General features: G+C 40.3%; 11 protein-coding genes and 1 long non-coding RNA gene across 14 annotated transcripts; 5 read left to right on the top strand and 7 right to left on the bottom strand.

Moving 5' to 3' along the window:
* Nucleotides 1–33,941: 33,941 nt before the first annotated feature.
* On the bottom strand, nucleotides 33,942–35,181 carry LOC143879020 (uncharacterized). The gene is made up of 2 exons (XM_077381226.1): nucleotides 34,741–35,181; nucleotides 33,942–34,651 (listed from the first exon to the last, which is right to left on the bottom strand). Exons 1-2 carry the CDS (start codon nucleotides 35,179–35,181, stop codon nucleotides 34,187–34,189), a joined length of 906 nt encoding a protein of 301 aa, XP_077237341.1. The 3' UTR covers nucleotides 33,942–34,186.
* Nucleotides 35,182–38,668: 3,487 nt separating this feature from the next.
* Nucleotides 38,669–40,991, bottom strand: LOC143879019 (lysine-specific histone demethylase 1 homolog 1-like; the record flags this gene model as incomplete). Its single annotated transcript, XM_077381225.1, has 2 exons — nucleotides 38,669–39,303; nucleotides 40,331–40,991. Coding segments are annotated over 2 exons (1,296 nt in total), but the record flags the coding sequence as incomplete, so codon positions are not given.
* Nucleotides 40,992–67,878: 26,887 nt separating this feature from the next.
* LOC143880326 (stearoyl-[acyl-carrier-protein] 9-desaturase, chloroplastic-like) lies at nucleotides 67,879–80,128 on the top strand. Its single transcript, XM_077383210.1, has 3 exons — nucleotides 67,879–68,035; nucleotides 77,870–78,365; nucleotides 79,377–80,128. Exons 1-3 carry the CDS (start codon nucleotides 67,920–67,922, stop codon nucleotides 79,935–79,937), a joined length of 1,173 nt encoding a protein of 390 aa, XP_077239325.1. The 5' UTR covers nucleotides 67,879–67,919; the 3' UTR covers nucleotides 79,938–80,128.
* A 3,591-nt stretch (nucleotides 80,129–83,719) lies between these two features.
* Nucleotides 83,720–84,772, bottom strand: LOC143879018 (3,9-dihydroxypterocarpan 6A-monooxygenase-like). The gene is made up of 2 exons (XM_077381224.1): nucleotides 84,482–84,772; nucleotides 83,720–84,358 (listed from the first exon to the last, which is right to left on the bottom strand). Exons 1-2 carry the CDS (start codon nucleotides 84,770–84,772, stop codon nucleotides 83,720–83,722), a joined length of 930 nt encoding a protein of 309 aa, XP_077237339.1.
* Nucleotides 84,773–94,244: 9,472 nt separating this feature from the next.
* Nucleotides 94,245–149,371, top strand: LOC143880325 (6-phosphofructo-2-kinase/fructose-2,6-bisphosphatase-like). 2 transcript variants are annotated; one of them, XM_077383209.1, is made up of 23 exons: nucleotides 94,245–94,684; nucleotides 96,293–96,356; nucleotides 96,440–96,735; nucleotides 97,436–97,654; nucleotides 100,041–100,250; nucleotides 101,259–101,351; nucleotides 105,352–105,450; nucleotides 105,592–105,621; nucleotides 107,002–107,055; nucleotides 107,287–107,340; nucleotides 107,412–107,489; nucleotides 112,061–112,152; nucleotides 112,246–112,303; nucleotides 112,412–112,486; nucleotides 118,355–118,402; nucleotides 123,790–123,887; nucleotides 141,077–141,152; nucleotides 143,764–143,826; nucleotides 145,734–145,825; nucleotides 147,878–147,946; nucleotides 148,035–148,098; nucleotides 148,186–148,251; nucleotides 149,075–149,371. In XM_077383209.1, exons 1-23 carry the CDS (start codon nucleotides 94,493–94,495, stop codon nucleotides 149,150–149,152), a joined length of 2,268 nt encoding a protein of 755 aa, XP_077239324.1. In that variant the 5' UTR covers nucleotides 94,245–94,492; the 3' UTR covers nucleotides 149,153–149,371. The 2 variants fall into 2 exon arrangements, with proteins under 2 accessions (XP_077239324.1, XP_077239323.1); XM_077383208.1 differs by having other exon boundaries at nucleotides 94,246–94,684; nucleotides 101,256–101,351.
* Nucleotides 149,372–151,630: 2,259 nt separating this feature from the next.
* LOC143879017 (RING-H2 finger protein ATL60-like) lies at nucleotides 151,631–152,350 on the top strand. Its single transcript, XM_077381223.1, has one exon. The coding sequence runs from the start codon at nucleotides 151,631–151,633 to the stop codon at nucleotides 152,348–152,350; it is 720 nt and encodes a 239-aa protein (XP_077237338.1).
* Nucleotides 152,351–158,085: 5,735 nt separating this feature from the next.
* On the bottom strand, nucleotides 158,086–158,805 carry LOC143879016 (uncharacterized). The gene has a single exon (XM_077381222.1). The coding sequence runs from the start codon at nucleotides 158,803–158,805 to the stop codon at nucleotides 158,086–158,088; it is 720 nt and encodes a 239-aa protein (XP_077237337.1).
* A 9,338-nt stretch (nucleotides 158,806–168,143) lies between these two features.
* Nucleotides 168,144–168,917, top strand: LOC143879015 (uncharacterized). Its single transcript, XM_077381221.1, has 2 exons — nucleotides 168,144–168,419; nucleotides 168,534–168,917. The coding sequence occupies exons 1-2, from the start codon at nucleotides 168,144–168,146 to the stop codon at nucleotides 168,915–168,917; spliced, it is 660 nt and encodes a 219-aa protein (XP_077237336.1).
* A 1,759-nt stretch (nucleotides 168,918–170,676) lies between these two features.
* On the top strand, nucleotides 170,677–176,124 carry LOC143880324 (uncharacterized). Its single transcript, XM_077383207.1, has 2 exons — nucleotides 170,677–171,169; nucleotides 174,505–176,124. Exon 2 carries the CDS (start codon nucleotides 174,621–174,623, stop codon nucleotides 175,821–175,823), a length of 1,203 nt encoding a protein of 400 aa, XP_077239322.1. The 5' UTR covers nucleotides 170,677–171,169; nucleotides 174,505–174,620; the 3' UTR covers nucleotides 175,824–176,124.
* A 29,921-nt stretch (nucleotides 176,125–206,045) lies between these two features.
* On the bottom strand, nucleotides 206,046–206,702 carry LOC143878621 (uncharacterized). 2 transcript variants are annotated; one of them, XR_013251045.1, is made up of 3 exons: nucleotides 206,598–206,702; nucleotides 206,397–206,509; nucleotides 206,046–206,213 (listed from the first exon to the last, which is right to left on the bottom strand). It is a non-coding gene; the product is annotated as an uncharacterized LOC143878621 (long non-coding RNA). The 2 variants fall into 2 exon arrangements; XR_013251044.1 differs by having other exon boundaries at nucleotides 206,402–206,509.
* A 31,558-nt stretch (nucleotides 206,703–238,260) lies between these two features.
* Nucleotides 238,261–240,074, bottom strand: LOC143879014 (putative disease resistance protein RGA3). The gene is made up of 2 exons (XM_077381220.1): nucleotides 238,737–240,074; nucleotides 238,261–238,650 (listed from the first exon to the last, which is right to left on the bottom strand). The coding sequence occupies exons 1-2, from the start codon at nucleotides 240,072–240,074 to the stop codon at nucleotides 238,261–238,263; spliced, it is 1,728 nt and encodes a 575-aa protein (XP_077237335.1).
* Nucleotides 240,075–240,161: 87 nt separating this feature from the next.
* Nucleotides 240,162–240,925, bottom strand: LOC143879013 (putative disease resistance protein RGA3). Its single transcript, XM_077381218.1, has 2 exons — nucleotides 240,653–240,925; nucleotides 240,162–240,554 (listed from the first exon to the last, which is right to left on the bottom strand). Exons 1-2 carry the CDS (start codon nucleotides 240,923–240,925, stop codon nucleotides 240,162–240,164), a joined length of 666 nt encoding a protein of 221 aa, XP_077237333.1.
* Between the last annotated feature and the right edge of the window lie 2,944 nt (nucleotides 240,926–243,869).

The following is a 243,869-nucleotide window of genomic DNA, read 5'->3' as shown; positions in this document are numbered from 1 at the left end:
CATTGATAGACCAAGTCACGGGCCATAGGCCATGCGAACAGCGTTGGACGAAATGGCCCCATGACACTAGGTCGTTTATGATAGTTGGTGGTGGAATCGTTATATGCCTCAAAGCTAGTTTGCGTGAATTAAAAAAAATGAGAGAAGCTAGTTTGCGTGAATAAAAAAAATTTCAAGTTTAACCATCCAAACTAAGATCCTAGTTACTAGATTCATATTGGTTATGAATTGGAAATACAAGAGCAAAGAAAACTTACAAATTTGATTGTCCTCTCTCAACAAACGTTGCTTGATCTAACCTTAACTCCTCCTAAAGTCGAAGTAGTGGCTTCTGATCCACACTTGGATTAAGGAGGAAGAAGAGATGCTTATATTCCAAACCCAACTTGAAATCCTTGGCCTTTTAGTTCTCCAAGAACTAGAACTTTAATTTGGACTAGAACTAGAATTAGAATTCAACTTAGAACTAGAACTAGAACTAGAAACCAAAAGGGAGAAAGAGAGAAAAAGTGGACAAATTTTCTCTAAGGAAAACGTATGGGATGGGATTAGGAGATGAAAAATTCATCCACCCCAAGGTCCTTTATATAGAGCTCCCAAGGGACTTTGTTTCCCTCAAAGCCTCTTAATTTTGGAAACTTAGGGAGTGCTTGGAAACTATTCTTCTACGTGATTTTCCCCCCTTTTAGGGGTGGAGAATGATGAAAGCCAAAAAAATCTCAAAAATCTCGTTCAGCTGTGACCCGCGAAGGTCCGTTTCTAAAATTTTGCCTACTTTTTCGACTAAAAGATAGGATTCTACAAAGCAATAAATAACCATTTCTAAAGATCCTCATCACTCTGTTTCTCACACGTTTAATCAAGCAAGCATGAGAAGCCTTGCCGAACACGCCCTTAGTTTGCATAGAAACCAATTAAGGGTAAAAAGGTATTTGCACGTGTATAGAAGTTTCCAAATTCAAGTGGGTTTCCAAATCACATTCAAACTAGGGGTGCAACTCGAGTCGGGTTGGGTCAGGTTGATGCCAACCCAAACCCGAACCCAACTCAACCCGATTTCCAGCCCGATGAGGTTCAACCCGACCCAACCTGAGGAACCCTTTTTTACCAATCCGAACTTGATCCGACCCGAGTTCAACCCAATCGAACTAGACCTAACCCGAGTTTTTAATCTTACTAAATAAAAATATAATAAAAAATATTGAGTTTTACTCGAGTCAGGTTGCCCAAGCCCTCAACTCGAACTCGAACCCAAACCCGAACTCAACCCAGATCAGGAAAACTCAACCCAAACCCAACCCAAAGTCAACCTGACCTGACCGACTTTTTCGGGTTGAACCCGACTTGAGTTGCACCCTTAATTCAAACTTACTTTCCCTTTAGAATTTCCAACATAAATTCTCATAATTCCCAACTAATAGGATTCAAGTATTTAATTAAGCACATGCTTAATTAAATCACTTAAACTCCAACCAATATGATTTAAGTATCTCATTAAGCACATGCAAATTAAATCACTTAAATTTCAATCGATTTAAGTATTTCACTTGCACATATTAATTAAGTGATTTGCTAGCGTCCATCACAAAAGGCATTTCGCGGATGGTTTGTTGCATTTGAGGCCCGCTACCTCACATGGAACAGACCATATACGAAATGCATTTTGCGATGGATGCTAACAAATCCCATTAATTAAATACACCCACTATATTATGGTGCATCTTTTCTTCTTATTAAGGTGTATGCACCCTATGTATGGTGTGTCGCCTCCCTGTATCATATACAACGGATCTAATCCATTCCTCGCTTGTGATAAAGTTCGAAAACCGAATTGTCCAACAATCCTTAAGGGTCTAACGAGTTGTGAGTGGGATCGGCATAGGGATCCAATGGTCATTCCTGTAGGGCCCACCAAGTGTCCCCACTGTGATCTCACGTAATGTAGTTGAACTACGACCGCATTAAGTAAGTGACCCCCACTAGGACATTACCTTGAAGAAGATTATTAGATCTATAAACCGAAAGCATATCCAATGTGCACATCCTTCTTCCAATCGTACATTTCCCGTGTTGGGTCCAACGGAGGATGAACTTCAATTACCCCTTGGGCCAACTCAATGGCATACCTTTCGATGTATCAGTTTTAGCCCACAAATGCATTTGCAAAGTTCTTTTCAAAACTAATTTAGTTTTTCCAAAATCCTTTGATAAACATCTTTATCAAATCGGCTAGCTAGACTTTTAGTTAAAGGGCTGAGATCAAAACTGTAAATGTTATTACTCTACAAGAGAGGTGGAGGATTCTTTGTTGGGCATCACTATTGATCCCATGGATTTGCCTGATGACCCAGTACTATTTGTTGGCAATCCTAAACACTCTAACAATCTCCCATTGGCACTCAAACCCACTCATGCATGTATCTAGGACCCATGCTTTCTAGGTGCTTGTTAAACACCTTCATTCACAACATACCTGCCTCTTGTCACAGTCCGTTGGAATGTTTGGCAATTATCATGCAAGCTAGTCGTGGGGTCCAATCTAAAGATGGTACCAAATCCATTACTCAATTTGTGCCAATTTCATTACCAAATAAGTTATCTAAAGATATCTATAATTAGCAACAATTCCACAATTCAATTTGTGCCAATTATTTCTAAAGATGTCTCCCAGGACTATCCCAAATATGGTGGAGATCAAGCAATCACGCCCACTTCATGTCATTCACACCCATGATGAATGATTCACTTAGCTTATTTCCAAGTTAATTATCATGTTTGAAATTCTCTTTTAATTGTTTCTCTACTTAGTTGTTAGTTATAAGAGGAGGAAAGATGTATTGCAAACTGAATTTTTATTGATTTTATGAAACAATATAGAGAAGGGAAAAACTTTGAAGCTTTCCCTTTTTCTTCTTAAATTTGCATTAGTAGGTGCGATTGTTTGTCTGACATGGTAAACCGCCCACACACACGTGAAGTCAGGCTATATCAGTTTTCCTATTGTGGTCTAGCATTTGGTGATCGGCTTACGTATTTAATCATGTATCTTAGTGTTTGTTGACAGCTTCCCAAAATACTAGAAGCTCTCTATCCCATGCTTGTGCTGATGATTGTGCACTTCTCTTTTTTTTATTGGAGGCTAACTGTTTAGTGAGAAGTGTGCAATGCTTTCACATTTGGGAATTTCATGGGATCAGAAGATGGAGTGTCTATTAGAGTTTCTTCTTTCTGGTCGGGGGTGTTTTTCTTCATCTAACGGCAATGGGAGTTGAGTTGGTAGTGAACTGGTCTTGAATTGCTGTTGCTTGGAGTTTGGATTATCAGGCCTGATCTCATTATTATGGCATTGACAATTAGTTTTTGCTCAGTAAAGATTTATAGTAAGATATGTTCTTTATGGTTACTCTTATTGTTTTATACATGGTATAGGAAGGTGGAGCGTGTAGCAGTTGTGCACGATCTTATTGAGAAAGCATGAGATTGAAGCTAAGAATAAGCACCGTTGGAGATGCACCTCTAACACATAAACGCCTCTACGCACTATGGGTTTTTTGGGTTGAATAAATTCAAAACAACTGACTCTTTCTACATGTGTGAAGTGCTTCTATTTCCAATGATTTTCTTTTCCAATGATCTTAGGGCATGTTTGGCTATCATGAATTTTTTTTCCTGGAATATTAGCTTTACGGAATGGTGAGGGAGCCTGGGAGAAGGTTATATGCAAGAGGGACTGATAAGAACAGCCGAATAAACATGGAAACAAAAAACAAGAACCAAAATATGAGCGACTTTTTCCTGGTTTTTTTAGCCACTTTCTACTCTCTACTCATTAGTGCCCTCTCAGGTCTCTCCCCCCTGCACTACCCTCACTCACCACCTGGAGAAAATAATTTCTTATAAAAAAAATTCATGGTTGCCAGACATGGCCTAAACCTAGAGGTGGGATTCAAAAGAAAACCAATATTTTGTCTCAGATCATTTATAATCGGGCAGTGATAAATTCACCCCTTGAAAGAAGAATACACCCCTTTTAACAGAAATCGTTTAGTCTTAATGCTTATGGAGTTAACGATTAACGATTTATGGTCCTTAAAACCGGGAGGGCGAGTGGGCACATGATGAAAATCCGCGGCCCATAAGAAGAAGATCGCTTCTGCCTCGTCCTTTGATCAGAATGCTTAGGAGTCATGAGTGCCATCTCATCCCAAATAGCATCCTCTATCTAGTCAGATCGGGGATAAACAGTTTCTATCATTAGCTCAAGTTGCTGAATGTTTCTCATCCCCGACCCCAGGTCTGCTCGCCTCGACGCACTAATACTGCGCTCCGATCTCTAACTCGATAGCTACAGAATTCCGATCAAATCATTCCCTGAACCTATGAGCTTTACTTATCAAAATTGAAAGAGCGAATTCTCTTTTCATTGATTTAAACCTCGAGAGCTATGTCCAATTCATGTACTGATAAGAAGATTCAGAACTCAATGAATTTGTTAGTCAGCTTCAAATTCACCATCATTGTCTATGTAAAGTTCCAAGTACACTACATATGGATAAGGAAGCTCACAGCAAGCACAAAATCAGGTGGTCCATCAATCTCTAGTTTAACAAGGTCAGATATCCCACAAATCGGGTTGAAATTTCTCATACAAGCCTAAGAATAAAAGAGCCTGAATGACGATTAGAAGATTAACTTATCTCCAAAATATGGATTCCATCGCCACAAGCAGAATCCCAATTTGAAAATTAACTTAAGAGGTCTTCATAGCCATCCAATGAATGTCCCAACTCGGATGGCACATTAGGCAGAGGATCAACTGTACTTTACCAATAAGCTATGAACAATGAATTTGTGCGCAGAAAAAGAGCGGTTGTAGTTGATTGTTAACAAGTACACCTGTAATAATGGTTTAACAGAGAGGTCTAAGAAACTCAGGAAGAAAAGGAATGAAACGTCTCAAAATACAACGGTTCAATTTAAGTGGAAACATTTAATAACCACACAAACCTTTACTGAATGCATGAAAATATTGTTGGAAATAATCTATTGTGGAGATGGGGAAAATAGAGAAGAAAAGAGATGCGTCAGTGGGACCCGATCCCGCGAGAGGGGCGGCGCGACCCGCCTCCCTCTTTTGGTCTCTCGTACGCACGCGAATGTCGTGTGTTTTTTATTATTGATTTAATTCATCTTTTCCGTGAACTTGGGATCACTAAAGCAATCCGAATTTCACGCAAAAGAGAATGACTAGAGTCACCACCTAGGTAAGGGACCTAGGACCCATAAATGACGCTGCAATGATCTGCGGTCCCAGAAGTCTAGATTCATTACCTGATTACGAGAATGGAAGGTATGAGGAATTACCACCACATGCACCATTCTTGCCTGGTAATCCGGTCTTCAATTCCAAAAGTTAACTCTCTTGAATTTCTTTTAAATGGCTTATTTAAACTCTTTTGATGTGCGAACTATGTGACATGCATCCTAAAATCTAATATCAATGTAATTCCTAAATGCGTATCTTGATTTTCTTGATTTGTTGAGATTCAATCTATTTGAAAGTTCTCCTAAAATTCTAATTTGGGAAAAAATCCTAAGTGATTTAATCAATTTAATTTAGGGTTTTAAATGAGAGAAGAAATAAAAAACTATCATAAAAACCCCATTGATTGTGTGTGGGGCCGACTTGTGCGAGGAATGTCATCCAAACATCCAAGCTGCCTGCGTACCCAAGCCTCACTGGGATTAGAGTCGACGTAGTTCGATGACCTAAACTTTACATGCCTAAGACATCTAAGACACCGATCTAGACTGAATTGACTGTTTCAACAGTTTAAGAGAGATTATTTAGTTCAAGTTGAATAGATTTTATTATCTTAGGACTTTATCTAAAATGATATATAGTCCTATCTAAATGCAAAACGTTCCCTAAACTAATACAGGTGAACCTACATCCTAGGTTAGCTAGGCTTGTCCTATAGGGAGATGGGTTAACTACTGTAACTAGATTTATGGCACGGTTGCTATCTATAGCAAACGGCCGTGATGAGGCTGGACTCCTAACTCTAGGATACCCTAAAACCTAGAACACGACGTGACGTAAGTGTTCATAATCAGCTCTAAGGGTTCCTACGATGTGATACCATTATCCAACGATTCCAAAAACATGGATTTGATTAACCCAGATTGTGAAGTTAATGATTTTCAGTTCGTTACAGGTTTTCTAACTCCTAAAATCTAAGGAATACCAATGGCTCTAAGGCTGACAAGTTTCATCCTTAGGTTGCATCCATGGAAGGGAATCGGGTTTTCCACCATTGCACAATTTAGCATATAAGTTATAGTAAATTATTGACTGGCATGTTTCTCAGGATTTTCGTGGACTACAACCTCGGAGCCAACAACATATTATAATTTAAATGCTCAAATTGTCAAGGATTTATCGCAATTATGATACGATTATGAATGCCACATTAGCATCTAAATTATTCTTATATGACAAGTTTACAAAGGAGATCAATCATTCCTAAGGTTTCTGTTTCAGTGGATTAAGGATTAAATACATGATGGAAAATTATAGGATAAAAAAAAATTTCATGACACTTTGAATTAATTTTAATTTTTAATTGATTTTACCAGTTTCAGGCCAGGTAGGTGATTTTAGAAAGCAACCCGTAGCAAACTAAGTTCTATATTTCAAAAACTTTGGAATATGATGTTTTCTATAAAATTATGTTCTTCTTGAATTTTTCACAATTTTATATATTAAAATTCGATTTGTAATTGATTTTACCAATTTTAGGCCAAATTAGTAATATTACAAAGTAATACATAGTAAAAAACTTTCAAATAACACCAAACTTTTACTAGAATATGCTCATAATAGTAGAACATTATAGTAAAATTTTCACACATTATTTCTAGATTTTACTATTTTTAAACAGATTTATTTATGTTCTGGTCAAATGAATTAAAAATTAATAAAAAATATTAAAACGTGCACACAAATCTTGAAAACTTCACAATATGATTTTTCTGGACCGATTCATCTTAGTATGAAATTTTAGCTTTTGAAGAGTTTAGTTCGTGGTATCGCCTTTATATATGTGAAAATTAGTGATTTTATTTACAAATTCCAATAAAAATAATAAATAACCTCAAAATCTTTTGAAATTTTTTATATGATGTTCAAATATTAAAAGGATTGTGAGAACAAAATTTTTTCCAATTTTGAATTGTTTTGATAAATGAACAAATTTTTATTCATCATATTTCCTATTTTCAGATTTTTTTAACAAATTTTAGAGTCATCAAAATAAATGAATTCTACTAGAACTTTTATATTTTTGGTGTTCTTTTAACCCAATTAGAACTCAAAAAATATAACTTTGTAAAAAATCCTTAGTTTCAAAACAGTTGCTTTGTAAAACGATTCAAAAACCACTTAAAACCATAATTGGTTAAACACCCAATTTTCGCATATAACATGGTTCTTCTTTCACCAAAATCGGTAATAAAGTAAATTAACTAATCAAAAATCATATTAGATCATGCAAGATAACTTCTCATGAGATTCTCTAAACATGCTTTTCTAGTTCTTAAATAACAAAAATGAAGAAAACCTACCGTTGATCGCGAATCCTTGTCTCTAGGGCTGATAATCCAAGATATATGCTTTGTCTAGCCCTTTATACGCTTTAGAAAACTCGAAGACCAAAGAATATAGCTCAAATCGATATATATTGAAGAGGAGAAGAAGATATCCAAGTGTGATTTAATGGATGACACTTGAAAGTAATGAATTGTGGCCCAAAAGGAAGTGGGATGAATTTTCTTGAATGGGTGAGAGTGTTGACATAATTTTTCAGCCCTTTTCCAAGGTTGAATTGATTTGCTTTATAGAAAAAACTTGGGTTTGCAAAGATTAAGTAGTTTCCTTTGTGAGGAGTCTCACATTAGCTAGTTTCTTATTTCTCTTCCTTATCTTTCCTTTCTTTTAGTTTCCAAATCAACTTGAATTCTAATTGTGATTACTTACAAACCAAGACATACTATTGTGCATAAGGTAGATCTTTCAAGACTCTTCTAGAAGATCTCACATAATGGAAACAACATATATATGAAAAATTCCGGTAAAAAAAGGACTGTCCAACGTTGGAGCTCATTTTTGACCTATTTATAGGCAGAATCAAGAAAAGTTGTAAACTAGAAAGTTGTAGATCTCTTCGAGTTGTTCGAAACAAATATATTTACAAATTTTTTGAACTAGTAGGTAAAAAGTTATGGCTATTTTACTAACCTGACAACATAGCCCTTTCTAATTATAACTCTTCCTTCTTTTTATTCTTTTCTTCTTTTTCAAAACACATCAAATATGACATCACCATCCCACCTCATCCATGTTGGGCGTCCAACTAAGTGGGCCACCCATGTGGGGCGCCCACTTATGTGGCTGACCCACATGGGTGGGTCCACTTGGGCCCCTTCCTATGTGGGCTTTGCCCAATGGGTCTTCTCACATGGGTTTTGGGTTTTTTTTCATAAAAAATTAATAAAATTCTTTTAAATTCAATATTTTATGGATGGACATAACCCATGTGACCTTTATGTTGTACCCCTAACATATGGTTGAGCCATCTCTCTTGGAAAAAATAAAATTTTGGACCAAAACGCTCTCATTTGACCAATACGCATCCGAAAATGGACCAAAGTGCATTCAAATCAAGTTGCCCTTAAAGGAAGAGTTAATGAAATCCAAGTAGTGACTTGGTTTGGCAACCTAGAGGGGGGGTGAATAGGATGTTTATAAAACTTTTACCTTTTGAAAACTTTTACTAAAATTTCACCCAAGACTTATCCCTTGTTTAATTAAGTTTGAAATAGTTGAACTTAAACAATATTACAAATTAATAAAAGTTCAAAAACCCTTGTTAATTAGCAAACTTAATTAGGTGATTTAGCCTAGTTAGCAAGGTACCAATATTCAATCAAAACCAAAATGCTAACTACTCACTCAATTCCAAATATGTAAGAATGCAAGCACAAATAAATAAGAAAGTGAGAGGGAGAGAAAGATAGAGAAATACCAACACAAGTGACATAAAGATTTATAGTGGTTCGGCAAACGGCCTACTCCACTCTACTCAAGGTCGCACTTGAGGATTTCCACTATTGAGACCTCCACGACGCCCGGCTCCGAGGCTTTTACACTCCAAGGGAATTAGATAAGGATGCCCTTCCACCTTTACAATGACTCTCCTTCTCCGCCGAGTTCTAAGCGTTTTCTCCCAAGGGAATTAAACACGGATGCCCTTGCCACCGATCGAATAAAGAAGAAGATAAAAGCTTTGCCTCTATGTAGGCTACAATGCAAGTTGAAGCTCCAAGGATGCTCTCAAGAATAAACAAGTTTAAGCCTAAACCAATCTCAAAAGATTTTCTCAAATCAAGGCACAAAGAGTTTGGTTGGTGAGAGAATTTAACCAAAAATAGTTCACAAATGATTTTCTATGGTTTGTTGAAGTTGGACAATGTTCCTCTCTTGTTTTAGACCCATTAGATGGGTATATATGAAGTCCCAACTCCATGTGACCGTTTGGGGGGTAAAACAGTCAAAACTGGGTCAAAAAATCAACTAGCCGTTGGGCCTCCAACGGCTATAATTTTTTGAGAAAATACACTTCTCGGAGTTCCGAGAGTTTTCTCGGAGTTCCGAGCTCGGAGCTCCGAGGGTTTCTCGGAGTTCCGAGAAACCAAACAGAGATTTAAGTTTAAGAACCTGGTGCATTTCTCGGAGCTCCGAGAATTTTCTCGGAGTTCCGAGCTCGGAGCTCTGAGAATAATTCTCGGAGTTCCGAGACTGGTTTCCAGCAAACAGTGTCGAACTTGTAAAATTCATATCTCCCTCATTTCTCTTCGGATTTTGACGTTCCTATACTCTACGGATATGAGAAAAATGAGAGCTATCTGTTAAAAATATTTTCAAAAATATTTGAAAATGTTTTAAATAAGTTTTGATAGGATTTAGTTGCTGGTCCAGGTTGTTGCTTCGGAACTCTGTTTTGTTCATTCTTGTGTTGAATGCCATATGGGTCCCAACATGTTGGTACACCACCATGGCCATTCACTTATCCATTTAAGTCCTTAAAGGGTGTGTTAGTCTCTTTGAAAAACATATTTTAGGGGTTTTAAGATGTGCCTTGATCAAGAGAAAACACAAGAGAGAAAGGTGATACATACTACCCTTTTGAACACTCTCTTGAATGAACTCTTGAGCCAATCTTCATTTGATCTTCAATGTGGTTCTTGGATTGCTTGTGGGATCTTCACTTGAGCTCCTTGCTTTAACATCTTCCAAGGATGATGCCACCAATGTGTTCAAGCTCCTTTGCATGTTGATCCTCAAGCATGTGTTGTGTTGCATTGTGTAATGGCGATATGACATGTCAAGCATGTCAAGTTCCTGTCTAAGACACAACACTCAAGGCAACTGATCAGTCCATAAACGACTAATCAATTTGTGTTTGTTAATCATCAAAACAAGGTGATTGAATGAACCCATGGGGAATCCTTGGGGAACCCTTGGGCTTACAGTTAAAAATGGAAAGTCTTCGTGGTCAAACTTTAAAAATAGAAACTTTTTAAGATAGCTCATTTTGATGGGTGATATCAAACGTGATTACTTGAGATTCCCTGAAAATGCCCAAAATGCCCTCGTTTCACAAAATTTCCAATTCAAGTCAAACCTCTAAAAGTTTCTAAATTTAACAGGTTTTTAAAAACTCATGAAATCATCTAAGACTCCTTAGACACACTCTATAGGTCAAGTGAAACACAATAAAAATGACTAAATTACCCCCGAGGTGCAAAATAGGTGAAAATAAGGAAAACCCTGAGAAATTTCAAAAATGGCAGATTTTTTCACTTGATTTAAAACTTAAATTTTCATCTTCCAGAGACCATTAAAACACCTTAGAAACCTTTAGGATTGTGAATCAACTTCAAAACACCTAAAATGAGATGAAATCTACCCTAAAATGCATGGATACCTAATCTAATACGGAATACGGACTCAATACTTGACAAACCAAGTAAATCTTTCGCTTTTTACAGCGTAGCAAAATGAGGGTGTCTACAGCTTAAAGGCGCGATGTCTCTTTCCTCAAGACTATTCGCCCCCACCAGTAAGTGTGCAAGGGGTACCACGAATTTGCCTCTAAGATACAATGAAGCCCGGTGTAGTCTACACCAAAATGGTTGTTGAAGCTTTGCACTAAGCAGAAATAACCCAAGAATCACCTTCAAAAAAATAAGTATTTGAGACCTTAGTTACTGTTTCTGCAGAAAACAGTAAACTAGAAAAGTTTCTGTAAAACAGTAGTTTAGAAAGGCTTTTCAAGAGAATATATTGCTTTGGAAATTGTCTAAATAGCATTCCCACAAGTGTATTTCATATTATATTTTCAATGGACTGTTTTTGCTGTTTTATAGAGTTTCTAGCTCCCTTTCTATTTGATTTGCACCCTTATAGAGCACCTATTCAGAGCGGGTTTGATTCTGGCCGTTAGATCGTGCCCATCCACAACTCTACGGTCCAGATCGATCCTGGAGTGACCGTTGGTTTGTGTAAAACCTCCCTCCGGCCTCGTAACCGCTAGATCGATCATCTACAGTGTGGATCGCACCCGCTGGTTTCATAACTGTTGGGACAATGGGACACAATCCAATGGTTGTCATCATACCCGATTACCACTAGCCGTTACACACTATCTGACGCCTCGGATCGCACCCGCTACCACACTAGCCGTTGGTGTACACTGGGCCGATGGTTCGGTCATCCCATGGGTCCTAGCCCTCAAGCCGTTCCAACTGACCGACCCAATCTAGCCGACCCCGAGCCGACCGACCTACCGAGGCTTCACCAATGAATGGCCCAGTTCCAATCAGGAAAATTTAAGTGCTCCTTGCAACGATGCGAAGTGCAAAGTGCAAAGTGCGCCACTAGCGCCCTATAGCCCATTGTCCATGCCGAGCGTGCACCACTAGCACCATATAGCCCATTGCCTACGCCGCGGGTGCGCGTGCGCGAACGGTGTGTTGCATCGTCCCGCGGGTCCACCCAATGGCTAAAACCATTGTGTGATAAAGTAATAGAGAGAAGTGGTAAAAGCTATATAAACCTCTCTCTTACTCTTTGCCCCACCCTCTCTCTTACTTTTTGCCCCACCGATGTGGGACTATCTAGTCAAAGCTACTTTATTCTCTTTCTAAAAAAGCAACCACTTTTACAAAACAAAGGCACTTTTCTTTGAAAACACTTTTTAAAGTCTATTTTATTTTGAAAATACACTAACAATCCCTCACCATTTTCAAAATGAAAATTTTTATCTCATCATACTTGGAACTCTTATGCATAAATGAAGGTATCTTACGATTTGAAGCTTCACTTAGTGAGAACATATCAAAGTTGACAAGAACGGCATAGTAGACATGTCTTTAAACTAGCGATTCTATATAGCCAACCGGATACATTTTACACATAAGAAATTCATTTCTTCATGTGATTCTAATCAGCCGACACGTGAACTAGCCTTGTGTTTGTATCTCGATCATGAGTGCTCTAGAGACTAGCCAAGTCTCATAGAAGGGGGCACCACCTTCACACTCACATAGGTAGGCTCAAGAGTGCCCCTTGTAACTATAGCACCCTAACAATTATGTTACCAGCCTATTAAGAGCCCACTGCTCAACCTCCCTGTTACACAATACAGGTACCGAGCACTTTACCTTGGGATGTTATTTATATAATGCTTGCAATCACTCCATATGATGTATTTGGGCTCATTGAACTCAAGACTTGATGTCTTTTCAAGCGTTGAGTCGAGTTTTCATCATTGGTGATCGATCATATGTTACTGGCTTTAGACCCATCGCTATTGATGTCTTAAACACCATATCTCTTGCAAGACCTTTTGTTAAAGGATCAGCCAAGTTTTGACTTGACTTTATATGATCTATAGTTACTACTCCATCAGTTTGTAACTGCATGACAACACTGTATCTAAGTCCAATATGCCTAGACTTACCATTGTAAACATGATTATATGCCCTTGATAGTGTGGCCTGACTATCACAATGCACATAAATCGTTGACATAGGTTTTGGCAAAATCAGAATTTCTATTAGCAAATTCCTTAGCCATTCTGTCTTTTTACAAGATGAAGCCAATGCAATAAACTCTGCTTCCATGGTGGAAGTAGTTATGCAAGTCTGCTTCTAAGAGGCCCAGGATATAGCTCCCCCACCAAGAGTGAATATCCATCCACTCGTTGATGAATGATCAACGTGTTCAGTTAACCACCTAGCATCGGTGTATCCTTCTAATAACATGGGATACCCACTATAGTATAGTCCATAGTCTATAGTGCCTTTTAGATACTTCAGTATCCTATTTTTAGATACTTTAGTATCCTATTTATAGCATTCCAGTGTATGTGATTGGCCCTCACATAGATAGCGTGTACACAAAAAATCATCTCCATAGGATCATCCCAACCCTACGATTTGTGGAGGTAAAATCGACGTGTATAAACCTTCACAAATCTGTCCATTTTTTGCTTACAAGGTTCCAAGGGTTAGGATGATCCTATGGAGCTAATTTTTTGTGGACACCCTATCTATGTGAGGGCCAATCAAATGAATGGTTTGGATCACCCAAACAATGTGAGCCTCCCCTGTATTTTAAGCTAGTGTGTAGATAACTTATCTACACATGTGTGTAGAAACCTCTCTCTCTCTCTCTCTCTCTCTATATATATATATATATATATATATATATATATATATATATATATATGAGGAAAGTGTTGGTGAGCTTAAGCGCCCCAATCACATGGGTCCCACATTTTCTGTGGTGATCCAAACCATTCATTTGCAAGGCCCTATCATAGATAAGGTGTGTACCAAAAATCAGCTCCATAGGATCATTCTAACCCCTCCATTTGTGGAGGACAAAAATGGACAGATTTGTGGACAAATAATGTCTGTCCATTTTGACCTCCACAAATGGAGGGGTTAGGATGATCCTATGGAGCTGATTTTTGGTACACCCCCCATCTATGTAAGGGACTTTCAAATGAATGTTTTGGATCATCCTAACAAAGTGGGCCCCCATGTGATTGGGCAAGCTAGCTCACCATAAATTTGGTGAGCTTAAGCTCACCAACAGTTTCCTCTCTCTCTCTCTCTCTCTCTCTCTCTATATATATATATATATATATATATATATATATATATATATATATATATGAGAAAACGGTTCCTAGACATATGTGTAGATAAGTTATCTACACACTAGCTTAAAATACAGTGGGGGCCACATTATTTGGGTGATCCAAACCATTCATTTTTAAGGCCTTCACATAGATAGGGTGTCCATAAAAAATCAGATCCGTAGGATCATCCTAACCATTCGAACTGTGGAGGCAAAAAATGGACTAATTTGTGAAGGTTTAAAGACATCCATTTTACCTCCACAAATCGTAGGGTTGGGATGATCCTATGGATCTGATTTTTTGTAGACACCCTATCTATGTGAGGGCCTCCACTGTATTTTAAGCTAGTGTGTAGAGAACTCTCTACACATATGTGTAGGAACCATTTTCTCTCTCTCTCTCTCTCTCTCTCTATATATATATATATATATATATATATATATATATATATATAATTAAATGGAGAGCTGCTAGGAAGGCATGCCTAGTGTGAAGGAGCTTCCCAACGGCCTACTTAATAATCTACACACTAGGGGTGGAACTTGGGTTGGGCTCAACCTGAACCCGATGGGTTTAACTTGCTTTTGGCACGGGTTGGGCTGGCATTTCTTTGGGTTGGGCTGGATTAGGGTTGGAAAAAGCCCGCTTTGATTTGGGTTGGGGTAGGATGAGGTCTTCATCAACCCAACTTGATGAGAACGCCACTCTATCCTCTAATTTTATCATGATTTTCGTAATCTCAGGGCTATGTTTTCTTTTTTTAATTGTCCCACACAACTCAAATCCAAACCGACTCAACCCCTCCAATTAGTAAAAGACGGGTTAAGTTAGGGTTAGGGATGAGAGATTTTGACAGATGTTAGGTTACCAAACTCGACCCTTAGGGCTGAGGGACTACTACCTCGGTTCGGGCTAGGGTTAGTCTCAACCTGGCCGAGTTGCGTCCCTACTATACAACCGACTATGCATTAGTGACAGTTGTTGGACAAGAATACCCTCACTTCTTTGGTAAATGACAGAGATAAACAATTTTGATATTCGTGGCAATGTCAGGAGAGCTGTTTGGGATAGTACTAACACAAGCTTGTCTTCATATCATTTCCGAATTGGAAAATTAACATGTCATGTCCTAGGCTACAAATGATATGGGCCACTTGTGGGCTTTTAAGGGTTTTCAGGATTTGGGCTGGGAATAGAACTTGTTCGGGTATCATTCTTAAACTTTATAGGGCGATAGTCGAGCCCATTATGTAAGCCTGCAAAACAAGGTTGACCAAGACCAAAATTTTCGGGTGGCATTCTTAAAATTTCATTGGGCTATAGTCAGGCCCATTATCTAAGCCTGCAAAATTTTACCAAGACCAACTTGTTCTGGTGTCATTCTTATAATTTTAGTGGGCTCTAGTCAGGCCCATCATGTAAGACTGCAAAACAAGGTCGTACAAGTCAAATAATTAGGCTAAGAAACACACCTATCAGAGATATCCTAATAGGCAGCAATGACTAAACTAGACTCTATCAGGAATTTTACCAAACGTCTGGAGGGCTGTTGATGTATCTAAGGCACACCACTAAGGGAGAATCTATCGGTAATATTATCGAACATCTAAATGGCTTAAATTGAAGTAATACTACATGGAATATTAACTCTAATACCAATTTGGTGCAAACCTAGAGTCAATTTTGGGAATTTTTTTTTTTTTAATGGCAAATAATATATTTTTTTGGAACTTTGGAGCATTAAAGTAGTTTCTAGCTCAATATGGGCAACAACATGCATTCTCAAAACAAATCAAGCATAACATAATAATATCATTGGAATTAAGAGTTTTCGTATAAAGACAAAGCCATTGAATTTATTCATCAATATGAAATTACTCATCCCATGTAGGTTCCATACATTAGATTAATAAAAGAAAGTCAAGTAGCTAATGAAGAAAATTCATATCTCTACAAAACCAATCTAGCAAAGCGTCAAAGCAATAACTATAATGGCAAAGTGAATGGTGGCAGGCAACTAGATCAAGGCAAGGTTATAATAAGGGCAATGGCTATAGGAGTGAAGAGGGAAAGGGTGAAAGGTAAAGGGTTGAGGAAAAGGTGAAGGGGATCAAAGTAGAGGGAAAATAGAGAGAAAAATAGAAATTAATAGGAGAGGTAGTCGTGTCTTAGAGTGGCATGCCGGGGCCTCGTGTTGGTTGTTGATGGGGTGTGAAAACACCAGCCTCTCACAGGCTGCCACCTGTCCCAGAGTAGGTGAGACTCAGCCTCTCACAGGCTGCCACCTGTTCAGAGTAGGTGAGATCCAGCCTCTCACAGGCTGCCACCTGTCCCAGAGTAGGTGAGACTCAGCCTCTCACAGGCTGCCACCTGTTCAGAGTAGGTGAGATTCAGCCTCTCACAGGCCGCCACCTGTCCTGGACACCTGTCCAGGACACCTCAACAGATTTTCCCTATAAATAGGGGACTAAAGCTCAGACTAATGGGTAATGCAAAAATCCCTTCTCTCCCTAAACTCTTAAGACATCTCCCCTTCACTCCTGCTCATACTGACTTGAGTGTCGAAGGGCCTGTCCGGAGTAAAACCCGGTCTGGTCTTCTGACCTCGCTTGCCTTGTGCAGGACTACGCACTCACCGCAGGACTCATACTCAACCTCCCTCGTCGCTCGCTCTCAGCTCTTACGCCACTGCTGTACCTGTTACCGATTTTTGGTCTAACAGACTGGCGCCATCCGTGGGACAAGAACTAAAAGCTGTTCTTACATCTCACTTACAAAATGGCAGGGCGCAAGAGTGCGCGATTAGCTTCTGCGCAGAACGACCAAGCCGCGCTACCTCGCAGGACCCGGAGCGGTCGAATCGCCTCGATGGTAGTAGCAGCTTCTGCCGACCAAAGCCTTTCTCGCTCGGAGCATCACAATCCCGTGCCCACCTCGGAGCAAGTCCAAGCCCTCTTCCAGCAGATGACGGCCCTTGTTGGTCAGTACCAACAACTACTTCAAGCACCCCCTCCACCTCCTCCAGAGGCCCCGCGATCTGCCCAAGGAGTCCACAGGGGAGAGTCATCACGTCACGGGGAGGGCAGAACTCATCACTCCGCTAGACAAGTTTATCGCCCCATAGTGAGGCACGCCCAGACAGAACCTCATCACCGCGAAAGATCGCGGTCTCGCTCCACGCAGAGGCGCCGGCCTCACGAAGATCGTTTGCCACCGGCAAAATCTCGACCTCGTCGTAGGAGTCCGGAAAGTCAGTCCGGTTCTGCGGCAAGCCCATTTGTGGGAAGAATCAGGTCCCCAGACCGCAGAACGGATCCGCTGCTACAGAGAATGGAGGAGATGAACCACCGGATAGAGGAATTGGCGAAGGATCAGAGCCGGCCCGCCTCTAGAGCGTTCTCAAGCAGAACGCCATTCACTAAGGATGTCCTGAGTGCTCCAGCACCCAGAGGATTTAAGATGCCTGCCGTCCCTCAGTACGACGGCACTACCGATCCCGTGGATCATCTGGAGACATTTAGGACAATGATGCTCCTCCACGGTGCCTCCGACGGCTTCATCTGCAGAGCCTTCCCAACGACGCTCACTGGCGCGGCAAGAGACTGGTACTCCAGGATCAAACCAAACTCCATCAACAATTTCGACGATTTTGGAGAGGACCTCGTCCGCCACTTCATGAGCAGCCGCAGGCCAAAGAAAACAACAGCTTCCCTGATGGCCTTGCGACAGGAAGACAATGAGCCCCTGAAGGTGTTCGTCCGCCGCTTCAACAGGGAGGCACTACAGGTGCCCAATTTAGATCCCTCAGCGGCTATGAACGCACTCCTCACCGGTGCAAGATCTGATGATTTCCGTCGAGCGGTGGCTCGGCAAAATCCGCACTCACTGGCGGATCTCATGGCCGGGGCAGAAGAGTACATAACAGTGGAAGAAACACTGGCAGCTCTTAATTCAAACCGGAGGATAACCTCTGAAGAGAAGAATCTGCCTAAACAGCGTAGGGAGGATAAACCTCCCAGGAAAGAGAAGTCTCCACCCCCTCAGAGAAGAGAAGAGAACTTCACACCTCTCAATACCTCTAGAAAGCACATACTGGCAGCGATCAGTGAGGAGGAGTTTGTGAAGTGGCCGCCTAGAATGATCTCCAAAGGAAACAGAAGAGATCCTTCAAAGTACTGTCGGTTCCACAAGGACCACGGCCATGACACAGAGGATTGCTGGCAGCTCAAGGGAGAAATTGAGCAGCTGATCAGCCGGGGTTATTTGAAAAAATACCTCCAGAATGACGGCCGCACCCAAGGGCGCAAAGGAAAGAGTCCCCAGGGCCGTAGCCCTCGAAGATCACCGCAGCCCCCTCCTCAGGATAAGACTTCTCAGGTCACCGACGCGCAGCCTGAGGCACCCCGATCTCAACCAAGGGGGGTTATCAATACAATCATGGGCGGATCAGCCGCCGGGGGCACCTCCTCTGCTGCTCGAAAAGCATATGCACGGCAAGTTAACGCCGTTCACACAACCAGCAAAAAGTCAAGAACGGAGAATGAGATCTCCTTCTCAGACGCAGATCTGGACAGCCTTATTTTGCCCCACGACGATGCATTGGTGTTAACCATGCTCGTTGCCAACTGGGAGGTAAAGAAAATTCTTGTGGACAACGGGAGCTCAGCGGATATTCTATACTACCATGCCTTCGAGAAAATGATGATAGGCGACGACCGTCTAAGGCCGGCGAACTCAGATTTGTTCGGCTTCTCCGGAGAGGTCGTAAAAGTGGTAGGACAGATCGAGCTCCCTGTTCTTGTCGGAGATTCACCATGTCAAGCGTTCGCCATGGTTAACTTCCTGGTAGTGAAGGCCACCTCGGTCTATAATGCTATCTTGGGACGGCCTGGCCAGAATCTGATCCGAGCAGTCGCCTCAGCCTACCACCAAAAAATGAAATTCATAACCCCTAATGGTGTGGGGGAAGTTCGCGGAGATCAGCCTCAATCAAGGGAGTGCTATGCAATGGCACTGAAAGGAAAAAACGCAGTGGAATCACTGCCAATCGAACTGCTTGATGTAAGGGACGAACTCAGGGGTACTCAACCCGCTGAGGACCTACTCTCCATCCCACTGTGCCCGGGGGACGGTGAGAAAGTCGCTCTGATCGGTTCCTCCCTTAGTAGTAGCATTCAACATCAACTCACCGAGTTTCTCCAGGGCAATGCAGATGTCTTTGCATGGGTTCCTGCCGATATGCCCGGCATCGATCCAGAGATCAGCACTCATAGGCTTGGTGTCGATTCAACCTGCAGACCGGTGAAACAGAAAAGGAGACACTTTGCTTTTGAAAGGCGACAGGCAATAAAAGAAGAAGTGGAGAGGCTTCTGAAGGCTGACTTCATTCGCGAGATTCGATATCCGGACTGGCTAGCAAATGTAGTCCTAGTCAAGAAGACTAATGGAAAGTGGAGAACCTGCGTCGATTTTACTGATCTGAATAAGGCTTGTCCAAAGGACAGTTATCCGCTCCCGAAGATCGATCAGCTCATCGACGCCACGACGGGTTATGAACTGTTGAGCTTCATGGACGCCTTCTCCGGATATAACCAGATCATGATGTACGAATCGGATATACCAAAGACCTCATTCGTCACAGATCAAGGGACTTATTGCTACCGAGTCATGCCCTTCGGCCTCAAAAACGCCGGAGCTACTTACCAAAGGCTGGTGAACAGACTTTTTCAGAACCAGATCGGCCGAAATATGGAAGTGTATGTGGATGATATGCTGGTCAAAAGTCGAAGCGCACAGGACCACGTGTCTGATCTCAGAGAAACATTTCAGGTCCTCAAGAAGCACAACATGAAACTCAACCCCACCAAGTGCACCTTTGGTGTCAGTTCGGGGAAGTTCTTGGGATTCATGGTGAGTCAGCGAGGGATAGAAGCAAATCCCGAGAAGATCAGAGCTGTGATAGAGCTTACCGCCCCAAGAACCATCAGAGAAGTTCAGCGGCTCACGGGAATGATAGCGGCGCTGGGTCGCTTCATCTCCAAATCGGCGGAGAGATGCCTGCCTTTTTTCAGTGCGGTTAAGGGCCTCAAAACTGCGCCCTGGACGGAAGAATGCCAGATTGCCTTCGACGAGCTGAAAAGATATCTGTCCTCCCCGCCATTATTAACAAAGCCGGAGCCAGGTGAGGAGTTATTTCTATATCTCTCCGTTAGCTCCACGGCACTGGCAGCTGTCCTCGTCCGCGAGGAGCACCGCCAGCAAAAACCAATCTATTATGTCAGCAAGGTTCTTCACGACGCAGAAACAAAGTACCAGCGGGTCGAGAAATTGGCTTACGCGCTGGTAATGGCTGCAAGAAAATTAAGACCGTACTTTCAAGCTCATACTGTAAAGGTCTTGACTGACCAGCCGCTCCGGCAAGTACTCCATCGACCAGATATCTCCGGACGACTTGTGAAATGGGCCGTAGAGCTGAGCGAGTTCGACATCCAGTACGCTCCAAGGCCAGCCATCAAGGCCCAAGTACTGGCAGATTTCGTAGCAGAGTGCACCATCCCCCAGCAAGTCGCCGACCCTGAAACGGTACAACTCCCAGTTGCAGAGAAAGCGGTTCCTGACGAATGCATAGCAGAAACTCAGACGGAAATCTTGCAACCCCTGGCAGAGCAGGACTCCATGACCAGCACACCAACTTGGGAAGTATATGTCGACGGTTCTTCAAATAAAAACGGCTGTGGAGCAGGCCTCATCCTCACTGGGCCTGAGGAGTTCACTGCGGATTATGCTCTGAGATTCGGATTCCGTGCGTCCAACAATGAGGCAGAATATGAAGCCCTCCTTGCCGGAATGAACCTAGCAATTCATACCGGCGCCCGGAAATTAAAAGCATACTGCGACTCACAGCTGGTAGCAAATCAGATCCAAGGGGTCTACGAAGCCCGAGATGAGCGTATGGTTAAGTATCTCGCTAAGGTTAATCAACTCTCCCGCCGGTTTGCCAGTTTCGAGGTCATCAGAATACCACGGACAGAAAATGCCAAAGCAGATGTACTATCGAAGCTGGCTGCTTCTGGATACACCACTCTTGGAAGCATACGTATGGAATTTCTACAAAGATCTAGCATCGAAAGAGAAGCCGCAGATATAATGCAGGTGGAGAACGAGCCGTGCTGGATGGATGAGATCATTCATTACTTACGGGACGCGAAACTTCCCGAAGATAAGAAGGAAGCCCGTAAGGTGATACAGAGAGCCGCCCGATTCTCCCTCAGCGGTGACATTTTGTATAAAAGGTCCTACACTCTCCCGTACCTGAAGTGTCTGGGACCAAGTAACGCCGCGTACGCATTGCAAGAGACTTGATGAGCACATTTATGTGTGAATTGTAGGTAGAAAATAATTATCTTTTTACTTTTAGAGCAGTGCTATTTGATGTGTTTTCCTTGTTTTTGATATTTCAGGGTTATTTCAGATTTTTCAAGGAAAATTGAGCTAAAACAATGAAATTCCAAGGAAATAGCATCAATGGCCAAGAGCATTCTTTTGAGAAATTATATCCCACTAAATGAAGAGCTAGGATCAGCCCATGAAGTAATTATTTGGAAACAACCTATGTATTGCAAGCACATGCAATGTTTCTATGTATTGCAAGCACATGCAATGTTTCCATGTATTGCAAGCACATGCAATCCTTGTGGGTCGCACATTTCCAAAACAAATAACATCACCCATGAAGAAATTATTTGGAAACAACCCATGTTCCAACACATGCAATGAAAGAGAGATATGTAGAAAGATTCCATCAAGCCACCTTCCCTTTAAAAAAGAAAAAGAAAAAAAGAGTTGCTACAAGCACGGTGAAGAGGAATGTTAAAATAGAAAGAATGGAGTTATGCTATTGGAGGAGAGAAGATGGTAACTCAATTATCCAAAGCACATGCAAGGAATATTTTTGGACATTTACTAAATTGGAAAAACCTTACCTCACTCTCATATATACTTATTCTTTCTCATTCCCTTCTCACAACCACACAATTCTCTCTCTCTCTCTCTCTTTCTCTCTATGCTTTTGCTTGTTCTTAATTTCTATTTTTTTTCTTTGTTCTTTCTTGCTCTCTTTTCAAGCTATTTTTCTTCTCTTTTTCTCATTCGATCCAACCGTCGAGGACATCATCCAAGGCAATCCAAGGCGAGAACGAGGATCCAACTGTTGAAGGAGGAGAAAAAGAATAAGTCTTTCTTGTTTTGTTATTTACTTTTATTTGGAATTTGATATATTAGTGACCTATTTTAAATTGAATAAGAGAGTATTTTTTTGTTTATTTGTTTAATGGCAATTTCTCTCTTTATTTTCTATGTTTCTTTCCCCTTCTCAATGAGTAACTAAATTGTTAATCTTAGGGTTAGATGAAGCCTAAAGGGTACATTAAATTTGTTAGATTGTGTGATCTAACGGTCTAGATTCAATTTTGTGAATATAACTTTAATATACAAGGGGTTGTAAATTCGAATTATAGATCATATATGCCATTGATTATCTCTTGTATATGTGATCGTTGATGAGAATTTATAGAGTCTTGTATAGATATTGAAAATTGTTTGTGTACTTGATCAATTACTAATGGGAAATCTCATCCATTGATTGGATTTTTCATTGATCGGATTGATCATCTATACAAGTCAATCTAATTCAAGATTGTGATCAAAGCGAATCTATATATACAAACTAATAAATTTTATCTAACCTATGGTGGATTCTAACCCTAAGACTTTTTATTTTTTTTAGGCAACATTCTAATAGTTTTGCAACTTTGCACCCCAATAGTTCTTTAAGTTTTTCATTAAATTAAATAATTATTGTGTTAGATTAATGACTAAATTAGTGGTTAAAATTCTCAATCAAATCAGTTCTTTAATTTATTTTATTAAAAATAATTTGTAGTTAAATTGCTTGAATAGGGTTCCCTTAGATTAAAGAAGTTGTTTCTATTAATTTGAAAATTGTTAGACTAGTAAATTGGCTTTAATTTAATCATCTAGATTAGATAATCAGTAGATAATTAGTAGTAATATTTGGATAATTGTTCACTTTGCCTAAGTTAAGAGGTTTAATAGCTCTTTCCTGTGATCGACCCGTAGCTACGATTGACCCGTACGCTTGCGGTTTAATTTTGTGCAAACAAGTTTTTGGCGCCGCTGCCGGGGAAGAGTTTTTATTAAATTCTTAACTATTCGAAGTGTTTTAGTTTTAGTAATTATTTGTTTTAGTTTATATTAGATTTAATTATTGCATATTTTTAGTTGCTTCTTTATTTGCCTTCGTGATTTTGATTTTTGCATGAGTACTGGTTGGGTACGAAATTCTGTGAACCGATTAGAAAGAACAATTAGATCAGAAACATAAATAAAAATTCAACCTATACCTATAGACATGGCAGATGAGGAAACACCTAGAACCCTTAGGGATAGATTCTATCCAGCAAGGACAGCACAACCTTCATGCATACGTTTGCCTGTTGTGCAGGGAAATAATTTTGAACTCAAATCCCAATTCATCACCATGTTACCTCATTTTCATGGGCTACCTTCTGAGGATGCCTATCTATTTCTTAGGGAGTTTGAGGAAGTGTGTGTCCTCATTAAAATGCAGCAACTCTCAGATGATGCGGTAAAGCTTAGATTTATCACTTTTTCACTCAAGGATGGAGCTAAGAAATGGCTCTATGGTCTTCCCACCAATTCTATCACTACTTGGGAAGAATTCACTGTTGCCTTTCTTAAAAAGTTCTTTCCTATGCATAAAACGAATAAACTAAGGAATGACATTCTTCAGTTTAGGCAAAAACCCCATGAGTCTTTTTCCAAGTTCATGGAGAGGTTTAAGGATCTTCTCCAAGAGTGCCCTCATCACGGACTTGACACTTGGCATTTATGCCAAATTATTTATGAGGGTATTGACTATCAAACCAAGCAGTTGTTAGAATCTATGTGCCCAACAGGATTTACATCATATACGGATGAAAACGATGCTTGGAACTTTTTAATTGAATTGGCTGAAAAGACTCGTGAGTGGGAATCAACCCAAGAGAGTGAAAGAGCCATTGGTAAGGGTTTCATTGAGGGTACTGTAGCTAAAGAGGCTCACCTAGATATTCTTATCAAAAGGCTAGAAGCCATAGTGGTTAAAGGACCTTCACAGGTCAATCATGTTAGTCAAACAGTCCCTATGTGTAGTTGGTGTCAGGATCCAAGCCATGTTATGGAAGAGTGCCCCAACCTTTCTCAGCCCAGCAATGGTACTGAGAACGTAAGTGCTATGTTTCAAAATAATCCATTTAGTAACACTTACAACCCGGGTTGGAGGAATCATCCTAATTTCTCGTGGAGTCAACCCAATTACCAAGCCGCACAACCTAGTTTCCAAAATCATGGCCAGTATGGCCCACCAAGGCCAAATCTGCCACCAAATCTTATTAGGCCACCTACCAACCCCCCACCCAACCCAAATCACTTCCAAAATCAGATCCAAAATCACTTTTCAAATCAGATCCAAACCCCCCCAGGTTTCCCAAAACAAGCTGATTCGGCTAGGATCAATTCCTTAGAAAAGAGCGTAGAACTTCTCATGAGTACATTCATGACTAGTCAGCACAACATGGAGAAGCAAATCTCGCAACTTGCTAATGCCTTACATGAGAGGGAGAGAGGAAAAATGCCTTCTCAACCCGTTCCTAACCCTAGGAATGTCAATCCAAACCAACAAGGTCAACCGAGTCAGTTGAATGTAATTCAACAGAACCCACAAGAAGAGCCCTCCAACCAGTGTAATGCCGTCTATGCTTTACGGAGTGGCCGAGAGTATCAGAAGGAGAAGGTCAGATCGGAAAGGGAGGGAAAGGTTATGGTCAGATCCGAACCATCTAAGGACTCCAAAGATTCATCTGTAGAAGTTAGAGATCAGCCCCCTGTTACAGAATCACTTGAGGAGCCTGACAGTGTCGCAGAGGAGCAGCCAGCTCCACAACCAGAGAGACAGTTTATACCTAAAGCTCCTTATCCTAAGAGGCTTCAAAATAATAAAAAGGTTGCTGCCATGGACAAGATTTTAGATGTTTTTAAGCAAGTGCAAGTGAATATCCCATTATTATATGCTATTTCCCAAGTCCCTGCTTATGCCAAGGTGCTTAAGGACTTGTGCACTCAAAAGCGCACAACGAACGTACCTAAGAAAGCTTTCTTGGCCGCCAATGTTAGTTCCATCTTATCTCAGCAAATGGTGGGCAAGTATAAGGACCCGGGATGTCCCACAATAGCTTGCACCATTGGCAACACAAAAATTGACCATGCCCTACTTGATTTGGGAGCAAGTGTAAATCTTTTGCCATTCACTGTCTACCAGCAATTAGGACTAGGAGAACTCAAACCAACCACTGTCACTCTTCAGTTGGCAGATAGATCAGTCAAAACTCCTAAAGGGATGGTGGAGGATGTCTTAGTTAAGGTGGGTGAATTTCTGTTTCCTGTGGACTTCATAATTTTAGATACCCAACCTGTTGCACATGTTAAAGATCAAATCCCAATCATTTTAGGTAGGCCATTCCTTGCTACTAGTAATGCATTAATAAATTGTAGAAATGGCCTCATGAAACTCTCATTTGGTAACACATCAGTAGATTTCAATATTTTTAGATTAGGAAAGCATCCTAGTTTGCATGAAGAAGTTAATCTATTGCATTCATTCCCAGATGAGATAGAAACTGAGTTTGATATTGATTTTGCTGCAGATTTTCAAGAATGCTTAGAGCAGTTGGGAGATCCGGGAGGCGACTTCTTCTCTGAGGCTTTCAGCCTACAACACATAATGGAGCCCATGGGACCCCTTTCTAAATCCCTTCCCAAGCCATCCATAGAAGAGCCCCCACAGCTAGATTTGAAGCCTTTGCCTTCAAATCTCAGGTATGCTTTCTTAGGCAATAATGAAACTCTTCCTGTTATTATTTCTTCTGATTTAACTTCTAGTCAAGAGGATGAGTTACTTAATTTGTTAAAGGAAAATAAGGACGCCATAGCTTGGACCGTGGCTGACATCAAAGGAATTAGCCCTTCAATTTGCCAACATCATATACATTTGATTGAGGGTTCCAAACCTTCAAGGGAATCCCAAAGAAGGGCTAATCCTGTGATGAAGGAAGCCATTCAAAAAGAAATTTTAAAGTGTCTTGATAATGGGATTATTTATCCCATTTCAGATAGTCAGTGGGTCAGTCCAGTCCAAGTGGTGCCTAAGAAGTCGGGAGTTACCGTTATACAATCCGCCACCAATGAACTTATACCTGCTCGTATTCAAACGGGGTGGCGGGTTTGTATTGACTACCGAAAGCTTAATGCCGTTACTTGGAAAGACCATTTCCCTTTGCCTTTTATTGATCAGATGTTAGAGAGACTAGCAGGACATGATTACTATTGTTTCTTAGATGGATATTCTGGTTATAATCAAATCCCTATAGCCCCTGAGGACCAAGAAAAGACTACTTTTACATGCCCTTTTGGAACTTTTGCTTACAGACGCATGCCCTTTGGGTTATGCAATGCACCTGCCACGTTCCAAAGGTGTATGATGAGTATCTTCTCGGACATGGTGGAGATATTTCTCGAAGTCTTCATGGATGATTTTTCCATTCATGGCTCCACCTATGATGAGTGCCTTCACCATTTAAAGCTGGTATTGGAAAGAAGTAGAGAAAAGAACTTAGTTCTTAATTGGGAAAAGTGTCACTTTATGGTGAAGGAGGGCATAGTCTTAGGCCATGTAGTTTCAAAAGAGGGTTTAAAGGTAGATAAAGCCAAGGTGGACCTTATTTCCCATCTACCATCACCCAAAAATGTGAAGGACATCCGATCATTTTTGGGCCATGCTGGCTTTTATAGGAGATTCATAAAAGACTTCAGTAAAATAGCTAGGCCTCTGACTAACTTGCTTGCAAAGGATGAAAAATTTGATTTTTCCAATGAGTGCGTAGAGTCTTTTGAGCATTTAAAGAAGGAGCTAACCACGGCTCCTATCATTCAAGCACCAATATGGACTGAGCCCTTTGAAGTCATGTGTGATGCTTCTGACTTTGCCATTGGGGCTGTTTTGGGTCAAAGAATTAATAACTTATCCCATGTTATTCATTATGCTAGTAGGACCCTCAATGATGCGCAACTCAACTATACTACCACTGAAAAAGAATTCCTAGCAGTTGTGTTTGCTCTTGAGAAGTTTCGGTCCTACTTGATTGGCTCACATGTGATTGTTTATACAGATCATTCCGCCATCAAATATCTTGTGGCTAAGAAAGATGCCAAAGCTCGCCTCATTAGGTGGGTTTTGCTTCTTCAAGAATTTGACTTAGAGATTAGGAACAAGAAAGGTACAGAAAATTTGGTTGCAGACCACTTGTCCCGTCTCTCCAATGCAAAGGATGACGAATGTCCCATTAATGAGAGTTTTCCAGATGAGCAATTATTGGCCATTTCTAGTGAGCCTTGGTATGCAGATATAGTAAATTACTTGGTCACGGGTGCGACCCCAGATCATTGGTCCACCCAAGACAAGTATAGGTTTCACTCACAGGTCAAATATTTTTTCTGGGAAGACCCTTATCTATTCAAGACATGTTCGGATCAGATTGTCCGACGTTGTGTTCCAGATCATGAGCACCATTCTATTTTATCTTTTTGCCATGATCAGGCTTGTGGAGGACATTTTGGGCCAACGAAAACCGCAGCCAAAGTTCTTCAGTGTGGTTTCTATTGGCCGACCTTGTTTAGGGATTCATTTGAGTATTGCAAGGCTTGCAACGCCTGTCAGACTTTAGGTCGTGTCACCAAGAGGAATATGATGCCCCTCAACCCCATTTTAGTAGTTGAGATTTTTGATGTGTGGGGTATAGACTTCATGGGTCCTTTTCCCAACTCTTTTGGGAATTTGTTCATCTTATTGGCCGTAGATTACGTTTCAAAATGGATTGAGGCCATAGCTTGTAAAGCCAATGACCACAAGGTTGTGGTCAAATTTCTCAAAGAAAACATTTTTTCCCGCTTTGGTACACCACGTGCTATCATCAGTGATAGGGGTAAACATTTTTGCAATAGACCTTTCGAGGCCCTTATGAAGAAATATGGGATCACCCATAAATTAGCTACCCCTTATCACCCCCAGACTAGTGGCCAAGTGGAAGTGTCCAATAGGCAAATTAAGCAAATTTTAGAGAAGACTGTCAACCCCAATCGCAAGGATTGGTCCCTTAGGCTAGTGGATGCCTTATGGGCTCATAGAACCGCATTTAAGACTGACCTTGGCCAGTCTCCTTATCGCCTTGTGTATGGGAAGGCATGTCATCTTCCTGTTGAATTAGAACACAAAGCCTTTTGGGCAATTAAACATTTGAATTTTGATTTGTCTAAAGCAGGAACTCTTAGAAAACTTCAACTTGTGGAATTAGAGGAATTACGTAATGATGCCTATGAGAATGCAAGAATTTACAAGGCGAAGACAAAGGCTTTTCATGATAAGCATATTTTGAGAAAATCTTTCAAGGAAGGTGAAAAAGTGCTTATCTACAATTCCAGATTGCATATCTTTCCAGGTAAGTTAAGGTCTCGATGGGATGGACCATACATTGTGCATAAAGTTTTCTCCCATGGTGCGGTCGATGTTCTAAATCCAAGAAATGGTGAGATTTTTAAAGTTAATGGACAAAGATTAAAGCCATTTATTGAGTTGTCAAAGCCGGATATGGAAGAGGTCATGGATCTCCATGAACCTTCCTATTTGAATCATGCCTAAACAAATACGGTACGCACCCTCCTTTCTATTTTTAGTCTTCATATTTTTCTTTCTATTTTTAATGCCTTGAGGACAATGCATAAATCAAGTATGGGGGGGTAGCTTTTGGAAACTTTCTTTTCTAATCTTTTCTATAGTTAAAGTTAGAAATTTTCTTTTCCTTTTGCTTTTGGCAATTTTTCGCAAATTAGAAAGAACTTGGTATTCTTAGAAAGAAAGTTGTTTTCCTATTTTAAGAAAGAAAGTTAGTGGATATTTTAATTCTGGAATTTGAAAAATTAGAAATAATACTTTCCTTTCTTAGTTTTGTTTTCTTTTGGAATCTTTCTTTTAAAAGGATTTGAATAAGAAATAGAAATAGAAACTTGCTTTTTATATGGTATGGATAAAAAGGAAAGAAAGGTTGAAAGAAAAGAAAGAATGAATGATTTTTTTTTGAAAGTTTGCTTCTTGATTATAGTTTTGATTTGTAGCCTCTTTGACTTGAGCTATTAAGTCTGAAGGGTTTTTATGCCCAGTTCCTTAAAGCCAACTGGCTTGAGAGCAACTGACTGAAAACTCCATACATGGGTCAATTAGAAAGCCTAATAAATCAAAGCATTGCACATAATCAAAGGTAAAGTTTGAACTCATATGCATCAATGTCTATGACACATGCAAATCAAAGATTAGTCGGACACTGCTTAGTAGCCTGGGTGTCTGGTGCATGCCCTGCATGTCATTCACGCCAAAAGCAGTAGAGGATTACAAAAGTGAGTTCTAATCTTAGAAAGTACGGAAAAAGTGGAAAGTATGGTGGACCATATAAATTTGCAAATTTTTCTATTAAGTTTCAAAATCAAATTTCTTTTATGGTACGATTACATTAGAGGCAAGTTTAAGGGGGAAAAGTATGACAAATTCAAAAGAGGATTCCTTGATTAAAATATTTTTCTAATTTTTTTTTCAACTTGGGATAGGATGCAAAGTTTAAGTATGGGGGTATTCTTGTTCTTCTATTTTGAGCATTGTATCAAAGAAACAGGATTAGAAATTTTTAACTTTATTCTATAGTGAGATTTCGAAAGAAAAGTTTGTTTTTAGAATTTTGTGTGTATATTCACTGCAAACACTCACGAGACAAAACTCGTCCACTAGGGTAACCTAGGGGTTTAAAGGCTTGTTGCACGTGCTAAGTGCAATCGTGATTCCTACGAAAGTGAATTAGGATTTTATTTTGTTCCTATTTTTCTTTATTTTCTTCTTGTTTGCTTGAGGACAAGCAAAGCTCAAGTATGGGGGAATCTGATGAGCACATTTATGTGTGAATTGTAGGTAGAAAATAATTATCTTTTTACTTTTAGAGCAGTGCTATTTGATGTGTTTTCCTTGTTTTTGATATTTCAGGGTTATTTCAGATTTTTCAAGGAAAATTGAGCTAAAACAATGAAATTCCAAGGAAATAGCATCAATGGCCAAGAGCATTCTTTTGAGAAATTATATCCCACTAAATGAAGAGCTAGGATCAGCCCATGAAGTAATTATTTGGAAACAACCTATGTATTGCAAGCACATGCAATGTTTCTATGTATTGCAAGCACATGCAATGTTTCCATGTATTGCAAGCACATGCAATCCTTGTGGGTCGCACATTTCCAAAACAAATAACATCACCCATGAAGAAATTATTTGGAAACAACCCATGTTCCAACACATGCAATGAAAGAGAGATATGTAGAAAGATTCCATCAAGCCACCTTCCCTTTAAAAAAGAAAAAGAAAAAAAGAGTTGCTACAAGCACGGTGAAGAGGAATGTTAAAATAGAAAGAATGGAGTTATGCTATTGGAGGAGAGAAGATGGTAACTCAATTATCCAAAGCACATGCAAGGAATATTTTTGGACATTTACTAAATTGGAAAAACCTTACCTCACTCTCATATATACTTATTCTTTCTCATTCCCTTCTCACAACCACACAATTCTCTCTCTCTCTCTCTCTTTCTCTCTATGCTTTTGCTTGTTCTTAATTTCTATTTTTTTTCTTTGTTCTTTCTTGCTCTCTTTTCAAGCTATTTTTCTTCTCTTTTTCTCATTCGATCCAACCGTCGAGGACATCATCCAAGGCAATCCAAGGCGAGAACGAGGATCCAACTGTTGAAGGAGGAGAAAAAGAATAAGTCTTTCTTGTTTTGTTATTTACTTTTATTTGGAATTTGATATATTAGTGACCTATTTTAAATTGAATAAGAGAGTATTTTTTTGTTTATTTGTTTAATGGCAATTTCTCTCTTTATTTTCTATGTTTCTTTCCCCTTCTCAATGAGTAACTAAATTGTTAATCTTAGGGTTAGATGAAGCCTAAAGGGTACATTAAATTTGTTAGATTGTGTGATCTAACGGTCTAGATTCAATTTTGTGAATATAACTTTAATATACAAGGGGTTGTAAATTCGAATTATAGATCATATATGCCATTGATTATCTCTTGTATATGTGATCGTTGATGAGAATTTATAGAGTCTTGTATAGATATTGAAAATTGTTTGTGTACTTGATCAATTACTAATGGGAAATCTCATCCATTGATTGGATTTTTCATTGATCGGATTGATCATCTATACAAGTCAATCTAATTCAAGATTGTGATCAAAGCGAATCTATATATACAAACTAATAAATTTTATCTAACCTATGGTGGATTCTAACCCTAAGACTTTTTATTTTTTTTAGGCAACATTCTAATAGTTTTGCAACTTTGCACCCCAATAGTTCTTTAAGTTTTTCATTAAATTAAATAATTATTGTGTTAGATTAATGACTAAATTAGTGGTTAAAATTCTCAATCAAATCAGTTCTTTAATTTATTTTATTAAAAATAATTTGTAGTTAAATTGCTTGAATAGGGTTCCCTTAGATTAAAGAAGTTGTTTCTATTAATTTGAAAATTGTTAGACTAGTAAATTGGCTTTAATTTAATCATCTAGATTAGATAATCAGTAGATAATTAGTAGTAATATTTGGATAATTGTTCACTTTGCCTAAGTTAAGAGGTTTAATAGCTCTTTCCTGTGATCGACCCGTAGCTACGATTGACCCGTACGCTTGCGGTTTAATTTTGTGCAAACAAGACTCATGAAGGAATCTGTGGAGAACATCTGGGGGGCAAAGCCCTGGCGATTAAGGTACTCCTCAGAGGATTGTATTGGCCCACCATACGACAAGACGCGCTGAATCTGGTTAAAAAGTGCGAGAGGTGCCAGAAATTCTCCCCCACCATCCACCAGCCTGCTGTGGCGATGGCCCCAATTATCAGTCCACTCCCTTTTGCAGTATGGGGGATGGACATTCTGGGTCCTTTTCCACCGGCTTCCGGAAAGCGCATATTCGTAGTAGTGGCAATCGACTACTTCACCAAGTGGGTGGAGGCAGAACCTCTAGCCCAGATCACTGAGCAGAATATACAGAATTTCTTCTGGAAGGCAGTGGTCTGCAGATTTGGGATTCCCCGTGCCTTAATCACAGATAACGGCAAACAGTTCGACTGCCGGAACTTTCGGAAGTTCTGCTCTGACCTAAAGATTGAATAGAGATTCACTTCGGTTGCTCACCCCCAGACCAATGGGCAAACGGAAGTAACCAATAGGATCTTGCTTCAAGGGATAAAGAAAAGGCTGGATGAAAAGGCTGGCCGATGGGCAGATGAGCTCTACCATGTTCTGTGGGCTTACCGCACCACTCCTCGCACGACGACTGGTGAATCACCATTCAACCTCTCTTTTGGAACTGAAGCCGTGATACCTGTTGATATAGGCACCCCATCTCCCAGAGTCATCAGTTTCCATGAGCAACTGAACAGCGACGGACTCCGCGCCAACCTCGACTTACTAGAAGAAATCCGGGAGGAATCTCGAATCCGGGTCGCCGCTTATAAGCAGAAGGTGTCGAATTATCACGACTCCAAAATCCGCCCCAGAGAATTCAGGACAGGGGATCTGGTCCTGAGAAAGGCAGCCGTCTCCCAGCCGACGAAAGTAGGGAAACTTTCCCCAACTTGGGAGGGACCCTATCGAGTGAAGGAAGTTATCCGGCCAGGAAGCTACAGGCTAGAGACACTGGAGGAGCACCTATTACCTCATGCATGGAACTCCAAAAACCTCAGGAAATATTATCAGTAGTCGAATTATCCGGCGTGAAAAGGTGATCTTGTAAATTTGTATATTTGTTGTTATGAATAAATAATCTTCTTGCAAATTCAGTGTCATTTTTATATCTGGAAACCCAGTTCACAAAACTTGGGTACTCACTGGAAACCCAGTTCTTAAACTTGGGTACGCACTGGAAACCCAGTTCTTAAACTTGGGTACGCACTGGAAACCCAGTTCTTAAACTTGGGTACGCACTGGAAACCCAGTTCACAAAACTTGGGTACTCACTGGAAACCCAGTTCACAAAACTTGGGTACTCATTGGAAACCCAGTTCACAAAACTTGGGTACTCACTGGAAACCCAGTTCTTAAACTTGGGTACGCACTGGAAACCCAGTTCACAAAACTTGGGTACTCATTGGAAACCCAGTTCTTAAACTTGGGTACGCACTGGAAACCCAGTTCACAAAACTTGGGTACTCATTGGAAACCCAGTTCTTAAACTTGGGTACGCACTGGAAACCCAGTTCTTAAACTTGGGTACGCACTGGAAACCCAGTTCTTAAACTTGGGTACGCACGGGAAACCCAGTTCACAAAACTTGGGTACTCATTGGAAACCCAGTTCACAAAACTTGGGTACTCACTGGAAACCCAGTTCACAAAACTTGGGTACTCAATGGAAACCCAGTTCACAAAACTTGGGTACTTGTTAAAAGACCAGTTCGTCGCAATTCGACCATCAACGGCCTCACTCACAGGTTATCAAAATAAAAAGACAAAGTCAAGCAAATCACTCAGCTGAGAAGTATCAGAGACAGACAAATTTCATTGATCAGAATATGTGGGGCCTCGAGGGCCATTACAAAATTCACTTTAAACATGCTGGTAAAAGCTGTAGGGTCTCAAGGACCATTACAAAAAGAGGTCAAAACAAAGACAAAACAAAAAAAAAAATCTAAGCATCTGGAAGAGAGGTGATGTCAGCAGGAGTATCAGCAGGAGTATCTGGCTCCTCATCAGTAATCTTCGGCCTGGCAGGGAGAGTCATGTTCTGCATCAATAGATTTGGATTGCAGGCCTGGAGCTCCTGGAGGCAGTCGTAGTATCCAAGACTGTAAGCCTCGCTCGACAGGCTGAAAAGTTCAGCCTCCTTTGCCTCTGTGGCCTCTTTTACTGCCTTCTCCTGCCTGTCAGTGGCCCTTCCTCTTTGAGCCTCCATGGCTTCAGCAGCCTTGGCCAGTTTCCTCTTCTCTGCGGCCAGATCTTCTTTTAACAACTTCCTCTCCTCCTCTATTCGCCCGATGCTCGTTTGAAGCTCCTGCACCTCAGCGGCCAACTTTCCGTTCACCTCTTCAGATGAAGTAATGGCTTGGGAGAAGCTCTTACTCTTCTCCTTGAGGTCATTATAGTATAGCAAGATCTGAAGAAAGAACAGAAAGAAACAGGCATCAGTATGGTGAAAGGAAGAAATGGGCAGAAAGTTAGCAAATCGAAGCACTACTTCCTTACCTGGTAAGCGGAGGACAACACAGCCTCCTCTCCTGTAGCTGGCGGCTCGTAAAGGACCTGTTGCTTGTCCTTCTGCAGCAAACACTTGCTCATAAGCTCTGCTGCTACCCGGCTCTCGCCTAAGGCAGTGTCATCCTTCAGAACGGCCCAATTGGGTCGAAAGACTTGCTCACTAATCCCCGCAGGATGGCGAGCCCCAGAACCGGCTCCGGTAGAAGCACCACCGGACTTAGAAGAGCCACCGCCCTGAGCAAAGGGGCCTATTAGCTTCACCTTAGTCTTGGGCCTCTGGGATGGGGGAGGAATGCCCTGCGACGGGGCCGGACTCCCCAGCACAGTCGCTTTTCTCTTCTGGCGCTCCTGCTGCGCCTGTTGAGCACCTTCTTGTGCCCGCGGTTGAGCTCCCTGCCTGATTTTCTCGACGGTTGATTGTTTCTTCATCTCTGCAAGACAAATGAGCAGCCAACGGTCAGAAGCAAGTATATAAAAAATAAACAGATTGCATAGACAAGTCTAGCTACATACGTCCTGGAGTCGCGGCACTCACGCCCAGCCCGACCAGAATTGCCTCTTCAGAAAACTCCTTACAACGGATGAGGCCCGATTGCTCGATCTCCTTCCGCATCAAGGCGAATGTTATCCTGTCCTCACCTTCGAGGAGCGGCTTTCGACTCAGTTTTGAGGTATCTGGAGTGTCCCACACTAGAGGGACGGACCAGGGCTCACTGGCCTCCTGATCCACAACATAGAAGAATCTATTCTTCCACGAGTGAATCGACGAAGGAATGCCAGTGATTATCTTCCGCTCAGGGCGCTGGCTAATGTAGATCCAGCCCCCTTCTTTATGCTTCTTCAGGTGTGCACAAGCACGGAACAGTGACAAAGTCACACTCCTCTCTAACCGACCGTGGACGAGGTATAAAAACCCAACTAATAATCTCCATGAGTTCGGAGCTACCTGGGCCGGGGCTAGTCCGTAGTAACGTAGCACCGCTGAGAAAAAGGGGTGCAACGGAAATCGGAGTCCTGCCCTCAGTGACTCCTCATAAATACAGAGATCCTGGCTCTCGTTGCAGGCTCTGTCTCCCTCTATAGCTGCCCTCAGTTCAAATCTCGGGGGCACGCAGTATTTATCCCTGATATCTCCCAGCATAGACCTGGTGAGGTAGTTCTCCTCGACTAGAGCTCGCAAGTTGTATTTTGGATCGGCATCCATCCGCGCTCTAGCGATCACCTCCACCGCCCGGCCAGGATGGAATGTTGTGGACGCTTCATTAACGTCGCTCTCAACACTCCCTCCTGCTTGCGGGAGACTGCCAGTCAAGGGAGGAGTGGCATTCAGATCTAAGAACACTTCATCCCTATCTCCTCCGTCGTCACTATCTACAAGGTCTATCCTATCAGACGGACTAGCCAAAAAAGGCTCCTGAGGCATCCTAAACTCCGAAATACTGCTAGTGGAGGACCCCGTACCGGACTCGGAATTGGAAGTACTACCAGACATAGTAAAAGGAAGGGCTGAGAGGAATACCGGTGAGTGGAGCCCTTAACAGATCTTGGAACGCGACTGCGAGCTACGAACTGCGACTACGAACTGCGAACTGCGATCTGCAATCTGTGGACTGCGAGCTGCGAACTGAGAAGTGGAAACTCCCAGAGCAAGAAGAGGAAAAAGATGAAAGGTAAAAAGTAAAAAGTGAAGGGGGGTAAACCTCCTTATATAGTTTTTCAGAGGCGGTGGGGCAATAAATGCGATGCACGCATCTCGAGGCCATCCGGATTGCGCCACGTGTCCCCTATTTATGACGGACACATTCTCCCACCATCAATACGATCAAGCACGCGCGTAAACATTCACGTCCCAAAGATGGATCTCCGCACTCCGCACTCCGCACTCGGCATTCAGTCCGGAAAAAACCGTACTGGATATAACGCGTTCTCACAAGACGACAAAAATCAGTCCGGTCCGCACCGAACTGGCCGCTAGAAGACAAAATTCAGTCCGGAAAAAACCGTACTGGATATAACGCGTTCTCACAAGACGACAAAAATCAGTCCGGTCCGCACCGAACTGGCCGCTAGAAGACAAAATTCAGTCCGGAAAAAACCGTACTGGATATAACGCGTTTTCACAAGACGACAAAAATCAGTCCGGTCCGCACCGAACTGGCCGCTAGAAGACAAAATTCAGTCCGGAAAAAACCGTACTGGATATAACGCGTTCTCACAAGACGACAAAAATCAGTCCGGTCCGCACCGAACTGGCCGCTAGAAGACAAAATTCAGTCCGGAAAAAACCGTACTGGATATAACGCGTTCTATGAAGCATTAGAAGCCAGTCCGGTTGAAGCCGTACTCCGGACGCCGGACTGCGAACTCCCAACTCCGGACTCCGGACTGCGAACTCCGGACTGGATTTTTGACTCTGTGTTGCGCCAGGAGCCAGTCCGGTTGAAGCCGTACTCCGGACTGCGAACTCCCAACTCCGGACTCCGGACTGCGAACTCCGGACTGGATATTTGACTCTGTGTTGCGCCAGGAGCCAGTCCGGTTGAAGCCGTACTCCGGACTGCGAACTCCCAACTCCGGATTCCGGACTGCGAACTCCGGACTGGATATTTGACTCTGTGTTGCACCAGGAGCCAGTCCGGTTGAAGCCGTACTCCGGACTGCGAACTCCCAACTCCGGATTCCGGACTGCGAACTCCGGACTGGATATTTGACTCTGTGTTGCGCCAGGAGCCAGTCCGGTTGAAGCCGTACTCCGGACTGCGAACTCCCAACTCCGGACTCCGGACTGCGAACTCCGGACTGGATATTTGACTCTGTGATGCGCCAGAAGCCAGTCCGGTTGAAGCCGTACTCCGGACGCCGGACTGCGAACTCCGAACTCCGAAATCCGGACTGCGAACTCCGGACTCCGTGCTAAATTCTTCGATTCACCCCCGAACAACGTCTCCCCATCCGGAAAAACGAGTGATCACACTTTCCCAAGTCCTTCAATGACTTGGAAAACTGGGGGGCAACTGATGGGGTGTGAAAACACCAGCCTCTCACAGGCTGCCACCTGTCCCAGAGTAGGTGAGACTCAGCCTCTCACAGGCTGCCACCTGTTCAGAGTAGGTGAGATCCAGCCTCTCACAGGCTGCCACCTGTCCCAGAGTAGGTGAGACTCAGCCTCTCACAGGCTGCCACCTGTTCAGAGTAGGTGAGATCCAGCCTCTCACAGGCCGCCACCTGTCCTGGACACCTGTCCAGGACACCTCAACAGATTTTCCCTATAAATAGGGGACTAAAGCTCAGACTAATGGGTAATGCGAAAATCCCTTCTCTCCCTAAACTCTTAAGACATCTCCCCTTCACTCCTGCTCATACTGACTTGAGTGTCGAAGGGCCTGTCCGGAGTAAAACCCGGTCTGGTCTTCTGACCTCGCTTGCCTTGTGCAGGACTACGCACTCACCGCAGGACTCATACTCAACCTCCCTCGTCGCTCGCTCTCAGCTCTTACGCCACTGCTGTACCTGTTACCGATTTTTGGTCTAACAGTTGTCAAGTCAAAGGTAACAGCCAAGAGGGGAGAGAGAAAGCTGGAAAGAAGGAAGGGGGCGGCTCTCATCCAACATTAATAGAGAGAGGAGAGAGGACAGAGAGGAGATAAAGAAGAAGGGATGAGTGAAAGAGAGCGGGAAAGGTGTAAAGTGACTTTACACCTAATCGATTGATGGATTGATGCAACTCAGCTAGTCCCCTAATCGAAATTGCTAGGATCCTCTTTAGCCTTTCTTCTGATTGAAAATCACAAACCAGAGATACCCAGATTCCCAGAATGTAAACAATCCTGACCCAAGGGGCTGAATATTGTAATCAAATCATAAAAAGAAGCATCAACACAACAGCTTGAATTGTGAGAACCGGAATAAGAATATGTCACACGTTTTGAGGCTCATTAGTGACTCGCAAATTGGTGTGAACTCTAGCTGTCTTGACATAGGCGATGAGAGTTTCCCCAACACTTCCCAGTCCTTTCCTCTCAACCAGCCCCACACCAAAGATGCGACACAACACCCTCAATCTGTTCTCATCTCCATCCAACACCCTCAATCGGTTCTCATCTCCATCAATCTCACTCAACTCCATCACCTGCTTCCTTGTGACCAAGCCATAAAGAAAAAGAGGACCAGACGTCAACATTCTCCCACCAACCCTCACTCGAAGTAGCGATTGAGAGGCAAGATCATTCGATCTCGGATCAAATAGAACTGAAAAACTTCCAAACGACATATCCGGACTCTCAAACAGTTCATCCAAATCCACACTTTCATCCCTGGCATTCCCTCTCTCTGGCAGCATCAAGGACCTCTTCCTAGCTGCTCTTGATATGTTAGCAGCCTCTATTAAGCCACTTAGAAAAGCACCATGCATTGTTGCCGGATTCCGCCGGTTTGTTGCCTCTCCAGCAAAGAAAACCCTCCCATCTCCCACACTCTCTGCAAGAACATCATAATCATCGCCAGAAGCCCCAACTGCAACATGTGAGTAAGACCCATTGGTGAACCTATCTTCTGTTGGAAAAAAAAATTGAGGGTACTGTTGTTGATAGAAAACAGAAACTTGTTGCTTCAAGGCGTGATTTCACTTTCCTTAAGACAAGATTCGCCCCCACTAGTAGTGTGCAAAGGGGATCCGCGAATTGCCTCCAAGATACAATGAAGCCTAGTAGGGAAGCCCTACTAATGTTTGATGACACGTAGCACTAGCGGAATCAAACCCGAAATGCCCTTCCGAAATTTCAAGCCTTAGAGAAATTTCTAGATAATGTTTCTGCAGAAAAACAGTATCTAGAACATTAAACAAAAGAAAAACAGTATGTAGAAATACTTTGGGATTTTGTAGGAGTGTAGAAGAGAGTGTAAAGTCTGTCAGAATTGCCAATTCGTTTTCATATATGAAATGACCGAATTCTGCACATTTTGTACACTACCTGATGTCTTTCAGTGTGAAAAACACCTCTACAGGGCACATTTCCAGAATATTTGAAATCTGACCGTTAGATCGCACACATTGATATTGAACGGTCCTGATCGATCCTAGAGGTGACTGTTGGTTTGAGTAAAACCTCTCTCTAACCCAGGCATCGTTAGATCAACCGTCTATGGTGTGGATCGCGCCCCCTTAGCACTTGACCGTTGGGGGAAGGGACACAACCCATTTGATCACACTCTTTGACCGTTGGAGTTATGGGCCCGTTGAGTGCGCCTAAAAAAGCGCCACTATGCGCCCTATAGCCCATTGCCCACGCCGCGCGCGTGCGTGTGTGCGAACGGTGCGTTGTACCGTTCCGCGGGTCCAACCATGGGTTCAACCCAATGTGCAATCAAACAAATAATAGAAAAGTGTAGTGCTTTATAAGCCCTTCTCTTTCTTTTCTCTCATCCGGTACGGGATTATCTTTTTAACTACACTTCTACATCCTTTTGTAAAAGCAAATATTTCCAAGAAAATATTTTCTTTTTCCCAAACGTTTTTTATAAAACATTTTCCAAAACACTAAAACATGCAAAACACATGATTTTGAAAATCCAAAATCACTAACATCTTCCCCCCACCGAGTGCAAACCACCTGAACCGGGTCAGGAACTTCAATCCCTCTTGGAGTAAAAATTCCTCTCAATATCTCTAAAACTCCTTCCACAGCCTCAGCCGGAGGCATTGTCTCAAATTTAATGGCAGATTCCCCTGCGACCATAGCTACTAGAAGTGGTCCTCCCGACAAAGAAGAATAGGTGTAGAACAGAAAGAACTCCCCTCGCTTGCTTGTATTCTCTGTCAAATGCCCGAAAGTATCAATTCCCCCATCCCAAAACTCATGAGGAAACAACATCGCAACCTTGTTCAACAACCCGAATCCTAATCTCTGAATTGTGTCCCTCTTTGCCTGATGAAGCTCAGGGAAAAACTCAATTGAACCTCTCTTGAGAACACCCAAAGGCACTGTGCATAGAACCCTGTCACCCCCGAAAACCAGCCCGCCCGCATAAGCCATAACACCATCGACCCCACAACGTATACTATTCACTGTTCTACCATAAAATATCGAAAGGTTCTCTGCAAGTGCGTGGACAAACCTTACATTACCCCCAGGAATAAAACAATGATCCCCTCCTATCTCGTAGGGATTGTCCTGGTCCCCGTATGCTAGTGAAAGATCAGATAACAATGATGCATTCGCGTATTGCAGGTTTGCGACATTTCATATGAAAATAACTATTTGGAGCACTGTATTTCAACTCATCAACAACCACTATTTTTTTTACCTTGAAGAAAGAAGTTCATGAAAAAAGATCAAATCAGTGAAAAAAAAACATTAATCTCAACTTTAGAGAGACTATTAGAAAAAAAAATCTATTGAAAGAACAAGAAAATCAATTTCCAACTCAGAACAGAGAAGCAACAAAATTCATAAAACCATGTAGCCCTATAATGAGGGAAGCGACAATCTTTGGTGTCATTAAAAGGAGAATCAACTCAAACAGAGAAGCAACAAAATTCATAAAAGCATGTAGCCCTATAATGAGGCAAGTGACAATCTTTGGTGTCAATAAAAGAAGAATCAACTCACTAAATGAAGTACCATGGATTTAGTCATATGTAGGTGCAATCAACTTACTAACTGGAATACCATGGATATATTCATATGTAGGTGCTCCCAGCTTGCAAGATTATCTCCAGTTTGTGAGTCCAATAATCAGTTTTGGACTCACAATGCCTTAAATGTCGGAAGAGTCACCAATAAGTATAAAAAGTTACATGCATCATAAAACTTTACCAATAACAATGACATAGTATACATAAATTTTGGATTATATTTGAAAGTAGTCAGGAAAGAGATCAAAATCAATAAATATTGAAATTCATGATTGGATCAATTTTCAAAATAATTAAAGAGACTTTGAAACAGATGAATATATTTGACAAAAAGTAAAATGGAATCTAATAGAAGAAAGTAATTCTTATACAAATCTTCAATAGCAAAAGCCAATCAATGAGCAAACTCAAACTTATTTAACCAAGGAGCTAATAATTCTCAATAGAGATCAAAATTGTTAGCCAAACTAATCTCTCATAATAAATCCGTGGATTGATGTTGAGTCCATAATCGATTAGCCACGAAACGATTGTGGACTGAAAATAGATTGGTAAAAACTAATATAAACAGGGCCTTTGAGTTAAAGTGAAAAACTAATGCTAAACACATAATCTGTGGCCTACAACTGGATTCTTAAAGAAAAAATAACAATTGGTCGCGTCTATACATCCTTAATCGGAACGGTTTATTTGCAATTGTGAGCTTGGTGGCATTGGCATTTACAGATGGGACCCACAAAAGATTTTCCATTTACAACAAGCAACATCTAATTATATTTGTTGATGTCGGACCACAATCAAGACACCTTAAAAAGGAAATAGAACCCATCTTAAGAGGGAAAACCCTGAAGAAAGAAATAAACATAAGACTGAAATCACTCTACACTTGTATGAAAAGGGCTTCTCACTGCGACAAGGATAGAAAATAAACTAAAAATGGGTCCAAAAAAAGAGGACGACTACTTTATAACCTTGGTTTCCATTTGAGAGAGTGAGAGAGAGAGTGAGAGAGAGTGTTCAATTCACGAGGGTTCAAAGTACTCTTTGGCTCTTCCCAAAAAAAAATGCAACAAACAAAACCATCTTCACCCATTAGATTTCATGAGTTTTTATATAATGCCCGACCGTGAGGTTGTAAAGGGGGGAAGGAGCAAGACCTCCTGCTTGGTTTTTGAACCAAGGAAAAGTCAAAAACGGTGCTTTTCCTTGGATTAAAAATCAATTTTGTGAGGTTTTCTCTCTCTCCACCCTCCATGATAACGGTCGGCCGCCATATAAGTTCTCTAAATTTCATTATAGGACATGAGTATCTATATGTATTGAAAATACATATTAATTCTGAAACAATGAGCATTTAGAGTTAAATCGACAATTATTGGAATATTACCAAAAAAACGGAAGAATCGTACAAGACAAGAAAGCGGACATGCTCTAATATCAGGTTAACTGAAATGAAGAAAAAACTAATTTTTTTACCTGTCATGGATGTGGATGGCGAGGTAGAGGAATTGAGCATAGTCCAACAATTCATCCATTAGTCCTACCTACATTCTAGAATCTTCTTCCATCACAGAATTTCATAAATTCACCTCTCGCTCAGATTCTAATTCGGGGTATGTGTTGTATCTGGGGCCATCTTCTGGCAAGGATGCTATTTCTGGACAGTCTGAAATGCTTAAAGATTTGAGGGATGTGAGGTTTTTCATTCCCTTGGGTGAGGACTTGAATTTTTTGCAGTTATAGATATAAAGACAGATGAAAGTGGTGGGCAGCCCATACTCATTGTTGTTTTCATCAGGGAACAACGAAAAGAGTTGAGGACATTCACGAATCGTCAATGTTTCGAGAAAGGTGAGGCTTTGCATCCCCTTTGGCGAGGACTTGAGATTAGGACAAGTGAAGATTGTTAGAGTTTTTAGCGAGGTGGGTGATTATTTTCATCATCTGGAAACAAGGAATAGAGTTGAGGACATTCTTGAACCATCAATATTTTGAGAGATGTGAGGTTTTGCATCCCCATGGGCAAGGACATGAGATTGTCACATGAAAATATTGTAAGGGATTTAATTGTCATGGGCAATGCCAACTCTTGTAAGGAAAGCGGGAGTTGAGTAACAATGGATAAATCTTCAAGGGAGGTGAGGTTTTCTAGTCGAGTAGGCATGGAGTTGAGCTTAGGACAATCGTCAATTTCTAGAGATTTGAGCGTGGTGGGAAGCCACCCCTTTCCATCTCCCAATGACTAGTTTTTGACAGGATAAGATTTCCATGTGTTGGAGAGAGGGTAGATCTTGCAAAGAGACCTCCTTGGGCCAACACTCCAACTGATCACACCGTATTATTCTTAAACTCTGAAGTGGTAAGGCATGTCACTGAAAAGCTTATTAGCTTCTCTTGACAACTACGTAGTCTTAAATCACAAACAGATTGGAGCCTTGGAAGGGCACTTAATTCTCTGCAACCACTTATATACAACTTTGTGACGGCAGGAATGTCGGCGTCGGGAAACGCCTGCCTTCATTAAGGTAAGCTCACAAAGAGAATGTAGCTGGCAACCAAGAGGCAAGAGGCGCTCGCAATTTCTACAATCCTCAAAGGTAAGGCATGTTAGATTGGAGAGACGCCCCATCCAACTTGGAAAACTGAGACCACCATAGGATTTTATACTTAATTTTTCAAGGTTGGCGTGTGGTTGGAGGTCTTCCAATACCCCATCATCATTAACTACTCCATCTTCTGAATTGTCATCTCGAGCCCATTCCAAGCTCAAATCTTGGTTGCCGGAATTTTTTTGGTTCTTGGGACTTTTGTGGAATTTCCGCAGGAAACCCACGTTTGGTTGCTGGGCCAAAAATAATCCCAAGAACCAAAATAACCCCGCATGAAACCCTACCTTGGAAACCAAAATACTCCCAGGAACCAAAAATAAGCTTGCTGAAGAATTTTTTTCTTCCCAACAGTTCAAGCAACCAAGCAAAGTTTTTTCCCACCATAGTCCGGTCAACCAAGCATGGGAATTTTATTTTACCGGGATACTTCCAGGGAGTTTTTTTTTCCACCAATCTCCGGGGAGTTTTTTGTTCCACAAAAATCCCAAGAACCTAAAAAATTCCGGCAATTATCTTTCGAATTGGCTTCTTTTGCCTCTATGTTTTGCACATTCTCGAGACCTGAAATTTTAATTCCTCATTTACTGTTCCTCTTGTTCTTCAACTCTCCTATCTTACAACCCCTCTCTTCGCACACCTTGAATTTCAGCACTGTTTGAAGCGAAGTTAATTTCCCAATTCCTGGCAAAGAAACCTAGCGGTTCCAATTTAAAGAGCTAGAATCTACAGTAATGTGTCTTAGATTAACTAGATTCGTGATTCCTTTGGGTAACCCAATAAGATTATCACAATATTCCAAATTTAACGTTTGTAGATTACAAAGACTGGTTACTGATTCAGGTAGCTTATCTATATCCGTGGCAGAGATGTCAAGGTAGACCGATTTAACATTAATTTCCCAATTCCTGGCCTCAAAAGGAAACAAAACTGGAATGGAGACCGATTCAAAGCAAGCCTACTGAAAGGTTGGATACCGCTCCTCTTGCCAGTTGTGCTGTGGGTAATCTATCAATGGAGAACCCAGTTCCTGAAGTTCCATCTATACCCAGTCGAAACAGATTCTCAGTGTTAGATGAATCGATTTATGACCCCGAGAAGCAATCCCCCATTGAGTCTACTCAAATTTCTTCACCCTCCCTAGGGAGCCCACCAACGGGTGATGGAAGCTGGAAGGAAGTCCAAAACAAGAAAGCTAAGAAAGGGAAACAATCGACCATCCTCCTCCGGCCTCCCCTTTCTTTTGTTCTGCCTTCGATTTCAAAGCCACCTCCAAATTAAGTAAGGGCGTGTGCCGGCTCTAATGTGGAGATCCTCTCCTTTGGGTTTCCTTCACCGATGGAAGTTAATTTGTTTCTAACCCCTGTTGGTTTTGTTTATGTTTACTCTCTTGTTGCCCTTTTGAGCCTATTTTGTTCGTGTGTTGCCCCCTTGTCTAGGTGGGTTTGTCTCTATGTTCTCATTGTAATTCCTTTTTTCTTCTAATATATCTGGTCGGGGTCTGCCTAACCCCAGCTTACCTATAAAAAAAAAAAAGGTAGCGTAGATGTTTCAAATGGCCAATCGAATCAGGCAACTTGTCGATTGTAGACCAACTCAATTCCAACACACGTAAGCATCTCAACTCCATGAATGCATCGTTGGGAATCTGCTTGTTAATGGAAGATGGAGAGATCAGTACATTAAAATTGTCAGACACACAAGCCCATGCTTTTAGTCCAAAATGAGTCTTTACCCTCTAATCGTTGTAGACAAATTGAGTAAGAGTAGTCTTCCCAAGACCACCCATGCCAACTATGGGAATAACAATTCATCATCTTCATCATCTGACTTGTCTACCAATAACATCAGATTCGTCTACCAAAGAGCTAGTTTCTCTTTGGAGAGGCCTCCCTCTATCTCTCTTTCCAAGATTGAGGTATTGTCGTTCATTTGCCATCACATCGAACCTCTCTCTAATCTCCCTTATCATGCTATGCCACGTTTGTATAGAACTGGATTATTAGAACTGAAAAAAGAGGAGATGGGGTGGACTACCTTATGTCTCTTGCTTGTTTGACCCAGGTGTTTATGTATGGTGTAGAAAATAATGAATGAAGCTATTGCAACAAAGTAAAGAAGCCCACGCGGGTTAGTCAGATTTGTCGGTGGACTCACCGCGTGTAAATTAAGGTCTGGACAACGACAAATCAATCGGATAATCTCGGCCCTTGAACTAGATGCCTCACTACGCACGTCATGTTTCGGAAGGACTGGACAACGGTCATGTGAGTGGTGTGTTTTCTTAAACGCGAAAAAAACCGTACAGTGGGGACCACCTGCTTGTATGAATTGAGACATTCATCTGTTGATCTTTGATTAGACAATATCCCAAAAATCTTCTTCACTGATGATCTTAACCCTCCAATATATTTAATGTAAAATTGATAGATCAGATCAGGTAGTTCATGTGGAAAACTATCCCTATTTCAGGACAGAGATTCCATTCACACAATCCGGAGACTAGTCAAATTTTTCGGCCGATTTATCTCGTGGGAAGAATAAAAGAAAGGTTTTCCCCTCTTACCATGTTCTTGCAACGAAGTAAATAAGCACCAGCTTTAACGGTGGACTCACTGCCTAGAAAGTAAGGTCCGAACAAAGACCATAAATCTGGCCAAATCAATCGATTAATCTCAGCCCTTGATCTATGATGTCTCATATATTGGTTCACCTAGCAAACCCTTGCCTTCGCGCATGCGAGGATGTGTCCTCGGGATGGGACAACGATCATGTGGATCACATCAAAGATCAACGGTCTCGATTTTACATATATATATATATATATATATATATATATATATATATATATATATAGAGGAAAGTGTCTCTAGTCTCTCCCCTAGATAAGCTTTTCTACTCCTCCCTTTAAAAAAACACAGTGGGCCCACGCTGTTTGGATGATCCAAAGCATTCATTTGATAGGTCCTAACATAGATAGGGTGTGCCCAAAAAATCAGCACCAAAGGGTCATCCTAGAACTTCGTTTTGTGGGGCCTTGTGGTACCCAGAATGGACACATATAAACGTCCACGTTTATATGCGTCCATTTTGGACACGGTGTGCCCCACAAAATGAAGTTCTAGGATGACCCTTTGGTGCTGATTTTTTGGGCACACCCTATCTATGTTAGGACCTATCAAATGAATGCTTTGGATCATCCAAACAACGTGGGCCCACTGTGTTTTTTTAAAGGGAGGAGTAGATAAGCTTATCTAGGGGAGAGACTAGAGACACTTTCCTCATATATATATATATATATATATATATATATATATATATATATATATATATATATATATATATATATATATATAGAGAGAGAGAGAGAGAGAGAGAGAGAGAGTGAACGAGAAAACGGTTCCTACACATATGTGTAGATAAGTTATCTACACACTAGCTTAAAATACAGTGGGGGCCCACATTGTTTGGGTGATCCAACCCATCCATTTTAAAGGCCCTCCATAGATAGGGTGTCTACAAAAAATCAGATCCATAGGATCATCCCAACCCTACGATTTGTGGAGGTAAAATGGATGTCTTTAAACCTTCACAAATTAGTCCATTTTGGACACGGTGTGCCCCACAAAATGAAGTTCTAGGATGACCCTTTGGTGCTGATTTTTTGGGCACACCCTATCTATGTTAAGACCTATCAAATGAATGCTTTGGATCATCCAAACAGCGTGTCCCCACTGTGTTTTTTTAAAGGGAGGAGTAGATAAGTCTATCTAGGGGAGAGACTAGAGACACTTTCCTCATATATATATATATATATATATATATATATATATATATATAGAGAGAGAGAGAGAGAGAGAGAGAAAAAACGGTTCATACACATATGTGTAGATAAGTTCTCTACACACTAGCTTAAAATACAGTGGGGGCCACATTATTTGGTGATCCAAACAATTCATTTTTAAGGCCCTCACATAGATATGGTGTCCACAAAAAATCAGATCCATAGGATCATCCTAACCATTTGAACTGTGGAGGCAAAAAATGGACTAATTTGTGAAGGTTTAAAGACATCCATTTTACCTCCACAAATCGTAGGGTTGGGATGATCCTATGGATCTGATTTTTTGTAGACACCCTATCTATGTGAGGGCCTTTAAAATGAATGGCTTGGATCACCTAAACAATGTGGGCCCCCACTGTATTTTAAGCTAGTGTGTAGAGAACTCTCTACACATGTGTAGGAACCGTTTTCTCATATATATATATATATATATATATATATATATATATATATATATATATATATATATATATATAAGCTGGGATGAAAAGAGGTGAGTTTTTTTATTTTTTTGAAAATTACATGAGAATTACACGTCATATTTTTTGACTTTTTTTAACAAATGCACCCATTCAACTCATATAATTTCAATCCTACCCCCTCCTTTATGCTTTTAACAAAGGCCCCCATTAAATCATATAATTTCAATCCTACCCCTTTATGCTTTTAACAAAGGCACCCATTAAATCATATAATTTCAATCCTACCACCTCCTTTATATCAAATGAATAAGACAAAATCTGCTCAAAAGCGAGCCTGAATGGCCAAACGTCAGCCGCGAAATGGGTTTCCGCAAAATTGCCTAGCAAATCCCATCCCTAAATACTATGTCCGTACACCCAAAACAAAAATCAATGGTTGATAAAGCGAATCTCTAGCTTCGTGCGAGATCCGACGGTCCTAATTTTTCTAGAAAATCAGAAATGCAAACAAATAGATGGAACTAGAGTTTTCTCTCATATGTTCTTCTCTCCCTTAATTTTCTCTATTCGTTTTTTCTCCGCCATTTTTTTTCAACATGGGAAAGGGTCCAGGTCTCTATTCTGAAATAGGAAAAAAGGCCAGAGGTGATTTTCTTCTACTTTTTTCCCTCATTTTCATTTTCACATCCTGCAAGTTTTTTAATAAAAAATCTATAGGGTGATCTTAACCATCCAATTTAAGAGGAATTATGAAAACATCTATAGATTGGAGGGCCGTTTGGATATGGGGGAGCCCTTTCATCATATTTTAACAAGGGCGCCCTTGACTTTAGCATTCCTCAATTGATCTATTACAAAAGTTTTTGGGGCCGTTTGGATATGGGGATTTTAGAATCCAGGTTTTTAGTTTGAAAACAGAAAAGAGGGTTCATGATCAAGCTGAGGTATGTTGTCCTGACAGCGTTTCTTGGATTTTAAGTGAGAAATTCAGGTTTTAAAAATCTCTCCTGCATCATGAGATTTCTAAAACCTGAAAATATGGGAGGATCTGCTACTCTTTTGCTACGGAAAGAAGGGCGAGAAGTAAAAAACGTGTAAAAAAAATATATCAGTTTGAAGGACCCAAAAATTAACAGTGATTGTCCATCGAGTAAACAAAAAGGGGCCATTTGCATACGCGGATTTTATAATTCGGGATTTCTTCAAAATTGTAGCTAAGAGACAAGAAAAGAAGCAGACCGGCCATTTTTTTTTACACGTTTTTTACTTCTCGCCCTTCTTTCCGTAGCAAAAGAGTAGCAGATCCTCCCATATTTTTAGGTTTTAGAAATCTCACGATGCAGGAGAGATTTTTAAAACCTGAATTTCTCACTTAAAATCCAAGAAACGCTGTCAGGACAACATACCTCAGCTTGATCATGAACCCTCTTTTCTGTTTTCAAACTAAAAACCTGGATTCTAAAATCCCCATATCCAAACGGCCCCAAAAACTTTTGTAATAGATCAATTGAGGAATGCTAAAGTCAAGGGCGCCCTTGTTAAAATATGATGAAAGGGCTCCCCCCATTGGCTGCAGATCACCAAATTGCATTTATAATCAAGGTTTCAGATTTCAGTTTCGTAATGCATTTCGGTCCTCAGAAAAGCCGAAATTTCGATCGAAAATTGACGAAATCTATTCCACCGATTTTTTTCTCCAACTTCATTTCGATCGAAATTTCTGGATATTATTAAGTAATTATCAAAAAATCAGATTTTTAGGTGAAATCCCTAAAATTTCGGACGAAATTTCGAGGTAAGCGAAATTTCAACCGAAATAAACTACACTTTCGGGTTCAGTCGATTTTTCGGTTTCGTTATCTACCGAAACCCGAAATTTTGGATTTCGGTCGAAATTTAAAACCTTGTTTATAATAGCACTGAAAAACGCAAAACTCAAAAGATTGTTGGTGATCTGCAGCCAATGGGGACACCCTTTCATCTTATTTTTGCAAGGACGCCCTTGAGTCTAGCATTTCTCTAGAAGATTTTAAGTGTAGTTTTTTGCAAATATATGTGGAAAAAATATAGTAGGGCCCACTATTTGAATGATCTAAGACATTCATTTGTTGATCCTAGCAGTAGATTAGATAATATTCCAAAAATCTTCTTCATTGGATAATATTAACCTTCCAATATAAATGTTGTAAAATGGACGGATCAGATAGTTTGAAAACTAACAACACAAAAACTACCATGTGGAAAATAAGGATAGGTTTTCCTGTTCTTACTTAGGACCGAGATTACATTCACGCCATACATGGACCAGTCGAATTTGTTGACCGACTCATCATGTGGAAAGAAAGTATAGGTTTTCCCAAAGGGTCCGTTCACTTGTTTTCTCGCTGAAAAAAAAGAAAAGAAAAGAATCTGATGTGAAAAAATGGAAAAGAAACTGTTACAAGGAAACCTGTCCTTGCCCAAAAAGGGAAAGTATGCAAGGAAATTGGGAAATAAGCGGTTCAATTGCCTGGAAACCTAGAGAAACTAAACATATTGATATAAAACCATATTAAATAGTCCAACACAATTTAGATAAGGCTCAGTGGGCACTGTCTTCATATAAAACCATATCTAAGGAGTCAACATACCTCATAAGTGAGCGAAAAATAAAATAAAATTGAACACACAAAGATCTAAAATTTTACTTTCATAGCAATAAACACATCAATAATCCCTACTACAACATGACATGAGAAAGTAGAGTTGGAGGGATGTCGCTCCTCACGGCTGTGGATCTCCTCCTCGCTAACTTCTTTGAGATCCTCACGATTCGCAAGTTGTAAGAACATATCCATAGCCATGACAAACCATATCAACAAAAATCCATAGTAAACCAACAACTTGAGAAGGAAATGCCTTCATTTTTTAAGAAAAAAACGAGAACCACAGAGATCAGAAGCAATAAAACCCTTTTACTAAAACGCTTTCCATGATTCTCTCTCGTTTTCAAAGAGATCAGAAGTAATAAAACCCTAAAAACAGAAATCAATAAAGGAAACTAAGAACATTGAGAAGAAAATGCCTTAAAAAACAAGAATAACACAGATCAGAAGCAATACAACCCACAGGATATTACTAGTAAATTACAAAATCAAAACAATTAAAGAAACTAAGAAACAGACCCACTAAAAATATCAAAACAGTAAAAAAAAGGGGGTTTGAAAGTGAATGCAAAGAGGGTTCGAAGATACAAGGGTTTGAAGAAATGCGATTCTCGGAAAAACCTTTCAATATAAACAAGGAGTGGAAAAACGAGGGGTTGAAGAAACAAGAGTTTGCAGGTTTAAAGCAAAAGGGGTATGAAGAAACGAGGGTTTGTATAAAACTAAAAAAGGGTGCAGATTAGAGAAAAGAGGTTTGTAAAGGGTTTGTATAAAACCAGATTTTCAGGGAAAAGGATTTGTATAAAACAAGATTTTCAGGGTGTAGATCGGTGAAAAGGATTTGTATAAAACCGGATTTCAGGGGAAAAAATGAAAAAAAGAGGTTGTAGATCGGTGAAACAAGGACTAGAGACCCAAAAAAAATAACACACTTACCGAGAGAGAAAGGGGCCTTGGATGTGATTCACCGGATTTTTGAAGGTCGCCGGAGCTTTGGATCTCACCGGTGTGACAGTGTCGAGGAGGAAGGAGCGGCTAGGGGTCTTGTCGAGGAGGAACGAGCGGCCTGATAACTTTTCCAGCTAGAAAAGGAAAATAGATTTCCTATCTATTTTAACGGAAACCGAGTCGCGATTTGGGGAGAAAGTAATGATTTCCGCATAATAAATTTTTTTTACACGTCGGTAAAACTACTTTTCCTAGAATACGAAGCGAACAACGAGAAGGTGGTTTCCCGAGAAAACAAGCGGAGTTTTCCTTCGTCACGCTTTCTCGGGAATGCAAGTGAACATGGCCTAATACTCTATGTTTTCCGCGATTCATTTTATCAGCTGACTCACCGGATCTCATTCGGCAAATAGAAGAGAAAGTTAGATTGATTAAAGAGCGCATTCTCGCAGCTCAAAACCGCCAAAAGAGTTACACAGATACCAGAAGAAGGGAATTGAGAATTTGAAGTAGGTGACCATGAGCTTCTTAGAGTCTTCCCCCCAAAAGGAGTAATGAGATTTGGAATTCAAGGCAAGCTAAGTCCTAAGTATGTGGGACCCTTCCAAATTCTAGAGAAGATTGGACTAGTGGTGCACCGACTAGCACTCCCACCCGTTTTAGCGGGCGTTCATAATGTGTTTCACATTTCTATGTTGAGGAAGTACATCTCTGATGTAAGTCACATTATAGAGTCGGCAACACTTCAATTAAGAGAAGACCTGACTTATGACAAGCAGCCGGTTCGTTCGTGGATAGTAAAGATCAAGTATTGTGGCAACGTAAAATTCCCTATGCCATGGTTTTATGGAGTAACTACACCTTAGAAAGGGAAGCTGCTTGGGAATAAGAGGAAGAAATGAAAGAGAAATACCCACACCTCTTTTCAGGTGTGTCACATGATTTACTAAATTTCGACGATGAAATTTTTGTAAAGGAGGAGAATGAGATTTCCCAACTCCCCAAAACAAAAATTAGTTTGGGGATGGGTATTTTTGTCCCAAATTAAAGGTTTCCAAGATGAACTTAATTAGGGTTTCCTATTCTAAACGAACTAGGACTTTTTATAAAAGGCTATAAATACTCTCTATATTTTCAGTTCTTATATTCGGAATTCCAACAACAAAAATATTGCTTTAAGATTGTTGTTGTAAGTGAATTGCTGGAAATAAATAAGCAAATACGGAACTTGTAATTCAAATGCGAACTGAACCAAATTAAATAAAATTCTCGTACCTTGTGTTGATATTTCTTCCTCAAATCAAAGTAAAATGAATACTCAAGTGAATAATCCTATGAAACGCCAAAGAAAATAGTTAGATAAACTTATCAGTTGAGGCACATATCAAAACTCGTTGTCCTTAATATGGGTGGACATGGTTTGGTTCGGTTCGGTTTTGGCGTATACCCAGAACCGAACCATATGTAATCGATTCCCGAAATTTGGAACCAGAACCAAACCATTTATCTCTGGAACCGAACCGAACCATAACCTAACTTGATCGGTTCGGTTCGGTTCTGGGTTTACCCAGATGCAATGTATACCCAGATTACATATGTTCGGTTCGGTTCGGTTCCAGGAATCGATTAGTGATGCATAAAAAACAAGAACAATAACCCTAATATATACGTCAAAAGTAGAAATCCCTTAATCTCTGCATCACAAGAATAAATCCCCCAATTTCAACCAACAAAAAAGATGAAATACATCCCCTTCTTCAACTGTATTGCAAAAAAAACAAAAATAGAGAGAGAGAGAGAGAGGAAGAAGATGAGGAGAAGTTTCATACCTTCTTCATTGAAGACAACAAGAGTGGCAAGAGATGAGAGCGGCAAGAGGAGGAGCTTGCGAGGTTGGAGAGAGTCGGAGAGTGGCGACTGGTGAGAGTAGTATACTAGAAAACTAGGGTTTCGTTCTTTAGTCTTTAGTCTTTACGATTGCGATTTTATTTGTTTTTAACTTTTTAAGATTAAAAGGCAAAGCAAAATGTTAAAGGGGGTGAATTAAAAGGCAAAGCAAAACGTTAAAGGGGGGTAAATTTTCTCACGGAAACAGGGGTGATTTATCAGTTGGGGGTCGGTTCTCGGTTCCAAGAACCCAAACCTAGAACCGAACCAAGAACAATCGGTTCCTAATATTTTGAACCGGAACCGACCCATATAAATATGGAACCGAACCGAACCAAATTGGCCGGTTTGGTTCGGTTCCTCGGGTTGGAACCGACCCATGTCCACCCTTAGTCCTTAAGGCAATATCGCCACCACAACGACGAATCGACAGTGCACAATGCTTTCCGTAAGCCCAAGGGTTCCCATGGGTTCAATCATTCACCTTGTCCTTTTTGTTTTGATGCTAGCAAACCCAAATTGATTAGTCTTTATGGACTAATGTGTTGCTTTGAAGTGTTGTGCCTTATACAGGAATTTCACATATCATATCGCCATTACACAACTCATCACAACACATGGCTTGCGGATCAAGATGAAAATGAACCAAAGAGCTTGCACATACATTGAAGACATCATCCTTGGAAGATGATTCAAGTCAAGAGCTCAAGATGAAGATCCTACAAGCATGCCTAGAAAGTGCCAGTAGAAGCTTGGAGTTGAACAAGCATTGGTGACACCTCATGTACCACTCAACATGATTTGAAGAATGGAGGATGTCACAAGAGCCAAATCAAGTTGAAGAGTTCATTCGCAAGTTCAAGATATCCAAGAAAGTACGGAGGAGCCAAGCAATCCAAGAAGACTCATGGTTTTATCTTTTTAGATTGTATTTGGAGTCCTCTTATTTTAAATGTATTTGCACTTTCAAAGGTTTTCAAAATGGTTTCTTAAAACAAATTTGATATCTTTAGAAACCATCCACACTCCCCAAAAGGCGTTTGAAAACCTTGGACAAAAGCCCAAAGACCATGGCCCAAGTCCCTGAAATTTTATATTTAAAACTGAGATTTCAAAGCAGGGCCGGTCGACCAGGGTCTCCCGGGTGACCTCAGTAAGGTGGCTGGAAATCCAGCACCTACCAAAACATAGCGAGCCGGCAGGTTGGACACGTTGTCTCTCAACTGGTGGACTTCTCGGGGCGGTCGATTCATTGCGGTTTCTTAGAGATCGTGATCGATGCGGGCTCCTTCAGTTCTGAGGACTGTTGTTCCTATGCTCCTTCCCGCTGTGTTCATCCTCTTTTACGTAGTGTCTGAGGTGCCCTCTTCTTATCAACAGCTCGATCTCTTCCTTTAGGTGACGGCATTCGTCAGTGTCATGCCCGTGGTCTTTATGATACCGGCAATATTTTTAATTTGTCTCTCTTGTTTCCTTTGGACTGCATTTTTACTGGCCACCTGAGGAAATCCTCTTCTTTGATTGCTGTAAGTATTCGAGTTCTTGAGGTATTGAGGGGCGTGTAATTCTCTTCCCTCCTTTGGGGGTAGTCTTCTCGATGTTGCTTCACGGTATTTCTCTCTTCTGCCGGGCTTCTCTTCTTCGCATCGGCTGTGTGCCCTCGACCTATGTTTAGAGCGGCCAGAGTCTCCTCCATGGAAATGTATTATTTTGCTCCGGTCATGAGGTCTGCCAGTGATAATGGGTTTTTTCGGGCGATAGATCATCTGATGTCATTGGATTGGGCCCCGTGATGAGAGCGTTCATCGCAACGGACGGATCCAAGTTTGGTACCTGTAGAGCTTCCCTATTGAATTGGCTTACAAAGAGTTTAAGGGATTCGTTGCTTTCTTGCCTCATGGCCATTAGGGAGGCGGCTGTTTTTTGGGGCCTCCTACTAATCATGAAGTGTCGGACTAGATCGTCTCCAAACTCCTCAAAGGTGTCAATGGAGCCTGGCCTCAATCAGGAATACCAATCCCTAGGTGCTCCCGTAAAAGTCGTGTAGAATGCTCTGCAGAGGAAACCATCGGAAGCGTCGTGTAAGAGCATCATGGTTTTAAATGTCTCAAGGTGATCAATGGGGTCTGAAGTTCCGTCGTATTGTGCGATTGGAGGCATTTTGAACCCACAAGGAGTTGGTGCAACTAGCACCCTTTCAGTAAAAGGTGGTTTACTGGTGAACGGTTTGTGAGCAGATGGATTACGGACTTTGGCCAATTCCTCGATTCAGTTGTCGATTTCCTCTAACTTTCGCAACATGTTATTGGCCCCTCTATGCAATATGTTATCCTGTTTGACATCTTTTTGCACGACTGAGTCTGAATGACTTTCCGGGCTTCTCTTGTAATGCCAAGGTTTGACCTGATCATTGCAGTTATTTTTAGTTGGCGGCTAACCGGGAGAGCGTGAACGGGTCCTGCGGTGGTGGTTACTGCCTGATGGCACTTGCCTCATCTTAGAGTGACGGGCCTGTCTATCTGACGAATTGCGAGTATGCTCACATCGGGAAGGTATGGGATTGCCTGCTTCCAAGCTTTGTTCTTGCCGGGGAGGCGGGTTGTTTAGACTAGCTCGGTGAAGCGGTCGTTGTACTAGGTTCTTGTATTGATCTGCCAGGAAGGTCACCTGTTGAACAAGGGATTGGAATTGCTTGGGAGTAGGCATTGGGACCGAAGGCGGGCTGTCTGGTGTGAGAAAAACTTCGCCCTGTAGTCGCTAGGAGAGGAGGGGTCACGACCTGAGACGCGAGTCGCGTAGTGCGAGGAGCATGTACGGGTGTTGGTTGAACTGCTCAGGCAGTGGTATCTCGGGTGCTCTTCCGTCCTGCCATCTTCAGAGATGTTAGCCCAAGAGTTCAACAAGTACTCCCATTGACATGTTTTGATGATTAACAAACTCAATTTGTTATAAAAAGGTTTTATATACTAATGATTTCCATTGGCTATGTGAATGTGTTCAAAGCATTAGTACTTTCAAGATTACACAACAAATGCTCAAATCATTCAAGCTCAAGGTGGAATCAAAGACATGGAGAAGGCATCATCAACACAATGGCAAATCAAAGCAAGAGGAGACCAATACAAAGACAAGATGATTAAAGGGTGAATTTAAGCCCAACAAGGATGATCATCAACTAAAAGACTCAAGCTAGGCTCAAGCATCAATGGAGTTGATTGAAGACAAGTCAAAGCCTCTTCAAAGTGCCAACAAGATTGAAGACCAAGCTATTTTAGAATGTATATGGTCTATTATGTATAGTCTAGGTCAAAGGCACAAAAGGGAGTTAAAACCAACCTTAAATAGAACTTAAATGGTTAGTGTAGACACCCCATTTTGACCGTACCCCTAAGCCCTCCAATTTTGAGCAGAACCCAACCAAATCAAACCAATAGGGTCCCAAGCTTCACCCTAGTCTGGATTAGGGTCTCTCCTAACCCCCTGCAAAATTTCATCGAGATCGGAGCTCATTTGCCTAGTAAAAAGGCTGAGAGAATGTGTATAGTGCAATGAAGGGTGGCCCACTAAATTTTCATTTTCCCCTAAAATCCTTGTATTTTAAGAAAAATCCAAGTCAAATCAAGCCCCTAAATACCCATGAATACATTTTTAGAAGCCTTAAAACCTCAGAAATGCCCCGGCAAAGTTTCAGAAAAATCCGACAAAAAAATTCGGAAAAGACAAGTGGAGTTTGTACAGTTATCAAAGTGTGGGGGGTGATTTAGCCAGATGAGGTCGCGCATTCGTGCGCCCATCAAGCAGTAATGCCATTATCAATCACCTTTTTTTTCTATATATACGAAAAAAGCCGAAAAATTAAAAAAAAAAGAAGAGAGAATACACTGTTCATAATCGGAAAATCCGAGAGAGAGAGATTGCAGAGAAAACTTGGGTTTTCCTCCGCCGGCAACTTCTCCGGCACGGCACCGATCCTTTTCCGGCTCTTCTTCTCCGGCTAGCCACCGCATCTTTTTCTTCCGATCTGCAGAAAGAGAGAGAGAGAGAGAGGGAGAACAGATCTCATTTTTTCCCCCAAATTCGATCCAAACCCTAGTTCTGTCTGATCCTTCTTCTCCGGCCTCACCTTTTCTTGCTTTGCTTCACTTCAAATCTATTTTCTCTTGATTTCTTTTCGTCCTTTTCATCAATCAAAGACTTTAAACATCTGATCTGAGCCAAGACCCTAACCTTTGATCCCTACTTCCTCTTCTCCGACAAATCTTGTCAACTTCCGGCTGAAATCCAGGCTTTCTTCTCCGGCAAAACACATCAAAGCTCCGGCCGATACCTCTCGTTATCTTCTTGTTCGATCTTCATCATTTGTCCTGTTTTTCTTGCTAAGAGTTGTGTTTCTTTTTACCTAAACCCTAATCCGAGTGTTTGAAACCTTAAACTTGTCCTAATTTTCCATTTTCACTTCTTTTCATTTTGAATTTTAAGCTCTTAAACTTTAGCTTGGATCTATCTATTCTCAGTTGAGATCAGAGTATTTTGGAGCAGATCTCGGTCATTTTCTTAAATCAGCATCAATTGTTCATTTTTTTACCTGACAAGCTTCATTAATCAGGTAAGTCTTTCTGAAATTTTACATATAATTTGTTTGGAATATCAAATGAGAATGAGTACAGATCTGATTTACGTCAATGATTTTTTTATAGATGTTATGTTAATGTTAACTGATTTGTTCTTTAAAATTATACTTAATAATGTGATGACAGAGTAATGGATCAAAATCTGTGTTTACAAGTCAATTTAAGTCTTAATAATTCTTATTGGCTAGATAAGTTAAAATTAGTCTTTGTTATCCAATAATTTTTGTCATAAAATCATGGAATGTCATATTAACCTGGTAATAATCTGTAAATGCATTCCCTACAATCTCTAATATTATATCTGTTTCTAATGAGCTTTGGTTTTCATACATTTAGAATTTGTGAGTATCAATGGCTGAATGCCTATTTATTTATTTTTTAGAATTTATCATCTCTTAGTGCTGAAGTTTTGTCTAGTTATAATAGATTTGCTTTATGGTTAATGGATTGATTGCATAAAAAAAAAAAAAAAAAAAAAAAAAAAAAAAAAAAAAAACTCGTGTGACTTATAGTATTTATCATTTGTGATTTTTCATTCAATGGATACTCTTTTGTTTGACTCTTTGATGTTACTACTACTTTGTGTCATGACTACATGGATGCAGATGTAGGGAATAACCTCTTTACAAATGCTAAATGGTAGAAGCAAGTTATTGCAATTGGTAATATATAATGGTATTTCTATTAGTGGTCATAGGAGATTGAGAGGATATTAGTCTAGCCATATTTCCATAGTTGCGCAGCTTTATGTTAATCAGGTGTCAATATATGATTTTTTTTTTAAATCAATATGTTGGGATTTGCTACACAATTTTGCAGAAAGCCATTTCCCTGCCCATTTTTGTAGGAGAGAACAATCATCTTAGATGAATTAAATGAAAAGGACAAAATCTGCTATGAAGTGGTTGTTATTGCTTGCAAAAATGAGCCACGAAACGGCTTTCCACAAAATTGTCTAGCAAATCCCATTTCCACCTTTTTGTTGGAGTTCTGTTTACCATTCGGTATCCACCTTGGATAATAAAATGCCTAGTTCTATTGAATCTAGTTCAAGGTCATTTTTTTTTTTTTATCCAGGTTTTAAATAATAGTTTAGCATTGATCATTACCAATTTCTATTCACTTTTCATGGTCTTATAACTGCCCCATGACATGAATTTGGATGGGCCCATAGTAGTTGTAAAATAAAAGAAGTGATTGCATTAGCACAATTAATCTACTAATGTTGGCCTGTTATGTATTGATTATTACAAATGCAAAATCTTTTCCACTGGTCTTGTGAATGTTTGACAGAACAACAAAAATAATACAATTGTTGGATCATTTTTCTAAGTTAATTAAAGTCTAAAATGATTGATGTAGCAAGTAGAAAAGGGTAATATTAATTATTTGACAAGGGTTTTTCCCTATTTATTCCTTTGATAAATGGTGTCATTGTGAATTCATTTGATGGAGTCAAGTGAAATACAGTACTTGGTTGACTCGCATGAATCTTGAAAAATAAAGTATTTCCTAAAAAGATTATTGGTTGTTAAATGATAAGATGGACTTTTGGTACTAGCTTGTTTAAATTTTGAAATTTAATGTAATTTAAGGATGTCTGTGAAATGAAAATCCTTAAATTAAACCTATTGTTTTGTAGTTACTAGTTGATAAGTTTTCAATGAATTTGTTTATGAATTTTTCTGATTACTATAGAGATAAAGCTTGACTTCAATGTTATATTATAAGTGTCTATCATCATTGCTAGGGCGATGAAGGCGATAGCCCAAGCCCACCCTTAGAGAGATTTATTGGATTATGATAATACCCTCTCCCCTCTTCTTTCATCTTATTTAATTTTGAGTTAGATTCTGAAGATAAATGGATTGTTCAGGTGAGATTATATCAAAGTTTATTATATTCATTCTTTTTTATTTAAATAAATTGTTAATAGGAAGAAGGAGATCAGATGACTACTCTGTTCGATATTATCGACATGAATACTGTCTGATCTCAAGGCGGGATTAGAAATATTATCATATGTATTTGATATCAGATGATTACTTTGGCATCATCTGATTTCATTGGAGTCCTCGTATTGGGGTTTGTGGTTGGTTTTGAAGTGTTTTGATATTGTTTTTACTTTATTAGGCTATCCAGCGGCTGGTCTGGACTAATTAATGTTATTTATCATTTTATGATTGCTATTAGATTGTATATTCTTCTTTGCTTAGCACTTGATTTATTCTTAGAATAAAATTTGCGATTATCTGGTAGCCTTTTCTTATCTTTTTGATAGACTAACACAGTCTTATAGATTTCTGTTAAAATTCTTTGATATTAGAATCCCCTCTCGTTGCAAGGGCGATGAAGGCGCTAGCCTAAGCCCATCCTTAGGGGACTCGCTTAGTCCAAGTAGCACTCCTCTCATTTATTTAAAGACTTGTCCAAGTCTTTATGGTGTGTATCCCCTAGAAATTAGAAATCCATTCATTGCAAGGGCAATGAAAGAGTTCTCTAGAGCCCTCTCAGAGAGACAGGCTATGTCTCAGACAGAGAAAGTTGTATCCTTTAGAGACAAGCTTTGTCTCATTAGTGAGTCTATCCTTAGGAGACATGCCATGTCTCATCAGCACCTCTCTTGGAGCTCATCTTTTTGTTTAGGAGTCTCACCCAATCTCATTTTTCTTTATAAACCTCATCTTTGTGCGTCTTTTGGTTTTGGGAGAACACCTTGCTCGGCTTGGCAACATACCCCTTACTCTTATGGGTATTGGGTTGCACATTTGTTGCACCCTAGGGCTAGGTAGCTGTCCGGCCCGGCTGGGTGTTTTACCTTTGCCAAATATGCACAAGGTCTCTTTTTCCTTGTTCACTTTTTTTCTCTATCCTACCTATATGTCTAAGAGACTTGCCCAGTCTCATTCTATTAGCATCCTCCTCTTTGTGCATCATTTGGTTTTGGGAGAACATCCTACTCGGCTTGGCATCATACCCCTTACCCTTATGGGTATTGGGTTGCACATTTGTTGCACCCTAGGGCTAGGTAGCTGTCCGGCCCAGCTGGGTGTTTTACCTTTGCCAAATATGCACAAGGTCTTTCCTTATTACTTGTTGAGCTTTATCTTAGTTTGATTAGTCCACTAGTACAGGAATCCGTCCTTAGTCTAGAGAGTCAATCCTCTTGTTCAGGAATCAAATTCTATCATCATAGGGGTTAGGATTCTATTCTACCTCTCATCGTATCATGTTTTTATCCACTCTTGCAAGGTATAGGATGCTGTCCAACCTTTGCGGGATATCAGGAGTCTGTCCTCCCCTTATGATGATAGGATTTGTCCCTCTTGAGTCAAAAATACTTAAAAACAACAAAAACATCTAAAAAACCAAAAATCTCAAAAATCTTGAGTCATTAGGAGTAGTTAGGAAATCTGTTCCGAACTACGTTGGCTTGATCCCTTTCAACAGGGTACGTAGTGCAGCTTGGGATCCACATCCCAAGTCCAGCCAAACCTTTAAAAATAAGCATTTTAAATCTTTCAAAATATTGTTTTTTTTCGAAAGGATCTTCCTCTAGAGTTAGGAGGTTGTCCTAGTTAGAGAGTTTTTGAGTCGGGAGTTGCTCCCTCGTTCGTTGTTTGTTTGTTGTGTGTTTTATTTGTTTGTGTTAGAGTTAGGAGTGAGTCCTAGCTAGGAGTTTTACGCCTCCGTCCGGTCAGTTGGCGATCCACATTGCCAATTGATGACTAGGTCTAAGATGCGATAGATCCTACTGTTTTTCTTAGGATATATAGCCTAGCTACACATAGATTATAGGAACTGCCTGCATTAGCTTAGGGCTAACCTGCATTTAGTTAGGGCATATAGGGTGTCCTAAAATCTACAATCCATTGGAATTTAAATAATCACACAAGAAGCTTTAAGAACTAGTCCGGTCTTTTAGATCGAGTCTAGGATAGAGGTCTAGATGTCTTAGGCATCATAGCTTAGAATAGGTGCGAAGAACTACGTTGCCTTGATTCTCGTGGAGGCGGGGATACGTAGGCTTCTTTGGATGAACATCAGATCATCTAAAGACTCGGGCCTAGGTATAGATTAGAGTTTTAGGGTTGTATGGTATCGAGTCATTTTCTATGTTTTGCAGTGTTTTCTTACTTTATTGCGCAGACCTTATACTTTTTTGATGTGTCATGCATGTGTTTGTTCACCAGAACTTAGACACCCATTAGGCATGTCACTTATAACCTAGTTTTGCTTAGGCGACACTTATTCCATTTCTTTTATGTGTGATTATAATTCATCTCCGAGACATGCATGATTAGATAGACGTTTTCTCGGAGATATTGATTCTCATTTCATATGACTTTTGCTCAAAACTCTTCAAAATCATTAAATAAATGGCATAAGAGACCAGGTGTTTACACTTGGGCGGATGAGGTGCTCTTTAGACCTTCCAAATTCGTAACCAGGCACGAACCCTCTTTTTATAATCTCTGGTTATCCGTTGCAACAGAGCATAGTATGGGATCCAGGGCCCATTTGCCTTTTTCCTTGGATGGCGACTCTTCTTTGTTTAAGGTACGCCTCGAATCTGGGCTAGTCCTCGAATCGAGAGGTATCTCACCTTTTTATCGCCACTCATGCTGTGAGAGGCATTCTTCTTTCGAGAGTTCCTTGGTAGAGCTCTCCATTCATGTGGATGATCCATAGAGACTGTTAGTGCGTGGGGGCACGTCCCTCACCACCGCCGCCTCTCTCGGATCGGGGTCCACAGTTAGTGAATGATCATGGTGGTATCCTCACATATTAGGACCCACATGACATTCCATTTATCATGATTGAATTAAGTTCCGAACGCCCAAAATAAATCAGCAACAAAAACAAAAAATCCTACTGGAAATAGGCTTCAGAACTCCAAGAGTTATTCTCGGAGCTCCGAGCTCGGAACTCCGAGACAATTTCTCAGAGCTCCGAGAATTACTCCAGGTTCAAAAAAAATAACCCGTAACGGTACACTCGGAGCTCCGTACGCGGACTCCGAGAAGACCGTTGGGGAGCCTAAAGAAGGCATATCTTGACCTCCCCTATATATATATATGAACCTTGGGGCCTTTGAAAAAATACTTAATGAGTTAACCTAACATTCTAAGAGTATTAAAAGGCATATTTACTCCATTCCATCAAGATTTTCACTCTCCCTCTCTCTCTTGTGCTTTAATCTTAGATTATTCTTGAGAGACCTTAAACTTTTCATTTGTTTATCTTTTTCTTGTGAGAGTGAGAGTGTTCTACATGTAATCAGCCTATCTAGAGGCAAGCAAGCTATATCTTTAACTCTTCTTTGTATTTGGCAACAAAGGGCGCCGTAGAAGACCTTTGGAGCTTGGACGCTCGGTTTGTACTTGGCGGAAGGAACGTCGTATTTAAGTTCCTTGAAGAAGATAGTGGAATCCTCAAGGATAACAACTTAAGAATAGGACTGCAAATGAACTGAGCCGGATCACGAACATCTTTGGGTTCGGCTCATTAAAAGCTTGGCTCAGGCTCGTTCGTTTACTAAACGAGCCGAACCCGAGCCCAAAAATTAGGCTCGTCAAATAAACGAGCCGAACTTGAGCTTTGTATAGTTCAGCTCGGACAAGCTCGTGATCTTTTTAGGCTCGGTTCATAAAACTGAGACGAGCTTTAAAGCTCGGATTATGTTATATATATATATATTATATATATATATATATAGAGAGAGAGAGAGAGAGAGGAAAGTGTTGGTGAGCTTAAGCACCCCAATCACATGGGTCCCACATTTTCTGTGGTGATCCAAACCATTCATTTGCAAGGCCCTGTCATAGATAGGGTGTGTACCAAAAATCAGCCCAATAGGATCATCCTAACCCCTCCATTTGTGGAGGACAAAAATGGGCAGATTTGTGGACAAATAATGTCTGTCCATTTTGACCTCCACAAATGGATAGGTTGGGATGATCCTATGGAGCTGATTTTTGGTACACACCCCATCTATGTAAGGGCCTTTCAAATGAATGCTTTGGATCATCCTAACAAAGTAGGCCTCAATGTGATTGGGCGCTTAAGCTCACCATAAGTTTGGTGAGCTTAAGCTCACCAACACTTTCCTCATATATATATATATAACGTATCGGGGAAGCTACCTGCGAACGTTTTATTATAACAACTCCCATTGGCTGAAAATGTAGGGCCCACTTGCTTTGCAAAAGCAAGTTCGTAGAAAAAAAAGCCTCTTTTTCTCAAAAAAGACTCGTCTCTCCTCTATCCTCTACGCTGGGGTTTGAAAGGGTTTCTGCAAACGGAAAAGGCTCGTCTCTCTTCTCTCCTCTACGCTCCTTCACTCCTCTACACTCCTTCTTTGTAGGGTTTCTGCAAACGGAGCTTCTCCTCTTCTTCAAAGGTATGTGATTCAACCTACTTCTACGACCGCCCCAACGAAACTAGGGTTTCAAAATCCAAAAAAAAAAACAGAAGTTTAGAAGGTAAATCCACAATCTAGTTTTCCCTTTTAAAAAACTTTTCAGTAAATTTATGTGATTCAGCCCTAGAACCCCATGTTTGTTACAGATGAATGGGTAGGGTTTATGTGATCCAGCCCTAGAACCCCATCTTTGTTACAAATAAATGGCTAGGGTTTATGTGATTTTTTAGGCTCGGCTCGGGCTCGTTCGTTTACTAAACGTGCCGAGCCTAGCTGAGCTCGAGCGTTGTTGAATTTTGGCGAGCCGAACACAAGCGCAAAAAAAAAGCTCATCACGAGCTGAGCCGAGCCTCAAACTTAGCTAGCCAAACACAAACACCCCAATGTTCGGCTCGGCTAGGCTCATTTCCAGCCCTACTTGAGAAGGGTGAAGTAGGTCTTGGGTTAAGACCAAACGAGTATAAAAACCCTTGTGTCTATCATCTTGTCTCTTCTTCTCAACTCTTGTGGTAAGCTCTTTACTCTTGTCTTTGAATCTTAATTTTAATTTTCTAATCAATCTAAAACTATGGCAACATAGTTTTTAAATCCTTAAAATTTGAAAAGACACCCAATTCACCTCCCTCTTGGGTTGCTAAGTGGAATTTCAAGAGATCTAGGACGGCCTTTTGTTCGGATCCCACTGATGGCGCCAATCTGTTGTAGTCGGAAAATGGTAATTTATTGAAGTGGCTTTGGAAGAGTAGAAATAAAGTATTACAATAGATGATGTAATGCTTATGTAATGGCTATGAACAGTAAAATTCTTGGTCCCCTTTCTTGGGATTGTTGCCGACTATTATAGCAAAGGTTCGTATGTTGTTTTACCTTTTTACCCTCGAGGACAGGTGTCGATCTTTTATTTGGTTTGATCTTTATCTGCTTCCTATACCCTTTTACAGGTGTTGGCCTATGATTGGGTAGGAGCTAGGCTAAGACCCTTTGGTTTGGTTGTAGACCGTTATTACCTTGTTATCCTTTGCACAGTGAGTTATCACGGGTATGTCTTACTGCCACGTGTAAGCTCGTGATTTGAGGATCTTTTTGGCCCTTATCAATAATAATAATAATAATAATACTAATAATAATAAATTTAACCTTATAATAACAATATTTTTGTCATATAACTCATTGCTAGATTTAACCTATGGCTCTTTCTTCTTTTTTGTACACGTGTACATATCATATGCTCCCATTTTTTTAACAAAACTGATTCCCATTTTGCTAGAATGAGAATTAAACCCTTTGTCATTCCAATTTTATTAGATATTTTCCATAAAAAATAAATTTTCCATCATTTTGTAAACTCATTTTCTATGAAAAGTATTTTCCAAAATACAAAATTTTCTCTCTTTTCAAGGTAAATTGCAATCGTACTAGATTTTGGATTCTCTCAAGAGAATATTATTTCCCATGAAAACTTTTCAGGTAACTTTTTCCCTGGATCAAAATATCCCCACAATCTCCTCCCAATTAAGCCCCACTATTACCAACCCAATCCACGGCGCGGCCCACTATTATACACCATGTTTCGTGGGGCCCATTTTACAACTCATCTTGGAAAATGATTAATTCACCCCATGTTGTACGCAGGCCACCCCCTCATTAGAGTACAAAGAGTGGTCATAAATACACCAGAAGGGTTGAGCCTCTAGCTCAGATGGTTAAGTCTTTGTTCTCCAAACTTGAGGATAGACGTTCAGTCCAGCTTACCTACCCAAAAAAATACACTAGAAGGGGTGGCCTAGGGAAGAAAAGGGGCCGGATATATCAATTTCTCTCATTTTTGTTTGGGTGGGGCCCATCAGCTCCATCCAAACCAATGCATAAGGTGGGGCCCACACATGAATAAGAGAGCTGATTTACACCGTATGAGGCGTGTATGCACAACAGATCAATAATAAGCAGTAAAGCAGAAAAATACAAAACTAAAAGAAACAAGAAAAGAGCGTGGGTTCCATGCAGGTAGAGAGCATTGCCAAGTGGAATATCCTTCTTCGTTATTTCCGTCAGCGTATACACAAATGCCTTCATTTATGCCCAGACTACAATAGAATTGCAACAAATTACCTCTGTCGTTTGCCCATATTCCTAATGGAAATTACATGAAGAGAGACCCTCAAAAGCTACCTACTTGTAGATGGGAGTTACCTTGTTTTGTCCACTTAAACGGCTATTGGTTCATGACATTCATTGCTTCCCTTTTTTTTCTTGACAAAAATACCCTTATCCATCTTCACCATAGATTACAAGCCTCTTTCTCTCTATGGCATCCACCATCGTGTCTTTTACTAGTTTCTTGAAATAATCGAGACATGATCAAGTTAGACATTATGGAGCCAATTATAAAAGAATACTAGGGGTAGTTTTGTCCATAGCAAAATCCCATTTTAAACGCCTTTCAAGAATGGATTTGCTGGCGTCCATCACATAAGGCATTTTGTGGATAGTCTGTTGCATCTGACAGCAGCCACAGAGGCTCACTTTTCAGCACGATGCTGTCAGATGCAACAGACCATCCGCGAAATGCCTTCTGCGAAGGACGCTAGCAGATCCCTTAAACAATGTATGAAACATGTTTTTTGGGCCAACTTTCCAGCATTACCGCACTATATTTTGTAAACGAAAAAATTTAAACGCATTTTTTTGTGTTTCTATTTTTTACTACATTTTTTTGAACCAATACCATATTAAACTCAAATATTTCTTGTCCATTTTTTTTTTGCCTAATCAAGTTTTGCTAACTTTGGTTTTGTTTTTAGAGGAATGATAGATGCAAGGGCTCCCTTGCATCTATCATTGCTCTTGTTTTATAAGGGGTTAACATAAAATCTAAGAACATATTAAAGAAAAGGGCAATACGGTAATTCTAGAATAGGAGGAAGCACTTTCCTCCAACCACTTTCTCAGTTTCTCCTATGAAATCACACCTAAGGCATTTATTAAAAACAGCCCATAGAAAACAGCAATACCATGAAAGGGTGATCTAGTAATTTAAGAGGATAGAAGGGTTATTTTGCTTGACAGGTTTCTTATTAATATGTCCTACACCCTCTCCTTCATCACTGTTAGTTACTCTCTCTCAAAATGGCTCTGAAAACTCCCCTTACCTTTCAATGTCAGAAACTTATGGGTTTTCCTACAACAGAGAATCCCAGATCTTCAAGGGTTTGCATGGCTTCAACGCTTAGCTCTAATTCCATGTGGGTTCCTCTCATTTCATTTTAATTAGATCTTATCACTTTTAATTGATGGTTCGTGATGGGTATTTTTTTATTTTTTATTTTGGAATTTGGGCTAAATTTTATTTTGGATGTTTGGTTATGTGAGAATTTTTTATCTTTAGTATTTGATTGATTTTATGATGGTGTGTTTTGTTTATTATTATTTTTTGTTTAAATTTTTTGAGAATTAGGTTAGGTTTTGTGTTTTCTTAAAGTTTTTTTTAACATGCACATAATTTTTTTTTGAAGGGCAACATGCACATGTTGATTGTGAAATTCAATTGATGCATGCTTAATTTTTTTTTTCCCTTTCTATTGTATGGAATGTGTGCAGATTTTTCTTTGTTTGGAAGTTCATTAATGCATGTGGGGTTTTTTCTTTTGTAGTTTTATTCATCTTTGTCTAGGAATTGGATTTACTTATTAATGTCTTTTTGTTATTAGACATGGTAGATTAGCTTTTCTTCTTGTTTCCACTAGCAATTTATGTATTTTTCATTTTGTATGGAGATGTGTGATGCTTTTGATTTTCAGTTTTAATTTGTTGAGAGTTGGGTTAGTTTTTTGGATTTTGTTTATTCACGAACGGGTGTTGAACCAATTAGCTGTTCGTTTTTTTCATTATAGGATTTTGTTTATGTGTGCATTTTTTTTCCTCTCTCTCTCTCTGTCTCTCTTTTTCTTTTCTTTTTGTAGAAAAGATAACTTGTATATATAGGAAAATGATTACAGGTGCACATCGGGGGCAAGGAATGTCCCGAATACAGAGAGTCCCTTAAGGCCCTGGATTTGGCCAATCTATCAACAAGATCATTGGAACTGGAACATCTATGATTGGTCATGGCACAAATCCCATCCACGAACTTAGCTAATCTCCAAGGTCCAAAGTTTGAACCTTGTGCCCAAGGATATAATGTTGAAACAATCACTTTCTACCTCTAACTTGCCTTCCATCTAATCTATGAATATGCTCATACCAAAGTGGAGGACCTGAACCTCAGCCTCGGTAGTATCTGTTAGACCAATCGGACCGGAAAAGACGAAGATGATAGTGTCGTTGTGATCTCTAAACACCCTGCCAATTCCCACTTTGTCGGGTTTGCCAAGTTAGCAACCATCCATGTTAAGCCTGATGAGTGATGACATTGGGGAGAGGAGATTTCCAAATCGCTGACACCTTCAATTTCGGGTGATAACCGGATAATATCTCCTTCCAATTCCTTAGAATGTTGTCCACTGGGTATCCCCAAAATTCTTTGTGCCGACGAGCCCATGTAGCCACCCTAAATCCAATCTTCCAAGCTAACCGGTGTATAGGGGCACATTTTTCCTCAAAAGTCCGAGCGTTCCTTTCTAGCCAAATCTTTTGCCCAGATTAGATGGATCGATTATGCAGTGTTGTAATGCTTAAGAGAAGATAAGGGAGCTCGGGAGATACATGGCCAAAGGGTTCGTGTAGAGCTCCACTAAAAACACAAATAAACACAAAAAAGGAATTATTTAAATATATATATATATATATATATATATATATATATATATATATATATATATATATATATATATATATATATGAGGAAAAGGATTGTACGCTCGAGCGTACCAAGCTTATGGTACGCTCGAGTGCCCAATCACATGTGGGCCCACTTTGTTAGGATGATCCAAAGCATTCATTTGAAAGGCCCTTACATAGATGGGGTGTGTATCAAAAATCAGCTCCATAGGATCATCCTAACCCATCCATTTGTGGAGGACAAATGAATAGACCACAAATCTGCCCATTTTTGCCCTCCACTTTTGGAGGGGTTAGGATGATTCAATGGAGCTGATTTTTGGTACACACCCTATCTATGACAGGGCCTTGCAAATGAATGCTTTGGATCACCACAAAAAATGTGGGACCCATGTGATTGGGGCACTCGAGCGTACCATAAGCTTGGTACGCTTGAGCGTACAATCCTTTTCCTCTATATATATATATATATATATATATATATATATATATATATATATATATATAGAGAGAGAGAGAGAGAGAGAGAGAGAGAGAGAGAGAGTTTCTACACACTAGTGTAGATAAGTTATCTACACACTAGCTTAAAATACAGTGGGGGCCACATTGTTTGGGTGATCCAAAGCATTCATTTGATGGGCCCTCACATAGATAGGGTAATCAACTCTCAACTCAACTCAACTAAGTCTTTGTCCCAAACTAGCGGCTAATGAATCCTTTAGAAAATTTTCATGAAGAAGGTGAAAGGATCTATCCGGCTCAAAATGACTAAGTCTAATCCTTACACTAGTTGGGTTCGTCTACATGGATCATTTTCTCCTATCCAAAGTCATATTCTATGTTATGTTCCTAGCCCTCAAGTCTTTCCTCACTGTTTCTACCCAAGTTGTTTTCGGTCTGCCCCTACCTCTTTTTACTCCATCAACTTGGCACGAGTCACTTTTTCTCACTAGAGCATCCAAAGGCCTACATTGGATAATGCCCAAACCATCTTAAGCGACGCTCTCTCATCTTCTCCTCAATTGGTGCCACCCCACCTTTTTACGGATGTCTTCATTTTTAATTCGATCTAACCTTGTGTGGTCGCACATCCATATAAGCATTTGCATCTCCGCTACACTCATCTTATGCACATGCTGCTTCTTGGTGGCCCAACATTCTGAGCCGTACAGCATGGCTGGCCTCACAGCTGTCTTATAAAACTTTCCCTTATAAACCTTCACAAATCTGTCCATTTTTTGCCTCCACGGTTCGAATGGTTAGAAATCAAAGAGCTCCAACCCTTCTTTGGAAACATCATCCCTAGAAAGCTTATCGACATCTTTATTTGCGGTACTTTTCACATGCCTAAAAGAAATCTTTCTGCCTTTGAGGTTTCATCTTTAAATTCTATCATTCGTATATATTTCTATATGGTTCCATGTTACAGGATTTGCACCAAAATTTCCAACAAAACCCGAAACGTTACCGTTTCCATGGCTATCGAAACCAAAACCGAAATTGAAATTTAAAACCTTGGTTCTAGCTAAGCCAAATATTTTTTACTGTGTTTGACACTATCCTGAATGCCGGCAATGGCCAAGTAATTTTTTGCCTTCACTTGAATGTATGTGGGGTTTTTGAATCTGGAGGTTGATTGACAAATATGGCTCTTCAATCTGTGTTGACATTTTTTTTTGTGGGCGTGTGTTAACATTCCTTGGGCGTAGGATTAGATTTTGTCATGCTTTTCTAAAATGCATGGTTTCTATGCATTTTTTCCTCTTTTTTCTTTGAACTGTTTCGATTTGGTTAGATTCTGCATAGTTTCAAAACTCTCACATGTCATCATGGATGCCCCCTAGTAGACTCCCTTTCAACTTGGCCGCTATCCGCGTTTTGTCCTACAAAGTCAATAAAAACTCCTTTGACTCTCTCGAGTTATGACCACGTCAACCGAGTACTTGACCACGTCGTGCCGAGTCGACTAAGATTTTCTTCGGCCGCGTTTTGGCCTGCATCCGCGTTTTGAAACATTAAGATTCGGTGTGTCGTTTCTTACTGCACATGTTCCAATTCAATTAGTTTATTTTTCTTCTATTTTATTTTCTTTAATGAGAGTTTATTTCTATCTACACTTTTTCTATAATTTACTATTATTTTTCTTTTTGAATTTTTTACATGGAGTGTAAATGGGTTTCATTGTCTTTTCTTTTTTGAATAGTGATTAGTTTTATTGCTAAACGGGCTGGGTTTCTTTTTCTTTGGAGGATGATGTATGTATGTAGTTTTGTGAATTTATCCACAGAGAGAGAGAGACAGACACAAAGAGAGATAGAGTGTGTTGTAGGTTGGATTTACCCTTCTCTTACGAGGTTCTGTTCGAGTGGATAATTGATGGTTTAAATCATAGTTTTAAAACTCCCCCGCATCCGCGTTGACTCCCCCAAGTCGACTCCCTTTTACCTTGGCTGCATCTGCGTTCCGCGTTTTGCCCTATAGATTCATTAAAAACTCCTTTGACTCTCCCAAGTTATGACAGCGTCAATCGAGTACTCAGCCGTGTCAAACTCGTTCTTGGCCGCGTCCTCGCCGAATCGAAAAGGATTTTTCTATTGCCGCATTACGCGCCGCATCCGTGTTTTTAAACATTGGTTTGAATGGAGGAGCTTGGTTTCGTGGAATCTTGATACGATATGTTTTGAAATTTGTTTGTTGATGTTTTTGTTTTTCTGTAGTTATTTTGTTAGCTTCGGATGTTTTTGGGCGATTTGAACAATTTAAGAATGAACCTGCATTCATTTCAAATGTTCACTTGGTGTTGAATTTTTGTGTTCTATAAGAAAATCAGTTGGGCTTTCCTTTTTTTTTTTTCTACACTTTTGTGAGTATGGTAAAATGTTTTATTGTGGTCCTTTTTTTTAGTTTATACATTTGGATTTTGTTTTCTTGAGGAATGGGTTATTATTTAAATAAAATGAGAGAACTGTTCTTGATTTTTCTCTGTTAATCTACTGTCACATTTGTTGAACCAACCTCCTGATGCTATTTCAGTTTGTTTGGTGATCACTCTCTTTTAATTACTTTTCATGTCACTATCTTGACTACTGCATGGAATCTGTCTCATGTTGATTGATATCTGAATTTGATTGGACTTTCGCTTATGTTTTCTTAGTTTATCTATTTGTGATTCCTATTTCTAGTGTTTCCAACACTGTTTTGTGCTATTGAATATATATAGGGAAATGATATAGGCACAATCATGTTTTGATAATATATGTGAACTCACCTTATCCTGTATGCCTAACCAATTGTTACAATGCCCAAAAAGCTGACAGCGGCCTTTGAAAGTTGGTTAAAGCATATGGGACAAGTTGGCAGAGATCTATTCTTGTTTAATGGTCTTAAATGTCTACTTTGTGCATGATTCTTGACCGGGGCTATCAACGTTTTTTTTCAAATTTGGGTGGCTTTAGGGAATTTTCTTGTCATGGGTACTTTTCATTCTGTTTGCTCTCTAGTACAAACTACAAACCAAGGTTTCAAATTTCAGTTTTGGTATCAGTTTCGGCCTTGACCGAAATTGAAATTTCGGTAATTTTGGCCAAAAATATGAAAATTATGGGGATGGGATCTGACCTATATGACTTGGGTGAGACATGAGTCTGAGCTCATCTCCGATTTAGCAACCATGGCAAGCACAATACACATAATTTTAAAAATAGATTGTTATTTTCCTCCTTTTTTGTTAGGTTGGCTGATCCCCATGTGTATTTGATGAACAGAAAGTTACATCCTGGGTTGGGACCCCTCTTTCATTTATTTGATGAAAGGAAAGAGTTACATCCTGAAGTATTCCACCTTGTTACAATTTTCAATTATATTCTTCCATTCCCCAAAGTCATGGGGAATGGAAGATTAGGGAATACAAAAAACATGAATAGAAAAGAGCTTTCTGATAGAAAATCTGGAGTCGTGTTTGCTTCTAAGTATTGGATTCTTTCCAATAGATAAATGTGTCTAGAGTTTTCTTTAAGTCAGTTGTGAACTTGTGAATCATGATATTTCTAGCTTTCCAAGAGCAAGGAAAAAGTCGGTCGATGATATTTACTTCCATAGGAGAATATGATTCGACCCACTTGCAATTACTGCCCCACTTGATTGCATTTTGAAGCCCAACATATTTAGCCTTTAGCTCAATTATTCCAATCTCATCACAATTATCATTCAAAGAGAAACCAGAAATATAATTACCCATGTCATTTTTTATAATGCCTCCTATATGCTCTTTCCCTTCTTCGAGAGAAGCATGAAGATTTTCAAAGGAGCTCGAGTTAAGTGCATCTCATGGCATCACGAGCTAATGGGTTGAGAGTCAACAAATATTCCATTGGATGGAAGTATTTCTTTTATTGAGAACCGCTTTGAACCCAAGAAAGGAGATGCGGATATTATCTTATGGGAATCATTTTTTCAAAGATAACGAAGATTCCTTTCATTCCAAATATGGAAGTTGGAGGAGACAGAGGCAATTTGAATAGCCATTGAATTGTGGACATTTGCTCGTTGCCATGAAATTTTGATCAAATCTATTTCCCTTCTACCATCAAGGTCTTCAAAGCTTTGATCAAATATATTTCCATTCTATAGTTAAGGTTGTAAAAGGTTTCCTACGATGATTAAACCTCCAAAGAATAGAGCTCCATATCCAAGATGAATATCCACGTCGAAAGAAAAGATGTTCAATATTCTAAAAATATATGATATAGGTATACAATATTGTCTGTTTAGGTAGAAATACATTTAAATTACATATAATGAATGCCAAAAAAAAATTTTAAAAATGAATAACGAAAGAAAATACTCATCAAGGTTTTGTCAAAAAAATCATTTCATCATGTGCCCCACCTGTGAGAACATGGAATTATATAACTTCCAGATGATACATATCAAATTTTCAGGTACCCAAATACGTTATATGAGTGATGCATTGTATGCACCCCAAATATTTTTTATTTAGAGTTGTTTTATGCATACACCTTTGGCAGCATGAGGATGTGGTTTTTATTAAGGAAGCAGGAATCTCTACTCAGAATGAGGAATCTCGATTCCCCGAAAATCGATTCAGAAACGGGAATCTTCTCGATTCCCCAATCTTTGAGAATCCCGTTTCGGAAACGTGGGAAACGCGATTCCCACTCTATGGGAAACATGTATCGCACTCTATGGGAAGCACTTTCCTATCTACCCTCCTTGTCTCTTACTAGTCCTCTTCTCTTCCTCTTCTTAGTATTTACATGTAAAGTCATTTAAGTAAATATCTTTACTTCTTTTATTGTTCATTTACGTAAGATTGACTAGTAAATAAGGGAATACCCCCTATTTGAATCTATTAAAAAAAGTGTCAAGACCCAAATCTAAAAGGATAAAAAGTCAATTTTCCGGTTCTAGTACAAAATTCGAAAAAAAAAAAAAAAAAAAAAACGGGTTGGGTCGGGTCAAAATCTTAACTTCCAAACAATAGGGTATTTTTCTAATTTTAAAAATTCATAAATTCTATCATGTCCAAAAATTATTAAATCTCAAAAGTCCGGTAAAAAATCTCATAACTTGGTTTCTAAAAAAATTTCATCTTGTCAGGCATTCTCAACACAAGCATTTTAGCTGATAGTGATTTTCCTTTAAGTAAATGTTGGATCTTTTAATAAAATGTGTGTTTTAAATATTTGATTCATATAATTATTTCTTATATTTCTTTAGTAATTTTTTTTTTTGAAATTTTTTTGAAATATTTAACTATTAAAAAAATAATTCTTCGACCCTTCTCGCTTCCCACCTTCCTGAGAGCCTTCGCTTGCCGCTCTAGCAACCTTGGTTTTTACAATCCATTTTTTCTCATTTCTCTTTTATTCAAAAACTTGGGGTAGGTTTCTAGAGGGATTTTGTGGATCTTGTTGTCTAAAATTTTGATGAATTGGTGCATTGGACCAGCATATTCTATTTTTCACTATGATTTGTGGACACAGACACGGGTGTCGCGTGTCGGCACGGACATGGAGTGTCGGACACTGCAAACTCTCAAAATTTAGAAACAGAGACACGACCAAAATAGGAAGTACATATAATCATGATTTGTAGACTTTGATTCGTGTGCCGAGTTTCGACACGGATACAAGGTATCTGACATGGCAACCCCTAAAAATCTAGAAGTAGTGGCACACCCATACACATACATACATATAAAGTTACTGACACTTTTAGCAATACATTTAAAAGTGTCTAAAGGAGTGTCGACACGTGTGGACATGGGTGTCGTGTCGAAGTGTGTCAGCAATAAATTCAAAGTGTCGGCTAAATCATAGATTTTTCAATTTTTGCAAGTTATGACTTCATACTTTATACATTATATAGAAGGATATTGATATTTGCACCACCGCGTTTTGATAATGACACAAATTCACCTTGTCTTTTATTATATTTTCACTACAGTTTATGACTTTGTACTTTATATAATATACAGAAGGGTTTTGATATTTGCACTACGATGTTTTGATAATGACACAAACTCACCTTATCTTTTATTACATAAACAGCTGCCAAGAGCTATTACATTTCCCCAAAAGCTCTCAGAAGCTGATTAAAATGCAAGTTGGGGTTTGTGTCTTTATCATAATATGGTAGTGTAAATATAAATAGCCTATACAGAAGACATTGCAGTTTATATCCTATATTTTGATGAATGTTGTTACCATATTGCTTTGGTAGTTGCTACTTTTACTCTACATTATGATTACATATTTATATTGAATTATTGGCGGGCCAACTGTCACAGAAGTATGCAATTCAAAGAAGTAGAATTATATAAGATTCTGGACTCTGGACTATGGAGTCATTTAATACAATGATTCAGTGAAAATATGAAAAACTATGCAACGGGTGCAGATTGTATAAATAGTATTCAACAGTTTATTAGGAAGTCGACAATTTTTACCTATCAATGGAATGAAATATGTGCAAATAGAGCATATACGTAGTTTCTTATCAGGTAGAATGATTTTTTAACTATTTATTTCTAATTTTTTGGGGCTTTTGTTAGGCATATTGGGTGTATCCGCGATATTTATCCGATTTTGGTCCGTCCAATGTCCTTCCGATACCCAAGACAAAAATACTATTGTTTGACAGGCCATTTTTTCCCAAAAATGGAAATCTGATCTAAATTCGATCTTTTTATTTGTACATTATTGTCTGCTCTCGGTGTTTTATCTGATACAGCTATTACTTGTTAAAATCTTAAGAGATGGGAAAAGTATCTGGTTACATGGAAGCTGTATACATAGTATATGAATAAAAAACAAACTAGTTGAGGTTACTCCCTTAGAACCATGTTGATGTATGTCCAACATGAGTATTTATAAAGCAATTTTTAAGGAAATGGATCCTTGTAACATAGGTTTATAGACATATCACTGCTGTATTAGTTGGTCCTTTGTCCAAAAACTGAGGATTGTAAAATGAAAATGGTTTGGGCATCATCTTTTTATACCGAAAATGTACATTAACCTACCCCTGGCTTATAACCAAGTGTCATTATTAGATTGATGCACTCCATGTAACTTACACACCAACTTTGAACATGACCTACAATTGACGGACACAGCAACTCCGAGAGGTAGGTGGATTTTGTACAAATATGTGACACTGTTGAAGTATATATCTAAATGCTGCAACTGAAAAAGTTAAATATAATGAAAAATGTGTCCAGCTATTTAAATGAAAAATGAAGGACTATTGTTTTAATTAAATTTGTTTTTTACCCTGAAAGTATAGCAGCACTGGGGCAGACCCCAAAGAGTACATGTAAAAGATAAGGTACTTACAAGAGAAGTATATATAAAAATGTGTCCAGATAATGAAGGGCTATTTAATTTTATTATCAATAAAAATTTTGATTAGAAGAACAGAAGTAATTACATGGATCAATTGTGGAAAGAAAAAGTAACTACATTATAAGGAGCTAATTGATCAGTTGGATACTGTGGAGTCAAAACTCGGTAGTGCAAATCTTTCTTTAGATCAATTGGTTTATTAGCACTTTAATTTTGATGAATCTGATTTTGTTTCCAGTAATGCATGGATTAATGTTTTGGGAAGACTGGAAATACACAAAAAATGTATAAATTAACAACATCAATGAAGTACCTTAATTGATAATCCTTATTTTTGAAGCAACCTTAAACTGCCACTGGCTTGCCATGATTCTACAATTGTAACATAAGCTTTTGGGAATGATTTTTTTTTTTTTTTTTTGGTTTTTTCAGGGAAGTGAAGAAGCCCTTCAGCCCTCCTCGCGAGGTACATGTTCAGATCTCCCATTCTATGCCGCCTCAGAAAATTGAAATCTTTAATTCCTTGCAAGATTGGGCAGAGGAAAACATCCTTGTACACCTAAAGCCCGTTGAGAAGTGTTGGCAACCACAGGATTTCCTTCCCGACCCTGAATCGGACGGCTTCTATGAACAAGTTGAGGAGCTGAGACAGCGAGCGAAGGAGATCCCAGATGATTATTTTGTATGCTTGGTTGGGGATATGATCACAGAGGAAGCTCTTCCAACCTACCAAACGATGCTCAACACCCTTGACGGTGTCCGTGACGAGACGGGTGCGAGCCTTACGTCTTGGGCTATCTGGACAAGGGCATGGACTGCTGAAGAAAACAGGCACGGGGACCTTCTGAACAAGTATCTGTACTTAACTGGAAGAGTTAACATGAGACAAATTGAGAAGACAATTCAGTATCTGATCGGCTCTGGAATGGTAAATTCCTCTCTGCCTACTGTACTTGCTCTTTGATTTTCTTTAATTTTACCCAACTGATTGGAGAAACCAAGTATCAGAATTATCAGGTTATTTAGTATTGATTGGTAAAAATTTCAGGCTTATTTTGCCAAAACTGCAATAATTCTTCGACATTTTCAAAATATAAACGACAAAATCTCGACATAGAGTTTAAAAAATATATCGATATTTTCATTTACGGTGATAATATCACGATAATATCATGATATTTTTACAACATTGTTATTTTATATTTTTTCTTAATTTATATACTTTTATATATTTTTAAATAATTTTATTTTTACTTTTATTTCCTGATATAAACCCGGATATATATAATATGAGAAAACGGTTTCTACACTAGTGTAGATAAGTTATCTACACACTAGCTTAAAATACAGTGGGGGCCCACATTGTTTGGGTGATCCAAAGCACTCATTTGATGGGCCTCACATAGATGGGGTGTGCCCAAAAAATCAGCTTCATAGGATCATCCTAACCCTTTGAACCGTGGAGGCAAAAAATGGACAGATTTGTGAAGGTTTATACACGTCCATTTTACCTCCACAAATCGTAGGGTTGGGATGATCCTATGGAGCTGATTTTTTGTGGACACCCTATCTATGTGAGGGCCAATCAAATGAAAGGTTTGGATCACCCAAACAACATGCCATCCACTGTATTTTAAGCTAGTGTGTAGATAACTTATCTACACTTGTGTGTAGAAACCTCTCTCTCTCTCTCTCTCTCTCTCTCTCTCTCTCTCTCTCTCTCTCTCTATATATATATATATATATATATATATATATGTCCTGAGATTTTCCCTTGGCGATAAATTCCCGAAACCGATATTTGTGACTTGTTATTGTTCCTCCACTTCAATTCACATTTTCTGGTAGAGATACATAAAAATATGATATTTCTGAACTGCACTATTGGTATTTATAATTGATTAATTTCTCAAGCAATGCTTTTGCTCTGTACTGTTAGGATCCCCGGACAGAGAACAACCCCTATCTTGGATTCGTCTACACCTCCTTTCAGGAGAGGGCAACTTTTATCTCCCATGGGAACACCGCCAGACATGCCAAGGAATATGGGGACTTGAAACTGGCACATATATGTGGGACCATCGCCTCGGACGAGAAGCGTCATGAGACTGCGTACACCAAGATCGTGGAGAAACTCTTTGAGATTGATCCCGATGGCACAGTGCTTGCATTTTACGACATGATGAAGAAGAAAATCTCGATGCCCGCCCACCTAATGTATGACGGCCGGGATGACAATCTGTTTGAGCACTTCTCATCTGTGGCACAAAGGTTGGGGGTCTATACGGCCAAGGACTATGCAGACATTCTCGAGTTCTTGGTTGGGAGGTGGAATGTGGAGAAAATAACTGGACTGTCAGCAGAGGGACGTGAGGCTCAAGATTACTTATGCAGGTTGGCGCCCAGAATTCGGAGGTTGGAAGATAGGGCTCAAGGGAGGGCTAAGGAAGCGTCCATCATGCCGTTCAGTTGGATCTTTGACAGAAAAGTGAAGCTGTAAGAAAGGTGTGTTTCTTGCTCTATCTGGGTTTTAAAAATTTTCCTTTTATCTATATGTTATTTTTTGCTTGTGCTGAAGAGTTGATGTGTTTAGTGTAGTCAAAAGTCAATAGATGTTCTTTTGTTTCATGATGTAATCAAGGAGATTGGTATTTGCATGCCCTATAGTCAATAATAGCACCCTGTTCTATCGTTTGTTGTAACTTACCACCAGCTGGGGCAGTAATAGGTTTCTCAGTCAGTTATCATGTCAAAAAAGCAAAAAATAAAAAAAAACGAAAGGACGAAGGGGAGTGAAAGAGCACTCGTTCATCATTCAAAAAAAATGATGAGCACTAATTTCAAAATCGTGCCGCCAACACAACTAACGAACAGAGAAGATGACACAATACTTGGATAGGGTTCTCTCCAATCTTGGAGAGAATCGAACAGCGAAGTGTGATCATCAAAATCTTTGGGGAAAATTACTTTGAAAAAAAAAATCTTTGGGAATTGAAGGATGAAGAAGAATCACTACAGTGCCTTCAAGCAAGGTTTGAAATTTCGGACTTGGTATTGGCCTCAGCCGAAAACCAGAAATTTCGGTGGCAATTTCGGGTTTGGTGGAAATTTCGGTGAAAATCTTATAATTTCGATTTTAAATTTAAGTCCCGGGCCGAATGAAATTTCGGCCAAAGTCCGAAATTTCAGATTTTGGCCTAAATTTAAAGCAATGCCTTAAAGCACACTATTCAATCAGATTCGAACTTTTGAGCATTTCCTCATCTACTATCCTTTTTTTTTCTTTTCTTTGGTCAGTGGTCTTTGGGTTTTTGCTTCAATATTTTGATGTTAATGTTGGAAAGTGTGGAGTGATGGAGAAATCTAACTGGAAATTTTCTAAAAGCAACAAAGATTTCTTTGAATCTTCTTTTATTTTATTTACTTTCACATAGTATGGTTCGTTTATTTTAGTTTAAATTTAGTTATTGAGATGAGAAATTGGATTCAACTATTTTGGAATTCAGTATTGAAATGTGCAGTTTCTTTTTAAATGGTGTATGGGATACAACCTTCTTGAACTGATGCTCCTTGGCATCTTGGTTTGCTAATGGTGATTGGTTTAGGCTTGTCTTTGTCTTTCACTAACTATGACCGAGGGAGGAAAGGCTTGTGGAGGATTCTTGTTGCTCCTAGGCAAAGTGGCTTGATTCATGCCACTGTGTTACTGATTTGACAGAAAAAGCTGGGATGGGTGGTTTGCTCTTTTTTTTCTCAATGGCAACTGTTTATTAAGAACGGTGTGTGGCCAGGACCGAGATAGTCAGTACAAGCCAAACAAAAGAAAAGATGAAAATATAGTACATAAATCTTTTTTTGTAGCTCAAAATTTATCCAGGAACCCGTGCTGGCACTCTAAATTTTATTACTATGTAAAAAAAATTACAAGAGGGGTACATAGCACCTTAACCCTAATCACAAGATAAAACTAGACATAAGACGAACGCTAGGAATTATCAAAGCATTCCATCTAACAGTACCTCTAGATCTAGTCGGTATACCCTTTCAATATCTAAAAACTTCATTACTTTTACTTTCAGAAGCAAGCATAATTGGCCTAAGAGAAGAAAATCAAACCAACCATTCCAGTTCAGAGGGAGCCACTTTGTGTGGGTTGAGGAACTTGTCACCATGTGTTAACCATTCGCCTATTAGGGTGAGGTCCTATGGATGGTGAGGCCAGTCTCCCTGATGCGGGTGATCTTTCACCAGATTCTCTGCTCTTGAGCATAGAAAGTGGGTTAAAACAATGGTGAGAATCAAAGCACTGGGTTTGTCTCTCTTTCCTCTTCTCCCTTCTCTCTAAGGTTGAAAATTGTGTAGGGATTGAGTCTCTAGCTCAATGGTCAAGGCTTTGTTCTTCAACTTGGAGTTTGGAAGTTTAATCCACCATACCTACCAAAAAAAAGGTTGAAAATGGAGTGAAAATGTCGATAAAGGAGCTCTTTTAAATCAAATTTGGGCAGTTTCATACCAATTTACCCTAATTTCTCCCCTCTCGACATCGATCGTTCACAAATATCGATTGATGGCCTTAACCACCAATTGATGAATTGATCCTAGTGGCTGACAAATTTGGGCACTATCTGCTTCGCGGGGCACATACCAAAATTCACCTGTGTAGCATGGCAAACATTCCAAGGGAAACTTAGGACTAGTAACAGAATGAGCTTCTTGGGAGATAAACTTGACCATAACTGCCTACTATGTAAAAGAGAAACAGAAAAAATGATCATCTCTTCTTCAAATGTACCTACTTGTCCTGGGTATGACGCTCAATTCTATGGAGATTTGGCCACAGGAGGAAACCCTATGCATCCCTAGGAAGAGAACAAGAATGGATTCGCCATAACTACATAGGTAAGGAGCAAACAACAACAGCCATCAAACTCTCAATACCATCAGCAATCTACCTTGTTTGGATCGAGAGAAATGCGAGGCTCTTCGAAGGAAAAGCAAGACACAAAAATGTGGTTTTAAAGGATATCCTTGAAAGCGTGGGAGAGAGGCTCAAGTTCCTAAAGCTGAGCAACAAATTAAGATGATCAGTAAAACCAGCAAGTTGCATTCAACTTTGGGTGCCCATACAATATAAAGGTAAATCCTAAAAGAGAATGTAGTTGGGAAAAACCAAAGCACAAAACCTACAAAATTAATACAGATGCATCCCTAGAGAAAAATGGGGCAGGTATTAGAGGTATTATCAATTTATCAGGGATACAGAAGGGCACATCATAGGAATGTACTCCATCGACACACCAAAGGAGGAGATTGGGTTTCAGATATTCTTTCTTGGTGCATGCTTCACAACAGCATATGCTGGAGTTAGCTTTGTTTGTGTAACAAACTTGTTGGGATTTTGTCTATGCTGACTATGTAATGGCAGTTTGATACCATCATCGTTCTACAATTTGATAGATAGATGAAGATTATGCTCATTGCGTGTTTCTACTCCAACTTTTAGGATATTGTCCAGTACTAATGACATACCCCTTGAGGTTAGGAGGTTGCACAAATCTTGTATGAAGGTGAGGAAGGAGCTTGGAATTGGAAATGATGTGAAGTTAGGGTCTGTTTGGATACCTCATATTTTGTATTTGGATTTGGAATTGAGTTTTGAATACAAAATGAATTGATCCGCCAACTCATGTTGAGGGAGAGAGAGAGGGAAGGGGGTACTTCATACTGGAGGGGCGAGTGTGAGGAGCAAAGAGGGTGAAGGAAACTGCCAGATCTGTGGATTTCCAATTACTTATTTCCACAGCATATTTGGAAATCTGATTTTTTTCACTGTTAGTCGCTGAATTGGAAATCCAAGAATTCGATCCGGATCCAAATCACAATGCAAAAAGGGCTGCAAATGTGGGAAATCCAAATCAAAATCTTCTGGGCATCCAAACGGGCCCTTAGTTCTTTTCAATTTTGGTGGACAGCAAGCAGGAGTGATTGCCTGAAAATCCGCAATTGTTCACGGTTCTTCACTACGGTGACATTGAGATTGAAAATGTTATTTCCGTTGAAGGGAGAGTGAATTTATTCTACAAGGGGCTGAATTTATCACCGCCCTTATAAAACATGGGGTTCCTTTTTCATATGGAAATAAAATCAAGAGTTTCACACTAACAAAGGAAATCAAAGTTTGTATAGAGTGGAGCTACTATTTCATTTTAAAAAATTAAAAGAATTACAGGGCATAACCAACCAAATACATGAACAACTTTATTAGTACCCTTCTGTAAGATATCAATTTGAGATTTGATTGTAGAGGTTTGGGTTGGATAATCGTGGAGTGGGTATGGCAACAACGGGGTTGCCTATCTTTATAACGCCACGGAACTGGTCAGAAAGATCAAGCTTAGTCCCCTCTGGTAAGTGCCAGTTGAAAGAATGCAAAAGCGAACCCAATACGTATGTTATTGACCTTTCAGCCAATGAAATCCCTGGACATATCCTCCTCCCTGACCCAAATGGAAAATATCGGAAATCATTGCCTCTGAAGTCCCATCTGTTGTCCGGAGTTAAGAACCTTGCTGGATCAAACTCTAAGGGATTCTCCCAAAGAGAAGGATCCATATGTATTGCCCATAGGTTCACGAAAACACCGGCATCCTTTGGGATGGTGTAACCACCTACGACGCATGATTCACTTGGAGTGTGAGGGATCAGGAACCCATTTGGCGGATGCAAACGGAGTGTTTCTTTAACCACCGCATCTAAATAGTTTAATTTGCTTACGTGGTAATCTTCTAGAATGGTATCTTTCCCTACCACGGCGTCTATTTCCTCTTGAACTTTCTTGATGGTCTCAGGCTTGTGAATCATCTCAGCCATGGCCCACTCTAACGTTGTTGAGCTCGTGTCAACTCCGCCACCTACCAGATCCTACACCAACAAAACGAGCAAGCATAAGGTTGAGAAATGTGCAGTAATGATGTGAAAGAAACAATATATTACCACAACATTTGTTATAAATAAATCACAACTATGCTGAAGAAGATTAATTACCATCAGTAAGGCTTTGATGTGAGTCATGGTCAAGGGAGTTTTGGGATCTCCTTGCTCCTTAATCTTCAAGAGGATGTTAAGGAAATCCTTTCCTTGCTTGCTCTTGCATTTCTCTTCTTCTACTTCTTTATCCATTTTCAGCCTTTGATCTAAGATGGTGTCAAAGATCCGATCAAACCACGACATGACATCCTTCAACTTACGCTCGACGCCTTGTATATCGAACTTGGCCAGAGTGGGGAAAATATCAGAGATATTGGGTTGTGCCAACAGACTCCCCATTGCTCCCATCGCATGTCGGAACTCTGAGGCGATCCCAGTCCCAAAAATCATTTCCATAGGTTGATCCTAACCCTTCGATCTATAGAGGGTTAGGACCAACCCTCTAACATTCTAATCAGAGGGTTAGGATAAACCTACGGAAATGCTTTTTGGGGCACAACCTATTTAGGCTGTGGCCCATCTAATTGACGGTTTGGATCATTCTATGGTGCGGGCCATACCGTACTTTTAATAAAGTGAGGAGTGTCCTCATCAAAATACGGTAGTGCGGATTACATTTCCTAAAAACATCTTAAAAAATACGGCAAAAATCCGGGTGACACGCGGGTCGACCCGGCCCGTACGGGCCCGGCGTGAGAACCACATTTTCTGCCCCGGAACCACTAGGGAACCAAATTTTATACCCCGGAACCACTAGGGAACCACATTTTATACCCCGGAACCATTAGGGAACCACATTTTCTACCCCGGAACCACTAGATAACCACATTTTATACGTCGGAACCACTAGAGAACCACATTTTATACCTTGGAACCACTACGAAATCACATTTTATACCCGAGAACCATTACGGAATCACATTTTATACCTCGGAACCACTATGGAACCACATTTTATACCTCAGAACCACTAGGGAACCACATTTTATACACTCGAACCACTACCCAACCACATTTTATGCCTCGGAACCACTAGGGAGCCACATTTTCTACCCTGGAACCACTAGGGAAACATTTTATACCTCGGAACCACTAAGTAACCACATTTTCTACTCCGGAACCACTAGGGAACCATATTTTCTACTCCATGACCACTAAGGAACCACATTTTCTACCTCGGAACCATTAGGGAACCACATTTTATACCCTGGAACCACTAGGGAACCACATTTTATACCTCGGAACTACTACGGAACCACATTCTATACTCCGGAACCACTACGGAACCACATTTTATACACCGGAACCACTACGGAACCACATTTTATACCCCGGAACTACTAGGGAACCATATTTTATACTCCGTAACCACATTTTATACACCAGAAACACTAGGGAACCACATTTTATACCCCAGAACCACTACGGAACCACATTTTATACCCCGGAACCACTACGGAACAACATTTTATACCTCGGATGTAATAACCGGTAAAATATATATATATATATATATATATATATACAAATAAATAAAAATGGCCTCATAGGTGGGTAATCATCGGCCATTACTCATTTTTCCCCGAGTTAATCGGGCATGAGGACATCTGGCATAATGGGGCGTACGCGATTCGAACCCAACGCTGAGCGAGGATTGAACGACTTCCTACTACTAAACCACCGCCCCAGATGTCAATTAAAAATGAGTAGATACTTACACATATTAAAAATTACCAATAGTCACTATTCATAATTACTATTCACAATAGTCACTATGCAGAAATACTACGTAAGATTACTATGCAAAAATACTATGCAAGTTCACTATTGAGATAAACTATTCAAAATTACTATTCACAGTAGGACCCACCGAGTACTATTCACAAGCGGGTCCCACCAACAGTGGGTCCCACATCAGCGGGCCCCACACAAGCGGGTCCTACCACAAGTGGGACCCACAACAAGCAGGACCCACAAATAGCGGGACCCAACGCCAGCGGGACCCATCACTAGTGGGAACCACTACCAGAAGGACACACCGCAACCACTTTCATTAACTCATTGGTTAAGCGGGTCACTCCACAACCACTATCATTAATGAGTAGTTGCGCTTCACCGACGAAAATAATAATTAAATAATATTAATCATCTTGTTACTATTCAAGCAGCCTTTACTATTCATTTATTTATACCTTTGCTATTCCTGTATTTTTGTAAAAGCATTTAAGAGAGTAGTTGTGAATTTAAGACTGTAGTTGAAAAAAAAAAACCTATAAATAGAGGAAGAGAAGAAGAAGAAAAATAAAAGAAAAGTAAAAAAAGAACGAGAGAGAAGAAAGAGTAAGAGAGAGAGGAGAAGGAAAATGAAATCTACTTCATCACTACCAAGGTAAGTCTTTCATATAGATAGTTAAAGTATTTATTATGGGTAATATGGTTGGTTCTACCACCTATGTAAATATTAGGATAAAGCATGCATAAGAGGCGATAACTCGCTATAGATTATGCAAGTTTTATCATCTTATTTAAACGGTGAAATGCTAGCATAATAACCGTAAAGTAAACTTTAATCAAAGAAAGGCGAACTGCTGAGCATAGTAGCCAAGAAATAAACTAAATCAAAGAATGGTGAACTGCTGAACATAGTAACCTTTGGGGTCCACATGAATAGTAACATGTGGGGTCCATATGAATAGTGCATGCTGGGCCCCATGATCTTAAAAATTTAATAGAAAGAACACTGAACACAGGGAACATTATTTTGGACATAGATGGACATTATCTGGACAGAAAGGACACTGCCTTAAAACATGAATTTGATAAAATTAGAATATATTTACAGGTTATCCACTCCAAGGTGTAAGCTCAAACAAACCTGTGACCGGAAAACTATATGTAAGGGTTTTCGTCCATTGATTCTCTTTTGCTATATGTAAGAGTTTTCTCCATTGATTCTCTTTTGATATACTGGATGTGAATATTTCATATTCTTTGATTATCTTTATACGAGTTTCTATCCTTCTAAGATCCACAACTGACGAGAATCCAAGGGGGATCCTTTCTTTCAGACCCCATTCCTTTCAGATAAATGATTTTACTGATAAAGCTATAATTCTATTTTGTATCATCGAAACTTGTTTCCGTGAGATATGTTTATGTTTAGAGTTTATCTTGTGATACCCTAATTCTGAATATAGACTGAGTTATGATATGATGACGGGTGGACGCGTTATAGTCCTCCATGTGCACGTGGGTAAAGACGACTCTAGAGAGTGTAAATCTAGAGGATTATAAGCCGAGGTATGGCTATGAATGGGCCGAGATATGGCTATGAATGAAAGCATCTATGCTTAATGAAGTATATATATATAATTCTATATATAATTCTTGATATCAAGTTCTGTAAGTTTTCTCTATACGTTTGGAAAGTATGTTATGCTTATTCTTTCTTTCCATGTTTATAATGTGAGATGTCCTATCTACAAAATATCATGTTCTTATGAGCTTGACAATTCTACATCACTTGTTGTTTATACCCTACTGGGCTATTTGAGCTCACCCATTTTTTTTCCTTGTTTTATTGTTCCAACCCCCAGGTGAAGTATAGATGAAAGATGAGGAATGCTAGAGTTGAATCCAGAACTGTTCTAAAGGACAAATATGTTTTAAATATGTATCAACTATGTCTTGAATTAAGATGTAATAAGTTAGACCTAATTTCTGTAAACCCTCTAAACGTAGTTGTTATATTTGAGATCTTGGGAATAATGAAAATTTTTGAGAAAGATGATGTAATATTCTTCTACGCACCGAGTTGGTATTCCAAAAAAATCCGGGGCGTTCCATCGGAACCACTAGGGAACCACATTTTATACCCCAAAACCACTAGGGAATCACATTTTCTACTCCGGAACCACTAGGGAACCACATTTTATACCCCGGAACCACTAGGGAACCACATTTTCTACCCCGGAACCACTAGGGAACCACATTTTATACCTCGTAACTACTAGGGAACCACATTTTATACCCCGGAACCACTAGGGAACCACATTTTATACCCCGGAACCACTAGGAAACCACATTTTATACCCCAGAACCACTAGGGAATCACATTTTATACCCCGCAACCACTATGGAACCACATTTTATACCTCGTAACCACTATGGAACCACATTTTATACCCTGGAACCACTAGGGAACCACATTTTCAACCCCGGAACCACTTGGGAACCACATTTTATAAGCCGGAACCACTAGGGAACCACATTTCATACCCCAGAACCACTAGGGAACCACATTTTATACCCTTGAACCTAGTACGGAACCAAATTTTATACCTCAGAACCACTGAGGAACCACATTTTATATGCCGGAACCAGTACGGAGCGACATTTTCTACCCCGGAACCAGTACGAACCAAATTGGGTAGAAACAAGTAATGGTCTTTTTCTAACAGAGAAAATGGTGGTTATAACTTTCTTTTAAAACCCAAGAAAACAATGAAAACAATTATACAACCAACATAGAACAACTTGGGTAATTTCTCTGTTTTTTTCAACACAAAACAATAAAAACAATGAAAACCTTCATAAAATGTTAAAACCCAACAAAACTGAAAACCTTCATAAAATGTTAAAACCCAACAAAATATGAAAACCTTCATAAACTGTTAAACCCTATTCAAGTAGAGGAGCATAGACTTACTTGGAGCTATATTTATCACCGAAGTTCAAATTTCTCACAAGTAATGGTGTTTTTTTTTTTAACAAAATACAATGGGATTGGAGCTTCCAAATGATTCCAATGGCTGCACTGGGTGTTTTTCATGTTGGATGGGTGAGGAAGAAGAAAGAAAAATGTGAACATAGGGATTAGAGTATAAAAAATGGTGGGAAAAAAAGTGGGGGTATATTTGTCCTAAAACTCATTCTCTCTCACATGACAGCCCTTTTTATACAAAATTTAAATATCTACCTTTTATTCACAATTTAGCATAAACTTTGCATTTTTTTAATCATTTGCCCTATAATATTAAAAGTAAGGTATGGCCCGCACCAAAGGATGATCCAAACCGTCCATTTGATGGGCCACAGCCTAAATAGGTTGTGCTCCAAAAGATCGGAGGGTTAGGATGAACCTATAGAAATGATTTTTGGGGCACAACCTATTTAGGCTGTGGCTCATCTAATGGACGGTTTGGATCATCCTATGGTGCAGGCCATACCTTACTTTTAATAAAGTGAGGAGTGCCCTCATCAAAATACAGTAGTGCTGATAACATTTCCCTAAATACAAATGTAACCCTCTATAGATCGGAGGGTTAGGATCAACCTATGGAAATAATTTTTGGGCACAAACTATTTAGGCTGTGGCCCATTTGATGGACGGTTTGGAACATCCTATGGTGCGGGCCATACCGTACATTTAATAAAGTGAGAAGTGCCCTCATCAAAATACAGTAGCGCTGATAACATTTCCCTTTAAAAACAATGAGGGCCTTCATTCTTAAGTGATCCAAGCCATCCAGAAATTGGGCCCACCCAATGTAAATAAGTTTTGCCTCGAAAATCATCTCTATAAGATAAGATGAACCTAACCCTTCGATCTATTTAGTGATGTCACATCTTATATATATATATATATATATATATATATGAGGAAAGTTTTTCTAGTCGGTCGACTAGAGAAGCTTCTCTAGTCCGCCGACCAAAAAACACAGTGGGCCCATGTTGTTTGGATGATTCAAAGCATTCATTTGATGGGCCCTATCATAGATAGGGCGTGCCCCAAAAATCAGCTACATAGGATTATCCTAAACCTTTGATTTGTGGAGGTTAAAAATGGATAGATTTGTGGAGTTTATACGCGTCCATTTTAACCTCCATAAATTGAAGGGTTAGGATGATCCTATGGAGATAATTTTTTAGGCACATCCTATCTATGTCAGGGCCCATCAAATGAATGCCTTGGATCATCAAAACAACGTGGGGTCACTGTGTTTTTAACCTCCACTGTCCATTTTTAACCTCCACAAATCGAAGGGCTAGGATGATCCTATGGAGCTGATTTTTTGGGCACACCCTATCTATAATAGGGTCCATCAAATGAATGCTTTGGATCATCCAAACAACATAGGCCCACTGTGTTTTTGGTCGGCGGACTAGAGAAGCTTCTCTAGTCGGCCGACTAGAAAAACTTTCCTTATATATATATATATATATATATAGCGGAATCCTCTAAGCTGTGGTGCTGCCACGTGGCACCCCCTCCTCTATCCCGTAATTTTAATAAGAAATCCAATACCCATTCAATTTTTACGGTCAATAATTCCAATACGTTTTTAGAAGTTTATACGCTATAATTAAGGCATTTACCTCTACGCACACAATCAAGGCAGATTGCATTCAATATGCAAGAGGCTGTCGACTATGCCAGAAACATGGGACAATACAACATGTCCCGATTACAATATTGCACTCAATTGTTAAAACCGCGGCCATTTAGAGGATGGACGATGCACTTAATAGGCAAAATCCACCCACCATAGTTTAAGCAACATTACTTCATAATAGTGGCTACGGATTACTTCACCAAATGGGTAGAAGTCCTGCCTATAAAATTGGCCACACATACCAATGTCATAAAATTCTTGAAGGAACACATTATCAATAGATTCGGTTTACCACAAACTATTACCACCGATCAAGAAACAGTGTTCGCCGGTGAGTCAGTGGTCACCTTTGCTAAGGAATATGGGTTTGAAATTGTAATGTCAACACCATATTATGCCCAAGCTAATGCGCGGGTCAAGTCTACAAAGAAGTCCTTAAATTGATTTTAGAAAAAAATGATAATGATAATCTAAGGACTTAACATGAAACATCGTAGGAAGTCTTTTGGGCTTACAGAACTTCGATGATGTCGGGCATGAGAACTACCCCATTTGATCTAATTTACGGGCATGGTGCAATTCTACCAATTGAAGTTGCCGTTCGGTTTCTTAGAGTGGTTGTGCAAAACAACATCTCTACTACATAAGACTATACACGAGATATGCTGACCGAACTGGAAGATCTATCGGAGTTGAGATTGGTTGTTTTGGACAGTTCATGACTAGAAGCTAAAGATGGCAGAGTCATATAACAAGAAGGTCATGATGGAGACCTTTGTAGAAAATGACCTGGTTTGGAAAACCATTTTACCCACTAGCACAAAATATCCAGTCTATGGAAAGTGGTCACCGAACCGAGAATAACCGTTAGTCATACATAAGGTTTTAAGTGGAGGTGCATACTACCTCAGATATTTAGATGGTAGAGTCCATTATTGGCCAATGAATGCAAAATTCCTAAAACCGTATTATCCTACTATGTGGGAAACTATGGAGGATAGCAAAATACACCGATCTGATAAAATTGATATAATTACAATAGCCCAGCTGTCACAGCTGCATAAGAAAAATTAAACATTTAATGGCTTTATAGCCAATAACAAGTCTATGGCTTGCATGCGAATACTAGAAACCCAAAAAAGGGTTTACAAACACTCTATGATCCTAGCCTAAGAGAATGGGTGCACCCATCGGCGTTGCCGCAACGCCTGTTTATTGGAAAGAAGTCTAGCAACAGACAGAGGGGCTTCATGACATTGCCTGACATTACGGAAGTACCCGGACTTTGATAGCATCAGCACTTCTGAAGATTGTCGCTGACCTTGCAACGTCGGGCATCGTACCTCTGTCGAGGGAAAGAGAACCGGCCACGGCAATGTTTGTGTCCACCGTGTTTTTAGCAACAAAGACCCACCGCACCAGTCAAGGGACCTTCGACAGCATGCATCGAGGGGAATGTATGTTCGCTTCGACCAAGATTTGGTGACGCTGGTACTATAGAAACTGGCAAGAGCTAAAAATAGTTTGGCGTCGTTCCAGTCACCGGTGGATTTGCTGTTTTTCACTGGCCTTAGCCTACAACCACTGAGTTAAGTTGGTCGCGAAGGTTTCTCCCATCATTTCAGATTCCACCAAAGCGAGAGTGGGGTGACGACCACTGCCAATGCTCGATAGCGAACCAGCACTCATGCCGCTACTAGAAGGGTATAACACAATCCGACGTGCTAGCTAAGGAGAAATAGGGGAGAAGATGGCCATGACTTTATGTGAGAGTCACCGGAAAGTCAAAGATCACCGGAGTTATGTGCAAACTCTTTGTTACAAGGGCAAACTCTCTGAATCGGTATGGTCATATGTGCAGATGAGATTCGCCTTCGAGGGATTAAATAAGGGGAAATTGCGTTTCACCTTACCGATGATTATTAATTGAGAGATATTGATTCGGTGTCAAAGACCCATGCACGACGGCCATGAAAACGAACCAAAGGGATAGATGAAAATGAGGTAAGATGAACAATTTGACGAAACCATAATTACCGTTTGTCCCGAATCGTGTTCTATGAGTTTCAAAAAGGCATTTAGAACACCGTAATGACACGTGCCCCTATACAGATATTGGAAGGCAAGGACGTCAAGCGACGGAGTTGGGTAGGAAGTTTGAATATGGGTTTCAGAGGGCTACACACTGATAAGCCTCGTCATCGTCTGGTGAAACATTCCATCAATTTCCACCAATCAATTGAATGAATAGGGGGGGGGGGGGGGGGGGGGGGCAATGTTTACACCCAGTTTAGACATGATTGGCCTCATCAGGTGACGGGTCGTTTAGACCGAGTTAGTAGAGTTATGTATTAGGTCGGTGTTTGATGAAAATGTGGAATAAAGCGCAAGCAATGGGATCTACAAAGTTGGGCAATTGTCAAATGTTCCTTCCCGACTATACTTATCTTTAAGCCCAGTCACTCAAGGGGGATCGAGTTATCAAAATACTTTTCGGAATCCGGATGAACCGAGTCAAAGATATGGCACTACAATTGCCAATCGTGGGAAGGTGGATGATAACCACACAGAATAATGGAGGACACGAGAATAAGGGAGCTTTAGCAGTTACCAAAAAGTCCCCCTCCCCCCCCCCCCCCCCCCCCCCCCCCCCGAGAACATGAGGTGATGATGAGCGATTCCCCGAATAAAGCTATATAAAGAGACATTCGTCTCAAAGAAGTGGTCCCAAAACCAAATTCAAACATGTTTTAGCATTTTATCTTTTACTTTTCAGCAGTGTAATTTTTTTCTTTTCATAACTGTAACCTATCTCCAGAATAAGGAAGCAATGAATTCATCTTCTCAGGTGAGCCTCTCTCTTTAATTTGACTATCCGTCACACAGGCGTTTCATTTGTGTCGTTTTGTTGTTTATTTTGAAATAGATGGTCTGCCGACCCTAAGACTCATTTGCATTCTGCGTGCATCGACCAATTGAGAGTCGTTCACATCTGTGCGTGTCAACACCCCCATCATTTGCGTCATGTCTGTACTGAATAAGTCCTTTCCATGTGTGTAAAGGTAGAAGGGCCCAATTAGGAAGTGTTGTTCGCCTCCTCTTCTCAATCGCCTGAAATCTAATCACAAGAGACGGAAACATTTCGGTCATGACCGCTTGAATAGAAAGCTGGCACACCTTCACACACAAGCTCACCCTACACTTGGTGCATTGACGCACCGAGTAGCAGGCAAATTTATACCAGAAAAACCCATCAAATGGGGGTTCGTATAATTAAAACGGTGAAGCGCACTTTGCCTCAAGGCCCTCGAGTAGGGAAGCTCTTAGTATGTACATTGCCTACAAGAGCGACCATTATCCTAAAAAAACAGGGGATCTCATTCTGTGGATCCCAGTGGAAGGACGAGATATAAATTAAAAAGGTGTAACGAATGAGAGGAAAGTGAGCATGTCAGATACCCCGTGCGCGTGATCTTCCCCAAGATAAACAAGAAAAACTTGTCTCCAACACCCTTCTCTGATCTCTCTCTCTACCACCCACGAATAAAAACAAAACAAACCCACATCCTTTCCTATCCCAAAACAACCACCACCCTTCGTCCATTACATTCTCCCTCTTCTCTCTCTGTCAAAAAGCATCCCAACAGTTTTCATAAAAAATTAGTTGAAAACAATGGGAACCGGGGCTTCAAAAAACCCAGACAATTCCCATGGCAGCAGGGAAGAGAGAGAAGAAAGCCTGGACCATGCAGGTGGGCAGCTCTACGTTTCCTTGAAAATGGAGAATTACAAGCTCAAAGATGACCTCATCCCTCATGTCTATGGTTCCGTCCCTCTTGTAGGCTCTTGGGATTCTTCTAAAGCTGTAATCTCTCTCTCTCTCTCTCTCTCTCTCTCTACATCAGAATAGATCCAAATGAAATTTCATCACATCTTTATTATCTACTTTCTATGTATCTGTTAAAAAGAACCCAAATGAACTACTGCTGGGCTCTCATATATAATGCTCCATAAATTTATAATCTCTTATATCCTATTGCTAGACCAAGAATCCTGGAACTGACATTGTTCCTAGGTTGGTAATTTATAATCTCTGATTTCTATTACTTAATAAAGAAAACATAGAAAAATCTAGTGATAAAAGATATAAGAGAATACAACTCAACTCAACTCAACTAAGCCTTTGTCCCAAACTAGTTGGGGTCGGCTAATGAATCCTTTAGAAAATTCTCATTAAGAAGGTTAAAGAATCTACCCTGCTCAAATTGACTAAGTCTAATCCTGACACTAGTTGGGTTTTTCTACATGGATAAAAGATGTAAGAGAGTATCTTCTTAGAAAATGTTGTTCAAAGTACGCATACTTTACAATGCTATGTATAGGTACAACATAGGAGAAGGAAGAGAAAAAAAGAAAAATAGAAAAGAAAACATGTGTCAAAATTCACAGATCCTAATTGCATTCAAGATTGGGAGCCTCTTGCCTCTGGCCTATTGAAGTTGAACTTTGACGAGTCTAGTGTGGGAAACCCAATACCTTTTGGAATTGGGGGTGTTCTTAGAGATGAGCACGGCTGAGTAAATTGGGCTTTTGCGGAACGCATAGGGGTTTCAGATTTAAATGAGGTATAAGTGCATGCTATTCACTAAGGTATAAAGCTTCTAGGTAATGAAGAGTTGAATAAAGTAGTGGTAGAAGGGGACTCACTTAATTTGATACTATGGCTAAAAGGCTCCCATTCTCATCCGTGGAGATTTGCTACATTTTTTTTGGATGAGATTCAAGATAGGGCAGGGGAGTCAAATATATCCTACAATCATGAGAGGGGATCGGCAAACGGCGTAGCTGATAGGCTTGCTAGAGAAGGAATCTCGAGAGTGGGGTTGGAATTGTTTGATTTCCTGCCTCCTTGATTCATTTTCCTTTCTTGCTTCCATTTGGGAGTTTGATATTGTTCTTTTTATGTTCTCGCCGTCGTCCTTTTTTGCTTGTACAGACCTCGGTCTTTGCTTGTTATTAATGAAATTTTTTACCATTAAAAAAAATTCATACCTTTAGCATTCTGACAGGATTGGAGGGTGTGTATATACAATATGTTTCTAACTAAAAGACTGTAAGACTGTCAACTCATCTCTCTCAAATGACGAGAAGTGTGAGACCGCTCATCTCTCTCTCTTCTAACTCCCCGTCCCCCCTCTCAATAGTAGATGCTAAAAAAAGAAATGATATTTAAGGGGTGGTGATAAGGGAAATTGGACAATAGACTTATTTTCTAATACTTAATATGCTCTAATATTTTATATAAAAAGATGCCACCGGGAATATAAAATATAAGAGCGCCAATTGTAGTTCCATTCACATATGGCAATATCTACTTCTATCTATCAGGAATAAACCCAAGTGAAATTTCATTGACATATGCAATACATACTTATTTCTTTCCTAAATTGATGCACATTTCTATTTCTTCCAGCTTTCCATGGAACGTGAATCTACTTCCATGTGGGAATTGAGTTTCGTTGTGCCTCCAAATCATGGTAAAATCTGTTATTTTTGTTATTTTTATTTTTTTTAGTTAGTTTGAGAAGGGTGAGCTTATCAATTAATTCTTGATTTTCAGAAACTTTGGATTTCAAGTTCCTTTTGAAACCCAAGTACAATAATGTGCCTTGCGTCGTGGAGGAGGGTCCTAATCGACAGCTCATCGGAGGGACCTTGCAAGGGGATGCCAGGCTGGCTATCTTCAAGCTTAGTAGTGACGAGTTGCTTGAATATAACGTTCTTATTAAAGCTGATAGAGTCTCTCCGTTCGATCTCGCTGCTAGTTGGAGAGCTTACCAGGAAAATCTTCAGCTTTCGACTGTGCGTGGGATTCCTGATGTTAGCATTAATGCAGTGCCCGAGACGGGTTTTGAGGTATGATCTAATTTCCCTGATTGAGAATTGGTTTATCTTGTATTCGAGATGTTATATTTCGATAACTTATATGTTTACTGTTGCATTGTCTTCCGTGCGAATGTGGATGTAGAAACTGGGCTGTACTTCAAAAAGAGTGTGTTGCTTGTGCCACTTAATTTATCTACCAATACTGTACACAATATGATATTTCGGTGAAACCATAATGAGTATCGATTGCTACTATTTTTCAAACCAGTCATGCACATGGTTACACTTTGCTGGTTCTCTTTGCAGCACATATTTTTTATTAACGACATTGATATTGGTCCAATGTCCTTTCTGTTGAGATAGGAGAAACATATCTAAAATGCAAGAGCCATTGACAGTAATGGGAAACGTAAATAAAGGCAAATACATAATGTAAGATCTAATGACTAACTGCTAGTATGCCACTAACACGGACATGGATCTGTAGGTGTATTCTTTATATTTCTTAGTGAAGTAGTTTTCCTCACTTGATAAAAAAGTAATTTCCCCCCCAGCAAGTGGTGAATTATTTATAAACAGTTTTCAATTGTTCATATAGCTTCGATTGAAGCCCCACATGACAATTCTTGAATTCTATATTGCCTAGTTGGAACTCAGATTTTTTATGTGATGCATAGATCCAATCTTGTAACCTAATCGCACTTGCCATCTGTTCCCTTGATTTCCACAGAATGGTTCTTCGGCTAGTTTGGAGCTTGATTTAGAGCACTACGTTGTTCCCGCTCCAACTTTGGCAAACTCAGGCTTTGTTTATGCAGCTAATATGTCAGAAACTCCGAGATCATTGGCTCATGTGGGAATTTTTTCTAACACCGGTATCTCAAGCAATGTTTCACCGGGCTCAAATAAGGCTGGCATTTTTTCTGTCGATCGGCCTGTGATTAGAAAGGTTTTTCCCATATCATTTCTCCACATTTGGAATGCCATTTAAGTAAATGCTATTTTACTGAAGTATCAGACTCCATTAACTGATTTGATGTAAAAGTTCACTACTTTTAGTTTAGGCTGATTTGCTATTATTTTGAATCAAGGTTGTGAAGTTATTCATCATTGATTTGTTATTGGTCACCATAAAGTTGTTGTTTCTTTTAGCATTTAGCACCTAACATTTTTGCAACCCTCTAATTTGATCAACTGAAAACATTTTGTGTTGCTAAGTTGCATTTATAATTAACTTAACTCTTGCATAATTTTTTGAGTTATTATTATCTGTCAACTTAACCCACTCTATCGGACACCAGAAATCACACAAGAACATAGTTACTGTAAAGTTTGATATTTTGAAATGATAACTTCTAGTCGTAGACAATATACCTTTCTTGTGCACAATTTAATTGGGCGTTCCAGACTAAAATGGTTTTTAGCTTCCATTTTGCAAGAATACCAAGGCATATTTCAGGCCTGCTTTGAATTTTCTGGATATTATAAAGGTTTCTCTCTCATACTGTGGGTACAACAAAATTTAGTCATAGCTTTAATTGATTTTTTTCAAGTGGAGGAAAAGGTCTAAAGAAAGGAAAATTGTAAAGTTTGTGAACTTTAATGAATTATGCATTTTTTTCTTCAGAAATGTAACAGATCTTTTTGGAAATTGAATGAGCCCTCTCCATAGTTATGAATACCATTTCTTTTGGCATTTCATTTTGTTCAGTGGGATAGGACGTCCTTGTGTTTGATGTGTTTTGGTATTCCATTTAAGAAAAGGCACTATGATTGAAAAAAAAAAATGCAAAAAATAGTCAAGAAATAGTCAAGAAATTGAAAAGAATGCAAAAAATGGGAAATATTTTGAAAAATATAAAAAATCATTATATCAACCAAATTTAACAAAGAAGAAACTTTTTTTTTTTTTTGAATAGGAAATTGCATTGCAAAAAAAAGGGGAAACAAAATACATCACGACAAGCTTTCCTTGCATATCGAAGAGTACACTTCATTCACAAACAGGAATAGAATTACACTGTAGCGAAAACATTGCTAATGGTTAAATCACTCCGACCAACTCCTTGCTAGGATCTCAGCTTTTGAGTTAGCCAACCTTCGTTGGTGTTGTAATTGCTGCTTGATTAGTCTATACAAGCCCAATATTTCCAATATGATGGAAGCCAACTTCCATGACCCACCGATCCCCAACTTCCAGCAAGTAGTGCTCTAGCTCCCGCTATGCTTGAATTCGTTGCTCCACATGGTCCTTAGAAGCAATTAAGAGTCTTGCCTTCATGATCCCTAAAAATTACCCCAAAACTGGTTGGCCTAGGATTCCCTTTACAACTAAATTGACGGACCCAAGAAATAATGAAAGTCTTTATTCACCTAATCAATCACATGAGTCAAAACTAAAATCTCGGTCAAAACTGAAATTGAAATCACACATACCCGAAAGGTACGTTTTTCGGCCGAAATTTCGTTTTCCCCCAAAATTTTAGGATATTCAACCAAAAATCTCGATTTTTTTATTTTTTTGTTATGCCAGAGATCTTTGTTTTGGATATAGCGGCGGTCATGACTGCCCATAAAAGGAGTTTTAATTATTTAAAATTTTCCTGAAATTTCGACTGAAATTTGATATGGAGTAAAATATTATTTTTAACGGTTTCATCGCCTTGTACAAATACTCCATTGTTGGTTTGTCCTAGTGATCTACCAAATGAAGCACTCTCACCAAAGGCTCACATATGTTCAAAATACAGATGGGCCAGAAATAATTGTCCAGGAGTGTTTTAATAATTTTTTGACTCAATGGATATTTGACATTTCTATTAGAAGAAATGAAGAATAATCGTCAGTTGTGAGCTTGAGTCTCTAGCTTGGAACTTAGCTTCCCCGCTTCGCCTATGTTTGGGCTGTTAAATAATTATATTCAATCAAGGGACATCGAAAGAATATGTTGAGATGGACCACAATCTAATATTAACTAAATAACTGTTCCATTCTTATAACTGGTTACATGTTCTTTTCCTGTTTGTTTTTCTCTTATTGTCAAAAGCTTCATAATCATGTACTACCCACACCCATTTCCTATACAAAATCTTGATGAAAAATATTTCTCCTGATGCACCATTCCTGATTATTTACTAAGTGCATTCAATATATTGTAAGGCTTTTAGTTTATTCTTCAGAATTCTTGAATTTCTTATAATTTATTTAGCACATTTTCCATTTTTGGCCAACTTTAACAGCAGATATGAATCTTTCTGTATCTTTTGCTTCCAGTTTGTCCATGGCTTGGTTCTGAGCCTTATGTATCCATTGATTTGATTGGGTTCTTAATATAGGATGTGGAAGTCATAATCCCAGATCCTTTCAAAGACTTTCCAAATTCAGGTATGGTTGAATCAAAATCAGTGGGAAGACTTTCACCCATGCAAAGGCAAGATAGTCATAGAGGACTCTTTGTGGATAGGGGCGTGGGCTCCCCTCGGCTCATTAAATCAGCTAGTGCAGCTTCTTTCACTAATGATCTGAAACCGGATTCTGAAACGAAGGTATGTACAATAATACATGATCTTCTAACTTTTATTCAGTTTTTGCCTATGTTTGTCCTAAATAAACTTTATGTGAGAAATCATTATTTTTAATTTCGATATTGTCCACCCTAGACTTGTAAGGTGCTATGTCACAAATGTCTCTGTTCTTTTCAAAATATATCGATTTTATCGCAATATTTTGCTAAATCGACAAAATCCCAAAATAATCCCGAGAATTTAAAAAAATATAGCGATATTTTCATTTATCATGATAATATCATGATTTTTTATCGATATTTTTTTCTTAATCTATATAATTTTAACTATTTTAAAATAATTTTATTTTTATCGTTTTTCCCGATATAAACCCAAAAAAAATAAAAATATCCTGAGATTTTCCCTTCCCGAGAAATTCCCAGGAATGATATTTGTGACATATGTAAGGTGCACAATTGAGAAAAGTTTTATCTGCTTATCATGTTGTAGCTAGCACAGGTGATCACCTATATAAATATGGTATTAGAAATGTCTCTATTACCTGATTGTTAGCCTTACAGGACATATGTTGTTATTCGAAGGGATACAATAGTTACACACTGTCTATCAATTTCTGTTTCTAATCTCTCAAGATGCATTATTATTGTGAAACAACCAATTACTCCAGCTTAAACTGTTGTGGATGGCATTATTTAATCCTTTAACATGCCCCCTCACGTGTGGCTCCTCTTTTTTAGGGTTGGCCTACACGTGGCACATGTGGCCCCTCTTTTAGGTTGGCAATTGCATGTGCATTTTTAATATCAAGGAGGTTTGAACTCAGGACCTTTTGCTCTGATACCATGTGAAACAACCAATTACTCCAAAAGCTTAAGCTGTTAAAGATGGCGTTATTTAATCTTTTATCATTTAACAATTATTATGTTATATGAAGTGGGGTTACTTTTGTAATTACTACATTTGTTTTTTTTTTTTTAAATTTCCAGTGGTGGTCCTTATACTTCATTGTTTTGTACTAATTGTTAGAAGGCCATGCCGGCAGCAGCTGGAGCAGTTGCAGCGGCAGCTGTTGCTGATCAAATGCTTGGACCAAAGGAAGATAGGCAATTGGCTATTGTTCTGGTATTTTTTTTTAAATGAATCGTGTTTAACCTTCTTTAAACTGTAAGTTCCTTTTACCCTGTACAACACTACTTGTACATGCGTGAGATAATATGCTGAATGTCTGATGTGTAGAACATCATTAAGAATGAATAGCCAGTTATCCTTATTGAACTATATGTCTTTTTATTGAGGTATATGTTATTTTATTAAAAAGTTGCCTCTTAAAGAAAAAAAACTAAACGTACCTGTCAACGCCTCATTTTGTTTCTGCCTGACTTGACATTGGTCATCCCCGAGGTTGTGTATTCTGATGATGGTGGTCATGGTATATTGAGTGCATAAAGTATCTCTTTAATATAATTAAGGCTGAAATGAATATTTTTATACGAATCAACATTGATTACAATGTGTGAAAAATAGCCTAGAAGCTTAAACTAATAGGAATTTTAATTGATCCAAATTCAAAACATAAACTATACATCATTTTAAAGTGCCCATCAAGCCCCTTCAATTGGTCTACTCTCTCTCAGGATCAGTTTCACCTGTTTCAAAAATCGTAGATTGAGCCTGATCAGTGCCAATCGGTACTGACTCTGCCAATCAATTGTGAACTATACTGATAACACATTTCACGGTACCAATCATTAGTAAGGAAACTTATTCTTAAAAATTAAATTTCAAACTTACCCTAACCGCCTCTTTGGAGTTTTTTTATTAGGTTCTCTTAGGATGATTCCCAAAGCGGATTCAACCTCTAGGAAGTGGACGTTTTCATACTTAAATCCATCTTCAACACAAACCCTCTTTCCAATAAAAAAAACATTCCTATCTTTTAAACTTTTGAGTTTGACCATCTACTTCTTGGTCTTTTTTCTTAAATTGTTTATGTTGACTTACCAACTTCTCCAAAAGCTTAAGCTGTTGGAGAAAGGCATTATTTATCTTTTATACTTCAACACTCCCCCGCATGTGTGGCCCACTTGGCAAACACATGGCACATGTGGTCCCACTTTGGGCCGACCATCGCATGTGGATTTTTGCTATCCGGGAGGTTTGAACTCGAGACCTTTGGCTTTGATACAATGTTAACTTACCAACTTCTCCAAAAGCTTAAACTGTTGGAGAAAGGTGTTATTTATCTTTTATACTTTAACTGTTTAGAAGGTTTCCTAATTGATTAAAAGCTCGATTTTATTCCAACATCGTCTTCAAATCATTTTCCTTGAGGCCCAAAACTCTATAAAAGGAGGTGTGCTTTGAAGAACTCTTGACACAACACAACAACCCTAAGATATAGGAAAGACTGCTCATACTGATTCAACCTCTAGGAAGTGGACTTTTTCATTCTTAAATCGATCTTTAATCCAAATCCTTATTTCTAATAAAAAACATTTCTATCTTCTAAATCTTTAAGTTTGGCCATTTACTTCTTGATATTTTTTTTTCTAAAATTGTTTAGAAGGTTTCCTAATTGATTCAAAGATTGATTTAGTTCAAAATCATCTTCACATAATTTTCCTTTAGGCCCAAAACTCTATAAAAGGAGGTGCTTTGAAGAACTCTTGACACAACACAACAACCCTAAGATATAGGAACGATTGCTCACTACTATTAGATATTTCTTTTCGTGATCAAGTCTCTGGGTTCTCTCAATAGGGATAACTGAGGAACACTCAATCTCAAGCCTTCTTCTCCCGTTAGAGTTTAATGCTTTCTTTTAGAGTGCATGAATAGGTTCTTTGTTAGTTTGTAGTATTGTTCTATTCTTTTGTAGCTTAGTGCGTTCTTAGGATTTCTATTTGTTTGGAGTGCATGCGGTGGTTTATAATAATGTTTGATTTAGTTCATATACTTGGGATTAATTTCCTCAATCTTTTATATTTTTGATTTTTCTAGATTTTGGTTCACGATTTGAGATTGGTTTTGTTTATGCTTTCAATCTCTCGTACTGTTAATCTTATGTTTTTGAGTTTATATAATGATTTTTAAACCAAAATATCAGTTATTTCTTGTAACCGGTTGAAATCCAGAAAAACCGACACAGCACCGATAGGTAGTCACCATGGCCGATCCATGGTCTAGCACGACTGATCGGTTACGCTTTCTACCGATAGGGCTGTGAATGCCAATTTTCAAGTGTTTTTGAAACGTCTCGATTTTATTTTCTTGTATGGTTTTTATCCCTTGATTAGTTAGTTGCATGTTAGAATAGTTGTTTAGCATTATCTTGATACCATGATTAGTTAGACTTAAATGCTGATTATAATCAAAAGGAAAATGATAAGGAAACCGAGAGTATAACCGATCATTGGAACCCAACAATCAATGCAAGGCACGTGGAGTGGAAAGTTCTTCTCCCGGTTACCACAATTGTAATTAATTTTAAAATTATTTTAAGATCTAAAATATTGAGACTATTGTCACCAAAAAGGAAAGTCTCTCTCTCTCATTGCCGCAATCGAGATCTTCTCACAACAAAATTCTAACACCAAACATTTGGAGCTCAAAACCTTGGTCAATCTCCGAATCTCCACCCACGTTTGGCATCGATTTTCCTATGATGGGTCGATCTCCGAATCTCCACCCACAATCAATGCAAGGTACATGGAGTGGAGAAATCTTCTCCCGCTTACCACAATTGTAATTAATTTTAAAATTATTTTAAGATCTAAAATATTGAGACTATTGTCACCAAAAAGGAAAGTCCCTCTCTCTCTCTCTCTCTCTCTCTCTAATTGCTGCAATCGAGATCTTCCAACGGTTCCCACAACAAAATTATAACACCAAACATTTGGAGCTCAAAACCTTGGTCAATCTTCGAATCTCCACCCACGTTTGGCGTCTATTTTCCTATGATGGGTCAATCTCAAAGAACAGAAAGGCGGGGGGGGGGGGGTTCAAAGGCTATTTTGTGGGGTAGCAGAGGAAAAAGAGGCTGGAACAGTAATGGGGTTCAAAGGCTGTTTTGTGGGGGTTTGTGGGAGATGATTTCACTCTGGATTTGATGGGAAGATACTATGGAGATGAAATTGAGGAAGGAGGTTTGGTGGGTTGAGGTAGGGTGTTTTTTGAAGGAGAAGAATGTGAAGTTTTCTAGCCTTGTGTGAAAGAAAGCTGAGATTCCTCTGAGATGGATGGAGGAGAAGGTCCAAGGGAAGATGGAAATGTTGTAAAAAATGGGGAAAGAGAAGCCTTATTCTGCGATTTTGGTGACTAAGAAATGGAAGCAACTCAAGGATGCACTGACTAAAACGCATACCTTGATTAGGTTCTTGGTTTCCTCTCAATTTCCTCCTCTTTGTGCTCCTCTCCTCTATCTTCTCACATATCTACTGTACTCACTCTTCTATTTTTATGTTAAGGAAGCTTTCCGAGCCCACTAGAGTTGGTGGCTGAGATAATTACCTTATTATTTAGTCTGGGGTCTCAAGATTTAAAGTCAGAAAAGAGATTAATGGTGTGGGTTTTAATCTCAAGCACCACATCATTAATCTAATGTAATGATACAAATGAGTAAAAAACCATAAAAAGAGAAAAAAGGAAGGAAAAATGAAAATAAACTTGTTGCAAGTGATCTTGAAACTGCTTTCTTGGTCTTGAAAGGAAAAAAATTGATAGGAGGGAGGGGAAAGAAGGCTTAAGGGAAACACTTCCCCATGCGGAATCAGCTTCAACAATTTATTTTCTTAAAATCTGAATTGAACAAAGAATAGTAGAAGATGAGAACCGGGAGAGTGTGTTGCACTCTGCATGGTGCGGCAGGTATTTGTCAGGTTTCCACCTCCGTTATACCCCCAGTTCCTGAATGACATAGATGCACAAGAGTACTTCTTGTCATTCATGGAGCACTTGGTGAAGCAATTCGAACACTTGACATCTTTTTCGTAGTTTGAAGACTATATTGGACGCACATCTTTTATTTTTAATGGAAATCAAAGGATATATTATACTTCTGATTTCCTCTAAGCACATCACTCTTACTCCAAGAGATGATTTTTACTGTTTGCTTGGGCTGCAGGTTGGGTTGCCAGCCCGGGGCAAGACTTTTACCGCAGCTAAGCTTACACGATATCTCCGCTGGTTAGGTCATGAAACCAAACATTTCAATGTTGGCAAGGTGAATCCTTCTTTATCATATCCACACCTCTTCCTATTGTGCAGAATAATGTTTCACTGCTATAAATTTCTCTGATAAGTTGCTCTCGTTTCTGATAAGTTACTCTCGTTTCTTGATTGTGCCACCAACTTTGTTATGCAGTATCGTCGCCTCAAGCATGGAGTAAATCAGGTAAAATTTATAATATCTTTTCTTTGTTCCATAATGGTTTCACATTTCATCACATGGTTGCAACCAGGGATTGAAATCCCGAAATTTCGGCCGAAATCTGGTACCAAAAAAAGAATTAATTAATTTTTACGAAATTTAGGCCGTAATTACCGAAATTTCGGCAATTTTGGCTGAAATTAGTAAAAATATTAATTTTTTTAAAACATTTTGAATTTCTCGAAATTTAAGCTGAAATTTGCGCAAAATTTCGGTTTCGGTCCCATCCGAAATTTCGTATTTCGGACGAAATTTAAAACCATGGTTGCAACATTCATGATTCAGATAGTATTCTATGTGACATCATATTTTCTACCTATAGATTTCCCTTCATGTCTTTGTATGGTTATATTGTTACTATGTAGTTTATGCTATCATCTTTTCATTTCTGGTAGGGGACTTGTTATGCCCTATTTTAGCTCAGTCTCTTGTATATTGTTCTAAGTTTTCCTTTATTTGTAGTCATTTATGCACTATCATACCACATCGAAGAATGAACAATAAAATTGAAATTTCACTGACGATATTTGTATCAAGTCCACCTCATTATGGTGTAAATGAGTTCAATAATACACGTGCAGCCAGACCATCATTCTTGACTGTCAATCTGTTGGGCCTCAACCTGGATTTCCAGTTCTCATAAATTATCTTGATTGGGCAATACTAGTCAGCTGGTCATGATAATTCTTGGCCATTCCTTTGAAGGCGACCTATCTGATGGTTAGGATTGTCCGATTGATGTGTTTTTGTGCAGTAGCTATTGTGCGACTCACTGGATGGATAGACCTGTGAATGATTTGACAGGTGATGTGTCCAATACACATTTGCACCACAATCCAGTTCAAATATGATGCTTCTTAGAATATAAATTTCCACCTTGTTTGAGGTGGCCTTTGAGTCAATGCCCGTGAAGGAATTGACATACTGGTTCCGTGTCGACATAGGACAGTTAAGTGCTTGCATGTCTTTAATGCCTTCAGGAGTATTCTCAGGCCACAATATATTCCGGTGTTTGGCGAAGTGGGGGAGGTTTTGTCTGCAAAGTTGGTCTGACTTTATTTAATTGTGTCTAATTTAATGTAGAAAATGCTCCATAGATCGTATAAACAATATCAGAAGCCAAATGCAAGTGTGGATTCTTTGCTTTGGATTCATTTTCTTGTGTTCTGTATTTGCGTAACATTTATTTAGCTCAGCAGTGTTTATCCCTTGTCCATTTTATCACTGTAGTTTCTCCTGAAGTTCTCTGTTTTCCAGTTATGAAGATTTCAATCTGCTTTTTCCTTTTTAGCAAGTTTTTACTTTAACTGAGGGCTTATATATGCTGGAAATCTTTGTGTGCAGTCTGCTGACTTTTTTCGTGCCGACAATCCAGAAGGCATTGAGGCACGCAATGAGGTGAATATTATGTGGACAGTGGAATGCCTTGTTCCATAGGTTTTGATCATTCAGTGAGCATATTTTTTCATTTTCTGTTGTTCTGTCGTCTTGTGTAGCATTGAATTAACTTAATGACTCTGTTTATAACTAGTGATTTAGATTCCATTTTAATGTTTGTCAAGATTTTCTTGTTTTAATCACATTAATCTTCTATGATTTGCTCATAGTAAGTATATCCCATGCTAATAGGTCGCAGCCCTGGCAATGGTTGATATGTTATCCTGGATGCAAGATGGTGGCCAGGTAAAGTTTCAGAGCTTTAGCCTTCTAATTTCATCTCAAATTTTTACTTTAAAAATCTTATTATATCATAGGTGGGTATATTTGATGCGACAAACAGCACCCGAAAACGAAGGAATATGCTCATGAAAATGGCTGAAGGTAAATGCAAGGTATTTTGCTGAACATCTGCATGGCATGATAGCTAAGATGGATGGAGAGTTTTCCATTGATTTTAGCATGTTTTGAATTGTTAACTTACCAACTTCTCCAAAACCTTAAGCTTGTGGAGAAAGGCGTTATTTATCTTTTATACTTTAACACTCCCCCGCACATGTGGCCCACTTGGAAAACACGTGGCACATGTGTTCCCACTTTGGGCCGACCATCGCATATGGATTTTTGCTATCCGGGAGGTTTGAACTCGAGACCTTTGGCTCTGATACCATGTTAACTTACCAACTTCTCCAAAAACTTAAGCTGTTGGAGAAAGGCGTTATTTATCTTTTATACTTTAACACTCCCCCGCACGTGTGGCCCACTTGGCAAACACGTGGCAAATATGGTCCCACTTTGGGCCGACCATCGCATGTGGATTTTTGCTATCCGGGAGGTTTGAACTCGTGACCTTTGGCTCTGATACCATGTTAACTTACCAACTTCTCCAAAAGCTTAAGCCTGTGGAGAAAGGCGTTATTTATCTTTTATACTTTAACATGAATGATATGATGACGGAGCTTGTTAATTCTCGGGTTTCAGATTAGTTTGAACTTTGTAGTGTAAGTTGATGTGATGACTCTACGTTTTTTGACTGATATCAACACTACATTATGTTAAGAAAAAGGAGTGCAACCTCGATTTATAATATTCATTTAAACATAATTACAAAAATGCTACTAGGGCCATCCTAGTGATTGATCCTATCAAATTTAGTAATTTACATAAAACTAACACTAATTAGCATGAGATACTAACTATAATGAACCTAATAAATTTTGTCGGTGTATTGGGTTCTGTCTAGCTCAAGTTCTTCAACAACCACCACAATCCCCCCCCCCGCACGCGCGCACACACACACACACCAAGCTGAAGCATGGATACCATCTGTGCGTAGCTTGGAAGTTGGAACAAACCAAGGTTTTAAATTTCGGTTTCAGCCGAAATTCGGGAAAAAATGAATTACTGTTTTAATTCGAAATTTCAGCTGAAAATTAGGTAAATTAGTAATATTGTGAAAAAGATTCATTTTTCCGAAATTTCGGGTTTTGTGTAGTTCGGTTTCGGTCCCAACTGAAATCCGAAATTTAGGTATTTCGGCCGAAATTTAAAATGTTGGAAAAAACACCACTTAACTGAAACACATCCACTCTTGACCATGTATGGGCACTTGAAATTTTGCACATATTTTACCATTGCTCAGGTCTCCCCCTGACTCTTTACTGCTTCATATTCCAACAACTAATGCTCCTTTGTGAAGTACTAGGATAGCACGGCATCACAATCTTCAAGAATGCAGCACGACCCACATGAAAACAAAACCCACAACAGAACAGTTCACATGAATATGCAGACATCCCCCCGAGGGTACATAGTAGCATAGTTTTAAATTTAGGCCGAAATCCGAAATTTTGGCTGAAATATTTTGGTGTCGGTTTGGACTGACACCGAAGGTACATTGAATAAAAAAAATACAGGATTTCGCTGAAATTTCATTTTTCAACCTTATTTACAAAATTTCCACTGAAATTTCCACCAAAATCGCCGAAATTTTCACCGAAATTTTATCTATTTTGGTGGAAATTTAAAAAAAAAAAAAACCAAATTTTTATCAAGGTTTTAGTGTTTTACATGATTTCGGCTGAAATTAAACCGACATTTAAATCCTTGTATAGCAGTCTAACTAGCAGTGCACTTGTAGGCCACACATGAGCCTACATGAAGCAGCTACACAGAAATAGTGTATCACACTCAACAATAACCAGCTCAAAGGCTGCACAATAATCCACAAGATGATCACACAACAATCTAGATGAAGGCTATATCACAAATCACACAGTGACTCTATAACAAACCATACAAAGTGATGCAAGAGCACATGCTTATGAATTGCAAATTCATTACATGCATTGTGCATGCTAGTTATTAGGTAGAAATTTTCTATAAGCTGTTACATTATCACTAATCAGATAGTTTCTATTAGATGTTCACTATTCTTAGATAGTTTCTATTAACTGTTGCATTACTGTTGTTGGAAAGTTCTTAATCATGTAAGAAGTTGTGTAAACTAAAACAACTGTACGTTTCTTTTCTTGTTTCTTTTTTTTTTTTTTTTTTTTGAGATTTGGCCATCAATATAATGTAATGACATGAGGAAAGAAAAAGATAGATTTGATTAAAGTAAATTTTTGGAACATCACTTGTGAAGAGAGTCTTGACACTCGACCTCGAGTTTAGGCCATTATCTTCCAAATCTAATTGCTTATCAATGAAGACGTCGTAACAACGGCGTTGCATGAACCTTTTCTTCTTCCTTATTGTTCTCATATTTTGTGATCCTTAGCATGGAGCTTGGCCATAAAAAGGGCTCTCCAACGTACTCTCAGATCCATAAGTATCTACCTCATGGATGATGGATGTGCGCTTCAAGCAGTGCTAAGTGCTAACTTGTGTGTCAATGTCTCCACTTGTTGTTATAGTTGCTCTTGCTCTGCGGATAGATAATGTTGGGTGACGTTTGGCGCAATGGTTTCGCTAGTACTACTCGAAGCCCACATCTATGAGGAAGATACTTGTGGGTCTAAGAGTGCCTTCAAGAGCCTTTTTCATTGCTAAACTCCATGCCTCGCAAAAGATGAGAACATTAAGGAAGAAGAAAATGTTGATGCAATGGCGTTCTTATTGTATCTTCATTGATAAACATGCTTATGAATTGCACATGTAAGTTCCATAGTGCACATGCTAGTTCCATAGTGCACACGGGACAACACAATCATCCTAATTCTTTAGATAAAAAAAAAAGACATTTTATTACTTAAAAATTAATTTTTTTAAAATACATTATTAAAAGAAAGAAAATTAATGAGGTTTAGATGTGTGTGTGTGTGTGTGTGTAGTTTGAGGAAATGGTTTGTGAGCAGCTGCTCAGATAAGCTTATCTGAGCAGAGCTCACAAACCATAGGGGGGCCACATTTTTGGGGGGATCCAAAGCATTCATTTGGAAGGCCCTTCCATGGATAGGGTGTGTACAAAAAATCAGCCCTATAGGATCATCCTAACCCTGCCATTTGTGGAGGGGAAAAATGGGCAGAAACATAGACACACAGTGTCTGTCCATTTTCCCCTCCACCTTTGATTGGGTTAGGATGATCCTATAGGGCTGATTTTTGGTACACACCCTATCCATGGAAGGGCCTTCCAAATGAATGCTTTGGATCCCCCCACCAAAAATGTGCCCCCCCCCCCCCCCCCCAACGCCACCCCACCCAAATGGTTTGTGAGCTCTGCTCAAATAAGCTTATCTGAGCAGCTGCTCACAAACCATTTCCTCGTTTAGTTTAGGTAAGTTTATTTTGGTTTATTCATGTTTGGGGAGGAAAAAGATGGAAAATACCCTTCAAATGCCTTTTAAACGGTCAAAACAGCTATAAATTAGGGTAAAACCCAAAAAGAGGGGCGAAAGCCGTGAAACTATAATTTTTTCAAAAGACAGAGTGTTTAGGCAGAAACAGGGATGAAACGGAATGAAATAGATGAAATGGAACGAAATTCTTTCCGAAACGGAACAAAATGAGTTTTTGTTCCATTTTTCGGAATGGAACGCAACGTTTTGGCTTTCTCGACCGAAACAAATGGAAATTGATAACTTAGGGCTACAAAATGCACGTGACAACATAACAATCCACACAAATGCACAATAGCTTACTGATGCCTTACAGTCCATACGACACAACAGGTTCTGAAGTATAGCAACCTTCAGAATAGAGCTGTTACAAGGAATTAGCATCCCACAAGCTGATGTAGCAGTTCAGCTGAAGCACAATGGCCTACTAGGAAATGCTTAGCATCCAAACTCTGCTAACGAGAAAGAGCACAACAGTTCTCACAAATCACTACACCTCATGATAGAGAATACCTTAGACCACATAGAACATAGCTTTCCTAGCAAATCAACACCAATTCACACAAACTACATAAGCCCATGAAACAAAGTTGTCTCCCCATGAAGTGATGTGATTAAGTCATCTTAGCAACCGTTAGATTTATTTCTTTCTATTAGATTATTGGACATGTGTTATTTTCTATTAGCATTTTATTTGGATTATTAGCATTTTATTTATCTTGACACAAAATGTTTAATATTTTTTCAAGCAGTCTACTATGCAAGACAGCTTAAACATTATTCAATGGAATATGGTGGAAAGGAAAACATTTTTGTTTTTTTTGCTGAACATTGTTTTTGTTAACACTCCCATTTCTTTTGCTTATATGAGCCCCAGCGCATGTTAGCGTATCACTTAAGCGAATTTTTAGAAGCATAATAAGTGCCACCCCTTCCTTTGCATTTAAGTTTGGTGCATTTAGAATTAAATTCTCGTCTCCATCAAGTGTTATCTGTCTTGTTGGTTACCATTATCTTTGTATGCTAGGTGTATAATTTCATATTTGACTGATGTCTTGGACTGGCGGACTGATACATTGTGGAGTGTAGTGTCCTGACACATAAATGTTTAATATTCATTTCAGATTATATTTTTGGAAACATTATGTAATGATGAGCGCATTATTGAAAGAAACATACGCCTTAAAATTCAACAAAGTCCCGACTACGCAGAAGAGTGAGTTATCAGCTTTTATCTTTTTACACTATAGCCAATATTCTTTCATCTTCATCTATAATGTCTAACATGACACTGGATACTATTTCTTAGGCCAGATTTTAAAGCTGGATTACAGGATTTCAAAACACGCCTAGCCAATTATGAAAAGGTCCAACTTTAATTACATTACTGTTTCTTTTGGTATTAGGTTAATAGGTTTCCTTAACTTTGTTATGTAATTTAGATTGATATTAAATTATTCATGCTTCTTCTCCAGGTCTATGAGCCAGTTGAAGAGGGCTCTTATATTAAAATGATCGATATGGTTAGTGGACAGGGTGGTCAGATACAAGTAAGTTTGTCTTTTACCCATCAAAAAAGAAAGTTTGTCTTTGTTCTAGTTTTCATTCTGTACTTTTTTTTTTTTTTTTCTTGAATCATCGATAGAGGAAAAGAATATACAAAGCCGACCGAGAAGGACGACTTAAATACAAGAAAGAAACAGAAACAAAAAACATCAAGGAGGGAGAAAATCGAATAACTCGAGCTGTTGCCAACACGTTCCTAATCACACTAAGGCACAAAAGCAAGGTTTTTATCTCAAACAGGAAACCTCTAAAACCCATATTAACAAACTTAGAGAACTCCAGAAAAAATATCCAAAAAATTCTTTACACAAATATGGCAAGGGTATAGGGGATATTCACTCATCTTTGATCACATGTGAGCTCTTTGCTGATGTCAACAATGACTTGTGCTGATGCCAGCATGATGTCACTAGTTGGGCCCCCTTTTCTCCTCTAATAGGTCTTTAATGACCCTTTGATGTATTTCTGTGTTGCATAGTTTTCTTTTCGTATCTTGATATCTTGATATCCTCTCATCCTTAGGAATGCTAAGGGCCGTTTGTATACGTGGATTTTAGAATCCAGGTTTTTAATTTGAAAACAGTGTAAAACAGGGTTCATGATCTGGCTGTTGTATGCTGTCCTGGCAGTGTTTCTTGGATTTTAAGTAAGAAAACCAGGTTTTAGAAATCTCATGATGGGGGAGAGGTTTCTAAAACCTGGTTTTCTTTCTTAAAATCCAAGAAATGTTGCTTGGACAGCATGCAGTAGCTTGATCATGAACCATCTTTTAAACTGTTTTCAAACTAAAAACCTGGATTAAAAAATCCGTGTATCCAAACGGCCCCTAAATGTCTCTTAACAGTTCCTTTTAGCTTTGAGAAGTTACGTTTACATGTGTTTATACCACTGAATAATGTCGTACCACAATAATTCTATCTGACTCATTTTTAATCAACCTCTTGTAACCCATCTTCATTGTCCTATTACACAGATTGTTCTTCATTTTGTCTCTATTTGGTATAAACTGTGTGTTTCGGGCTTCTTTATTAGCACTACTAGAAGGTTGTGTCTTTGGCCATTCATGCCTAATGGTAAAGTTCTTTGGTATATATGCTCTTTGGCTACACTTTGGTCTATCTGGAAGGAGCTTGGCCACCAATTTTTTAGTGTTAAAAGACTGCCTGCATTAAAGGAAAAAACTCACACGTCGCATAATCTTTTTTTTATCCATAAGAATCTGAGGCTTTAAAGAGGATTTCAGACACTATTTGGATTTTTTTAAAATAATTTCAAAACAGAGAATAATATGGTGGAAATTTTTTTGGAAACCACCTTCATTTAATAAGTTTACTCCAAACATTGATGGATTTTCTATTGAAACGCAGGATCGGCGAGAGTAGTAGAGCTCTTTATAGGGCTTAGGGAGTATAAATGGCTTATTATGGTCCTTTTCCGGGAAAGATTCAAGTGAATCAGATAGGGGTGCAACACGGGTCGGGTTGAGGCCAACCCGACCATAGTTACCGGATTCACCTTCCGCCCTCCGACCCGCGATCCGGGGTCGCACGATCCCAAACGTAGTTCACTAGCGACCCGGATCGCCAAAAATGACGACCCACGGGAGAGAAAAAGAGAGATGCATATAGACTAAGGGAGAGATGGAGAGAGAGCTACAGATTTTATAAATTTTGGGGTAGATTGGAACTAGAGCTTTCTTTTTGAAAAAAATGTAGGGCATACGTGAGGTTTTTATATTTTTTTTATTAAATGGATGTAGTATGGATTATGGAAGGATATTCATATATTCCAACGGGAACTTTCTTTATGAAAAAATATGTATGACATAAATGAGATTTTTATATTTTGTGTCTTAAATGTATGTAGTGTGTACTATGGAATGATATTCTTGTAAAATATATGAAATTATATATATGTATGTGTGTAGAGAGAGAGAGAGAGAGTGCAAGTCCGAATCAGTGCTCCAAACTGATCGCGACCCCGAATAGCGAACCAACATAGCATATCCTCATCGTACCACGTATTGGGCTACCATCGTACCCCGTACCCGTTCCCGTACCATGTACCGGAACGAACCACGTTCCAGGTAACATTGAACCCGACCCAACCCGAGGAACCCATTTTTCCAACCCAACCCGATTTCCAACCCGGCTGGGTTCAACCCGACCCAACCCTATTTCCAACTCTGGTTGGGTTGGGTCGGGTTGACCCGATTTGATATGGTACCAATAGTTGACCACCTCAACTCAAGCCGGGTTTTTTTGGGATTTTGAGAACCAATAGTGGTCACCAATAATCAGTTTTTGACTCACAATCGGTTCTCAAAATCCAAAACAAACAGGGACTAACAATTAACAAAGGGAAATGTTATCCGCACTACTATATTTTGATGATCACACTCCCCACTTTATTAAAGTAAGGAATGGCCCGCACCATAGGATTATCCAAACCGTCCATTGTGGACTGTGGAGACTATTTCAATGTTGAAAAAGAAAAACACATACAAAACTTCTTCAGATGGAATACAGTAATATTAATATAAATTAGGATCATATGTATATGTCGGAATTAACTTCATTACTAAATGGGAATTTCAAATTTCAAATTCGGGTTGAGTTGGGTCGGGTTGCCCGACACCCCAACCCAACCCAACCCAACCCGATTTTTAATTCGGGTTGATTTTTCCCAACCCTAACCCAACCCGATTTGCGAAAAGCTTAACCCAACCCAACCCAAATTCGGGTTGAACCCGTCGGGTTTTGGTTGAACCGACCCGAGTTGCACCCCTAGAATCAGAAGTCTTCTCTTTGAGGTAGGGTCTGGTATTAGTCGGCTTATTTCCAAGGTTTGTATGTAGTAAAGGCGGTGCTCTGACCATGACTAGATGGGTTAGTTTATATGATTGCTTTTGGAGGTTCAAGGATCCAATTGGGACGATTTTAGAGTTGTGTGTCGATGGATGTCTTGTTCAGATGTATTATTTGGGAAGGAAATTCTGAGGCATACATGGTAGCCAACGAAGGTGTGACGAGCTAGCTATGGGTGTTGGACAGGAGTCTGTATCTATTATTTGCGCACTTTGTAAGTTTGTATTACTCCATGACCATTGAAATCCCAAAGGGCAACCCAAGAGAGTGTGGGGGGGGGGGGGTGAATTGGGTTATTAAAAAATTAATCCTAAATTATCCTAACCCTTGTTAAAATTAAATTAAAAGTAAAAGACAAGGAAGATGTTACCGATCACCAAGTAACACAGAGAGAGAGAGAGAGAGAGAGAGAGAGAGAGAGAGAGAGAGAGAGAGAGAGAGAGAGAGAGAGAGAGAGATGACACAATGATTTAGAGTGGTTCGGTCCCTTAACCTCAAGGACCTACTCCACTACCCAAATTTTGTCTTCCTTGGGATTTTCTCCACTAAAACGGATCTCCACTACAGCCGGATCCCAAGCCGTACAATCACCTTCACCACCTTCCAGGGAACAAACCCTCTTTGCATTACACAGTTGAAGAAAAGAATGAAAACTCTCTCTAAGCCTCCTGTAGGCAAGTATTACAATGATATAGCTCACAATCACTCCAAAAGATTACAAAAATCAAGCCTAAGGAGTTCCTCTTGTCAATGAGTAAATGCAATAGTCAAGTTCAAAGAGGATTTGGTGAAGAACCCTTGATTAGAAAGTAAAAGCTCTTAAAGATGAGTTAATGATCTTGTAAAATGTTTTTTAGTTGGTCTTTAACGGGGAATTTATAGGATAGGGTCATTTACGACCGTTTGGGGGTAAAAAGGGAAGAAAGCGATTCAAAAATCACTAGCTGTTTGAGCCCCGATGGCTAGTTTTCCGTGCAGACTCGGTTGACCACGCCTGGTGTGCTGACCCTTTTTATTTTTGAATCTTGGTGATTCGCGGTCGACCGGGTTATGGGGATCGCCCGCCAATACCTTGATATGTGGTGGATCGAACCACGGCGGTGGCTCACTCTTACCATGCTGGATTGGTTCTGGATTTTCTAGAACTCGATCCGTGGTCTACCGGACTTGCCTCGGTCGCTTGCCCCAAGCCTTCTGGTTGGGTGCAGTGTTTCCAGCACCCATACCGGAGTCGCCCGAGTTGCCCCAGTCGACTGGCCATGTTTTGAAATCTTGGTTTTAACTTGAAAATTTTTTAGGGCTTGGGCCATGGTCTTAGGGCTTTTGTCCAAGGTTTTCAAATGCATTTTTGGGTGTGTGTGAATGGTTTTGAAATTGTTTTGAAAACCCTTTTTCAATGCAAATACACAATGACAAGAGGACTCTAATACAATCTAAAAATGATAAAAACCTTGAGTCTCTTGATTGTCTTTGCTCCTTTGCACTCGCTTGGACATCTTGGACTTGTGAGTGAACTCTTTATCTTCTTTTGGACCTCGTGACTTCCTCCATTCTTGGATAATCTTCTAGGATGCATGGCAAGGTCACCTTTGTTAGTTCTACTTCAAGCTTGCCCTTTTGGCTCCTTGCTTCTAGTGTTGTCTTTGATGAATCCTGTCTAAATCACAACACTCGAGAGGCCATTATCAATACAACATCAATTTGGGTTTGTTGATCATCAAAGCATCAATGGGTTGTACCCTTGGGCTTACAACCATCTTGGTCATCTTTGTTTCTCTTTTATAATTTTTCTTTTTCCTATAATTTTTTGCATTCCATTCAAAAGGAAAAGAAAGAAAAACACAAAAATCATCGTTATTCCCATCTCCAACATAGATCCCCAGTGATTTTTCTAGTTTGGAACTATCAAACTACATAAGAATCTATAAAAAATGAGTGACTGAAGAACTCCAACCTGCTTTTGTTGATTCTTCACTTTGGGAGACTATACTCCTGTAAACTAGTTGCTGCAAGCTCACTTCTTGCAAATCCTTTTCTAAGTGAGCGATTTATCTTTTCGATTATTCTCCTTCAGGGATTGAAACATTTATGGAAGAATGCATTGACTTACATCTAGAAACAATCATCCAAATGGACAGATCTGGTGTTCATTGAAAAAAGTAGGGATAGAACTGAAGTGGTCTTTGACTCTGAGTTAGACCCTCTCATGTCCCTTAAAGTTGCCAATCTCCATTGGAAACTAGAACACAAAATTTGCGGATCTTTTTCCTCAAACCTGTCAAATCAATGTACTAAAGGCAAATTTTGGAATAGCTTGTCGAGCCATTTGACATTTGATCATGTTCTTTTGAGTTTATACTTCTAGTTTTTATATATTTGAATTTTACATAGAGATTTGCTTGAGTCATTGCTTAGTCGACTTAGAATCTGCACTGTTTATGGCCGACTCAATGTATTTTTAATGCATACCTTGTTTTTATGTTGGTGGGTTTGTCAATTCACGTTGGCATCTCCAAGCTTTATTTTCCGCAATCATTAAGATTTAAAGGGTCTTGTCTATTTTATTCTTCTCTTGAGGATTTTAATGGACTCAAAGGTTGATTATTCAATTACTAAACTTGAAAAGTATGACAATATAGGTTTCTAGAGTTAGACATATAGATCTAAAATAATATATTTATCATTTTACCCATTTAGCATGATTGTTGTATGCATAAGTTCCATTTGTTGTTTCCTTTGGGAAGATGCTCAAGAATGCTAGACATTTATGTTGTATCACTTGCATATGTGAAAATAAAACTTTTACTTATGGGCTTGATTTTGATTAAATGATGTGTTGACCATGGTATCCTTTTACTTGTTTTTAGTTGAATACTTTTGATTCAATGTTTCTATAATCTATATCACACTTCGACTTCAAGTGCACGTGTAATCTAAAGAACTCTGTATCAATTTAAAATTGACAAATTTTATTTTTGGATTTAGGTGAACAATATTAGTGGATATTTGCCGGGAAGGATCGTCTTCTTTTTGGTATGCTTCCAACCTTAATCCGATCTTTCCAAAAGTTATATTTTAAATTTTCATTTTTGTTTGCTTTTTCTCTGTCGATAAATTCAACCTTAGAAAAAAAATATGTACATAGACAGTGTCATTGTCCTAAATTTTTGAAGCCTCCATTGCAGTCCCTCACTTAAATAAACCACCAGCTAGTGTCTTAGCTTATTTATGGGACTATAGTGAGGATTGCAAAGAAGATTAAAATCTTGCAAAACAATTTTTAATCAACCAATCTTCAAACCCATGCAAAAACTGAAGATAGTAGTGAAGAGGAAAAAATCCATTAGGAAAACCACACAAACTATTTTGTTGGATGAAAATTCAAGTTAGGGCTCACATTCTTGTGCTGTTCTATATTGATCTTAAGCCAAATTACATGAATTGCCATTGGCTGCACAAAATTGGCGGGCATAATAGTAATCTACCTAATTGACTTTTATGTAATGATACACATTAATACAAAAATATCTAATCGAATGTTTCTTTCTAGAAAGGTATCCTCTTTAGAGTGGGCCAGGGCAGTAAAATTATGTTTTGGCAGAACATTTGTGGTCTTTTCAATACCGTGAAGTTGTGTTTCCCAGAGCTATATAATGTCGTGTTCGAGAAGTGGATCAGTGGTGGCATTCCCTTTTGTAGAAACAAATGGGTTGGTGGAGGGGAAGGATCCATTTTAATGTCACTTCTTTGTATTGGAGATTGACAATGTTGGCTCTTTTATGGCTAGACTTGGAGCGGTCTTCATATGCATACTGGGTGATGATAAAAGGGTGTGAAATGGACCCCAGAGGGGTGATTCACCTTAAAATCTTTCTACAGTTGATGCCAGAATTGGCTCTCTCCGCTGCCAAGAGAGCAGCGGAGTATTTAAAAGTACGTTTGTAGCAGCATGGAATTGCAATGCAACTTATCCATAATCCTCTCAACAGAATATAGTTTGGTGGACTATGTAGTTAAGCAATTTTTTTAGCTCAATTTAAGCTTCTGATTCATTGCATTTGATGCCCTACTTTTAGGTGAAAACTATATCTTGATCTAACACCTGATTCTTCTTAATCCCTATTAGAAACTTACCGACTTCTCCAAAAGCTTAAGCTGTTGCAGAAGGGCAGTATTTAATCTTTTATACTTTAACACTCCCCCTCACATGTGGCCCACTTGGCAAACACGTGGCACATGTGGTTCCACCTTGGGCCGACCATTGCATGTGGATTTTTTTGACATTGGGAGGTTTGAACTTGAGACCTTTGGCTCTGAGGCTAGGTTACCTCTTACAAAGGTACAATACCCGGTAGTTGATCTCCTGTCTGCAGGAGACCCAGCCCAATCAGCATCAGAGAACCCCTCAATTCGCATATGACCATGTCTCTTGAATAATAGGCCCTTTCCAGGTGCATCCTTCAGGTATTTAAGGATCTGAACTACTGCTCCCTAATGTGAGGTACGTGAGGAGGTCATGTAGTGGCTGACTACCCTTACAGCATAAGATATATCAGGGCGAGTGACTGTAAGGTATATGAGCTTACCCACCAGTCTTCTATACCTACCAGGGTCTTCCAACAGATCATCTTCTTCTGGAACTAGTTTTACATTGGGATCCATAGGCACAGATACATGTTTTACTCCAAGATTCTCTGTCTCTTCAAACAAGTCCAAAACATACTTCCTCTGTGATAGAGACGAGCCATGAGAGGAATATGCCACCTCTATCCCAAGAAAATATCGGAGGCGTCCCAAGTCCTTTGTAGCAAACTCTTTTTGTAAGAAGGTTTTCACCTTCTGTATTCCCCCGGAATTACTAACTGTAATGATGATGTCGTCAACGTACACAATCAATAGAATGCGGACTACTGAGGACTGATGACTGATGACTGAATACCGAGTGATCTATCGCACACTGTCTCAAGCCAAAACGCATAATGGCTTCACTAAATCTCCTAAACCATGCTCATGGAGATTGTTTCAAGCCATATAGAGATTTCCTCATGCGACAGACAGAGGAGGCATCTCCCCTTGAGCAGCATACCCCGGAGGCTGCTCCATATAAACTTCCTCATGGAGGTCGCCATGTAAGAAAGCATTCTTGACATCTAACTGGTGAAGATCCCAACCTTTATTAACCGCAAGGGAGAGGAGCACACGCACTGATGGGATTTTGGCAACCGGAGAGGTCTCATTGTAATCCACCTCAAAAGTTTGAGTATATCCTTTAGCAACTAGTCGTGCCTTCAATCTCTCAACAGTTCCATCAGGTAAATACTTGATAGAGAATACCTATCGACAACCAACCGGTCGAGCACCAGATGGAAGAGGAACCAGATCCCAAGTCTAGTTTGAATGTAGTGCACTAATTTCAAGATCCATGGCAACAGGCCAGCCTGGATGAGCAAGGGCCTCCTGTAAAGACTGTGGTAACACAACAGACGACAAGGAGGAAACAAAACTTTTGAAAGTAGGAGTCAGATGATCCTAGGAGACAAAGTTAGAAATAGGATGTGCAGTAGAGTGGGAACGAGTACGAGAGGCAATAGGTGAGTCAGAAGCAACTACATATGAGCGTAGAGAAGATACCTAGGTAGAAGGTAATGGGATCTCGGTCTGTGAAGACGATGGCCCGAGCTGATTTGGTGGAGGCCCATCTTTGCGCTGACGCCTCTGATAGTGTTTTGTAGCAGGTGGTGGAGCCGATGGGGTGACAGAAGAGTCACCTTGAACAACAAGAGGCTGAGACGACGGTTCTGATGGTGGAGGAACCGGAACTCGAACTAATCAGGAAGCACATGAAGAGAGACTGAAACTTCGGGTTCCAGAATAGAGGAACTGGGCGTAGATGGAGGACTAAAGAAGGGCTCAGACTCAAAGAATGTAACATCGGCCGTCACAAACCACTGATGAAGACGGGGACTATAACAACGATAGCCTTTCTGAGTTCTAACCCAGAAAGACACACCGTTCCGACCTAGGATCGAGTTTGTCCCTACCAGGACCTAAATGATGAACAAAGCATACACACCCAGAGATACGAGGTGTGAGGGGAAAAGGGTCATGCTGAGGATATAAGACCTGAAATGGAGAAGTACCATGAAGAACAGACGATGGAAGGCGATTCTCAAGGAAGCATGAAGTCAAAATCGCCTCACCCCAAAAGGACTTAGGGACTCGCATTTGAAACATTATGGTTCGGGTCAACTCGAGTAAATATCGCAATTTCCTCTCGGCTATACCATTCTGCTGGGAAGTGTCGGCACAAGAGGATTGGTGAAGGATCCTATGAGAGGAAAGATAATCTTGAAAGCTATGAGTACCTGAGAAAAACTCCCTAGCATTATTAGTACAAAGACATTTAATACTGCAATTAAAATGATTCTTTATTTCAGCATGAAAAGTTTGAAAAGCAGAAAAGACCTGAGAATGGTCATTTAGTAAATACACCCATGTCATACATGAATAATCATCGATAAATACTATGAAATACTTAAATCCATTATTTGACGCGACCCTAGAAGGTCTCCACACATCTGAATGAACTAAATGAAAAGGACTATCAACTCGACAAATGACTCGGGAAGGAAAGGACACCCAGTGGTGCTTCCCGAGTTCACAAGACTTGCACTGGATTGATGAAATAGAAGAAATAACTAAGGACGTTTGCTGGAGCTGATGAAGTGATGGGTGGCCAAGACGATAGTGCCACTGAAAGGCGTCGACAGAGCTATATAACACAGTAGTAGAAGGTCTGCAATCAAGGAGATAAAGACCATCCACCTCACGACCTGATCCAATCGTCTTCCTAGTCGAAAGATCCTGAAACAAATAATAAGAAGGATAAAATAAGATGGAGCATTGCAGATTTTTCGTTAGTTGACTAACAGAAAGTAAACTGAAAGGAGATTTAGGAACACATAGTACAGAAGACAATGAAATACTAAGAGAGGGACATACGGTACCAATACCAGTGATGGGAGTAGTGGACCTATTAGCTAGAGTGATGGTCTGTTTAGCGTGTTCGAACTAAATTTTCTTCTTTTGTTATTTACATCGGAAAATACTTCTATCACAGTAGCCAAACTTTTAACAATCAACTAGAAATCTAACAATTATCACAACCAACACCCTTATTCGAACTAAATTGCTCCCAAATACAACAAGAGTCCCCCCTCTATTTTAAAACATGTGGCACTTTCCAAACATAAAACAACCAATGAAAAAAAAATCTTAGACCAATATAATCCAATCAAGTAAACTCAAAGAATCAATGAAGTTAAGAAGCCTCATGAAAATGGTTTCTGCTACTCGCCTAAAGAGAAGAGGATGAGTGAAAGAGAGGGAATGCAGAAAATGGTTTCAGCTCTGCTACCATTTGATAACCTAAAGAGAAGATGACGAGTGAAAGAGAGGGAATACAAAAAATGGCTGTATGATGAGACAAAGGAATAGAATTGTCGATCACCTGATGATTTCATTACATTGGAAACTTTATCAAAATTTTGATTTATGCCGCTTTTCAGTGCATGTTACACAATCCCCAAAATTCCCTTGTATAAGTAATGACAATTATAACTTGTAAGTGACATATCACAAAATCCCTAGATTCCCCAACTCAGACAAAAATACATTGACCATACATGCCATATTGTCATGTCTTTCTTCTCCATACAGTACTATATGGCCCCATTTCCTGTATTGATGAAACTTTTCAATTATTTTAAAAATGCCGATTTCTCTTATTTCACTGTTGTCACAGGTATCCAATAATAGGCTGGTAGACACTTCTTAAAAGTTGTGTGTGTGTGTGTGTGTGTATATAATATATATATATATATATATATATATATATATATATATATATATATATATATATATATATATAGAGAGAGAGAGAGAGAGAGAGAGAGAGAGAGAGAGAGAGAGAGAGAGAGAGATTTTCAATGAACTTTGAGGCTCACTGTGAAGCATGTTCAATTTGAAGAATGTTTAGCGTGTTCAATTAAACATACCCATACTGGATGAAATGGATGATAATATCTGTTTTTGAGTAGTTCGGTATTTAGGTGATGCTATTTATCAAGATTTGTTTTCTTTCTTCTTCATGTTATTTAATCTTTTCTTGATCGATGTTGAATATATAAGATCTGAAATCTGATGATAGTTGGGATCATAACATTTTCTACCGATTGATGAATTTGTAAATGCAATTGAGAAGTAAACTCAAGAAATATGGGAATGCTCATAATTAGGGCTGAGATAAGAGTTTCTAACGATGATAATTTCCTTAGAGATATTAATTGGTTCTGCAATTCAATTTTGTTGTTTTTTTTGAATTTTATTTGCACCTAATACTCACATTTACACCATTATAGGTGAACACTCATCTCACACCACGACCAATATTGCTTACTCGGCATGGAGAGAGTCGTGATAATGTCAGAGGAAGAATTGGGGGTGATACAGCTTTGAGGTTTAATCTCTTCTCAAATATTTGAAAATCTGTACTACTTGTGTCACTGGTTTGCCAATTATATAGTCATCAGAGCGATATATCCATGGGTTCTGATTCATTCTGTATTCTTTTATTCATCTTTGAAAAATCTTGAAGGCGTTTTATCATGATTAGATTCTCCATTCATTTCATTATGAAATAAAATGGATAACTAATATAATTTGTTAGAGCTCAACTAGGAGGACACTCGCTTTTGGGATCGATCATAATGATCAATTTTTGGGTCCATAGTTACATGAAATTTCCTATTGGGACGGGAAGCTCGCTTCCCCAGAAACTTGCTTTGGAAGCTAAGTTCTTCTCACTTCCCAAATTTAAGGGAAGCGCGCTTCCTATGCGCTTCCCACATTCCTCTTAATTAAGAGTACGCTTTTGGGCGGGCAGCACTAAAGGAAAGAATTCAGATGGTGGATATTCTTAGAAAACGGGAAATTCCTATTATCGATCATTGGGCTCTTTGCATAGAGGCGGGGGAATCCGCTAATCATTTATTCATTCATTGTAAGTTTGCTAGAGAAATATGGAGCAAATTACTAAGTAGATTTGGGATATCTTGGGGATTTCTTGGCTTTCTTATTGAGATATTCTCTCAATGGTCGGTTAACCCATGGAAGGAACGAGAAAAAATTCTTTGGCAGGTTTCATTCTTTGTGTAATACCCGGTAAAAATAACAGTTATTAAGCATAAAAACTATTCACATGTTACTATTCCCCTCAGTTTTTCCTATAAATAGAGCAGCCAGGAAGAGAAAAGGAAGGAAGAGAAAGAAAAGGGAGGAAGAGAGGGAGAAGAAGGAAAAGGCTAGGAGAATCACTTCTTCCTGATCGTTGTCATCTTCAGGGTCAAGCATCTTCAAATTCCCACTTCTCAGGTTTGATAAGGCAGGTGATAGCTAGACTCGACTGGTATCTTTTCTCAATGAAAGTGATAGGGATATAATTATATGTTGTTTTATTCAAATATTTCTTATCTGTTTTACTTCAAATATTCATTGTTTACATTTGGAAAATATCAAATCATATTTGTTTCAAAATGATGAAATGTGTTTGGAAAATGAAATGAAATGTTAGATTTCATATGCGCGAAAAGTTTGAACGAAAATGAGAAGTGAAAGAAATGGAAGAGGTAAATGTACGATAGTCTCTCTCGTGTGACATGTTTGTACCTCTGAGCCGTCGACTTACCCAAAAGCGGAAGTAGGCCAAGTCCAAAGCGGACAATGCGAGGGTGAGGCGGATCGTTACAGGAAACTTCAGAAATAGAAACAGTTGGAAACTATTGGGCTTTAAATGGTTTGTTTTACTATCTGGTTAAACTGTTGGTATAAAAAAATCCTATTAGTATTAGTTTTAAATTCACATTATGTTCTATACAAAATACTGTATATTTTTATAGAACTGTCTCTTATTATTGATTTCAGCTTCTTGTCGAAGATTCTATATACCTGCTCTCCTAACCCACTTTCCCCCCTAGGATTTGAAAATTTGGATGCGGGAGTATTTGTTAATGAGGAACCTTAGTTATGAGAAGTGTGAAAGCAACTTCAGGAAATACAAAAATGATGAACCTAGTCAATCTCCTCAGATGTAAAATGTTTTAAATATGTCATACTTGGGATTTTTGTAAATTCAGGATGTACTTTAACCTTCCGTCGTGTAATTACAGGAATAAATATGTTTTGTTGCCCGTAGCAATCCGTGCAGTAAAAATCCGGGTCGTTACACTTTGCCACCATATGGGTTATATGGAAAGAAAGAAATGATAGGCTGTTCAATGGCAAATCCAAAGGCACAACATATTTGTTTGTCAAAATATTAGCATTAACAATCTCTTAGGTTAAAGCTCTTCTTCTATTCAGGTTCATTCCTGCTTATGATATTTGGGAAAGGTGGAGAGACATTTGTGCTAGCGCGGAGAGATCACAAAATTTGGTCCAAGTGTGGTGCCTCCTCCTCTAGGGTTCCTTAAGCTCAATTTTGATTGTTCCAGCTTGGGGAATCCTAGTCCTGCTGGAGTGGGGGAGTCCTCAGGATGATTTGGGAGAGGTGCTTTGGGCTTATGCAAGGCCAATTTGGGCGGCAGATGCTTCCAAGGCGGAGGCTCATGCAGTCTATGAAGGTTTAGATTGATCAAGAAAAATAACATCGATCATATTGTGGTGGAAGGTGATTCATCCAATGTCATCAGATGGCTCACTGGAACTCCAAACCCACCTTGGAGATTTGATAGGCTCTTAGATGAAATGTTTGATTGGGTGAGAAATATGGAGGTGGTGTTCAACCATGTCAGGAGATCTGCCAATCAAGAGGCGGATAATTTGGCTAGAGTTGGGAGTTAATAAGGAATCCCTAACCCTTTTTGATTCTCTTCCGCCGTGACTTTGTATCTTTTTGTTCATTTTTCCTATGCTGTGTATTCTCTCCAAGCTTGATATTGACCTCCTCGGTCTTTTTTTCTAATTCCATTGACTACCATTTAAAAAAAGAAGTTAAGGGTACGCTTCCTATTTAGGTAATTACTTCTTTCTAAATGATTTTTGTTTTCCTTTTGATAATGCTGAAGGTGCATATTTAAAAAAATACATTTACAACTAGAAAATTAATCTTAAGCTTCAAATGAAAATTATGTGGATCTTTTTCCAAAAAACATAACATTTAATATACTTGTGAAACCGTAAATTCCTAGGACTTGTAATTCTATTTAGTCACAAAGTCTTCTTTTCTACTTGTAACCCCTACCTATACTAACCCTGCCTCTCTAACCTATTACAATCCGCTCTTTCTATGTACTTCTTGTTCGCTTTCGAAGCTTCTTACATGCTTCATGTTGTATTTCAATGACGCTTTGCACACATTTTCTCTTTACTTTCTTTAGAGTTTTTGCTTCCTGCATTTTCTCTTTTCTAAACCCCTCGCTTCCCGCTTACGCTTTCCGCATCCCTTCTCATACTCGCTTCCTGACATGGGGACATGCATGTGTAATCAGATAGTTGATCTTGGTTCTAATCCCATGCTGAGCAAAAATCTCATTTGTATGATAGAAGTCTACAAGAATCAATGGTGTATCTTTTCTTGGCGGAATCATTAATGAGGGTTGATGGATCAAGAGGCTAGGATCATCCAATCGAGGTAGAGTCAATAGAAATGGGTCGGACTTGTAGTCACTGCTAGAATCTGGGGACCTGATCACATCCACGTTACACATGGGCCCCAAAAAGTGGCTCTTGGGAGAGAGCCTAACAGCCAACTTCTTTTTAGAAATTTTCAGTTCTTTAATCATCTATTAGTTTGGAAACATATCATATATATATATATATATATATATATATATATATATATATTTCGAAAGATGACAATTTTATTGAATCTATGAAAATTACATTGGGGACCAGCAGTCCCAATATGCATTACATAGAGTCAACAAGTAATGGCCAAGATTATATTCCTGAGCCAAAAGAGCGAGTAAATTCTTCAGGGTCAAAAACTACAAAGAACCGCCTCATCCACACATTCCACCCAATTACATAGACATTCCTGTTTCTCTGCGAAGTCATCCTCTTCTAACATATCCAGAAGGTCTTACCTAGATCACTTTTTTAATATATGTCTTATCCGTGATATTTTCCATCAACCATGTCACAAGAAGCCCCCAAACCCTACCTCCTTGATAAATTACATTGAAGACCCATGTCTGCAACATCATCACTACTACAAAAAGAGAAGACCCGTCGCACCACTAATTTATCCCAGAAATTAGTACGAACATTTCCAAAGCTCATCCAAGAAGCTTTGGAGAAAGGAGGTCGGAAAAACCTTGCCAGGCTCTCCTAGAGACCTTTCCATGAAGCCAGGGGAGGATCGAGATTCTATTTCTTCTTCCAGAATTGAAATGGTCATCTCCCTAGAAACATGCCATACATTACTTCGATGCCTCCTATCCTTTGGCTAGCTTCCAGATCTAACAAGGAAAGCATTGGCTACTGCTAACTCGTCACATAAACCATTTCTCTAATCTTATCAAGAATCAAATGCAACACCATGATTTCTATGAAAAGGTTATGCCTTCGACTTCCTGGGCAAGAAGATGATTCTTGGCGCCCTTGATCATCCATCTCTACTTCTGAAAGAAAACCTTAAAGCTTACCTATTTATCGATTCCATCGAAGTGTTCCCCAGATTCCAAAGAACTTCAGCGATTGCTGCTCATTACTGCAATTTACAGCATGCAAGCTAGCCATCCCATCCAAGAGAACCGATACGCCTCCCCAAGAACGGCTTTGCAGATAACATCGAGAATGTTTTTCGACTTTTAATTCAATAAAGGAACAAATCAGATCCTCCCTCTTTTGGCAAAGGATTTTAGGATCTTGAACATTCCGCTCTTCCTAGGTCCCGGAATCAAAGCCAGTGCTACCTCCAACAGATACATCATTGTGCTTCGATGAGACTCATGCCCATTGGTCACCGCCATCAAACCTTCAAACCCCCCGGCAGCTCGGAAGTCAATCATTTTCCTAATTTTTGAGTGAATACCCATCAACTTGGAGTTTGCGCTCGAGAAATCTCCTTTGTGCCTGGAGAAAGATTTTCTAATCTTTGAAAAGGGGGAGGGTTCGAGGGTCCCTTCCTGAAAAGAGAAGGGGGTCCCATTATGTGAAGCTTTTACGGGTAAATCCGACCAGGAAACTTTTTTCCTAGGGGCAGCAGGGTCAAAGGTCTTACTCCTCTGTCCAATGCTCATAAATGCAGGCCCCATCGGTACTTTCTCAAGGTTGTTGTCAGCTCCAACTTTGAATTTGAAATTTGAACACAACGGCTCAGCAAGGGACCTGCCATTAGCCGGCGAGGAATCCCCAAACGGTGGTGAGATACCCGAGTCTGCATAGCCCAGAGCATTAGGGGATTCTGAAACACCATTCTTAATAATTTGTTGTCTCTGGAACTCAATCCCAATGGAATAAACCTTATCAAGAACTCTAATTCTAATGCAGGAGCCATGGAAGAGCCATCAGGGGCTAGAATTTTGGTTGAGACAAAACTCATACAGTGCTGGTGATTTCCTTCCATTTTAGTTTCCAGAACTTTACCAAAAAGGTTCCCTAAAGCTTACACTGTTGAGACAGCCCATACATGTAAAAGGGATACCATAAAAATTAACCCAAAGGGCTTCCTCTCCTTGATTGAAGTCCCTATTCCATGGTGAGAGAGAAGCTAAACGAGTACCAAGGGCTTCGGGTCCCATGGCTAGGACCTTTGATGCTAAGGATTCAGAATCAAATATAAAATGGACCTCGTCCTTCGCCAAGGAACATGGGCAGGAAAGGGATGGAGAATCCCAGGTATTTTGCGCTCAAATCCAAAGGTCCTTCAGAGACCTGGAATGTCTTTCATTCCCTATAAGACAGGCTTTAAGGGTGCCCATACGAGTAAGCACTTCCTTGCCTGAAACGGAGAAGGCTGGGTTCCCATTACCCTCCAAAGAACAGATTTTACCTAAATCAGGCTATTGACTTTCCACTTCACCCTTAGCCACAAAACCAGGACTGACACGGGCAACCCATTTTGAGGGGATTTCAGACCGTTGGCACCAACGACATTTATCTCGCCATCTGAAATTAAAATATTTGCATGCGGAGCAAAACCAACCGCCAGGGCCATTTCTAAAACTCTTATTGGGGCAAATACCATTAAGAGAAGGAGTAGGTTTCGGAGTTGGTTTAACCTGCAGACACCTTCTACATTCTTTCCTCCATCTAAAATTATAGTATCAACAGCAACACTGCCAGTCCTCCGACCATTCTCCATTTCGACTTCCGATCTCCTAACATTTCGACCTCCGACCATTCTCGGAAAGAGAATGAGTAGGTTTCAGCATAGATATCACTTTCTTCCCTCCAAACTTGACACACTGATACCAATATTATCCATGTGTTTGTTGTTGTAATCCTTTGCATCGGAAACATATCATATATCATCTTGAAAATATCCTTTGTTTCATGCCATGCGTTTTTTAACTGATGAGATTGAACTGTTATAGACATCATTGCTTGTTAGATATGAAGGTAGTGCATATCAGCACTCTTGATCATGCTGCTCTGTAATATAATTATCCTTCTGTTAAGGAGTTGTTGATCCTAAACCAGCTATTATACATTCATGTGAACCCTTTTACCATTTTAATAATATATCATCTTCTGAATATTACCTGATTACTTTAGAATTTTCACTCCTTTATGTTTACCTTTGACTTAGTTTCTAAAAGCCAAATTGTGGTTTTTGGATAGAATTCATAAACTGGACCATTTATAAAAATGATTATAGAGAGGACTATGGAACACCCTAAATAAATAAATTAATCATATGAGATTACCATTAAAATTTCGTTTTCGAAACTCACTCACGTTGTTTCTATGCCGACTATTGTGGCCACCGCTTTGCCTGCTTATGTTTTTCGTTGCTCAGCAATGAAAATGCCCGATTTCTCTTATTTCTCTCTCGTATCGACATCTTGTTTCTCTCCTCACTCGCCCTATGATGTTTGTGCATCCCTCTAGATCGCACAGATCAACGGCCAAGAATGCCAGATCCTCGATTGGGTTGTCCGGGATCCTCAAATCAACAATCTGACGTTTCAAATCATCAATCAATCACAACCAATCACAAGCTATGGCAGAAGAATGTCTTCCGAAGGCCTATTGTCGTACATCCATCGAAGATCAGAGTGTCGATCAAATCAATGGCTCTTGTTTCTTCAAGGGTTTAAATTTAATTTATTTGCTATTTTCGCATTAGCTGAAATATCTTTTGATTCAGTTGTGTTAGGATTCTAAAGTTAGTCGTCCAAGTTAGCTAAGTCTTAGAATTTTTAGAAATTCTGGGACTTTTAAGTGGACAAATTTTGTGGGAATTTTTAGGATATTTTTCTTTTCCTTTCCTTGTTCTATGTTGATGTTCTACATGATGGATGAGAGAGAAATAGAGAGAAGGAGATGAAGTGAGAGAGGGAGAAAGAGAGTGCGAGAGTTAGAGGAGAAGAGGCGTGAGTCTGGAGTGCGTTAAAGCATTCCCTCTCCCATACGATATATATTATTTTAATAATAGTCATATTATGACCATTATACCCTTAGTACATTTAACACTCCCCATCAAGCTGGAAGGTATATATCATACATTCCAAGCTTATTACAAGAATCTTTTAGTTTTGCACTATCTAATGGCTTGGTAAACATATCTGCAAGTTGATCTGCAGATCGAGTAAACACTGTGCATATCTCGCCACTCTGAATTCGATGACGAATGAAGTGACAATCAACTTCAATATGTTTCGTCCGTTCATGGAAGACTGGATTTGTTGCAATATGAATTGCAGCTCTATTGTCACAATACAACCGTGCTGGAGATGTAGATGAAAAACCAATCTCTGCTAAGAAGGATCAAAGCCATATTAGCTCCCCACTTGTATATGACATGGCTCTATACTCAACCTCTTCACTTGACTTGGACACAACATCTTGCTTTGTACTTCTCCAAGACACCAAATTACCTCCTACAAACATGCAATATCCCGTAGTTGATCTCTTGTCAACAGGAGATCCTGCCCAATCTGCATCACTAAAACCTTCTACCTTTTCATGTCCATTCTTTTTGAAGCATAGACCTTTACCTGGAGTACCCTTTAAATATTTGATAATCTGAATGACAGCAGCCCAGTGGGAAGTACGTGGAGCACTCATAAAACGACTAACCATACCAACTGCAAATGATATATCTGGACGGGTGACAGTCAAATAGATTAGTTTTCCAACCAGCCTTCTATATCGACTTGGATCATTCAGCAACTCTCCTTGATCAGGAAGAAGTTTAACATTTGGATCCATAGGGGTAGTCGCAGGTTTCACCCCCATTGAGCCTGTCTCCTCTAAGATGTCCAACGCATACTTTCTTTGTGACAAAAATAGTCCATGACGAGACCTTGCTACCTCAATACCAAGGAAATATCTTAGCTGGCCCAAATCTTTAGTGGAAAACTCTCCTTGAAGAAAGGACTTTAGATTTTGGATGCCGGACTTGTCTATCTCCTGTAATTACAATGTCATCGACATACACTATCAGGAGAATATATCCAGAATCAGATTTGTGACTGAACACTGAATGATCAACAGCATACCGCTTCAACCCAAAACGCAAAACGACAACACTAAATCGTCCAAACCAAGCCCTTGGCGATTGCTTCAGACCATAAATTGCAGGCAAATTACAAAAAAAGGAACTGGGGGGGGGGGGCGAAAATCCAAGAGAGGTAGAGGGATGGGGTTTGACGAGGGTTTGGGTTAGTATGGCTAAATGATTAGGGTTGAAATCAAAAACCCAAAAAAAAATAATTGAAAAACGAAGACAAAGAAGGGAATAATGAACCTTTTTGTTGATGTGGATCTCTCACACCATTAGCTTTGATACCATGTTGATGTTCTACATGATGGATCAGAGAGAAATAGAGAGAAGGAGATGAAGTGAGAGAGGGAGAAAGAGAGTGCGAGAGTTAGAGGAGATGAGGCGTGAGTTTGGAATGCATTAAAGCATTCCCTCCCCCATACGATATATATTATTTTAATAATAGTCATATTATGACCATTATACCCTTAGTACATTTAACATTCTAGTAGAAATAGGAAACCTAATTTTGGTAGGATTATTATGCAAAAGTCTATAAATTCACATGTTATAAATGATTATCATAGTTTTGATTTATGAAATAAAGTTGCTTTTTTTTCGGAATGTCCCTCGATTGTCCGTAAACCTGCTGTTGTCGCCCATCTGCAGCTCAAAACAGTCCCTTGAATCCCTGCTAAACTCTACTGAAAACCCACCTTCCTGGCGGCATAGTTTCACAACCCAGTTTGTCCCAAAACCAGTTATCTACACCACCCAAAACACCCTCTGGTTTCAAGCAGATTATACCACCTGTAACAACTAATTGATCCCTGCTTCTCAACCCACCATCCTTCTCTGTTTGTTCCAGCCATTTGTCGCCCCCGAAATACCATACACAACCTCACCTGCAGTCCCAAAATCCAACTCCCAGCGACAAGAACCTGCTAAATTTAGGCTCACAGGCCCGCCCAAACATCAACCACAAACCCAGATTTATGGGTTGTCTTCCACGTAGACTTTATGCCACCTTCAATACAGCCCCAAACCTTCTTAAATCCGCTCCGCCAATCTTTACCTTATTCTAACCAATCCCAAACCACCCTTCTCACCTTGTTTAATCGAGTCTTATTCTCATTCTTGTCCCTCGCCCCATCACCAGAAACCGCCAGCCTCTGCCGTTCACTCGAAACTCCTTAGTATCAAACCCGAAACTCCCTACAAACTAGGCTCCTTCACCTTCCTTTTTCCACCACCCTCGGTCCTCAGTTTTAGGGGAAAACATCATCCTTTACCCTATGTTTAGTCGACAACCCCTCACCACCCAAAAACCCATATTCGATTTACCCGTCCCTCTAACCACCTTTAGTCGACCTTTTTATTTACCCAAGAACCTAACGGCCTCTCCGTCCTTTATAACCTATTCTTAATCTTTTTCCGTAACAACCTTGCTTGATCTTTTTTTTTTGAAAAATGACAATTTCATTGATACTATGAAAATTACATTGGGGACCAGGGGTCCCAACTAGCATTACATAGAATCAATTAAGGCTGGCTAGGATTATACTCCTAGGCCAGTACAAGCCAAAAAGCTATTCAAAGACAGCCACTACTGTGAGGTCTACACTTCCATACGCTTCCATCCTGGGAAAAAGTTGCAGTTCCTTTCGAGTTCTTCATCTACTACCCTTTATTTCTTGAGGACCCATTCTCCTCTTTTTTTTAAAAAGAAATCTGTCTTAGGCTTGAGAGCCTCCTGAAGATGAGGAGGGGGACCTATTAAAACCAAATCCAAGGCCTTGAAACAATCGCTCCTAGAAGGCAGCTCTAGACGAGAGAGAGCTGAAGAAACCCAAGATGGCAGTCCAACTTCCCAATCTACCAAGAAGAGATGAGTTAATGGATGCACCCACATACGCTTTAAATACTAAAAACTCCCTCACACCCAATAAGCCAAAATCTACAACTGTCCGGTATCCAAAGATACATAACTAGATACAGGTGGGAACCACCCTACCAGATTTGCAGAAGAATTTTAGGAACCTCAAGAGTCTGCAGTTTACCTTCCTTGATCCTGATTTTGAATCCAAGATATTCTCTAAAATATTCATAAAGAAGTTTTCCTGTGGTCTTCGCCCCCTGGCCAGGGGGTTTGAAGCATCATTAAAAGCGCCAGGGGCTCGACAGCCAAGGCTATGCCTGGCTCTAGGATGTAGCCCCACTGTCTTGGTATTCGGGATAGGTACATTCAACGAAACAATTTTCCGCCTAGGGGCGGGGTGTTTAGGCTTAGGTATCTCGGAATTTACCAACTGTAGACTTGAGTGACTTGGATTCCTCTCTTTAGGTCCCACCTCACCAATTTCGAGACTAGCCAAAGGGACTTTCTTGGGTGACCCAAACTGAAGGTTTGGCTGGGCAAATTTGCAATTTGAATTCCATACGTGGCCCAACGGCTCCCCAGGCAAACACCCCACTCTATTCGGCGATGGGTCCTCCGGCAAGAAAAAATTTGATCCTAGATTATCAGGGTTTTCCTTCTCAAGGCCAACTCCAATGGTAAATGTCTGGTCTAAAACTTTGAGCTTAACGCAGGGACTAAAGAAGTGCCAGCGGGGAGCTAGAATTTTAGCCGAGGCATACCTCATACAGTTCTGGTGGGTGCCTTCCATCTTGGTTTCTGGAACCTGACCAAAAACCCCCCTAACGCCTCCACCGTTGAAACAGCCCAAACATGCAGAGGAATGCCATAAAAATGAACCCAATGGGCAGCCTCACCTTGAATAAATTCCTTTTTCCATGGTGAGAGGGAAAGCAAATGATTATCCAAGGCTTCCTGTCCCTTACCAAGGATCTGAAGTGCTTGTGACTTTGATTCAAATATAAAAAGAACTTCATCTTTCGCCAACATAGAAGGACAATCTAAAGATGGGATTTCCCATGACACTTGTGCCCATTTCCAAAGATCTTGCAGGGTCTCGATATGATTCTTCTTTTTCCCTATCAGGCAAGCTCTTAGGGAACCCATTCGCATATCCACTGCCCTACCCGAGATAGATAAAGATGGGATCCCTGCACCTTCATGACGGTAAATTTTGCCCGAATCTGGCCAAGGATCACCATCATCATTACATTCTACCCTGGGGGTGATCTAGCACGAGGAACCCATTTTGAGGGAATTTTGGCCCGATGACACCACTGACATTCACCACGCCATTTGAAGTTGAGGGATTGACAGGGAACGCAGAACCATACTCCTTGATCATGCTTGAATCCCCCAAAGGGTTTCGCCTCCCTTCCCCGAGATGTATTAGGGGAGAGGGTCAGATTCGGTTTAGCTTGTGAACACCTTCTGCATTCAATCCGCCAACCAAAATTTTAGTAGCGACAGTGTGGGCATTGCCAATTCCCCATTTTTCCGTATGGCAATGTTTTTAAGAGCGGATTGTATGTGATGACTAATGAAGCACTACATCCCCTTCACCCCAGCAACCACCACCACCACCACCAAATGCAATTGATATTGTGGCTGCAATCTGAAATTCTAAGCCAAAGAACCCTAGAAAGCACCCCGATCTTCTTCCAGAGAGAGAGAGATTCATTTTTGTTTCCTTAAAAATTTGGACCATTTCTCAACCTTTCTTGATTTATAAGTACCAATAATCATCATCTTTTTTGTTTCTTAACCAACCTCCATAACTACCCAAACTCAAAGAAACCCTTTTATTCTTTTTCCTTAACAACCACCCAAACAACTCCTTCTTCCTACCCGTAATAACAAACTTGCAAAATGATCTTTCTTTAACTCCAAAACCTTAACCAATTACCACATTAGATTCCCAACATAACCAGCCTCCCTTCAACAAAGATTTAAGATTTCCATAAGGGCCCGTTTGGATACCTCCCATTTGGTATTTGGATTTGGAATTGAGTTTTGAATACAAAATGATTAGATCCAGCAGCTCATGTAGAGGGAGACATAGAGGGAAGGGGGTACCTCCTAGTGGAGGGGAGAGGTTGAGGAGCAAAGCGGGTGAAGGAAACTGCCAGATCTGTGGATTTCCAATTTCTTATTTCCACAGCATATTTAGAAATCTGATTTTTTTCACTGTCAGCTGCTGAATTAGAAATCCAAGAATTTGATCCGATCCAAATTACAATGCAAAAAGGGCTACAAATGTGAGAAATCCAAATCAAAATCTTCTCGGCATCCAAACGGGCACTAAGGGTATGTTTGGATGCCACAATCCTGGAAACGTTAGGTAATGTTTATGGGAGATTGGGTGCCATGTAAGCCAAATCCTTCGCTTGGTTGCCATTTTAATTGGGGAAAAACCAAGTTAAAAAGAGTTGGTCGGGTGCTTGTAAGGTTACATGGCACCCCTAGTGCTTAAAGCTTAATATCCCAAATCTCAAAAAAACTGTAGGTAATCGTCGGGTTAACGTCTCTCTCTCTCTCTCTCTCTCTCTCTCTCTCTCTCTCTCTCCGGCCACTTCGACTGCCCACTCCAGCCCCCATCCCGCCCCGTCTCACCTATTCCAATCGCCCCTTTTGTTGTCGTCCACGCCCCTACCCCGAGCCTCTCAGCCCATCGCCCCTTTTGCTGTCTTCCCCGCCCGCTCCTCCAAGCCTCTCCGAGAAGAAGACGAAGATGAAGGAGGTACCTGCTGTAGCAAATCGTTAAAGTGGGGGGAGACATACGAAACGTCATTTACAAATTTAACTTATCCTTTTTGGTCTTTCTTTATTTTGTATTCCCCACATGCCCCATCTACACCTAACCAAATAATGCAAACCTCCAAGCCTCTCCTTGAATATTGCTTATCCTTGGATTAAACTACATCCAAATAGACCCATAGTTTCATGCCCTTTTCGTCCCTTTCAACTGCCCTTTCAATAATTTCGCTTGCCCTTTTCAACCTTTTCACATCCCTTTTCCTCCCCTTCTTAGTTTTACTTTACCCTTAATCTTCCTTTATACCTAAGCTTCTGCATCGCGACACAACTCTACGTAATTTGGTATTAGAGCTTCCGATGTCGCTGTCAGACTGCATTACCCTCGCATCTTCTGCCTTCTCTCATCTCTCCTCTCACCTCGAACCAGTGGGAACCATTATTGTCTATCCACTGGTCCAAACCTAGAGTTCCCAGATTACATTATATGGATTTTAGAGCATAATATAGATTCTAATTCAATGAAACGACACACGTTTCAAAATCACATTAAACAAGTTAGAATGATCAAATCAGCCAAGGTTCTTATAGAAATTCTAAGCTTTTGATTTCATTTATCAAAAAGAAATTAATCAACTCAGGCAAATTTCATACAATAAGTCCAAGGGAAACAACAGCTAATGTAATAAAATCAAATCTCAACTAAAAATCTGTCATAACAATCATATCGATAAAAGTCCCCTAATTATTGCCCAAATGATATCCAATGGAGGTAAGAAAATAATTGGTGATAATATGATCTGGGCAGGGCCGATCAAGAAAAATAAAGTTTAAATTTGATAACAAAGGTTTAGGAGGGTAAAGAATATGGGGGTACGATGTTAAAATGAATAAAAAATTATCCATACTTATGAATGATGTTTCAGGCTTTGTGCCTTGATCATCCATTGCAGGTAATAGCCAAGAGGTGAAAGAGAGAAAGTTATAGTGAGGAAAAGAACGGTTGATCTCCACCAAGACAAGGAGAGATGTAGGGAAGAAAGATCAAGATCATGGAGATCGGGAGAAGAAATGAAGATCAAGATCCAGAAAGGCAAGATCAACAAAATATCAAGATCAAGAAAAGAAAACGAGGTCAAGATCTAAAAAAGATCAAGGTTAAGAAAAGGGAAGATGAAGATTAAGGGGGAGAAAAGATAAAGGGGAAAGAGGGACTTAGTTTATAAACGCATTGGGAAGGGTGAAGGGGGAAAGGGGAGGGAATGGTTTATGAACCCAAGGAGTGAGAGGAAGGAGGAAAATGAATGTAAAAAGTTCGAAAGAAAAAAGGGAATTGATGTAGGATGTAAGGAGAAAATGGAATGAATATAGGATGTAAGAAGGGAGAAAGTGAGATAAAATACTAGAGGAGGGTAGGGGAGAAGGGAAAAAAAGGAAACGGTGGTGTTTGCCGAGAGAGAGGGGGGTGGGTTAGAGAAGCCGAGAGGGGAAAGGGGAAGAAAGAAAGTTGAGAATAATGGGTGATAACATGATCTGGGCAGGGCTGATCAAGGAAAATAAAGTTTAAATTTGATGACAAAGGTTTAGGAGGGTAAATAATATGGAGGTACGATGTTAAAATGAATAAAAAATGATCCATACCCTTGAATGGCGTTTCAGGCTTTGTGCCTTGATCATCCATTGCAGGTAATAACCAAAGAGGTGAAAGAGAGAAAGCTAGAGTGAGGGAAAGAACGGTTGATCTCCACCAAGACAAGGAGAGATGTAGGGAAGAAAGATCAAGATCATGGAGATCGGGAGAAGAAATGAAGATCAAGATCCATAAAGGATCAATGTAATACCCGGTAAAAATAACAATTATTATGCATAAAAACTATTCACATGTTACTATTTCCCTCATTTTTTTTCCCTGATCATTTTTATCTTCAAGGTCAAGCATCTTCAAATTCCCACTTCTCCTTGATTGTTGTCACCTTTAAGGTCAAGCATCTTCAATTTCCTACTTCTCAGGTTTGATAAGACAGGTGATAGCTAGACTTGACTTGTATCTTTTTCAATGAAAGTGATGGGGATACGATTATATGTTGTTTTGATAAGAAGCAAAAGATGAAATGTTCTTGAAAATGAAACGAAATATTGGATTTCATATGCACGAAAAGTTTGAACGAAAATGAGAAAAGAAAGAAATGGAAGAAGTAATGTGCGACAGTATATCCCTCGTGTGACGTGTTTGTGTCTCTGAGTCGTTGACTTACCCAAAAGCGGAAGCGGGCTAAGGCCAAAGCGGACAATACGTGGATGAGGCTGATCGTTACAGGAAACTTCGGAAATGGAAACTGTTGGAAACTATTGGCTTTAATTGGTTTGTTTTTCCACTATCTGGTTTGATTGTTTCTACCAAAAATACTGTTAGTATTACTTTTGACTCATTATGTTCTAGACAAAATACTGCATATTTTTATAGAACTGTCTCTTATTATTGATTTCAGCCACTTGTCGAAGCTTCTATATACCTGCTCTCCTAACCCACTTTTTCCTACCAGGATTTGAAAATTTGGATGCGGGAGTATTTGTCAATGAGGAACCTTAGTTATGAGAAGTGTGAAAGCCACTTGAGGAAATACGGAAATGATGAACCTAGTCAATCTCCTCAGATGTAAAAAGGTTTTAAATATGTCATACTTGGGATTTTTGTAAATTCAGGATGTACTTTAACCTTCCGCTGTGTAATTACAGGAATAAATATGTTTTGTTGCCCGTAGCGATCCATGCTAAAAATTCGGGTCGTTACAATCAAGATCAACAAAATATCAAGATCAAGAAAAGAAAACGAGGTCAAGATCTAAAAAAGATCAAGGTTAAGAAAAGGGAAGATGAAGATCAAGGGGGGAGAAAAGATAAGGAGGGAAGGGGGACTTAGTTTATAAACCCATTGAGAAGGGTGAAGGGGGAAAGGGGAGGGAATGGTTTATGAACCCAACTGGAAAGGAGTGAGAGGAAGGAGGAAAATGAATGTAAAAAGTTCGAAAGAAGAAAGGGAATTGATGTAGGATGTAAGGAGAAAATGGAATGAATATAGGATGTAAGAAGGGAGAAAGTGAGATAAAATACTACAAGAGGGTAGGGGAGAAGGGAAAAAAGGAAACGGTGGTGTTCACCGGGGTGGGGTAGAGAAGCCGAGAGGGGAAAGGGGAAGAAAGAAAGTTGAGAAAAGAGGATTGACACAAGGGCGGTTCAATGGAGAGGTTACTTTGAGCACAATGGGGTTTCCATGATTTCCAAAAGATCTTTTGGGTTTAGTTGATTTTGGGTTTTACATAATAAGGGAAAATGGGATAAGTGGTGGGCCTCTAAATGTCCAATGGGATAAAAGAGTCTTTTTAAGTGAATAAGTGGTGGAACCTCTAAGGCAGCTAATGGGACATAAAAGTGTTTAATTGGTGTTGAACCATGGTGTGGGCTGGGTATTAAAGGGAAATAAAAGGGAGAATAAGTAGGCCATATGTGACGTTGATAAGATCTTTTGGGTTTAGTTGATATTGGGTTTTACATAATAAGGGAAAATGGGATAAGTGGTGGGCCTCTAAATGTCCAATGGGATAAAAGAGTCTTTTTAAGTGAATAAGTGGTGGAACCTCTAAGGCAGCCAATGGGATATAAAAGTGTTTAATTGGTGTTGAACCATGGTGTGGGCTGGGTATTAAAGGGAAATAAAAGGGTGAATAAGTAGGCCATATGTGACGTCGAAAACTCCCACATCTAGGATAAAAATTCAACTACATAGAAATACATCCTAAAGCTAAGTCTCCATAAAAAACTAATGAGTACAATGGTGGCTTACGAAGCACATAACACTTTCTCTGGTCATGAACTGTGCGGTTACTTTATCACCTTTCTCTCTATACTTGACACCATCACCTGGACATGCCAACTACCAAACTGTTCAGTGCCTTTATTCTAATAATTATACGAGTGTCGTGTTAAGAGAAAACTTGATTAGATTTTAAATCAAAGGCCTCGCAAGGGAGATTAAATCTATAAAACCGCAGGGTTAAAACTGTGAGGAACAGAGGAAGTAGCACTAATAATGGGATCCAAACTTAGTGGTTCAGAGAAATCAAAACCTAAGTTCCACCGGAAGAACAAGTCATTTGAGCGATTTTCATAGGAGATATAAAATACCAAAGGTATAATAGAGTTTTGCAAAATGAAATTTACTAAATAGTCGACAAACAGTTCAGCAAATGAGATAGTTTTACATAAAAGCTATTGTTCTCTCTGTTATGGAAGAGGCAGTTGTCTTACAGTGATTTGTTTTCAACAGTGAAGCTGGCGATCTTTATGCAAAGAAACTTGCTAACTTTGTGGAGAAGAGACTGAAAACTGAGCGGACGGCTTCCGTAAGCTTCCAGTTATAATTTTAATTATTTTGTGATTAGTAGATTATGTATGCAATTTTTTAAATCATAACTTGATATCCTTGCCGTTTCTTGATGAACTAAGCTCCCTCTATTTTCCATGGTATTTTAAAATTTCCAAACTTGACCTTTTCTCTTGCGCTGTTATTTTATATGGGTAATTAATTTTCCTTTAATGTGTGAAGAGTCTGCTACAAAATTTCATTATTTGTGCTACTAATCTTTGTTCCTTCATCTCTTAAAACATATGTTACTTGGGCTTGGAAAGTCGTCAATGTTACGTAGTCTTCAGGTTTTTGCTGCTACAACCATAAACTAGTGTCCCAGCATTCTTATGGGAAATAGTGTACTGACTTGTCTTGCAACTATACTATCATCTTAAATTTCTTTTAAGATATAAATGTGAAAAATGTGAGTATACTTTTAAACACAATAATAGAATGCACATAAATCTCTCTCTCTCTCTCTCTCTCTCCCATTTTTTTAAAATAGTGACACTCATCATTTTACACTTATAAGTAGTTAAAATCTGTTACAATTCCCAGAAATATTTCAACAGCCAATAAAAATGTTTGGATCTTTTTTCGAATTTGTCCTAGAGCTGATGGAGTGGTTTGAGATGGATGGCCCTTTTACCAATTTGTTAAAGGTAAATTTTAAATGTTACTTCAGTTGGTAATCTAGGTCCTTATGGCATACATAGTTTGAAATTTCGGTTTTGGTTTCGTTTTTTTGAAATTTTGGTTTTGGTTTCGTTTTTTATTGGCATGGAAACGGAAACATTTTGGGTTCAGCTGGAAATTTCAGTGGAAATCTTGTAAAATCATGGAAATGATGGAATTTTAAGATGTAACTTCAGGAAATCCTAAAATAAGCACAAATACACATTTATAAACCATCACATAAGCAAGAAAGCCATCCGTAATAGTTTAACAACGTCAACACCTAGTGAGCTGTCGTACATGTATGGAACAGTAAAGTAAATTCCACAATTTTTTTCTGTCCTCAATTTTAGAGGAAATTAATACAATTATGATTAATTTATAGGGAAGTCATCATAAATTGAATATCCCTCTAAATGAAAATTGAATGGGGTTGGTTCAAGTTATGTTTTTTGGTGTGTAAAGATAGTAGGAAATTTGGCCCTGTTTGGGTTTTAAGAAAAAACTTTACCCAAAAATTATGAACTTTTACAAATATTTTTCTGGTAAAACTTTTAGAAATGTTTGGATTGCTAGAAAAACATTTCAGGTGAAAAAAATAGGAACTTTTAGAAATATTTTTCCTTTCCAAACTTTTCCAAAAAATTCCTGCAACTCAAGTAGGCGGTAAGCAAGGTTTTAAAACCATGGCCTTAAGGAAGTATATTTCCTTTCCAAACATTTTCAAGAAAATTCCTGCAACCCTTTATATGCATTGATTGATATTAAGTGTCTTGATGCAAATGAGGAAGAATATATGTTTCACACGCAAACACCACCCTCTTATTTCATTCCCAAAGTTATGAAAAAACACTCGTATTTTATGCATGTGTATAGCCTACCAAATTTTGACGATAAATGAAGTAGTTTGTCCTTTCCAAACTTTTTCTCGAAAATTCCTGCAATCAAAACATAGCCTTATCCAAGGCCTTAAGGAGGTATTTTTCCTTAACAAACTTTTCCAGAAAATTCTTGTGATGTTCCCTAAATCTCTCCCTTTTCTACTTTTTTGGTGTGTATTCTTGCAATGTTCCCTAAATCTCTCCCTTTTCCACTTTTTTGGTGTGTATCCATTCTATCATTTCGACCAAAATTTTCCTCGAAATTGTCGACACAATGCAAAATTTCGTCTACTTTGTCGACAATTTTGGTTGAAATGAAACAAGTGCAAAAATTTGTCAAAATTTTGTACTTGGTCGAATCCCTGTTGATTTTGTTAAAATGGTGAAAGCCATGTTACTTCAGTAAGTCTACGGGTGTTAGAATAATGGGTATCTAGTATAGGATTTTGCAAACCTCAAAAAAGAAAGATTCGTGGGTTCACCAAAAATATTTTAATCAATTCTCAAATTTTAATTTTTTACATAACAATATGATTATAACAAGTAATGCATTAAAATTTTTAATAAGTAAATACAATGTTTTAATTTTCAGATAAAAATTTTATTATTAGGATGGATAAAACTCAAAACATGCGGTAATTGTGAGGTCTTAGGCAGATCGGGGTTTCTTCACGGTCCTAGAAAGACAATGAATTAATCAATAGTTTTCGAAGTTTGCAGATTGGAGTTCAGCATCTAGTTGTATTACATGAACCTCATGCCTACACAATTTTCGTATTCAAGTAATCTGCTAGCCAACATCTTAAGAGTTACAAATATTTTAGCTTTCAAAATTGATCATACCTTATAATTTGTTGTATGTTCTTGATGTCCCCTCGTTCTACTTGAGTTAATTCATTTATAGAACTTCCAATGGCATAAGAAAATAGAGAAATCTGGTATTAACTCATTATTGTTATATTTCCCAACATGATGGATATGTACAAACTTTATTAGTTCTTTTTCACGTAAACTGCTCATAGACATCTCTTATGTCAAGCTATGGTTTAGATATGGACTAGCACATTGCAGAGAACAATTTTAACTGCGACTCCAATTCTTGGATTTCCTAAGGTTAGTCTTTCCCTTGCATTTTTCAGAACTGTTTTTGGACATTTATTCTTCATGCATATCTTTATTGATAGTGTTAATGTTGTTAATTTATTATCTTTTATTATTTTAATGCCATTTTAGTAGATGTGACTCCTGACACTGTATGCATCATCTTATATGGATGAATGTTTGGTAGTTATATCAATTTTACACGCTACACAACTATTGGAAATTTGGAATATCCCTGTTTCTTCTAGTTATGATTCCTCCTAGCATGATTTTGGCATATTCAAGTCCAAGTAATCTATTGTCTCTATTAAACCACTCAAAAATATAGATACAAGGCAATTCCCTTAACACAACCAGATGGATGAAGGAGGAATCTATCCCTCCTTGGAGATTTAGACACTTATTTACATAGATGAAGTACATTATTGCGGGCCTTACATGTTCCTTTACTTTTATTTATCGCGAAGGAAACTAGAAAATCGTGAAATACTTTCTCAAATAAGAACCGAACACGATTTGTAGCAATCAACATGAAAAAAATGCGAGAAACACAATCACACAAAAGAGAAGACATGATTTACGTGGTTTGGCGGTGTGCCTACGATGTCCACAGGAGAAGATCACTATTTCAGTCTAGGGTTACAAACTCCTCATCCAAAGAAAACACAAAGAAAACCTTGCAAACCGTAGCCCTAATATGTGGCTTATATATCAATTCCACTACATCAACAAAATTACCAAAATACACTTTTGTGGAAATATTTTTTCCTTCAAGGACATTGCCCCAAAACCTTGAAAGGGCCCTGTGTGTGTCACGCACATTAGTCCGTCAAGGTCCTGTATAATGCTAGAATACGAGACATTTGCACAACAAACATTTAGGCCAATATTCTTGCAAGTTATGGAGTATCTTGTATAGGGCTTGTAGTGTGGGATGAGATGCGACGCTTGTAGAGCTAGTGTGGGATGAGACGCGCACTCATAGCTCCTTCCTTTAGAGGGAGATCCATGTATCTGATGGCGAGTGGAGAAACCTTGCAACCGAGAGAACTGCCAAATTAATCTCCATATTTTAGTGTCCTTTCACACAACCTAAATCGGTTGTGCTTAAATTTGTTCTTTGACCACTTGCTTCCATGATGAAAGCAATTAGAAGGATTGAGTTTCTCATTTGATCCTAAGACGCTTGGCTAGGATGAACATATCACCAGCATATTGGAGAAGGGAGATCCTTAGACCCTTTTATTCACTTAGTAGCATAATGAAGAAAATAACCAATTGACTTACCAACCAGAATAAAGAGAAATGGAGCTGTAGGGTCCTCTTGCCCAAGCACAAAATATGTTCAAGTAATTGTCATCTAGTTCAAGAAAAGGTGTTATTTCAGATGATTCAAGCTAAAATATGCTAAAGTGGCTTACATATTTATCGGAGACAATGAATTTGCATGAGATTGTTAGTAGTAAGCTTTTGATACTAGTGTCATATCTTAACATGAGTGGAAAATAATTTATGTTATGCAACTGGGTAATTTAGTTATGGTAGATGATAAATGTGCCCCCTTTGTTTATTAAGAATTCTCCCTTTTAGCAGTTTTATGACTAATGACAGAAAGTTCAATAGCTGTATAACTACTACAACGGGGTGTTCATGGTTAAAAACGGGGCACATTTATCACCATCCTTAGTCATTTATTGTTGTTATTAATCTAAAACAAGCTTAGTCTATGTATTATTTAATGTGTAGTATTTTTCGCTGAATTTTGATAGCCCTCAGTCTCTTTAAATTAACTTAGTTAAGAAATTTACTTTATCATTCGGAAAGAAAAAGAAAAAGAAAAGGTAAGTAAGCAGTAATTAAAGATATTTGCTAATATTATTGTAAATCCAATGGTGTGATCAATTCTATATTTTGCATAGATACAATGGCGAGCACTTGATGAGATAAATGCTGGAGTATGTGATGGTATGACATATGAAGAGATAAAGAAAAACATGCCCGAGGAATATGAGTAAGCATCATCCACTGTACAAAATCATGTTTAAATATTGTATGATGTTCATTTTTATTCACTATTGTGGGTCCATGTTGATATGTGCTTTCCCCTTTGCATGCATCAATTATTACCATTTCTTGAATCAAATGTTTATTATCACTGGGTAGTGTTCGATTGATTGGAGAATGCTGTATTACGCCACCCAAATCCTTATTGAGTTACATTTATCTAATTATTCTTGATATTTGACATTTTTACTTATTGGGATATTGATAAATGCATCCAATATTGGCATATTTTTTCTAATTTTTGGCGATGATATGTTGGGAAAGTCGACTCTTCTCCTCGTGTTCCTGTAGTGGCAAAACCATTCTTGGAGTTGATAGCTTTTTCTTTTGTTTTTTGAATGGTTGGAGTTGATAGCTTAAATCTAATAAAATGAGCTATACGAGTTTCTTTATTCATTCTAATGTGTAAACTAGTAGCTGCCTATTTTTCCAGTTATTCTTGCCGATGTAGGAAACACTGGCTTTTCTTGATATCTTAAGCAATGCATACCCATACGGCTAAACTTAATAGTTTAATCATAATTGTCTGTTTCTTGCCATGTTGAACATCACATGAGTGTAAGTGTAGTTAAAAGTCTGATTGGGAGTATGGTGTATGTGTCCTTGTGTGCACGCGTGAGTGGGGTTCTCAGGTAGGAACTTTTTCTTATGCCCATATGTCTAAAAAATCCAATATAAAAAAAGAATGGAATGCTAAATTCATGGGCGCCCTTGCAAAAATCAGATGAAAGGGCGCTCCCATTGTAAATGCTCTTTGGTGACGTGCAACCAATGAGGGTGCCCTTTTATCCGATTTTTGCAAGGGCGCCCTTGAGTTTAGCATTCCTCAAGAAAATTAAATATTTGAATTGTAAATTCTCTTTGCATCTACTCCATTAACTTCATTGTACTATTCTGTGCTTGAGTTTGTAGTTATCTTTGCTTGATCCACGCCATAACATGTTCCCTAATTGGAGACTGCTTAAGAAGGACAAGCGTAGGTATCGATACCCTCTGCCTTTATATACCACTGAAAAATCGAGAATCATACCCCGTTCCTTAATGTAGTGCTGAAAATAAAGTAAGAAACTAAGTCTAGTTTCTGTTCCAGAAACATAGCAAACTTGCAAACACATAAAACTACTAGAATTAGTCTCCATTGCAAATCTAAACTAAGACTCTTCCCCTGTTAGAAGGTACTAATTGCAACTGAAAAAGAACAATTACCAAATCAATGAATATTGAGACTAGCGTGGATACAGAAAATGCATGCAGTCCATACAACATTATCAATTTTTGGGACTTCTCTAAAATTAGCATGAAGGGCTACCATCTAGACTTGAAATCCTATTTAGAGCCATCTTCAAGAAACCCATCTACATTCAATTTCCCACTGTCCTTATTGGAAACTTCCCAAATTAGGTAAACTCCTACTGCCGTAAGTTCTCCAATCATCAACTTTTCAATTTGGGCTCTCTTCGAAATTCATCAAAATTGCCTGCCAAAAAAGAAAAAAACTTGAAAATACTCCATAAATTCAAAAAAAAAGAGACTTCCTTTTCTTTATTTGGCACATAGGTTCATACTCTTTCGGCCACTCTAGTTTGCATGAAAATGCCTACAAGATGATGACCATATCTTGATAATTCTATTTAGGCATTAATTTAGTTACTTCAGATTATAACACGATGATGGATAATAAATTTCTACCTTTCACCTTTCACACACAAAAAAAAAATCGACCTTTCATAAATGATACCCACATGTTATGTTAGCATTCTCTGTTAGTTTAGATAAAGGAAGCCTTTTATGAAAAACTGACATTTTAGGTTTCTCATGGTCCTCGGTTTTTTAGCTTTGTTTTGACCTTTAGTGGGGATTTCTTAAAACTAAATCATCTTTTCTCACATAAGGTCACAACCACTAAATCGTTGCTAGGCTGGTATTTTGCTCCTTGTCCTCTGCATTAATTTGGAACAATAGCTGATTTGCTCGATTCACCATATACCATGTTCTGCAGATCGCGCAAGAAGGACAAGCTGAGGTATCGATATCCTCGTGGAGAATCATACCTTGACGTCATTCAAAGGTTTCTCACAAGTTTATCTCATATTCTCCTCTATCATGGGTAACATCACCTTGTTTAATAATATTTCTTTTGCCACTATTTTGTGCAGATTAGAACCCGTAATTATTGAGCTTGAGCGACAGCGCGCACCTGTAATAGTGATCTCTCATCAGGTATATGCAGCAAATTCCTAAATGTTATCTTGTGGATTCATGAACAGGACAATTGTTTTTTCTGTTTTTCGTCTTGATATCATGTAGGCGGTATTGAGAGCATTATATGCATATTTTGCGGACAAGCCTTTGAACGAAATTCCCCACATTGAGGTAATTTAAGGATAAGCAATCAATATTCTTAGCATGATTTTACATTGGGATTGATATCCACACTACCATATTTTGATAATGGCACTACTAACTTCGTTTTACACTTTATAAATTTGAGCTTTTTACCGCTGTTATAGTATCCAATATGGTATCAACCATAGTTGCCGGAAACTCGGCGGGTGGGAAACCCGTTTCCCCTAAAATGCGTTTCTCGTGGTTGGGAAACTTGTTTCCCCTAAAATGAGGGAAACATGTTTCGGAAACGTTTCCAAAATATGATACAAAATTGGAGAAATATTTCTGAAACACATGGGAAACATATGGAAAACTTATGTAGAAAATGTGTAAACGCGTTATAAACGTATGCAACACTCGTAGAAAAACGCATATGAAACGTGTAGGAAATATGTGTGGAACTTACGAAAATCATTTTGAAAAACAAAACATCATTTCCTTAAGACGTTTCTCGTACGATTTTCTATTGTTTCTCGTTTCTCGTTTCCCCTGGATTTTTTTTCATGCGTTTCCGTTTCACGTTTCGTTTCCGTTTCACGTTTCGTTTCCCGTTTCCGTTTCCGTTTCCCACCCTTGTAACAATGGTATCAACATCTAATCACAAAAGTGTAAAACGAAGTTAGCAGTGCCATTATCAAAATATTGTTCTGCTCTATGTCCCCTTTACATTTTGTGGTGTCAGTAATTATATTTGGAGTGGGCTCTATGTTGCAACCTTGAAATCATGAGTTCAATCTCAACTTGAACAAAAGAAAGATAAAAAAATGGAAATGATTACATCCTGACAGAGCTGGCGTGGGATATTCAGGTACCACTTCACACCATTATTGAGATTAAAATGGGGGTTGCTGGTGTCCAAGAGAAAAGGTACAAACTCATGGACTAAGTTTATATCAAGATGGCTTGTCTGTAACAAGAGACCCGAGCCAAAGAAGGAAATGTAAGGATACTTGTTATCTTCTCATTATCTAATCTTTATTTAAGCATCATTTATTGACGAGATGATGTAGATTAGAGATGAAAGAATCTCTCTTTGCTGTTTACATTCACAGATTATTTATAAATGATACTTTGGATGTCAAAGCAACTGACAATTATTGAAAAACAGTTACCTGTTAGTTGTCTAACGATATAAATAAAACAAAAAATAAAGGTATATTGAGGAATTGTCGATGTACATAGATTATTGAGGAACTGCCTAAGCCTATCACTTCATAGGTTATTGAGGAACCTATGAAGTGATAGGTTTTGTCATTTCAATAAAAGATGATGGAACTTTTATCCTAAAAAGACTTCCTTGAAATGAGGTCAGTCTAGGGAGGGCTGTAACATGAGACCCAATCTAATTACACTATGCATTATGAAGAGCATCTTTTGAAAATGTAGTCCTTGCACTATACATATAGGCTATAGCACAAAGGATGATTGGAGTCTAGTCCATTAATAGTAGCCGTTCGATCAAAATGCTCCCATTTTAGTTTTTTTTCCCAAAAAGAGCATGCTATTGATTTTTTTTTTCTATCTTTCATCTCTGTTCAACATGAGACTTGGACCAATAGTAATGTAAGGTGGAGGCTCAACATATTGACAAACTTGGTCATCATGTACCAGAATGTACAGTGGACACTGACTGTCCTAATTACTGTGGAAAGCAACTTTGCTGGTCACTGAGTGACCTAGTGAGATTCATAGCAACTCTAGGCCTTTCCAGTCTAAATATAGAGCATGTGATAATGGGTCAGGGTTGCCTCCTTGACATGTTTATACTTGTAATTATATTCAGAACAAACAAAAACAGACTGTAACATCACTTTGCCAAACACTATATATAGGCTACTGATATCGGCTCTGCCATGTTTTGATGATTGTATTGACTCACCTTGTCCTTTTGTTAATTTGCTTTTGAGGGCTTTCTGGGAATTGAAATAACATTTGACAGGTGGTTAAACATTACAAGAGAAGGTAATTTAGTGCAATTATTAAAACATGGCTGAGCCAATATCAGTAGCCTATATATATATATGAGCATGCATTTGCTGCACAGAAACAGGATGGGGTCACATTTTGGGTGGGATCCAAAGCATTCATTTGATGGGCCCTTTCATGGGTGGGGTGTCCATAAAAAATCAGCTCCATTGGATCACCTTAGGGTGTCCATTTGTGGGGTAAAAAATGGACAGATTTGTGGACAAACAGTATCTGTCCATTTTTGGCCCCCACAAATGGACACCCATTGGTGATCCAATGGAGCTGATTTTTGGTAGGCCGCCTATCCATGATGGGGCCTTCCAAATGAATGCTTAGGATCACCCCCCCTCCAAAGACCCCACCCCCCTGTTTCTGTGCTCGAGCGCAGCAACCCTTCTCTCTCTCTCCCTCTCCCTCTCCCCCCCCCCTCTCTCTCTCTCTCTCTCTCTCTCTATATATATATATATATATATCATCTTTTGTCTTATTCATTTAATTTGTAGGTGGCTCCGTTCTCTCCTGTAAAATTGAGCTGCAGAATGGCTTTTCGTTCCCACAAAGACCATCTCACGGCTCACTTTTTCAGGAGAGAATAACCGCCTCAGAGGAATTAGATGAATAAGACAAAATCTGCTATGAGTTGGCCTGTTTTCTAAGGTTTTGATAATTGGACTAACAAATCCTGTCTTCTTTAAACTAGGGGTGCAACTTGGTTCTGGTCCGGTTGAGCTTTTGCTAAAAAAATGAATAGGAATCAACATGAACCCAACCCGATTTTAAGGTACAAGCTCAACCGGAATTCCCAAAAATCGACCCGAGTTGCACACTTGCACCCCTACTTTAAACAGCTATCAAAGGTTATTACAGTTCCCATAAGCTAATTAAAAAGGAAAAGACAAGCTGCATTTGTGCAATTATTAAATCATGGTAATGCAAATATCAGTAGCCTAAAAAATTTCCCCTATATAATTAGAAAACTTGGATGATGAGGTTATTTAAATCCTTAGAAATGCAAAGTTCCCTTTAACTAGTACTAATATAAAGACACTCTTTCTCACATGTTCCTTGGGATCCATGCCCACTAAATAATAAAATATACACCATCTTGCCGTCCCCTTCACGAGTCTCTTAAATTTCGGACACACCCCTCTTTAAGTCAAAGCAATCCCCTTTATCTAAGCTTCTCTCATGCAATCCGAGAGAGAGAAGATTTGCTAAAAGCACACGCAATGCAACTTCCCCTGATTCCTTCCGTTATCTAAGACCTCTATTCCAAGAAAAGATGCCTTTCACATATGCAGTCTCACCATTTCCTTCATCTTTATCTCCCTAGCTTTTCCAAGGCCTTCTCTACTACTACTTATACTACTAACTACTGTACACATTTTGTATGAAAATGTCTACCCCACCTTACTCTTCAGACCAAATTCAGCTGTCAAAGAACTCTCCCTACAATGAAAAAGTCATGCTTATTGCAGTCATATCCTTGTTGGTCATAATTTTGTTCGTTTTGTTACTCCATCTCTTTGCCAAGTTGAAGTTCCAATTAAACCCACAAGGAAGAAGATTAGTGGCCTCACATCCACCATTCATTGAAACCGTGGACACTACCGATGGTTTGGATGCGTCGATACTTGCTTCTCTTACCATTTTTCTCTTCAAATCCGAGGACTACAAGGAGAGAGTGGAGTGTGTTGTTTGCTTGAGCATGTTGGAGGATGATGATAAGTGTAGAATTCTACCTAAATGCCAACATGCTTTTCATGTTGGATGCATCGACAAGTGGTTGCTTTCGCATTCAACGTGCCCAATTTGCAGAGCGACTGTGGTGTCAGAAATGGCGGACGATATATCTGAGGTAGCGGCGGAGGTGAGACATGATCTATCACAGACATCTGATTGGTTTGATGTGGGAGAGAGTGGAGTGGATGAGAATTATTCATCTGAGGTTACTGTTGATATACCTCTGGATTTAGTCTCACTGAGTGAATTGCCAAAAGATGATTCTTCTACTTCTACTTCTACTTCTCCTTTGAGTTGCTCCCTCAAAAGAATGCTGAGTAGGAGCAGGTTGGAATGCAAAGCATTTCCTTCTGTTCATGTTAATGAGAGTTGAAATGTTTTTGCAACTCTTAAAGTTTATACATTGTGTGTGTGTGTGTGAGAGAGAGAAAGAGAGAGAGAGGGTGTGAGTGCGGAATTCCGACCTACTCTAAATGGCACTCTGGATGTAAAAGAAACTGACAATTAATGAAAAACAGTTACCAGTTGTCTAACAATATAATATAAATAAAACAAAAGATAAAGGCATACTGAGGAATTGTCAATATACCTAGATTATTGAGGAGCTGCAGCCTATCACTTCATAGGTTATTGAGAAACTCGAAGCAGAAGTTATATGGATAATTTTGTCATTTCATATGAAGGTAAAGGCACTTTTGTCCTGGAAAAATACATCCTTGAAATGAGGTCAGTCTAGGGAGGGGCTTACGCTATACATTATGAAGAACATCCTTTGAAAATTTAGTCCTTGCACTATTCATATAGCACATAGGATGATTGCAGTCTAGTCCATTAATCATAGCCGTCTCATTTTAGGTTTGATTTTCTTTCTTTCTTTCATCTCTGTCCAACAAGAGAATTAGACCAACAGTATTGTGTGGTGGAGGCTCAACATATTGACAAACGTGGTCATCTAATGTACCAGAATGTAGGGTGGACACTAGGAAAGCAACTTTGCCGGTCAATGAATGACCTAGTGAGATTCATAACGCTAGGTCTTTCCGGTCTAAGTATAGAGCATGTGATCACGGGTAAGTTTTTCCATTTTGGGTTAGCTTTCACTCACGAATTTCTTCCGCCGATAGAACCCAAAACAACATAGGCCGAGTTTCTCTGAAAGACTTTACTGTTCTTCAGAAGTGTCATCATCTTGGGAATCTATCTCTGGCTGATCATTGTCATCTTCATATGGGACATGTTAGGCCTAAAATCGGTAACAGATACGGCAGTGACGTAAGAGTTGAGCTGGAGGACCTGATGAGCCGAAGTGAAGGAGCTGAGCCCTGCACAAGAGCACACGAGGTCAGAAGACCAACCCGCCCTTCGACACTCAAGTCAATATGAGCAGGAGTGCAGAACCAAAAATTTAGGATTGGTAGCTTAGAAGTTATTACCCCTTGCTTTGAGCCTTGAGAGGCCTTTTATTGAGGGAGACCTGGGGTGGTTGGATTACCTACCCCATGACAGGTGTCGGCCCTTTTGTGGGTTTAGGTTTACCTACTCTTAGGTAATTACCGGATTGCCCCTGGGCCGATGCTGGATTTGTGGTGGGCCCTTCTGGGGCCACGTGTCGACATGTAATTAGTTGTTTTTTATATCCCATCAGTTGCCTTCCAGTTCTCCAAGTCATTGTAGTGATTTGGGGAAGTGCGATGAGTTATATTCCTGAACGGTAGAACGAGCCGATGTTCGGGACGGCTCGATGAAATGAAGTAAGAGATCCAGCTGGGACTGACCAGGAATTGAGGTGTAAAATCTGTCTGGCCAAGACGTCTGTCCGGCCTGGGCCGGCCAGTAGTTAAAATGTAAAATCTGTCCGGCTTGGGACGGCCAGAAGTTGAAGTGTAAAATCTGTCCGGCCTGGGACGGGTAGAAATGAGGAATGTAAAATCTGTTCGGCCAAGGCGTCTGTCCAGCCTGAGATGGGCAGAAATGAGGAGTGTAAAATCTGTCCGGCCAAGCCGTCTGTCCGGCCTGGGACGGGCAGAAATAAGGAGTGTAAAATCTGTCCGGCCTGGGAAATCTGTTCGGCTAAGCCGTCTGTGCCGTCTGTCCGGCCTGGGGAATCTGTCCGGCTAAGCTGTCTGTCCGGCCTGGGAAATCTGTTCGGCTAAGCCGTCTGTCCGGCCTGGGGAATATGTCCGGTTAAGCCGTCTGTCCGGCCTGGGAAATCTGTTTGGCCTGGGGAATCTGTCCGGAAAATCTGTCCGGCTAAGCCGTCTGTCCGGCCTGGGAAATTTGTTCGGCTAAGCAATCTGTCCGGCCAAGTCCTGTCCGGCTTGGGCCAGACTGATTTTTGTCGTCTAGCGGACGCGTCATATTCTATCCGGCTAAGCCTTCTGGGCGGCCTGAGATGGGCAAAAACTTGGAGTGAAATCTGTCCGGCCTAGGGAATCTGTTCGGCTAAGCCGTCTGTCCGGCCTAGGGAATCTGTCCGGCTAAACCGTCTGTCCGGCTAAGCCGTCTGTCCGGCCTGGGGAATCTATCCGGAAAATCTGTCTGGCCAAGTCCTGTCCGGGTCGTCTAGCGGACGCGTCATATTCTGTCCGGCTAAGCCTTCTGGGCGGCCTGGGACGGGCAAAAAGTTGGAGTGAAATCTGTCCGGCCAAGCCTTCTGTTCGCCCTCGGGAATCTGTCCGGAAAATCTGTCCGGCTAAGCCGTCTGTCGGGCCTGGGAAATCTGTTCGGCTAAGCCGTCTGTCCGGCCTGGGGAATCTGTCTGGAAAATTTGTCCGGCCAAGTCCTGTCTGGCTTGGGCCGGACTGATTTTTGTCGTCTAGCGGACACGTCATATTCTGTCCGGCTAAGCCTTCTGGGCGGCCTGGGACGGGCAAAAACTTAGAGTGAAATCTGTTCGGCCAAGCCTTATGGGCAGAAACTTGGAGTGAAATCTGTCCGGCCTGGGAAATCTGTCCGGCTAAGCCGTCTGTCCAGCCTGGGAATTTGTCCGGAAAATCTGTCCGGCCAAGTCCTGTCCGGCTTGGGCCGGACTGATTTTTGTCGTCTAGCGGACGCGTCATATTCTGTCCGGCTAAGCCTTCTCGGCGGCCCGGGACGGGCAAAAACTTGGAGTGAAATCTGTCCGGCCAAGCCTTCTGTCCGGCCTGAGGAATCTGTCCAGCTAAGCCGTCTATCCGGCTTGGAGAATCTGTCCGGCTAAGCCGTCTGTCCTGCCTGGGAAATCTGTTCGGCTATGCCGTCTGTCCGGCCTGGGGAATCTGTCCGGCTTGGGCCGGACTGATTTTTGTCGTCTAGCGGACGCGTCATATTCTGTGCGGCTAAGCCTTATGGGCGGCCTGGGACGGGCAAAAACTTGGAGTGAAATCTGTCCAGCCGAGCCTTATGGGCGGCCTGGGATGGGCAGAAACTTGGAGTGAAATCTGTCCGGCCAAGTCCTGTCCGGCTTGGGCCGGACTGATTTTTGTCGTCTAGCGGATGCGTCATATTCTGTCCGGCTAAGCCTTCTGGGCGGCCTGGGACGAGCAAAAACTTGGAGTGAAATCTGTCCGGCCAAGCCTTCTGGGCGGCTTGGGATGGGCAGAAACTTTGAGTGAAATCTGTCCGAAAAATCTGTCTGGCTAAGCCATCTGTACGGCCTAGGAAATCTGTTCGGCTAAGTCGTCTGTCCGGCCTGGGGAATCTGTCCGAAAAACCTGTCCGGCCAAGTCCTGTCCGGCTTGGGCCGGACTGATTTTTGTCGTCTAGCGGACGCGCCATATTCTGTCCGGCTTGGGCTGTACTGATTTTTGTCGTTTTGCGGACGCGTCATATCCTGTCCGGCTTGGGCCGGACTGATTTTTGTCGTCTTGCGGACGCGTCATATCCTGTCCGACTGGGGCCAGACTAAATTTTGTCTTTTAGCGAATCAAGCTATATCCTGGTCGGCTTGAGGAACGGATGAACTGGAAACTGATTCAGGTCAGCCATTTCAGGTTGTCCATCTCAGGTCGGCTGAAAAACAGATGAGCTACAACTTACCCTTCTTCAGGTTAAGTTTTACTCACGCGTTATATCCAGTCTGGCTGGAGGTGTTCTGAACGGCTTCGGATGACCAAGTTTTATTGAACTTGGTTTTTGCAAGGGTTTGATTTTCTGCCCGGGCCCGTTTCTGATTAGGAGTGCGCTCCCGGTCTTTGTGGAGACGAGCCGAGGTGAACCAAGCAGCGAGTACCCAAGTTTTAGTGAACTGGGTTTCTGAGATGGTTTGGTTTTTCTGCGCGGGCCCGTTCCTGACCAGGAGTGCGCTCCCATTCTTTCTGGAGACAAGGCGGGGCGAACCAAGCAGCGAGTACCAAAGTTTTAGTGAACTGGGTTTCTGAGATGGTTTGGTTTTTCTGCGCGGGCCCGTTCCTGACCAGGAGTGCGCTCCCGGTCTTTGTGGAGATGAGCCGGGGCGAACCAAGCAGAGATTACCCAAGTTTTAGTGAACTGGGTTTCTGAGATGGTTTGATTTTTCTGCACGGGCCCGTTCCTGACCAGGAGTGCGCTCCCGGTCTTTGTGGAGACGAGCCGGGGCGAACCAACCAGCGAGTACCCAAGTTTTAGTGAACTGGGTTTCTGAGATGGTTTGGTTTTCTGCTCGGGCCTGTTCCTGACTAGGAGTGCGCTCCCGGTCTTTGTGGAGACGAGTCGGGGCGAACCAAACAGTGAGTACCCAAGTTTTAGTGAACTGGATTTCTGAGATGGTTTGGTTTTTCTGCGCGGGCCCGTTCCTGATCAGGAGTGCGCTCTTGGTCTTTGTGGAGACAAGCCGGGGAGAACCAAGCAGCGAATACCCAAGTTTTAGTGAACTGGGTTTCCGAGCAGGTTCGGTTTTTCTGCGCGGGCCCGTTCCCAGCCAGGAGTGCGCTCCCGGTCTTTGTGGAGACGAGCCGGGGCGAACCAAGCAGCGGCATGATCTGAGGAACTCGGAACTTTACAAAGAAGCAGTAGCCTTTTTTTCATTATCCACACAAGCGTAACTACAATGGCATCCGCTTTTCTGTCGGGCGGCAGGCAATTGATAGTATTTTCTGAGGTCTTCGGCGGGTTCAGTCACCTGTGCTTCGTCTCTCAGATCAAGTAGCTCAATCGGCAACGATTCCGATGTATTTTTGCCTTTGAGTGCCATGGCATAACACTCCCTGGACTGTGGTTGATCTCCTCTGACCTCACCCACGCCGTTTGGTGTTATAAACTTCATCTTCTGGTGATATGCTGAGGCTACGGTGCTGATGAGGTTCTGGCCGGGTCGTCCCAAGATAGCGTTGTAGACCGAGGTGGCCCTCACTACCAAGAAGTTGACCATCACGAAGGCTTGACAGGGCGGCTCCCCGACGAGGACTAGGAGTTTAATCTGCCCTTCTACTTTCACGATCTCTCCCGAGAAACTGATCAGGTCGGAGTTTGCTGGCCTCAACCGGTCATCTCCTATCATCATTTGCTTAAAGCATGATAGTATAGGATATCGGCTGAACTTCCGTTGTCGACAAGGATTTTCTTCAGCTCCCAATTTACGACGAGCATGTTTATGACCAGTGCGTCGTCGTGAGGTAGTATCAAGTTGTCGAGATCTGCATCTGAAAAGGCGATTTCGTTCTCCGTCTTCATCTTTTTGCTACACGTGTGCACTACATTGACTCGGCTTGCGTAGGCTTTTCAAGCAGCAGATGATGTACCCTCGGTAGCTGGTCCGCTCATAATTGTGTTGATGACCCCCTTGGGCTGGGATCGGTGTATCTCCGGTTGTGGACTGGATGACGGGGGAGATTGGTTCCGCACAAGAAAGGGTGGGGGTCGTCGAGGGCTTTGGCCATGAGGGCTTCTCCCCCTGCGCTCTTTTCCGTCGCCATTACTTTTAACACACCTTTTTAGGTACCCCCGATTAATCAGCAGCTCGATTTCTTCCTTGAGTTGCCAGCATTCATCTGTGTCGTGCTCGTGGTCTCTATGGAACCTACAATACTTCGACTTGTCTCTCTTATTTTCTTTTGAGATCATCTTGGTTGGCCATCTTACGAATTCTTCTCCCTCGATTGCGGCCAGTATGCTTCTCCTGGAGGTGTTGAGGGGGGTGTAATTCTCTTCCCTCTACGGGGATCTTTCTCTTCTCGGGGCTTTAATATCCCTACGCAGCTTGGTAGGGTTCTTTTCTTCAGAGGTCCTCCTCCAGTTTGAATCTAAGGCTGCCAGAGTCTCCTCCACGGCTTGGTACTCCTCGGCTCCAGCCATCAGATCCGCCAGTGAGTGCGGGTTTTGGCGAGCTATCGATCGCCGGAAGTCATTAGACTTCGAACCCTTTAGGAGCGCATTTACTGCGACTGAGGGGTCTAAGTTTGGCACCTGGAGGGCCTCCCTGTTGAAGCGGCTCACGAATGTTTTTAGAGGTTCGTTATCCTCATGCCGGAAAGCCATCGGGGATGCTGTTGTTTTTCTCGGCCTCCGGCTGCTCATAAAATGGCGGACCAGGTCGTCTCCAAAGTCCTCAAAGTTGCTAATGGAGTTCGGCTTGATCATCGAGTACCAGTCCCGGGCTGCACCGGTTAGTGTGGTCGGGAATGCCCTGCAGAGGAATCCATCAGAGGCGCTGTGGAGGAGCATCATAGTCCTGAACGTCTCCAGGTGGTCCACAGTGTTGGTGGTTCCATCATATTGCAGAACCGTCAGCATTTTGAACCCTCTAGGTGCTGGCACGTCCATAACTTTATCAGTGAACAGAGGTTTACTTGAGTACGTCTTCACAGTGGGCCGGCCCTGATCCTTTGCCAGCTCTTCTATACGGTGGTCTATCTCTTCTATCCTCCGTAACATTGGGTCAGCCCTCCGGTCTGCTCGGCCCAACGACTCATTTTTCTCTACTGAGGGGCTCGCGGCGGAGCCGGAGTGATTTTTCAGACTCCTTTGATGATGCTGGGATTTTTCCCGTGGCGCTCGGTCTTCCTTGGCTTGGTAATTCTGCGTGGAGTGAGATCGTGACCTCTGGCGGTGGCGAGGTTCTGTATGGGCCTGCCTGGTTCTGGAATGATGGCTCGCCTTGGGGAGTGGTGTCCGGTTTCCACTAGGGCGCGCTGGCTCTCCCCTGTGGGCACTCAACCTTTCCTGTACAGGTCGTGGGGCCTCTGTGGGATGTTAGGGAGGCGCTTGGATCAGATGTTGGTATTGATCGACAAGAGCATTCATCTGTTGGAAGAGAGCTTGCACTTGATCCAGAGTGGGAGTGGGATTGAGGTGTTCTGAATGAGCCGGGCTCTTCTCTGCTGTTGCAGAGGGAGCTACTATCTGCGAGGCGATCCGGTCACTTCGAACCCCGCGATGTACTACAGCTCAGGTAGTTCGTGCAGTTGGTACCCGAGCACTCTTCCGTCCTGCCATTTTGTATAGGGGATTCGAACAGCTTTTAGTTCGGGGTCCCACGGATGGCGCCAATCTGTTAGGCCTAAAATCGGTAACAGATACGGCAGTGACGTAAGAGCTGAGCTGAAGGACCTGAGGAGCCGAAGTGAAGGAGATGAGTCCTGCACAAGAGCACACGAGGTCAGAAGACCAACCCGGAGTCGTTGCTCCGGACGGGCCCTTCGACACTCAAGTCAATATGAGCAGGAGTGCAGAGCCAAAAATTTAGGATTGGTAGCTTAGAAGTTATTACCCCTTGCTTTGAGCCTTGAGAGGCCTTTTATAGAGGGATACCTGGGGTGGTTGGATTACCTACCCCAGGACAGGTGTCGGCCCTTTTGTGGGTTTAGGTTACCTACTCTTAGGTAATTACCGGATTGCCCCTGGGCCGATGCTGGATTTGTGGTGGGCCCTTCTGGGGCCACGTGTCGACAGGTAATTAGTTGTTGTTTTTCATACCCCATCAGGACATCTCCTACAGAAAATGAGAATCATTCATTTTCTTCATGTTGTTGATACTTAATTCGCATTGCTTTTCTTCTTTTTATTGATCATCAAGACATCAATAGATAAATGACGAGGGGCTTTCTTTATAGCATGTCTCTTTCTTTTTTCCCGATTCATCGGCCGATATTTCAATAAGAATGAAATGAGAAGCAAAGAGAGCCCTCAATAAGCTTGGTTGATCAACTCAAATGGCCACGATTCACCCATTTAATTCATCATTGCCCCCATGTAACAAACTCACACTACAGATCTGCCAACTTTTACATGCCTTCTTCATAATTCAAAGAGGAACCGCCACCACTCCACATTTTCTCTGCAATTTTCTTCTCATGAAATGCTTGCATTCATCCTTTATCTTTGCTCTATTTAACTCTGCGTCCAGAGGCAAATATCAAAAAAATGCTAGAATCATAAGCCTTTGTAACGGCACGATTTCCATGCATCAGGTCGCTACGGGGAAAAAACTAATAAAATACTACATAATTTTTTTTCCATAACACAAACCAACAGAAATAAATATGCGGAAGCGATGGAAAACCAATTTAAAATTTAAGAATTCCCATTCTCATAATCAATTAAAAATAACCATATCCAAAACAATTATTTCATAACCATTATTCAAAACTTAAAACTTAAACTCACTAAATCCTAAAATCTCAAATCAAACTATAGTCTCTTGGAATAAAATTTAAACGCTTTGGATGTGATCCTTGGGTCTATCCATAAAATTTGCACAATTTCCCCCATTCCCATGAATTGAATTATATGTCTTTGTTTGCGAATGCCCCTTCTTCCTCACCTACCAATCATGTAGGAGGGAAAACAAGGATTAGAGCAAGATCCTATAAAAGGCTTGTACAATAAGAGTAACTAGCAATAACAAGCTATTATAACAATCTTCCTTAATATTGCATGATATAATTTAAAACACTTCATGTAATTAAATCAGAATTTATTATCCATGTAAGGAAAGTAACATGCATGAATTCACACAACATATGTAATCGCTCATCCTCAGTGATCAAATGGCAATACCCCTTTTTCCTTCTTCTCAATTTGCGGTGGCTTTTGGCCTGGCGGTGGCTTTCTAGCCTGGCCGTCAATCACTGACCATCATGGATCCTCCACTTCCTAATAAAGTGTAATCCCTTATAGGGTTTCCTTTAGGTCACCCTGTACGGGCCCACCTGAAAATGCATCACTAATCGGGTGTCGTACGCTCTCGGCTTGGTTAGCTTTTGGCTCGCAGCCCTTGGTTGGATCTAAGAGATCTCGTTAGTCCTCCCTCCCATATCTTTCAAATTCCTAAATTATGGCATACTTATGAATGCACACTACGTACCTCTTCCCTCTATGTTATGAGGAGAAATTTTCATCTGCCAAACATGGTTAGTCCATATTCCACAACATTCTTCTATTTACTTTAAAATCTACCACATGATTCTTTTTTTACATCAACAATAACAACCAATCTTTTCCTTCTTTCAACAAAATAATAATAATAATTGAAAAATTATAATTATAATATCATAAGGAGAGAGTTATAATTGCGCAGGTCATTAATACCACCATTCTTATACCAGTCTTCATCACTTGCCTTGTGTTATTTTGGAGGGCAATGTCTATGCTAGGTGTTCTTTCGAAAAGTGACCTGAACCGATGTTAGGTAAGATAAGTCAATAATCTTATTCGAGTGTTACATCCTCTTTCTAATTTAATTATTTGTCTCAACCGCTTAGATCTTTTTTTTGAAAAGGTCAACAGAATATATATATATATATATATATATATGTAAAAACAGAACCGAGGTGGTCCTGAAGGAACAAAGATAATACAAAGTCAACCGCTTAGATCTTATTCGTTAGTTTTATTCCTAACCTAAATCCTACGTACAATACTCGATAAAATCTCACTCCATGGAAGTCCTCTTTCATAGTTATATTATTCTTATTATATGTAATCTTGTTTTTGACTTTACAAACCCACCTACCTATAGGAATAAAATTTACATTCACATAACCCCATAAAAAGTCGAATAGAAAAGGCTTTTTGCTTAAGAATATTTTTTTTCTGCAACTACTTTATATAATATGTAACCCTATATTTATGAATCCTTTTTTTCCTTCTTAAAAAGATTAAAAATGATTTTCCAGCCCTTTCATAATGCTCATTTTTAAACAAATAACTCATAGGTCCTCTCTCTCTCTCTCTCTCTCTCTCTCTCCTGCGTGCTCAAGAAAGAGAGGGGAGATGGCAAGAATATATATTTTTGAGAGGGGAGACAGTTTCCCCAAAAGTGGGATATCTTTCCCTCCAAAAGATATTCTATAACTCCTTATTTTTAGCATCTCATCCTAACCTCAGCTTCTATCCAAGATTTCAAGGGATTTATTTCTAAAAATTTAGATTTGAAGAGATTGGTGGAAATTGTAGGCCCTTCCCAAGCCGTGTGGAACTCCCAAGTCCCAACTTTAGGAGTTGGGCGTGTGGCTAAAAATTTGGAGATTGGGATCTTTTCCCAATTTTGAAAATTAGTTTAGATTTTCTCTCTATTTTTTACTTACTATTTACTAATATGCGCATATCCCTTTTGATATCTTAGTTATTAATCATTAGGGCCCACTAATAAAATAGGGTGTACTTATTAATATCATTAAAATATGTTAATTAGGGTGGCGTTATCAATTAGGTCATTAGAATAAAACAAAAGCTTTTTTTAAAATAATTTATTTTCTTTTTTAATGAAAATGAGGTCGTTACAGTTACAACCTTAATTTGGAACCCTTCCATCTGAATTTTCCTAATTTCTGCCTTGTCTAGCCGCGCTTGACGGAACGACTTGATCATTACTCTTACCCTTTCTCTCTCAAAACGCCCTTTGCTCCAAATTGTCTCAGCAGACCGTCTCCACAACCTCTTGGCCTCTACTGTTTTGGTTTCCATCAGCCATTGAAAGTAAAAGAAACTCGTGTGAAGAAGGAGACTGTTACGTATTTGTAGTATTAAATAAATTAGTTATTTTTTTATTTGGTAGGATCTTTTCAGTCTGGTAGGATAAGGTTTCTCTCTGTAAATAAAGCCATTTCAGGCTATCTTGTAGGGCTGTTAGCTATTTTTAAGAGTTAATTAGAGTTTTTTTTTTTTTTTTTTATGACGTAGGATGTCCGCACCCCCTTCGGGAGTAGAACTAGTCCCTACGGATACACGCAACGACCCACTCACCACGTGTATCAGGTAATTTAGAGTTATTTGGTAGTTGTATTTAAGCACTTATCAGTAATAGAAAAGGCAGCAGAGATTTTATTCGTGTTCCCCTTCATCTTGGTGCAATCTCCCATACGAGATTACTCTATTTCTTTCCTCTTGAGCAGTGGCTTATGAGAGACCATAGCTCGAGGACAAGTTAACCCCGTAACCCTCTTCTTCTTTCTCTGTTTGTAGCCCTAAAATCACGGATGGAGAAGAACTCAAATTCCCCTAAAAAAAGGATGCCATTTTCCATTTGTAACCCTCCCTCGTCTTTGTTATGTTCATAAAATAGATTCTTCAAGAGGAAGGATTTCTTGTGTCCTCGAGCTATGATGTCTCACAAGGCACTGCTCAAGAGGAAAGAAATAGAGGAATCTCGTATGGGAGATTGCACCAAGATAGAGGGGAACACGAATAAAATCTCTATTGCCTTTTCTATTATTGATAAGTGCTTTAATACAACTACCAAATATGTACCAAGACAGAGGGGAACACGAATAAAATCTCTACTGCCTTTTCTATTATTGATAAGTGCTTGAATACAACTACCAAATAACTCTAGATAACTCCTAAAAGATAGCTAACAGCCCTACAAGATAGCCTGAAATGGCTTTATTTACAGAGATAAACCTTATCCTACCAAACTAAAAAGATCCTACCAAAAAAACTAATAATTGATTTATCTAATACTAAAAAATACGTAACATTCCTCCTCTCTTGAAATCAACCTTCTCCTCAAGGTTGAAGATTAAGCGTTGGAAGTTGGTGACGAATCAAATTTTGCGCACTTTCCAAAAGTCTTCTTTCTCTATCTCTTTTTCATTCTCTTTCCCTTTCTCATTCTCTTCGTCTTGCTATTAGTCGTCATTCCGTATGTATTCACAAGGGGTTGAGGTAGCTTCCCTTTCAAATCGATCTTATCACATCGTTCATCCAAGCTCCTTTGTTGTGTCTCTTTTGTCGAAACGTTGATGAACGGGTGGCCGTGGGTGAGGATCTTTTCGATGACATTGAGCAAATGCAGCAAAACGATAAAAGTTTCGCCTACAACCTTGTCGGAATCGACGATGTTGATAATCATCTACGCTTTTCTTTTGAGGCTTTTTCTCTTTTTTTTTCTTTATGTTTCCCGCTCTCTTCTTTTCGCTTCTTCTTTTGTTTCTTCTTTTTTTCTCCATGGAAGCCTTTCCGACATTGCTCATGTTGCATGAATTAAAATTTTCGCTCTTCCTCAGACATGGAAGCTCCTCTGACTTTAGGACGAATGCCGACGCCATACGATCGTAGCTGGCACTTAATGAAATGAGAAGCGTTTTGATCTCTCGTATATTCTCCTCCCAACAATCCATTGTTACTTTGAATGTTGCGGGATAGTGCTACTCTGCAATTTGTTATGTTCATAAAATAGATTCCTCAACGAGCCACATGTTCGATCGGATGACTATGAGTAGGGAGACGAAGTGCGTCGCAACGTAGGAGAAGCGACCTCTTTATAAAGGAGAGTTGTGTTTACCATATCATCCGTAGAAATTGCTGACAATGAGATAAAAGTAGAAACAATTATAAAAAGTAGCTTCATTACAGCGAGTAAATTAGAATGATGACATGCACATCGAGAGCTTTCTATTCCGCCTCATTTTTGAAGGAAATGGGCTATTATTATAAAACAAAGGTTTGTAAATTAAACTTGAACTGCCATGGTTCTAACTTCTAAGTTGCAATTATTTCACGGGAGATGATTTTTTCAACCCCCCACCCTCTAGGATTATGCACCCTCCTTTTAACTTGATTTGACATCAAAAAGCATTAAAGTCTGCCACAATTCACTTTAAAAGGGGGCACATAATCCTACAGTGAGGGTGAAAAAATCATCTCCCTTATTTCACGTGAAATTTAATCATCCAGGTCAAAATTATGGTAAGAGTGATGACACAAAAAAGGAACCATAAAATGTATTAGGAAAAAGAAGCACAATAAAAACAAAGGAATCAAAGCCAATTCAAACTTCATGAAAAAATCCGTAAATAATCTGTAATTAGAAGAGGGAGTTTGTAGATAAAACTTGGACTGCCATGGTTCAAGTTGCAATTTTTTCAGATGAGATTTGATCATCTATGTTGAAGTAAGTGTGAAGACACGTAAAAGGAACCATAAAGAAAAAGAATCACATCCAAAACAAAAGAAACGAAGCTAATTCAAACTTTAAGCAACAAATCTGTAAATAATCTGTAATTAGAAGCGGGAGTGTTTCAATGTAAAATTGACAACTACACCATCTGGAGATGAATATTACCAAATAAAAAATGAATTAAACGGGAACGACACCAATTTTACTTCAAATCTTCGAAACTTCTATCACAATCATCTGTCCGAACAAAACGAACCCCCTTTCGTGTTAATCATGTCAGGGGAGTGGCAGTACATGAGAAGTTCTCAATGAATCATCAGTAATACCCCACCAAACCCAAAAAACTAATGATCTCGGTCACACTGTTCGGCCTGCCTCATTATACCAATACTTCAATCTTCTTTGGGCTCATAGAAACTTCTTCTTTTGAGACTATATGACCTAGGAAGGAAATGGTGTCCAGCTACAATTCACACTTCTTTAATTTGCAATAGAGCTTCTATTTCCTTAAGGTTTCCAGGACTATCCTCAAATGTTGTTCGTGGTCTGACCGACTCTTAAAGTACACCAATATGTCGTCAATGAAAACGACAACGAAATTATCCATGAAGGGCATAAATACTCTGTTCATAAGGTCCATAAAAGCTGCAGGGACATTTGTCATTCAAAAAGACATGTTAAGGAACTCAAAATGTCTGTACTGAGTACAAAAATCAGTCTTAGGAACGTCTTCGGACTTGATTCTCAAATCATGGTAACCTGTCGAGAGATCAATTTTTGAAAATACACAAGCCCCCTACAATTGATCAAATAAATCGTCTATTCTTGGTAGCGGGTACTTATTCTTTACTGTGACGTTGTTCAGGTCCCTATAATCAATACAAAATCTCATACTGCTATCTTTCTTTTTCACAAATAACACAGGTGCTCCTCAGGGTGACACACTGGGTGGCACAAAGCCCTTCTCAAGAAGTTCTACTAACTTTCCTTTCAACTCTTATGATATGGGGCTTTAGAGATGAGTGATGTACCGAACCCTAAATCAAAAGAAAACTCCACCTCCCTATCAGGTGGAAGACCTGGGTGGTTTTAAGGAAAGACATCAGGGAACTGCCTAATGATGGGAATATCCTTGATTCGAAGATCTCTCTAACTTATACCACTTACCGCGGCTAAGTAAACTTCACAACCCTGCCTGAGGAGTCTACTGGTTTGCATAGCTGACAAAATCATTAAAGTCGAGTTTGCATCACTCCCTTTAAAAGAAAATTCTTCTTCCCCTGGAATTTGAAAGATCACTATTGAAAAAATTTGTGTGGAGATGGTGGGAAATAGAATAATATAGATAGATGCTTCAAGGCGCGTAAACGCTTTCCTTAAGACGATATTCGCCCCCACCAGTTGTGTGCTCGGGGGACCACGAACTCACCTCCAAGATACAATGAAACCCGGTTCCAAACTGATTGATGGCGTTTTGCACCGAATGGAACCAAGTCTGAATCACCCTTGAATTTATCAAGTATTTGAGACCCAAGTATTCTGTTTCTGCAGAAAAACAGAACACTTGAAGAAGATTTCTAAAACAGTAAAGACAACAACTTTGTAGGGGATTAAAGAGAGTGTAATGAGTGAGAAATTCTTCTGGAAACAGTAGTTTTGGGTATGCCAATGTAGAATTTCAAATTCTGTTTGTTTTGGGCATTTTCTGCTCTTTAAATAGAGCTTCTAGTGTCTTTTTATGTCGAAAACACCCTATTGCGCATCCTTTCAATGGGTTTGAATTTTGACCATTAGATCGTGTCTAATCGCGACTCTAGGGTTCAGATCAATCCTGGAGTAACCGTTGGTTTGTGTAAAACCTCTGCCCTCCCCAATAACCGCTAGATCGCAACTGATCATCAACCCATGGCTCCGATCACACCCATTCGCCTCTGGAACGTTGGACTTGAATAGACACAACCCAATAGTCCAGATCAGACCCAATGTGCACTTAAACAAAGAAGAGAAAAGAGTAAAGCTTTATAAGCCTAACTCTTTCTTTCTTCACTTCCTATGTGGGACTATCTTTTTCTTCACAAAACTACACTCTCTTGTAAAAAGCAACTTTTTCCAAAAGAAAGGTTTTTCTTTTCCAAAACACACTTAGAAAATATTTTCTTAGACACTATTTTTGACCAAAACTAAGATTTTGAAAATCAAAATCTAACAATTACTACCTTCTTATGACAATCAACCGAAGTAAAAGGGGTGGATATCCAATCCATGCCCAGAATCACATCAAAATCATTGAGATCTAACCATATCAAATCTCCTAGCAACTACTTGCTGCCAATTCTGATTGAGCACAATCTACCGACCATATCAACAATCATCTCAGTTCCTACCGGTGTACTAACACACACATCAAAGTCCATAGGCACAGAGGGTAGAGCATGCAAAACGACATATGAAGATGAAACAAAATAATGCGTAGCCCAAGAATAAAAAATGAGCATGCGAAGATGCAAGGGGTAGAATACTTGAAACCACCAGGCTAGAGGCCTGGGCATCCTGTCGAGTAAAAGAATATCTGGCCGGTATCTGGTGTTGGATATGTTCTAATATAAGCCCAATAGATAATGGACTAAGTGTAGTGGGCCTTATGGGCTGGAGCCCATTAACTTATAAAAACCCTTTAATGTTTATCTACTTAAATAGGGGTTGGGGGCAGCTGTCAAAGCATTCCAAACTAGATGCCTTGAGAGCAATGCTTCAAGCACCAACTTAACCGACTCACTTCTCCTTCCCACCGCCTCTAACATTCTTGAAGCAATAGCTTCTTGCTTCGACAACTTCTCTCTCGATTTTGCTTGTGGGCCAAGATCCGCTGTGGATGTTATACCTTGATGGCTCCTCCAACTCTGAGGGTAGTGGTGCTGGCTTAGTCATAACAGGGCCAGATAACTTCATCGCTGAGTACGCCCTGCGACTGAATTTTAAAGCGTCCAACAACGAGGCGGAATACGAAGCTTTGATCACCGGAATAGCTCTCGCCACCGAATTACGAGCCAATCGGGTCAGAGTTCACAATGATTCGCAATTAGTGGTGAGCCAGGTTAATGGCTTCAGCGATGCTAAAGAGGAATGGATGATCAAATACCTAGAAAAGGTAAGAAAGGAAATCTCCACCTTCGAAGAATTTTAGACAGTGCAGGTTCCTCGAACCTTGAATATCCGCATGATGCTCTCTCCAAGACGGCCTCATCTGGAATGTTTGAACCAGGAAACATCTGCACTGAGATCCTTCCCCAACCCTAGCGTTGAAAGAGAAGAAATCCTACAACTCAATGCGGAACCTAGTTGGATGGATCCTATAGCACAATACTTGAAAGACGGTGTCTTGCCCTCGGATAGAAAGGAAGCTCGATGCTTGATTGCCAAGGCCGCTCATTACATTTTTGATGGACATGCGTTGTACAAACGGTCCTTTTCATGGCCACTATTGAAATGTCTCCGACCCTCGGCTGCGGAACTCGCCATGAGAGAGGTTCACAAAGGAATCTGTGGTGATGACTCAGGCGGAAATATGTTAGCTCACAAGATCCTCCGCCGAGGTTTCTTCTGGCCGACTCTCCAACAAGACGCATCAGATTTTGTCAGAAAATGAGAGCAGTGCCAGAAGTTCGCTATCGTACCTCGTCTCCCTGCAGTTCCCTACAAACCCATCCCCAATCCTGTCCCGACCTTTTCCCAACTCGACCAAGGGGCACTGAATGATGTATGTCGCTAACGACTATTTCACCAAATGGGTCTAGGCTAAAGCGGTGAAAAAGGTCACTTCCAAAGAAACGGAAAACTTCTTCTACCATGATATTATCTGTAGGTTCGGAATTCCGCGGGTCCTTGTAACTGACAACGGGAGCCAATTTGCGAGCAGGTAGTTCAAGGACTTCTGTGGAAAACTCGGTATCGAGCAACGATTCACTTTGGTCGGCCATCCACAAGCCAACGGACAGGTTGAAGTAACCAATCAGACACTCTTACAGGGGTTGAAGAAACGCGCAGAGAACGCCTGGGGCTTATGGGCAGAAGAACTGCCAAATCTCCTCTGGGCCTATAGAACCACCCCCAGGAGCGCAATGGGAGAATCACCATTTAGCCTCGCCTTTGGGGTAGACGCGGTCATACCCGTTGAGATTGGAGCCCACTCTCCGAGGCTTGAAGCATACAATGAGAAGGCCAATCCCAAACACCTAAGGAGCAGCCTTGACCTTGTAGAAGAAATTAGAGAAAAGGCCCGAGTCAGGATGGCCGCATATCAACAGAGACTCGCCCAATACTACAACTCTAGGGTGAAGGAAAAAGCAGTAAGAATAGGCGACTTAGTACTACGTCGATCCGAAATCTCTGACCCTCGCAACTCGGGAAATTGGCTCCCACTTGGGAGAGACCCTACCGCGCATCTCGCACTCTCCAGCCAAAATCGTATCAATTGGAAGACTTAGAAGGCACCCCATTCCCAGCACTTGGCACATTTCAAACCTGAAGAAATTCTACCAGTAGGCAAGAATGTAGTTCATTTTCATTTTTCTTGTTTCCAATAAATCTACGTGTTTGTTTTTTGTCTTTGTGATATTGCAGACATGTAATTGTTCCCTCCAAATAATGAAATCTCCTTTTCGATCATCCATCCGCAAGAGCGATTCTCCCCAGCATTAATAAATCTCCAAACCAAACAAGCTACGAACGAAGGACAATAGATGTGACCCATAAACCGATGCCTCAAGAGGCTCGGTAGAGCGTCCATCTACTAAAAAGATATGACCCAAAAACTGATGCCCCGAGAGGCTCGGTAGAGAGTCTATCTACTGAAAAGATGTGACCCATAAACCGATGCCCCAAGAGGCTCGGTAGAGCGTCCATCTACTAAAAAGATATGAACAAAAAACCGATGCACCAAGAGGTTCGGTAGAGAGTCTATCTACTGAAAAGATGTGACCCATAAACCGATGCCCCAAGAGGCTCGGTAGAGCGTCCATCTACTAAAAAGATATGACCCAAAAGCCGATGCCCCAAGAGGCTCAGTAGAGAGTCTATCTACTTAAAAGATGTGACCCATAAACCGATGCCTCAAGAGGCTCGGTAGAGCGTCCATCTACTAAAAAGATATGACCAAAAAACCGATGCCCCAAGAGGCTCAGTAGAGAGTCTATTTATTTAAAAGATGTGACCCTGTAGACACCCCATTTTGTTTTGTTTTAATCAACAAATAAATTAGTGTGTTAAATCCATGTGAGAACCCCCTCTATCATTGATTTATATGTTTTAGGTCATTAATATCTTGATCTGACTTTACGGATCATCAATCGGGACAAAATAAGCTAGGGTCACTTCATAGCCCGGACCCTGATTCCATTCCGAGACCCGATTTCCGTAAATCGTTAGATCAATGGCAGATCTTGACCTGGGTCTAACCATCCAAAACCACCTAACCTCTCCTCTCATCCTAACCATCCAAACCTCACCTAACCTCACCTAACCTCTCCTCTCATCCTAACCATCCAAACCTCACCTAACCTCACCTAACCTCACCTAACCTTACCTAACCCCACCTAACCTTACCTAACCTCATCCTCTCATCCTAACCATCCAAAACCACCTAACCTCACCTAACCTCCTATCCCATTCTCCTATAAATACCCTCTCATCCCACCATCCAAGAGGAGAAGAAAAAAGAACCCCTCTCTTAGAAAATTCATCCCTCTCCCTCATCTCTTCAAGGGTTCGGCCATCCTTGCCGGATCGGGTGATTTTATACGTTGGGTGATATATATCAAAAGCAGTCATTATCAAGCAAGGAATCATCTTCAAGGAATTAACATCAAAGAAAAATCAAACACAAAGTGGGTTTCCAAAGAGGTAGGCATTTATTTCAATTCTATGTAGGGTCTGTTTTCATGCATATCTTTTACTTTAAAAGAAAAACCATGTTAGGAAGCATGTAGGGTCCGTTTTCCCCCTGGTTAGCCTCTGGTTAGACCCTGGTTGCACCCAGGTTCGCTGCTGGTTGCACCCAGGTTCGATGCTGGTTGCACCCTGGTTCCCTACTGATTCGCACCCTGGTTCCCCTGCTGGTTGCACCCTGGTTCCCTACTGGTTGCACCCTGGTTCCCTGCTGGTTGCACCCTGGTTCCCTACTGGTTCGCACCCTGGTTCGATATTGGTTCGCACCCTGGTTCCCTGCTGGTTGCACCCTGGTTCCCTACTGGTTCGCACCCTGGTTCGATATTGGTTCGCACCCTGGTTCCCTGCTGGTTCGCACTCTGGTTAGACCCTGGTTGCACCCAGGTTCGCTGCTGGTTGCACCCAGGTTCCCTCCTGGTTGCACCCTGGTTCCCCTGCTGGTTCGCACCCTGGTTCCCTGCTGGTTCGCACCCAGGTTCGCTGCTGGTTGCACCCAGGTTCCCTGCTGGTTGCACCCTGGTTCCCCTGCTGGTTCGCACCCTGGTTCCCTGCTGGTTCGCACCCTGGTGCACCCTGGTCCGCACCCTGGTTTGTACCCTGCTTCCTCCTAGTTAGACCATGGCTAGTCTCGGGTTTGCTCCTAACTTAGACCCGACTCACTTGACCCTAACCATTAACCCAATCCAACCAAGTAATATCCCAACACAATCCGAGTCGCATGTCTGAATCCATTTGGCCGAATCTCATAAGCCCGCCCACTTTGAATTCCGAAAATTCAAACCCTTGATGATTCCTATATGCTCAATTCTTTGATGCAAATTCCCAATTCCAAAATCCCATTGCTAGATCAATGTTTCTGAATCTCAAGTCCAATGCTCAAATGCAAACCCGATTCCAGATACAAATACCAATTCTGTCTTCCAAAATCCAAGCAACCTCGCCAGTGGAACTACGTGTGGCTTGATCCCCATCACGGGGTACGTAGGCAATTTGGCACTCCCAAGTTCAGTCGCACCTTTCTCTATCTTTCCCATTCCCTCACACTATTCATCATCTCGATTCATCTCGTGTCTCTCGGAACCATTGGATTATGGTTTCCGTCGTAAGAACCCTTAGAGCCCAATTTAGGAACAATGGTGTCGTGTCGTGTTGTGTCCTAAGTTTTAGGGAGTCCTAGAGTTAGGAGTCCAGCCTCATCACGGACGCTTGCTATGTATAGCAACCGTGCCATAGGTCAAGTTACACTAGTCATCCAGTTTTTCCCTAGGACAAGCCTAGTAAACTAGGATGTAGGCTAACCTGCATTAGTCTAAGGGACAACTTGCATTTAGATATGATCATATAGCATCTTCGATGAAATCCTAAGATAATAAAATCCTCAACTTGAATTAAATAACTTCTCTTAAAACTGTTGAAACAGTCAATCCCGTCTAGATCGGTGTCCTAGTTGAGTTAGGCATATGTAGCTTAGCTTAAATGCACCGAACTACGTCGACTCTGATCCCAGTGAGGCTTGGGTACGTAGGCAGCTTGGATGTCTGACGGCATACCACCCGCGAGTCGGCACCACAACAAATTGTGGTGTTTTGGATATTAATTTTCTTGTAAATGCTTAATCAAATCATTTAGGGCTTTCCATGAAATTAGAATTCTAGGAGAACTTTCACTTAGAATGAATCCAGACAAATTAATAAATCAAGATACACATCTAGGATTCACATTGAAATTAGATCATAGGATGCATATCACTTAGTTCGCACATTAACATAGATTTGAATGAGCCATTTAAAATAAATTTAAAAGAGTTAGCTTTTGGAATCGAAGACCGATTATCGGGCAGGAATGGTGCATGTGGTGGATAACTCCCCATACCTTCCATTCTCGTAACCAGGTAGCGAGTCTAGATTTCTGGTTAATTATGGGTCCTAGATCCCATATCTAGGTGGCGACTCTGTCAGTCTCTTTCGTGTGGAATTCAGATTGCCTTAGTGATCCCAAGTTCACAGGAAAGATGAATTCAAATCAATATTAAAATGCACACGCCAATCGCGTGGATACGAGAGACCAAGAGAGAGAGCGCGGCGGCTCGCGCCCCACCCCTCTCGCGGGATCGGGTACCACAGTTTGGCGACTCTGCTGGGGACCACCTAACTTCATTAAAATTTCAAAAGATAATTCATTTGAATTTAATTTAACTGGCTCATAAAAACTCTATACTTGTTAGATTAGTTTGTCTCGTTTTATTTTCTCATCATATTTTACTCGAACTTAATTTAACAAAACCTGAAGGCATCATAGATTGCGCGAACTTATTGCACACACTTACATCACTTGCATCTAAACCCTTGCATTTCACATGCACACACGTCCTATTTTAGGAACCCGGAGTGTTATCTAGCATGGTTGACTGGGATTTCATCACCTGGTGCCTCTGTGCTAGAGAAGCATTCCACCCTTAGCCTAGTACCTTTATGGTGCGTAAACGGATCTCTTGTTCACGTACTGATACGCCGGACACTGGTACAGTATATCGAACATGGATTCGCGCTAAGGGGACTCTTGGCCTTACCCCTAGATTAACCCACACATGCATGCAGTATACGAACACATGTGCACCACATGTGTGAGCCTAGTTTAGGATATCTTACCCATTTGTGTCTAGATTAGGCCGTAGTCCATCTTCCAATGGCTACGATCGGTCCTAGGTACACAAACAAAGTCATGAGTCGAGATCCTCTCTCCACTCCGCTAGATTAGGATTAGGGTTGATGCCTTCAGGTAACACTGTTAAAATGTGCGAAGACTAAAAACTTTTCCTTTGGGGTTAGGATATAAATCCCATCATTTCCAAAGATCTCATAGGATTAGTTATTCTTGATCTACCCGTTGAAAGTAATCCTATGCAATCTCACATTTTGATCATGTGTCTATCATTCGTCTCTTGTGGGATTCGATTGTGTCTTCATTGGCGGAAATTGTGTCTCAATCATTTGATCATGCAATCTTGATGATCCAATCTTGCCTGTACCCTTGGTCTCTTCCTCCTCTAGGGGATACCTTTTTCAAGAATATTTCTGCTGAATCCTTCAGAGTTTACTCTCATAATCCTTGAACGAGGGGCATTCCCCGCGTGCTGTCATGTCATCATTGCTGTGTGTATTTGTTTTAAGGAACCATCATTTTACCTCTCGTTCCTTATCTAGTCGTATCATAATTATCATGTCAATCATAGAAAGGAGAAATTCCCTGAATTTCAAGCTCGCATCTCGTGTTTATTGTTCCTATGTCAGGATTGCTCACTGCTGAAAATCCAGGAAAGCTTCTTGGGTTTGAATCTATTCGTGGCCAGTGAAAAAGCTAATTCCCCATTTTCTTTGGAAGTCTCTCTATCCACTTTTTCCTACCGATGGCCGATTCTATGGAAAATTTTCAGCTCTTTCATGTCACAGAAACCCTGGCCCAGCTCGTCCAACTGATGAAGGAATTGAAGGAAGAAAATCAATTCATCAAAGCTCAACTTACTGAGAAATTTGGTCCAACCACTGTTGTCTCTAAGGGCAAAAATCCGAGCCTCTCCATGGTTATGGGTTTGGAAGAACTAATTGTGAATCTCTCTAGACAAATGGCTGCGCTAACAGAAGAAGTTCATCAGATGAAGCAACAAATGCAAACCTGGTATTGTCAGTCCCAAAGTTCGAAGCATTTCGCTGACAAAAATACCAAAGTCCAAGGTATTGTTACCAGAAACTCTATCTCTCAGCACCAGCAGGATTTTATTGGGCCCTTAATTCTTGAATATGACCAAGAGCCACCATCTGAGACTACTAAAAGAGAATTCACTGACTTGCCGATCTCGCGACCTGATGCTTTGAAATGGTTGCTCAAGGAAAGAATGATAACACTATTGGAATCAGAGCCTGTTCCTAATCCTCTTCCCAGTCCTGGGACCTTCCAAATGAAAGAATTTTGTGATTATCATTTACGTCATGGTCATGCAACTGATAAATGCCTCAGCTTGAAATATGATATTCAAGACCTTATAGACATGGGGCTCCTCGACCCTCAAAATCTTTTGTCAAGCGGCGAAGCTTCATCCTTTCCTGATGACCACAAACCGTGGTTTGAGCAAATGAAGAGAAAGTCTCACGATAATCACGACCAGCAATGTATAGTGATGAGCCCGGTCTCCATAGGTCAGGAAATCAAAGTGGCCACAATACATGGGGTTTATAACAGAGGCAATTTTACTTCGAAAAAAATCAAGGAGTTACAAAACCCTATGGTATTCAAATACAATCAGTTAACGGCAACACCTAAGCAAGCGCTCAAGAAGGAATTTACCCCTCTCCCATTTCCACCATCAGTCATTTTGCAGCAAGGGTTAGCTTCAGGTCACATTACCCTACCCGGCATTAGGGCTCCTCCTAATCCTTTACCAGCAAATTGGAGAATGGACCAGTATTGTGAATACCATAGAGGCCCTGGCCACCTTACTGATAATTGCATTGCCTTAAAATTCAGGATCCAAAAGTTGATTGATGAAAAAAAAATTAGCCTACCCGAATCATGCAGTACTGCCGCCAGCCGATCGCAATGCTTAGATAACTGAGGGTTCAAAGAAGCACAGGCCCGGTTGCCATGAAAAGAATCAGAAGTTGAAAGTACCACTTATGAGCCAGCTTTCGCCGAGCCTCCGGAGCTAGACAGTTGCGGCAGTTAAAGTTTTAGTCGTTTACTATTTTATGTTGAGTCAGTCATCATGGTCAGTGCAATTGTTGAGTCCGGTTTTACAGTTCAAGGTTAATGCCTAGTCCAGGCAAGTTATCGTTTGCTTTTCTCTTTATTCAGAGTTGTGAATCCTGAGCATGTTCAGGATAGGTCGTCAGATGTAACAACCTTTCCTTTAAATAAAATTTCAAGTTTCAATAGTTCACTTGTGTCTGTTTCTTAAGTATGCTTCTGATCTTAAAGTAAGACTCCCTCCTCAAATGAGGACAAAATTGACGAAACTCCACTTGAGTCACAGCAATTACTTGAACAAGAGGAGGAGCGCCAATCTCAGCCTTTCAAAGATGAAATTGAAGTGGTAAACACTGGCACTAAAACCTTGATCCAGTAAATGCCGATTGAAAATACATTACCCTCTGAAGAGTGTGAAGAATTGGTAAACCCATTTTGAGGATAAAAAGATGGTCCGGTAAGCGTTACCATTAATGCCAAGAGAAAGACCCAGATAGAAGGTTCAAGAAAGAATGAAGTGAATATCATATGCTATGCAAGGGGCATGGAGTAGAAACAACTTTCATATTTCCAATCGATGACCTTGGTTCTCAAATTCATAACATGAAGCCATCAAATTCGAGATAAGAAGTTCAAGAGCAAGCATTGAAAAGTGATCATCAGATATCAAGAGTTACAAATCCATAGATGGAGGATGTCGAAGAACAAGTTTTGCTCTATGAAAGTCGAAGGCGCGTATTAGAATCTTGAAAGAAGAAGATATATTATCTCTTACCTGGAAATGCCGTCAAACTCCATAAAAAAAAAAGAAGAAAAAAAATAAAAAAATAAAAAATAAAAATAAAATAATAATCAGCACCAGAGGGACTCTAGTAACCTAGATCGATTCCCAATCTGAACATCGGAAGGCCTCCTTTGGCTGAATAAATCCCAAAATCAGAACCCAACGTCAAAAGAATACTGGTTTGCAAACCCTTCGAGCCTATATAAAATTTTCTTGAAAACCCATCAAACTAGGGGCATTCGCCCCGAACTACGCAAGACCTGATCCCTACACTGGGGTACGTAGGCAGCTCGGTTAAACCGAGTTCGGTCGATTCAAAAAAAAAAGAAAAAAAAAGAAGGACAAGTTCCAAAAGAAGAGAAACCAATTATTCCAGAAAGAAAAGAAAAAAGAAAAATCAATTAACCTTCAAACAATTTATTTTCAAACTAGGGGCATTTGCCCTGAACTACACACGTCCTAATTCCTACATGGGGATATGGAGGCAACCTGTTCACAGGTTTGGTCGAAATCTTTGTTGAGCCTTAAGCCATTCTTTGTAAAGCCCTATCCTACCTATAAAGTCCCTCCGGTGTTCAGATTTAATGATCTAGGTCCCGAAACACAAAAAGAAAAAAAAGAACGGAGTTTGAAGATCTGCTAGACTGAAAACCTGAAAGGGCGGTCTAGGCAAAATTTAAGATCATTTCCCTGCTAAGTTGAAAACCCGAAAGGGCGGCTTAGGCAAAAGCTAAGGGGATAGCCTGCTGGATCGAAAACCTAGAAAGGTGGTTCAGGCAAAAGTTAAGGCTAGCGCGGTCCGCCAAGTTAAAAACCCTGAAGAGGTAACTTGGTCACGATAAGAGAATCAGTATAAGAAGGCTACAGCCGGTATCAAGACTGAAGATCAACTGAAATTCAAGCAAATTCAAGTGATATCCTCAAAACTGGGGGCATTGAAGCTAAGCAATCTTAAGGGGCGTAATTAAATCCTTGAGGCATTACTGTTTCAAGGAAGAAGTCCCATGTGCACCAATTGAAAAAAAACATTCCTTGAAAGGATAGACTTACCAAATAAAATATTAACTAAGTCAGAAGTATTACTGTGTCTGTCAGTGTAGTCAGTCAATCTTTGTCATTCTATGTTCACTCCTTCAGAGCTGCTCAATCTTTTGAGTAGTGCATTTTATCTAAGTTTTCTCTTTAGAAAGAGTCAATCGTCGTCCTGGTGTCCAAATGATGCAACTGTCTCGGTGAAGAAGGCCCAGCCTCGTCAGCTCCCTGCGATCGTATGAAGGAGTTCGAGAATCTAGTCAAACAGCTACATTTCAAAGAAGATCAACTCAGAAGAGTTCAGAAGTAGAAACATCAGAAAGCCCAACTTTCGTAAAAAGATCATACCCCAGGAAGGCACCTTAAGCTTGGAAGAGCCCCAGATGCAATGGTGGTTGAGCCAATTTCTCAGAAAGATGAACCATTAAAATTCGGAATCTCCTTCCAGTTGTTAAATACTATCCTGGTCAAGAAATGTTTATCTAAACACCTGTCAAGAGGCAAATCCCACTTTTCCATGATTATATCCAAGAGAGCCATTGTTCTAAATTACCAATCTCAACTGTCTTGTTCAAGGTTTCAGTTATCAAAATCCCCAGAAGACAAGACCAACAGTCTCATTGAGAAAAATCTTGTTGAAGTTTCATAAAAGTGTTCCTAATCCATTCTTGTTACTAATGGTTCTTCGTTCATAAGGTTGGTCGTCTCATCATTCGTCAAAGTCTTGGTTTCCACTGTCTTTACTGGGCGCGATCTATAATGTCCCCGATTTCATTGAGTTCAAAAAAAAAAAAAAAAAAAAAATCCAAAATTCATCAAATCCAATTCTACGTCAAATTCAAATTCATGAAAACCTCTAAATTCTTCGAGCCCGTTTGTGAACGGTGCCTCTTTTCTCGAGGCCATTTGTGAATGGTCTCGTCTTCTCCTTGAGCCCGTTTGCTGACGGTACCTCATTTCCCAAAAATAAAAATTCATCAAATCCAATCCCTGATTCAAACAAATCCAATCTTACGTCAAATTCAAGTTCATGAAAAATCTCATGTCCTCTTTGAGCCCTTTTGTGAAAGGTGCCTCATTTCTCGAGTCCATTTGTGAATGGTCTCGTCTTCTCCCTGAACCCGTTTGTGAACAGGTTTCTCATTCTCTGAGTCCATTTGTGAATGGTCTCATGTCCTCTTTGAGCCCGTTTGTGAACGGTGCCTCTTTTCTCGAGGCCATTTGTGAATGGTCTCATCTTCTCCTTGAGCCCGTTTGCGGACGGTACCTCATTTTCCAAAAATAAAAAAAATTTATCAAATCCAAATCCTTAATTAAAAAAAAAATCCAATTCTACGTCGAATTCAAATTCATGAAAACCTCTAAATTCTTTGAGCCCGTTTGTGAACGGTGCCTCTTTTCTCGAGGCCATTTGTGAATGGTCTCGTCTTTTCCTTGAGCCCGTTTGCGGACGGTACCTCATTTCTCAAAAATAAAAAAAATTCATCAAATCCAATCCCCGATTCAAACAAATCCAATCTTACGTCAAATTCAAGTTCATGAAAAATCTCATGTCCTCTTTGAGCCCTTTTGTGAAAGGTGCATCATTTCTCGAGTCCATTTGTGAATGGTCTCGTCTTCTCCTTGAACCCGTTTGTGAACAGGTTTCTCATTCTCTGAGTCCATTTGTGAATGGTCTCATGTCCTCTTTGAGCCCGTTTGTGAACGGTGCCTCTTTTCTCGAGGCCATTTGTGAATGGTCTCATCTTCTCCTTGAGCCCGTTTGCGGACGGTACCTCATTTTCCAAAAATAAAAAAAATTATCAAATCCAAATCCTTAATTAAATAAAAAATAAAAAATCCAATCCTACGTCAAATTCAAGTTCATAAAAAATCTCTAAATTCTTCGAGCCCGTTTGTGAACGGGGGCCGCCTCATTTCTCGAGTCCATTTGTGAATGGTCTCGTCTTCTTCTTGAACCCGTTTGTGAACGGTGTCTCATTTTTTGAGTCCATTTGTGAATGGTCTCATGTCCTCCTTGAGCCCGTTTGTGAATGGTGCCTCATTTCTCTAGTCCATTGGTGAATGGTCTCGTCTTCTCCTTGAACCCGTTTGTGAACGGTGTCTCATTTTCTGAGTCCATTTGTGAATGGTCTCATGTCCTCTTTGAGCCCTCTTGTGAAAGGTGCCTCATTTCTCGAGTCCATTTGTGAATGGTCTCGTCTTCTCCTTGAACCCGTTTGTGAACGGTGCCTCATTTCTCGAATCCATTTGTGAATGGTCTCGTCTTCTCCTTGAGCCCGTTTGTGAACGGTGCCTCATTTCTCGAGTCCATTTGTGAATGGTCTCGTCTTCTCCTTGAGCCCGTTTGTGAATGGTGCCCCATTTCTCGAGTCCATTTGTGAATGGTCTTGTCTTATCCTTGAGTCCGTTTGTGAATGGTGCCTCTTTTCTCGAATCCATTTGTGAATGGTATCGTCCTCCTTGAGCCCGTTTGTGAACGGTGCCTCATTTCTCGAGTCCATTTGTGAATGGTCTTGTCTTCTCCTTGAGCCCGTTTGTGAACGGTGCCTCATTTCTCGAGTCCATTTGTGAATGGTCTTGTCTTCTCCTTGAGCCCGTTTGTGAACGGTGCCTCATTTCTCGAGTCCATCTGTGAATGGTTTTCTATCCTCCTTGAGGCCGTTTGTGAACGGTGCCTCATTATCCAAGTCCATTTGGGAATGCTTCTTATCCTCGTTGAACCCGCTTGTGAGCGGCGTCTCATCTCCTTCTAAAAACTGTTTGAGAGCGATCTTTGTCCTTTCCCTTCAGAATCCATTCGAAAATGATATCTCATTCTCTAATTGCCCGTTTGTGAACGGCGCCGCATCGAGTTTTTTTTATTATTCAAGTTCTAGGGTTTCATCTAAGGTTTTGCATTATGTTAAGGTGCGTTGTGTCTAGAGAGTCGTTTGTCGATTAAAGCTACGCAAAATGGTTTTGTCATTTTTAACTTTGGTATTCAATGACTACGTCATCTCTACCAAAGAGGGGCATCTGTAGACACCCCATTTTGTTTTGTTTTAATCAACAAATAAATTAGTGTGTTAAATCCATGTGAGAACCCCCTCTATCATTGATTTATATGTTTTAGGTCATTAATATCTTGATCTGACTTTACGGATCATCAATCGGGACAAAATAAGCTAGGGTCACTTCATAGCCCGGACCCTGATTCCATTCCGAGACCCGATTTCCGTAAATCGTTAGATCAATGGCAGATCTTGACCTGGGTCTAACCATCCAAAACCACCTAACCTCTCCTCTCATCCTAACCATCCAAACCTCACCTAACCTCACCTAACCTCTCCTCTCATCCTAACCATCCAAACCTCACCTAACCTCACCTAACCTCACCTAACCTTACCTAACCCCACCTAACCTTACCTAACCTCATCCTCTCATCCTAACCATCCAAAACCACCTAACCTCACCTAACCTCCTATCCCATTCTCCTATAAATACCCTCTCATCCCACCATCCAAGAGGAGAAGAAAAAAGAACCCCTCTCTTAGAAAATTCATCCCTCTCCCTCATCTCTTCAAGGGTTCGGCCATCCTTGCCGGATCGGGTGATTTTATACGTTGGGTGATATATATCAAAAGCAGTCATTATCAAGCAAGGAATCATCTTCAAGGAATTAACATCAAAGAAAAATCAAACACAAAGTGGGTTTCCAAAGAGGTAGGCATTTATTTCAATTCTATGTAGGGTCTGTTTTCATGCATATCTTTTACTTTAAAAGAAAAACCATGTTAGGAAGCATGTAGGGTCCGTTTTCCCCCTGGTTAGCCTCTGGTTAGACCCTGGTTGCACCCAGGTTCGCTGCTGGTTGCACCCAGGTTCGATGCTGGTTGCACCCTGGTTCCCTACTGATTCGCATCCTGGTTCCCCTGCTGGTTGCACCCTGGTTCCCTACTGGTTGCACCCTGGTTCCCTGCTGGTTGCACCCTGGTTCCCTACTGGTTCGCACCCTGGTTCGATATTGGTTCGCACCCTGGTTCCCTGCTGGTTGCACCCTGGTTCCCTACTGGTTCGCACCCTGGTTCGATATTGGTTCGCACCCTGGTTCCCTGCTGGTTCGCACTCTGGTTAGACCCTGGTTGCACCCAGGTTCGCTGCTGGTTGCACCCAGGTTCCCTCCTGGTTGCACCCTGGTTCCCCTGCTGGTTCGCACCCTGGTTCCCTGCTGGTTCGCACCCAGGTTCGCTGCTGGTTGCACCCAGGTTCCCTGCTGGTTGCACCCTGGTTCCCCTGCTGGTTCGCACCCTGGTTCCCTGCTGGTTCGCACCCTGGTGCACCCTGGTCCGCACCCTGGTTTGTACCCTGCTTCCTCCTAGTTAGACCATGGCTAGTCTCGGGTTTGCTCCTAACTTAGACCCGACTCACTTGACCCTAACCATTAACCCAATCCAACCAAGTAATATCCCAACACAATCCGAGTCGCATGTCTGAATCCATTTGGCCGAATCTCATAAGCCCGCCCACTTTGAATTCCGAAAATTCAAACCCTTGATGATTCCTATATGCTCAATTCTTTGATGCAAATTCCCAATTCCAAAATCCCATTGCTAGATCAATGTTTCTGAATCTCAAGTCCAATGCTCAAATGCAAACCCGATTCCAGATACAAATACCAATTCTGTCTTCCAAAATCCAAGCAACCTCGCCAGTGGAACTACGTGTGGCTTGATCCCCATCACGGGGTACGTAGGCAATTTGGCACTCCCAAGTTCAGTCGCACCTTTCTCTATCTTTCCCATTCCCTCACACTATTCATCATCTCGATTCATCTCGTGTCTCTCGGAACCATTGGATTATGGTTTTCGTCGTAAGAACCCTTAGAGCCCAATTTAGGAACAATGGTGTCGTGTCGTGTTGTGTCCTAAGTTTTAGGGAGTCCTAGAGTTAGGAGTCCAGCCTCATCACGGACGCTTGCTATGTATAGCAACCGTGCCATAGGTCAAGTTACACTAGTCATCCAGTTTTTCCCTAGGACAAGCCTAGTAAACTAGGATGTAGGCTAACCTGCATTAGTCTAAGGGACAACTTGCATTTAGATATGATCATATAGCATCTTCGATGAAATCCTAAGATAATAAAATCCTCAACTTGAATTAAATAACTTCTCTTAAAACTGTTGAAACAGTCAATCCCGTCTAGATCGGTGTCCTAGTTGAGTTAGGCATATGTAGCTTAGCTTAAATGCACCGAACTACGTCGACTCTGATCCCAGTGAGGCTTGGGTACGTAGGCAGCTTGGATGTCTGACGGCATACCACCCGCGAGTCGGCACCACAACAAATTGTGGTGTTTTGGATATTAATTTTCTTGTAAATGCTTAATCAAATCATTTAGGGCTTTCCATGAAATTAGAATTCTAGGAGAACTTTCACTTAGAATGAATCCAGACAAATTAATAAATCAAGATACACATCTAGGATTCACATTGAAATTAGATCATAGGATGCATATCACTTAGTTCGCACATTAACATAGAGTTGAATGAGCCATTTAAAATAAATTTAAAAGAGTTAGCTTTTGGAATCGAAGACCGATTATCGGGCAGGAATGGTGGATGTGGTGGATAACTCCCCATACCTTCCATTCTCGTAACCAGGTAGCGAGTCTAGATTTCTGGTTAATTATGGGTCCTAGATCCCATATCTAGGTGGCGACTCTGTCAGTCTCTTTCGTGTGGAATTCAGATTGCCTTAGTGATCCCAAGTTCACAGGAAAGATGAATTCAAATCAATATTAAAATGCACACGCCAATCGCGTGGATACGAGAGACCAAGAGAGAGAGCGCGGCGGCTCGCGCCCCACCCCTCTCGCGGGATCGGGTACCACAGACCCATAAACCGATGCCCCAAGAGGCTCGGTAGAGCGTCCATCTACTGGAAAGATACGACCCAAAAACCGATGCCCCAAGAGGCTTGGTAGAGCGTCCATCTACAAAAAAGATATGACTCAAAAACCGATGCCCTGAGAGGCTCGGTAGAGAGTCTATCTACTGAAAAGATGTGACTCATAAACCGATGCCCCAAGAGGCTCGGTAGAGCGTCCATCTACTAAAAAGATATGACACAAAAACTGATGCCCCGAGAGGCTCGGTAGAGAGTCTATCTACTGAAAAGATGTGACCCATAAACCGATGCCCCAAGAGGCTCGGTAGAACGTCCATCTACTAAAAAGATACGACCAAAAAACCGATGCCCCAAGAGGCTCGGTAGAGCGTCCATCTACTGGAAAGATATGACCCAAAAACTGATGCCCCAAGAGGCTCGGTAGAGTGTCCATCTACTTAAAATATGTGACCCATAAACCGATGCCCCAAGAGGCTCGGTAGAGTGTCCATCTACTAAAAAGATATGACCCAAAAACCAATGCCCCAAGAGGCTCGGTAGAACGTCCATCTACTGGAAAGATACGACCAAAAAACTGATGCCCCAAGAGGCTCGGTAGAGAGTCTATCTACTTAAAAGAAGTAACCCAAAAATCGATGCCCCAAGAGGCTCGGTAGAACGTCCATCTACTGAAAAGATACGACCCAAAAACCGATGCCCCAATAGGCTCGACAGAGAGTCTATCTACTTAAAAGATGTGACCCATAAACCGATGCCCCGAGAGGCTCGGTAGAGCGTCTATCTACTTAAAAGATATGACCCATAAACCGATAACCTGAAGGCTCAGTAGAGAGTCTATCTACTTCAAAAGATGAACCAATATCCTACGAGGATCAGTAAAGAACTTACCATCGCCAGTAAAAGATAAAAACGTCTCAAATACATCACCCTCAAATAAGGGTTGCCTCGAAGGACAACCCCTTCCATCCACACCAAAATAAAATTAAGTTTTTACAGAACCAGTTCATGAGAAAAACAAAAAGAAAATTACAAGGGCACCGCCCTTAAACATCCTTCTCCAAATCTTCTCCGTCAAGGGGTGCTACGATGGGCGGTGCAGAAGATTCCGCTTTAGGGGACACGACCACGAGCTTTCCGACATTTGCTTTGGTCGCTTCAGAATCCTCTCCCTCAGAAAGATCGGTCCCTGGCGGCCCCTCCAGCCTCTCAATAGGAAATTCGGAGTCGATGGCCTTGACTTGGGCCCGACAATCAACGAATCCCTTTGCTTCAAATTCCAAGACATGAAGGGCCATGTTCGTCTGATATTCCTGGGACTTCCGAAAATCTTCAATCGCCCTGGACCGAATCTCCTCTTCCCACTGCACCACCTTGTTCAATTTCTCTTCGAGACCTGCACGAATCTCTCTCTCCTTGTCTGGCTCCCCTTGGGCCTTCTGGAAATCAGCTTTGGCGGCAGAATAAAGCTCTTGCACATGCTCCATGGCCTCATCCGACACTTTCTTGTCTTTTGCTCGTGCCTCCACCAAGTTCTTCACATCTTTAGATGCCTAGGTATAGAGAGAATGATATCTATCCAGGCGTCCCCAAGAATGAGAACAGATGTAAGCTGCGAACACGAAAGAAAAATAAGTGTTTGCAATCCCCGAGAGACATACAAAAGACAAAAAGACAGAAGATATACCTTCTTTGATATGGCAACCATGTCCCTACCAAGGGCATAGTGGGAGCATTTTTCCATTTCCACCAGATCCTTCGGTAGAATGCTCGCCATTGTCATTTCCACTGCTACCCTCGGATTGTGAAGGGCTGAATCCTCCGAACCAACTTTCCATTGAGGGTTGAAAAGGGTCCCCGCTGAAGTGCCTGATCCCTCTTAAGGGTCACCGGCCGAAAAAGGGCTCGAGTCCCCTCACAACCCTCTATGGGAACAAATTCTAAGGCCTCAACAGGATCGTTTCCCTTGGAACCTACCCCTCCACAGACTTGCCCTTCTTACTGGGACTTTTGTTCGGCAAGTCTATCATCCGCTTGCTATGAAATGCTTTTTCTTGAGAAGCAGGCACCACTTCTTTGGATTTTACGGTCGGGACAGCATCTTTTCCAGCCTTAGCCGCCTGACGCTTCAAGGCTCACTCCTGTTTTTGCCGAGCTACTTCCTCGACCTTCAACCTCCTCGCCTCCTCCATTGCCGAAGCAGAAATATTAGCACCCGAACCTTGCGCTGCCATTTCTGCAATAAAATTGGGAATGAGTCACAAGTGCAATAGAAGAAAGAAGCAAATAGGAAAATGAGAAATGTGGGGAAAAAAAGTAGAAGGAGGAAGTCACCGGACTGATTCTCGCCAACGCTTCTACCATCGTCTTCCTCCCCCTCCTCCCCTTCATTATCCCGAACATCATCCTCCAAATCTACTACCACATTGCTTAAACCAAATCAGACCAATACTTGTTCGGATTTGAAATCCCGAACATCGAACCTTTCTTTTCCTATTTCTATCCCCCTACCCACGACATCGTTGAATACCAACTGACTCAATGATCCTAAATAAAACTTCAGCCCCATCTTCTCCTTGTTGGGCTCCCTCCAATCAAAAGGAAACCTCCAACCAGCCGACCGAGGAGGTTTCACAACCGCTTAATGGAAGACGGAGATCTGCCCATAATCATCAGTGTCCGCTGTTGGGCCACGTCCACCCAACAATCCTTTAACTTGATAAGGAAACATTTTCGAATCACATCCAAAGACAGCGGGGCTTTCACCATCCTGCTTTTTGCCATGTATGCCATGAGGCCCCTCAACCCGTTCGGATAAATCTGAGACGGAGCCAAGCTGAAAAAATACAAAAACTCTATCATAATCGGATGAAAGGGAAACCGGACACCCGCCTCAATAACCTCCTTGTAAAAGGCCGTCTCCCCCTCCACGTTGCTGCTACATGCCCGCTCGTCGGAGGTGGGGAGCCGGACTTCATAGTCGTCCAGAATATGATACTTCTCCCACATTCGATTAAGGTCCGAAAGCTGAAGTATACCTATCGAATTCATGGCTACTTCAGGGCGATATACCCCACCACGAGGCACTTGAGGCTTGTGAAGCTCCATAGACTCCTGAGCCAAAAGCTTAGCCTGAACATCCATCGGTGCCGATCGTGAATCACTCCTATCCTCAGACAAAGCAGCAATCACTGGGGCATCGCTCGTCACTGACTCTGCCGCGCCTGGAGGCTCAATAGGGAGAATTGGATCCACCTCTTTCCTTGGACGTGGTGCTATCCTCTTCTGGGACCCTCTGCTCCTTTCAATCACCGTGCCACCACCGACTTTCTTGGCCTTAATTTTACGCCTCTTCGCCAACGATTGCTCCGGTATGCTCTCCGCCTCCATTTCTGGTTGGATCTGGGGGGGGGGAGATGATTCCTCCATTCCCACGGGTTCAATCGACTAGTTTTGCGAATCGGTATTCTCTAACATACTTTAAAAGAAAATAAAATGCAAGATTGGGTTAAAAGAACGCACCGATACGATTGAAGAAAAACAATCGAAAGCTCACTGGAGAAGACGAACCAGTGCTGGAAATCCCACCAGAGAAGAAGAAATCCGATTGGAAAGATCTGAACTTTGTGAAACACCAAGAAGTTGCAAGAAAAGGAGATAAGGAATACAACAATGGAGGAAGGGGAAGCGTTCCGATGAGAAATGCAACCTTAGACCAAGAAATTCGGAGGAATCTTACCAAGGTGGGGCAGGAAGAGAGAAGAAGGGATAAGGATGGAAAATGAAATGATTCCGGGCGGGCTTTTATAGGCCTTCGCGCAGGAAATCAAAAGTCGTGTCCCACTGACACAAACCGCCACGTGGCACTCCTTAACCCGTGCACGACTAATGGAGCATTAAATACGCCATTTCAACATCATTATTTGAAGCGCCAAAACCGCCATTACCAAAGAGTCATGACCGTTACACATGCCTCTTCAAGGCACCTACTCAAGACGTGTCAATCCGCACTCCCAAAGCGAAGCATCCTCTTGTGCCTAGTATCATTTGGAAAAATTAATCATGCAATACACCCGTGTTATGAGATATCCGCGCCAAGGTCCGAATACATCCGGCCCCGACTGTTATATATTGAACAACGCGCCTATCATACATCTACGCACTACTTTCGATATTGCATAAAAAGTGTAACTGGAAAACAGTAGAAATGACAAATATTCTTTTATTCACAAGTAAAAGAACCTTTACAAAAGGAGGGCTTCTAGGCCAAATGCGAGAAAGAAAATACACTCAAGACCGTACAGAACTACAACTAACTACAAAAGGCAAAATGCGGCTGACAATTCACCAGCTTAGGCAACGATCTGCTACTGGGATGTTTAATCAGGTGCTCGAGAAGGAAACTGAGAAGGATTGACACCAGAAATTTCAGTATCATACGCCTAGTGAACCACCAAGCGCTACCCGACATTGGACCTCACCATCACCACGGCACCCACTTGGCACAATCTTCTTTGCCCCGGGAAGAGGCTTTAAACTGACTGAGCCAAAGTCGTGGCCGAGGGCGCAGTCATTCGTCCGGATCTTCCTCTGGCTCCTCTTCAGGGTCTTCCTCAGGATCCTGCTTCAAAGACCACTTGTAATTGGCAATGAAGATGGGAACGTCACCAGGAGCAAGGCAATTCCCAGAAGCAGGTGAACCCGAATGTTCCTTGGGTTCCACTTTCCGCTTCTTCTTACCCTGAGAGCCGCGATCCGCCCCCTCAACTCCAGCCGATGGGGAAACCACTGCCACCGGAGTCACTACTTCCGGCGAATCAAGCTTCGCCAGCGATGGGTTTTTTGCTCTCTGCGACCCCCTAGTTCTCCGAGACACTGACTCCCCAACGAAAACTTGAGGCTCCTCATCTCCATCCAATGGTGAATTCACTTCTACCACCGAAATTATCGCCCCTGGTTGATCATCGCCGACGAGCTCCTGAGACATTTTAAACAAAGAAAAAGAAAGAGAAAGGAGAAAGGAGAAAGGATAAAGGAGAAACGAAGAGGATATGGCAAATAGTCCTTTCCCTCACTCCCATTTTATAGGCTCCGCTGGGCGCTAAAATTGGGCGGGATTTGATGTCCTGCCGATTTTGGAAACCTCCTCCAAAGCGGGTGTAGACACCCCATTTTGTTTTGTTTTAATCAACAAATAAATTAGTGTGTTAAATCCATGTGAGAACCCCCTCTATCATTGATTTATATGTTTTAGGTTATTAATATCTTGATCTGACTTTACGGATCATCAATCGGGACAAAATAAGCTAGGGTCACTTCATAGCCCGGACCCTGATTCCATTCCGAGACCCGATTTCCGTAAATCGTTAGATCAATGGCAGATCTTGACCTGGGTCTAACCATCCAAAACCACCTAACCTCTCCTCTCATCCTAACCATCCAAACCTCACCTAACCTCACCTAACCTCTCCTCTCATCCTAACCATCCAAACCTCACCTAACCTCACCTAACCTCACCTAACCTTACCTAACCCCACCTAACCTTACCTAACCTCATCCTCTCATCCTAACCATCCAAAACCACCTAACCTCACCTAACCTCCTATCCCATTCTCCTATAAATACCCTCTCATCCCACCATCCAAGAGGAGAAGAAAAGGAACCCCTCTCTTAGAAAATTCATCCCTCTCCCTCATCTCTTCAAGGGTTCGGCCATCCTTGCCGGATCGGGTGATTTTATACGTTGGGTGATATATATCAAAAGCAGTCATTATCAAGCAAGGAATCATCTTCAAGGAATTAACATCAAAGAAAAATCAAACACAAAGTGGATTTTCAAAGAGGTAGGCATTTATTTCAATTCTATGTAGGGTCTGCTTTCATGCATATCTTTTACTTTAAAAGAAAAACCATGTTAGGAAGCATCTAGGATCAATCCTTAATCATATTCTTCTTGATGGTAGACTTTGAAGTTATACATGTTTCCCTCTTCTCTTAACCCATCTTATCTTCATTTTTATTTTTCCCTAATGGTTCACACCCTGGTTCCCCCTGGTTAGCCTCTGGTTAGACCCTGGTTGCACCCAGGTTCGTTGCTGGTTGCACCCAGGTTCGATGCTGGTTGCACCCTGGTTCCCTGCTGGTTCGCACCCTGGTTCCCCTGCTGGTTCGCACCCTGGTTCCCTACTAATTCGCACCCTGGTTCGCACCCTGGCCAGCCCCTGGTTGTACTCTGGTTCGCACCCTGGTTCACACCCTGGTTCCCCCTGGTTAGCCTCTGGTTAGACCCTGGTTGCACCCAGGTTCGCTGCTGGTTGCACCCAGGTTCCCCTGCTGGTTCGCACCCTGGTTCCCTGCTGGTTCGCACCCTGGTTCACACCCTGGTTCCCCCTGGTTAGCCTCTGGTTAGACCCTGGTTGCACCCAGGTTCGCTGCTGGTTGCACCCAGGTTCGATGCTGGTTGCACCCTGGTTCCCCTGCTGGTTCGCACCCTGGTTCCCTGCTGGTTCGCACCCTGGTGCACCCTGGTCCGCACCCTGGTTTGTACCCTGCTTCCTCCTGGTTAGACCATGGCTAGTCTCGGGTTTGCTCCTAACTTAGACCCGACTCACTAAACCCCATACCCATAAGCCTTAAACCCTATAACCATAGCCACACATCAACCCAAGCCATACCTTTGTCCACTCACTGAGGCACACCATTTATCCATAAATTTGGTTACATTAAATCTAACCCAGCCAGGCCACCTGCAGCTTAAGTCAAATCGCCCCAATACAATCCAACCAAGTGGGATCCCAACCCAGCTCAACTGAGTCAACTCTAGCCAACCTCCCTAGTCGAGTTGACCCAACTCTCTAGTCGAGTATGCTCAACCTCTTTAACTAATTGGACTCTCCCCTTAGTTGACTCAATCCAATTCCTTAATCAACCCATCCCAATGCAACCGAGTCGCATTCGACCAAGTTGCGGCCTTCCATGTCACAACCGAGTCATTCCCCTATTCTACTAATGCCCTTTTACACCTAATAGAACTTCCTCCCTTTTGCCTAACCAAGTCATATCCCAACACAATCTGAGTCGCATGTTTGAATCCATTTGGCCGAATCTCATAAGCCCGCCCATTTTGAATTCCCAAAATTCAAACCCTTGATGATTCCTGTATGCTCAATTCTTTGATGCAAATTCCCAATTCCAAAATCCCATTGCTAAATCAATGTTTCTGAATCTCAAGTCCAATGCTCAAATACAAACCCGATTCCTGATCCAAATACCAATCCTGTTTTCCAAAATCCAAGCAACCTCCCCAGCGGAACTACGTGTGGCTTGATCCCCATCGCGGGGTACGTAGGCAATTTGGCACTCCCAAGTTCAGTCGCACCTTTCTCTATCTTTCTCATTCCCTCACACTATTTCATCATCTCTTCCATCCCTTTTTTCACTAACCTCGAGAATTTAAATCGATTTGTCTTGTGTCTTTCAGAACCGTTGGATCACGGTTTCCGTCGTAAGGACCCTTAGAGCCCAATTTAGGAACACCGGTGTCGTGTCGTGTCCTAAGTTTTAGGGAGTCCTAGAGTTAGGAGTCCGGCCTCATCACGGACGCTTGCTATGTATAGCAACCGTGCCATAGGTCTAGTTACACTAGTCACCCAATCTTTCCCTAGGACAAGCCTAGTAAACTAGGATGTAAGGCAAACCTGCATTAGTCTAAGGGACCATTTGCATTTAGATGAGAATCATATAGCATCTTAGATGAAATCCTAAGATAATAAAATCTTCAACTTGAATTAAATAACTTCTCCTAAAACTGTTGAAACAGTCAATCCCGTCTAGGTCGGTGTCTTAGTTGAGTTAGGCATATGTAACTTAGCTTAGGTGCACCGAACTACGTCGACTCTGATCCCAGTGAGGCTTGGGTACGTAGGCAGCTTGGATGTCTGATGGCATACCACCCGCGAGTCGGCACCACAAACAAATTGTGGTGTTTTGTATATTAATTTTCTTGTAAATGCTTAATCAAATCACTTAGGACTTTCCATGAAATTAGAATTTTAGGAGAACTTTCACTTAGATTGAATCCAGACAAATTAATAAATCAAGATACACATTTAGGATTCACATTGAAATTAGATCATAGGATGCATGTCACTTAGTTCGCACATTAACATAGAGTTGAATGAGCCATTTAAAATAAATTTAAAAGAGTTAGCTTTTGGAATCGAAGACCGATTATCGGGCAAGAATGGTGCATGTGGTGGATAACTCCCCATACCTTCCATTCTCGTAACCAGGTAGCGAGTCTAGATTTCTGGTTAATTACGGGTCCTAGATCCCACATCTAGGTGGCGACTCTGTCAGTCTCTTTCGTGTGGAATTCGGATTGCCTTAGTGATCCCAAGTTCACAGGAAAGATTAATTCAAATCAATAATAAAATGCACACGCCAATCGCGTGGATACGAGAGACCAAGAGAGAGAGAGCGGCGGCTCGCGCCCCACACCCCTCTCGCGGGATCAGGGTACCACAGTCTGGCGACTCTGCTGGGGACCACCTAACTTCATTAAAATTTCAAAAGATAATTCATTTGAATTTAATTTAACTGGCTCATAAAAACTCTATACTTGTTAGATTAGTTTGTCTTGTTTTATTTTCTCTCATCACATTTTACTCGAACTTAATTTAACAAAACCTGAAGGCATCATAGATTGCGCGAACTTATTGCACACACTTACATCACTTGCATCTAAACCCTTGCATCTCACATTCACACACGTCCTATTTTAGGAACCCGGAGTGTTATCTAGCATGGTTGACTGGGATTTCATCACCTGGTGCCTCTGTGCTAGAGAAGCATTCCACCCTTAGCCTAGTACCTTTATGGTGCGTAAACGGATCTATTGTTCACGTACTGATACGCCGGACACTGGTACAGTATATCGAACATGGATTCGCGCTAAGGGAACTCTTGGCCTTACCCCTAGATTAACCCACACATGCATGTAGTATACGAACACATGTGCATCATGTGTGTGAGCCTAGTTTAGGATATCCTACCCATTGGTGTCTAGATTAGGCCGTGGTCCATCTTCCAATGGTCACGATCGGTCCTTAGATACACGAACAAAGTCATGAGTCGAGATTCTCTCTCCACTCCGATAGATTAGGATTAGGGTTGATGCCTTCAGGTAACACTGATAAAATGTGAAAAAAAAAAAAAAAAAAATTTCCCTTTGGGTTAGGATATAAATCCCATAATTTTCAAAGATCTCATAGGATTAGTCATTCATGATCTATCCGTTGAAAGCAATCTTATGCTATCTCATCTAATCTTTTGATCGTGCGTCTTTCGTTCTTCTGTCATACGATTCGATCGTATCTTCATGCCATCCCCTAACTGGCAGATGCAGAATCTCACAATCTTTCGATTATGCGTTCTCATGATCTGATCATGCCTGGTCCAGATAATCCAATCTTGCTTGTACCCCTGGTCTGTTCCTCCTCTAGGGGCTACCTTTTTCAAGATTATTTTGCTAAGTCCTTCAGAGTTCACTCTCAGAATCATTGAGCTAGGGGCATTTCCCTATGCGAATCAGTCATCATTGTCCAAAATTGAAAGTATCAGCCATGATGATGTTCAGAACGAACCAGCCTTCGCCGAGCCTTCAACGCCAAACAGTTGCAGCAGTTAAAGTTTTAGTCACTTACTATTTTATGTTGAGTCAGTCATCATGGTCAGTATAATTGTTGAGTCCGGTCTTACAGTTAAAGGTCAATGCCTAGTCCAGGCAAGTTATCTTCTGTTTCTCTTTCTTATTTAGAGTTGTGAATCGTGAGCATGTTCAGGATAGGTCGTCTGATGTAATAGCTTTTCTTTAAATAAAATTTCAGTCAGTTCCAAAAAGTTCACTTGTGTCTGTTCTTAAGTGTGCTTCTGATCTTAAAATAAGACTCCCTCCTCAAATGAGGACAAAATTGACGAAACTCCACTTGAGTCACAGCAATTACTTGAACGAGAGGAGGAGCGCCAATCCCAACCTTTCAAAGATGAAATTGAAATGATAAACACTGGCACTGAAACTTTGATTCAGTGAATGCCGATTGAAAATACATTACCCTCTAAAGAGTGTGAAGAATTGATAAAATTATTTCAAGAATAAGAAGATTGTCTAGAAAAGCTACAACCGATACCAGGGGCAAGACATAGATGGAAAGCTCAAAGAAAATGAAGAAAGTGAGAAGATATATGCTATACAAGGGGCATAGAGTGGAAACAACTTTCATATTTCCAATCAATGACCTTGGTTCTCAAATTCATAAAGCCAACAAATTCAAGATGAAAAGTTCAAGAGCAAACAATGAAAAGTGATCATCAGATATCGAGAGTACGAATCCATAGATGGAGGATGTCAAAGAACAAGTTTCGCTCTATGAAAGTCAAAAGCACGTATTAGAATCTTGAAAGAAGAAGATCCATTATCTCTTACCTGGAAATGCCGTCAAACTCCGCGAAAAAAAAAAAAACAAAAGAGAAAAAAAAATAATCAGTACCAGAGGGACTCTAGTAACCTAGATCGATTCCCAATCTGAACATCGAAAGGCCTCCTTTGGCCGATTAAATCCCAAAATCAAAACCCAATGTCAAAAGAATACCGATTTGCAAACCCTTCGAGCCTAAATCAAATTTTCTTGAAAACCCATCAAACTTGGGGCATTCCCCCGAACTACGCGAGACCTGATCCCTATACTGGGGTACGTAGGCAACTCGGTTGAACCGAGTTCGGTCGATTCAAAAAGGAAAAGAAATTCAATCCTTTCAAAAAAAAAAAGAGAGGGACAAGTTCCAAAAGAAGAGAAGTTAATTGTTCCAGAAAGAAAAGAAAAAAGGAAAAAAAAAATCAAACAATTTATCTTCAAACTAGGGGCATTCGCCCTGAACTACACACGACCTGATTCCTACCTTGGGATATGTAGGCGACCTGTTCACAGGTTCGGTCGAAATCTTTGTTGAGCCTTAAGCCATTCTTTGAAAAGCCCTATCCTACCTATAAAAGTCCTTCTGGTGTTCAGAACTAATGAGCTAGGTCCTGAGATACAATAAAAAAATGAAATGATGATGAATAAGAAAAATAACGGAGTTTGAAGATCTGCTAGACTGAAAACCTGAAAGGGCGGTCTAGGCAAAATTTAAGATCATTCCCCTGCTAAGTTGAAAACCCGAAAGGGCGGCTTAGGCAAAAGCTAAGGGGATAGCCTGCTGGATCGAAAACCTAGAAAGGTGGTTCAGGCAAAAGTTAAGGCTAGCGCGGTCCGCCAAGTTAAAAACCCTGAAGAGGTGACTTGGTCACGGTAAGAGAATCAGTATAAGAAGGCAACAGCCGGTATCAAGACTGAAGATCAACTGAAGTTCAAGCAAATTCAAGTGATATCCTCAAAACTGGGGGCATTGAAGCTAAGCAATCTTAGGGGTCGTAATTAAATCCTTGAGGCATTACTGTTTTAAGGAAAAGGTCCAGTGTTTACCAATTGAAAAACTATTCCTCGGAAGGATAGACTTACCAAACAAAATATTAACTAAGTCAGAAGCATCACTGTGTCTGTCAGTGTAGTCAGTCAATCTTTGTTATTCTAAGTTCACTCCTTCAGGGCTGCTCAATCCTTTGAGTAGTGCCTTTCATCTAAGTTTTCTCTTTAGAAAGAGTCAATCGTCGTTCCTATGTCCAAATGATGTAACTGTCTTGGTGAAGGAAGCCCGGCCTAGGCAGCTCCCTGCAATTATACCTGAAAGAGCTCGAGAATTTAGTCAAACAACTTCATTTCAAAGAAGATCAGCTCAGAAAAATTCAGAAGTAGAAACATCAGAAAGCCCAGCTTCCGTAAAAAGATCATACCCCAGGAAGGCACCTTAAGCTTGGAAGAACCTCAGATGCAATGGTGGTTGAGCCAATTTCTCAGAAAGATGAACCATTCAAATTCATAATTCCCTTCCGGTTAGTTATCCTGGTCAAGAAATGTTTATCTAAACACCTGTCAAGAAGCAGATCCCGCTTTTCCATGTTAATATCCAAGAGAGTCGTTGTTCTAAATTACCAATCTCAAATGTCTTGTTCAAGGTTTCAGTTATCAAAATCCCCAGAAGACAAGACCAGCAGTCTCTTTGAGAAAAATCTTGTTGAAGTTTCATAAAAATGTTCCTAATCCATTCTTGCTAGTAATGGTTCTTCGTTCCAAAGGTTTGCCGTTTCATCATTCGTCAAAGTCCTAGTTTCCAACATCTTTGTCGGGCACGATCCGTAATATCCCCGATTTCATTGAGTTCAAAAAAATAAAAAATTCATCAAATCCAATCTTACGTCAAATTCAAGTTCATGGAAAATCTCTAAATTCTTCGAGCCCGTTTGTGAACGGTACCTCTTTTCTCGAGCCCATTTGCAAATGGCCTCGTCTTCTCCTTGAGCCCGTTTGTGAACGGTGCCTCATCTCTCGAGTCCATTTGTGAATGGTTTCGTCTTCTCCTTGAGCCCATTTGTGAACGGTGCCTCATTTTCTGAGTTCATTTATGAATGGTCTCATGTCCTCCTTGAGCCCGTTTGTGGACGGTGCCTCATTTCTCAAAAAATCAAAAATTCATCAAATCCAATCCCCAATTCAAAAAATCCAATCCTACGTCAAATTCAAATTCATAAAAATCTCTAAATTTTTCATTGTTGAATTCATCAATCAAAGCTATCTTGTGTCGTCGAGCCCGTTTGTGAACGGTGCCTCATTTCTCGAGCCCATTTGTGAATGGTCTCGTCTTCTCCTTGAGCCCGTTTGCGGACGGTACCTCATTTCTCAAAAATAAAAAAAATTCATCAAATCCAATCCCCGATTCAAACAAATCCAATCTTACGTCAAATTCAAGTTCATGAAAAATCTCATGTCCTCTTTGAGCCCTTTTGTGAAAGGTGCATCATTTCTCGAGTCCATTTGTGAATGGTCTCGTCTTCTCCTTGAACCCGTTTGTGAACAGGTTTCTCATTCTCTGAGTCCATTTGTGAATGGTCTCATGTCCTCTTTGAGCCCGTTTGTGAACGGTGCCTCTTTTCTCGAGGCCATTTGTGAATGGTCTCATCTTCTCCTTGAGCCCATTTGCGGACGGTACCTCATTTTCCAAAAATAAAAAAAATTATCAAATCCAAATCCTTAATTAAATAAAAAATAAAAAATCCAATCCTACGTCAAATTCAAGTTCATAAAAAATCTCTAAATTCTTCGAGCCCGTCTGTGAACGGGGCCGCCTCATTTCTCGAGTCCATTTGTGAATGGTCTCGTCTTCTTCTTGAACCCGTTTGTGAACGGTGTCTCATTTTTTGAGTCCATTTGTGAATGGTCTCATGTCCTCCTTGAGCCCGTTTGTGAATGGTGCCTCATTTCTCTAGTCCATTGGTGAATGGTCTCGTCTTCTCCTTGAACCCGTTTGTGAACGGTGTCTCATTTTCTGAGTCCATTTGTGAATGGTCTCATGTCTTCTTTGAGCCCTCTTGTGAAAGGTGCCTCATTTCTCGAGTCCATTTGTGAATGGTCTCGTCTTCTCCTTGAACCCGTTTGTGAACGGTGCCTCATTTCTCGAATCCATTTGTGAATGGTCTCGTCTTCTCCTTGAGCCCGTTTGTGAACGGTGCCTCATTTCTCGAGTCCATTTGTGAATGGTCTCGTCTTCTCCTTGAGCCCGTTTGTGAATGGTGCCCCATTTCTCGAGTCCATTTGTGAAGGGTCTTGTCTTATCGTGAATGGTGCCTCTTTTCTCGAATCCATTTGTGAATGGTATCGTCCTCCTTGAGCCCGTTTGTGAACGGTGCCTCATTTCTCGAGTCCATTTGTGAATGGTCTTGTCTTCTCCTTGAGCCCGTTTGTGAACGGTGCCTCATTTCTCGAGTCCATTTGTGAATGGTCTTGTCTTCTCCTTGAGCCCGTTTGTGAACGGTGCCTCATTTCTCGAGTCCATCTGTGAATGGTTTTCTATCCTCCTTGAGGCCGTTTGTGAACGGTGCCTCATTATCCAAGTCCATTTGGGAATGCTTCTTATCCTCGTTGAACCCGCTTGTGAGCGGCGTCTCATCTCCTTCTAAAAACTGTTTGAGAGCGATCTTTGTCCTTTCCCTTCAGAATCCATTCGAAAATGATATCTCATTCTCTAATTGCCCGTTTGTGAACGGCGCCGCATCGAGTTTTTTTATTATTCAAGTTCTAGGGTTTCATCTAAGGTTTTGCATTATGTTAAGGTGCGTTGTGTCTAGAGAGTCCTTTGTCGATTAAAGCTACGCAAAATGGTTCTGTCATTTTTAACTTTGGTATTCAATGACTACGTCATCTCTACCAAAGAGGGGCATCTGTAGACACCCCATTTTGTTTTGTTTTAATCAACAAATAAATTAGTGTGTTAAATCCATGTGAGAACCCCCTCTATCATTGATTTATATGTTTTAGGTTATTAATATCTTGATCTGACTTTACGGATCATCAATCGGGACAAAATAAGCTAGGGTCACTTCATAGCCCGGACCCTGATTCCATTCCGAGACCCGATTTCCGTAAATCGTTAGATCAATGGCAGATCTTGACCTGGGTCTAACCATCCAAAACCACCTAACCTCTCCTCTCATCCTAACCATCCAAACCTCACCTAACCTCACCTAACCTCTCCTCTCATCCTAACCATCCAAACCTCACCTAACCTCACCTAACCTCACCTAACCTTACCTAACCCCACCTAACCTTACCTAACCTCATCCTCTCATCCTAACCATCCAAAACCACCTAACCTCACCTAACCTCCTATCCCATTCTCCTATAAATACCCTCTCATCCCACCATCCAAGAGGAGAAGAAAAGGAACCCCTCTCTTAGAAAATTCATCCCTCTCCCTCATCTCTTCAAGGGTTCGGCCATCCTTGCCGGATCGGGTGATTTTATACGTTGGGTGATATATATCAAAAGCAGTCATTATCAAGCAAGGAATCATCTTCAAGGAATTAACATCAAAGAAAAATCAAACACAAAGTGGATTTTCAAAGAGGTAGGCATTTATTTCAATTCTATGTAGGGTCTGCTTTCATGCATATCTTTTACTTTAAAAGAAAAACCATGTTAGGAAGCATCTAGGATCAATCCTTAATCATATTCTTCTTGATGGTAGACTTTGAAGTTATACATGTTTCCCTCTTCTCTTAACCCATCTTATCTTCATTTTTATTTTTCCCTAATGGTTCACACCCTGGTTCCCCCTGGTTAGCCTCTGGTTAGACCCTGGTTGCACCCAGGTTCGTTGCTGGTTGCACCCAGGTTCGATGCTGGTTGCACCCTGGTTCCCTGCTGGTTCGCACCCTGGTTCCCCTGCTGGTTCGCACCCTGGTTCCCTACTAATTCGCACCCTGGTTCGCACCCTGGCCAGCCCCTGGTTGTACTCTGGTTCGCACCCTGGTTCACACCCTGGTTCCCCCTGGTTAGCCTCTGGTTAGACCCTGGTTGCACCCAGGTTCGCTGCTGGTTGCACCCAGGTTCCCCTGCTGGTTCGCACCCTGGTTCCCTGCTGGTTCGCACCCTGGTTCACACCCTGGTTCCCCCTGGTTAGCCTCTGGTTAGACCCTGGTTGCACCCAGGTTCGCTGCTGGTTGCACCCAGGTTCGATGCTGGTTGCACCCTGGTTCCCCTGCTGGTTCGCACCCTGGTTCCCTGCTGGTTCGCACCCTGGTGCACCCTGGTCCGCACCCTGGTTTGTACCCTGCTTCCTCCTGGTTAGACCATGGCTAGTCTCGGGTTTGCTCCTAACTTAGACCCGACTCACTAAACCCCATACCCATAAGCCTTAAACCCTATAACCATAGCCACACATCAACCCAAGCCATACCTTTGTCCACTCACTGAGGCACACCATTTATCCATAAATTTGGTTACATTAAATCTAACCCAGCCAGGCCACCTGCAGCTTAAGTCAAATCGCCCCAATACAATCCAACCAAGTGGGATCCCAACCCAGCTCAACTGAGTCAACTCTAGCCAACCTCCCTAGTCGAGTTGACCCAACTCTCTAGTCGAGTATGCTCAACCTCTTTAACTAATTGGACTCTCCCCTTAGTTGACTCAATCCAATTCCTTAATCAACCCATCCCAATGCAACCGAGTCGCATTCGACCAAGTTGCGGCCTTCCATGTCACAACCGAGTCATTCCCCTATTCTACTAATGCCCTTTTACACCTAATAGAACTTCCTCCCTTTTGCCTAACCAAGTCATATCCCAACACAATCTGAGTCGCATGTTTGAATCCATTTGGCCGAATCTCATAAGCCCGCCCATTTTGAATTCCCAAAATTCAAACCCTTGATGATTCCTGTATGCTCAATTCTTTGATGCAAATTCCCAATTCCAAAATCCCATTGCTAAATCAATGTTTCTGAATCTCAAGTCCAATGCTCAAATACAAACCCGATTCCTGATCCAAATACCAATCCTGTTTTCCAAAATCCAAGCAACCTCCCCAGCGGAACTACGTGTGGCTTGATCCCCATCGCGGGGTACGTAGGCAATTTGGCACTCCCAAGTTCAGTCGCACCTTTCTCTATCTTTCTCATTCCCTCACACTATTTCATCATCTCTTCCATCCCTTTTTTCACTAACCTCGAGAATTTAAATCGATTTGTCTTGTGTCTTTCAGAACCGTTGGATCACGGTTTCCGTCGTAAGGACCCTTAGAGCCCAATTTAGGAACACCGGTGTCGTGTCGTGTCCTAAGTTTTAGGGAGTCCTAGAGTTAGGAGTCCGGCCTCATCACGGACGCTTGCTATGTATAGCAACCGTGCCATAGGTCTAGTTACACTAGTCACCCAATCTTTCCCTAGGACAAGCCTAGTAAACTAGGATGTAAGGCAAACCTGCATTAGTCTAAGGGACCATTTGCATTTAGATGAGAATCATATAGCATCTTAGATGAAATCCTAAGATAATAAAATCTTCAACTTGAATTAAATAACTTCTCCTAAAACTGTTGAAACAGTCAATCCCGTCTAGGTCGGTGTCTTAGTTGAGTTAGGCATATGTAACTTAGCTTAGGTGCACCGAACTACGTCGACTCTGATCCCAGTGAGGCTTGGGTACGTAGGCAGCTTGGATGTCTGATGGCATACCACCCGCGAGTCGGCACCACAAACAAATTGTGGTGTTTTGTATATTAATTTTCTTGTAAATGCTTAATCAAATCACTTAGGACTTTCCATGAAATTAGAATTTTAGGAGAACTTTCACTTAGATTGAATCCAGACAAATTAATAAATCAAGATACACATTTAGGATTCACATTGAAATTAGATCATAGGATGCATGTCACTTAGTTCGCACATTAACATAGAGTTGAATGAGCCATTTAAAATAAATTTAAAAGAGTTAGCTTTTGGAATCGAAGACCGATTATCGGGCAAGAATGGTGCATGTGGTGGATAACTCCCCATACCTTCCATTCTCGTAACCAGGTAGCGAGTCTAGATTTCTGGTTAATTACGGGTCCTAGATCCCACATCTAGGTGGCGACTCTGTCAGTCTCTTTCGTGTGGAATTCGGATTGCCTTAGTGATCCCAAGTTCACAGGAAAGATTAATTCAAATCAATAATAAAATGCACACGCCAATCGCGTGGATACGAGAGACCAAGAGAGAGAGAGCGGCGGCTCGCGCCCCACACCCCTCTCGCGGGATCAGGGTACCACAGCGGGAAAATAACAACTCGAACCATTTTTCGAAAAAAAAAACGCGCAAAAATTAGGCGGGATTCAATGTTTCCGCCACTTCTCGAAAACCCATAATGATGAAAGTAGTCAACAATCGATGGAATAACGTGCCCCATTATGAGCTGTCTCCTTAAGAATTCGTGCCTATCAAACGACGTGACACATCGAATTCACCCACCGATTCCCGATAAAGACCCTTCAACTCCATCATCTTCAGAGAGTTGGCAACAGTTCACCGCTTGAAAATTTAACTATTTCCTTGACCCTTACAAAGGGACAAGAAAGTAGAAGTAGGGGGCAATATGTTAGGGGTAAAATCGGTATACACAGTACCGACCCTCAAAACTAGTTCTCCAACACTCTTCCAGACCAATTTGAATGCCGCAAGTAACACTCGTTGCCGAATGATACCAAAGCACCTATAACCTTTCCCCTTTGTTTGATGTCGAATATCAAGGGAAGCCAGATACGATCGCGGGAATCTGGCCGTTAAGCTGCCAATCCGGATAACTGTTATGCACAAGGCGCCACATTCAAATTCAAAACATCCCGCCTAGGCCACCTCCCAAGATCTCCGCCCAGAATCATAGGAAATCGTATCTCCACGATCACATTCTCCATCCACCACGCTCCACATAGGCTAAATTAAAGGCCTAATTGATATCTCCAAGATCATGGGTCTCCTCCCCTATAAAGAGGGGTCTACACACTCAAGCAAAGGCAGTTCGAAATCATCTCTCCTTCTCGTTCTACCTTTTTTGGTCTGGTAACTCGTCTTGGCCCTCCCCCCTATCCACCGTTCATTGTCTGTGATTGCCTATCTTTGACTTGGTGTCGAAGTGGCAGTCCAGAGCCACAACTCCGGGCCCACTGACGCTTTCTCTGTGAGCGCAAGATTACAGGTTCTGTGAAGCTAGTTCGTGTAGTCAGATTTCGGGCGTCATCACTTATGCACTGCTTTTATTTTCTTGGCGCGATCAACAAGATCATCGAAATTTAAAGAAGATGTTCTTACAACTTCCTTCTTGATCTACATTGTCAATCCTTGTTAGAATTTATTTTTCTTTATCTCATGAACATAGTGAGATAAGTGATCAAAATCAGCTCCATACTCTTCTACTGTCTTTCCCCTTTGCGTTAAAGAGATGAAATCTCTCTCGACCTGTTACACCATACTATGGATAAAGGTGAGATCTAACACAGACATCTGATGGGTTTGATGTGGGAGAGAGGGGAGTGGATGAGAATTATTCATCCGAGGTTACTGTTGATATACCTCTGGATTTAGGCTCACTGAGTGATCGAATTGCCAAAAGATGATTCTTCTTCTACTTCTGCTTCATCTTTCAGTTGCTCACTCAAAAGAATGCTGAGTAGGAGCAGGTTGGAATTCAAAGTGTTTCCTTCTGTTCATGTTAATGAGAGTTGAAATGTTTTTTGCAACCATGAAAGTTTATACATTTGTGTGTGTGTGTGTGTGTGTGTGTGAGAGAGAGAGAGAGAGAGAGAGAGAGAGAGAGAGAGAGAGTTCATCCCCCAAGCCTATAACTTGTTTTGGCAAGTTAGTACAATTCTTGATCAGAGGTAGAATTGCATTAATACGCAGTTTTAGGAATAAGGAAGATACATAATCTGTATTATCCCGTAAGAAAGATATTTTATCAGTAAACAAAACAACGTACGTCTTTGAGTTTGTACAATGCTCGGCCTAACCAAAGTGATCTTCTTGATTGGGGTTCGTTATTGGGTGATACACACCACTAATCTGGTAGGGCCCAATGTGTTATTTTACGTCCCACAAATTGATAGGGAGTCTTTTTTGGCATAAAAATAAATTTAGGCACTAGTAAAATTTTTGAAATTGTACCGAAAAATACCAGTTGTTTTTTTACACCCAAATTGGATGTTATATTTTACAAGGGGAAATTGGTTCGACCGTTCAGATGCTCTCTCTCATAAAACCCTCTTTCCCCGAATATCTCTCCCTTTACCCTTCCTTCCTACGGGTCTCTCTCCAATCTGTTGGATCGTATGGCTATAATCCCTCGATCCGAGATCTGTGATGGTGATGATCATCACAACACAATCTCCAGGAAATATAGTGCACACACGCATATGCATTCAATTATTAATTATATTATATTTATTATTTTATATTGAAAACTAATTTCCAACTAGATGTCTTTATCAATCTTATGACATGTGCACTGGGGATATTGAGAGAGGATGGGTATGCTATATCAGTTGGTCAACTAGCTTGGTGTGGGTGGCTGGATTCTATAGTATGATTATTGGTTGTTTTCTAATAGGGGGAAATGATGATATCCTCACCTAACAGTTTCTGTGAGAATGGTTCCCTGCTTGAGGATAAAGTCACCCCCTTTAACGTTTTTCAGTTAACGAATAACGTTAAAGGGGGGATTTTATCCGTTAGAGAGGGGGGATATCATTCCCCTTTTTAATATGGGTTTCAACTTTCAACTTCCCTTAGTTTGGTTAGTGTTTTTGCTATTGTGCATTCTTCTTTGTAGATGATCAAACTGTCTATCTTACTTTTGAGTGTGTAATCTATATATAATTTCACAAGGGGAATGCTTGTGAAATTTAGGTCAAATTGCAAAAGGATATGCAGTCTGCAACACCAGTAGCAAAAATTCAAAGCAATTTTGTAAGAGGTATTCGAAAAACAGCACCTTCAGAAAAATTCAAAGTACCATCATCGTCAACCAATCAAGAAGATTAAAGAGAACCTGACTAAAACCATTGCCATGCCAGAGACGCCAAGATTATTCTTAATTTTTTAGGGGCCGTTTGGATGCGCAGATTTTAGAATCTTGGATTTCCTCAAAATCTTGGATGGGAGACCAGAGAAGAAAGAGACCGTCTGTCGTTTCAGATTTCTCGCATCATCCTCTGTTTCTAGGTTTTAGAAATCTAAGGATGGGGGAGCGATTTTTAAAACCTGGATTTCTTAATTAAACCCTTCATATGCATAGACCAGGCAAACGGGTGGGCCGGGCTGGGTTTCACCCGAACCGTACGGGTCCGGGTCATACGAGCTGGGTAAAAAATGACTCAGAATTTTACGGGTCACTACTTGGTGGACCCGGACTCCAATCGCAAGGGCCAGGTTGACCCGCGGGTCACTCCTTTTTTTAAAGAATTTTGGTTGTTTCTTTTCAAAAAAAAAAACCTCTTTGGCACATGTCACATCCTCTGAAAACCTTTCAATCTCTTCATTCTTTTCTTTCTCCCTCTTTAATAGCTTCACTCTATTCTTTCTTTTCTTGTGTTCTTCTCGATACCCATGCATGGGTAACTGCTACCATTTTTTGCCTCGGGACAAGGCAATCCTTATCTACATGAAATGACCATTGACAGGAAGAAAAAGGATTTGGGAACTGGGATTTAAGTAATGTGACGAAAATACCCTCACAGATTTCATGTATTTTCGTCACATCCGCTCCCCCAAAAAGTATTTTGCTTTTTAATGGGCACCCACGGGTCCACCCGGGCTGGACCAGTTTTGACGAGCTGGGTGGACCGGCGGGTCAAACTGAAACGGGTCACTACTTTGGGACCCAGACCCGGAAATTACGGGTGGGCTGGGTCGACCCGCGGGTCCAGGTCACTTCTTGCCAGGTCTACATATGCAACCTACTTCGCCCACATTTGCAACCTACTTCAATTTGACACAGCTTTCAAACTAAAACCTGGATTCTAAAATCCCCGTTTGGATATGTGGATTTTAGAATCCAGGTTTTAGTTTGAAAATAGTGTAAAAGAGGGTTCATGATGAAGCTGTTGTATGCTGTCCTAAATGCGTTTCTTGGATTTTAAGTAGAAATCCAGGTTTTAGAAATCCCCCCCTCTTCCTGAAAACATGGGACGATCCCCCCTCTCTTGCTGTCGGAGAGGAGCGAGAAATCAGAAAACAACGGCTGGTCTCGTTATTATTTTAACTTCCCTATTCCCATTTTGCTAGCAGCCCTTTATGCTATATTTTTTTTTTTGAAAGATGACAAATTTCATTAATATTTAGATAGAATTCGGGACCAGGAGTCCCAGCTTGCAATACAAGATATTTACATATGTTGGCAAGGGCATACCCAAAACCAATTCAAAATAACCATCTTGTTGAAGCTGCAAATATTGATTCACCTCCCAAGGTGAGCTATAGCCCTCTGTGCTATATGATTGTATAGAACAAATAAAAGCCCTTCTTCAATCTCCTAAATATAACTACCTCGTCATAATTTAAGATAGCAATGATATCTTTGGAAGAAAACAAGAGAAAGGCATTTGTACAAGCATTCAAAATTGCAAACAATCCTTTATGTGGATATAAAAAATCAAAAGAATATGTTATTATTTTTCATACATAGACGGACTGCACGTGCATTGCACATGCATTTTTACTAGTATATAAAAATGATCAAAGTATATCACATTTGATTTAATCTGTCAACTAAAAGTGGAAGCTTTAATCAATGGAGATAGTGGTACCATAAATACAAGGAAGAGGAATAGCATGGAGTTAAATTATTTATAGTTGTGTTGATGGATAGTGTAAGATCAGTCGCGTGATAAAGTACTACGTAATGAAGTACCACAGAGATTTGGCTTGAGCGTCCACCTGCAAGCCATCCGAATATAAATTCAGGTTGCACTACATTAAATAAAAGGATTATACATTTGATGTGAAGTTTGATTCTTGGACAGACCTTTGTACCTTCAGTAAGAGTGACTTTATAGACTACTAAATGCATGCAATCCAGCTGAGAGATGCACCCTTTCCATATCTGTCCAAGCTTCCAAAAGTCAAATAAATTACCCATTTCTATAAAACCAATTAACCGATTGAATATTAATCAATGACAATAATCTCTAGTAATTTGTTAACTTTGAAATGACCAAAGTACATCACATTTGAATATAATCTGTCAACTCAAAGTGGACGCTCTAATCAATGGAGAGAGCGGTACCGTACATACAAGGAATAGGAATAGCAGGGAGTCAAATTATTTATTGTTGTGTTGATGGATAGTGTAAGATCCACTGCGTTATGAAGTACCACAGAAATTGACTGAGGGTCCACCTGCAAGCCATCCCAATTTAAATTCAGGTTGCACTACATAAAATAAAAGGATTATACATTTGATGTAAAGTTTGATTCTTAGACAGACCTTCACACCTTCAGTAAGAGGGACTCTATAGGCTACTGAATGCATGCAATCCTGCTGAGAGATGCTGCCTTTCCATATCTGCCCGAGTTTCCAATTGTTCAACCTACATGATAAAATGCAGTCAAATAAATAAAGCATTTCTATAAAACCATTTAACCGATTAAACATTAATCAATGACCATATTCTCTAGTGATTTGTTAATATTGAAACTGACTTGCGAATTGAGTACCCTATTCAGCTTTAGCTCAAGCTTCTCTTTTGCAGCCTGGTGCGTTTCCTCACCACAGGTTGCAGATTAGAAAGGTTAGCCCATGAATTTAAGAAGATACTCTGCAACATCAAGAAAACAATTATAATTATAGGCAAAAAAGTACTATGAGATTCACCAATACGAGATACATGCGACATTCCTATGGGGCCGACCAATATAATATCAGCATGATCCAGACCATTCATCTGTTGGCCCGCCCATGGAGATCTTATTATGGGCTAAGAAGTCGCATTAGTAGGATGATATTAGCCATCCATTTTCAAGTTATTACTCAGGTTTATTAACGAATATGATATTGAGGCTATGCTGTCTTTATGGTGATGAATGGTTCATATGGTGCTTGCATCATGTGAGTGGGCCCAATCACGGGTGTACCATTCATACAAGGAAGAGGAACGATTTATCTTACTAATCAATCTAGCCATATCCTGAAATCAGATATAGTGCCCATTAGAAAATATTCCAGTATAATTGTTACGGTCCTGAGTGGGGACCCTGCCCAGGTATGGGACTGGGTGGGACCCAGCCCGGTATGGGACATGTTTAAAGGGCCTCGCCTAACGCATTCCATCAGCTCTGAAGCTTTTGGCGTATTGGTAAGATACCAAATATTTTGGTATCAGAGCAGGCACCACATCCCGTGTTCGAGTCATGAAAGGGTCGACCTGTGGAAAGGGCTACCGAGAAAAAAGGCCAGAGTGAAAGCCGTCACAAAGTGGGGCCGCCGATGACGGCGGATGCGGAAGCGTGGTGGTATGTTACGGTCCTGAGTGGGGGGCCGCCCAGGTATGGGACTGGGTGGGACCCAGCCTGGTATGGGACAGGTTTAAAGGGCCTCGCCTAACATGTTCCATCAGCTCTGGTATGAGATCATGCCTTCACATCCTTAACCTATTTGTCTGTAACCTATTCGTAGTGCTTAATCCTGTATGAATAAATTACTTCGCTTCTCTAGTCATTATGACATAAAAATATTCAAATATGAGGACGAAATTGATATTACAGCAAGCAAATTTCTTGTGGCAAAAGTTAGAGGGAAGCATACAAGTGTATGATAAGCTTGAGAGGCCATGTATTTTTATGAAACCTTCACAAAATAAGAAGTGTTATTTTATTTTAGAGAGTAACTAAGCATACAGTCACATTGGGATCAACGCTAACAATCTTTTTTTGCATCACATACGAAGATATGTATGTGCAATCAAGAGCATTGATCTTGTAGAACATCATGAGGTGACCTACATGGTCTTAGTCCCATGCTAAATGGCCATCCCAAGAAAAATATAGAGGACTACAGTCTACAATAATCAATGATTTAGCTTTTCTTGGTGGAACCCTAAAATGGGATTGATGGATCAAGGGGCTAGGATCATCTAATCATGTTTTCTCATAGGCAACTAGAGGAAAATCCAATAAAATGTCAATCTACTTCTATATGTTTAGTGTAGTCATGTTGAAGTGGATTATGAGCAATGCTTATGCTTCCATATTATCACAATACAAGTTCATTAGACCTGATGTATAGAATCCCAATTCTAATAAAAAGGCATATGCCACATATCTGTATTATGCTTCTGCACTAGATCTAGCCGCACAAATAGCTTCTTACCCCGCCAGGGAGCATGATCTTAAATTCCCACCAAAAGCGACATAAAACAACCGAAATGTTTTCATTTCCATCCCCACAAAAATGATACCAAAACTGAAATGCATACCACCAAAATTGTAAGGGCGATAGTGGTATGCTATATCAGTAAGTAATACATATATTTGTATGAATTGCATTTAAATGTGATGTATGTTCTATGTATAAATCTTTATATGAGTTACATGTGAAATGTGGTATATACTGAATTATCAAACATGCGCGACACTCAGAGTTTAATGTTATTATACTAATATAGATGGCTATCTTTCTTATGTGATAGTTTCTAAGTGTGTATTTGTGCTTATTCTAGCATTTCCTAAAGTTTCATCTTAAAATTCTATCAATTGCATATGTTTTAATAAGTTGATGTGATTTTGAAGGATTTCCACCAAAATTTTCAACTGAAACCGGCTTTGGTGACCAAAACCAAAACTGAAATTGGAACTCTAAACCTTGTCCATAAATAGACCTCCTGTTGGTAACCGAGCTCGCCCGGTCTACATCTATGTAGGCCTCAACTCTTGAGCGACCATGCCTAGTAAACAAAATTCCCCTTCCAGGAGATGATCTCAAATATTTGACGATCCTATGAATTGTCTTTAAATGTGTGGTCCCAAGGAAGAACTTTAACTTTCCTAGATCATTGACATCAAATTGCTTCCCTAGATAACCTCAACATGAATGGTTCGTGATTGGAAGCACTCATCTAAAACACATTGGAGCTTCGCCAGAGCCTTTCCTCATCGTTTCATCATCTTCTGGAGTTTGCATCATAGACACTTGGAAACCGGAGACCCGCTGGGGATTTCTTTGGAGAAAATTGTTCATTGGCGAGGACGATCGAGTTCGTGGTGGATGCAGTACAGATTCGACGACTCTGCGATGACATGTTTCATCGCAGACTTCTGTTTGACAGAGTCGAGTTCTTCCCACATGAGAGGAATTGATGTGATCCAGCCTGCTTAAGAGCAGATTGTCATTATTTTATATTTGAGACTTGATTGCATTAGGTTTATTTCAATTTTTATTTGAGTTTATTATTGTTTTTAGCATGGTCTCTATCCTAGATGTGGGGGTTGTCTACATCATCTAGAGTTACACACCTTATTCCCCATTTACACTAGCCCATGCCATGGCCCACACATCACTAAATCCTTGAAATAGACAGTATTTCGATCTTTTAATTTAGCGACAGAACTAATATCCATCGCACGGTATAATTAGCACCAGCACCGGCCATATAGAAACCTCCTCAAAAAAGTTTTTATTTAATTTTTTTATCAAGCCCAAATTGCTTCTTTTTGGACCAAATCGCTTCTTTTTGGAGACTATTTATTATTTCCTTCACTAAAGGAGCTTTTTGGCAACGACTTGTACTTCTGTTGCTAAATATATTTTTAATAACCCTTCCCTTAGGTATTTTCTTTCATTTCTTTTCTCTCTTTGCACCTATGCCATCTGAAAATCAACTCTCGACACTCCCCTTTCTCCTCCTACCAATGACAATGCGTTGTCCAATTCCGTCTGAAGATAAAGAAGAAAGAAGAAAAAGATTGCTAAATTGAGATAAATTTGAATATTTTGTGTAGAGAAAACATGTACCATCTAAGGATGAAAAGGGAGACAAGGTCCATCAGAAAAATTGCGGCGGAGTGGCGATGCCCTCATTGCATCTATCATAATTTTGGCTGGCGAAATAGATGCAGAAGGTGCTCGAAAGCGAAACCGACTCCTTCTCCTCAACCACCGTTGGTTGGTGGGGGAAGGCTTATAGGGAATTTCAAACCAGGTCAAGGTATTAACCAGGGAGTATGGATCTGCTCTCCCTGCCAATATTCTAACTTCAGATGGCGGGGTGAATGCTGCTTGTGCCATCGGCCAGAATCCCCTCAAAATGGGTCCCTCGTACCAGCTCATCCTCTAGGGCAATCTATTATGGTGATGAAGCAAATATTTGGCCTGATTCGGGTAAGATTTATCATCACAAATCTTTAGGGAATCCAGTTTTATCATCTCAGGGAGAGAAGTGGACACTCGAATGGGTTCCCTAAGAGCCTGCTTAATAGGAAAAAAGAAAAATCATAATGCAACCCTGCAGGAGATTTAGAGTTGGGCTCAAAAGTCCTGGGACACTTTGTCTTTACAATGCCCTGCTATATTGGCAAAGAATGAGCTCCTCTTTATGTTTGAATTAGAATCACAGGCGATGTAGATCCTTGCTAAGGAATCCGAAGCTCTGGATAATCAATTGACCTCCCTTTTTCCATGGGATAAGGAATTTGACCCAGGGGAGGAAGCCCACTGGGTTTGCTTTTTTGGCATCCCTCTACATGTTTGGGCTGTTTCAACAGTAGAGGCTATAGGGAGTCTCTTCGGTAGGGTGGTAGAAACTAAGATGGAAGGTTGTAGGAGTTATGTTTCAGCTAAAATGTTAACCCCCCGTTGCCATCTCCTAAGATCCCGTGTCAAAATCTGGATCCTGGATCAGATATTCACCATTGGGTAGAGTTTTTGGGGGATCCTGATCCCAATATCTCTTCGGTTGACCGTGGTTTGGATCTTCTCTCACCGGTGGACCAATTACCGGCGAATCAAGTATTCCTCAGCAAGCCTCTAGAGGATTTGAATTCAAATTTCAAATCCCAAGTGAAGTTTTTGCCGCCCAGGGAAGAGCCTTAGGTTTGCCTCGATTCTGGTGTGACTCGTTCTGACAAAATCAAGGTCTGGCGCTGAACCTCGGATCTTTCGAAACTCAAAAAAGTAAATTCAAAAGACAACAAGAATATAAATAGTTTAATGAATAGTATATCTAGTCGTACAAGAAAAGATCTGAAATGGTTGCTTCTCTCTCTAAGTATGGCGGGTCTTCTTTGAGTAAACTCTTTCAGCAATTGATGGGACGTCTTATCATGAGGAGAAGTCTCAGATTATCTCACATTTTTTAATCCTCTTTGGATATAAGGTCAGTACATCTTGCGTGGTAGATAATGGTGGATGCTAATTTCAAGAAGATCTAAAGGAAATGAAAGGTTTTAGCTAAAGTTGTATCTAGTCTTCTTGGGAAATGTGTTTTGGATGGTACTGAAGTGTGACAGGTGCCTACGATTAGTGTATGTGCCTGTCACCCCTGATATGTAAAAGGAGGTGACAGTCTCCTCGTTTCTGAGGCCATCATGAATAGATTTGTTGGGAAGAAAAAAAAAGTTTCAATATTTAAAATCTGCTTCACACGATGCATCTATATTGTGGGGCCCATTTATAGGTAGTAATGGGCGGTTACTCTATATATTAAAAAATATAGGGAAAATTATTAAAAAAACGTAAAGTTTTGTCTAAATTGTGAATAAAGGGTAGTGATTTGAAATTTATAAAAAAGATGTTGTCAAGTGAGAGAAGAAGGCTTTTAGGACAAATATACCCCTCCTACCTTTTTTTTCTCTCCACCTTTTTGCACTTATCCCTATGCACTTATTACCTTCTCACCTACCACCTTCTTCCTCAAGACTTTTCTAACGTGGAAAACTCCATGGAAGGGTTTTGAAGGTTGCCATTTACAACAGGGTTTGGTAATCATGAGGGTTTATTCATGATAAACTTATCAAAGCAGTGTTACAAAATGCAAAGAAAATGAATTTTGAGCTTAAAACTGAATTTTGTTGTTTTCCCCATTTTCAAGATAAATCCATTTTCTTTGCATTTTTTTATTCTAAAACATCAAAATCAAGCTTCAATTTATGGTTGCCTGCATGACACTAAGATCACAATGTATATCCCTATTATCCTTCGAATTTTTACTCAATTTGAAAATAATAATCTTTGGAATTATCCCTATTCTACTGGCTTCCGTCGGAAGTCCGAACAAAACTTCAGACTTCCGAATGGAAGCCAGTATACTTAACCAAAATATTGGTTCCATTCGGAAGTCCGAAGGTTTGTTCGGACTTCCGAGTTTGACTTCCGAACAAACGTTCGGACTTCCGACGGAAGAAAGTCAAACTTTGTAGTTCGATAATTGTCATATGTTAGTGCATCCTTTTGGTATTTTTTTCATAATTTTAATACTGAAAATCCAAGGGTAGTCCCTAATTGGCAACAAATGAGGAGTGAAAAATTAGGTTGCTAACAAGTTTTAATCTTTTGAAAAACTCAAACCCAATTTTGGAAATTAAGAGATCAAGAATGAAAATTAAGCACGCGAGTTAAATCCTAAGTGCAATAAAAGAAAGGCAAGACATAAGAGAGATTGCACCCGAGATTTAAAGTGGTTCGGTCCTCCAACGCGAGGCCTACTCCACTCCACCAACCAAACCCGTTGATGGCTTCATTATTCGATCTTCTTAACTTCGGCGAAGATCAATGCTGATTACAATTCCGATCGCCTTTAACCTTGGTGGCAATCTTCACCACGGAGAGTGGGCTCTGCTTCTCCGAACACTCGCCCAATACAATGTTCTTGAATAAGAAAGAAAGAACAAAAAAATCCCTCACAAGGGTTTACAAGATTTGTAGAAGATGTACAAATTGAGCCTAATGATCCAAATCCTAATCTTAGAGGATGAGAGGCATAAACAAGTTTGAATCACTCTTAGGATCTTCAAGTAAGTTTTTAGAGTGTTAGGATTGATAATTGGGAAGGTGGGAATACCCATATATATAGAAAAACCAAATATGACCGTTTCAGGGGCATAGTCGTAATTCTGGCAAAGTTCCCAACGGTCACAAATTTCTTCCCGTTATAGTATTCTCGGAGTTCCTAGAGATTTTCTCGGAGTTCCGAGAATTTCTCTTGGAGTTCCGGGAATAGAAACAGAAGTTGGAAAAATGCTACTGGACCAAATCTCAGAGCTCCGAGGATTTCTCGGAGTTCCGAGCTCGGAGCTCCGAGGATTTCTCGGAGTTCCGAGAAGCCTATGTCTAGCAGATTATCAATTCTTGTTTCTGGGCTTCCAACTTTACGCCAACTTGGGATTGTTATGAGGGTTCCACATTGTTGGAACACCACAAGGACAATCTCTTAAACGTTTAGGGTGTATGAGATTAACTTAATTTATGCCTCTTAAAATCTAAACTAAGATTGGATCTTATACATTCTAAAATGACTTCGATCTTCAATGTGATTCTTCAAGTCTTCATTCGTCTTAGATCTCCGATGTCTTTGGCCTTCATAGGTGTGGTCCAATGAGAGTTTCTTGGCCTTAATCTAAGCAATCTTGTCTTAGCATAATTAAGATCTACAACTTAGACAAACAAACACATTAGTGATATTAAATCACTTGTGTATTGGAATCATCAAAATAAGATGGGAATGCCAAGGTGAGAACCATTGGGCTTACAATCTCCCCCTTTTTGATGATGACAAGCACAAGGGATTTTCCAATAAATAGCATACATAAATTTCCTTACACTAAATTCTCTCCCCCTTTGGCATCTATAAAAAAGATGAGGTAAAAGAAAATCAAAGGGATGAAATTTACAAATTTTAAGCTCCCCCTTTTTCAAGGAAAAAGTCAAACCTAGAACTCCCCCTATTTAGAATTTTTATTCAACATAAGAGGGGATTTTTAACTAATCATAAAAAGATATTCAATTTTAAGCATAAGCCCCTAATCTAAGCACATATGAAGACAATCATATGGGGGCTTTGGGAACCCAAGCTTTCTTGGTTCCAATACAATCCCTTATTTTAGATGCACATTGGAATTGGTAATGACCATTGATTCCACAATAATGACATCTAACATGAGGGTTAGATAAACTAGTCCTATCATGAAATGTATGATTAGGTTTATGACTAGCCTTCTTTAAGATTATGTCAACAATTTTATCTCCATTTAGGAAACCATGGAGACATAATCTTAATCTTTCATTTTCTTTATGAAGATGGGTTATTTGATTTAGAAAATCATTTGTGTCATCTTCATAAGATTTGGAAGAGCTTGCCACATCTTGAAGTTTAACAATTTGACAAGTTTTCTCATCCAAACAACCCTTAAGGGTTTCAATCTCAAGTTTAAAATTTTCAATTTGTGCTTGAGATTTAGATATGGAAGAGGATGACTCATTTTTCAAAACATCAAGTTCATTTTCTAATTTAGAAATAGATTTTTTAAGAACTTTATTTTTTCAAATTTGAAAATGCAAGGTTGTGCACAATTCATCATAAGATATTATTTCACTATCACTACTTGATGAATTACAAGAGGAGTTAGAATTTACCTCAACTTCATGGGAGAGTGCCATGAGGCAAAGATCATCCTTCTTTGCTTCCCCTTCACTTGAGCTTTGTCCCAAGGTGCTCAAAGCATCCCAAGCGGCTGCAAGAACCTTGTGCTTCTTCCAATCCTTCTTCTTTCCCTTGTACTTCGAGGAGGATAAGTTGAGAAGAGGGCATTCCGGTCTTTTGTGTCCGGTCTTCTTACAATTGTAACACCTTATAGCTCCCTCAACATCACTTTCTTCTTTCTTCTTCTTTTTATCCTTTTTATGCTTCTTTCTCCATAAGCTTTTAAATTTTCTTAACGCTTCTTCATCATCACTATCCGCTTCATTTGATGATGATGAGTCCATCTTGGAGACCTTTAGAGCTAGAGATCGACTTTCTTTTTCTTTCTCTTTTGGCTTCTTCTCCTCTTGTCGGCTAGTGAGGAGCATCTCATGGGTGATGAGAGATCCTACGAGCTCTTCCATAGTTAGCGTCTTGAGATCCTTTGATTCTTGAATGGCGGTTACTTTTGGATCCCAATGTGGAGGAAGTGACCTAAGTAACTTACTCACAAGCTCATCAGTAGGATAATATTTACCAAGATTAGCTAATTCATTTGAAATTTTAGAAAATCGGGTATACATTTCGGAAATACTTTCATTTTGACTCATTCTAAACATTTCATATTTGCTCTTTAACAAGTTTATTTTGGAATCCTTGACTTGTGATGTTCCCTCATGGGTAACGGCAAGAGTATCCCAAATAACATTGGCGGAATAAAAAAGAGCTACTCTATTAAACTCCTCCGTAGATAAGGCGCAAAACAAAGAATTTATAGCTTTGTAATTTAAATTTGCATGCCTTTTCTCTACAGCATTCCATTCTTCAAATGGTTTGGAAGGCAAAATGTATCCATTTTCAACAATGTGCCAAAGTTCCACATCTATCGAAAGAAGATAGATGTGCATCCTTGTCTTCCAATGTCCATAGTTGGACCCATCAAAGAAAGGAGGTCTAGTTGTGGAATGGCCTTCCGGAAGTCCGGTTCCATTTTTGTCTGCCGTTTCACAATTAGTAAGTTGCCAAAGATCTTATGATCTTTCCCTTGTTGAAATTTTAAAAAAATTTACCAAAGATTTTAAGATAAGAAAATCTTTTAAGAGCCAAGGCTCTGATACCAAGTGAAAATCCAAGGGTGGTCCCGAATTGGCAACTAATGTGGAGTGAAAAAATTAGGTTGCTAACAAGTTTTAATCTTTTGAAAAGCTCAAACCCAATTTTGAAGATTAAGAGATCAAGATGAAATTCAAGCACACAAGTTAAATCTAAAGGTGCAATGCAAATGTAAAGCAAGAGATTAAGAGAGAGTGCACCCGAGATTTAAAGTGGTTCGGTCCTCATAACGCGAGGCCTACTCCACTCCACCAACCAAAGACGTTGATGGCTTCACTATACGATCTTCTTAACTTCGGCGAAGATCAATGCCGATTACAATTCCGACCGCCTTTAACCTTGGTGGCAATCTTCACCACGGAGAGTGGGCTACGCTTCTCCGAACACTCGCCCAATACAAGTTTCTTGAACAAGAAAGAAGGAACAAAAAAATCCCTCACAAGGGTTTACAACTTTTTAGAAGATGTACAAATTGAGCCTATGATCCAAATCCTAATCTTAGAGGATGAGAGGCATAAACAAGTTTGATTCACTCTTAGGATGTTCAAGTATGTTTTTAGAGTGTTAGGATTGATAATTGGGAACGTGGGAATACCCATATATATAGAAAAACCAAACATGACCGTTTGAGGAGCATAGTCGTAATTCTGGCAAAGTTCCCAACGGTCACAAATTTCTTCCCGTTATAGTGTTCTTGGAGTTCCGGGAATAGAAACAGAAGTTGGAAAAATGCTACTGGACAAATCTCAGAGCTCCGAGGATTTCTCGGAATTCCGAGCTCGGAGCTCCGAGAAGCCTATGTCAAGCAGATTTTCAATTCTTATTTCTGGGCTTCCAACTTTACACCTAGTTGGGATTGTTATGAGGGTTCCACATTGTTGGAACACCACAAGGACAATCTCTTAAACGTTTAGGGTGTGTGAGATTAACTTAATTTATGCCTCTTAAAATCTAAACTAAGATTGGATCTTATACATTCTAAAATGACTTCGATCTTCAATGCGATTCTTCAAGTCTTCATTCGTCTTAGATCTCCGATGTCTTTGGCCTTCATAGGTGTGGTCTAATGAGAGTTTCTTGGCCTTAATCTAAGCAATCTTGTCTTAGCATAATTAAGATCTACAACTTAGACAAACAAACACATTAGTGATATTAAATCACTTGTGTATTGGAATCATTAAAATAAGATGGGAATGCCAAGGTGAGAACCATTGGGCTTACAAATACTTTGCTCCCATTTTTTCGTAATTTTTCGTTTAAAACTTAGCACTTCAGCCACAAATTCGTAATGATTACTATTTTTTGCAAGTAATGATTACTATTTTTTACAATTATGCTTTTGCTAGCCATCTTTGCATCCATATTACTTCTGCCAATCTTTGCATCAAAGGATGGGCTACAAGCCGAGAAGTTGCCTCGGCAAAGGTGGCTGGCAAATTCCCATACAAAAAAGGGAAATGTTATCCACACTACTGTATTTTGATAAGGGCACTCCTCATTTAATTAAAAGTACGGTATGGCCCCCCATAGGATGATCCAAAGCTTCAATTAGATGGGCCACAGCATAAATTGGTTGTGTCTCAAAAATCATTTCCATAGGTTGATCCTAACCCTCCGATCTATAGAGGGTTATGACCAACCCTCTAACATTCTAATCAGAGGGTTAGGATAAACCTACGAAAATGCTTTTTGGGGCACAACCTATTTAGGCACTGGCCCATCTAATGGACGGTTTGGATCATCCTATGGTGCGGGCCATACCGTACTTTTAATAAAGTGAGGAGTGTCCTCATCAAAATACGGTAGTGCGGATAACATTTCCCAAAAAACATCTTAAAAAATACGGCAAAAATCCGGGTGACACGCGGGTCGACCCGACCCGTACGGGCTCGGCGTGAGAACCACATTTTCTACCCCGGAACCACTAGGGAACCAAATTTTATACCTCGGAACCACTAGGGAACCACATTTTATACCCCGGAACCACTAGGGAACCACATTTTCTACCCCGGAATCACTAGAGAACCACATTTTATACGCCGAAACCACTAGGGAACCACATTTTATACCTTAGAACCACTACGGAACCACATTTTATACCCCAGAACCATTACGGAACCACATTTTGTACCTCGGAACCACCATGGAACCACATTTTATACCTCGGAACCACTAGGGAACCACATTTTATACCCTCGAACCACTATCGAACCACATTTTATGCCTCAGAACCACTAGGGAACCACATTTTCTACCCCGGAACCACTAGGGAAACACATTTTATACCTCGGAACCACTAAGGAACCACATTTTCTACTCTGGAACCACTAGGGAACCACATTTTCTACTTCAGGACTACTAGAGAACCACATTTTCTACCCCGGAACCACTAGGGAACCACATTTTATACCCCGGAACTAGGGGTGGCAACGGGGCGGGTCGGGGCCGGATGTTGGGGTCCCCTTCCCCTTCCCCTCTGTGGGGAATTTTCCCCCTCCCCTTCCCCTTCCCCTCTGCGGGGAATTTTCCCCCTCCCCTTCCCCTTCCCCTCTGCGGGGATGGTGGGGAATCCCCCTCCCCTCCCCGCAGGGAATATCTAATCCCCTTCCCCTTCCCCTCCCCACATCCTTCGGGGACAAAATCCCCGCCCCGCCCCCTCTTTGGAACCCAACCAAACCAGCAAACAGAGCTTCTTTCTTCTACGTCCATTACAGACAATATTGTGATGAATGCTATGATTCTATTCATGTGATCAACAAACAGATGCACAAAATCAGAAATGCATGGATGAGACAACAAACATAAATAACAACAGGACCTCATCTTTCAGCAATTTTCTGCATAAATTATGGAATGATAAATAGGAAATGAGCACCAGGATTACCTTCATTAACAGGCAGCCAATGTGCAAAAAGTAACTATTTCAGTAGTCACAATGAACTTTAAAAGTCCATAAGTGGGCGCTCACACACGCAAAATAATGTTTATTAGTTCATTCTGTATAGCATGTTAACCCCCAGATGAGCATGAGAAATGAGAATGGAGAAGAGAACAAAATCAACAAATGACTTATTTCTTTAACTGCAATTCAGTCTAGTGCTGACATGAAACAAATTTCTAGTAGCTAAATTTTTCTTGTTGAAAATTAAAACCTGCAATCCAACCCTAAAATTCTGTTGGCACTACGATTTTTTGATAATTGCATACACTCAGGCTCTCAGCTTGTCTTTATTATTTCAACATCTGTGAAAAGGTTATTATAGTTCCCAAAATGCTCTCAGAAGCTAATTAAAAGGAAAAGACAAGCTAAGTTTATGTTTGGGGGAATCTTGTAGCCGATCCACAGAGTTTCTAGTAGTTTTCCTTAAAAAAAACACTTAAAAATTTACAAAAAATGGCATTGATTAGCGGGGCGGGGCGGGGACAACTCCATCCCCTTCCCCTTCCCCTCCCCGCACCGGGGAATTTTTATATTCCCCTTCCCCTTCCCCTTCCCCTTTCAAATCGGGGAATCCCCTCCCCAAACAGGGCGGGGCGGGGCGGATCCCCGCTTTTTCGGGTGAAATTTCCAGCCCTACCCGGAACCACTAGGGAACCACATTCTACACTCCGGAACCACTACGAAACCACATTTAATACCCCGGAACCACTAGGGAACCACATTTTATACCCCGGAACTACTAGGGAACCATATTTTATACCTCGGAACCATTACGGAACCACATTTTATACGCCGGAAACACTAGGGAACCACATTTTCTACCCCGGAACCACTACGGAACCACATTTTATACCCCGGAACCACTACGGAACCATATTTTATACCTCAGAACCACTAGGGAACCACATTTTATACCCCAAAACCACTAGGGAACCACATTTTCTACTCCGGAACCACTAGGGAACCACATTTTATATCCCGGAACCACTAGGAACTACATTTTCTACCCCGGAACCACTAGGGAACCACATTTTCTTCCCCGGAACCACTATGGAACCACATTTTATACCCCGGAACTACTAAGGAACCAGATGTTCTACCCCGGAACCACTATGGAACAACATTTTATACTACGGAACCACTAGGAGGGGTATATTTGTCCTAAAAGCCATCTTCTCTCACCTGACAACACTTTTTTTATAATTTTCAAATCACTACCTTTTATTCACAATTTAGACAAAACTTTGCATTTTTTTAATAATTTTTCCAAAAATATATATAAAAAGGGGGAAGAATAAACGAAACAAAGAAGCCCTTTGGTTTTCCTCAGGAAAAGGAAAGTTAAAAACACATGTTGTATTTAGAAAATGGCTTTAACCCCTTCTTCCTCGGAGGTTTGAACATATAAGCGGAGGCGAACAGAGGTATCTGATTGTTCGAGATGGTTTGAAGACCTTAGCTGGGCTAGAAGCTTGAAATTCAATTAAGAGAAAGCTTCAGTTGAAGCACCCACCTTAGCAGAATCGGTTAAAGGAATCATTAAAAGTCAATGGAAGCAGTTCCATGAGGACTATAGAAATAACATGGAAGAACTCTTCCCTTTATCAGGAACCTATAATGTTAAGGTGTAGACACCCCATTTTGCTCTACCTTAATCGATAAAGAAATTAGGGTTTGTTTTCCGTCGGTTTTCCAATGTCTTTCTTTCCCGCATCCGTTTGTTACATTTCTAAATATTTTTGGTCGTTTCCGTCGTGTTTCGCATTTTCCCGCTAAATGTTGAGAAGGATTATTCAGAAAAATCTAAACCAGAGAGAATTGGGACCCGTTTGGTGGGCCCGCATTGGGTGCTTCGATTAAATTTGGATCGAGAAAGTTGGACCCATTTGGTGGGGCCGCATGATGCATTTTGATTAAATTTGGACTCGTTTGGTGGGCCCGCATTGAACATTTGTTTAAAATCGAATCAACCGAGGGCCCACATTGTGGGGCCCGCCTTGTGAGGCCTCTTATGAAGAGCAATGATGGTAGCTCTCCACTAAGACAACATGATGGGCCCTCCACTAAGAGCAATAATGATGGACTCTCCACTAAGAAACATGATGGGCCCTCCACTAAGAGCAATAATGATGGACTCTCCACTAAGAAACATGATGGGCCCTCCACTAAAAGCAATAATGATGGACTCTCCACTAAGAAACATGATGGGCCCTCCACTAAGAGCAATAATGATGGACTCTCCACTAAGAAACATGATGGGCCCTCCACTAAGAGCAATAATGATGGACTCTCCACTAAGAAACATGATGGGCCCTCCACTAAGAGCAATAATGATGGACTCTCCACTAAGAAACATGATGGGCCCTCCACTAAGAACAATAATGATGGATTCTCCACTAAGAGGGACAACATGATGAGCTCTCCACCAACATATCTCTCTCTCTCTCTTTCTCTCCCTATATATATCTCCCTTCCCATCCATAAAAGAAAAAAAAAAAGAAAAGAGAAATTTATCTTCCATTATCTCTTTCTCTTCCATTATCTCTTCTAATCACTCCCTCCAATCCCTTTCCTCAATATATTCTTCCATCCCTCTCCCTAATATTCTTCTTCCATTATCTCTTCACTCCCTCAATCACTCCCTCTAAACACTCCAGAGAAAGCGAAAGACGGCGGAGCGGATCGGCGGCGGCAGGATTTTTTATATTTTTTTTGGATTGGGCGGAGATCTTCACCACAGGTAGGTGCATTGTTCTCAAAATATTTCTGTATTTTTCCGAATTTTTCTGATTTTTTCCGCAAATTGTGTTTTAAAAATGGAAAACTCTTCAAAAAACATCTTTTGACGAAGAAAAATTAAATTATATACCAAACAGATTCTAAAATTAATGAAATTTCGTGGGAAAATAATATGTTACTGATTCATTTTACCATGAATTTATAAAGATTTTTGGAGTTTATTTGGTATATTATTTAATATTTTCTTTGAAACTTATCAGATTTTAGGAGAATTTTTACTAATATCAGATCATCATTAAAATTCATAAAATTTTTACAGTAGTCTTATCTTCCATATTACTTGTTACTGTAAAATTTTCGTGTTATTTGGATCTGTTTTAATATGGGATGTAGTGTTAATTTATAATCTGGTCTGGAAATTGTAAAATCCGAAATTGGTAGTAAATAATTTCTAAAATTCATGAAAATCTCAATGCATGCTATTTTGATTCATATAGTATTTCTGTAGAAATTTCATAGAATTTAGAGTTGTATTTCTACTAGTTTATGTGTTAATTGTGCAATCTGGACATTTAATGGATTAATCAAGATTAAATGTGAATTTAATGTAAAAATATGCAAAACTCATCCTGTAAGCTACATACATTTTCATCTTGCTGCTGTAGAAATTTCAAATCATTTCGAATTTATTTGCAACAATTTCACTTGTAAAACCGCTCGTATGCTTAAAATTGATAAAATCCATGGAAAATTCGAAATTAATTGAAAATCATATAAAAATTCCTAAAGAACTTTAAAATTCTGTCACATGTTCACTCCTTAATCCATTAAAACAGAAATTTTAGGATCTTTAGATTTTCCTGGAAAAATGGCCAGTGCATCCATAATCGTATCCCAATTGCAACTTGATCTTTGACAATTTGAATATTTAAGTTATAGCATGTTGTTGGCTCCGAGGTTATTGTCCACGGAAATCCTGAGATTCTGCCAGGCAATAAGATGCTATAACCTAAGTATTAAATTGCACCAGGAAAGAGCGCACGATTCCCTCATTTGGATGCCATTCAAGGCCGAAATTGGTGAACCCTAGAACCATTGGTAATCCTTAAATGTCTAGAAACTAAAAATCTTCGAAATCTGAAACTCATTAACCTCGAGAACTTAAATCGATTTATCTTGTGTCTTTCGGAACCATTGGATTATGGTTTCCAATCTAAGAACCATTAGAGCCCAATTTAGGAACACTGGTGTCGTGCCGTGTCCTAGGTTTTAGGGAGTCCTAGAGTTAGGAGTCCAGCCTCATCACGGACGCTTGCTATGAATAGCAACCGTACCATAGGTCTAGTTACACTAGTCACCCAATCTTTCCTTAAGACAAGCCTAGTAAACTAGGGTGTAGGCAAACCTGCATTAGTCTAAGGGACAACTTGCATTCAGATAAGAATCATATAGCATCTTAGATGAAATCCTAAGATAATAAAATCCTCAACTTGAATTAAATAATTCCTCTTAAAACTGTTGAAACAGTCAAATCCGTCTAAGTCGGTGTCCTAGTTGAGTTAGGCATATGTAGCTTAGCTTAGGTGCACCGAACTACGTCGACTCTGATCCCAGTGAGGCTTGGGTACGTAGGCAGCTTGGATGTCTGATGGCATACCACCCGCGAGTCGGCACCACAACAAATTGTGGTGTTTTGTATATTAATTTTCTTGTAAATGCTTAATCAAATCACTTAGGTTTTTTCATGAAATTAGAATTTTAGGAGAACTTTCACCTAGATTGAATCCAGACAAATTAAGAAATCAAGATACACATTTAGGATTCACATTGAAATTAGATCATAGGATGCATGTCACTTAATTCGCACAATAACATAGAGTTGAATGAGCCATTTAAAATAAATTTAAAAGAGTTAGCTTTTGGAATCGAAGACCGATTATCGGGCAAGAATGGTGCATGTGGTGGATAACTTCCCATACCTTCCATTCTCGTAACCAGGTAGCGAGTCTAGATTTCTGGTTAATTACGGGTCCTAGATCCCACATCTAGGTGGCGACTCTGTCAATCTCTTTCGTGTGGAATTCGGATTGCCTTAGTGATCCCAAGTTCACAGGAAAGACGAATTCAAATCAACAAATAAAATGCACACGCCAATCGCGTGGGAACGAGAGACCAAGAGAGAGGCGCGGCGGCTCGCGCCCCACGCCCCTCTTGCGGGATCTGGCTCCCACAGTCTGGCGACTCTGCTGGGGACCACCTAACTTCATTACAATTCCAAAGGATAACTCATTTGAATCTATTTTAACTGGCTCATGAAAACTCTATCTCTTTTATGCTTGTTAGATTAGTTTGTATGCTTTATTTTCTCATCACATATACTCAAACTTAATCTAACAAAACCTGAAGGCATCATAGATTGCGCGAACTTATTGCACACACTTACATCACTTTCATCTAAACCCCTGCATCTCACATGCACACACGTCCTATTTTAGGAACCCGGAGTGTTATCTAGCATGGTTGACTGGGATTTCATCACCTGGTGCCTCTGTGCTAGAGAAGCATTCCACCCTTAGCCTAGTACCTTTATGGTACGTAAACGGATCTCTTGTTCACGTACTGATACGCCGGACACTGGTACAGTATATCGAACAGGGATTCGCGCTAAGGGAACTCTTGGCCTTACCCCTAGATTAACCCACACATGCATGTAGTATACGAACACGTGCACCACATGTGTGAGCCTAGTTTAGGATATCTTACCCATTTGTGTCTAGATTAGGCCGTAGTCCATCTTCCAATGGCTACGATCGGTCCTAGGTACACAAACAAAGTCATGAGTCGAGATCCTCTCTCCACTCCGCTAGATTAGGATTAGGGTTGATGCCTTCAGGTAACACTGTTAAAATGTGCGAAGACTAAAAACTTTTCCTTTGGGGTTAGGATATAAATCCCATCATTTCCAAAGATCTCATAGGATTAGTTATTCTTGATCTATCCGTTGAAAATAGTTCTATGCAATCTCATATTTTGATCATGTGTCTATCATTCGTCTCTTGTGGGATTCGGTTGTGTCTTCATTGGCGGAAATTGTGTCTCAATCATTTGATCATGCAATCTTGATGATCCAATCTTGCTTGTACCCTTGGTCTTTTCTTACTCTAAGGGCAACCTTTTTCAAGAATATTTTGCTAAGTCCTTCAGAGTTCACTATCATAATCCTTGAACTAGGGGCATTCCCCTATGCGAATCAGTAATCATGGTCAGTACAATTGTTGAGTCCGGTCTTACATTTCAAGGTCAATGCCTAGTCCAGGCAAGATATCTTCTGCTTCTCTTTTTTATTTAGAGTTGTGAATCCTGAGAATGTTCAGGATAGGTCATCAGATGTAATAGCCTTTTCTTTAAATAAAAATTTCAGTTCCAAAAGTTCATTGGTGTCTGTTTCTTAAGTGTGCTTCTGATCTTAAAATAAGACTCCCTCCTCAAATGAGGACAAAATTGACGAAACTCCTCTTAGGTTGCAGCCTATGCTCAAACAAGTGAAGGAGCACCGAGCCCAGCTTCTAAAAGATGAAATTGAAGTGGTAAACATTGGCACTGAAACTTTGATTCAGTGGATGCTGATTGAAAATACATTACCCTCTGAAGAGTGTGAAGAATTGATAAAATTATTTCAAGAATAAGAAGATTGTCTAGAAAAGCTACAACTGATACCAGGGGCAAGACATTGATGGAAAGCTCAAAGGAAATGAAGAAAGTGAGAAGATATATGCTATACAAGGGGCATAGAGTGGAAACAACTTTCATATTTCCAATCAATGACCTTGGTTCTCAAATTCATAACATGAAGCCATCAAATTCGAGATAAGAAGTTCAAGAGCAAGCATTGAAAAGTGATCATCAGATATCAAGAGTTACAAATCCATAAATGGAGGATGTCGAAGAACAAGTTTTGCTCTATGAAAGTCGAAGGCGCGTATTAGAATCTTGAAAGAAGAAGATATATTATCTCTTACCTGGAAATGCCGTCAAACTCCAAAAAAAAAAAAAAAAAAAAAAAAAGAAGAAAAAAAAATAATAATCAGTACCAGAGGGACTCTAGTAACCTAGATCGATTCTCAATCTGAACATCGGAAGGCCTCCTTTGGCCGAATAAATCCCAAAATCAGAACCCAAGGTCAAAAGAATACCGGTTTGCAAACCCTTCGAGCCTGAATAAAATTTTCTTGAAAACCCATCAAACTAGGGGCATTCGCCCCGAACTACGCGAGACCTGATCCCTACACTGGGGTACGTAGGCAGCTCGGTTAAACTGAGTTCGGTCAATTCAAAAAAGAAAAGCAATTCAATCAATCCAAAAAAAAAAGAAATTCAATCCTTTCAGAAAAAAAAAAGGGGACAAGTTCCTAAAGAAGAGAAGTCAATTATTCTAGAAAGAAGAAAAAAAAGAAAAATCAATAAACTTTCGAACAATTTATCTTCAAACTAGGGGCATTCGCCCTGAACTATACACGACCTGATTCCTACCTTGGGATATGTAGGCAACCTATTCACAGGTTCGGTCGAAATCTTTGTTGAACCTTAAGCCATTCTTTGAAAAGCCCTATCCTACCTATAAAGTCCTTCCGGTGTTCAGAACTAATGATCTAGGTCCCGAAACAAAAAAAAAATGATGATGAATAAAAAAAATGGAGTTTGAAGATCTGCTAGACTGAAAACCTGAAAGGGCGGTTTAGGCAAAATTTAAGATCATTCCCCTGTTAAGTTGAAAACCCGAAAGGGCGGCTTAGGCAAAAGCTAAGGGGATAGCCTGCTGAATCGAAAACCTAGAAAGACGGTTCAGGCAAAAGTTAAGGCTACCACGGTCCGCCAAGTTAAAAACCCTGAAGAGGTGACTTGGTCATGGTAAGAGAATCATTGTAAGAAGGCTACAGCCAGTATCAAGACTGAAGATCAACTGAAGTTCAAGCAAATTTATAAGAAGGTTACAGCCGGTATCAGGACTGAAGATCAATTGAAGTTCAAATAAATTCAAGTGACATCCTCAAAACTGGGGGCATTGGAGCTAAGCAATCCTAGGAGTTGTAATTAAATCATTGAGGCATTACTGTTTTAAGGAAAAAGTCCAGTGTTTACCAATTGAAAAAAATATTCCTTGAAAGGATAGACTTACCAAATAAAACGTTAACTAAGTCAGAAGCATTACTGTGTCTGTCAGTGTAGTTAATCAATCGTTGTTATTCTATGTTCACTCCTTTAGAGCTCCTCAATCCTTTGAGTAGTGCCTTTTATCTAAGTTTTCTATTTAAAAAGAGTCAATCGTCATCCATATGTCCAAATGATGCAACTATCTCGGTGAAGGAGGCCCGGCCTCGTCAGCTCCCTGCGATTGTAGCTGAAAAAGTTCGAGAATCTAGTCAAACAGCTATATTTCAAAGATGATCAACCCAGAAGAATTCAGAAGTAGAAACATCAGAAAGCCCAGCTTCCGTAAAAAGATCATACCCCAGGAAGGCATCTTAAGCTTGGAAGAGCCTCAGATGCAATGATGGTCGAGCCAATTTCTCAGAAAGATGAACCGTTAAAATTCAGAATTTCCTTCCAGTTAGTTAAATACTTTCCTGGTCAAGAAATGTTTATCTAAACACCTATCAAGAGGCAAGTCCCACTTTTCCATGATTATATCCAAGAGAGCCGTTGTTCTAGATTACCAATTTCAAGTGTCTTGTTCAAGGTTTCAGTCATCCAAATCCCCAAAGACAAGACCAGCAGTCTCTTTGAGAAAAATCTTGTTGAAGTTTCATAAAAGTGTTTCTAATCCATTCTTGTTAGTAATGGTTCTTCGGTTTGCCGTTTCATCATTCGTCAAAGTCCTAGTTTCCGATATCTTTGTCAGGCACGATCTATAACATCCTCGATTTCATTAAGTTCAAAAAAATCAAAAATTCATCAAATCCAATCCTATGTCAAATTCAAGTTCATGAAAAATCTCTAAATTCTTCGTTATTGAATTCATCAATCAAAGCTATCTTGTTTCTTTGAGCCTGTTTGTGAACGGTGCCTCTTTTCTCGAGTCCATTTGTAAATGGTCTCGTCTTCTCCTTGAACCCGTTTGTGAACGGTGTCTCATTTTTGTGAGTCCATTTACGGTCTCATGTCCTCCTTGAGCCCGTTTGTGGACGGTGCCTTATTTCTGAAAAATCAAAAATTCATCAAATCCAATCCTATGTCAAATTCAAGTTCATGAAAAAACTCTAAATTCTTCGTTGTTGAATTCATCAATCAAAGCTATCTTGTTTCTTTAGCCCGTTTGTGAACGGTGCCTCATTTCTCGAGTCCATTTGTAAATGGTCCCGTCTTCTCCTTAAGCCCGTTTGTGAACGGTACTTCATTTTCTGAGTCTATTTGTGAATGGTCTCATGTCCTCCTTGAGCCCGTTTGTGGACGCTGCCTTATTTCTGAAAAATCAAAAATTCATCAAATCCAATCCTACGTCAAATTCAAGTTTATGAAAAATCTCTAAATTCTTCGTGGTTGAAGCTATCTTGTTTCTTTGAGCCCATTTGTGAACGGTGCCTCATTTCTCGAGTCCATTTATGAATGGTCTCATGTTCTCCTAGAGCCCGTTTGTGAACGGTGCCTCGTTTCTCGAGTCCATTTGTGAATGGTCTCGTCTTCTCCTTAAGCCCGTTTGTGAACGGTACCTCATTTTCTGAGTCTATTTGTGAATGGTCTCATGTTTTCCTTGAGCCCGTTTGTGAACGGTGCCTCGTTTCTCGAATCCATTTGTGAATGGTCTCGTCTTCTCCTTGAGCCCGTTGGTGAACGGTACCTCATTTTCTGAGCCCATTTGTGAATGGTCTTTTTATTCTCCTTGAGCCCGTTTGTGAACGGTACCTCATTTTCTGAGTCTATTTGTGAATGGTCTCATGTTTTCCTTGAGCCCGTTTGTGAACGGTGCCTCGTTTCTCGAATCCATTTGTGAATGGTCTCGTCTTCTCCTTGAGCCCGTTGGTGAACGGTACCTCATTTTCTGAGCCCATTTGTGAATGGTCTTTTTATTCTCCTTGAGCCCGTTTGTGAACGGTACCTCATTTTCTGAGTCTATTTGTGAATGGTCTCATGTTTTCCTTGAGCCCGTTTGTGAACGGTGCCTCGTTTCTCGAATCCATTTGTGAATGGTCTCGTCTTCTCCTTAAGCCCGTTTGTGAACGGTGCCTCGTTTCTCGAGTCCATTTGTGAATGGTCTCGTTTTCTCCTTGAGCCCGTTTGTGAACGGTACCTCATTTTCTGAGTCCATTTGTGAATGGTCTCTTATTCTCCTTGAGCCCGTTTGTGAACGGTGCCTCGTTTCTCGAGTCCATTTGTGAATGGTCTCATCTTCTCCTTAAGCCCGTTTGTGAACAGTACCTCATTTTCTGAGTCTATTTGTGAATGGTCTCATGTTCTCCTTGAGCACGTTTGTGAACGGTGCCTCGTTTCTCGAGTCCATTTGTGAATGGTCTCATCTTCTCCTTGAGCCCGTTTGTGAACGGTACCTCATTTTCTGAGTCCATTTGTGAATGGTCTCGTCCTCTCCTTAAGCCCGTTTGTAAACGGTACCTCATTTTCTGAGTCCATTTGTGAATGGTCTCATCTTCTTCTTAAGCCCGTTTGTGAACGGTACCTCATTTTCTGAGTCCATTTGTGAATGGTCTCATATCCTCCTTGAGGCCGTTTGTGAATGGTACCTCATTGTCTGAGTCCATTTGTGAATGGTCTCTTATCCTCCTTGAGCCCGCTTGTGAAAGATGTCTCATTTTCTTTTTTTTAAAAAAAAAAAAAAAAAAAAAAAAAAAACCGCTTGAGAACGATCTTTGTTCTTTCTGTTCGGAATCCATTCGAAAGTGGTATCTCATTCTCTCGTTGCTCGTTTGTGAACGGCACCGCATCAGGATTTCTTATTATGTTCTAATTCTAGGATTTCATTTAGGGCCTTGCATTAGGTAGTAAATGTTTGCGTCTAAGTTCCGTTTTGTGTAGAGTCTTTTGTCGATTAAAGCTACGCAAAATGGCTCTGTCATTTTGACTTTGGTATTCGATGACTACGTCATCTCTACCAAAGAGGGGCATCTGTAGACACCCCATTTTGCTCTACCTTAATCGATAAAGAAATTAGGGTTTGTTTTCCGTCGGTTTTCCAATGTCTTTCTTTCCCGCATCCGTTTGTTACATTTCTAAATATTTTTGGTCGTTTCCGTCGTGTTTCGCATTTTCCCGCTAAATGTTGAGAAGGATTATTCAGAAAAATCTAAACCAGAGAGAATTGGGACCCGTTTGGTGGGCCCGCATTGGGTGCTTCGATTAAATTTGGATCGAGAAAGTTGGACCCATTTGGTGGGGCCGCATGATGCATTTTGATTAAATTTGGACTCGTTTGGTGGGCCCGCATTGAACATTTGTTTAAAATCGAATCAACCGAGGGCCCACATTGTGGGGCCCGCCTTGTGAGGCCTCTTATGAAGAGCAATGATGGTAGCTCTCCACTAAGACAACATGATGGGCCCTCCACTAAGAGCAATAATGATGGACTCTCCACTAAGAAACATGATGGGCCCTCCACTAAGAGCAATAATGATGGACTCTCCACTAAGAAACATGATGGGCCCTCCACTAAAAGCAATAATGATGGACTCTCCACTAAGAAACATGATGGGCCCTCCACTAAGAGCAATAATGATGGACTCTCCACTAAGAAACATGATGGGCCCTCCACTAAGAGCAATAATGATGGACTCTCCACTAAGAAACATGATGGGCCCTCCACTAAGAGCAATAATGATGGACTCTCCACTAAGAAACATGATGGGCCCTCCACTAAGAACAATAATGATGGATTCTCCACTAAGAGGGACAACATGATGAGCTCTCCACCAACATATCTCTCTCTCTCTCTTTCTCTCCCTATATATATCTCCCTTCCCATCCATAAAAGAAAAAAAAAAAGAAAAGAGAAATTTATCTTCCATTATCTCTTTCTCTTCCATTATCTCTTCTAATCACTCCCTCCAATCCCTTTCCTCAATATATTCTTCCATCCCTCTCCCTAATATTCTTCTTCCATTATCTCTTCACTCCCTCAATCACTCCCTCTAAACACTCCAGAGAAAGCGAAAGACGGCGGAGCGGATCGGCGGCGGCAGGATTTTTTATATTTTTTTTGGATTGGGCGGAGATCTTCACCACAGGTAGGTGCATTGTTCTCAAAATATTTCTGTATTTTTCCGAATTTTTCTGATTTTTTCCGCAAATTGTGTTTTAAAAATGGAAAACTCTTCAAAAAACATCTTTTGACGAAGAAAAATTAAATTATATACCAAACAGATTCTAAAATTAATGAAATTTCGTGGGAAAATAATATGTTACTGATTCATTTTACCATGAATTTATAAAGATTTTTGGAGTTTATTTGGTATATTATTTAATATTTTCTTTGAAACTTATCAGATTTTAGGAGAATTTTTACTAATATCAGATCATCATTAAAATTCATAAAATTTTTACAGTAGTCTTATCTTCCATATTACTTGTTACTGTAAAATTTTCGTGTTATTTGGATCTGTTTTAATATGGGATGTAGTGTTAATTTATAATCTGGTCTGGAAATTGTAAAATCCGAAATTGGTAGTAAATAATTTCTAAAATTCATGAAAATCTCAATGCATGCTATTTTGATTCATATAGTATTTCTGTAGAAATTTCATAGAATTTAGAGTTGTATTTCTACTAGTTTATGTGTTAATTGTGCAATCTGGACATTTAATGGATTAATCAAGATTAAATGTGAATTTAATGTAAAAATATGCAAAACTCATCCTGTAAGCTACATACATTTTCATCTTGCTGCTGTAGAAATTTCAAATCATTTCGAATTTATTTGCAACAATTTCACTTGTAAAACCGCTCGTATGCTTAAAATTGATAAAATCCATGGAAAATTCGAAATTAATTGAAAATCATATAAAAATTCCTAAAGAACTTTAAAATTCTGTCACATGTTCACTCCTTAATCCATTAAAACAGAAATTTTAGGATCTTTAGATTTTCCTGGAAAAATGGCCAGTGCATCCATAATCGTATCCCAATTGCAACTTGATCTTTGACAATTTGAATATTTAAGTTATAGCATGTTGTTGGCTCCGAGGTTATTGTCCACGGAAATCCTGAGATTCTGCCAGGCAATAAGATGCTATAACCTAAGTATTAAATTGCACCAGGAAAGAGCGCACGATTCCCTCATTTGGATGCCATTCAAGGCCGAAATTGGTGAACCCTAGAACCATTGGTAATCCTTAAATGTCTAGAAACTAAAAATCTTCGAAATCTGAAACTCATTAACCTCGAGAACTTAAATCGATTTATCTTGTGTCTTTCGGAACCATTGGATTATGGTTTCCAATCTAAGAACCATTAGAGCCCAATTTAGGAACACTGGTGTCGTGCCGTGTCCTAGGTTTTAGGGAGTCCTAGAGTTAGGAGTCCAGCCTCATCACGGACGCTTGCTATGAATAGCAACCGTACCATAGGTCTAGTTACACTAGTCACCCAATCTTTCCTTAAGACAAGCCTAGTAAACTAGGGTGTAGGCAAACCTGCATTAGTCTAAGGGACAACTTGCATTCAGATAAGAATCATATAGCATCTTAGATGAAATCCTAAGATAATAAAATCCTCAACTTGAATTAAATAATTCCTCTTAAAACTGTTGAAACAGTCAAATCCGTCTAAGTCGGTGTCCTAGTTGAGTTAGGCATATGTAGCTTAGCTTAGGTGCACCGAACTACGTCGACTCTGATCCCAGTGAGGCTTGGGTACGTAGGCAGCTTGGATGTCTGATGGCATACCACCCGCGAGTCGGCACCACAACAAATTGTGGTGTTTTGTATATTAATTTTCTTGTAAATGCTTAATCAAATCACTTAGGTTTTTTTCATGAAATTAGAATTTTAGGAGAACTTTCACCTAGATTGAATCCAGACAAATTAAGAAATCAAGATACACATTTAGGATTCACATTGAAATTAGATCATAGGATGCATGTCACTTAATTCGCACAATAACATAGAGTTGAATGAGCCATTTAAAATAAATTTAAAAGAGTTAGCTTTTGGAATCGAAGACCGATTATCGGGCAAGAATGGTGCATGTGGTGGATAACTTCCCATACCTTCCATTCTCGTAACCAGGTAGCGAGTCTAGATTTCTGGTTAATTACGGGTCCTAGATCCCACATCTAGGTGGCGACTCTGTCAATCTCTTTCGTGTGGAATTCGGATTGCCTTAGTGATCCCAAGTTCACAGGAAAGACGAATTCAAATCAACAAATAAAATGCACACGCCAATCGCGTGGGAACGAGAGACCAAGAGAGAGGCGCGGCGGCTCGCGCCCCACGCCCCTCTTGCGGGATCTGGCTCCCACATTATCAGGAACCTATAATGTTAAGGATATCTGCATACCGGTATACAAACTTCCTTATTTCAGAGGTCGTTTGGAAAGTGAGAGTAAACAGCGCCGTCTAGAATGAGAAGCCAAGCAAATCATTTGTATTAGGAAGATTAAGGAACTGATTACTGTCCTGTCGGACCCAATTGAAGAGGTTCCTTCCCCAGAGTTCGCATTCTGTTCTCTTTTCCAAAGAAGAGGAATTGGAATTTCAGATTGGCCATCTTACGAGGGATCTGAGGAAGTGCTCGTAATCTCGGGGTTCTGAGTGGATGGAAGTTTTTGTGTCTGGCTTCCTAGTTAGCAAAGTTCTTTTTTGGTTGCTTGATTCTTTGGGTGGTTCTAAGAAATTTTTTTAGAGCTCAGAAGAAGTTTGGAAGTTTCAAGATCTTCGTCGAAGATCGCAAAGGATTCTTGTAGTTTTTTATCTAGGTTTGTTTGAGCTTAGAGGCAGGTTGTAGAATTTGGAATTTTGTTCAGAGATGATGAATGTGAAGGGGATGGTATAGGAGGTATAGTTTTGGTATTTTCTTCTAGAGCCTGGAGTTTTCTTCAAGGCGTTCATACGATGTATCTCATGGGGGACTCCTTGTCCCTTCTTCATGTAATTTTCGTATAAATTATCAATATATTTCTGTCAACTTTCAAAAAACAAAACATGTGTCATCTGATTAGGCACCATGAAAGCATGGCAAGGCCATGCTCTGTTCACTGCCAATGGAGCCGGCCTGATACTGACTGGACCAAATGGGTTCGAATAATGAAGGGAGCGGAGCCGGCTTGAAACTGACTAGACTAGATGGGTTCACTGCGGAGTATGCATTGCGCTTCTGCTTTAGAGCTTCGAATAATGAAGCTGAGTACGAAGCTCTTGTTACCGGGATGAATTTGGCACTCGAGGTGCACGCTGAAAGCCTCTGAGCCCATAGCGACTCCCAGTTAATTGTGAATCAAGTTAGAGGAGAATACGAAGCAAAAGACTCGAGAATGGTAAAGTATCTTAACAAAGTGGCTGCTAGTGGAAAGATTCAAGGAGTTTGAAATTGTCGGGATTGCTCGAACAGAGAATGTGAAAGCCGATGCACTATCCCAACTAGCCACATCGGGATACTCTAACTTGGGGGCTATTTACACGGAGGTGCTGAAAAAAGTAAGCATTGAATCCAAAGAGACAGCGGTCTTGCAAATAGACCAAGAACCGAGCCGGATGGACGACATTGTGGGGTATCTAAAGCATGGGATACTACCCAAAGATAAAAAGGATTCATCGATTTGCCCACTTCACTCAACATGGAGATGACCTATATAAAAGATCGTACACTTGGCTGCCTTATCTGAAGTGCCTCCGACCAACTAGCACCAATTATACGCACAAGGAAGTACACGAAGGTGGCAGAGAAAATCCTTCGTTTACTATGGGCCGAAATTGGAGAAGGACGCACTAGAACTTGTGACAAAGTGTGAGAAATGTCAAAAGTTTTGCCTTAGTACCTGATGATTAGAATGGGCTTTGGGGCTAAGTGGCATGATTGGGTGATGAAGTGTGTCTTGCCGGCTTGGTTCTCAATTCTTATTAATGGCTCCCCCAAAGGTTTCTTCAAATCTTCTCGCGGTCTTAGACAGGGGGATCCTTTTTCTCCATTCCTATTTGTGATAATCGCTAAAATCTTGAGTAGGTTGATGGAGAAAGGAGGGGCTGATTGAGGGTTTTAAATTGGGGCCAATCAGTCCGAAATCACTCATTTGCAGTTCGCAGATGATACCCTCCTATTAGTTCGCCAGATGTGTCGAAGGTGTTGAACCTAAAATATATTATCAGATCTTATGAGATTGTGACCTGACAGAGGTCTAACTTCCAAAAATCCAACCTTTTTGGCATCCACTTAGAGAATGTTTTGGTTCAAGGGCTTGCCGGTATTATGGGGTGCAAGGTGGGCGCTTTCCCCTCTACATATCTTGAGTTGCCTTTGGGGGCGGGTCGCTTTCCCCTCTACATATCTAACTTCCAAAATATTAGTTGGGATTCTATAGTGGAGAGAGTAGAAAGAAGACTAAACACGCGGAAGAGAAACTTGGTTTCCGGGGGGGAATTAACGTTATTAAAAGCCGTTTCAGAAAATATTCTGATATATCAGTTATCTCTATTTAAATGCCCTTCGAGTGTAGCTTTGAGGATTGAACAAATCTAAAGAAGATTTTTATGGGGAGGAACTGAAAATAAAAAAGGCATTTCGGTAGTGAAATGGGAAGAAGTTTGCAAGCTGTGCAAGGCAGGGGGGTTGGGTATCGAAAGATCAAAGTGGTTAACCAATCACTTTAGGTAAATGGCTTTGGAGGTTTGGTGAGGATGCATCGTCGCTCTGGGCCAAAATTACAAATAGCAAATATGGGGCATTAGTGGGGTAGCAAGCCAGGCCGTTATGTGTGGAGAGATATTTTTGTTTTTTAGGCAATGTTTCGTGAGGGTACTAGATTTTGTGCCCGTGTGGGGACCGTGTGAGATTTTGGCAGGATAAGTGGTGTTCGGAACGTCCTTTGAAAGACCTACTCTCGGATTTGTTTGTAGTCTCTTCTTCAAAATTGGCTTTGGTCAAAGTTTGTTTTGAAAGGAGAGAGGATAGGGAGGTGTGGATGACGGCCTTTAGACGTAATTTCTTCGACAGAGAACTTCAAGCGATAGCCAGGCTATTTGGTCTCTTAGAGAGGACGTATTAAAGTGTGATGGCTCTGATATAAGGGTATGGATCTGGAATTCGTCGGGGGTGTTTTCCGCAAAATCCTTCTACTATCACCTATGTGGCTTGCCTGTGGCTCCTAATATTGCTAGGCTGTGGTCGATCCATGCCCCTCCTCATGTTATTATGTTTGGGTGTGCGGCCACCCGAGATCACATTCAAAAGGTGGACTTCGTACGAAAGCGGAAGATGGGGTGTGTTGATCATTGTGCTTTGTGCATCAAAGCTGGGGAATCTGTGAACCATATTTTCATCCATTGTAGTTTGGTTAGGGAGATTTAGAGTGGTCTCTTAGAAAGATTCGGTATCTCTTGGGTTTTCCCTAAGAATCTCATCGAAGTTTTGGAAGGTTGGCAATTGGTTCCTTGGCGCAGTACAAGCAAGATCTTATGGAATATTTCTTTCCTAGCGGTTATTTGGGTGGTTTGGAAAGAGAAAAAAGACAGGATTTTCAGGGGAAGATCCAAGCGTGTTTCTCATTTATCTACTAAGGTGCTGGCTTTGATTGTCTCTGGGCCAAGTCTCTTCCTAGTTTTCAGTTCGTCTTTGCCTTCGATCTTTGGCAGAGTTGGCGCGAGGTCTGTTTTAGCTCAGAGAGTAGTTCTCTGATTGTTCAGGCTTGGGAGCCTCCGGCTAGTGGCTTCTTGAAGTTCAACTTCGACGGTTCTAGCCTCGAAAATCCGGGTCCGGCAGGTATTGGGGGCATACTTAGGGACGCTGATGGTATTGTGAGATGGGCTTTTGCAGGCCCTACTGGATTGGCTGATTCTAATGAGGCGGAAGTGCGTGCGACACATAAAGGGATCAGGATCCCTGTGGGTGAGGATTTTAATAAAGTTTTGGTCAAAGGGGACTCCTTAAATGTCATTCGGTGATTATCTGGAGCTCACCCCCCCAGGAGATTCGCTGCCTTCTGCAATGAGATGAGTGATATTGTTGGCTCTTCGAGCATTTCCTTTCACCATATTCGGAGACCGGCAAACGGGATGCAGACAAGATGGCTAGGGCCGGGGCTCAGAAAGAGGATTTTGAGATTTTCGATTTTCTCCCCCCTTAATGTGGTCTTGTTGCTCCTTTTAGCTTTCCTTTTTGTATAATCTCGCTCTCTTTGTATTGGTCCTTCTCGGTCTTTTTAATGAAATATGATCATTTTACCATTGAAAAAAAAATTAACAAGAGGCTAATAATTCTCAATGGAGATCAAATTGTAACTAACGCAGCGGATCAAACGTGGAATCGTAGCCGAAGCGTATCATTGCCCTAGAATCCACTAGGGAAGAAGAAGAATCGTAGAATCCACTAGGAAAAAGAGAGAGAAGGGAAGAACCAAGAATCTACTAGGAAAGAAGAGAAGAAGAAAGAGAGTGTAATGACCACACTTTTTAATTTCCCTTTATTATTATTACTATTCTTAATAATAATATTTATTTACTAATATTGATAATTATATCTTTGGGATAATTACATTTACACCCCCTCTAGTTTCTGACATATCCACTTGCACCCCTATAGTTTAAAACGTGACAAATACACCCCTGTAGTTTCAATTTGTTTAAGGTTTGCCCCCTTAGCTGAAGGTTCGTCCATAGATTGAAGGGTTAGGATGATCCGATGGAGCTGATTTTTTGGGCACACCCTATCTATGTCAGGACCCATCAAATGAACGCTTTGGATCATCCAAATAATGTGGGCCCATACCCGAATCCAAACACTACCAAAAAATATCCAAATAATGTGGGCCCACATTGTTTGGATGATCCAAAGCGTTCATTTGATGGGCCCTGACATAGATAGGGTGTGCCCAAAAAATCAGCTTCATCGGATCATCCTAACCCTTCAATCTATGGACGAACCTTCAGCTGAGGGGACCTACCTTAAACATATTGAAACTACAGGGGTGTATTTGTCACATTTTAAACTATAGGGGTGGAAGTGGATGTGTCAGAAACTAGAGGGGGTGTAAATGTAATTTTCCCTATATCTTTTTAAAATTCGTGTGAACTTTTTTACCGTCGGATTTCAGGATACAATAAATAGTAAATTTCGTTTTTACTAAAAATAGTAAATTCCGATTTTTACTATATATATAGTAAATTCCGTTTTTACTATATATAGTAACGATTTCCTATCTTGAGAGGGAGGTGAGGTTTTGCATCCCTTTGGGCAAGAACAAGATATTGTCACATGAAAAGATTCTAAGGAATTTAATTGTCATGGGCAGTGCCGACACTGGCAAGAAAGTCGGGAGTTGAGTAACAATGGATAATTTTACTAGGGAGGTAAGGTTTTCTAGCCGAGTGGGCATAGACTTGAGATTTGGACAATAATTAATATCTAGAGATTCCAGCTTGTTCGGTAGCCTCCCCTCTCCATCCGCCAATGACACTAGTTTTGGGCAGTCATAGATTAACAAATGTTGGAGAAAGGATAGATCTTGCAAGCCAACCTCCTTTGGCCAACACTCCAACTCAGCACATCCAACTATCTCTAACCTCTGAAGGACTGTCAGGTTTTTCAACAACCCACGGGGTAGTGATCTTAGGCTTTGAAAGTCGTTGATAGCCAAATATGGAAAGAGAGCGGAGTTGAAGCATACAGGATCTCAATAGCTTCTCACCACACCTCCCTAGTTTTAAATCACAAACAGATGTAAGCTTCGGAAGGGCACTCAATTTTTCGCAACCACTTATATGCAACTTTGTGAGGGCAGGAAGAAGGTTGGCACTGGGAAACGCCTTCAATTCCGGACATCCCATTAAGATAAGCTCAAGAAGAGAGGGTAACTCGGCATCAGGAGGCAAGAGGTGCGAACAATTTCTAAGGTAATGCATGTTAGATTGGAGAGATGCCCTATCCAACTAGGAAAACTCACACCACCATAGGATTTTATATGTAAATTTTTTATGTTGGTATGGGGTTGGAGGCCTTCCAATGTCTCCCTAACTTTTCCAACTAGTAAATTGTCTTCTCGAGCCCATTCCAAGATCAACTCAGTAAGGTATTTTTTATCTATCAAATTGGCTTCTTTTGCATCCTCTATGTTTTGCCCATTCTCGAGACCGGCAATATGAATTCTTCCTTTAAGGTTCCCCATGTTCTTCAACTCTCCTATCCGATATCCACTCTCTTTGAGCACCATGAATTTGGGCAATGTTTGGAGAGAAGTTAATTTTCCAATTCCTGGCAAAGAAATCGAGTACCACAAGCACAAATCTAAAGCGAGATACCGCAAGTTAATTAGATCCGTGATGCCCTCGGGTAACCCTTTATGTTTATGGCAATAAACTAGAACTAGCGTTTGTAGATTATAGAGACTAGTTACTGATTCGGGCAGCCTATCTATCGAAGTTGAAGTGAGGTCAAGGTAACGTAGATGTTTCAAATGGCCAATCGAATCTGGCAACTTGCCGATTGCAGTCCGACTCAAATCCAATACACGCATGCATCTCAACTCCATGAATGCATCAGTGATGAATAGCTCTTCCCCATATGATCGATTGACCACTAGAAAAGTGCGTAAGCTCTTAAATTTGTGCAAGGCCTCCAAAGATTTTAAATCCCCTCTATCGCGAATCCACGAGAAATGGCGAGCCATTTCTGCCATTTCTGTGTTGTTTCGTAACTTATCATGTTCCATTCTAAGACATTCATCACCTGAGATAGTTTCTGCTAGTTCGTGGAAGAGATCGTGCATCACATACATTGAAGTCTCATCACATTGAAGAGAATATTGAAAGAAAGACTTTAGCAATAAATCGTCAAATATCTCCCCACCTATGTCTTCTAGGAGTGAGTTTCCTTTGGGTCGAATGAAGCAAGAAGCCATCCATTGTCGGACCAGCACATCCTTTTCAAACCCATGATCTTTAGGAAATAGGGCACAATAGGCAAAACATTGCTTTTGATCCATTGGTAAGTGAAGATAGCTCAGTCTTAAAGCTGGTAATATTTCATTTGTATCATCCTTCCATATTTCGCTTGTCAGTATGCTTTCCCACTCACTTATAGTACTTTTAGAAGACAAGATGCCTCCCAACGTCTTTATTGCCAAAGGCAGGCCATTGCACTTCTGGAAGATTTGCCAACCGATTTCCTCGAATTTCAGATGCCGATTTGATGTTCCTATGGCAAATGCACACCGAGTAAACAATTTCCAACAATCCTTATTTGCCAATCTCTCCAAACGGTGGCAAGGACTTGTGCCCATCTTCTTCGCAACAACTCTTTTATTTCGTGTAGTTACAATAATTTTACTTCCTTCTTTTCCAGCTCCGAAGGGCATTCGTAGAATTTCCCACTGATTTTGGCTTTCATCCCACAAGTCATCTAGCACAATTAAAAATTTCTTACCGCTCAGTATCTCTTCAAGCTACCTTTGCGCGGCATCCAGGCTTGAGAAGATACAATGGCTTCTAGTTGCAGATTGAATAAGTGCATTTGTAAGTGTCAGTACACTAGAAAAGTCATAGGCACAAGCCCATGCTCTTGTCTTAAAATGCGTCTTTACGCTCTCATCATTATAGATGAATTGAGCAAGAGTTGTCTTCCCAATCCCACCCATGCCAACTATGGGAATAACAGAAAATTCATCTGATTTCAACAATTGTATTATTTTCACCTTGTCCTCTTGCCTACCAATAACATCAGATTCTCTTATCAAAGAGCTAGTCTGTCGTTGTTCCTTCATGTGGGTACGCATCAGTCCATCTCCCTCTTTGAGATGGAGGTCCTTTTTTTCCTTGCTATCACATCTAAACTCTCTCTGATGTTACTTATCTTACGTGATATTTCACTTCCATATAAAAATTGGCTTGACAAACTGCGCAAAGAAGGGAAAGGGAAGATGATGTTGGGGCATACCTTCCGTCTCTTGCGTTTTTGAACTTTGCACAACTCAGATTTTCCAGATTCTGTGGCAACATCGTCCAATAGGTCATCAGCACGATAAGCCTCATACTTGAGTTTTCGAAGCCATTCTTGCACAACTGTAGAGTGAGTTTGTTTTTCCTCAGCATCTTCAAGCACGTTTTGAATTTGTTTCAATGTGCTCTCTAACTTTTCCAGTTCCTCCTTACGTCCCCATGCTGATTTAATTTCTTGCTTTACCAAATCCTGAATTTCTTGTTTTACCATATCCGTCAGACTGGAAATAACAAGGGATACAGATATTTGTGGTATTCTTTCCATGCCTATGGTGCAGATAGAGAAAATAAATACTAAAGAGTTTCAGGAGTTTCTGTTTCAACAAACGATGAAGCTTAGCACTGAGAGGGAAGAAGCACCAGGCTTCAATCACGCACCTGCAAGACTGCAAAAAAGCAACGAGGCCCATGTGGGTTTGTCGGGACAACGACCGTAAGTCTGGCCAAAATAATCGAATAATCACGGCCCTTGCTGTAGATGCCTCTTTTATTGTTCCATCTAAAAGTCTTTACATTAAGCATGCCATGTTTCGGAGGGATGGAACTAGGGCTGCAACTTGGGTCGGGTCGGGTTTTTACCCGACCGGCATAGACCCAACCCGAAAATAACATGAGCCGGGTTTAGAAATCATGGGTCTTGCGTACAGGGGCGATGCCAGAAATTTTGCACAAGGGGAGCAAAAATTATAGTAATTTTTTACCTATCTTAAAATTAAGATAGAAAAAATTTCTATCTGAAATTTTGCACAAGGGAGCAAAAATTATAGTAAATTTTGCACAAAAAAGGGAGATAAAAATGGTAAAATTAAAATTTTAAACTTATTTTCTATCTTAGGGAAGATTGGAAAGGGGGGCATATTTTTTAAAAAAGGAGGTAAGTATAAAAAAATATTAAAAAATAAAGGTATTTTTTTTTTTCCAAAAAATTAAGGGGGGCAATTGTCCCCCTTTCCTCTAATGTGGCATTGCCCCTGCTTGCGTAGGGTCAGGTTTTAAATTGAAAACCCGACTCAATTTTAAACATAGGAAAATTGAGACGGGTTTCAAGAAAAAAACATAGGAAAAATTACATTTACACCCCCTCTAGTTTTTTACATTCAACTCCAACCCTGACTTTCAAAACGTGACAAGTATACCCCCTGAGGTATCAATTTGTATAAGTTAGACCCCCTCCATCAATGGTCCGTCAGTTTAACCGCACAGAAAGACTGAAACTAACCATGGTTAATATTTTGAGAACAGAAATACCCTCATTTGCAGAGGGATTAGGGTTACACCATTTCCCACCGTCGTTGTTGCCCCTCTGGCCACCGCCGCCGTCGCCACCTTCGGCCACCACCACTGTCGCTACCTTCTGCCACCGCCGTCACCTCCACCACAAACAATGAAACCCCACCCCATGGCTACATCAAACCCACATTTCAAGAAAAAAAACATTAATAAAAATAAAAAAAAGCCCTAAAATATTAGGGTTTCTGCTCAAATTATGATAATGATGTGAATGAAGACAAATAAAACTCCTAAATTGAGGGTTTATGTTGATATATAAAGAAGGGTTTGAATCAAACCCCAATTTTTGGTTTTCAAGTGTAAAAACCCTAATTTTTAGTTGGGGAAGACGAGGGCATTTTGGTGAAAATATACAATTGTTTCCATTGAGGTGATTTATGTGAAAATATAGTGTCCTTAAAGTTATAAACTTGATGACATAAATTTAGAGATTTTTGGTATGAAAATTTGTTTTTTTTTTCCTACAATCTTCAAAAAAAAATTTCCTACACACACACACAGACATATATATATATATATATATATATATATATATATATATATATATATATACACACTAGTAAAAAAACCCGTGTGATGCACGGGCGGTGAAGAGAAAATTAAAGTAATTTAAAAATGCATTAAAACAATTGAGAATATAGAAAATTGCATATTGATTCAAACGATATAAAATTGGAAAATAAAGCAACATTTGAAATTGATTGGTTCTAATCTTTGAAGATGGTTAGTTCTTCATATTTCATAAAGCATCTTTTAAACAGATTTTAGTCAAGTTACAGCTTGTTCTAACCAAGTTAAAGAATAGATATCTATGAGAAATATTAGAAGCTGATGCTAGTCATTCAATGTTGAAGTCTTTCATCAAGTACCAAGTGAAGAACTTGGAGCAATATAAATAAATTAGAAACAATGGAATAAGTCGAATAAATTGAATAATATCTGGATAAATGAATTAATACAATGTTTAGTTTCTGAATGAGATGAACAAAGAACAGGGAAAATAAGCAATCCTTTGAATATACAAATCTAAATTTAACATACAAATCATCAGTCATGACTGAGAAAACCATAAATCCATTCATAGGATTAAATACACAAATCATATCAGATCTATTTCGAATGAGAAAACCATAAATACATTCATCGGATTTGTAGCTTGAGTCCATATTAGACTCACATTTGGAATTTAAGTGCATATTGGATGTACTTTTAGGCAAAGTTTTTCTTGCGTAGAAAGATTTTCAAATTACAATGAGATGCAAGAGATCAATTTAAGCTTCTCAAAAACTCTATTGAAGACCTCTATCAAAGACTATTTAATTGAAGCCCTTGGCATAAAAGTAAGAAAAATGAGGCAGTTATGAAATCTAAATCAACTTTACTTCAAAGTTTTCTAACCTAAGTGAATTTGAATCCATCATAATAATTATAATCAGTAAGAAAATGAGAGGTGAAAGATGAAGTACATGTATAGTATAACACATGAGGCTGCCTTCTATTTTCTTCTTTTGCTTTAAATTCATCTAAATTAGAATTAGAATTGCCGGATGATAAAAATCCTTAATTTTAATATTCAGTGTAACTAAATTAGAATTGCCGGATCATTTCGGTAACCATTTTAAGCAACTCGTTTGGCTTCAAGACTCTTGGGATATTTAACAAACGACACATGTCATGTCCACGTCTATTAGTCACGTGTTTTGGGTAAGGGGAATGTTATCAACACTACTGTATTTTGAAGAGGCCACTTCTCACTTTATTAAAAGTATGGTATGGCCCGCACCATAGGATGATCCAAACCGTCCATTAGATGGACCACAACCTAAATAGGTTGTGCCCCAAAAATCATTTCCATAGGTTGATCC

Source organism: Tasmannia lanceolata, unplaced genomic scaffold, assembly GCF_043159265.1.
Source record: "Tasmannia lanceolata isolate RefF3 unplaced genomic scaffold, GAP_Taslan_0.1 ptg000006l, whole genome shotgun sequence".
In the NCBI taxonomy this organism is placed as follows: Eukaryota; Viridiplantae; Streptophyta; class Magnoliopsida; order Canellales; family Winteraceae; genus Tasmannia; species Tasmannia lanceolata.
Note: the sequence above shows the minus strand (reverse complement) of the source record. Positions and strands in the feature narration are given on the sequence as shown.

Excerpts from the sequence above, each read along its gene's own strand:
- LOC143879020 (XM_077381226.1), bottom strand. The coding sequence starts at position 35,181 with ATGAAGAAACAATCAACCGTCGAGAAAATCAGGCAGGGAGCTCAACCG. Across the intron at positions 34,652-34,740 it reads TGTTGTCCTCCGCTTACCAG|ATCTTGCTATACTATAATGA; the intron begins GTAAGGAAGTAG and ends TTCTTTCTTCAG.
- LOC143880326 (XM_077383210.1), top strand. The coding sequence starts at position 67,920 with ATGGCTCTGAAAACTCCCCTTACCTTTCAATGTCAGAAACTTATGGGT. Across the intron at positions 68,036-77,869 it reads ACGCTTAGCTCTAATTCCAT|GGAAGTGAAGAAGCCCTTCA; the intron begins GTGGGTTCCTCT and ends TGGTTTTTTCAG. Across the intron at positions 78,366-79,376 it reads ATCTGATCGGCTCTGGAATG|GATCCCCGGACAGAGAACAA; the intron begins GTAAATTCCTCT and ends CTGTACTGTTAG.
- LOC143880325 (XM_077383208.1), top strand. The coding sequence starts at position 94,493 with ATGGGAACCGGGGCTTCAAAAAACCCAGACAATTCCCATGGCAGCAGG. Across the intron at positions 94,685-96,292 it reads CTTGGGATTCTTCTAAAGCT|CTTTCCATGGAACGTGAATC; the intron begins GTAATCTCTCTC and ends TATTTCTTCCAG. Across the intron at positions 148,099-148,185 it reads TAATAGTGATCTCTCATCAG|GCGGTATTGAGAGCATTATA; the intron begins GTATATGCAGCA and ends GATATCATGTAG.
- LOC143879018 (XM_077381224.1), bottom strand. The coding sequence starts at position 84,772 with ATGGGAGCAATGGGGAGTCTGTTGGCACAACCCAATATCTCTGATATT. Across the intron at positions 84,359-84,481 it reads ACATCAAAGCCTTACTGATG|GATCTGGTAGGTGGCGGAGT; the intron begins GTAATTAATCTT and ends TTGTTGGTGTAG.
- LOC143879017 (XM_077381223.1), top strand. The coding sequence starts at position 151,631 with ATGTCTACCCCACCTTACTCTTCAGACCAAATTCAGCTGTCAAAGAAC.
- LOC143879016 (XM_077381222.1), bottom strand. The coding sequence starts at position 158,805 with ATGTTACGGAGGATAGAAGAGATAGACCACCGTATAGAAGAGCTGGCA.
- LOC143879013 (XM_077381218.1), bottom strand. The coding sequence starts at position 240,925 with ATGGTAAAACAAGAAATTCAGGATTTGGTAAAGCAAGAAATTAAATCA. Across the intron at positions 240,555-240,652 it reads AAAAACGCAAGAGACGGAAG|AGAGAGTTTAGATGTGATAG; the intron begins GTATGCCCCAAC and ends AAGTAACATCAG.
- LOC143879015 (XM_077381221.1), top strand. The coding sequence starts at position 168,144 with ATGTTATACCTTGATGGCTCCTCCAACTCTGAGGGTAGTGGTGCTGGC. Across the intron at positions 168,420-168,533 it reads TGATCAAATACCTAGAAAAG|GAAACATCTGCACTGAGATC; the intron begins GTAAGAAAGGAA and ends TGTTTGAACCAG.
- LOC143879014 (XM_077381220.1), bottom strand. The coding sequence starts at position 240,074 with ATGCCCTTCGGAGCTGGAAAAGAAGGAAGTAAAATTATTGTAACTACA. Across the intron at positions 238,651-238,736 it reads ACAATTTACTAGTTGGAAAA|TTGGATAGGGCATCTCTCCA; the intron begins GTTAGGGAGACA and ends GAGTTTTCCTAG.
- LOC143880324 (XM_077383207.1), top strand. The coding sequence starts at position 174,621 with ATGGCCGATTCTATGGAAAATTTTCAGCTCTTTCATGTCACAGAAACC.